General features: G+C 42.4%; 5 protein-coding genes across 12 annotated transcripts; 2 read left to right on the top strand and 3 right to left on the bottom strand.

The window, feature by feature from the left end:
* Positions 1–41,262: 41,262 nt before the first annotated feature.
* Positions 41,263–50,273, bottom strand: LOC115126949 (pre-mRNA-splicing factor 38B-like). 2 transcript variants are annotated; one of them, XM_029656586.2, is made up of 6 exons: positions 49,759–50,273; positions 48,420–48,488; positions 47,815–47,966; positions 46,597–46,657; positions 42,666–42,901; positions 41,263–42,535 (listed from the first exon to the last, which is right to left on the bottom strand). In XM_029656586.2, the coding sequence occupies exons 1-6, from the start codon at positions 49,981–49,983 to the stop codon at positions 41,791–41,793; spliced, it is 1,488 nt and encodes a 495-aa protein (XP_029512446.1). In that variant the 5' UTR covers positions 49,984–50,273; the 3' UTR covers positions 41,263–41,790. The 2 variants fall into 2 exon arrangements, with proteins under 2 accessions (XP_029512446.1, XP_029512450.1); XM_029656590.2 differs by having other exon boundaries at positions 50,168–50,259.
* A 3,817-nt stretch (positions 50,274–54,090) lies between these two features.
* Positions 54,091–103,209, bottom strand: LOC115120141 (EEIG family member 2-like). The gene is made up of 11 exons (XM_065013674.1): positions 102,762–103,209; positions 92,328–92,448; positions 90,000–90,029; positions 89,318–89,434; positions 87,816–87,862; positions 68,580–68,686; positions 62,818–62,913; positions 62,375–62,612; positions 61,047–61,183; positions 57,233–57,296; positions 54,091–56,831 (listed from the first exon to the last, which is right to left on the bottom strand). Exons 1-11 carry the CDS (start codon positions 102,905–102,907, stop codon positions 56,789–56,791), a joined length of 1,146 nt encoding a protein of 381 aa, XP_064869746.1. The 5' UTR covers positions 102,908–103,209; the 3' UTR covers positions 54,091–56,788.
* Positions 103,210–108,910: 5,701 nt separating this feature from the next.
* On the top strand, positions 108,911–122,924 carry LOC115120138 (mitochondrial adenyl nucleotide antiporter SLC25A24-like). Its single transcript, XM_029649025.2, has 10 exons — positions 108,911–109,380; positions 110,772–110,898; positions 111,114–111,201; positions 113,398–113,509; positions 116,347–116,505; positions 116,748–116,900; positions 117,652–117,759; positions 120,604–120,771; positions 121,059–121,209; positions 121,511–122,924. The coding sequence occupies exons 1-10, from the start codon at positions 109,198–109,200 to the stop codon at positions 121,690–121,692; spliced, it is 1,431 nt and encodes a 476-aa protein (XP_029504885.1). The 5' UTR covers positions 108,911–109,197; the 3' UTR covers positions 121,693–122,924.
* Positions 122,925–125,488: 2,564 nt separating this feature from the next.
* Positions 125,489–137,674, top strand: LOC115120136 (5'-AMP-activated protein kinase subunit beta-2-like). Of its 2 annotated transcripts, none has more exons than XM_029649023.2 (8): positions 125,489–125,842; positions 126,555–126,738; positions 127,107–127,258; positions 127,388–127,481; positions 128,434–128,548; positions 128,854–128,987; positions 134,649–134,717; positions 134,939–137,674. In XM_029649023.2, the coding sequence occupies exons 2-8, from the start codon at positions 126,586–126,588 to the stop codon at positions 135,014–135,016; spliced, it is 795 nt and encodes a 264-aa protein (XP_029504883.1). In that variant the 5' UTR covers positions 125,489–125,842; positions 126,555–126,585; the 3' UTR covers positions 135,017–137,674. The 2 variants fall into 2 exon arrangements, with proteins under 2 accessions (XP_029504883.1, XP_029504884.1); XM_029649024.2 differs by lacking the exon at positions 125,489–125,842 and adding an exon at positions 125,874–126,210.
* Positions 137,675–138,066: 392 nt separating this feature from the next.
* Positions 138,067–250,557, bottom strand: LOC115120139 (myomegalin-like). 6 transcript variants are annotated; one of them, XM_065013673.1, is made up of 43 exons: positions 250,009–250,557; positions 233,456–233,532; positions 216,270–216,393; positions 215,870–216,024; positions 215,496–215,652; positions 213,769–213,822; positions 196,761–196,898; positions 194,721–194,840; positions 193,779–193,871; positions 193,385–193,609; positions 193,120–193,278; positions 192,889–192,990; positions 189,939–190,076; positions 189,408–189,587; positions 188,669–188,863; positions 188,239–188,421; positions 187,763–188,008; positions 187,506–187,612; positions 187,042–187,184; positions 179,554–179,675; positions 175,655–175,836; positions 175,183–175,471; positions 174,487–174,691; positions 171,508–171,621; positions 171,019–171,284; positions 167,131–167,348; positions 166,775–166,892; positions 166,524–166,641; positions 166,278–166,332; positions 156,277–156,527; positions 155,902–156,165; positions 155,094–155,345; positions 154,650–154,898; positions 150,048–150,237; positions 144,916–145,037; positions 144,216–144,509; positions 143,758–143,862; positions 143,322–143,524; positions 142,973–143,119; positions 142,614–142,752; positions 142,424–142,470; positions 142,162–142,216; positions 138,068–141,599 (listed from the first exon to the last, which is right to left on the bottom strand). In XM_065013673.1, exons 1-43 carry the CDS (start codon positions 250,147–250,149, stop codon positions 141,475–141,477), a joined length of 6,867 nt encoding a protein of 2,288 aa, XP_064869745.1. In that variant the 5' UTR covers positions 250,150–250,557; the 3' UTR covers positions 138,068–141,474. The 6 variants fall into 6 exon arrangements, with proteins under 6 accessions (XP_064869740.1, XP_064869741.1, XP_064869742.1 ...); XM_065013668.1 differs by lacking the exons at positions 213,769–213,822; positions 215,496–215,652; positions 215,870–216,024; ... (1 more) ...; positions 233,456–233,532; positions 250,009–250,557 and adding an exon at positions 197,947–200,235 and having other exon boundaries at positions 138,067–141,599; XM_065013669.1 differs by lacking the exons at positions 213,769–213,822; positions 215,496–215,652; positions 215,870–216,024; ... (1 more) ...; positions 233,456–233,532; positions 250,009–250,557 and adding an exon at positions 197,947–200,235 and having other exon boundaries at positions 138,067–141,599; positions 187,042–187,181.
* Positions 250,558–262,720: the final 12,163 nt, after the last annotated feature.

Here is a 262,720-nt window from a genome sequence, read left to right as displayed (position 1 = left end):
TCATTTAGCACACTACAATAGTCCATTATTTAGTCATTTAACAGACACTACGGTAGTCCATTATTCAGTCATTTAGCACACTACGGTAGTCCATTATTCAGTCATTTAGCAGACACTACGGTAGTCCATTATTCAGTCATTTAGCAGACACTACGGTAGTCCATTATTCAGTCATTTAGCAGACACTACGGTAGTCCATTATTCAGTCATTTAGCAGACACTACGGTAGTCCATTATTCAGTCATTTAGCAGACACTACGGTAGTCCATTATTCAGTCATTTAGCAGACAATACGGTAGTCCATTATTCAGTCATTTAGCAGACACTACGGTAGTCCATTATTCAGTCATTTAGCAGACACTACGGTAGTCCATTATTCAGTCATTTAGCAGACACTACGGTAGTCCATTATTCAGTCATTTAGCACACTACATTATTCAGTCATTTAGCAGACACTACGGTAGTCCATTATTCAGTCATTTAGCAGACACTACGGTAGTCCATTATTCAGTCATTTAGCAGACACTACGGTAGTCCATTATTCAGTCATTTAGCAGACACTACGGTAGTCCATTATTCAGTCATTTAGCAGACACTACGGTAGTCCATTATTCAGTCATTTAGCAGACACTACGGTAGTCCATTATTCAGTCATTTAGCAGACACTACGGTAGTCCATTATTCAGTCATTTAGCAGACACTACGGTAGTCCATTATTCAGTCATTTAGCAGACACTACGGTAGTCCATTATTCAGTCATTTAGCAGACACTACGGTAGTCCATTATTCAGTCATTTAGCAGACACTACGGTAGTCCATTATTCAGTCATTTAGCAGACACTACGGTAGTCCATTATTCAGTCATTTAGCAGACACTACGGTAGTCCATTATTCAGTCATTTAGCAGACACTACGGTAGTCCATTATTCAGTCATTTAGCAGACACTACAGTAGTCCATTATTCAGTCATTTAGCACACTACGGTAGTCCATTATTCAGTCATTTAGCAGACACTACGGTAGTCCATTATTCAGTCATTTAGCAGACACTAAGTCCATTATTCAGTCATTTAGCAGACACTACGGTAGTCCATTATTCAGTCATTTAGCAGACACTACGGTAGTCCATTATTCAGTCATTTAGCAGACACTACGGTAGTCCATTATTCAGTCATTTAGCAGACACTACGGTAGTCCATTATTCAGTCATTTAGCACACTACGGTAGTCCATTATTCAGTCATTTAGCAGACACTACGGTAGTCCATTATTCAGTCATTTAGCAGACACTACGGTAGTCCATTATTCAGTCATTTAGCAGACACTACGGTAGTCCATTATTCAGTCATTTAGCAGACACTACGGTAGTCCATTATTCAGTCATTTAGCAGACACTACGGTAGTCCATTATTCAGTCATTTAGCAGACACTACGGTAGTCCATTATTCAGTCATTTAACAGACACTACAATAGTCCATTATTCAGTCATTTAGCAGACACTACGGTAGTCCATTATTCAGTCATTTAGCAGACACTACGGTAGTCCATTATTCAGTCATTTAGCAGACACTACGGTAGTCCATTATTCAGTCATTTAGCAGACACTACGGTAGTCCATTATTCAGTCATTTAGCAGACACTACGGTAGTCCATTATTCAGTCATTTAGCAGACACTACGGTAGTCCATTATTCAGTCATTTAGCAGACACTACGGTAGTCCATTATTCAGTCATTTAGCAGACACTACGGTAGTCCATTATTCAGTCATTTAGCAGACACTACGGTAGTCCATTATTCAGTCATTTAGCAGATTATTCAGTCATTTAGCACACTACGGTAGTCCATTATTCAGTCATTTAGCAGACACTACGGTAGTCCATTATTCAGTCATTTAGCAGACACTACGGTAGTCCATTATTCAGTCATTTAGCAGACACTACGGTAGTCCATTATTCAGTCATTTAGCAGACACTACGGTAGTCCATTATTCAGTCATTTAGCAGACACTACGGTAGTCCATTATTCAGTCATTTAGCAGACACTACGGTAGTCCATTATTCAGTCATTTAGCAGACACTACGGTAGTCCATTATTCAGTCATTTAGCAGACACTACGGTAGTCCATTATTCAGTCATTTAGCAGACACTACGGTAGTCCATTATTCAGTCATTTAGCAGACACTACGGTAGTCCATTATTCAGTCATTTAGCAGACACTACGGTAGTCCATTATTCAGTCATTTAGCAGACACTACAGTAGTCCATTATTCAGTCATTTAGCAGACACTACGGTAGTCCATTATTCAGTCATTTAGCAGACACTACGGTAGTCCATTATTCAGTCATTTAGCAGACACTACGGTAGTCCATTATTCAGTCATTTAGCAGACACTACGGTAGTCCATTATTCAGTCATTTAGCAGACACTACGGTAGTCCATTATTCAGTCATTTAGCAGACACTACGGTAGTCCATTATTCAGTCATTTAGCAGACACTACGGTAGTCCATTATTCAGTCATTTAGCAGACACTACGGTAGTCCATTATTCAGTCATTTAGCAGACACTACGGTAGTCCATTATTCAGTCATTTAGCAGACACTACGGTAGTCCATTATTCAGTCATTTAGCAGACACTACGGTAGTCCATTATTCAGTCATTTAGCAGACACTACGGTAGTCCATTATTCAGTCATTTAGCAGACACTACGGTAGTCCATTATTCAGTCATTTAGCAGACACTACGGTAGTCCATTATTCAGTCATTTAGCAGACACTACGGTAGTCCATTATTCAGTCATTTAGCAGACACTACGGTAGTCCATTATTCAGTCATTTAGCAGACACTACGGTAGTCCATTATTCAGTCATTTAGCAGACACTACGGTAGTCCATTATTCAGTCATTTAGCAGACACTACGGTAGTCCATTATTCAGTCATTTAGCAGACACTACGGTAGTCCATTATTCAGTCATTTAGCAGACACTACGGTAGTCCATTATTCAGTCATTTAGCAGACACTACGGTAGTCCATTATTCAGTCATTTAGCAGACACTACGGTAGTCCATTATTCAGTCATTTAGCAGACAATACGGTAGTCCATTATTCAGTCATTTAGCAGACACTACGATAGTCCATTATTCAGTCATTTAGCACACTACGGTAGTCCATTATTCAGTCATTTAGCAGACACTACGGTAGTCCATTATTCATTCATTTAGAAGACACTACGGTAGTCCATTATTCAGTCATTTAGCAGACACTACGGTAGTCCATTATTCATTCATTTAGAAGACACTACGGTAGTCCATTATTCAGTCATTTAGCAGACATTACGGTAGTCCATTATTCAGTCATTTAGCAGACACTACGGTAGTCCATTATTCAGTCATTTAGCAGACACTACGGTAGTCCATTATTCAGTCATTTAGCAGACACTACGGTAGTCCATTATTCAGTCATTTAGCAGACACTACGGTAGTCCATTATTCAGTCATTTAGCAGACACTACGGTAGTCCATTATTCAGTCATTTAGCAGACACTACGGTAGTCCATTATTCAGTCATTTAGCACACTATGGTAGTCCATTATTCAGTCATTTAGCACACTACGGTAGTCCATTATTTATTAGTCATTTAGCAGACACTACGGTAGTCTGTTATTCAGTCATTTAGCAGACACTACGGTAGTCCATTATTCAGTCATTTAGCAGACACTACGGTAGTCCATTATTCAGTCATTTAGCAGACACTACGGTAGTCCATTATTCAGTCATTTAGCAGACACTACGGTAGTCCATTATTCAGTCATTTAGCAGACACTACGGTAGTCCATTATTCAGTCATTTAGCAGACACTACGGTAGTCCATTATTCAGTCATTTAGCAGACACTACGGTAGTCCATTATTCAGTCATTTAGCACACTACGGTAGTCCATTATTCATTAGTCATTTAGCAGACACTACGGTAGTCCATTATTCAGTCATTTAGCAGACACTACGGTAGTCCATTATTCAGTCATTTAGCAGACACTACGGTAGTCCATTATTCAGTCATTTAGCAGACACTACGGTAGTCCATTATTCAGTCATTTAGCAGACACTACGGTAGTCCATTATTCAGTCATTTAGCAGACACTACGGTAGTCCATTATTCAGTCATTTAGCAGACACTACGGTAGTCCATTATTCAGTCATTTAGCAGACACTACGGTAGTCCATTATTCAGTCATTTAGCAGACACTACGGTAGTCCATTATTCAGTCATTTAGCAGACACTACGGTAGTCCATTATTCAGTCATTTAGCACACTACGGTAGTCCATTATTCAGTCATTTAGCAGACACTACGGTAGTCCATTATTCAGTCATTTAGCAGACACTACGGTAGTCCATTATTCAGTCATTTAGCAGACACTACGGTAGTCCATTATTCAGTCATTTAGCAGACACTACGGTAGTCCATTATTCAGTCATTTAGCAGACACTACGGTAGTCCATTATTCAGTCATTTAGCAGACACTACGGTAGTCCATTATTCAGTCATTTAGCAGACACTACGGTAGTCCATTATTCAGTCATTTAGCAGACACTACGGTAGTCCATTATTCAGTCATTTAGCAGACACTACAGGTAGTCCATTATTCAGTCATTTAGCAGACACTACGGTAGTCCATTATTCAGTCATTTAGCAGACACTACGGTAGTCCATTATTCAGTCATTTAGCAGACACTACGGTAGTCCATTATTCAGTCATTTAGCAGACACTACGGTAGTCCATTATTCAGTCATTTAGCAGACACTACGGTAGTCCATTATTCAGTCATTTAGCAGACACTACGGTAGTCCATTATTCAGTCATTTAGCAGACACTACGGTAGTCCATTATTCAGTCATTTAGCAGACACTACGGTAGTCCATTATTCAGTCATTTAGCAGACACTACGGTAGTCCATTATTCAGTCATTTAGCACACTACGGTAGTCCATTATTCAGTCATTTAGCAGACACTACGGTAGTCCATTATTCAGTCATTTAGCAGACACTACGGTAGTCCATTATTCAGTCATTTAGCAGACACTACGGTAGTCCATTATTCAGTCATTTAGCAGACACTACGGTAGTCCATTATTCAGTCATTTAGCAGACACTACGGTAGTCCATTATTCAGTCATTTAGCAGACACTACGGTAGTCCATTATTCAGTCATTTAGCAGACAGAGTCCATTATTTATTAGTCATTTAGCAGACACTACGGTCCATTATTCAGTCATTTAGCAGACACTACGGTAGTCCATTATTCAGTCATTTAGCAGACACTACGGTAGTCCATTATTCAGTCATTTAGCAGACACTACAGTAGTCCATTATTCAGTCATTTAGCAGACACTACGGTAGTCCATTATTCAGTCATTTAGCAGACACTACGGTAGTCCATTATTCAGTCATTTAGCAGACACTACGGTAGTCCATTATTCAGTCATTTAGCAGACACTACGGTAGTCCATTATTCAGTCATTTAGCAGACACTACGGTAGTCCATTATTCAGTCATTTAGCAGACACTACGGTAGTCCATTATTCAGTCATTTAGCAGACACTACGGTAGTCCATTATTCAGTCATTTAGCAGACACTACGGTAGTCCATTATTCAGTCATTTAGCAGACACTACGTAGTCCATTATTCAGTCATTTAGCAGACACTACGGTAGTCCATTATTCAGTCATTTAGCAGACACTACGGTAGTCCATTATTCAGTCATTTAGCAGACACTACGGTAGTCCATTATTCAGTCATTTAGCAGACACTACGGTAGTCCATTATTCAGTCATTTAGCAGACACTACGGTAGTCCATTATTCAGTCATTTAGCAGACACTACGGTAGTCCATTATTCAGTCATTTAGCAGACACTACGGTAGTCCATTATTCAGTCATTTAGCAGACACTACGGTAGTCCATTATTCAGTCATTTAGCACACTACGGTAGTCCATTATTCAGTCATTTAGCAGACACTACGGTAGTCCATTATTCAGTCATTTAGCAGACACTACGGTAGTCCATTATTCAGTCATTTAGCAGACACTACGGTAGTCCATTATTCAGTCATTTAGCAGACACTACGGTAGTCCATTATTCAGTCATTTAGCAGACACTACGGTAGTCCATTATTCAGTCATTTAGCAGACACTACGGTAGTCCATTATTCAGTCATTTAGCAGACACTACGGTAGTCCATTATTCAGTCATTTAGCAGACACTACGGTAGTCCATTATTCAGTCATTTAGCAGACACTACGGTAGTCCATTATTCAGTCATTTAGCAGACACTACGGTAGTCCATTATTCAGTCATTTAGCAGACACTACGGTAGTCCATTATTCAGTCATTTAGCAGACACTACGGTAGTCCATTATTCAGTCATTTAGCAGACACTACGGTAGTCCATTATTCAGTCATTTAGCAGACACTACGGTAGTCCATTATTCAGTCATTTAGCAGACACTACGGTAGTCCATTATTCAGTCATTTAGCAGACACTACGGTAGTCCATTATTCAGTCATTTAGCACACTACGGTAGTCCATTATTCAGTCATTTAGCAGACACTACGGTAGTCCATTATTCAGTCATTTAGCAGACACTACGGTAGTCCATTATTCAGTCATTTAGCAGACACTACGGTAGTCCATTATTCAGTCATTTAGCAGACACTACGGTAGTCCATTATTCAGTCATTTAGCAGACACTACGGTAGTCCATTATTCAGTCATTTAGCAGACACTACGGTAGTCCATTATTCAGTCATTTAGCAGACACTCAGTCCATTATTCAGTCATTTAGCACACTACGGTAGTCCATTATTCAGTCATTTAGCAGACACTACGGTAGTCCATTATTCAGTCATTTAGCAGACACTACGGTAGTCCATTATTCAGTCATTTAGCAGACACTACGGTAGTCCATTATTCAGTCATTTAGCAGACACTACGGTAGTCCATTATTCAGTCATTTAGCACACACTACGGTAGTCCATTATTCAGTCATTTAGCAGACACTACGGTAGTCCATTATTCAGTCATTTAGCAGACACTACGGTAGTCCATTATTCAGTCATTTAGCAGACACTACGGTAGTCCATTATTCAGTCATTTAGCAGACACTACGGTAGTCCATTATTCAGTCATTTAGCAGACACTACGGTAGTCCATTATTCAGTCATTTAGCAGACACTACGGTAGTCCATTATTCAGTCATTTAGCAGACACTACGGTAGTCCATTATTCAGTCATTTAGCACACTACGGTAGTCCATTATTCAGTCATTTAGCACACTACGGTAGTCCATTATTTATTAGTCCATTTATTTAGCAGACACTACAGTCCATTATTCAGTCATTTAGCAGACACTACGGTAGTCCATTATTCAGTCATTTAGCAGACACTACGGTAGTCCATTATTCAGTCATTTAGCAGACACTACGGTAGTCCATTATTCAGTCATTTAGCAGACACTACGGTAGTCCATTATTCAGTCATTTAGCACACTACGGTAGTCCATTATTCAGTCATTTAGCAGACACTACGGTAGTCCATTATTCAGTCATTTAGCAGACACTACGGTAGTCCATTATTCAGTCATTTAGCAGACACTACGGTAGTCCATTATTCAGTCATTTAGCAGACACTACGGTAGTCCATTATTCAGTCATTTAGCAGACACTACGGTAGTCCATTATTCAGTCATTTAGCAGACACTACGGTAGTCCATTATTCAGTCATTTAGCAGACACTACGGTAGTCCATTATTCAGTCATTTAGCAGACACTACGGTAGTCCATTATTCAGTCATTTAGCAGACACTACGGTAGTCCATTATTCAGTCATTTAGCAGACACTACGGTAGTCCATTATTCAGTCATTTAGCAGACACTACGGTAGTCCATTATTCAGTCATTTAGCAGACACTACGGTAGTCCATTATTCAGTCATTTAGCAGACATTACGGTAGTCCATTATTCAGTCATTTAGCAGACACTACGGTAGTCCATTATTCAGTCATTTAGCAGACACTACGGTAGTCCATTATTCAGTCATTTAGCAGACACTACGGTAGTCCATTATTCAGTCATTTAGCAGACACTACGGTAGTCCATTATTCAGTCATTTAGCACACTACGGTAGTCCATTATTCAGTCATTTAGCACACTACGGTAGTCCATTATTTATTAGTGTAGTAGCAGACACTACGGTAGTCCATTATTCAGTCATTTAGCACACTACGGTAGTCCATTATTCAGTCATTTAGCAGACACTACGGTAGTCCATTATTCAGTCATTTCAGCATTTAGCACACTACGGTAGTCCATTATTCAGTCATTTAGCAGACACTACATTATTATTCAGTCATTTAGCAGACACTACGGTAGTCCATTATTCAGTCATTTAGACACTACGGTAGTCCATTATTCAGTCATTTAGCAGACACTACGGTAGTCCATTATTCAGTCATTTAGCAGACACTACGGTAGTCCATTATTCAGTCATTTAGCAGACACTACGGTAGTCCATTATTCAGTCATTTAGCAGACACTACGGTAGTCCATTATTCAGTCATTTAGCAGACACTACGGTAGTCCATTATTCAGTCATTTAGCAGACACTACGGTAGTCCATTATTCAGTCATTTAGCAGACACTACGGTAGTCCATTATTCAGTCATTTAGCAGACACTACGGTAGTCCATTATTCAGTCATTTAGCAGACACTACGGTAGTCCATTATTCAGTCATTTAGCAGACACTACGGTAGTCCATTATTCAGTCATTTAGCAGACACACTACGGTAGTCCATTATTCAGTCATTTAGCAGACACTACGGTAGTCCATTATTCAGTCATTTAGCAGACACTACGGTAGTCCATTATTCAGTCATTTAGCACACTACGGTAGTCCATTATTCATTAGTCATTTAGCAGACACTACGGTAGTCCATTATTCAGTCATTTAGCAGACACTACGGTAGTCCATTATTCAGTCATTTAGCAGACACTACGGTAGTCCATTATTCAGTCATTTAGCAGACACTACGGTAGTCCATTATTCAGTCATTTAGCAGACACTACGGTAGTCCATTATTCAGTCATTTAGCACACTACGGTAGTCCATTATTCAGTCATTTAGCAGACACTACGGTAGTCCATTATTCAGTCATTTAGCAGACACTACGGTAGTCCATTATTCAGTCATTTAGCAGACACTACGGTAGTCCATTATTCAGTCATTTAGCAGACACTACGGTAGTCCATTATTCAGTCATTTAGCAGACACTACGGTAGTCCATTATTCAGTCATTTAGCAGACACTACGGTAGTCCATTATTCAGTCATTTAGCAGACACTACGGTAGTCCATTATTCAGTCATTTAGCAGACACTACGGTAGTCCATTATTCAGTCATTTAGCAGACACTACGGTAGTCCATTATTCAGTCATTTAGCAGACACTACGGTAGTCCATTATTCAGTCATTTAGCAGACACTACGGTAGTCCATTATTCAGTCATTTAGCAGACACTACGGTAGTCCATTATTCAGTCATTTAGCAGACACTACGGTAGTCCATTATTCAGTCATTTAGCAGACACTACGGTAGTCCATTATTCAGTCATTTAGCAGACACTACGGTAGTCCATTATTCAGTCATTTAGCAGACACTACGGTAGTCCATTATTCAATCATTTAGCAGACACTACGGTAGTCCATTATTCAGTCATTTAGCACACTATGGAAGTCCATTATTCAGTCATTTAGCACACTACGGTAGTCCATTATTCAGTCATTTAGCAGACACTACGGTAGTCCATTATTCAGTCATTTAGTCATTTAGCATTTAGACACTACGGTAGTCCATTATTCAGTCATTTAGCAGACACTACGGTAGTCCATTATTCAGTCATTTAGCAGACACTACGGTAGTCCATTATTCAGTCATTTAGCAGACACTACGGTAGTCCATTATTCAGTCATTTAGCAGACACTACGGTAGTCCATTATTCAGTCATTTAGCAGACACTACGGTAGTCCATTATTCAGTCATTTAGCAGACACTACGGTAGTCCATTATTCAGTCATTTAACAGACACTACAATAGTCCATTATTCAGTCATTTAGCAGACACTACGGTAACCCATTATTCAGTCATTTAGCAGACACTACGGTAGTCCATTATTCAATCATTTAGCACACTACAGTAGTCCATTATTCAGTCATTTAGCAGACACTACGGTAGTCCATTATTCAGTCATTTAGCAGACACCATTATTCAGTCATTTAGTAGTCCATTATTCAGTCATTTAGCAGACACTACGGTAGTCCATTATTCAGTCCATTTTTAGCAGACACTACGGTAGTCCATTATTCAGTCATTTAGCAGACACTACGGTAGTCCATTATTCAGTCATTTAGCAGACACTACGGTAGTCCATTATTCAGTCATTTAGCAGACACTACGGTAGTCCATTATTCAGTCATTTAGCAGACACTACGGTAGTCCATTATTCAGTCATTTAGCAGACACTACGGTAGTCCATTATTCAGTCATTTAGCACTACAGTAGTCACAGTCATTTAGCAGACACTACGGTAGTCCATTATTCAGTCATTTAGCAGACACTACGGTAGTCCATTATTCAGTCATTTAGCAGACACTACGGTAGTCCATTATTCAGTCATTTAGCAGACACTACGGTAGTCCATTATTCAGTCATTTAGCAGACACTACGGTAGTCCATTATTCAGTCATTTAGCAGACACTACGGTAGTCCATTATTCAGTCATTTAGCAGACACTACGGTAGTCCATTATTCAGTCATTTAGCAGACACTACGGTAGTCCATTATTCAGTCATTTAGCAGACACTACGGTAGTCCATTATTCAGTCATTTAGCAGACACTACGGTAGTCCATTATTCAGTCATTTAGCAGACACTACGGTAGTCCATTATTCAGTCATTTAGACACTACGAGTCACAGTCATTTAGCAGACACTAGTAGTCATTATTCAGTCATTTAGCAGACACTACGGTAGTCCATTATTCAGTCATTTAGCAGACACTACGGTAGTCCATTATTCAGTCATTTAGCAGACACTACGGTAGTCCATTATTCAGTCATTTAGCAGACACTACGGTAGTCCATTTATTCAGTCATTTAGCAGACACTACGGTAGTCCATTATTCAGTCATTTAGCAGACACTACGGTAGTCCATTATTCAGTCATTTAGCAGACACTAGTCCATTATTCAGTCATTTAGTAGTCCATTATTCAGTCATTTAGCAGACACTACGGTAGTCCATTATTCAGTCATTTAGCAGACACTACGGTAGTCCATTATTCAGTCATTTAGCAGACACTACGGTAGTCCATTATTCAGTCATTTAGCAGACATTTAGTCCATTATTCAGTCATTTAGCACACTACGGTAGTCCATTATTCAGTCATTTAGCAGACACTACGGTAGTCCATTATTCAGTCATTTAGCAGACACTACGGTAGTCCATTATTCAGTCATTTAGCAGACACTACGGTAGTCCATTATTCAGTCATTTAGCAGACACTACGGTAGTCCATTATTCAGTCATTTAGCAGACACTACGGTAGTCCATTATTCAGTCATTTAGCAGACATTAGTCCATTATTCAGTCATTAGTTTTAGCAGACACTACGGTAGTCCATTATTCAGTCATTTAGCAGACACTACGGTAGTCCATTATTCAGTCATTTAGCAGACACTACGGTAGTCCATTATTCAGTCATTTAGCAGACACTACGGTAGTCCATTATTCAGTCATTTAGCAGACACTACGGTAGTCCATTATTCAGTCATTTAGCAGACACTACGGTAGTCCATTATTCAGTCATTTAGCAGACACTACGGTAGTCCATTATTCAGTCATTTAGCAGACACTACGGTAGTCCATTATTCAGTCATTTAGCAGACACTACGGTAGTCCATTATTCAGTCATTTAGCAGACACTACGGTAGTCCATTATTCAGTCATTTAGCAGACACTACGGTAGTCCATTATTCAGTCATTTAGCAGACACTACGGTAGTCCATTATTCAGTCATTTAGCAGACACTACGGTAGTCCATTATTCAGTCATTTAGCACACTACGGTAGTCCATTATTCAGTCATTTAGCAGACACTACGGTAGTCCATTATTCAGTCATTTAGCAGACACTACGGTAGTCCATTATTCAGTCATTTAGCAGACACTACGGTAGTCCATTATTCAGTCATTTAGCAGACACTACGGTAGTCCATTATTCAGTCATTTAGCAGACACTACGGTAGTCCATTATTCAATCATTTAGCAGACACTACGGTAGTCCATTATTCAGTCATTCCATTATTCAGTCATTTAGCAGACACTACGGTAGTCCATTATTCAGTCATTTAGCAGACACTACGGTAGTCCATTATTCAGTCATTTAGACACTACGGTAGTCCATTATTCAGTCATTTAGCAGACACTACGTAGTCCATTATTCAGTCATTTAGCAGACACTACGGTAGTCCATTATTCAGTCATTTAGCAGACACTACGGTAGTCCATTATTCAGTCATTTAGCAGACACTACGGTAGTCCATTATTCAGTCATTTAGCAGACACTACGGTAGTCCATTATTCAGTCATTTAGCAGACACTACGGTAGTCCATTATTCAGTCATTTAGCAGACACTACGGTAGTCCATTATTCAGTCATTTAGCAGACACTACGGTAGTCCATTATTCAGTCATTTAGCAGACACTACGGTAGTCCATTATTCAGTCATTTAGCAGACACTACGGTAGTCCATTATTCAGTCATTTAGCAGACACTACGGTAGTCCATTATTCAGTCATTTAGCAGACACTACGGTAGTCCATTATTCAGTCATTTAGCAGACACTACGGTAGTCCATTATTCAGTCATTTAGCAGACACTACGGTAGTCCATTATTCAGTCATTTAGCAGACACTACGGTAGTCCATTATTCAGTCATTTAGCAGACACTACGGTAGTCCATTATTCAGTCATTTAGCAGACACTACGGTAGTCCATTATTCAGTCATTTAGCAGACACTACGGTAGTCCATTATTCAGTCATTTAGCAGACACTACGGTAGTCCATTATTCAGTCATTTAGCAGACACTACGGTAGTCCATTATTCAGTCATCATTTAGCAGACACTACGGTAGTCCATTATTCAGTCATTTAGCAGACACTACGGTAGTCCATTATTCAGTCATTTAGCAGACACTACGGTAGTTATTATTCAGTCATTTAGCAGACACTACGGTAGTCCATTATTCAGTCATTTAGCAGACACTACGGTAGTCCATTATTCAGTCATTTAGCAGACACTACGGTAGTCCATTATTCAGTCATTTAGCAGACACTACGGTAGTCCATTATTCAGTCATTTAGCAGACACTACGGTAGTCCATTATTCAGTCATTTAGCAGACACTACGGTAGTCCATTATTCAGTCATTTAGCAGACACTACGGTAGTCCATTATTCAGTCATTTAGCAGACACTACGGTAGTCCATTATTCAGTCATTTAGCAGACACTACGGTAGTCCATTATTCAGTCATTTAGCAGACACTACGGTAGTCCATTATTCAGTCATTTAGCAGACACTACGGTAGTCCATTATTCAGTCATTTAGCAGACACTACGGTAGTCCATTATTCAGTCATTTAGCAGACACTACGGTAGTCCATTATTCAGTCATTTAGCAGACACTACGGTAGTCCATTATTCAGTCATTTAGCAGACACTACGGTAGTCCATTATTCAGTCATTTAGCAGACACTACGGTAGTCCATTATTCAGTCATTTAGCAGACACTACGGTAGTCCATTATTCAGTCATTTAGCAGACACTACGGTAGTCCATTATTCAGTCATTTAGCACACTACGGTAGTCCATTATTCAGTCATTTAGCAGACACTACGGTAGTCCATTATTCAGTCATTTAGCAGACACTACGGTAGTCCATTATTCAGTCATTTAGCAGACACTACGGTAGTCCATTATTCAGTCATTTAGCATTAGTCCATTATTCAGTCATTTAGCAGACACTACGGTAGTCCATTATTCAGTCATTTAGCAGACACTACGGTAGTCCATTATTCAGTCATTTAGCAGACACTACGGTAGTCCATTATTCAGTCATTTAGCAGACACTACGGTAGTCCATTATTCAGTCATTTAGCAGACACTACGGTAGTCCATTATTCAGTCATTTAGCACACTACGGTAGTCCATTATTTATTAGTCATTTAGCAGACACTACGGTAGTCTGTTATTCAGTCATTTAGCAGACACTACGGTAGTCCATTATTCAGTCATTTAGCAGACACTACGGTAGTCCATTATTCAGTCATTTAGCAGACACTACGGTAGTCCATTATTCAGTCATTTAGCAGACACTACGGTAGTCCATTATTCAGTCATTTAGCAGACACTACGGTAGTCCATTATTCAGTCATTTAGCAGACACTACGGTAGTCCATTATTCAGTCATTTAGCAGACACTACGGTAGTCCATTATTCAGTCATTTAGCAGACACTACGGTAGTCCATTATTCAGTCATTTAGCAGACACTACGGTAGTCCATTATTCAGTCATTTAGCAGACACTACGGTAGTCCATTATTCAGTCATTTAGCAGACACTACGGTAGTCCATTATTCAGTCATTTAGCAGACACTACGGTAGTCCATTATTCAGTCATTTAGCAGACACTACGGTAGTCCATTATTCAGTCATTTAGCAGACACTACGGTAGTCCATTATTCAGTCATTTAGCAGACACTACGGTAGTCCATTATTCAGTCATTTAGCAGACACTACGGTAGTCCATTATTCAGTCATTTAGCAGACACTACGGTAGTCCATTATTCAGTCATTTAGCAGACACTACGGTAGTCCATTATTCAGTCATTTAGCAGACACTACGGTAGTCCATTATTCAGTCATTTAGCAGACACTACGGTAGTCCATTATTCAGTCATTTAGCAGACACTACGGTAGTCCATTATTCAGTCATTTAGCAGACACTACGGTAGTCCATTATTCAGTCATTTAGCAGACACTACGGTAGTCCATTATTCAGTCATTTAGCAGACACTACGGTAGTCCATTATTCAGTCATTTAGCAGACACTACGGTAGTCCATTATTCAGTCATTTAGCAGACACTACGGTAGTCCATTATTCAGTCATTTAGCAGACACTACGGTAGTCCATTATCAGTCATTTAGCAGACACTACGGTAGTCCATTATTCAGTCATTTAGCAGACACTACGGTAGTCCATTATTCAGTCATTTAGCAGACACTACGGTAGTCCATTATTCAGTCATTTAGCAGACACTACGGTAGTCCATTATTCAGTCATTTAGCAGACACTACGGTAGTCCATTATTCAGTCATTTAGCAGACACTACGGTAGTCCATTATTCAGTCATTTAGCAGACACTACGGTAGTCCATTATTCAGTCATTTAGCAGACACTACGGTAGTCCATTATTCAGTCATTTAGCAGACACTACGGTAGTCCATTATTCAGTCATTTAGCAGACACTACGGTAGTCCATTATTCAGTCATTTAGCAGACACTACGGTAGTCCATTATTCAGTCATTTAGCAGACACTACGGTAGTCCATTATTCAGTCATTTAGCAGACACTACGGTAGTCCATTATTCAGTCATTTAGCAGACACTACGGTAGTCCATTATTCAGTCATTTAGCAGACACTACGGTAGTCCATTATTCAGTCATTTAGCAGACACTACGGTAGTCCATTATTCAGTCATTTAGCAGACACTACGGTAGTCCATTATTCAGTCATTTAGCAGACACTACGGTAGTCCATTATTCAGTCATTTAGCAGACACTACGGTAGTCCATTATTCAGTCATTTAGCAGACACTACGGTAGTCCATTATTCAGTCATTTAGCAGACACTACGGTAGTCCATTATTCAGTCATTTAGCAGACACTACGGTAGTCCATTATTCAGTCATTTAGCAGACACTACGGTAGTCCATTATTCAGTCATTTAGCAGACACTACGGTAGTCCATTATTCAGTCATTTAGCAGACACTACGGTAGTCCATTATTCAGTCATTTAGCAGACACTACGGTAGTCCATTATTCAGTCATTTAGCAGACACTACGGTAGTCCATTATTCAGTCATTTAGCAGACACTACGGTAGTCCATTATTCAGTCATTTAGTCACACTACGGTAGTCCATTGTTCAGTCATTTAGCAGACACTTCATTATTCAGTCATTTAGCAGACACTACGGTAGTCCATTATTCAGTCATTTAGCAGACACTACGGTAGTCCATTATTCAGTCATTTAGCAGACACTACGGTAGTCCATTATTCAGTCATTTAGCAGACACTACGGTAGTCCATTATTCAGTCATTTAGCAGACACTCAGTCCATTATTCAGTCATTTAGCAGACACTACGGTAGTCCATTATTCAGTCATTTAGCAGACACTACGGTAGTCCATTATTCAGTCATTTAGCAGACACTACGGTAGTCCATTATTCAGTCATTTAGCAGACACTACGAGTCCATTATTCAGTCATTTAGCAGTACTACGTAGTCCATTATTCAGTCATTTAGCAGACACTACGGTAGTCCATTATTCAGTCATTTAGCAGACACTACGGTAGTCCATTATTCAGTCATTTAGCAGACACTACGGTAGTCCATTATTCAGTCATTTAGCAGACACTACGGTATTCCATTATTCACTACGGTAGTCATTTTCAGCAGACACTACGGTAGTCCATTATTCAGTCATTTAGCAGACACTACGGTAGTCCATTATTCAGTCATTTAGCAGACACTACGGTAGTCCATTATTCAGTCATTTAGCAGACACTACGGTAGTCCATTATTCAGTCATTTAGCAGACACTACGGTAGTCCATTATTCAGTCATTTAGCAGACACTACGGTAGTCCATTATTCAGTCATTTAGCAGACACTACGGTAGTCCATTATTCAGTCATTTAGCAGACACTACGGTAGTCCATTATTCAGTCATTTAGCAGACACTACGGTAGTCCATTATTCAGTCATTTAGCAGACACTACGGTAGTCCATTATTCAGTCATTTAGCAGACACTACGGTAGTCCATTATTCAGTCATTTAGCAGACACTACGGTAGTCCATTATTCAGTCATTTAGCAGACACTACGGTAGTCCATTATTCAGTCATTTAGCAGACACTACGGTAGTCCATTATTCAGTCATTTAGCAGACACTACGGTAGTCCATTATTCAGTCATTTAGCAGACACTACGGTAGTCCATTATTCAGTCATTTAGCAGACACTACGGTAGTCCATTATTCAGTCATTTAGCAGACACTACGGTAGTCCATTATTCAGTCATTTAGCAGACACTACGGTAGTCCATTATTCAGTCATTTAGCAGACACTACGGTAGTCCATTATTCAGTCATTTAGCAGACACTACGGTAGTCCATTATTCAGTCATTTAGCAGTCCATTATTCAGTCATTTAGCAGACACTACGGTAGTCCATTATTCAGTCATTTAGCAGACACTACGGTAGTCCATTATTCAGTCATTTAGCAGACACTACGGTAGTCCATTATTCAATCATTTAGCAGACACTACGGTAGTCCATTATTCAGTCATTTAGCACACTACGGTAGTCCATTATTCAGTCATTTAGCAGACACTACGGTAGTCCATTATTCAGTCATTTAGCAGACACTACGGTAGTCCATTATTCAGTCATTTAGACAGACACTCATTTAGGTAGTCCATTATTCAGTCATTTAGCAGACACTACGGTAGTCCATTATTCAGTCATTTAGCAGACACTACGGTAGTCCATTATTCAGTCATTTAGCAGACACTACGGTAGTCCATTATTCAGTCATTTAGCAGACACTACAGTAGTCCATTATTCATTAGTCATTTAGCAGACACTACAGTAGTCCATTATTCAGTCATTTAGCATTATTCAGTCATTTAGCAGACACTACGGTAGTCCATTATTCAGTCATTTAGCAGACACTACGGTAGTCCATTATTCAGTCATTTAGCAGACACTACGGTAGTCCATTATTCAGTCATTTAGCAGACACTACGGTAGTCCATTATTCAGTCATTTAGCAGACACTACGGTAGTCCATTATTCAGTCATTTAGCAGACACTACGGTAGTCCATTATTCAGTCATTTAGCAGACACTACGGTAGTCCATTATTCAGTCATTTAGCAGACACTACGGTAGTCCATTATTCAGTCATTTAGCAGACACTACGGTAGTCCATTATTCAGTCATTTAGCAGACACTACGGTAGTCCATTATTCAGTCATTTAGCAGACACTACGGTAGTCCATTATTCAGTCATTTAGCAGACACTACGGTAGTCCATTATTCAGTCATTTAGCAGACACTACGGTAGTCCATTATTCAGTCATTTAGCAGACACTACGGTAGTCCATTATTCAGTCATTTAGCAGACACTACGGTAGTCCATTATTCAGTCATTTAGCAGACACTACGGTAGTCCATTATTCAGTCATTTAGCAGACACTACGGTAGTCCATTATTCAGTCATTTAGCAGACACTACGGTAGTCCATTATTCAGTCATTTAGCAGACACTACGGTAGTCCATTATTCAGTCATTTAGCAGACACTACGGTAGTCCATTATTCAGTCATTTAGCAGACACTACGGTAGTCCATTATTCAGTCATTTAGCAGACACTTAGTCCATTATTCATTCATTTAGCAGACACTACGGTAGTCCATTATTCAGTCATTTAGCAGACACTACGGTAGTCCATTATTCAGTCATTTAGCAGACACTACGGTAGTCCATTATTCAGTCATTTAGCAGACACTACGGTAGTCCATTATTCAGTCATTTAGCAGACACTACGGTAGTCCATTATTCAGTCATTTAGCAGACACTACGGTAGTCCATTATTCAATCATTTAGCAGACACTACGGTAGTCCATTATTCAGTCATTTAGCAGACACTACGGTAGTCCATTATTTAGTCATTTAACAGACACTACGGTAGTCCATTATTCAGTCATTTAGCAGACACTACGGTAGTCCATTATTCAGTCATTTAGCAGACACTACGGTAGTCCATTATTCAATCATTTAGCAGACACTACGGTAGTCCATTATTCATCATTTAGCAGACACTACGTCCATTTTCAGTCATTTAGCACACTACGGTAGTCCATTATTCAGTCATTTAGCAGACACTACGGTAGTCCATTATTCAGTCATTTAGCAGACACTACGGTAGTCCATTATTCAGTCATTTAGCAGACACTACGGTAGTCCATTATTCAGTCATTTAGCAGACACTACGGTAGTCCATTATTCAGTCATTTAGCAGACACTACGGTAGTCCATTATTCAGTCATTTAGCAGACACTACGGTAGTCCATTATTCAGTCATTTAGCAGACACTACGGTAGTCCATTATTCAGTCATTTAGCAGACACTACGGTAGTCCATTATTCAGTCATTTAGCAGACACTACGGTAGTCCATTATTCAGTCATTTAGCAGACACTACGGTAGTCCATTATTCAGTCATTTAGCAGACACTACGGTAGTCCATTATTCAGTCATTTAGCAGACACTACGGTAGTCCATTATTCAGTCATTTAGCAGACACTACGGTAGTCCATTATTTTAGCAGACAGTCCATTATTCAGTCATTTAGCACACTACGGTAGTCCATTATTCAGTCATTTAGCATTTAGACACTACGGTAGTCCATTATTCAGTCATTTAGCAGACACTACGCCATTATTCAGTCATTTAGCACACTACGGTAGTCCATTATTTATTCAGTCATTTAGCAGACACTACGGTAGTCCATTATTCAGTCATTTAGCAGACACTACGGTAGTCCATTATTCAGTCATTTAGCAGACACTACAGTAGTCCATTATTCAGTCATTTAGCAGACACTACGGTAGTCCATTATTCAGTCATTTAGCAGACACTACGGTAGTCCATTATTCAATCATTTAGCAGACACTACGGTAGTCCATTATTCAGTCATTTAGCACACTATGGTAGTCCATTATTCAGTCATTTAGCACACTACGGTAGTCCATTATTTATTAGTCATTTAGCAGACACTACGGTAGTCCATTATTCAGTCATTTAGCAGACACTACGGTAGTCCATTATTCAGTCATTTAGCAGACACTACGGTAGTCCATTATTCAGTCATTTAGCACACTACGGTAGTCCATTATTCAGTCATTTAGCACACTACGGTAGTCCATTATTCAGTCATTTAGCACACTACGGTAGTCCATTATTTATTAGTGATTTAGCAGACACTACGGTAGTCTGTTATTTAGTCATTTAGCAGACACTACGGTAGTCCATTATTCAGTCATTTAGCAGACACTACGGTAGTCCATTATTCAGTCATTTAGCAGACACTACGGTAGTCCATTATTCAGTCATTTAGCAGACACTACGGTAGTCCATTATTCAGTCATTTAGCAGACACTACGGTAGTCCATTATTCAGTCATTTAGCAGACACTACGGTAGTCCATTATTCAGTCATTTAGCAGACACTACGGTAGTCCATTATTCAGTCATTTAGCATTTAGCAGACACTACGGTAGTCCATTATTCAGTCATTTAGCAGACACTACGGTAGTCCATTATTCAGTCATTTAGCAGACACTACGGTAGTCCATTATTCAGTCATTTAGCAGTCATTTAGACACTACGGTAGTCCATTATTCAGTCATTTAGCAGACACTACGGTAGTCCATTATTCAGTCATTTAGCAGACACTACGGTAGTCCATTATTCAGTCATTTAGCAGACACTACGGTAGTCCATTATTCAGTCATTTAGCAGACACTACGGTAGTCCATTATTCAGTCATTTAGCAGACACTACGGTAGTCCATTATTCAGTCATTTAGCAGACACTACAGTAGTCCATTATTCAGTCATTTAGCAGACACTACGGTAGTCCATTATTCAGTCATTTAGCAGACACTACAGTAGTCCATTATTCATTCATTTAGCAGACACTACGGTAGTCCATTATTCAGTCATTTAGCAGACACTACGGTAGTCCATTATTCAGTCATTTAGCAGACAGTCATTTAGCAGAGACACTACGGTAGTCCATTATTCAGTCATTTAGCAGACACTACGGTAGTCCATTATTCAGTCATTTAGCAGACACTACGGTAGTCCATTATTCAGTCATTTAGCAGACACTACGGTAGTCCATTATTCAGTCATTTAGCAGACACTACGGTAGTCCATTATTCAGTCATTTAGCAGACACTACGGTAGTCCATTATTCAGTCATTTAGCACACTACGGTAGTCCATTATTCAGTCATTTAGCAGACACTACGGTAGTCCATTATTCAGTCATTTAACAGACACTACAATAGTCCATTATTCAGTCATTTAGCAGACACTACGGTAGTCCATTATTCAGTCATTTAGCAGACACTACGGTAGTCCATTATTCAATCATTTAGCACACTACAGTAGTCCATTATTCAGTCATTTAGCAGACACTACGGTAGTCCATTATTCAGTCATTTAGCAGACACTACGGTAGTCCATTATTCAGTCATTTAGCAGACACTACGGTAGTCCATTATTCAGTCATTTAGCAGACACTACGGTAGTCCATTATTCAGTCATTTAGCAGACACTACGGTAGTCCATTATTCAGTCATTTAGCAGACACTACGGTAGTCCATTATTCAGTCATTTAGCAGACACTACGGTAGTCCATTATTCAGTCATTTAGCAGACACTACGGTAGTCCATTATTCAGTCATTTAGCAGACACTACGGTAGTCCATTATTCAGTCATTTAGCAGACACTACGGTAGTCCATTATTCAGTCATTTAGCAGACACTACGGTAGTCCATTATTCAGTCATTTAGCAGACACTACGGTAGTCCATTATTCAGTCATTTAGCAGACACTACCATTATAGTCCATTATTCATTAGTCATTTAGCAGACACTACGGTAGTCCATTATTCAGTCATTTAGCAGACACTACGGTAGTCCATTATTCAGTCATTTAGCAGACACTACGGTAGTCCATTATTCAGTCATTTAGCAGACACTACGGTAGTCCATTATTCAGTCATTTAGCAGACACTACGGTAGTCCATTATTCAGTCATTTAGCAGACACTACGGTAGTCCATTATTCAGTCATTTAGCAGACACTACGGTAGTCCATTATTCAGTCATTTAGCAGACACTACGGTAGTCCATTATTCAGTCATTTAGCAGACACTACGGTAGTCCATTATTCAGTCATTTAGCAGACACTACGGTAGTCCATTATTCAGTCATTTAGCACACTACGGTAGTCCATTATTCAGTCATTTAGCAGACACTACGGTAGTCCATTATTCAGTCATTTAGCAGACACTACGGTAGTCCATTATTCAGTCATTTAGCAGACACTACGGTAGTCCATTATTCAGTCATTTAGCAGACACTACGGTAGTCCATTATTCAGTCATTTAGCAGACACTACGGTAGTCCATTATTCAGTCATTTAGCAGACACTACGGTAGTCCATTATTCAGTCATTTAGCAGACACTACGGTAGTCCATTATTCAGTCATTTAGCAGACACTACGGTAGTCCATTATTCAGTCATTTAGCAGACACTACGGTAGTCCATTATTCAGTCATTTAGCAGACACTACGGTAGTCCATTATTCAGTCATTTAGCAGACACTACGGTAGTCCATTATTCAGTCATTTAGCAGACACTACGGTAGTCCATTATTCAGTCATTTAGCAGACACTACGGTAGTCCATTATTCAGTCATTTAGCAGACACTACGGTAGTCCATTATTCAGTCATTTAGCAGACACTACGGTAGTCCATTATTCAGTCATTTAGCAGACACTACAGTAGTCCATTATTCATTAGTCATTTAGCAGACACTACAGTAGTCCATTATTCAGTCATTTAGCAGACACTACGGTAGTCCATTATTCAGTCATTTAGCAGACACTACGGTAGTCCATTATTCAGTCATTTAGCAGACACTACGGTAGTCCATTATTCAGTCATTTAGCACACTACGGTAGTCCATTATTCAGTCATTTAGCAGACACTACGGTAGTCCATTATTCAGTCATTTAGCAGACACTACGGTAGTCCATTATTCAGTCATTTAGCAGACACTACGGTAGTCCATTATTCAGTCATTTAGCAGACACTACGGTAGTCCATTATTCAGTCATTTAGCAGACACTACGGTAGTCCATTATTCAGTCATTTAGCAGACACTACGGTAGTCCATTATTCAGTCATTTAGCAGACACTACGGTAGTCCATTATTCAGTCATTTAGCAGACACTACGGTAGTCCATTATTCAGTCATTTAGCAGACACTACGGTAGTCCATTATTCAGTCATTTAGCAGACACTACGGTAGTCCATTATTCAGTCATTTAGCAGACACTACGGTAGTCCATTATTCAATCATTTAGCAGACACTACAGTAGTCCATTATTCAGTCATTTAGCAGACACTACGGTAGTCCATTATTCAGTCATTTAGCAGACACTACGGTAGTCCATTATTCAGTCATTTAGCAGACACTACGGTAGTCCATTATTCAGTCATTTAGCAGACACTACGGTAGTCCATTATTCAGTCATTTAGCAGACACTACGGTAGTCCATTATTCAGTCATTTAGCAGACACTACGGTAGTCCATTATTCAGTCATTTAGCAGACACTACGGTAGTCCATTATTCAGTCATTTAGCAGACACTACGGTAGTCCATTATTCAGTCATTTAGCAGACACTACGGTAGTCCATTATTCAGTCATTTAGCAGACACTACGGTAGTCCATTATTCAGTCATTTAGCAGACACTACGGTAGTCCATTATTCAGTCATTTAGCAGACACTACGGTAGTCCATTATTCAGTCATTTAGCAGACACTACGGTAGTCCATTATTCAGTCATTTAGCAGACACTACGGTAGTCCATTATTCAGTCATTTAGCAGACACTACGGTAGTCCATTATTCAGTCATTTAGCAGACACTACGGTAGTCCATTATTCAGTCATTTAGCAGACACTACGGTAGTCCATTATTCAGTCATTTAGCAGACACTACGGTAGTCCATTATTCAGTCATTTAGCACACTACGGTAGTCCATTATTCAGTCATTTAGCAGACACTACGGTAGTCCATTATTCAGTCATTTAGCAGACACTACGGTAGTCCATTATTCAGTCATTTAGCAGACACTACGGTAGTCCATTATTCAGTCATTTAGCAGACACTACGGTAGTCCATTATTCAGTCATTTAGCAGACACTACGGTAGTCCATTATTCAGTCATTTAGCAGACACTACGGTAGTCCATTTTCAGTCATTTAGCAGACATTATTCAGTCATTTAGCAGACACTACGGTAGTCCATTATTCAGTCATTTAGCAGACACTACGGTAGTCCATTATTCAGTCATTTAGCAGACACTACGGTAGTCCATTATTCAGTCATTTAGCAGACACTACGGTAGTCCATTATTCAGTCATTTAGCAGACACTACGGTAGTCCATTATTCAGTCATTTAGCAGACACTACGGTAGTCCATTATTCAGTCATTTAGCAGACACTACGGTAGTCCATTATTCAGTCATTTAGCAGACACTACGGTAGTCCATTATTCAGTCATTTAGCAGACACTACGGTAGTCCATTATTCAGTCATTTAGCAGACACTACGGTAGTCCATTATTCAGTCATTTAGCAGACACTACGGTAGTCCATTATTCAGTCATTTAGCAGACACTACGGTAGTCCATTATTCAGTCATTTAGCAGACACTACGGTAGTCCATTATTCAGTCATTTAGCAGACACTACGGTAGTCCATTATTCAGTCATTTAGCAGACACTACGGTAGTCCATTATTCAGTCATTTAGCAGACACTACAATCATTTAGTAGTCCATTATTCAGTCATTTAGCAGACACTACGGTAGTCCATTATTCAGTCATTTAGCAGACACTACGGTAGTCCATTATTCAGTCATTTAGCACACTACGGTAGTCCATTATTCAGTCATTTAGCAGACACTACGGTAGTCCATTATTCAGTCATTTAGCAGACACTACGGTAGTCCATTATTCAGTCATTTAGCAGACACTACGGTAGTCCATTATTCAGTCATTTAGCAGACACTACGGTAGTCCATTATTCAGTCATTTAGCAGACACTACGGTAGTCCATTATTCAGTCATTTAGCAGACACTACGGTAGTCCATTATTCAGTCATTTAGCAGACACTACGGTAGTCCATTATTCAGTCATTTAGCACACTACGGTAGTCCATTATTCAGTCATTTAGCACACTACGGTAGTCCATTATTTATTAGTGATTTAGCAGACACTACGGTAGTCTGTTATTTAGTCATTTAGCAGACACTACGGTAGTCCATTATTCAGTCATTTAGCAGACACTACGGTAGTCCATTATTCAGTCATTTAGCAGACACTACGGTAGTCCATTATTCAGTCATTTAGCAGACACTACGGTAGTCCATTATTCAGTCATTTAGCAGACACTACGGTAGTCCATTATTCAGTCATTTAGCAGACACTACGGTAGTCCATTATTCAGTCATTTAGCAGACACTACGGTAGTCCATTATTCAGTCATTTAGCAGACACTTTACAGGTAGTCCATTATTCAGTCATTTAGCAGACACTACGGTAGTCCATTATTCAGTCATTTAGCAGACACTACGGTAGTCCATTATTCAGTCATTTAGCAGACACTAGTCCATTATTCAGTCATTTAGTAGTCCATTATTCAGTCATTTAGCAGACACTACGGTAGTCCATTATTCAGTCATTTAGCAGACACTACGGTAGTCCATTATTCAGTCATTTAGCAGACACTACGGTAGTCCATTATTCAGTCATTTAGCAGACACTACGGTAGTCCATTATTCAGTCATTTATTATTCAGACACTACGGTAGTCCATTATTCAGTCATTTAGCAGACACTACGGTAGTCCATTATTCAGTCATTTAGCAGACACTACGGTAGTCCATTATTCAGTCATTTAGCAGACACTACGGTAGTCCATTATTCAGTCATTTAGCAGACACTACGGTAGTCCATTATTCAGTCATTTAGCAGACACTACGGTAGTCCATTATTCAGTCATTTAGCAGACACTACAGTAGTCCATTATTCATTCATTTAGCAGACACTACTGTAGTCCATTATTCAGTCATTTAGCAGACACTACGGTAGTCCATTATTCAGTCATTTAGCAGACATTACGGTAGTCCATTATTGTCATTTAGCAGACACTACGGTAGTCCATTATTTATTAGTCATTTAGCAGACACTACGGTAGTCCATTATTCAGTCATTTAGCAGACACTACGGTAGTCCATTATTCAGTCATTTAGCAGACACTACGGTAGTCCATTATTCAGTCATTTAGCACACTACGGTAGTCCATTATTCAGTCATTTAGCAGACACTACGGTAGTCCATTATTCAGTCATTTAGCAGACACTACGGTAGTCCATTATTCAGTCATTTAGCAGACACTACGGTAGTCCATTATTCAGTCATTTAGCAGACACTACGGTAGTCCATTATTCAGTCATTTAGCAGACACTACGGTAGTCCATTATTCAGTCATTTAGCAGACACTACGGTAGTCCATTATTCAGTCATTTAGCAGACACTACGGTAGTCCATTATTCAGTCATTTAGCAGACACTACGGTAGTCCATTATTCATTCATTTAGCAGATTTAGCACTACGGTAGTCCATTATTCAGTCATTTAGCAGACACTACGGTAGTCCATTATTCAGTCATTTAGCAGACACTACGGTAGTCCATTATTCAGTCATTTAGCAGACACTACGGTAGTCCATTATTCAGTCATTTAGCAGACACTACGGTAGTCCATTATTCAGTCATTTAGCAGACACTACGGTAGTCCATTATTCAGTCATTTAGCAGACACTACGGTAGTCCATTATTCAGTCATTTAGCAGACACTACGGTAGTCCATTATTCAGTCATTTAGCAGACACTACGGTAGTCCATTATTCAGTCATTTAGCAGACACAGTCATTTAGCAGACACTACGGTAGTCCATTATTCAGTCATTTAGCAGACACTACGGTAGTCCATTATTCAGTCATTTAGCAGACACTACGGTAGTCCATTATTCAGTCATTTAGCAGACACTACGGTAGTCCATTATTCAGTCATTTAGCAGACACTACGGTAGTCCATTATTCAGTCATTTAGCAGACACTACGGTAGTCCATTATTCAGTCATTTAGCAGACACTACGGTAGTCCATTATTCAGTCATTTAGCAGACACTACGGTAGTCCATTATTCAATCATTTAGCAGACACTACGGTAGTCCATTATTCAGTCATTTAGCAGACACTACGGTAGTCCATTATTCAGTCATTTAGCACACTACGGTAGTCCATTATTCAGTCATTTAGCAGACACTACGGTAGTCCATTATTCAGTCATTTAGCAGACACTACGGTAGTCCATTATTCAGTCATTTAGCAGACACTACGGTAGTCCATTATTCAGTCATTTAGCAGACACTACGGTAGTCCATTATTCAGTCATTTAGCAGACACTACGGTAGTCCATTATTCAGTCATTTAGCAGACACTACGGTAGTCCATTATTCAGTCATTTAGCAGACACTACGGTAGTCCATTATTCAGTCATTTAGCAGACACTACGGTAGTCCATTATTCATTTAGTCATTTAGCAGACACTACGGTAGTCCATTATTCAGTCATTTAGCAGACACTACGGTAGTCCATTATTCAGTCATTTAGCAGACACTACGGTAGTCCATTATTCAGTCATTTAGCAGACACTACGGTAGTCCATTATTCAGTCATTTAGCAGACACTACGGTAGTCCATTATTCAGTCATTTAGCAGACACTACGGTAGTCCATTATTCAGTCATTTAGCAGACACTACGGTAGTCCATTATTCAGTCATTTAGCAGACACTACGGTAGTCCATTATTCAGTCATTTAGCAGACACTACGGTAGTCCATTATTCAGTCATTTAGCAGACACTACGGTAGTCCATTATTCAGTCATTTAGCAGACACTACGGTAGTCCATTATTCAGTCATTTAGCAGACACTACGGTAGTCCATTATTCAGTCATTTAGCAGACACTACGGTAGTCCATTATTCAGTCATTTAGCAGACACTACGGTAGTCCATTATTCAGTCATTTAGCAGACACTACGGTAGTCCATTATTCAGTCATTTAGCAGACACTACGGTAGTCCATTATTCAGTCATTTAGCAGACACTACGGTAGTCCATTATTCAGTCATTTAGCAGACACTACGGTAGTCCATTATTCAGTCATTTAGCAGACACTACGGTAGTCCATTATTCAGTCATTTAGACACTAAGTCATTTAGCAGACACTACGGTAGTCCATTATTCAGTCATTTAGCAGACACTACGGTAGTCCATTATTCAGTCATTTAGCAGACACTACGGTAGTCCATTATTCAGTCATTTAGCAGACACTACGGTAGTCCATTATTCAGTCATTTAGCAGACACTACGGTAGTCCATTATTCATTTAGCAGACACTACGTCATTTAGCAGACACTACGGTAGTCCATTATTCAGTCATTTAGCAGACACTACGGTAGTCCATTATTCAGTCATTTAGCAGACACTACGGTAGTCCATTATTCAGTCATTTAGCAGACACTACGGTAGTCCATTATTCAGTCATTTAGCAGACACTACGGTAGTCCATTATTCAGTCATTTAGCAGACACTACGGTAGTCCATTATTCAGTCATTTAGCAGACACTACGGTAGTCCATTATTCAGTCATTTAGCAGACACTACGGTAGTCCATTATTCAGTCATTTAGCAGACACTACGGTAGTCCATTATTCAGTCATTTAGCAGACACTACGGTAGTCCATTATTCAGTCATTTAGCAGACACTACGGTAGTCCATTATTCAGTCATTTAGCAGACACTACGGTAGTCCATTATTCAGTCATTTAGCAGACACTACGGTAGTCCATTATTCAGTCATTTAGCAGACACTACGGTAGTCCATTATTCAGTCATTTAGCAGACACTACGGTAGTCCATTATTCAGTCATTTAGCAGACACTACGGTAGTCCATTATTCAGTCATTTAGCAGACACTACGGTAGTCCATTATTCAGTCATTTAGCAGTCATTTATTCACACACTACGGTAGTCCATTATTCAGTCATTTAGCAGACACTACGGTAGTCCATTATTCAGTCATTTAGCAGACACTACGGTAGTCCATTATTCAGTCATTTAGCAGACACTACGGTAGTCCATTATTCAGTCATTTAGCAGACACTACGGTAGTCCATTATTCAGTCATTTAGCAGACACTACGGTAGTCCATTATTCAGTCATTTAGCAGACACTACGGTAGTCCATTATTCAGTCATTTAGCAGACACTACGGTAGTCCATTATTCAGTCATTTAGCAGACACTACGGTAGTCCATTATTCAGTCATTTAGCAGACACTACGGTAGTCCATTATTCAGTCATTTAGCAGACACTACGGTAGTCCATTATTCAGTCATTTAGCAGACACTACGGTAGTCCATTATTCAGTCATTTAGCAGACACTACGGTAGTCCATTATTCAGTCATTTAGCAGACACTACGGTAGTCCATTATTCAGTCATTTAGCAGACACTACGGTAGTCCATTATTCAGTCATTTAGCAGACACTACGGTAGTCCATTATTCAGTCATTTAGCAGACACTACGGTAGTCCATTATTCAGTCATTTAGCAGACACTACATTATAGTCCATTATTCAGTCATTTAGCAGACACTACGGTAGTCCATTATTCAGTCATTTAGCAGACACTACGGTAGTCCATTATTCAGTCATTTAGCAGACACTACGGTAGTCCATTATTCAGTCATTTAGCAGACACTACGGTAGTCCATTATTCAGTCATTTAGCAGACACTACGGTAGTCCATTATTCAGTCATTTAGCAGACACTACAGTAGTCCATTATTCAGTCATTTAGCACACATAGGTAGTCCATTATTCAGTCATTTAGCAGACACTACGGTAGTCCATTATTCAGTCATTTAGCAGACACTACGGTAGTCCATTATTCAGTCATTTAGCAGACACTACGGTAGTCCATTATTCAGTCATTTAGCAGACACTACATTTAGCAGACACTACGGTAGTCCATTATTCAGTCATTTAGCAGACACTACGGTAGTCCATTATTCAGTCATTTAGCAGACACTACGGTAGTCCATTATTCAGTCATTTAGCAGACACTACGGTAGTCCATTATTCAGTCATTTAGCAGACACTACGGTAGTCCATTATTCAGTCATTTAGCACACTACGGTAGTCCATTATTTATTAGTGATTTAGCAGACACTACGGTAGTCTGTTATTTAGTCATTTAGCAGACACTACGGTAGTCCATTATTCAGTCATTTAGCAGACACTACGGTAGTCCATTATTCAGTCATTTAGCAGACACTACGGTAGTCCATTATTCAGTCATTTAGCAGACACTACGGTAGTCCATTATTCAGTCATTTAGCAGACACTACGGTAGTCCATTATTCAGTCATTTAGCAGACACTACGGTAGTCCATTATTCAGTCATTTAGCAGACACTACGGTAGTCCATTATTCAGTCATTTAGCAGACACTACGGTAGTCCATTATTCAGTCATTTAGCAGACACTACGGTAGTCCATTATTCAGTCATTTAGCAGACACTACGGTAGTCCATTATTCAGTCATTTAGCAGACACTACGGTAGTCCATTATTCAGTCATTTAGCAGACACTACGGTAGTCCATTATTCAGTCATTTAGCAGACACTACGGTAGTCCATTATTCAGTCATTTAGCAGACACTACGGTAGTCCATTATTCAGTCATTTAGCAGACACTACGGTAGTCCATTATTCAGTCATTTAGCAGACACTACGGTAGTCCATTATTCAGTCATTTAGCAGACACTACGGTAGTCCATTATTCAGTCATTTAGCAGACACTACGGTAGTCCATTATTCAGTCATTTAGCAGACACTACGGTAGTCCATTATTCAGTCATTTAGCAGACACTACGGTAGTCCATTATTCAGTCATTTAGCAGACACTACGGTAGTCCATTATTCAGTCATTTAGCAGACACTACGGTAGTCCATTATTCAGTCATTTAGCAGACACTACGGTAGTCCATTATTCAGTCATTTAGCAGACACTACGGTAGTCCATTATTCAGTCATTTAGCAGACACTACGGTAGTCCATTATTCAGTCATTTAGCAGACACTACGGTAGTCCATTATTCAGTCATTTAGCAGATTATTCACATTTACGGTAGTCCATTATTCATTTAGCATTTAGCAGACAGTCATTTACGACACTACGTAGTCCATTATTCAGTCATTTAGCAGACACTACGGTAGTCCATTATTCAGTCATTTAGCAGACACTACGGTAGTCCATTATTCAGTCATTTAGCAGACACTACGGTAGTCCATTATTCAGTCATTTAGCAGACACTACGGTAGTCCATTATTCAGTCATTTAGCAGACACTACGGTAGTCCATTATTCAGTCATTTAGCAGACACTACGGTAGTCCATTATTCAGTCATTTAGCAGACACTACGGTAGTCCATTATTCAGTCATTTAGCACACTACGGTAGTCCATTATTCAGTCATTTAGCAGACACTACGGTAGTCCATTATTCAGTCATTTAGCAGACACTACGGTAGTCCATTATTCAGTCATTTAGCAGACACTACGGTAGTCCATTATTCAGTCATTTAGCAGACACTACGGTAGTCCATTATTCAGTCATTTAGCAGACACTACGGTAGTCCATTATTCAGTCATTTAGCAGACACTACGGTAGTCCATTATTCAGTCATTTAGCAGACACTACGGTAGTCCATTATTCAGTCATTTAGCAGACACTACGGTAGTCCATTATTCAGTCATTTAGCAGACACTACGGTAGTCCATTATTCAGTCATTTAGCAGACACTACGGTAGTCCATTATTCAGTCATTTAGCAGACACTACGGTAGTCCATTATTCAGTCATTTAGCAGTCATTTAGTCATTTAGACACTACGGTAGTCCATTATTCAGTCATTTAGCAGACACTACGGTAGTCCATTATTCAGTCATTTAGCAGACACTACGGTAGTCCATTATTCAGTCATTTAGCACACTACGGTAGTCCATTATTCAGTCATTTAGCAGACACTACGGTAGTCCATTATTCAGTCATTTAGCAGACACTACGGTAGTCCATTATTCAGTCATTTAGCAGACACTACGGTAGTCCATTATTCAGTCATTTAGCAGACACTACGGTAGTCCATTATTCAGTCATTTAGCAGACACTACGGTAGTCCATTATTCAGTCATTTAGCAGACACTACGGTAGTCCATTATTCAGTCATTTAGCAGACACTACGGTAGTCCATTATTCAGTCATTTAGTCAGACACTACGGTAGTCCATTATTTTAGTCATTTAGCATTTAGACACTACGGTAGTCCATTATTCAGTCATTTAGCAGACACTACGGTAGTCCATTATTCAGTCATTTAGCAGACACTACGGTAGTCCATTATTCAGTCATTTAGCAGACACTACGGTAGTCCATTATTCAGTCATTTAGCAGACACTACGGTAGTCCATTATTCAGTCATTTAGCAGACACTACGGTAGTCCATTATTCAGTCATTTAGCAGACACTACGGTAGTCCATTATTCAGTCATTTAGCAGACACTACGGTAGTCCATTATTCAGTCATTTAGCAGACACTACGGTAGTCCATTATTCAGTCATTTAGCAGACACTACGGTAGTCCATTATTCAGTCATTTAGCACACTACGGTAGTCCATTATTCAGTCATTTAGCAGACACTACGGTAGTCCATTATTCAGTCATTTAGCAGACACTACGGTAGTCCATTATTCAGTCATTTAGCAGACACTACGGTAGTCCATTATTCAGTCATTTAGCAGACACTACGGTAGTCCATTATTCAGTCATTTAGCAGACACTACGGTAGTCCATTATTCAGTCATTTAGCAGACACTACGGTAGTCCATTATTCAGTCATTTAGCAGACACTACGGTAGTCCATTATTCAGTCATTTAGCAGACACTACGGTAGTCCATTATTCAGTCATTTAGCAGACACTACGGTAGTCCATTATTCAGTCATTTAGCAGACACTACGGTAGTCCATTATTCAGTCATTTAGCAGACACTACAGTAGTCCATTATTCAGTCATTTAGCAGACACTACGGTAGTCCATTATTCAGTCATTTAGCAGACACAGTACGGTAGTCCATTATTCAGTCATTTAGCAGACACTACGGTAGTCCATTATTCAGTCATTTAGCAGACACTACGGTAGTCCATTATTCAGTCATTTAGCAGACACTACGGTAGTCCATTATTCAGTCATTTAGCAGACACTACGGTAGTCCATTATTCAGTCATTTAGCAGACACTACGGTAGTCCATTATTCAGTCATTTAGCAGACACTACGGTAGTCCATTATTCAGTCATTTAGCAGACACTACGGTAGTCCATTATTCAGTCATTTAGCAGACACTACGGTAGTCCATTATTCAGTCATTTAGCAGACACTACGGTAGTCCATTATTCAGTCATTTAGCAGACACTACGGTAGTCCATTATTCAGTCATTTAGCAGACACTACGGTAGTCCATTATTCAGTCATTTAGCAGACACTACGGTAGTCCATTATTCAGTCATTTAGCAGACACTACGGTAGTCCATTATTCAGTCATTTAGCAGACACTACGGTAGTCCATTATTCAGTCATTCAGTAGTCCATTATTTATTAGTCATTTAGCAGACACTACGGTAGTCCATTATTCAGTCATTTAGCAGACATTATTCAGGTAGTCCATTATTCAGTCATTTAGCAGACACTACGGTAGTCCATTATTCAGTCATTTAGCAGACACTACGGTAGTCCATTATTCAGTCATTTAGCAGACACTAGTCCATTATTCAGTCATTTAGTCCATTATTCAGTCATTTAGCAGACACTACGGTAGTCCATTATTCAGTCATTTAGCAGACACTACGGTAGTCCATTATTCAGTCATTTAGCAGACACTACGGTAGTCCATTATTCAGTCATTTAGCAGACACTACGGTAGTCCATTATTCAGTCATTTAGCAGACACTACGGTAGTCCATTATTCAGTCATTTAGCAGACACTACGGTAGTCCATTATTCAGTCATTTAGCAGACACTACGGTAGTCCATTATTCAGTCATTTAGCAGACACTACGGTAGTCCATTATTCAGTCATTTAGCAGACACTACGGTAGTCCATTATTCAGTCATTTAGCAAACTACGGTAGTCCATTATTCAGTCATTTAGCAGACACTACGGTAGTCCATTATTCAGTCATTTAGCAGACACTACGGTAGTCCATTATTCAGTCATTTAGCAGACACTACGGTAGTCCATTATTCAGTCATTTAGCAGACACTACGGTAGTCCATTATTCAGTCATTTAGCAGACACTACGGTAGTCCATTATTCAGTCATTTAGCAGACACTACGGTAGTCCATTATTCAGTCATTTAGCAGACACTACGGTAGTCCATTATTCAGTCATTTAGCAGACACTACGGTAGTCCATTATTCAGTCATTTAGCAGACACTACGGTAGTCCATTATTCAGTCATTTAGCAGACACTACGGTAGTCCATTATTCAGTCATTTAGCAGACACTACGGTAGTCCATTATTCAGTCATTTAGCAGACACTACGGTAGTCCATTATTCAGTCATTTAGCAGAGACACTACGGTAGTCCATTATTCAGTCATTTAGCAGACACTACGGTAGTCCATTATTCAGTCATTTAGCAGACACTACGGTAGTCCATTATTCAGTCATTTAGCAGACACTACGGTAGTCCATTATTCAGTCATTTAGCAGACACTACGGTAGTCCATTATTCAGTCATTTAGCACACTACGGTAGTCCATTATTCAGTCATTTAGCAGACACTACGGTAGTCCATTATTCAGTCATTTAGCAGACACTACGGTAGTCCATTATTCAGTCATTTAGCAGACACTACGGTAGTCCATTATTCAGTCATTTAGCAGACACTACGGTAGTCCATTATTCAGTCATTTAGCAGACACTACGGTAGTCCATTATTCAGTCATTTAGCAGACACTACGTAGTCCATTATTCAGTCATTTAGCAGACACTACGGTAGTCCATTATTCAGTCATTTAGCAGACACTACGGTAGTCCATTATTCAGTAATTTAGCAGACACTACGGTAGTCCATTATTCAGTCATTTAGCAGACACTACGGTAGTCCATTATTCAGTCATTTAGCAGACACTACGGTAGTCCATTATTCAGTCATTTAGCAGACACTACGGTAGTCCATTATTCAGTCATTTAGCAGACACTACGGTAGTCCATTATTCAGTCATTTAGCAGACACTACGGTAGTCCATTATTCAGTCATTTAGCAGACACTACGGTAGTCCATTATTCAGTCATTTAGCAGACACTACGGTAGTCCATTATTCAGTCATTTAGCAGACACTACGGTAGTCCATTATTCAGTCATTTAGCAGACACTACGGTAGTCCATTATTCAGTCATTTAGCAGACACTATTTCCATTATTCAGTCATTTAGCACACTACGGTAGTCCATTATTCAGTCATTTAGCACACTACGGTAGTCCATTATTTATTAGTGATTTAGCAGACACTACGGTAGTCTGTTATTTAGTCATTTAACAGACACTACGGTAGTCCATTATTCAGTCATTTAGCAGACACTACGGTAGTCCATTATTCAGTCATTTAGCAGACACTACGGTAGTCCATTATTCAGTCATTTAGCAGACACTACGGTAGTCCATTATTCAGTCATTTAGCACACTACGGTAGTCCATTATTCAGTCATTTAGCAGACACTACGGTAGTCCATTATTCAGTCATTTAGCAGACACTACGGTAGTCCATTATTCAGTCATTTAGCAGACACTACGGTAGTCCATTATTCAGTCATTTAGCAGACACTACGGTAGTCCATTATTCAGTCATTTAGCAGACACTACAGTAGTCCATTATTCAGTCATTTAGCAGACACTACGGTAGTCCATTATTCAGTCATTTAGCAGACACTACGGTAGTCCATTATTCAGTCATTTAGCAGACACTACGGTAGTCCATTATTCAGTCATTTAGCAGACACTACGGTAGTCCATTATTCAGTCATTTAGCACACTACGGTAGTCCATTATTCAGTCATTTAGCAGACACTACGGTAGTCCATTATTTATTAGTCATTTAGCAGACACTACGGTAGTCCATTATTCAGTCATTTAGCAGACACTACGGTAGTCCATTATTCAGTCATTTAGCAGACACTACGGTAGTCCATTATTCAGTCATTTAGCAGACACTACAGTAGTCCATTATTCAGTCATTTAGCAGACACTACGGTAGTCCATTATTCAGTCATTTAGTAGTAGTCCATTATTCAGTCATTTAGCAGACACTACGGTAGTCCATTATTCAGTCATTTAGCAGACACTACGGTAGTCCATTATTCAGTCATTTAGCAGACACTACGGTAGTCCATTATTCAGTCATTTAGCAGACACTACGGTAGTCCATTATTCAGTCATTTAGCAGACACTACGGTAGTCCATTATTCAGTCATTTAGCAGACACTACGGTAGTCCATTATTCAGTCATTTAGCAGACACTACGGTAGTCCATTATTCAGTCATTTTAGTTAGTCCATTATTCAGTCATTTAGCAGACACTACGGTAGTCCATTATTCAGTCATTTAGCAGACACTACGGTAGTCCATTATTCAGTCATTTAGCAGACACTACGGTAGTCCATTATTCAGTCATTTAGCAGACACTACGGTAGTCCATTATTCAGTCATTTAGCAGACACTACGGTAGTCCATTATTCAGTCATTTAGCAGACACTACGGTAGTCCATTATTCAGTCATTTAGCAGACACTACTGTAGTCCATTATTCAGTCATTTAGCAGACACTACGGTAGTCCATTATTCAGTCATTTAGCAGACACTACAGTAGTCCATTATTCAGTCATTTAGCAGACACTACGGTAGTCCATTATTCAGTCATTTAACAGACACTACAATAGTCCATTATTCAGTCATTTAGCAGACACTACGGTAGTCCATTATTCAGTCATTTAGCAGACACTACGGTAGTCCATTATTCAATCATTTAGCAGACACTACAGTAGTCCATTATTCAGTCATTTAGCACACTACGGTAGTCCATTATTCAGTCATTTAGCACACTACAGTAGTCCCTTATTCAGTCATTTAGCACACTACGGTAGTCCATTATTCAGTAATTTAGCAGACACTACAGTAGTCCATTATTCATTCATTTAGCAGACACTACGGCAGTCCATTATTCAGTCATTTAGCAGACACTACGGTAGTCCATTATTCAGTCATTTAGCAGACACTACGGTAGTCCATTATTCAGTCATTTAGCACACTACGGTAGTCCATTATTCAGTCATTTAGCAGACACTACAGTAGTCCATTATTCATTCATTTAGCAGACACTACGGTAGTCCATTATTCAGTCATTTAGCAGACACTACGGTAGTCCATTATTCAGTCATTTAGCAGACACTACGGTAGTCCATTATTCAGTCATTTAGCAGACACTACGGTAGTCCATTATTCAGTCATTTAGCAGACACTACGGTAGTCCATTATTCAGTCATTTAGCAGACACTACGGTAGTCCATTATTCAGTCATTTAGCAGACACTACGGTAGTCCATTATTCAGTCATTTAGCAGACACTACGGTAGTCCATTATTCAGTCATTTAGCAGACACTACGGTAGTCCATTATTCAGTCATTTAGTCATTTTAGACACTACGGTAGTCCATTATTCAGTCATTTAGCAGACACTACGGTAGTCCATTATTCAGTCATTTAGCAGACACTACGGTAGTCCATTATTCAGTCATTTAGCAGACACTACGGTAGTCCATTATTCAGTCATTTAGCAGACACTACGGTAGTCCATTATTCAGTCATTTAGCAGACACTACGGTAGTCCATTATTCAGTCATTTAGCAGACACTACGGTAGTCCATTATTCAGTCATTTAGCAGACACTACGGTAGTCCATTATTCAGTCATTTAGCAGACACTACGGTAGTCCATTATTCAGTCATTTAGCAGACACTACGGTAGTCCATTATTCAGTCATTTAGCTAGTCAGACACTACGGTAGTCCAGACCAGAAATTTATTCATAGTCCATCAGGCATTGAGGAGGTCCATTATTCAGTCATTTAGACACTACGGTAGCCATTATTCAGTCATTTAGCCACTTGTCCATTATTCAGTCAGCAGACACTACGTAGTCCATTATTCAGTCAGTCAGTTCCAATTAGTCATTTAGTAGACACTACGGTAGTCCATTATTCATTCATTTAGCAGACACTACGGTAGTCCATTATTCAGTCATTTAGCAGACACTACGGTAGTCCATTATTCATTCATTTAGCAGACACTACGGTAGTCCAGTTCTTCATTTAGCAGACACTACGGTAGTCTGTTATTCAGTCATTTAGCAGACACTACGGTAGTCTGTTATTTAGTCATTTAGCACACTTAGTCATTATTCACTTTAGCAGACGGTAGTCCATTATTCAGTCATTTAGCAGACACTACGGTAGTCCATTATTCAGTCATTTAGCAGACACTACAGTAGTCCATTATTCAGTCATTTAGCACACTACGGTAGTCCATTATTCAGTCATTTAGCACACTACAGTAGTCCATTATTCAGTCATTTAGCAGACACTACGGTAGTCCATTATTCAGTCATTTAGCAGACACTACGGTAGTCCATTATTCAGTCATTTAGCAGACACTACGGTAGTCCATTATTCATTCATTTAGCAGACACTACGGTAGTCCATTATTCAGTCATTTAACAGACACTACGGTAGTCCATTATTCAGTCATTTAGCAGACACTACGGTAGTCCATTATTCAGTCATTTAGCAGACACTACGGTAGTCCATTATTCAGTCATTTAGCAGACATTACGGTAGTCCATTATTGTCATTTAGCAGACACTACGGTAGTCCATTATTCAGTCATTTAGCAGACACTACGGTAGTCCATTATTCAGTCATTTAGCAGACACTACGGTAGTCCATTATTCAGTCATTTAGCACACTACGGCAGTCCATTATTCAGTCATTTAGCACACACTATACGGTAGTCCATTATTCAGTCATTTAGCAGACACTACGGTAGTCTGTTAGTCAGTCATTTAGCTAGTCTTCTTCTTCTACTCTGCAGACCAGAAATGACTTTCCCTTGGAGAGGCAGGCCTTGAGGAGGTTCACATGATAGGCTTGCTTCTTCTTACCCTTTAGTCCGGGTGTAGCACCTTAGGTCACTACGGTAGTCAGTTAATTAGTCATTTAGTAGACACTACGGTAGTCCATTTCTCATTCATTTAGCAGACACTACGGTAGTCCATTTCTTCATTTAGCAGACACTACGGTAGTCCATTTATTCATTTAGCAGACACTACGGTAGTCCATTATTCAGTTCTTCATTTAGCAGACACTACGGTAGTCTGTTATTCAGTCATTTAGCAGACACTACGGTAGTCTGTTATTTAGTCAGTTAGCACACTACGGTAGTCCGTTATTTAGTCATTTAGCAGACACTACGGTAGTCCATTATTTAGTCATTTAGCAGACACTACAGTAGTCCATTATTCAGTCATTTAGCACACTACGGTAGTCCATTATTCAGTCATTTAGCACACTACAGTAGTCCATTATTCAGTCATTTAGCAGACACTACGGTAGTCCATTATTCAGTCATTTAGCAGACACTACGGTAGTCCATTATTCAGTCATTTAGCAGACACTACGGTAGTCCATTATTCAGTCATTTAGCAGACACTACGGTAGTCCATTATTCAGTCATTTAACAGACACTACGGTAGTCCATTATTCAGTCATTTAGCAGACAATACGGTAGTCCATTATTCAGTCATTTAGCAGACACTACGGTAGTCCATTATTCAGTCATTTAGCAGACATTACGGTAGTCCATTATTGTCATTTAGCAGACACTACGGTAGTCCATTATTCATTCATTTAGCAGACACTATGGTAGTCCATTATTCAGTCATTTAGCAGACACTACGGTAGTCCATTATTCAGTCATTTAGCACACTACGGCAGTCCATTATTCAGTCATTTAGCACACACTATACGGTAGTCCATTATTCAGTCATTTAGCAGACACTACGGTAGTCTGTTAGTCAGTCATTTAGCTAGTCTTCTTCTTCTACTCTGCAGACCAGAAATGACTTTCCCTTGGAGAGGCCTCCTCCCAGGCCTTGAGGAGGTTCACATGATAGGCTTGCTTCTTCTTACCCTTGTCCGGGTGTAGCACCTCGTAGGTCACTACGGTAGTCAGTTAATTAGTCATTTAGTAGACACTACGGTAGTCCATTTCTTCATTTAGCAGACACTACGGTAGTCCATTTCTTCATTTAGCAGACACTACGGTAGTCCATTTATTCATTTAGCAGACACTACGGTAGTCCAGTTCTTCATTTAGCAGACACTACGGTAGTCTGTTATTCAGTCATTTAGCAGACACTACGGTAGTCTGTTATTTAGTCAGTTAGCACACTACGGTAGTCCGTTATTTAGTCATTTAGCAGACACTACGGTACTCCGTTATTTAGTCATTTAGCAGACATTACAGCAGTCCATTATAACCATGGTATACAATCCCCTAGATCTGGAAGTGCTTTGAAGAGGAGTACTCGTGTAATCGAGTGAGATCGTACCAGATAAAACCTTTTTAGAGGAGTACTTGTGTAAATGAATAAGGAATTACAGCTTTAAGAACTACACCTCAACAAAACCATAATCACCCCACACAACGTCTCCTTTTGTAAAAGTTGTTTAATTAGAAAACAAAATGTAACAGAGCACTTAACCAAACACAGCACAATATCAGTACGGCTCAGTGCATGGTACAAATTCACCTTCGGAGGTTGCTCTGTAGGATTTAAAACATTCTCAGACCCGTATGTACAAAGCAATTTGGAACTTTCCAGAGACAAAACCATATAAAAACTTAAAATGGCATTTTTTTTCTAATACAACTGTCTCGAATGAAAAGTAACGCTGGTCTAGAAAGGGAGGAGAAAGGCAGAGATAGAAAGATCTACATAAAGTAGCATTACGTTGGCCAAAGACAAGTCCAGGTAGTTTCTCGTGCTAATGTTTTTTTCTTCTCTTTTTAATAATACATGGCAGACTACACGAACAAGTAAAACCAATGAATGAAGAGAGAAAGGCAGAGAAGAGTTGTGACGAGCTAAGGGGACTCTGCCCGAGCGCTCTGTGTCATCCTCTCTCCTCTATCCATGCTCTGGCTCCTCCTGCGCTCTCTGTGTCGTCCTCTCTCCTCTATCCATGCTCTGGCTCCTCCTGCGCTCTCTGTGTCGTCCTCTCTCCTCTATCCATGCTCTGGCTCCTCCTGCGCTCTCGGTGTTTCCCGTGGGCTTTCCCGTTGCTGGGCTCTCGTGGCCGGTGGCTCCGCTCTTTGCTGCGGCTGCGTTTGTGTGAGCGCTGCTCGCCCTCCCCCCTCTCATGGCTGCGCTCTCTCTTCCTGCTCTTCTCCTTCTCCCCCACCTCGGCCCTGCTCTTGCTTCCACTCTCTTCTTGGACTTCTCCTCTCTTCTTGGACTTCTCCTTGTGTCTCCTTTCCCTGCTTCCGCTCCGACTGGAGCGCTTGGCCTTCCTCTCCTCCCTGTGCCCCCTCCTCTCATCCCGCTCTTCTTTGTGTCTCCTGTCCTCAGTCTCTCCCTTGCTCCTCTTGTCCTTGGACCTCTCCCTCCCTCTGTCACTGCCCCTGTCTTTCCTCCTGCTTCTGTCGTTCTCCCCGCCCCCCTCCCTTTCTTTCTCCCTGTCTTTCCGCTCTCCCTTGCGTTCCCTGCTCCTGGACCGTCGCCTCTCCCTTTCTCCTCCCCTGTCCCTCGCTTTCTCCCCTCTCTCCCTGTCCCCTCCTCTCCTGTCCCCGTCCTTACCCTCCCTCTCCTTCCTCTGGCGGTCACGTTCCCTGTCCAGCTCGCGGTCGAAGCTTGGGCCGTGGCGCTCTCGTTCGCGGTGGTGGCTCCTGCTCCTCGACCGTTTGGGGGACCTCCTGGGGCTCCTGACCAATAGAAAAACAGAAACGAACCTAAATATCAGCCTCATGAACAGCAAAAACCCTCCCTCATTGACAGAGATGCGATCCACATAATACAGAATATTCTTCGGAATGGCTTTTATCCATTTCCTACCGGGAGCGTCTACGCCCTTCTGTCGCCCGTCCCTCCTCTGGCACAGGTTCAACCGGCTCCTCCACCTTCTCAGGAACCTTCCGGGGCCTTGCCTTCATCTGTGTGTCAATCATCTTCTGCACAGGAACCGGGATGCGTGGGAAGAGTGTGGAGAACCACTCCAGCTTGGTGAGAAACGACCGGACCATCTCACCGATGGTCATAACGCAGCCGCCTCCGGCCTTCACATCCAGCTCCTGAGAACATAGAGGGTGGGGGGGTATTGAAAACGTTATTAACACACACAGATGCAAAAAACAGAACTACAAAAGACATTGCATTCATTATCATATTTATTCAGCATATCTTCCTAGTCCCTTGTTTTTTTAACACTTGCCTCCATGACTCAATTAGAAATCAAATATAATTTGTGATGACCAAGTACTGAACCTTCACCTCTGATTTCATCTAGCTTAATATGCTCACATAGCAATCCTTATCATGTGTTTGCTTTATAATTCAACTTAGTGCCTGATACTGATTATAGGAAATAATAGTATGGAAATGGAAAAATGGTTTCTCTCATTTAATCTGTCTGGCTGTCCTGAAAAGTCTGTACTTACACTGTGAGCTCTCTTACACAACGATATGTTAGCAAAATAACTGAAAACACCCTGGGTTGCATCTCAATAGTCTAAAGTGGCTTCCTCTCCTCATCGTTTCCTCCATCTGCACTAGCATTAAAAGAGGAAGTAAAGATGGGGGTGAGACAAGGAGAGGAAGCGACTTGAGATGGACAATTGAGATGGAGCCGTAGGCAGGCAACAAAATAAGGGTTAAGGAAAGTGTTTTGCTTCCTCCTTCCTAGTTCTCTCGACAGTCCAGGGAGACGCTGGCCACAGTGCAAGTACAGAGTGGAGGCATGTAGGTAAGTATGTGCACAGCAACTACAGAGAGACCAGGTCTGAATGGGTAGAGAACAGCCGTTTTGCACTCACACACGCAAACCAACAGTGCTGAGAGATACATTATCCAATTCACCTGCTGCACAAGGGGCATCTAAAGAAGAGAACATGGGAATTAGCCAGTTGGGTAGGATGTCAGAGGATGTCAGGTTAAAATATTGCATCAGAACAAGAAAGTAGGCCTGGTTGCACAGTCTGACAAACAATATCCAGCCAATTGAAGGTTTGAATGCACAGAGAGGATACAGTGCATTTGGAAAGTATTTGTTACGTTAAGGCCTTACTTTAAAATGGATTAAACACTTTCCTCCCCTTATCAATCTACAGACAATACCCCATAATGACAAAGTGAAAAAAGGCTTTTATACAAAAAAAATTAAATACAGAAATACCTTAGTTACATAAGTTCTCAGGCCCTTTGCTACGAGACTCTAAATTGAGCTTAGTTGCATCCTGTTTCCAATGGTCATCCTTGAGATGTTTCATCAACTTGGTTGGAGTCCACCTGTGGTAAATTCAATGTATTGGACATGATTTGGAAAGAAACACACCTGTCTATATAAGGTCCCACAGTTGACAGTGCATGCCAGAGCAAAAACCAAACCATGAGGTTCAAGGAATTGTCTGTAGAGCTCTGAGACAGGATTGTGTTGAGGCACAAATCTGGCAAAGGGCACCAAAAATAATCTGCAGCATTGAAGGTCCCCAAGAACACAGTGGCCTCCATCATTCTTAAATGGAAGTTTAGAACCACCAAGACTCTTCCTAGAGCTGACCATGCAGCCAAACTGACCAATAGAGGGAAAAGGCCCTTGGTTAGGGAGGTGAGCAAAAACATGATGGTCACTCTGACAGAGCTCCAGAGTTTCTATATGGCAATGGGAGAACCTTCCAGAAGGACAACCATCTCTGTAACACTCCACCAATCAGGCCTTTATGGTAGTGGCCAGACTGAAACCACTCCTCAGTAAAAGGCATGACAGCCCGCTAGGAGTTTGCCAAAAAGCACCTAAAGAATTCAGACCATGAGAAACAAGATTCTCTGGTCTGATGAAACCAATATTGAAGACGGTGGCCTGAATGCCAAGCGTCACGTCTGGAAGAAACCTGGCACCATCCCTACGGTGAAGCATGGTGGTGGCAGCATCATGTCTGATGAAACCTGGCACCATCCCTATGGTGAAGCATGGTGGTGGCAGCATCATGCGGTGGGGATGTTTTTCAATGACAGGGACTGGGAGACTAGTCAGGATCGAGGGAAAGATGAACAGAGCAAAATACAGAGAGACGCTTGATGAAAACCTGCGCAATGGTGCGCAGGACCTCAGAATGGGTTGAAGGTTCACCTTCCATCAGGACAACGACCCTAAGCACACAGCCAAGACAACATAGGACTGGTTTCGGGACAAGTCTATGAATGTTCTTGAGTGGCCCAGCCAGAGCCCGCACTTGAACTTGCCAAGCTTGTAGCGTCATACCCAAGAAGACCCAAGGCTGTAATCGCTGCCAAAGGTGCCTCAACAAAGTACTGTAAATGTCCTATTACAAATGAGCAAAAACAAATAAAAAATCTGTTTTTGCTCTGTCATTATGGGGTTGTGTGTTGTGTTGATTGATGAGGGGGGGGAAACAATTTAATCCATTTTAGAATAAGGCTGTAACGTAACAAAATGTGGAAAAAGTCAAGAGGTCTGAATACTTTCCGAATGCACTGAACATCTACTACAAAGTTCTCCTCAGAAAATTGTTCAATTGTATTAAAAAGTACTACACATAGGATTTTTTTGTATTGTAATTTCAGAAAATGCTCTTAACATATCTGGTGCTAATAGTGGAATGATAGTGTTTCACAGTATTACTTATCCACCAGTGTTGTGATTGGCTGTTATATAAGTGCCTATTGATATCTCCCACCGGAGTGGCATCGGTTGTCAAACTGGGAAAGCTGTTCAGACTGTGTGGCTGTGTTATCTAGTGGAAATGGCTTTCATTTCATGTCTGGATTTCCCCCCCCAACACTCTTTGCTCAATTTCAGTTTATGTGAGAAAACAAGCACAATAGTGTAGGGAGTCGTTGTACCATCTAAATCACTGTGAAATGCATTTTCAATATAAAATTAATATATATATATTTTTTTACAGCTGTTTGAAACTGGTGGACCAAAACTGAAAGTAACTTTTGTTTTGGACCACCAACTTCAGCTGTAAAAAAAATATTTGTTGCTATTAAAAAATATTTCAGTGATATAAATGGCACAATGCTTACCTACACTATTCAGTGCTTGTTTTCTCAAACTGAAACTGAGGAAACACTGCAGAATTTCTGCAACCAGGAAATGGCAGCCACAAAGTTAGAAACAGCTTATGTGAATATCCAATCACAACACTGGTGGATAAGTAATACTGTGAAAGACTATCATTCCATAATTAGTGCCATATATGTTAATTAAGGACATTTCTGGAATTACAATGCAAAAATTCCCCAAAGAATTCTGTGTAGCACCTTTAAGTAGTAAGAGGGTGTCAGTAGGAGGGTGTCAGAGAAAAGAAAACGAAGCAATGGATTTATGTGTTGAAATATACGTGTTGTTATAAATCTGAGCCTGGGAGAAACAACGTTACACATTTCAGTGTAAAATGTCAAATTAGATTTTTTATTCATTGAGTTTGTGCAACAAGTCCTGATTGCATCTTGGCAAACACAAAGGGCATGCCTTTAGTTAACAGAATTTGACTGTATGGTTCAACTCTACGTCAAATATACTTACCCTGACAAAAACAGGCAGCAGAGCAGAGTGAATGACCTAACTACTCAATTTTGCGCGGGGGGAGGGGGACTGGGGACAATTAAGCCAAATGAAGGCAAAGGTGAAAAATCAGCTCTGAGCATCACAACAAGGAGAGAACTGAGAGCCAACAGTTTGGATCATGCCAGACTTGTTAGTGAAAGGTAGAGAAACATGAAAGTATTACCCGTGTGGACATACCTCCTCATCATCCAGGAAACCATCATACCAGTCCACCAGGTCTGCAGGGGGCTGGGTGTATCTGGAGGAAACGCACACATAACACACTACTGAGCATCCCATTAAATAACACATGTAGACATCTGACTTCCGCCTGCATCTTGACACCGATGTTAACCATCTGAAGCTAGATACTGTTTTTACATTTTTGTCCTTTAGCAGACACTCTTATCCAGAGCGACTTACAGGAACAATTAGGGTTAAGAGCCTTGCTCAAGGACACAGGCAGATTTATTTTCTTCTTCACCTAGTCTGCTCTGGGATTCGAACCATAAACTTTTCAGTTACTGGCCCAATGCTCTTAGGCACTAGGCTACCTACTGTTGCCTGCGAACACATCTTATATAACACCTCTATTCCAGGAAAAGACATGTAGTTAATGTAACAACATATTAATAAAGAGATGTCGGAACAAAATGGTATCACTTAGGCATGCAACTATACACTGCAAAATGGTATCACTTAGGCATGCAACTATACACTGCAAAATGGTATCACTTAGGCATGCAACTATACACTGCAAAATGGTATCACTTGGGCATGCAACTATACACTGCAAAATGGTATCACTTAGGCATGCAACTATACACTGCAAAATGGTATCATTTAGGCATGCAACTATACACTGCAAAATGGTATCATTTAGGCATGCAACTATACACTGCAAAATGGTATCACTTAGGCATGCAACTATACACTGCAAAATGGTATCATTTAGGCATGCAACTATACACTGCAAAATGGTATCATTTAGGCATGCAACTATACACTGCAAAATGGTATCATTTAGGCATGCAACTATACACTGCAAAATGGTATCATTTAGGCATGCAACTATACACTGCAAAATGGTATCACTTGGGCATGCAACTATACACTGCAAAATGGTATCATTTAGGCATGTAACTATACACTGCAAAATGGTATCACTTGGGCATGCAACTATACACTGCAAAATGGTATCACTTGGGCATGCAACTATACACTGCAAAATGGTATCATTTAGGCATGCAACTATACACTGCAAAATGGCTGCTGAGCATTTCACAAAGAGGTTGCAACCCATTAGAACAGGGTGAGTGAAATGGATTTACAACCAAATAAAAACAAGTCCAATAGGTTCCATCCTTTGTGCAAACATTTGCCTTTTACATAAACCAAAATGTAAAAGAGTTGTACCTTATGTACATGAAACCAAGTGCTCTGATGTAGGGCGAGTCGTTGTGAGTGATCAGTCCCATCACCTGCTTGCGGGTCATCTTGAGGGTAAACAGCTTATACAACAGGCAGAAGGCCGTGGACACAATGCCGCCTGTCCCGACTCCACGCACCTGAGAACAGAGGTTCATGTGTCAGACGTTTCGATTTTTGGGACCAGTGTTCCTAACATATATCTGAAGTGGACCTCTACGTTTTGGGGGGAATTATCGTTTTTCAACACGGTCCTACTCCACAGCTAAGTTAAGTGTATTGCTTGCGTTTGTCATCTATCAACTACTGATATGCATGCATATCTGCATGCATGTATGTGCATGTATATATTTGTATGATGCTCTGGATAAGAGCGTCTGCTAAATGACTATAATGTAAAAAATGTCAAATGTATGTGATGCACTTATGAACAGAATTAGGCAGAGAATAGCTTCTCTGGTCAGGATGTAACTTATATTGATTCTATTGACAGCTAAAGCCATTAAATCAGACATAAGTCAGAGTGACTGTTACCCCCATCATCTGGGACAGAGAAACAGGGGGAGGCAAAAGGCACGTACTTTCTAACTTACCCCTCCGCACATTCCAGTCTGTCCAGCAGTCTTCCTGCTGCCTTTCTCCCAGGGCTCAACATGAGTCACCTACAGACACATTTTTTTTAAAACACGGTGACCCCATGACAAAATCAATGCATGTGAATCACATTCAGGTTGCAGAAGTCTGTTGTTTACCTCTGGCTGAACGCTGGGCACATCAGGAAGACGCCTTTGCAGCCCTTTACTTTCCAATCACATCCAAATCATTTCACAAATGCTAAATATATACTTACTGTACATTGTTTTTAACAGGCTTTATCAGTTGCAGTCGACAGCATGTTTCAATTACAACACGTTTCTGTAGGCTTTCTTGTGTTACACACAGGTGTTCGGATGCCTATTGCCATCCTAGAGCGTCTAATGCTCCTTCCTGATGTGCCCAGCGTTCAGCCAGAGGTAAACAACAGACTTCGGCACCCCGATTGACTGAACACGATATGCAACATCTGGGACTAGGATTCCTAGACATTAGCCATGGTGGAAAAGTGTTTCATAAAGTACACACACTTCCCTTTTTTTAACTGCCTTCTCGCCATTAAATCGCGACAAGGCGGAAATCGATGCCTTTGCAGCCTGAACGTACAAACCTGTCCACGGGGGATACAATGCCTTTCAACCGTAAAATTCGCCGGGCTTTGGGTTAGTTCGGAGCATGCTGGATAGCTAATGAGCACGGGTGGTCGCCCCAATTAACCATTTTAGAACAATTTCTCGCTGATATGAAAAATAGCTACGTTTCTTATGTTTCCAAAACCGTATTGCAAGCGATGCTTGTTCACGTTCAAAACTGAGCGTGCGTCCGGGCTACGGAAAGATCTCTTCAGCAATACTAATTAGGTGCTAAATGTAGTTAGCGTGTATTAATAGGCTAACATAACACTAGAGTTTACCTGACTGGCGAGCCAGCTAACGTTAACTAGCTACAGTAACGTTAATTCCAACACAATTTTAATTATCAGCAGTTAACTTAGCTACAGACCGAGAGGAAAACCTAAGAGACGTTAGCTAGTTAACTTAGCTACATAGCTAGCTAACGTTGCAACCCACTCAAATTAGTAAACAGAACTGAAAATAGGGTCAGGTTAGCGGTGGCTAGCACGCTAGCGAAGTTAGTTATCTAACAAACACGTTAGGAACCATTTGAGATGATACTGCCAAATAATACGAAAAACAGCGTTAAGCAAAAGCTAGCTACCTGCCACTGAACCATTTAGCCAGTTAAGTTAGCAATTTACCAATACGTTCAAACCGCTACATAAGGTAGCTAACCAACTTTAGCTAGTATAGTAACGTTAGCCAGCATCGGTCTGGTTACCTTGAAATATATTTCATCCACCACCTCATGGTAGGTTTTCAGTTCATAGAGCTGAACCTTGAAATATGGAGATGAGAGCACGTTGGTGAGGACCATAGGGTTCAAGTTCATAGTCTTTTCGTTTCCCCAGAGAGGCAAGTTGTTGCCATGTTTTCCAGGGTTAGGGCCAATCTTGTTCACAGCCTGTCCTTGTTGCTGATTCCCGGCTACAGTGTTGTTGGCCATAATGCGAGGATCCCAGGCTGTCGATCCACAAATGCGGGAAATTAGCCGCTAACGCTAACGCTAGCTTACACAATCGATGCTTCTGACTATAACGCCATTAAAGCGGGGTTTGAAACCGTCAATAGTTGCGGAAAACTATATTCTACAATAACCTAGCACCAGATTATGGCCCACAAAACCTTACTTTGTAGATCTATCTTGCTAGCTGAGTTTCTTCGGCAACAGTAGGAGAAAATGGTACGCACGTAACTGCCGCTGCCAGGAGAAGACCGGAAAAGGCAACGAACGCCGTTCGTCCAATGAGTGACTTTCGTGAATGAGTACCAAAGTACAGTAACTGTATCGAGGAATTCAAGATCTTTGGCTCACTGCATTCACTGATTGGTGAGCATGCAATGATAGTCGTTTTGAATAATTGACTGTAATTTCTTATAGTAATACATTTCATTATGTTTTTCTCCTGTTCTGTGTGTTTGTGGCAGAGGGGGAGACGTTGAATAAGTCATCAATAAATCAAATGTATTTATACAGCTATTTTGACATCCGCCGATGTCACAAAGTGCTGTACAGAAACCCAGCCGAAAACCCCAAACAGCAAGCAATGCAGATGTAGAAGCCCGGTGGCTAGGAAAAACTCCCTAGAAAGGCAGGAACCTAGGAAGAAACCTGGAGAGGAATCATCCTCTGAGGGGTGGTCAGTCCTCTTCTGGCTGTGCCGGGTGGAGATTATAACAGTACATGGCCAAGATGTTAAAACGTTCGTAGATGACCAGCAGGGTCAAACAATAATGCGGATGTGGATGTAGAGGGTGCAACAGGTCAGCACCTCAGGAGTAAATGTCAGTTAGCTTTTCATAGCCGATCATTCAGAGTTAGAGAGAGCAGGTGCTGTCTTCGAAAACAGAAGGTCCGGGACAAGGTAGCACGTCCAGGGAACAGATCAGGGTTCCATAGCCTCAGGCAGAACAGTTGAAACTGGAGCAGCAGCACGGCCAGGTGGACTGGGGACAGCAATGAGTAAAGCCAGGTTGTCCTGAGGCATGGTCCTAGGGCTCAGGTCCTCAGAGAGAAAGAGAAAGAAAGATAATTAAAGGGAGCATACTTCAATTCACAGGACACCGGGTAAGACAAGAGAAATACTCCAGATATAACAGAATGACCCTAGCCCCCTGACACAAACTATTGCAGCATAAATACTGGAGGCTGAGATAGGAGGGGTCTGGAGACGCTGTGGCCCCATCCGACGATACCGCTGGACAGGGCCAACCAGGCAGGATATAACCCCACCCACTTTGCCAAAGCACAGCCCCCACACCACTAGAGGGATATCTTCAAACCACCAACTTACTACCCTGAGACAAGGCTGAGTATAGCCCACGAAGATCTCCCCCAAGGCACGAACCCGAAGGGGGACGCCAACCCAGACAGGAAGATCACGTCAGTGACTCAACCTACTCAAGTGACGCACCCCTCCTAGGGGTGGCATGGAGGAGCACCAGTAAGCCAGTGACTCAGCCCCTGTAATAGGGTTAGAGGGAGAGAATCCCAGTGGAGAGGGGAACCGGCCAGGCAGAGACCCCAAGGGCGGTTCGTCGCTCCAGTGCCTTTCCATTCACCTTCACACCCCTGGGCCAGACTACACTCAATTATAGGACCTACTGAAGAGATGAGTCTTCAATAAAGACTTAAAGGTTGAGACAGAGTCTGCGTCTCTGATATGGATAGGCAGACCATTCCATAAAAATGGAGCTCTATAGGAGAAAGTCCTGTCTCCAGCTGCTTGCTTAGAAATTGTAAGGACAATAAGGAGGCCTGCGTCTTGTGATCGTAGCGTACATGTAGGTATGTACGGCAGGACCAAATCGGAAATATAGGTAGGAGCAAGCCCATGTAATGCTTTGTAGGTTAGCAGTAAAACCTTTAAATGAGCCCTTGACTTAACAGGAAGCCAGTGTAGAGAGGCTAGCACTGGAGTAGGTCATATTCTCATCGTCTCCTCCTCGGCCCAGATACTGGTTCAATGTTGGGGTAGCTACTGTGTCTTTCATAATTTGCATACCTTCAGTCCTAGCTATGTACACAAGTAATCTGTCAATCTTTGATTTATTCCGACTACTCTTCCTCCATTTGAAAACATCGACCCCTTCCAAAAGGACAACGACCCTAAGCACACAGCCAAGACAACGCAGGAGTGGCTTTGGGACAAGTCTCTGAATGTCCTTGAGTGGCCAAGCCAGAACCCGCACTTTAACCCAATCGAACATCTCTGGAGAGACCTGAAAACGGCTTTTAACATGATGTCTGGGCCCTTATTACACAGGAGGTAGGGTTGCTGGTTCATTCCCCCTTAATCACTGCAGTATTCTCTGACCATCCAGTCATGCAAGTCCCTTCTCCCACATATTCTAAAGGTGGGTTGAAAGACAGTTCTTCACTGCATGTATCCGTTCCTCCCCTCCTTGCTATAATATATGGGCCTTTTCACGCTGCAAAAATCAGCATCACATTTACAATCTATTGTAGCAGCTCTGTGTTCCAGGAACGCTCCCTCCCTGCCAGTGATAGTATATAGCCACGGTAGCCAGCCATCTGTCCTCTGGTACTTTGTAAGCATCTCACCCAGAGGCAGGACTGCCAGACTGGCGGTGACGAGCAGCCCTGAGCCCTTTCTCAACCCCCACTGTGTTGAGTACTACTGACAGCAGTTATGTAACAGCTCTCTGAGTCAGCATGGATTCACTGTTTAAATATCACTAGCTGCTTTTGAAGCATCCATCCATCAATATTCCCATCCCATGGGACTGAATTAAGTACTAGGATATCTATTGTATCGAAAACAAGAAACACGTTTTCACCATGACAACATACATACTACATTTGGGTTTTGTAGCTGCCAGGAAGGAAAAGTAGGCCACAGTTTAGCAGGGGATAGGGAAAAAAATCTAAATCTATTGAGCAAGAGCTGTTGTTTCTTAAATAAATTGTATTGTTTTATTACTTTACAGAACAACACAGCATGTGTGTTTGTTACTTCTATACTGTATCCCAATTCACAATCTTCCAACATTTAGGACATTGAACAATGTGGGACCTGCACTTGCAACATCAGTCTATAGAAATAACGGTAAAAACAACAAGCAGAGTAGGATATCAACATAATAAAGGTACAAACAGTACGATAAGGGTATGAATTGGACAAACAAGAAAGTCATAAAAGTTTAACATCCTGAGTCCTGGACTTCCTGACGGGCCGCCACCAGGTGGTGAAGGTAGGAAACAAAATCTCCACCCTGCTGATCCTCAACACTGGGGCCCCACAAGGGTGCGTTCTCAGCCCTCTCCTGTACTCCCTGTTCACCCATAACTGCGTGGACATGCAAGCTTCCAACTCAAATATTCAAGTTTGCAGACAACACTACAGTTGTAGGCCTGATTACCAACAACGACGAGACGGTCTACAGGGAGGTGAGGTCAGGAGGCTGAAGAAATTAGTCTTGTCACCTAAAACACTCACACATTTTTACAGATACACAATCGAGAGCATCCTGTCTGGCTGTATCACGGCCTGGTACGGTAACTGCACCGCCCTCAACTGCAAGGCTCTCCAGAGGGTAACACAGTCTGCACAACGCATCACCGGGGGCAAACGACCTGCCCTCCAGGACACCTACAGCGCCCAATGTCACAGGAAGGCCATAAAGATCAAGGACAACAACCACCCGATCCACTGCCTGTTCACTCCACTACTATCCAGAAGACGAGGTCAGTACAGGTGGATCAAAGCTGGGACCGAGAGACTGAAAAACAGCTTCTATCTCAAGGCCATCATACTGTTAAACAGCCATCACTAACATAGACATACAGTGGGGCAAAAAAGTATTTAGTCAGCCACTGTATATATATGTACCTATTCTTATTCATCCCTTTACATTTGTGTGTATAATGTAGTTGTGAATTTGTTAGATTACTTGTCAGATATTACTACATTGTCAGAACGAGCAGCACAAGCATTTCGCTACACTCGCATTAACATCTAACCATGTGTATGTGACCATTAACATCTGCTAACCATGTGTATGTGACCAATAACATTTGATTTGAAGAGCATTCTTTCTCTAATTTATTCATACCAGTAAAAACCGACAAATGCAAGAGTATTAACATACACAATCACAAGAACTAGTCTGAATGTGAAGTTGAATGATGTAACACTTACATCATGGATATAACAAACTCCACAAACAGTATTTCAACAAAGCACTGAACAAGACAAACGTTTATAGAAATGTCATGTTTGGCCTTGCAGATAGTTGATGGTTTGGCAGGACTCTTAACATCTTGGTTTGATCGCTGTACTTGACTGACTCCATCTTCTCTTGAGTGAAGCTGTACTTGCCCCACTTTCCAAACGTCAACCATGTTTACTGTCCCTAAATCAGTTTTCCCTCCTACTTACTAGTAGTTGTTGCTAGGAGTGCCTGTTTTTGTATGAAAATAAGCTTTCTGAAAAGATTAACGTTTTCTGACCAAGGAGACTTCTCTCCCAATACAGTTTTGTATATCAAAGCAACACAGTGTGAACTGAACTGTCCGTTTTGGGATCATAGAGCATAGTACATTTACTGTATAACCATTTTTCCTGAGGATTTGAAACCTTAACCCTAATCTATAGCTTCAAGGACATCTTCTTCACCTCCATCTGATGTTGACACTCCTCCTCCCTTTGCTTTTTCCTCCTTTCATTACTTCATCGTAAGGAGCCAAGAGGCAACCCCATCTGGCACTTATATAATTTCTCTGCTCATAGAATCTTAATAATGTTCTTGAGCTAATGATGTGCTTGCCACTCGGGCCTCCATGTATAGCTAAACAGATATGCCAGTTCATCTTTGTTCATTTGACAGAATAGGGCACCTGTAGGTCGGTGACGTCAGGCAAGCTGTCTGTGTATAGTTCTTTAGTCAGTTTTAAGGTCCTTGTGGAAAATGAAACCAGCTCATTGCCACACTTTGTCAGTTAAAACACCTGTGTGTGTGAAATACTACACATTTTACACAGTGAACATATCAAGCAGCAACATACCAAACAATAAAACAGTAAATGACAAAATACCTCCCAGAGTAACCTAGAACCATTTGGAAGGACTAAAAAAACATTTAAAAAAACAACAAGCCCTTTTTGTTGTAAGAGCTGAGCATTCTCCTACTTGTATAACAAGAAGTCTTCATTGAACAGAAGTACTGCAGCATTGAAAGTCTAGCCTCTCTGGGTAGAGAACATTATACCACTCTGCACAGTTAATTCCAACAGTACTCAATATATACATTGCATTCGGAAAGTATTCAGACCCCTTCCCTTTTTCCACATTTTGTTACGTTGCAGCCTTATTCTAAAATTGTTTTGTTTTTTCATGATTTGGAAAGGCACACACCTGTCTATATAAGGTTCCACAGTTGACAGTGCACGTCAGAGCAAAAACCAAGCCATGAGGTCGAAGGAATTGTCCGTAGAGCTCGAAAACAGGATTGTGTTGAGGCACAGATCTGGGGAAAGGTACCAAAATATTTCTGCAGCATTGAAGGTCCCCAAGAACACAGTGGCCTCCTTCATTATTAAATGGAAGAATATTGGAACCACCAAGACTCTTCCTAGAGCTGGCCACTTCGGGGGAGAAGGGTTGGGAGAAGGGTCGGGGGAGGTTTGGGAGGTGAACAAGAACCCAAAGGTCACTCTGAAAGAGCTCCAGTTCCTCTGTGGAGATGGGAGAAACTTCCAGAAGGACAACCATCTCTGCAGCACTCAACCAATCAGGCTTTTATGGTAGAGTGGCCAGATGGAAGCCACTCCTCAGTAAAAGGCACATGTCTACCCACTTGGAGTTTGCCTGACGCATGTTGGTGGCAGCATCATGCTGTGGGGATGTTTTTCAGTGGCAGGGACTGGGAGACTAGTCAGGATCGAAGAAAAGATTAACGGAGAAAAGTACAGAGAGATCCTTGATGAAAACCTGCTCCAAAGCGCTTAGGACCTCAGACTGGGGCGAAGGTTCACCTTCCAAAAGGACAGCGACCCAAAGCACACAGCCAAGAAAATGCAGGAGTGGCTTTAGGACAAGTATCTGAATGTCCTTGAGTGGCCCAGCCAGAACCCACACTTTAACCCGATCGAACATCTCTGGAGAGACCTGAAAATAGCTGTGCAGCGATGCTCCCCATCCATCCTGAAAGAGCTTGAGAGGATCTGCAGAGAAGAATGGGAGAAACTCCCCAAATACAGGTGTGCCAAGCTTGTAGTGTCATACCCAAGAAGACTCAGGGCTGTAATCGCTGCCAAATGTGCTTCAACACAGTACTGAGTAAAGGGTCTGAATACTTATGTAAATATGATATTTCCACTTTTAATAAATGTCAAAAAATTGTTTTTGTCTTTATGGGGTTTTGTGTGTAGATTGAATATATATATATATATATATATATATATATATATTATATAATCCATTTTAGAATAAGACTGTAACAAAATGTGGAAAGAATCAAGGGGTCTCAATACTTTCTGACTGCACAGTGTGTGTATATATATCAATATATCCTCTTTCTTCTGAAAGTTATTGAACAAGTTGTAATCATGAACTTCAGGTCACCTCCTGGCTTCAACACTAGGGGAGCAGGCTTACACAGGTTCCACACCTCAGACCTGGACTCCCATTGGAACAAAATGTTTGTCCTGCATAGAGGTGAGAACTATTTCCCTCTGTCAGACTCTGTGGTGTTCTGGCACCTTATGAGACACATCCACTCCCAGAGGGCTAGCGTCTGATCACCACCTGCTCGTAGGGCCCCGCGCCAACCCTGAAAGAGAACGTCACACACGTTATTATCCAACCAGCAACAACTCACACCAAACAAGTGAAAGGGTGTTACTGAAAAACACTTCACAACAAACAATCACATTCTATTAATCATATATTCTATCGATTGGCCCTTGTGCATTAAAGGGACAGTGCAAGATTTTGACAATTAAGTATTTTATCTACTTAATGGATACATGTTTTTTGTCTGTGTCCAGTATGAAGGAAGTTAGAGGTAGATAGTTAATTGACAAAATTGTGCCCTATCCCTTTAAATGTTATCTGTTATCCGTGATTCAGTGACAGTGATTGTTGCTAGGAGTGCCTGTGTGTCCCTTTGTAGTCATTCAATCTCTATGGTGTCACCCACTTTCTGATGCATTAGGTAATAATGTCACCCACCTGGTGTGTTGGCTTCCCAGCGCTGTGCTTCCACCAGGACCAACAAACAGCCTGAGCCCCTCCTCTGTAACGCACAAACAAGAAACTGTCAATCAAGGCAAGGTTGCCACGCTGCCAAAATGGCCTGTGGTTATTTGCTTAGCCATCTAAAAATAAGTGGTTATTGACAAACATTCTTTAGTTTGAGAGAGAAAGGGAGTAGAGGGGCTTTACCGTGAGAGAGACAGGGAGTGGAGGGGCTTTACTGTGAGTGAGACAGGGAGTGGAGGGGCTTTACCGTGAGAGAGACAGGGAGTGGAGGGGCTTTACTGTGAGTGAGACGGAGTGGAGGGGCTTTACTGTGAATGAGACAGGGAGTGGAGGGGCTTTACCGTGAGTGAGACAGGGAGTGGAGGGGCTTTACCGTGAGAGAGACAGGGAGTGGAGGGGCTTTGACGTGAGAGAGACAGGGAGTGGAGGGGCTTTACCGTGAGAGAGACAGGGAGTGGAGGGGCTTTACCGTGAGAGAGACAGGGAGTGGAGGCGCTTTACCGTGAGAGAGACAGGGAGTGGATGGGCTTTACCGTGAGAGAGACAGGGAGTGGAGGGGCTTTACCGTGAGAGAGACAGGGAGTGGAGGGGCTTTACTGTGAGAGAGACAGGGAGTGGAGGGGCTTTACCGTGAGAGACAGGGAGTGGAGGGGCTTTACCGTGAGAGAGACAGGGAGTGGAGGGGCTTTACCGTGAGAGAGACAGGGAGAGGAGGGGCTTTACAATAGAGAGACAGGGAGTGGAGGGGCTTTACTGTGAGAGAGACAGGGAGTGGAGAGGCTTTACCGTGAGAGAGACAGGGAGTGGAGAGGTTTTACTGTGAGAGAGACAGGGAGTGGAGAGGCTTTACAATAGAGAGACAGTGAGTGGAGAGGCTTTACAATAGAGAGACGGGAAGTGGAGAGGCTTTACAATAGAGAGACAGGGAGTGGAGGGGCTTTACAATAGAGAGACAGGGAGTGGAGGGGATTTACCGTGAGAGAGACAGGGAGTGGAGAGGCTTTACCGTGAGAGAGACAGGGAGTGGAGAGGCTTTACCGTGAGAGAGACAGGGAGTGGAGAGGCTTTACAATAGAGAGACAGGGAGTGGAGAGGCTTTACAATAGAGAGACAGGGAGTGGAGGGGCTTTACAATAGAGAGACAGGGAGTGGAGAGGCTTTACCGTGAGAGAGACCGGGAGTGGAGAGGCTTTACCGTGAGAGAGACAGGGAGTGGAGGGGCTTTACAATAGAGAGACAGGGAGTGGAGAGGCTTTACTGTGAGAGAGACAGGGAGTGGAGGGGCTTTACAGTGAGAGAGACGGAGTGGAGGGGCTTTACAATAGAGAGACAGGGAGTGGAGGGGATTTACAGTGAGAGAGACAGGGAGTGGAGGGGCTTTACTGTGAGAGAGACAGGGAGTGGAGGGGCTTTACAATAGAGAGACAGGGAGTGGAGGGGCTTTACTGTGAGTGAGACAGGGAGTGGAGGGGCTTTACTGTGAGTGAGACAGGGAGTGGAGGGGCTTTACTGTGAGAGACAGGGAGTGGAGAGGCTTTACTGTGAGTGAGACAGGGAGTGGAGGGGCCTTACAATAGAGAGACAGGGAGTGGAGAGGCTTTACTGTGAGAGAGACAGGGAGTGGAGAGGCTTTAAAATAGAGAGACAGGGAGTGGAGAGGCTTTACTGTGAGAGAGACAGGGAGTGGAGGGGCTTTACAATAGAGAGACAGGGAGTGGAGAGGCTTTACTGTGAGAGAGACAGGGAGTGGAGGGGATTTACAGTGAGAGAGACAGGGAGTGGAGGGGCTTTACAATAGAGAGACAGGGAGTGGAGAGGCTTTACTGTGAGAGAGACAGGGAGTGGAGGGGATTTACAGTGAGAGAGACAGGGAGTTAAGGGGCTTTGAAAAAACGAGTCAACTGAAATAGCTAATCAAAAAGTCCATTAGGTACCTTTAGAGTCCATTAGAGTCCTTCCAGACTCATATTAAACATCTCCAATCCAAAATCAAATCTAGAATCGGCTTTCTATTTCGCAACAAAGCCTCCTTCACTCACGCCGCCAAACTTACCCTAGTAAAACTGACTATCCTCCGATCCTCGACTTCGGCGATGTCATCGACAAAATAGCTTCCAACACTCTACTGAGCAAACTGGATGCAGTCTATCACAGTGCCATCTGTTTTGTTACCAAATCACCTTATACCACCCACCACTGCGACCTGTATGCTCTAGTTGGCTGGCCCTCGCTACATATTCGTCGCCAGACCCACTGGCTACAGGTCATCTATAAGTCTAGGTAAAGCTCTGCCTTATCTCAGTTTACTGGTCACGATAACAACACCCACCCGTAGCACACGTTCCACCAGGTATATCTCACTGATCATCCCCAAAGCCAACACCGCCTTTCCTACCAGTTCTCTGCTGCCAGTGACTGGAAAGAATTGCAAAAATCGCTGAAGTTGGAGACTTTTATTTCCCTCACCAACTTTAAACATGAACTATCTGAGCAGCTAACCGATCACTGCAGCTGTACGCAGTCCATCTGTAAATAGCCCACCCAATCTACCTACCTCATCCCCATACTGTTTTTATTTACTTTTCTGCCCTTTTGCACACCAATATCTCTACTTGCATATCATCATCTGCTCATTTATCACTCTAGTGTTAATCTGCTAAATTGTAATTATTCGCTCCTATGGCCTATTTATTGCCTTACTTCCTCATGCCTTTTGAACACACTGTATATAGACTTTCTTTTCTCTAATGTGTCATTGACCTGTTTGTGTTATTGGCTTGTTTATTGTTTATTCCATGTGTAACTCTGTGTTGTTGTCTGTGTCACACTGCTTTGCTTTATCTTGGCCAGGTCGCAGTTGCAAATGAGAACTTGTTCTCAACTAGCCTACCTGGTTAAATAAAGGTGATCTGGCCTACCTGGTTAAATAAAGGTGAAATAAAAATACATTTTTAAAAAGCAGAAGAAAGTAACCATTACTTGTGATGTGTACAGGACAGTAGAGTCTGTCTGATGTGACTGGTTTATGCAGAGCTCTGCCAGGAGTCATCTCTCACATACTAAACTCTCTCTCCACTATGGCCTATATTCCTGCTAGTATCCATGGAAACAGTTTCCTCTACAATAGACTCCACTAAATCTTGGCTGCAGTCTCTGAAGAAAGAGAGCTGGGTAAAGTCTAGTGCTCTGAGCTAGTCTAAGTGACTGAGCTGGGTAAAGTCTAGCCCTCTGAGCTAGTCTAAGTGACTGAGCTGGGTAAAGCCCTCTGAGCTAGTCTAAGTGACTGAGCTGGGTAAAGCCCTCTGAGCTAGTCTAAGTGACTGAGCTGGGTAAAGCCTAGTGCTCTGAGCTAGTCTAAGTGACTGAGCTGGGTAAAGCCCTCTGAGCTAGTCTAAGTGTCTGAGCTGGGTAAAGCCTAGTGCTCTGAGCTAGTCTAAGTGACTGAGCTGGGTAAAGTCTAGCCCTCTGAGCTAGTCTAAGTGACTGAGCTGGGTAAAGCCCTCTGAGCTAGTCTAAGTGTCTGAGCTGGGTAAAGCCTAGTGCTCTGAGCTAGTCTATGTGTCTGAGCTGGGTAAAGCCTAATCCTCTGAGCTAGTCTAAGTGTCTGAGCTGGGTAAAGCCTAGTCCTCTGAGCTAGTCTAAGTGTCTGAGCTGGGTAAAGCCCTCTGAGCTAGTCTAAGTGTCTGAGCTGGGTAAAGCCTAGCCCTCTGAGCTAGTCTAAGTGTCTGAGCTGGGTAAAGTCTAGCTCTGAACATTGAGCTAACATCTAGCATGGTGAGCGTACCCTCAGCGCTAGAGTCCAGCAGGCCGTGGCTGAAGTCCTGGCTCTGGAGGATCTTCTCCACGATGTCGTCAGCGTCGACCCGTGTGGCGTCTACCCTCTTCAGCTGACACTCCACCGAGCTCTGCTTCACTGGATACCTGAGACACACACACACACAACGTATGTACACACACCATGTATATACACACACACATGTATATACACATGTATATACACACACACACCATGTATATACACACACACACCATGTATATACACACACACACCATGTATATACACACACACACACACATGTATATACACACACACACACACACCATGTATATACACACACACACACCATGTATATACACACACACACCATGTATATACACACACACACCATGTATATATACACACACACCATGTATATACACACACACACCATGTATATACACACACACACCATGTATATACACACACACACCATGTATATACACACACACACCATGTGTATATACACACACACCATGTATATACACACACACACCATGTGTATATACACACACACCATGTATATACACACACACACCATGTATATACACACACACACACACAACGTATGTACACACACACACCATGTATATACACACACACACACAACGTATGTACACACACCATGTATGTACACACACACACACACAACGTATGTACACACACACACACACAACGTATGTACACACACACACCATGTATATACACACACACACCATGTATATACACACACACACCATCTATATACACACACATGCACACACACACAAGTGAGAAAGAAAGAAGGGTGGATGGGATGGAACATTGCCAGAGGCACCATAACAGACTACTGTTCTCGTCTGATGATTACATTGTGATACTCCGTTGAAAGGTCAGAGGTGAGTGAGTGAGTGTGTAGATATTACCTGCTGAGTCTCTCTGAGGTGGCAGAGCTCTGTGTGGGGGTGGGGGGGTGTTCAGGTTGAAAGGTCAGAGGTGAGTGAGTGTGTGTGTGTAGATATTACCTGCTGAGTCTCTCTGAAGTGGCAGAGCTCTGTGTGGGGGTGGGGGGGTGTTCAGGTTGAAAGGTCAGAGGTGAGTGAGTGTGTGTGTGTAGATATTACCTGCTGAGTCTCTCTGAGGAGGCAGAGCTCTGTGTGGGGGTGTTCAGGTTGAAAGGTCAGAGGTGAGTGAGTGTGTGTGTGTAGATATTACCTGCTGAGTCTCTCTGAGGAGGCAGAGCTCTGTGTGGGGGTGGGGGAGGGGGGGGGTGTTCAGGTTGAAAGGTCAGAGGTAAGTAAGTGTGTAGATATTACCTGCTGAGTCTCTCTGAGGAGGCAGAGCTCTTTGCGGGGGTGGGGGGGTGTTCAGGCACGGGGGAGCAGGAACAGGTGACAGAGACAGGAGGTGTAGAGCGGGCCTCCCTCTCAGCCCCCCGGTCCACGCTGGGTTCAGGAATACTGCCGATGCCTGTGGAGGCGGAGCCCGCTGAGGGGTTCCTCTTGTGTGTGAGCTCTGATAGGCTGGAGGAACGTGAGTGACCTGAGCTATAGCCTATGGGGAACGAGTAGGCAATGTTACACTCCACATGACAGTGGCAGACACTTAATGGAGACAGATTTCACAACCACAAAGATAACTCTGAGGGCAAGCTATGGCTTTTCAGACATTCATACATACTATTCATAATCTTATTTAATTCATAATAGGTCGTAGCCTTTTGTAATTAATATCTGGTTCAGACGTGGTGTTTAGATACCTGACACTTTGGACTGTTGGCTGGCATAGCTGGATGTTCTAGAGTGGCCAGATGCTCTCGGCTCATCAGGAACAGACACACACTTCCCTGGGGGCTCTGAGCAGGAGGGGATAGCAGCACAACATTGACACAACATCAGCACAACATTAGCACTAATGATTAATGAATAACAGGGTTCAATCCTGCCATACTGCTGTAAATCAATTCAAAAGTGTCCAGAGCTGGCGGGATGTGCGTGTTTGGGTGAGTGTTCCTGGTACGCAGAGGCAGGCTGTGTGTATGGGAAGACAGGGTGTGTGTGTCTGGGAAGACAGGGTGTGTGTGTCTGGGGAGACAGGGTGTGTGTGTCTGGGGAGACAGGGTGTGTGTGTCCGGGAAGACAGGGTGTGTGTGTCTGGGGAGACAGGGTGTGTGATTCTGGGGAGACAGGGTGTGTGTGTCTGGGGAGACAGGGTGTGTGTGTACGGGAAGACAGGGTGTGTGTGTATGGGGAGACAGGGTGTGTGTGTAATGGGGAGACAGGGTGTGTGTGTGGGGAGACAGGGTGTGTGTGTCTGGGGAGACAGGGTGTGTGTGTGTATGGGGAGACAGGGTGTGTGTCTGGGGGAGACAGGTGTGTCTGTGGGGAGACAGGGTGTGGTGTCTGGAGACAGGGTGTGTGTGTCTGGGGAGACAGGGTGTGTGTGTACGGGAAGACAGGGTGTGTGTGTATGGGGAGACAGGGTGTGTGTGTAAATGGGGAGACAGGGTGTGTGTGTATGGGGAGACAGGGTGTGTGTGTCTGGGGAGACAGGGTGTGTGTGTATGGGGAGACAGGGTGTGTGTGTATGGGGAGACAGGGTGTGTGTGTATGGGGAGACAGGGTGTGTGTGTCTGGGGAGACAGGGTGTGTGTGTACGGGAAGACAGGGTGTGTGTGTATGGGGAGACAGGGTGTGTGTGTAATGGGGAGACAGGGTGTGTGTGTATGGGGAGACAGGGTGTGTGTGTCTGGGGAGACAGGGTGTGTGTGTATGGGGAGACAGGGTGTGTGTGTATGGGGAGACAGGGTGTGTGTGTAATGGGGAGACAGGGTGTGTGTGTATGGGGAGACAGGGTGTGTGTGTCTGGGGAGACAGGGTGTGTGTGTCTGGGGAGACAGGGTGTGTGTGTATGGGGAGACAGGGTGTGTGTGTATGGGGAGACAGGGTGTGTGTGTATGGGGAGACAGGGTGTGTGTGTATGGGGAGACAGGGTGTGTGTGTATGGGGAGACAGGGTGTGTGTGTATGGGGTGTATGGGGAGACAGGGTGTGTGTGTATGGGGAGACAGGGTGTGTGTGTATGGGGAGACAGGTTGTGTGTGTATGGGGAGACAGGGTGTGTGTGTATGGGGAGACAGGGTGTGTGTGTATGGGGAGACAGGGTGTGTGTGTATGGGGAGACAGGCAGTGTGTCTGGGAAGACAGGGTGTGTGTGTCTGGGGAGACAGGGTGTGTGTGTCTGGGGAGACAGGGTGTGTGTGTATGGGGAGACAGGGTGTGTGTGTATGGGGAGACAGGGTGTGTGTGTATGGGGAGACAGGGTGTGTGTGTATGGGGAGACAGGGTGTGTGTGTATGGGAAGACAGGGTGTGTGTGTACGGGAAGACAGGGTGTGTGTGTGTACGGGAAGACAGGGTGTGTGTGTACGTGGAGACAGGGTGTGTGTGTACGGGGAGACAGGGTGTGTGTGTACGGGGAGACAGGGTGTGTGTGTCTGGGAAGACAGGGTGTGTGTGTCTGGGAAGACAGGGTGTGTGTGTCTGGGGAGACAGGGTGTGTGTGTATGGGGAGACAGGGTGTGTGTGTCTGGGGAGACAGGGTGTGTGTGTCTGGGGAGACAGGGTGTGTGTGTATGGGGAGACAGGGTGTGTGTGTATGGGGAGACAGGGTGTGTGTGTATGGGGAGACAGGGTGTGTGTGTATGGGGAGACAGGGTGTGTGTGTCTGGGGAGACAGGGTGTGTGTGTATGGGGAGACAGGGTGTGTGTGTATGGGGTGTATGGGGAGACAGGGTGTGTGTGTATGGGGAGACAGGGTGTGTGTGTATGGGGAGACAGGTTGTGTGTGTATGGGGAGACAGGGTGTGTGTGTATGGGGAGACAGGGTGTGTGTGTATGGGGAGACAGGGTGTGTGTGTCTGGGGAGACAGGGTGTGTGTGTACGTGGAGACAGGGTGTGTGTGTCTGGGGAGACAGGGTGTGTGTGTATGGGGAGACAGGGTGTGTGTGTATGGGAAGACAGGGTGTGTGTGTCTGGGGAGACAGGGTGTGTGTGTATGGGAAGACAGGGAGTGTGTGTATGGGGAGACAGGGTGTGTGTGTACGTGGAGACAGGATGTGTGTGTCTGGGGAGACAGGGTGTGTGTGTCTGGGGAGACAGGGTGTGTGTGTCTGGGGAGACACGGTGTGTGTGTACGTGGAGACAGGGTGTGTGTGTCTGGGGAGACAGGGTGTGTGTGTATGGGGAGACAGGGTGTGTGTGTATGGGAAGACAGGGTGTGTGTGTCTGGGGAGACAGGGTGTGTGTGTATGGGAAGACAGGGTGTGTGTGTATGGGGAGACAGGGTGTGTGTGTATGGGGAGACAGGGTGTGTGTGTAAGAGGAGACAGGATGTGTGTGTATGGGGAGACAGGGTGTGTGTGTATGGGGAGACAGGGTGTGTGTGTGGGGAGACAGGGTGTGTGTGTACGGGGAGACAGGGTGTGTGTGTATGGGGAGACAGGATGTGTGTGTATGGGGAGACAGGGTGTGTGTGTATGGGGAGACAGGGTGTGTGTGTATGGGGAGACAGGGTGTGTGTGTATGGGAAGACAGGGTGTGTGTGTATGGGAAGACAGGGTGTGTGTGTATGGGAAGACAGGGTGTGTGTGTACGTGGAGACAGGGTGTGTGTGTACGTGGAGACAGGGTGTGTGTGTACGGGGAGACAGGGTGTGTGTGTATGGGGAGACAGGGTGTGTGTGTCTGGGAAGACATGGTGTGTGTGTCTGGGAAGACAGGGTGTGTGTGTCTGGGGAGACAGGGTGTGTGTGTATGGGGAGACAGGGTGTGTGTGTATGGGGAGACAGGGTGTGTGTGTATGGGGAGACAGGGTGTGTGTGTACGTGGAGACAGGGTGTGTGTGTCTGGGGAGACAGGGTGTGTGTGTCTGGGAAGACAGGGTGTGTGTGTCTGGGGAGACAGGGTGTGTGTGTATGGGGAGACAGGGTGTGTGTGCATGGGGAGACAGGGTGTGTGTGTATGGGGAGACAGGGTGTGTGTGTATGGGGAGACAGGGTGTGTGTGTATGGGAAGACAGGGTGTGTGTGTATGGGAAGACAGGGTGTGTTTATGGGAAGACAGGGTGTGTGTGTACGTGGAGACAGGGTGTGTGTGTACGTGGAGACAGGGTGTGTGTGTACGGGGAGACAGGGTGTGTGTGTATGGGGAGACAGGGTGTGTGTGTATGGGAAGACAGGGTGTGTGTGTCTGGGGAGACAGGGTGTGTGTGTATGGGAAGACAGGGTGTGTGTGTATGGGGAGACAGGGTGTGTGTGTATGGGGAGACAGGGTGTGTGTGTAAGAGGAGACAGGATGTGTGCGTATGGGGAGACAGGGTGTGTGTGTATGGGGAGACAGGGTGTGTGTGTACGGGGAGACAGGGTGTGTGTGTACGGGGAGACAGGGTGTGTGTGTATGGGGAGACAGGATGTGTGTGTATGGGGAGACAGGGTGTGTGTGTATGGGGAGACAGGGTGTGTGTGTATGGGGAGACAGGGTGTGTGTGTATGGGAAGACAGGGTGTGTGTGTATGGGAAGACAGGGTGTGTGTGTATGGGAAGACAGGGTGTGTGTGTCGTGGAGACAGGGTGTGTGTGTACGTGGAGACAGGGTGTGTGTGTACGGGGAGACAGGGTGTGTGTGTATGGGGAGACAGGGTGTGTGTGTCTGGGAAGACAGGGTGTGTGTGTCTGGGAAGACAGGGTGTGTGTGTCTGGGGAGACAGGGTGTGTGTGTATGGGGAGACAGGGTGTGTGTGTATGGGGAGACAGGGTGTGTGTGTCTGGGAAGACAGGGTGTGTGTGTCTGGGGAGACAGGGGTGTGTGTCTGGGGAGACAGGGTGTGTGTGTCTGGGGAGACAGGGTGTGTGTGTATGGGGAGACAGGGTGTGTGTGTCTGGGAAGACAGGGTGTGTGTGTCTGGGGAGACAGGGTGTGTGTGTCTGGGGAGACAGGGTGTGTGTGTATGGGGAGACAGGGTGTGTGTGTGGGAAGACAGGGTGTGTGTGTATGGGAAGACAGGGTGTGTGTGTATGGGAAGACAGGGTGTGTGTGTACGTGGAGACAGGGTGTGTGTGTCTGGGGAGACAGGGTGTGTGTGTACGGGGAGACAGGGTGTGTGTGTATGGGGAGACAGGGTGTGTGTGTAAGAGGAGACAGGAAGTGGTGTGTGTGTGTGTGTTTTCCTGGTACCCAGAGGCGGGGTGTGTGTGTACCTGGTATGGGGAGGCAGGGTGTGGCTGTGTACCTGGTATGGGGAGGCAGGGTGTGGCTGTGTACCTGGTATGGGGAGGCAGGGTGTGGCTGTGTACCTGGTATGGGGAGGCAGGGTGTGGCTGTGTACCTGGTATGGGGAGGCAGGGTGTGGCTGTGTACCTGGTATGGGGAGGCAGGGTGTGGCTGTGTACCTGGTATGGGGAGGCAGGGTGTGGCTGTGTACCTGGTATGGGGAGGCAGGCAGGGTGTGGCTGTGTACCTGGTATGGGGAGGCAGGGTGTGGCTGTGTACCTGGTATGGGGAGGCAGGGTGTGGCTGTGTACCTGGTATGGGGAGGCAGGGTGTGGCTGTGTACCTGGTATGGGGAGGCAGGGTGTGGCTGTGTACCTGGTATGGGGAGGCAAGGTGTGGCTGTGTACCTGGTATGGGGAGGCAGGGTGTATGTGTACCTGGTATGGGGAGGCAGGGTGCGGCTGTGTACCTGGTATGGGGAGGCAGGGTGTGGCTGTGTACCTGGTATGGGGAGGCAGGGTGTGTGTGTGTGTCTGTGTATGTGTGTACCTGGTATGGGGGGTTAGGGTGTGTGTGTGTGTGTGTGTGTGTGTACCTGGTGTGTACCTGGTATGGGGGGAAGGGTGTGTGCTGTGTGTGTGTGTGTGTGTGTGTGTGTGTGTGTGTGTGTGTGTGTGTGTGTGTGTGTGTGTGTGTGTGTACCTGGTATGGGGAGGCAGGGTGTGGCTGTGTACCTGGTATGGGGAGGCAGCGTGTGTGTGTGTACCTGGTATGGGGAGGCAGGGTGTGTGTGTGTGCACCTGGTATGGGGAGGCAGGGTGTGTGTGTGTGTGTACCTGGTATGGGGAGGCAGGGTGTGTGTGTGTGTGTGTGTGTGTGTGTACCTGGTATGGGGAGGCAGGGTGTGTGTGTGTGTACCTGGTATGGGGAGGCAGGGTGTGTGTGTGTACCTGGTATGGGGAGGCAGGGTGTGTGTGTGTACCTGGTATGGGGGGGAAGGGTGTGTGTGTGTGTGTGTGTGTGTGTGTGTGTGTGTGTGTGTGTGTGTGTGTGTGTACCTGGTATGGGGAGGCAGGGTGTGTGTGTGTACCTGGTATGGGGGGGAAGGGTGTGTGTGTGTGTACCTGGTATGGGGAAGTAGGGTGTGTGTGTGTGTGTGTGTGTGTGTACCTGGTATGGGGAGGCAGGGTGTGTGTGTGTGTGTGTGTGAGTGTGTGTGTGTACCTGGTATGGGGAGGCAGGGTGTGTGTGTACCTGGTATGGGGAGGCAGGGTGTGTGGGTGTCCCCTCCCTTCCTGTCTTCGTAGAGACACCCTGCCTCTGCCTGCTGGATACCCAGTTTCATGGCTGTGGACGGTGGCCTAAAGGGGACACAGGGACATTGACATTCACCCTAAACAATTTTACAACCCAAGCCCAACACCCCACACACCGGTTCCAAACCTACTTGCTACCATGTACGGTTGTTGGTTGGTTTGAGGATGTCCATCTGTTTGTTCATACGGTCATTTGAAAGTGACAGGCTAAATGGTATAAACACATCTTATACAACCATCCTGCCTACAACCTTTATGACATAACATGACCCTTCCCTTCCTATAAACAACCTTAGAACTGACTGCACAGTTCTACAGTAGAGGACATTAATCACAGTAGAGGACATTAATCACAGTAGAGGACATTAATCACAGTAGAGGACATTAATCACAGTAGAGGACATTAATCACAATAGAGGACATCAATCACAGTAGAGGACATTAATCACAGTACAGGACATCAATCACAGTAGAGGAAATTAATCACAGTAGAGGACATTAATCACAGTAGAGGACATCAACCGTAGTAGAGGACATCAATCACAGTAGAGGACATTAATCACAGTAGAGGACCTCAATCGCAGTAGAGGACATTAATCACAGTAAAGGACATTAATCACAGTAGAGGACCTCAATCGCAGTAGAGGACATTAATCACAGTAGAGGACATCAATCACAGTAGAGGACATTAATCACAGTAGAGGACATTAATCACAGTAGAGGACATTAATCACAGTAGAGGACATCAATCACAGTAGAGGACATCAATCACAGTAGAGGACATCGATCACAGTAAAGGACATTAATCACAGTAGAGGACCTCAATCGCAGTAGAGGAAATTAATCACAGTAGAGGACATCAATCACAGTAGAGGACATCAATCACAGTAGAGGACATTAATCACAGTAGAGGACATCAATCGCAGTAGAGGACATTAATCACAGTAAAGGACATTAATCACAGTAGAGGACCTCAATCGCAGTAGAGGACATTAATCACAGTAGAGGACATCAATCACAGTAGAGGACATTAATCACAGTAGAGGACATTAATCACAGTAGAGGACATTAATCACAGTAGAGGACATCAATCACAGTAGAGGACATCAATCACAGTAGAGGACATCGATCACAGTAAAGGACATTAATCACAGTAGAGGACCTCAATCGCAGTAGAGGAAATTAATCACAGTAGAGGACATCAATCACAGTAGAGGACATCAATCACAGTAGAGGACATTAATCACAGTAGAGGACATCAATCGCAGTAGAGGACATCGATCACAGTAAAGGACATTAATCACAGTAGAGGACCTCAATCGCAGTAGAGGAAATTAATCACAGTAGAGGAAATTAATCACAGTAGAGGACATCAATCACAGTAGAGGACATCAATCACAGTAGAGGACATTAATCACAGTAGAGGACATCAATCGCAGTAGAGGACATCAATCGCAGTAGAGGACATCAATCACAGTAGAGGACATTAATCACAGTAGAGGACATCAATCACAGTAGAGGACATTAATCACAGTAGAGGACATTAATCACAGTAGAGGACATTAATCACAGTAGAGGACATCAATCGCAGTAGAGGACATTAATCGCAGTAGAGGACATCAATCACAGTAGAGGACATTAATCACAGTAGAGGACATTAATAATACCCTATCAGAAGTTCTGATCTGTAATAAGATCCTAAAAGGTTTTCATAAGCTATATTTCCGGTTAGCTGCTCTTCTGCTCTTTAATAACCCCGCTTTTACAACACAGGAACCACCACGTCTCTCACTTCTTTTACAACACAGGAAACCACCACGTCTCTCACTTCTTTTACAACACAGGAAACCACCACGTCTCTCACTTCTTTTACAACACAGGAAACCACCACGTCTCTCACTTCTTTTACAACACAGGAAACCACCACGTCTCTCACTTCTTTTACAACACAGGAAACCACCACATCTCTCACTTCTTTTACAACACAGGAAACCACCACGTCTCTCACTTCTTTTACAACACAGGAAACCACCACGTCTCTCACTTCTTTTACAACACAGGAAACCACCACGTCTCTCACTTCTTTTACAACACAGGAAACCACCACGTCTCTAACTTCTTTTACAACACAGGAAACCACCACGTCTCTCACTTCTTTTACAACACAGGAAACCAGCACGTCTCTCACTTCTTTTACAACACAGGAAACCACCACGTCTCTCACTTCTTTTACAACACAGGAACCACCACGTCTCTCACTTCTTTTACAACACAGGAAACCACCACGTCTCTCGCTTCTTTTACAACACAGGAAACCACCACGTCTCTCACTTCTTTTATTTTTCTGGTGAACGAGGCTAATTCATGAGGGGAGAGGGGGTGGACTAAAATGATGTAGAAGAGGCAAAGTGAGATATAGAGGGATAGAAAATGTGAAAGTGAGGAAGAAGTAGAAACAGAGAGAGATGGGTGGAGAGAAAGTTAAACAGAGATACAGAGAGGGAGGAGAGAAAGTTAAACAGAGATACAGAGAGGGGGGAGAAAGTTAAACAGAGATACAGAGAGGGGGAGAGAAAGTTAAACAGAGATACAGAGAGGGGGAGAAAGTTAAACAGAGATACAGAGGGGGGAGAGAAAATTAAACAGAGATACAGAGAGGGGGGAGAGGAAGTTAAACAGAGATACAGAGAGGGGGAGAAAGTTAAACAGAGATACAGAGAGGGGGAGAGGAAGTTAAACAGAGATACAGAGAGGGGGAGAAAGTTAAACAGAGATACAGAGAGGGGGAGAGAAAGTTAAACAGAGATACAGAGGGGGGGAGAAAGTTAAACAGAGATACAGAGAGGGGAGAGAGAAAGTTAAACAGAGATACAGAGAGGGGAGAAAGTTAAACAGAGATACAGAGAGGGGGAGAGAAAGTTAAACAGAGATACAGAGAGGGGGGAGAAAGTTAAACAGAGATACAGAGAGGGGGAGAAAGTTAAACAGAGATACAGAGAGGGGATACAGAGGGGGGAGTTAAACAGAGATACAGAGGGGGGAGAGAAAGTTAAACAGAGATACAGAGAGGGGAGAAAGTTAAACAGAGATACAGAGAGGGGGAGAGTTAAACAGAGATACAGAGAGGGGGAGAGAAAGTTAAACAGAGATACAGAGAGGGGGAGAAAGTTAAACAGAGATACAGAGAGGGGGGAGAAAGTTAAACAGAGATACAGAGAGGGGGAGAAAGTTAAACAGAGATACAGAGAGGGGAGAGAGGAGATACAGAAAGAAAGTTAAACAGAGATACAGAGAGGGGAGAGAAAGTTAAACAGAGATACAGAGAGGGGGAGAAAGTTAAACAGAGATACAGAGGGGGAGAAAGTTAAACAGAGATACAGAGAGGGGGAGAGAAAGTTAAACAGAGATACAGAGAGGGGAGAAAGTTAAACAGAGATACAGAGAGGGGGAGAAAGTTAAACAGAGATACAGAGAGGGGAGAGAAAGTTAAACAGAGATACAGAGAGGAGATACAGAGAGGGGGAGAAAGTTAAACAGAGATACAGAGAGGGGGAGAAAGTTAAACAGAGATACAGAGAGGGGGAGAGAAAGTTAAACAGAGATACAGAGAGGGGGAGAGAAAGTTAAACAGAGATACAGAGAGGGGATACAGAGAGGGGGGAAAAGTTAAACAGAGATACAGAGAGGGGGAGAAAGTTAAACAGAGATACAGAGGGGGGGAGAGGAAGTTAAACAGAGATACAGAGAGGGGGAGAAAGTTAAACAGAGATACAGAGAGGGGGAGAAAGTTAAACAGAGATACAGAGAGGGGAGAAAGTTAAACAGAGATACAGAGAGGGGGAGAGAAAGTTAAACAGAGATACAGAGAGGGGGAGAGAAAGTTAAACAGAGATACAGAGAGGGGGGAGAAAGTTAAACAGAGATACAGAGAGGGGGAGAAAAACAGAGATAAACAGGGGAGAGATAAACAGAGATACAGAGGGGAGAAAGTTAAACAGAGATACAGAGGGGGGAGAAAGTTAAACAGAGATACAGAGAGGGGGAGAAAGTTAAACAGAGATACAGAGAGGGGGAGAAAGTTAAACAGAGATACAGAGAGGGGATACAGAGAGAAAGTTAAACAGAGATACAGAGAGGGGGAGAAAGTTAAACAGAGATACAGAGAGGGGAGAGAAAGTTAAACAGAGATACAGAGAGGGGGGAGAAAGTTAAACAGAGATACAGAGAGGGAGAGAAAGTTAAACAGAGATACAGAGAGGGGGAGAAACAGTTAAACAGAAAGATACAGAGAGGGGGAGAGAAGTTAAACAGAGATACAGAGAGGGGGAGAAAGTTAAACAGAGATACAGAGAGGGGGAGAGAGAAAGTTAAACAGAGATACAGAGAGGGGGAGAGAAAGTTAAACAGAGATACAGAGGGGGGAGAAAGTTAAACAGAGATACAGAGAGGGGAGGGGGGAAAAGTTAAACAGAGATACAGAGAGGGGAGAGAAAGTTAAACAGAGATACAGAGAGGGGAGAGAAAGTTAAACAGAGATACAGAGAGGGGGAGAAAGTTAAACAGAGATACAGAGAGGGGGAGAAAGTTAAACAGAGATACAGAGAGGGGAGAAAGTTAAACAGAGATACAGAGAGGGGGAGAAAGTTAAACAGAGATACAGAGAGGGGAGAGAAAGTTAAACAGAGATACAGAGAGGGGAGAGAAAGTTAAACAGAGATACAGAGGGGGGAGAAAGTTAAACAGAGATACAGAGAGGGGGAGAAAGTTAAACAGAGATACAGAGAGGGGAGAAAGTTAAACAGAGATACAGAGAGGGGGAGAAAGTTAAACAGAGATACAGAGAGGGGAGAGAAGTTAAACAGAGATACAGAGAGGGGAGAAAGTTAAACAGAGATACAGAGAGGGGGAGAAAGTTAAACAGAGATACAGAGAGGGGGAGAGAAAGTTAAACAGAGATACAGAGAGGGGAGAGAAAGTTAAACAGAGATACAGAGGGGGGAGAGAAAGTTAAACAGAGATACAGAGAGGGGGAGAAAAGTTAAACAGAGATACAGAGAGGGGGAGAAAGTTAAACAGAGATACAGAGAGGGGGAGAAAGTTAAACAGAGATACAGAGAGGGGGGGAGAAAGTTAAACAGAGATACAGAGAGGGGGAGAAAGTTAAACAGAGATACAGAGAGGGGAGAAAGTTAAACAGAGATACAGAGAGAGGGTTAAACAGAGATACAGAGGGGGAGAAAGTTAAACAGAGATACAGAGAGGGGGAGAGAAAGTTAAACAGAGATACAGAGGGGGGAGAGAAAGTTAAACAGAGATACAGAGAGGGGGGAGAAATGTTAAACAGAGATACAGAGGGGGGAGAAAGTTAAACAGAGATACAGAGAGGGGGAGAAAAGTTAAACAGAGATACAGAGAGGGGGAGAAAGTTAAACAGAGATACAGAGAGGGGAGAAAGTTAAACAGAGATACAGAGAGGGGGGAGAAAGTTAAACAGAGATACAGAGAGGGGAGAAAAGTTAAACAGAGATACAGAGAGGGGGGAAAGTTAAACAGAGATACAGAGAGGGAGATACAGAGAAAGTTAAACAGAGATACAGAGAGGGGGGGAGAAAGAAACAGTTAAACAGAGATACAGAGAGGGGGAGAAAGTTAAACAGAGATACAGAGAGGGGAGAGAAAGTTAAACAGAGATACAGAGAGGGGGAGAGAAAGTTAAACAGAGATACAGAGAGGGGGAGAAAGTTAAACAGAGATACAGAGAGGGGGGAGAAAGAGATAAGAGGGGGAGAGAAAGTTAAAGAGAGATAAGAGGGGGGAGAAAGTTAAACAGAGATACAGAGAGGGGAGAGAAAGTTAAACAGAGATACAGAGAGGGGAGAGAAAGTTAAACAGAGATACAGAGAGGGGGAGAAAAGTTAAACAGAGATACAGAGAGGGGGAGAAAGTTAAACAGAGATACAGAGAGGGGAGAGAAAGTTAAACAGAGATACAGAGAGGGGAGAGAAAGTTAAACAGAGATACAGAGAGGGGAGAAAGTTAAACAGAGATACAGAGAGGGGGAGAAAGTTAAACAGAGATACAGAGAGGGGATACAGAGAGAAAGTTAAACAGAGATACAGAGGGGAGAAAGTTAAACAGAGATACAGAGAGGGGGAGAAAGTTAAACAGAGATACAGAGAGGGGAGAGAAAGGAGATAAGAGGGGGGAGAAAGTTAAACAGAGATACAGAGAGGGGGAGAAAGTTAAACAGAGATACAGAGAGGGGGAGAGAAAGTTAAACAGAGATACAGAACAGGGGGAGAGAGGGGGGGAGAAAAACAGAGATACAGAGAGGGGGAGAAAGTTAAACAGAGATACAGAGAGGGAGAGAAAGTTAAACAGAGATACAGAGAGGGGAGAGAAAAGTTAAACAGAGATACAGAGAGGGGGGAGAAAAGTTAAACAGAGATACAGAGAGGGGGAGAAAGTTAAACAGAGATACAGAGAGGGGGAGAAAGAGATACAACAGAGATACAGAGAGGGGGAGAAAGTTAAACAGAGATACAGAGAGGGGGAGAAAGTTAAACAGAGATACAGAGAGGGGGAGAGAAAGTTAAACAGAGATACAGAGAGGGGGAGAGAAAAAACAGAGATACAGAGAGGGGGAGAAAGTTAAACAGAGATACAGAGAGGGGGAGAAAAGTTAAACAGAGATACAGAGAGGGAGAGAAAGTTAAACAGAGATACAGAGAGGGGGAGAAAGTTAAACAGAGATACAGAGAGGGGAGAAAGTTAAACAGAGATACAGAGAGGGGTTAAACAGAGATACAGAGAAAGTTAAACAGAGATACAGAGAGGGGGAGAGAAAGTTAAACAGAGATACAGAGAGGGGGGAGAAAGTTAAACAGAGATACAGAGAGGGAGAAAGAGATACAGTTAAACAGAGATACAGAGAGGGGGAGAGAAAGTTAAACAGAGATACAGAGAGGGGGAGAAAGTTAAACAGAGATACAGAGAGGGGGAGAAAGTTAAACAGAGATACAGAGAGGGGAGAAAGTTAAACAGAGATACAGAGAGGGGGAGAGAAAGTTAAACAGAGATACAGAGAGGGGAGAGAAAGTTAAACAGAGATACAGAGAGGGGGAGAAAAGTTAAACAGAGATACAGAGAGGGGGAGAAAGTTAAACAGAGATACAGAGAGGGGGAAAGTTAAACAGAGATACAGAGAGGGGGAGAGAAAGTTAAACAGAGATACAGAGGGGGGAGAAAGTTAAACAGAGATACAGAGGGGGAAACAGAGATACAGAGAGGGGGAGAAAGTTAAACAGAGATACAGAGAGGGGAGAAAGTTAAACAGAGATACAGAGGGGGAGAAAGTTAAACAGAGATACAGAGAGGGAGAGAAAGTTAAACAGAGATACAGAGAGGGGAGAAAGTTAAACAGAGATACAGAGAGAAAGTTAAACAGAGATACAGAGAGGGGGAGAAAGTTAAACAGAGATACAGAGAGGGAGAGAAAGTTAAACAGAGATACAGAGAGGGGAGAGAAAGTTAAACAGAGATACAGAGGGGGAGAGGAGATACAGAGAGGGTTAAACAGAGATACAGAGAGGGGGGAGAGAAAGTTAAACAGAGATACAGAGAGGGGGAGAGAAAGTTAAACAGAGATACAGAGAGGGGAGAAAGTTAAACAGAGATACAGAGAGGGGGGAGAGAAAGTTAAACAGAGATACAGAGAGGGGGGAGAAAGTTAAACAGAGATACAGAGAGAAAGTTAAACAGAGATACAGAGAGGGGGAGAGAAAGTTAAACAGAGATACAGAGAGGGGAGAGAAAGTTAAACAGAGATACAGAGAGGGGGGAGAGAAAGTTAAACAGAGATACAGAGAGGGGGAAAGTTAAACAGAGATACAGAGGGGGGAGAAAGTTAAACAGAGATACAGAGAGGGGAGAGAAAGTTAAACAGAGATACAGAGAGGGGGGGAGAAAGTTAAACAGAGATACAGAGAGGGGAAACAGAGGGAGATACAGAGAGGGGGGAGAAAGTTAAACAGAGATACAGAGAGGGGGAGAGAAAGTTAAACAGAGATACAGAGAGGGGGAGAGAAAACAGAGATTAAACAGAGATACAGAGAGGGGGAGAAAGTTAAACAGAGATACAGAGAGGGGAGAAAACAAATACAGAGATACAGAAACAGGGGGAGAAAGTTAAACAGAGATACAGAGAGGGGGGAGTTAAACAGAGATACAGAGAGGGGGAGAAAGTTAAACAGAGATACAGAGAGGGGGAGAGAAAGTTAAACAGAGATACAGAGAGGGGAGAGAAAGTTAAACAGAGATACAGAGGGGGAGAGAAAGTTAAACAGAGATACAGAGAGGGGGAGAAAGTTAAACAGAGATACAGAGAGGGGAGAGAAGTTAAACAGAGATACAGAGAGGGGAGGGAGAAAGTTAAACAGAGATACAGAGGGGGAAAGTTAAACAGAGATACAGAGAGGGGAAAGTTAAACAGAGATACAGAGAGGGGGAGAAAAACAGAGATACAGAGAGGGGGAGAGAAAGTTAAACAGAGATACAGAGAGGGGAGGAGAAAGTTAAACAGAGATACAGAGAGGGGGAGAAAGTTAAACAGAGATACAGAGAGGGGAGAAAAGTTAAACAGAGATACAGAGAGAAAGTTAAACAGAGATACAGAAGGGGAGAGAAAGTTAAACAGAGATACAGAGAGGGGGAGAAAAGTTAAACAGAGATACAGAGGGGGGAAAGTTAAACAGAGATACAGAGAGGGAAAGTTAAACAGAGATACAGAGAGGGGAGAAAGTTAAACAGAGATACAGAGAGGGGGAGAGAAAGTTAAACAGAGATACAGAGAGGGGGAGAGAAGTTAAACAGAGATACAGAGAGGGGAGAAAAGTTAAACAGAGATACAGAGAGGGGAGAAAAGTTAAACAGAGATACAGAGAGAAAGTTAAACAGAGATACAGAGAGGGGAGAAAGTTAAACAGAGATACAGAGAGGGGAGAAAGTTAAACAGAGATACAGAGAGGGGGAGAAAGTTAAACAGAGATACAGAGAGGGGGGAGAAAGTTAAACAGAGATACAGAGAGGGGGGAAAAGTTAAACAGAGATACAGAGAGGGGAGAAAGTTAAACAGAGATACAGAGGGGGAGAAAGGGAGATAAGAGAGTTAAACAGAGATACAGAGAGGGGAGAGAAAGTTAAACAGAGATACAGAGAGGGGGAGAGAAAGTTAAACAGAGATACAGAGAGGGGGAGAAAGTTAAAACAGAGATACAGAGAGGGGGAGAGAAAGTTAAACAGAGATACAGAGAGGGGGGGAGAAAAGTTAAACAGAGATACAGAGAGAAAGGAGATACAGAGAAAGTTAAACAGAGATACAGAGAGGGGGAGAAAGTTAAACAGAGATACAGAGAGGGGGAGAGAAAGTTAAACAGAGATACAGAGAGGGGGAGAGAAAGTTAAACAGAGATACAGAGATTAAACAGAGATACAGAGAGGGGGAGAGAAAGTTAAACAGAGATACAGAGAGGGGGAGAAAGTTAAACAGAGATACAGAGAGGGGGAGAAAGTTAAACAGAGATACAGAGAGGGGGAGAAAGTTAAACAGAGATACAGAGAGGGGGGAGAAAGTTAAACAGAGATACAGAGAGGGGAGAGAAGTTAAACAGAGATACAGAGAGGGGGAGAGAAAGTTAAACAGAGATACAGAGAGGGGGGGGAGAAAGTTAAACAGAGATACAGAGAGGGGGAGAAAGTTAAACAGAGATACAGAGAGGGGAGAGAAAGTTAAACAGAGATACAGAGAGGGGGAGAGAAAGTTAAACAGAGATACAGAGGGGAGAAAGTTAAACAGAGATACAGAGGGGGGGGAGAAAGTTAAACAGAGATACAGAGAGGGGGAGAAAGTTAAACAGAGATACAGAGAGGGGAGAAAGTTAAACAGAGATACAGAGAGGGGGGAGAAAGTTAAACAGAGATACAGAGGGGGGGAGAGAAAGTTAAACAGAGATACAGAGAGGGGAGAGAAAGTTAAACAGAGATACAGAGAGGGGGAGAGAAAGTTAAACAGAGATACAGAGAGGGGGAGAAAGTTAAACAGAGATAAACAGAGATACAGAGGGGGAGAAAGTTAAACAGAGATACAGAGAGGGGGGAGAGAAAGTTAAACAGAGATACAGAGAGGGGGAGAAAGTTAAACAGAGATACAGAGAGGGGGAGAAAGTTAAACAGAGATACAGAGAGGGGGAGAGAAAGTTAAACAGAGATACAGAGAGGGGGGAGAAAGTTAAACAGAGATACAGAGAGGGGGAGAAAAGTTAAACAGAGATACAGAGAGGGGGAGAAAGTTAAACAGAGATACAGAGAGGGGGAGAGAAAGTTAAACAGAGATACAGAGAGGGGAGAAAAGTTAAACAGAGATACAGAGAGGGGGGGAGATACAGAAGGGGGAGTTAAACAGAGATACAGAGAGGGGAGAGAAAGTTAAACAGAGATACAGAGAGGGGGAAAGTTAAACAGAAACAGAGGGGGAGAAAGTTAAACAGAGATACAGAGAGGGGAGAAAAGTTAAACAGAGATACAGAGAGGGGAGAAAGTTAAACAGAGATACAGAGAGGGGGAGAGAAAGTTAAACAGAGATACAGAGAGGGGAGAGAAAGTTAAACAGAGATACAGAGAGGGGGAGAGAAAGTTAAACAGAGATACAGAGAGGGGGAGAGAAAGTTAAACAGAGATACAGAGAGGGGAGATACAGAGAAAGTTAAACAGAGATACAGAGAGGGGAGAGAAAGGAGATACAGAGAGGGGGAGAGAAAGTTAAACAGAGATACAGAGAGGGGTGAGAAAGTTAAACAGAGATACAGAGAGGGGGGAGAGAAAGTTAAACAGAGATACAGAGAGGGGAGAGAAAGTTAAACAGAGATACAGAGAGGGGGAGAGAAAGTTAAACAGAGATACAGAGAGGGGGAGAGAAAGTTAAACAGAGATACAGAGAGGGGAGAGAAAGTTAAACAGAGATACAGAGAGGGGGGAGAAAGTTAAACAGAGATACAGAGAGGGGGAGAAAGTTAAACAGAGATACAGAGAGGGGGAGAAAGTTAAACAGAGATACAGAGAGGGGGAGAAAAGTTAAACAGAGATACAGAGAGGGGGAGAGAAAGTTAAACAGAGATACAGAGAGGGGAGAGAAAGTTAAACAGAGATACAGAGAGGGGGGGGAGAAAGTTAAACAGAGATACAGAGAGGGGTGAGAAAGTTAAACAGAGATACAGAGAGGGGATACAGAGAGGGGGGAGAAAGTTAAACAGAGATACAGAGAGGGTTAAACAGAGATACAGAGAGGGGAGAAAGTTAAACAGAGATACAGAGAGGGGGGAGAAAGTTAAACAGAGATACAGAGAGGGGAGAAAGTTAAACAGAGATACAGAGAGGGGGGAGAAAAGTTAAACAGAGATACAGAGGGGGGAAAGTTAAACAGAGATACAGAGAGGGGGAGAGAAGATACAGTTAAACAGAGATACAGAGAGGGGGAGAAAGTTAAACAGAGATACAGAGAGGGGGAGAAAGTTAAACAGAGATACAGAGAGGGGGAGAAAGTTAAACAGAGATACAGAGAGGGGGGGAAACAGAGATACAGAGAGGGGAGAAAGTTAAACAGAGATACAGAGAGGGGGAGAGAAAGTTAAACAGAGATACAGAGAGGGGGAGAAAGTTAAACAGAGATACAGAGAGGGGGAGAGAGTTAAACAGAGATACAGAGAGGGGGAGAAAGTTAAACAGAGATACAGAGAGGGGGAGAGAAAGTTAAACAGAGATACAGAGAGGGGGGAGAAAGTTAAACAGAGATACAGAGAGGGGAGAGAAAGTTAAACAGAGATACAGAGAGGGGGGAGAAAGATTAAACAGAGATACAGAGAGGGGGAGAGAAAGTTAAACAGAGATACAGAGAGGGGGAGAAAGTTAAACAGAGATACAGAGAGGGGGAGAAAGTTAAACAGAGATACAGAGAGGGGGAGAAAGTTAAACAGAGATACAGAGAGGGGGAGAGAAAGTTAAACAGAGATACAGAGAGGGGGAGAAAAGTTAAACAGAGATACAGAGAGGGGGGAGAGAAAACAGAGATAAACAGAGATACAGATACAGAGGGGGGGAGAAAAGTTAAACAGAGATACAGAGAGGGGGAGAAAGTTAAACAGAGATACAGAGATAGATACAGAGAGGGGGAGAGAAAGTTAAACAGAGATAAGACAGAGATACAGAGAGGGGGAGAAAGTTAAACAGAGATACAGAGAGGGGAGAAAGTTAAACAGAGATACAGAGAGGGGGAGAAAGTTAAACAGAGATACAGAGAGGGGGAGAAAAAGTTAAACAGAGATACAGAGAGGGGGAAGTTAAACAGAGAGGGGGAGAGAGAGAAAGTTAAACAGAGATACAGAGAGGGGGAGAGAAAGTTAAACAGAGATACAGAGAGGGGGAGAGAAAGTTAAACAGAGATACAGAGAGGGGGAGAGAAAGTTAAACAGAGATACAGAGAGGGGGGGGGAAAGTTAAACAGAGATACAGAGAGGGGGAGAAAGTTAAACAGAGATACAGAGAGGGGGAGAGAAAGTTAAACAGAGATACAGAGAGGGGGAGAAAGTTAAACAGAGATACAGAGAGGGGAGAGAAAGTTAAACAGAGATACAGAGAGGGGAGAAAGTTAAACAGAGATACAGAGAGGGGGAGAGAAAGTTAAACAGAGATACAGAGAGGGGAGAGAAAGTTAAACAGAGATACAGAGAGATACAGAGGGGGAGAGAAAGTTAACAGAGATACAGAGAGGGGAGAGAAAGTTAAACAGAGATACAGAGAGGGGGAGAGAAAGTTAAACAGAGATACAGAGGGGGGAGAAAGTTAAACAGAGATACAGAGAGGGGGAGAAAAGTTAAACAGAGATACAGAGAGGGAGAGAGTTAAACAGAGATACAGAGAGGGGAGAGAAAGTTAAACAGAGATACAGAGAGGGGGAGAGAAAGTTAAACAGAGATACAGAGAGGGGGAGAGAAAGTTAAACAGAGATACAGAGAGGGGGAGAAAGTTAAACAGAGATACAGAGAGGGGAAAGTTAAACAGAGATACAGAGAGGGGGAGAAAGTTAAACAGAGATACAGAGAGGGGGAGAGAAAGTTAAACAGAGATACAGAGAGGGGGGGGAGAAAGTTAAACAGAGATACAGAGAGGGGGAGAAAGTTAAACAGAGATACAGAGAGAGATAAACAGAGATACAGAGGGGGAGAGAAAGTTAAACAGAGATACAGAGAGGGGGGAGAAAGTTAAACAGAGATACAGAGAGGGGGAGAAAGTTAAACAGAGATACAGAGAGGGGGAGAAAAGTTAAACAGAGATACAGAGAGGGGGGAGAAAGTTAAACAGAGATACAGAGAGGGGGAGAAACTTTAACAGAGATACAGAGGGGGAGAGAAAGTTAAACAGAGATACAGAGAGGGGGAGAAAGTTAAACAGAGATACAGAGAGGGGAGAGAAAGTTAAACAGAGATACAGAGAGGGGAGAGAAAGTTAAACAGAGATACAGAGAGGGGAGAGAAAGTTAAACAGAGATACAGAGAGGGGGAGAGAAAGTTAAACAGAGATACAGAGAGGGGGGGAGAAATACAGAGAGGGGAGAAAGTAAACAGAGATACAGAGAGGGGGAGAAAGTTAAACAGAGATACAGAGAGGGGGAGAGAAAGTTAAACAGAGATACAGAGAGGGGGAGAGAAAGTTAAACAGAGATACAGAGGGGAGAGGGGAGAGAAGAGAGGGGGAGAAAGTTAAACAGAGATACAGAGAGGGGGAGAAAGTTAAACAGAGATACAGAGAGGGGGAGAGAAAGTTAAACAGAGATACAGAGAGGGGGAGAGAAAGTTAAACAGAGATACAGAGAGGGGAGAAAGTTAAACAGAGATACAGAGAGGGGGGAGAAAGTTAAACAGAGATACAGAGAGGGGGAGAAAGTTAAACAGAGATACAGAGAGAAAAGTTAAACAGAGATACAGAGAGGAGAAAGTTAAACAGAGATACAGAGAAGAAAGTTAAACAGAGATACAGAGAGGGGGAAGAAAGTTAAACAGAGATACAGAGAGGGGGGAGAAAGTTAAACAGAGATACAGAGAGGGGGAGAAAGTTAAACAGAGATACAGAGAGGGGGGAGAAAGTTAAACAGAGATACAGAGAGGGGGGGAGAGAAAGTTAAACAGAGATACAGAGAGGGGATACAGAGAGAAAGTTAAACAGAGATACAGAGAGGGGGATACAGAGAAAAAGTTAAACAGAGATACAGAGAGGGGGAGAAAGTTAAACAGAGATACAGAGAGGGGGGAGAAAGAAAGTTAAACAGAGATACAGAGAGGGGGAGAGAAAGTTAAACAGAGATACAGAGAGGGGGAGAAAGTTAAACAGAGATACAGAGAGGGGGAGAGAAAGTTAAACAGAGATACAGAGAGGGGATACAGAGAAAGTTAAACAGAGATACAGAGAGGGGAGAGAAAGTTAAACAGAGATACAGAGAGGGGAGAGAAAGTTAAACAGAGATACAGAGAGGGGGAGAAAGTTAAACAGAGATACAGAGAGGGGGAGAGAAAGTTAAACAGAGATACAGAGAGGGGGGAGAAAGTTAAACAGAGATACAGAGAGGGGGAGAAAGTTAAACAGAGATACAGAGAGGGGGAGAAAGTTAAACAGAGATACAGAGAGGGGGAGAGAAAGTTAAACAGAGATACAGAGAGGGGGAGAAAGTTAAACAGAGATACAGAGAGGGGGAGAGAAAGTTAAACAGAGATACAGAGAGGGGGAGAAAGTTAAACAGAGATACAGAGAGGGGGGAGAAAGTTTAACAGAGATACAGAGAGGGGAGAGAAAGTTAAACAGAGATACAGAGAGGGGGAGAGAAAGTTAAACAGAGATACAGAGAGGGGGAGAAAGTTTAACAGAGATACAGAGAGGGGGAGAAAGTTAAACAGAGATACAGAGAGGGGGAGAGAAAGTTAAACAGAGATACAGAGAGGGGGAGAAAGTTAAACAGAGATACAGAGAGGGGGAGAAAGTTAAACAGAGATACAGAGAGGGGGAGAGAAAGTTAAACAGAGATACAGAGAGGGGGAAAAGTTAAACAGAGATACAGAGAGGGGGAGAGAAAGTTAAACAGAGATACAGAGAGGGGGAGAAAGTTAAACAGAGATACAGAGAGGGGGAGAGAAAGTTAAACAGAGATACAGAGGGGGGAGAAAGTTAAACAGAGATACAGAGGGGGAGAGAAAGTTAAACAGAGATACAGAGAGGGGGAGAAAGTTAAACAGAGATACAGAGAGGGGGAGAAAGTTAAACAGAATACAGAGATAAACAGAGATACAGGGGGGAGAAAGTTAAACAGAGATACAGAGAGGGGGAGAAAGTTAAACAGAGATACAGAGAGGGGGAGAAAGAAACAGAGATAAAGAGAGTTAAACAGAGATACAGAGGGGGGAGAGAAAGTTAAACAGAGATACAGAGAGGGAGAAAGTTAAACAGAGATACAGAGAGGGGGAGAAAGTTAAACAGAGATACAGAGAGGGGGAGAGAAAGTTAAACAGAGATACAGAGGGGGGAGAAAGTTAAACAGAGATACAGAGAGGGGGAGAAAGTTAAACAGAGATACAGAGAGGGGGAGAAAGTTAAACAGAGATACAGAGAGGGGGAGATGCTAAACAGGGAGAGAAAGTTAAACAGAGATACAGAGATACAGGGGGGGAGAAAGTTAAACAGAGATACAGAGGGGGGAGAGAAAGTTAAACAGAGATACAGAGAGGGGGAGAAAGGGAGATACAGAGAGAGAAAAGTTAAACAGAGATACAGAGAGGGGGAGATACAGAGAAAGTTAAGAGGGGGAGAGAAAGTTAAACAGAGATACAGAGAGGGGGGAGAGAAAGTTAAACAGAGATACAGAGAGGGGGGGAGAAAGTTAAACAGAGATACAGAGAGGGGGAGAGAAAGTTAAACAGAGATACAGAGAGGGGAGAAAGTTAAACAGAGATACAGAGAGGGGGAGAAAAGTTAAACAGAGATACAGAGAGGGGGAGAAAGTTAAACAGAGATACAGAGAGGGGGAGAAAGTTAAACAGAGATACAGAGAGGGGGAGAGAAAGTTAAACAGAGATACAGAGAGGGGGAGAAAGTTAAACAGAGATACAGAGAGGGGGGAGAAAGTTAAACAGAGATACAGAGAGGGGGAGAAAGTTAAACAGAGATACAGAGAGGGGGGAGAAAGTTAAACAGAGATACAGAGAGGGGGAGAGAAAGTTAAACAGAGATACAGAGAGGGGGAGAGAAAGTTAAACAGAGATACAGAGAGGGGGAGAGAAAGTTAAACAGAGATACAGAGAGGGGGAGAAAGTTAAACAGAGATACAGAGAGGGGGAGAGAAAGTTAAACAGAGATACAGAGAGGGGGGAGAAAGTTAAACAGAGATACAGAGAGGGGGAGAAAGTTAAACAGAGATACAGAGATGGGAGAAAGTGAGAGTGACATTATGTGATGAATGTGAGGAGGTGTAGGTGTGATGTCAGTAGTTTTGGAGTGGTTTCTGCTCTTACGATAAAGCCTTGGCTTTCTTTCCACAGAGCTCTGAAATATGTCCAACGCACACACTGTGTGTGAGTTACATTCTGTAGGACAGTTCAGTAAGACACACACACACACACACACACACACACATACACAATACACACACACACACAGGAGACCTCAGAGACACTCCGGCACTTTACGAATGCATGAAAGTGTTGTGCTGGAATCTCTCCAGTTCACTATCAGAGGCCTCAGCCAAGGCAACCCTCCCACACTAACCAACTCTCCAGTTCACTGCATTATCAGAGGCCTCAGCCAAGGCAACCCTCCCACACTAACCAACTCTCCAGTTCACTGCATTATCAGAGGCCTCAGCCAAGGCAACCCTCCCACACTAACCATCTCTCCAGTTCACTGCATTATCAGAGGCCTCAGCCAAGTCAACCCTCCCACACTAACCATCTCTCCAGTTCACTGCATTATCAGAGGCCTCAGCCAAGTCAACCCTCCCACACTAACCATCTCTCTAGTTCACTGCATTATCAGAGGCCTCAGCCAAGTCAACCCTCCCACACTAACCATCTCTCCAGTTCACTGCATTATCTGAGGCCTCAGCCAAGGCAACCCTCCCACACTAACCATCTCTCCAGTTCACTGCATTATCAGAGGCCTCAGCCAAGGCAACCCTCCCACACTAACCATCTCTCCAGTTCACTGCATTATCAGAGGCCTCAGCCAAGGCAACCCTCCCACACTAACCATCTCTCCAGTTCACTGCATTATCAGAGGCCTCAGCCAAGGCAACCCTCCCACACTAACCAACTCAACATGCAATGTGTATGTGGGGACTGATTCTGAATCCTTCCTGGCATCTAGATTGCAGCAGTATATTAGAATCCATTCCCCCCCTTCCACCTACATAGTAAAATGATACCAGGCTCAATACTAGTGAGTACAATATTGTGAGTCTGTCTGTTTCTTCTCTGGCTCGTCTTCCTCTGTGACTCAGTTACCACACTCAGACACAAAGGGTTTTTATTGTCCACTCTAAACAGACTATAAACGCTCTATAACAGCTCTCCAAAGGCTCTATAACAGTTCTATAATGGCTCTATAACAGCTCTCTAAAGGCTCTATAACAGCTCTCTAAAGGCTCTATAACAGCTCTCTAAAGGCTCTATAACAGCTCTCTAAAGGCTCTATAACAGCTCTCTAAAGGCTCTATAACAGTTCTATAATGGCTCTATAACAGCTCTCTAAAGGCTCTATAACAGCCCTCTAAATGCTCTATAACAGTTCTCTAAAGGCTCTATAACAGCTCTCTAAAGGCTCTATAACAGTTCTATAATTGCTCTATAACAGCCCTCTAAAGGCTCTATAACAGCCCTCTAAAGGCTCTATAACAGCTCTCTAAAGGCTCTATAACAGCTCTCTAAAGGCTCTATAACAGTTCTATAATGACTCTATAACAGCTCTCTAAAGGCTCTATAACAGCTCTCTAAAGGCTCTATAACAGTTCTATAATGGCTCTATAACAGCTCTCTAAAGGCTCTATAACAGCTCTCTAAAGGCTCTATAACAGTTCTATAATGACTCTATAACAGCTCTCTAAAGGCTCTATAACAGTTCTATAATGGCTCTATAACAGCTCTCTAAAGGCTCTATAACAGTTCTATAATGGCTCTATAACAGCTCTATAAAGGCTCTATAACAGTTCTATAAAGGCTCTATAGAGGCTCTATAGCAGCTCTATAGAGGCTATATAAAGGCTACAGTATATTGCATCCACTGTGCAATTCAGCCAGTTGATAGACTGTCTGTCCGAGGAACAGTGTGTAGAGGTGTGGTGTAATAGCGAGTGTGTGATTCAGACAGAGTGTGTGTGTGTGTGTGTGTGTGTGTGTGTGTGTGTGTGTGTGTGTGTGTGTGTATTCACAGTAAAGGTATAGCCATCCAAACACACATCTTCTGGCAGGAGTGTGTGGGAACGTCATGGTCTTTTTGACTACTGTTCCTGGGCCTGCTGTGGCGTTTAGCTCAGAATATTTTCATTCAGGTCTGAGCTGGTCTCAAATCAGTTGTTTCTATCAACAGAGACCAGACACAATCTGTGGGGAAGTTCTCCTAAGACCATCTAAACAATAGAACTGTCTCTATTCATGTTCAATGGCAGAAGTCGGTTAGATTGTGTCCACAACTTTCTTTGTCTTCAAATAATTGATGTAGTGCTGAGGAAACTATGCCCACACAAGATACCCAAAATAACCATAACATTTTATATAATATATAATGACTGTATGACCATTTGTTGATCTACATGGACTTTCAAATAGAGCCATTTAGCTTTTATCCAAAGCGACATACGGGGACGGAAGTTAGTCTCCCTTGTTTCTGTGACTCAGAGTTTCTTGCGTGTACTCAGAGACAGGATGCTCAATGCGCAGTTGGTTTCCTCTATGTGTCTGTGGTCAGGCTGTCTGCCAATCACATCAATGTTTCCTACTTACCTATACTGATTCATTATCCTAAACTGCATTCATTTCTAAAAATGTTTGTGGCATAACCCACCAAAAGGATTGAAAGAAGGTTAACTTACGTTTTAAAGCAGGGGTCCCCAGACATGAGCTGTGTGCTGATGACGACCTGTGACAGAGGTGACAGAAAACCCATGTCAGCAGGGATCATACACATCCACAGGCCCTATGAAATAGAATAAAGTCGCCCCTTGACACTGATCTAAGGTCAGTTTCGTCTTTCTCCCTTTCACCGTTTCAGGTTAGTATTTAGGATAGGTAAGCTGATCCTAGACATGTGTCTAAGTACAACTTCTACCCAAAACATCTACAACATCCATTCACAGGGTTACAGGTGCCTGTCCTATATCGCAGGCCCAGACCTGCCTGTCTTCATGCACATGTCAGAGCAGTTGCATCATTAGGATACTTCATCCTGAACTGTACTGAGTGATATTACACCCCTAGTTACTGACTGTTTACCCATACACACTAGTAAACATATGGTGACTAGGGGGCAGGGCAGGGTGACAACCAACAATTAGCTTTCTCCCAATGTGTGCCAATACTCAGCTATGTTGGCTATGACTCAACAACCTCACGCGGTTCCCTTTCTCTCCTCTCCCTCATGACCACTCATTAGTAACAGGCTTTTCACCTATCCAGGCATTTCAGATCAGTGGTCCCAGTGTAGACAAGTAGAGCAACCCATTCTAGAGTAGTAGAATCAGAGCCAAGTAGAGCAACCCATTCTAGAGTAGTAGAACAGAGCCAAGTAGGGAAACCCATTCTAGAGTAGTAGACACAGAGCCAAGTAGAGCAACCCATTCTAGAGTAGTAGACACAGAGCCAAGTAGGGAAACCCATTCTAGAGTAGTAGACACAGAGCCAAGTAGAGCAACCCATTCTAGAGTAGTAGACACAGAGCCAAGTAGAGCAACCCATTCTAGAGTAGTAGAATCAGAGCCAAGTAGAGCAACCCATTCTAGAGTAGTAGAATCAGAGCCAAGTAGAGCAACCCATTCTAGAGTAGTAAGAACAGAACCAAGTAGGGCAACCCATTCAAGAGTAGTAGAATCAGAGCCAAGTAGAGCAACCCATTCTAGAGTAGTAAGAACAGAGCCAAGTAGAGCAACCCATTCTAGAGTAGTAGAATCAGAGCCAAGTAGAGCAACCCATTCTAGAGTAGTAGAATCAGAGCCAAGTAGAGCAACCCATTCTAGAGTAGTGGAACAGAGCCAAGTAGAGCAACTCATTCTAGAGTAGTGGAACAGAGCCAAGTAGAGCAACCCATTCTAGAGTAGTAAGAACAGAGCCAAGTAGGGCAACCCATTCAAGAGTAGTAGAATCAGAGCCAAGTAGAGCAACCCATTCTAGAGTAGTAAGAACAGAGCCAAGTAGAGCAACCCATTCTAGAGTAGTAGAATCAGAGCCAAGTAGAGCAACCCATTCTAGAGTAGTGGAACAGAGCCAAGTAGGGTGTGGCATAGTAGGACAGACTCTAGTCCCGTACTGTAACTTCCTGAAGGGAGTTGTGGACTGGTGGGAATGTTCTGGAGGCCTGTCTAACTGGACTGAACTGTACCTTGAGTATGGAGTTGTCCTGTCTGGTGTTCTTGGTATCGTAACCCTCTAGTAGACATCGCCGCGTGGTGCTGCCAGAGCCAGCAAACTCTGACAGGTTCAGGTCAGCAAAACCCAGCTACAGAGGAGAGTGAGAACAGATATATTCAGGTTTATGGAAACAGCTTGGCAACAGAGCCTCAGTTCCACAGAGTTGTAATACAGAGCACTCTGTTGTAGTAGTAGACCCAGAGCATGCTTATAACAATCACAAACATAAGAAGCTACTGTAGTGGGCAAAAACTAGGAAGTATTCCCATACTATCAATGCACTATCCATTTAAGAATGAGTCATGCGGTAGTGGTGACCTCATTCTTTAGTGATATTCTCATATCAGGTGTTAAATGACTAACAGTAATTTGTATTAGGATAAGAATGTTCAGGTATTTATTTACTTCTAAAATGCCAGTATGCCTAGTTTGTCACTAGCTAGGTTTCCATCCAATTGGCATAAGATTTTCATTTAAAAAAAATCGGCATTAAAGAAAATATGCTAATTTTCTCACCACTGGTGTGTTTCCACCAAATTGACTTAAAATGATAAAAATCATTGCGTTAAAGTTGTTGTTCTCATCACAGCTCTTTTTATACAGTATAACTTGGTTAGGGACTAGGGACTATGAATTCAAGAGCAAAATATTACCTTTGCAAAGGTCTTTCCACCCTTCATTTCCTAAAAACAGATAAGAGAAAGTAGTTATCAATCCAAAATGACCCTCTTGGTGTGTAACAACAACTAAGCTACAGAAACACTTTTGTCAAAACACACTTGCAGCAAAGGTGTCAGTGATGTATCCTGACATATCCTGTAGTATACCAATTAGTAGTCTGTTCTAGAATCTACAGTAGTAGTAGTAGACCAATTAGTAGTCTGTTCTAGAATCTACAGTAGTAGACCAATTAGTAGTCTGTTCTAGAATCTACAGTAGTAGACCAATTAGTAGTCTGTTCTAGAATCTACAGTAGTAGACCAATTAGTAGTCTGTTCTAGAATCTACAGTAGTAGACCAATTAGTAGTCTGTTCTAGAATCTACAGTAGTAGACCAATTAGTAGTCTGTTCTAGAATCTACAGTAGTAGACCAATTAGTAGTCTGTTCTAGAATCTACAGTAGTAGACCAATTAGTAGTCTGTTCTAGAATCTACAGTAGTAGACCAATTAGTAGTCTGTTCTAGAATCTACAGTAGTAGACCAATTAGTAGTCTGTTCTAGAATCTACAGTAGTAGACCAATTAGTAGTCTGTTCTAGAATCTACAGTAGTAGACCAATTAGTAGACTACAATTAGACCAATTAGTAGTCTGTTCTAGAATCTACAGTAGTAGACCAATTAGTAGTCTGTTCTAGAATCTACAGTAGTAGTAGTAGACCAATTAGTAGTCTGTTTTAGAATCTACAGTAGTAGTAGTAGACCTAGAATCTACAGTAGTAGACCAATGTTCTAGAATCTACAGTAGTAGTAGTAGACCAATTAGTAGTCTGTTCTAGAATCTACAGTAGTAGACCAATTAGTAGTCTGTTCTAGAATCTACAGTAGTAGTAGTAGACCAATTAGTAGTCTGTTCTAGAATCTACAGTAGTAGACCAATTAGTAGTCTGTTCTAGAATCTACAGTAGTAGTAGTAGACCTATTAATAGACTGTTTTAGAATCTACAGTAGTAGTAGTAGACCTATTAGTAGACTGTTCTAGAATCTACAGTAGTAGTAGTAGACCTATTAGTAGTCTGTTCTAGAATCTACAGTAGTAGTAGTAGACCTATTAGTAGTCTGTTCTAGAATCTACAGTAGTAGTAGTAGACCTATTAGTAGTCTGTTCTAGAATCTACAGTAGTAGTAGTAGACCTATTAATAGACTGTTTTAGAATCTACAGTAGTAGTAGTAGACCTATTAGTAGACTGTTCTAGAATCTACAGTAGTAGTAGTAGACCTATTAGTAGACTGTTCTAGAATCTACAGTAGTAGTAGTAGACCTATTAGTAGACTGTTCTAGAATCTACAGTAGTAGTAGTAGACCTATTAGTAGTCTGTTCTAGAATCTACAGTAGTAGTAGTAGACCTAATAGTAGTATGTTCTAGAATCTACAGTAGTAGTAGTAGACCTATTAGTAGTCTGTTCTAGAATCTACAGTAGTAGTAGTAGACCTATTAATAGACTGTTTTAGAATCTACAGTAGTAGTAGTAGACCTAATAGTAGTCTGTTCTAGAATCTACAGTAGTAGTAGTAGACCTAATATTAGTCTGTTCTAGAATCTACAGTAGTAGTAGTAGTAGACCTATTAGTAGACTGTTCTAGAATCTACAGTAGTAGTAGTAGACCTATTAGTAGTCTGTTCTAGAATCTACAGTAGTAGACCTATTAGTAGTCTGTTCTAGAATCTACAGTAGTAGTAGACCTATTAGTAGACTGTTCTAGAATCTACAGTAGTAGTAGATCTAATAGTAGTCTGTTCTAGAATCTACAGTAGTAGACATATTAGTAGACTGTTCTAGAATCTACAGTAGTAGTAGTAGACCTAATAGTAGTCTGTTCTAGAATCTACAGTAGTAGTAGTAGACCTAATAGTAGTCTGTTCTAGAATCTACAGTAGTAGACCTATTAGTAGACTGTTCTAGAATCTACAGTAGTAGTAGTAGACCTATTAGTAGATTGTTCTAGAATCTACAGTAGTAGTAGTAGACCTAATAGTAGTCTGTTCTAGAATCTACAGTAGTAGACCTATTAGTAGACTGTTCTAGAATCTACAGTAGTAGTAGTAGACCTAATAGTAGTCTGTTCTAGAATCTACAGTAGTAGACCTAATAGTAGTCTGTTCTAGAATCTACAGTAGTAGACCTATTAGTAGACTGTTCTAGAATCTACAGTAGTAGTAGTAGACCTATAGGTAGTAGTTGGACTATTCTTGTAGGCAGTTAAACTTCACACAGCATTCACATTGCTTTGACAGAGTTGTTGTAGTGAGTCCTGTACCTTGCGCACAGACACCCGGCACACACAGGGGTCCAGTACTCCTGTCCCAGCGTTGGCACTCATCTTACACAGGAAGGAGAACCTCTTCCTCCAGCGCACACAGTTAGCCTGGACCTGCTCCCTGGAGAAGACACACATACATAACTTATAGCAAAATAACCCCAAGACTGAAAACACATAGATCATGTATAGACAAATCTTTTCAAATCAATATCTTCTCATTTTAGTTTACTTCCTGAATTGACTGCCTTCAATTTGAATTGAGTCCAATCCTGATAGACACACACACATGCACACGCACACGCATGCGCACACATACAGTTGATTGGAATGTTTAGCTACAATACACATTAATCCCTAGATCTGATTCATGGCTAAAATAAATATATGTCAATAAAGACACCACAGTTAATGACAAGATCCTGTGTGCTGTTCTCTGGAAAGGGTGTGACAGTTACGCCACAGAACATAAATGCCCTCAAGGTAAAAGAACACAAACTCTCCCATGCTCTAAGTAAGTGAATGATAGATTCTGAAATACCATGGTGGTGAAGAACACGCATTGACTCTTTAGAACAAGGGATATATATGGTGTTTCAGCCTTAATGCAGGTGACAAACATATAGTTTGGTAGCCTAGTGGTTAGAGTGTTGGGCCAGTAACCGAAAGGTTGCTAGATTGAATCCCTGAGCTGACAAGTTAAAAATCTGTTGTTCTGCCCCTGAAAGAGGCAATTAACCCACTGTTCCTAGGCTGTCATTGTAAATGAGAATGTGTTCTTAACTGACTTGCCTAGTTAAATAAAGGTTAAATAAATAGTTGATGATTCTCAACTGGGGAGCAGGAGAGGTAAAAAATAGCTGTCGGCCGAAGCAGATAGGTACTATTAAAAAGTATTTTAAATAATCACATATCACTTACAATGCTGCTTTTCCATCACACATTCAGTGACTCAGAGGAGGCTAATGGCCTGTGTGTGTGTATGTTTGGATGAGCCTAAGAAGATGGAAAAACATGTTTTTCTACAAAACAAGATACACTACATCACAAAATCATGTGCATTAATATGGAGTTGGTCCCCTCCTTTGCTGCTACAACAGCCTCCACTCTTCTGTGAAGGCTTTCCACTAGATGTTACAACATTGCTGCGGGGACTTGCTTCCATTCAGCACAAGAGCATTAGTGAGGTTGGGTACTGATGTTGGGCGATTAGGCCTGGCTTGCAGTCTGCATTCCAATTCATCTCAAAGGTGTTCGATGGAGTTGAGGTCAGGGCTCTGTGCACAACAGTCATGTTCTTCCACACCGATCTCGACAAACCATTTCTGTATTGACCTTGCTTTGTGTACGGGGCATTGTCATGCTGAAACAGGAAAGGGCCTTCACCAAACAGAATTGTCTAGTATGTCATTGTATGCTGTAGAGTTAAGGTTTCTCTTCACTGGAAATAAGGAGCCGAACCATGAAAAACAGCCTCAGAACATTATTTCTCCCGCACTAAACTTTACGGTTGTTACTATACATTCGGGCAGGTAGCATTCTCTTGGCATTCGCCAAATTAGTCAGTCGGACTGCCAGATGGTGGAGCAGGACTCATCTCTCCAGAGAACGCGTTTCCACTGCTCCAGAGTCCAAATGGCGGCGAGCTTTAAGCCACTCCAGCCGACAATTGGCATTGCGCATGTTGATTTTAGGCTTGTGTGAGACTGCTCGGCCATAGAAACCCATTTCATGAAGCTCCCGACAAAAAGTTATTGTGCTGACGTTGCTACCAGAGGCAGTTTGGAACTCAGTAGTGAGTGTTGCAACCGAGCACAGTCTATTTTTACGCGGTACACGCTTCGGCACTCGGCGGTCCTGTTCTGAGAACTTGTGTGGCCTACCACTTTGCAGCTGAGCCGTTGTTGCTCCTAGACATTTCCAATTCACAATAACAACACTTACAGTTGACCGGGGCAGCTCTAGTAGGGCAGAACTTTGACGAACTGACTTGTTGGAAAGATGGCATCCTATGACGATACCACGTTGAAAGTCACTGAGCTCTTCAGTAAGGCCATTCTATTGCCAATGTTTGTCTATGGAGATTGTATGGCTGTGTGCTCAATTTTATACACTTGTCAGCAAAGGGTGTGGCTTTTAAATAGCCAAATCCTCTCATTTGAAAGGGTGTCATTTAAAGTGGAACTGATCTTATTCAAATATGTTCATATACACCCCGAGGAAGAATATTACACTTTTTAAAAACATTTTCTGACAAGCGAGCACTTAGATATAGTCATTTTAACATTTTCATAAATTCTTAGAATGTTTGTGAATTATGTATACTGGGGCTTTTCTGGCCATGCGTTTAGACAATCAATAGACACTGCAGTAAATAAAACTGAATAAAAAACATCTGTCTCGTCCAAAAGCACTCACAAACTTTTACAGATGCACAGGCTGTATCACCGCCTGGTACGGCAACTGCTCCGCCCACAACCGTAAGGCTCTCCAGAGGGTAGTGAGGTCTGCACAACGCATCACCCCGGGGGCAAACTACCTGCCCTCCAGGACACCTACACCACCCGATGTCACAGGAAGGCCATAAAGATCATCAAGGACAACAACCACCTGAGCCACTGCCTGTTCACCCCGCTATCATCCAGAAGGCGAGGTCAGTACAGGTGCATCAAAGCTGGGACCGAGAGACTGAAAAACAGCTTCTATCTCAAGGCCATCAGACTGTTAAACAGCCACCACTAACATTGAGTGGCTGCTGCCAACACACTGACTCAACTCCAGCCACTTTAATAATGGGAATTGATGGGAAATTATGTAAAATATATCACTAGCCACTTTAAACAATTCTACCTAATATAATGTTTACATACCCTACATTATTCATCTCATATGTATATGTATATACTGTACTCTATATCATCTACTGCATCTTTATGTAATACATGTATCACTAGCCACTTTAACTATGCCACTTTGTTTATATACTGCACTCACTACCATCTACTGTATCTTGCCTATGCCACTCTGTACCATCACTCATTCATATATCTTTATGTACATATTCTATCCGCTTACACTTGTGTCTATAAGGTAGTAGTTTTGGAATTGTTAGCTAGATTACTTGTTGGTTATTACTGCATTGTCGGAACTAGAAGCACAAGCATTTCGCTACACTCGCATTAATATCTGCTAACCATGTGTATGTGACAAATAAAATTTGATTTGATTTGTTTGATTTGAACGGGAGTCTACACAGAACGGTGCGCCATAGGCAAGCAGAGCTACAGTAGGCCTTTATACAAACAAGCCACTTCCCACATGGGCCTGCCATCATTCAGTGAACTGGACTGTGTGTTTACAGGTAGTTGCAACAGCGTGACTTTAGATCATTAGAACGTATTCGCCAAAAGCCACAAAATACAACTGAATCGATATCTGCAAATATGTAAAAACCACAGGAGTCCTCTTAACTTTGGGAACGTTACAGTCCTATTAATCAGAGAACCATTCAAAGGTAGTCTCTCCCTCAGTTATACAAATCAACAACAACAACAACTAATGCTAACCAGAGCAAGATGAGTTCAAATATAACGAAGGAACATTAGATAAACCCTCTCAAACTTTTTCAGCTAGTTGGCCGTCAAAATTGCACTGATAAATTATGTGGAATTGTAGGCTGCTCTTCCTTCTGCAGCTTGCCTACCACTGCATGCTTGTCCCAACCAAGCACCCAAGCTAACAGGCTAAAGTCCCAACCAAGCACCCAAGCTAACAGGCTAAAGTCCCAACCAAGCACCCAAGCTAACAGGCTAAAGTCCCAACCAAGCACCCAAGCTAACAGGCTAAAGTCCCAACCAAGCACCCAAGCTAACAGGCTAAAGTCCCAACCAAGCACCCAAGCTAACAGGCTAAAGTCCCAACCAAGCACCCAAGCTAACTGGCTAAAGTTAGCTAGCTTTCTAACTTCTTCCAGACACAAATGAGAGCACACCTCACTCTGATCATTTTTCTCGCCGTAGCAGAGCTGGTTAGGCAGTTTACATGTTCTCTAGAGTTTTCTTGACTAACTATTACTTGTAGTAAACAATTGTTGGAAAAATGACTTGAGTCATGTACAAAGTAGATGTCCTAACTGACTTGCCAGAACTATAGTTTGTTAACAAGAAATTAGTGGAATGGTTGAAAAATGAGTTTTAATGACTCCAACGTAAGTGTATGTAAACTTACGACTTCAACTGTGTGTATATATATATATATATATATATATATATATTAATTCTAATTCTCTCTTTCTTTCTCTCTCTCGGAGGACCTGAGCCCTAGGACCGTGCCCCAGGACTACCTGACATGATGACTCCTTGCTGTCCCCAGTCCACCTGACTGTGCTGCTGCTCCAGTTTCAACTGTTCTGCCTTATTATTATTCGACCATGCTGGTCATTTATGAACATTTGAACATCTTGGCCATGTTCTGTTATAATCTCCACCCGGCACAGCCAGAAGAGGACTGGCCACCCCACATAGCCTGGTTCCTACACTAAGGTTAGAAAATAGAGGCTCCATAAGGACGTTTTGACTCTAGGTTTCTTCCTAGGTTTTGGCCTTTCTAGGGAGTTTTTCCTAGCCACCGTGCTTCTACACCTGCATTGCTTGCTGTTTGGGGTTTTAGGCTGGGTTTCTGTACAGCACTTTGAGATATCAGCTGATGTACGAAGGGCTATATAAATACATTTGATTTGATTTGATATGTATATATATATATACAGTTGAATTTGGAAGTTTACATACACTAAGGTTACATACATCAGAAAATGTGGTCAGAGGCTCCATAAGGACGTTTTGACGCAATTGCAGAGCCTCCAGATGCATGCAGAGGACAAATCAAGCTCCGTACTGAATCGCCATGCGCCTCCCAAATGTTGTAACAATGCGGAGGCCTCTGTATAGCTCCACAATGACATGATTGGTTGACGGTAGGTGGGGGCAGTAAATCCTTCATAAATAAAACTACCTTCCTTGACAACTACCTTCACAACAGCTCTGATCAGCAAAGCGCAAGAAGTATGAATGCCCTGGTTTCTGCTGGGGCAGTATCACCTTAAAATACTATCTTGCCTGAGTACAAATGTAGGCATATAAATGTGCCTATTTGGAGAGAATTTCTGACTGGCTTAATCCACCACCACTAATGTATTTCAAAATAATGTTTTCTTCAAAGAAGTCTGTTTTTACATCCATTGAGAATTACAATAGTTCCTCAATGTATTTGAAAAAATCTCCCTTTCGAAAGAGAAAAATGTCATGCTCTGATCCAGTGGAAACATCATAAAATAGGCCTACCTGATTACTTCTTATCAGTGCTTGACTTGGACTGAAATAGGTTCTGGTACTAATTTTGGGTGCTGGTACCACAATACTTCTGAGATAATATTCTATAAAAGGAACAGAAGCTCAAGCACTGCTTCTTATCCCTTGCACAAATAGCCTACACTTGTGTCTGTCCCGAGCTCACTGGTGGGAAACTCTGAGGGACCAAAATATTTTCTACAATGTTGCAAGTTCGCTAGCCAAGCTTCGGGCCGGACCCAAGTTAATACAATGTTTTAAGTTAGTTGCAGACAGGCCATGCATAGCCAATGTGATATAAAAGGATATTTATTTTTATCAGGATATTTTGTCCCTGCAGGCTGTAATGTTTTTATTTGTTGGCTTTATGTAGGCTATTTTTACATAGTTGGCAATGGCAATCAAAGTTAGTTTTTAGGTTTGCATCATTTTCAGTTAGATTTAGATAGAATTTTGATTAACCACATGACAACGATTTTGAGATATGAAGATGTTATTATAAATTAAATTAAACTGTTCCACGAAAATTTGCACATGAAAACCATAACTGGCATACAGATCAGTAGAAATGGTAAGATAAATTGGCATTCTACATGAGAAAGGTTGCTGACTCCTTGTGTAGCCCATTATGGCAACTTCAGGAGAGTAATGGCAGAATATGCGAAAGCCAGCAAGAGCAGGCGGATAATGGTTGGGTCAGGTTGATTTTTTTCCCCTTCTGGTTATCTAGATCTCTGGCTCCCTCTTGCAGCATTTGTGTCTTATTTCAGAAAACAGTAAGCTTAAAGCGTCCGACAAGCTCAATGCATATAGTTGATTTTTATTAAAACCCCATATATCTATATATGAAAAAATACACTTTAAAAATGTTGACCAATCGATTTAGTTGGTGAAAGCCCTAGTTTACTGACAATGGTCATATTCAGCGGGTGTTGTGCGTTCATAAATTCATCAGTTATTCTGCACTCTGGCACACTCAGAAGAGAGTGCTCTGAAATCAGAGTAGATAGCCAGAGGGAATTTGTGAACGCAAGAGATATGCTAACAGTCGTTCAAGTTCTTGCTAGCTAACCAAATTACACTTGCATCTCTAGCTGTGTATAGCCACCGAAAAACGATATGAGGGGAAAAAGTCAGTCACTCACCCACTCCTCCAGTGGCATGACATGACATCTTCCTAGCAGCTGGCTAGCTAGCTAGCTATCTAGCTAATGTTAGGCTCCGTGTTTTTAGCTTGCATTATGACTGACTTGTGATCATTGTCCTTGTTAGTTTGATTACATTGACATTCCTAGCCTTAGTTACATCCGTTTCTGTCCAAAATATTAGCATTGACATGGAATCAGTCAAAACACCTCAAAACAAGACACAGTATCAATAACAATATGAAACAAGCTGAAACGAGACACTTGCGATTCCACACATGGCAGTTTCTTGTTATTCTTGCTAGCAATCTGGCCATCCAGAAGCTCGCACATGATTTTCTTGGCATTGTCAGTCAACCCATGAATAGGTACACTCGCAATGGCCGCCAGTCCACCCATTATGCCATCATTGACTTGAATGGGGAGGCCCGTTATATTTATTCTTATTTCTATGGTATGTTTACATGATTGGAAAAATGCAGGCAGTTGCCGTGGCAAAGTCACTCGGGGAATGACAACCGAGTCGAGGTTAGGAGCTGACACTTGCTCCAGATGTGTATCCACTACTTTCCAGAGTGACTAATTTAAGTAACATCCTGCTCGTGCTGTTGAGTGGGTTGACATGAGCAGGGTTGGGTAGGTTACTTTCTAAATGTAATCTGTTACAGGTACTAGTTACCTGTCCAAGATTGGAATCAGTAACGTAACTTTTGGATTACCCAAACTCAGTAACGTAATCTGATTACATTTCATGACTTTTGGATTACTTTCCCCTTAAGAGGCATTCGAAGAAAACAAAAATCTATTGCAGGAGAAATCAATGTTAAAGTTTACATAGCTGGCCATATATGGATGTTAAATCTTACTTTATGGGTTGGTTATGTAGGCTTTTTTTTAACCCATTGCTTTCTACTACATATAATAATACGATTAAATGATATATTTACATTAAAAACCAGTCTATCAGAATTCCAGTCATTCCAATAAATGTTTTACCCCTTGATCTTCAAGAGTAGGACCTGGAAATATGGAAGTATAGATTAGCCAAATTGTTTTACCTGAGAACGACCCCAAAACTAAGGATGTATTAGCCAGCCCTACTCTGTTGTTTATGATTTTGTTCTCATGGAGGACTGATTGGGCTCATTGATTCGAGTTGAAAAATAAATGCTGCACTCATGGAATGGCAAGCTTTGAGCACTACTGAATAAGTGCTATTTACATGTGAAAAATGAATGTCATATGCTGCATTTGCTATAGGCCTATTGTTTACCTTTTTGTTGGTGACACTTTGATATCTTCATAATATGCAGCTGTTTAAAGGGAAATCCACAGATGAAACAATAACAAAATCATCGCCCCGCCTCTATTTTGGTAAAAAGCTGAGGGATGGGCCTGGAGAAATGTAACCACTCTCAGATTAATAGACAGAGCTATGCATCCATTGTATAAAAAACATTGTTTTAGCGACATTATGAGGCTATACCGTGTTTGTTTACATTTACAATGTTTACAAACATTGGAATAAAACATGGTTATATTTTGGGTTTATCATGGAGTGTGACAGTTGATCTAAGCTCATGAGGGATTTCTAAATTATATTCTTCAAGAATCAATGGCTATATATATATATATATATCATTTATCATTTATAAGTCTGAAAATGGATGCAGCAACTACAGATTGACCCTTTAAGTCTATCAAAGGTGTGCAAGTTTGAGCATGTGTCCATTAGGCCTATGGATTTTCTTTTTCATCAGCATGAATTAGATTGAGCAATAAAAGCCCCACTTTTATTCCATAGGCTTGGATCTGCACTATGCAGCTTTTGCAAGAGCACATTTTTCACTGGCTGTCCACTGGTTTCATTTGATTGATAGGCAGCTTAAACTTCTTGAATTCAACCATTATTGGGTTCAAATATACATTTAGATTTGTGAACAGCCATCCACAACAACCACAATCCGTAGGGTGCAAATAGCTAGATGAGAAAGCAGCAGTGTGATTCACATCAATGCGCTATGTAGATATCAATAATAAGTGATATCCGTATCGCCGTAGACTACACCACTGATGTCATCCTTACCTCCAAGCGTTTATTCAGGTTGGATAATCTTTGGATGCCGACATCAGTCGCACCATTGGAAGACATAGCTTGGACTGTAGCCTACAAAAGCCTGTTCCTGCTCTTTTCCCACGATCCATCAAATACATCTGGTGTGTCATCATTAGAGGTCGAGCGATTATGATTTTTCAACGCCGATACCGAAACCGATTATTGGAGGACCAAAAAAGCTGATACCAATTAATCGGTCGATTAAAAAATATATATGCATTTGTAATAATGAAAATTACAACAATACTGAATTAACACTTATTTTAACTTAATATAATACATCAATAAATTCAATTTAGCCTCAAGTAGATCATGAAACATGTTCAATTTGGTTTAAATAATGCAAAAACAAAGTGTTGGAGAAGAATGTAAAAGTGCAATATGTGCTACGTAAGAAAGCTAACCTGTCAGTTCCTTGCTCAGAACATGAGAACATATGAAAGCTGCTGGTTCCTTTTAACATGAGTCTTCAATATTCCCAGATAAGAAGTTTTAGGTTGTAGTTATTATAGGACTATTTCCCTCAATACCATTTGTATTTCATTAACCTTTGACTATTGGATGTTCTTATAGGCACTTTAGTATTGCCAGTGTAACAGTATAGCCTCTGTCCCTCTCCTCGCTCCTCCCTGGGCTCGAACCAGCAACACAACGACATGTGTGGAGAAAGTATGAAAATGTATGCACTCTGAGTCACTCTGGAAAAGAGTGTTCAAAATGTAATGGACAAAGTCCTATCCTGAGGATGGGATGCTCCAGGGTGTGAATGGATGACATCAGAGAAAGTTGTTAAGATGCTGTTAACTTGACTGATCTGATTTTAAACCAGGTTTATCTGTCTAGCCGTCTCAATGGCTCTGGATCCTTGGAGAGCGAGCATTTCTTGTTGATCAACTGATGTTTTGAGTGATTGAGATGATTTTTGGAACTGTATGGGTCATCCTTTGAAGTCTCATATGGGGGCTATTGAAACTGTTGTTGTTCAATGTAAGATAGGAGGTTTTTGCAGCACCCATTAAGTGTTTAATGGGTGTTTGTTATGTTTAGAGCTTGTGTTATTGTTTGGTTTAATTTATTTGCACCAAAGAAAATAAGTTATAGACAACAATACATATTTATTTATTTTACATTTAAAAAATTGTGTGCAGGTGTGGTTATATGAAAGTATATATCCAATTTTACCTTGAAAATAGGCTTGGATTGGGGATGAATGATGTGCAACTACTAGTCTGATCAATAAGAACCTAGCCAGTCTAAAGTCTGAGATATTGGACTATTGGTTATAACAAAATGATAAATAAATCACATTTTCTTGGCATTTCATATTAGAAATCTAGTGACCTTCAGTTGCCAGACGTTTTGTTCAACGTTTTAAGGTACATACATTGTCAGATATCATAGATCAAGCAAGCCTCACACGTCGTGACCGGTGGTCTTTTGGTGTCAGTCAGATCAATCAGACAAGCAGCTTCACCATCAGTCAAAACAAGATGACAGATTAACTACCATGGTAGCTAACTATACTAAAATAAGAAGCATGAGGTAAAAACAACATACAATTGTGAATACTACAAATTCTATAATTGATTCAATTAGATATTATTTGCTATGTTAATAGTTAGCAACAAACATTATTCAGTCACATCACTCATATTCACACTCTCTTCTTGAGTGTGGGCGCTAGCTCGCTAATGTTGGCTAACTGATCAATGCCACTCACTGCCAGTAAACTAACCACGATCGAGTCGCACCTCTGTGTCTCCCTGAGTTGCTTAACGTAACTGTTAACGTAAACTAGCTTAATGAAATAGAAAGGGCAGTTTCTTACCGAGAGGACTCTTCAGTAAAGCCACCGTCTTGGAGCCGTACTTTGCAGAACAAGACCCCGTTGACAAAGGGAACAGAAGATAGTTCGTCCAACTCGAAATCTACCTTAAATTTGAATTTATTTTTCTTCGTCATAATGAACGACATTGTTAACCTAACTAACGTTGGTTAAAGTAGCTAACTAGGCTAGCTAGCTAGTGAAAACTGTGGTAAATAATGTACGTCGGGTCGCTAGCCACAGCTCAAGCTTCTTGAGTCTCTTGACTGTGACTTCTTCCACACTTGCCAGACTGTAACCTAACATAGCAGGCGGTAAAGAAACAGGCTGACTGTGACAGCTCAGTCTGCTAGCGATTGTCGGTCAATTCAAAAACTTTACGCTCCAGTGCCTAGCTACCCCTAGTTGTTACTGGCTATAACCATTGGCCATAATCCATAATTTATGTGACGATTAAGGAAATTCTCAATTTGTATGGAGGAGGAAACGCTTACACCGCGTTCTATTCCGATTGGTGTAAATGCTACATTTCTTTTCATTCGACCAATGACAGCAATATATGGTTTCTGATGGATATTCCTTAGATACGTTGTAACAAAATAGTAACAAAACAACAAGTAGCCCACTACTGTAACAAAGGATGTCCAGTTGTTTTCAAATGAACAATTTTAACACTGATTTAAGATGTTAACAAATGTATGATGAGATTAGGCTAGAATTGCCTACATCATGAATTAAATGTAGGTTATCTATACAATAGTATGTGCATTGATTCGTTTTATTTTTTTCGTGATGTGATAATTCTTTGGTAGTAACTGCACAATCACATTGCATATGCATTATATAATATATTGTTTCTACCTTCCATCCCAACCCCCTCGCAGCTGTCGCTCCTGAATGAATATCAACAAAGGCTTATTATGGCTGATGTAAACGTATATGCGTGTCATGCACATAAATCATGTATCATCGTCGATATGGTAACAATCCTCCGTGGTGTTTCATATCTTGTAGGGGTAGGAGACAGGTTAAAGAAGGATTTTGTTCCTAATGTGTTGTGCACCCAGTGTATATGTCCTTTGATTTGAAAGAATACGGCCTCACTGACAGTACAACCACAAGTCAAATGGGGTTAGTTATCAGTATCTTTGTTACAACTGACTTACCTTATCATTACCAAAAGGACCTATGACGCATTTGCTCCATTGTTTACATTTTTATTGGTGGCTCACTCTATTTGAGGGTGCTGTGTGTTCAAATCACAGAAAATAGAGTGTGCAATTGGGACTGAAGAACATTGTAAAGTCATTGTAAAGAATTAGATACAATTACTCCAAATGTCTACTTCATTAGCCTATCAATGTTATAGCCTATATAATCACTCTGGCTATCTACTCCGATTTCAGAGCACTCTCGTCTGAGTGTGGCAGAGCGCAGAATAACTGAGGAAATTAGGAATGCGCAACACCTGTTGAATATGACCGGTGTCAGTAAACGTCGGCAAAAAACGTTATTAAATTGTTGCCAGCAGCATAGTTACAGTCACAAACGCTCTAGATAACATGAAAACAGCCTAACCAGCTCTGCTGGGGCGAGTAAAATGGTCAGAGTGAGGTGTGCTCTCGTTTGTGTCTGGAAGTAGCTGGCAAGCGAGACAACTTTAGCCAGTTAGCTTGGGTGCTTGACTGCGGGTGTGATGTCAGAACGCTCTACTCCGAGAGCGAAACGCTCTGAATGTATGAACTGACAATCTGACAACGCTCTGAATTTACAAACGCCCAGAGCGCACCGTGGCAATCCAGAGTGAATTTACGAACACAGCTATGAATCCATGTTCAGTCATTTGCGGTTCAATCATCCATCTACCCAAGGATATAACGCTACCTAGTGAGCAATGTTGATACCTTCATAACTTTCATTGGAAAACTTTCACCATTCCTGCCTCTACATTCTAAATGATTGTGAGATAATTTGAGGTCCAGACAAACAGACTATATAGACTTCAGATAATTAATTGAATATCCTATAGACTACACTTTACATTTGCCAAAGCCTAGAGATTGAGGCAGCACTAGAGATAGACGCCTGCATACAGTGCCTTCAGAAAGTATTCACACTCCTTGACTTTTTCCACATTTTGTTGTGTTATAGCCTGAATTTAAAATGGATTACATTTAGATTTTGTGTCACTGATCTACACACAATACCCTATAATGTTAAAGTGGAATTATGTTTTTAGAAAGGTTTACAAATTAATAAAATATGAAAAGCGGAAATGTCAATAACTATTCAACCCAACCCTTTTCTTATGACAAGCCTAAATAAATTGAAAAGTGTAATGCTTATTGACTAAAGACATTTCTGCTTTTCATGTTTTATTATTTTGTAAACATTTGTGCTTGAGTCACAATATAAGTTGCATGGACTCACTCTGTGCAATAATAGTGTTTAACATGATTTCCAAATGACTACCCCACACATACATTTCTGTATAGTCCCTCAGTCGATTTCAAGCACAGATTCAACCACAAAGACCAGGGATGTTTTCCAATGGTTCGCAAAATGCACCTATTGGTAGATGGGTGAATAAAAAAAATTTAAATCCGATATTGAATAACCCTTTGAGCATGGTGCAGTTATTCATTGCAGTTCATATGGTTTATCAATACACCCAGTCATTAGAAAGATACAGGCATCCTTCCGAACTCAGTTGCCTGAGAGGAAGGAAACCACTCAGGGATTTCCTCATGAGGCCAATGGGATTTTAAAACAGTTACAGAGTTTAATGGCTGTGATCGGTGTAACTGAGGATGGATCAACAACACTGTAGTTACTCCACAATACTAACATTAATTACATAGTGAAAAGTAGGAAGCCTGTACATGTCACGGCTGATGAAAGGAGAGAACCAAGGTGCAGCGTGGTGAGTGTACATTTGATTTGTATTTAGGTGAATACGCCAACAAAACAATAAACACTACAAAACAAACCGTGAGGCTAAAGGCTAAGTGCCATAAACAAAGTCAACTTCCCACAAACACAGGTGGGAAACAGGGTACCTAAGTATGGTTCCCAATCAGAGACAATGATAGACAGCTGTCCCTGATTGAGAACCATACCCAGCCAAAACCTAGAAATAGAAAATCATAGAAACACAAAACATAGAATGCCCACCCCAACTCACACCCTGACCAAACCAAAATAGAGACATAAAATGCTCTCTAAGGCCAGGTTGTGACAGTACAGCAAGTGTCAAACAGAAGGCTCACTGCGAATCCGCACTTTACACATTTCTATCAGACCCATGCAGTGATTTGTGTTGTCAATTAATTTTGTCCCGCTTCCACACCACCAGAGATGCTTTGCACTACAAGTCACGGGAAGCACTGCCAACGTGCAGCACGCCAAACAGTAGTGCATTGCCACACACACACCCCTCCTCCCAGACCCACCCACACATGAGCCTGCCAGTGTGCTTTATGGCACCATATCATCAATAATGGCACTGACCGAATCTTCTACCAGACCATAAATTTAAACATGGTGTAGGCTAAATGTCCATGCCAAGTTTCGTTTCCAACGGGTCATTGCTGTAGCCTACAGAATATATCTTGGTTTGAAAAAAAAGCTATAAAATAAAGGATTCACATGCGGGTATAAATGATCACTTAAGGACAATAGGACACACAAGCGAGTATAATTCAGTCAACATTTAAAGTCATCTACTTTATGAAATTACAGCCTGATTTCATCGTGTCTCCAGTTGATAACACGCAGCGGAGGGAAAGTGTACAGACACTTGCCACAGTCCTAGCTAGGCTACTAAAATGTTGCAGTCTGGATTCGTTTTGTAAAGCTTGACAATGAATAAACTTAAAACTAAACCTGCAACAAAATAGCATGCAAACGAAAAACATGTAGCCCAATTACAACAACATTTTAGCAGTAGTCTAGGCTGGCTGCAATACATGTTGAGTGCATCAGACAGCAATGCTGCACTCAACCACACCAGTGATCCATGCAGTGCAAAAAAATGAAAAACATGTTTAAATGTTAAAAGTTTAGATAGAACATTACTTCGTTTATATAAAGTTCTATTTACAGGACACATGCACATACTACAGGAAAATGCCCTACATATGAGTGAATGGATGAATAGTCTAAGGGAATGAGAATGTCATATGTTCATTTAATTGCTACAACCTAGCTACGTTTTTGTTATTTGGAGTTAGAGTATTAAATACTTTTTGGATTTAAGGTCGCAGCATATAATGCGCATGTGCCAACATTAGCAGCAAAGGCTGGACAAATATTATGTATGCTTCTTTTGTTATAATATGTTAAAATGCTACATACAGAATCATATGTACATAAGTGGACATTATGAAGGAACATATTTTTTCTAATAAAACAATGGCCAGTTTGAGTTGCAGTGTCACGACTTCCGCCGAAGTTGGCTCTCCTGCCTGTTCGGGCGGTGCTCGGCGGTCGTCGTCACCGTCCTACTAGCCACTACCGATCCCTTTTTCGTTTGTCTGTTGGTTTTGTCTTATTAGTTTCACCTGTGTGTATTTTAGTTTAATTAGCGTCCTTATATGTAGTAGGTTGTCCCGCCCTTGTTTTGTGCGGGATTGTTTTTTGTATTCATGTCATTTGGTGGAGTGCTTGTATTTTATTCTCCGGTCTGTTTTGATCCTGTGTTGGATTATTCACCCTGTGTGTTGGGTTGACCGTCGTTTTTGTGCGCCGGAGAATAAACTGTCAAATCACTGAAACCTGCTCTCTGCGCCTGATTCTACCCACATTGGTAAAACGTGACATGCAGTTGTAGGCCTATGCAATTTGTTTTGTAAAAGCAAACATAATAGCCTATGTCTGGCCCACAAATTCCTTGTGCTTTATCAATATGGCCCATGCACTGATTGAGATTGACATCCCTGGTGTACATATTACAAATATTACAAAACATGCATCCTGTTTGCAGTAAGGCACTAATGTAATACTGCAAAAAAAGGTGACAAAGAAATGAACTTGTTCTCGTGAATACACAGCGTTATATTTGGGGAAAATACAACACAGCACATTACTGAGTACCACTGTCCATATTTTCAAGCATGGTGGTGGCTGCATCATGTTATGGGTATGATTGTCCTCGGCAAGGACAAGGGAGGTTTTTTTTAGGTTAAAAAGAAATCGAATAGAGCTTAGCACAGGCAACAATCAGGTTTTCCTCTAGTATTTTACCTGTGCTTAGCCCCATTTCATTTTTATCCTGAAAAACTCCCCACTCCTTAATGATTTCAAGCATACCCATAACATGATGCAGCCACCACTATTGCTTGCAAATATGGAGAGTGTTACTCAGTAATGTGTTGAATTGAATTTGTCCCAAACATTACAATAAGTATTCTGGACAACAAGTTAATTGCTTTGTCACATTTTGAGGAGTATTACTTTAGTGCATTGTTGCATGTTTTGGAATATTTGTATTCTGTACAGGTATTCTTCTTTTCACGATGTCAATTAGGTTCTGGAGTAACTACAGTGTTGTAACTGTTTTAAAGTCAGCATTTTCCTCATGGGGCTCCCAAGTGGCACAGCATTTCATTTTTAATTAATTTGTATATATTTCTAAAAACATAATTCCACTATGACATTATGGGGTATTGTGTGTAGGCCAGTGACAAACATCTCAATTTAATCAATTTTATATGCAGACTGTACCACAACAAAATGTGGAAAAAGTCAAGGGGGGTGAATAGTTTCTGAAGACACTGTTTTCAACAGGAAATGTCTCTGCGCTCTTTACAGAGTAAGACAACGCCCCTAATAAATCGAATTCTATACAACGCAAGCCATTGTATATAGTATATGACTATTAAATAGGCAATCTCAGTTATAAAACACGTTAATAATAACACTGATAGATAAGGTTATTATCGCACTACAGCCGCGCACAATTGGCCCAGCGTCGTCCGGGTTTGGCCGGGGTAGACCGTCATTGTAAATAATAATTTGTTCTTAACTGACTTGCCTAGTTAAATAAAGGTAAACATTTTTAAAAACTGTGCACAGCCAGGGCCTCTCCTAGCATAGATCAGTATTAGGCAACTCCCTTCGCTTTGTTTGCCTCATTCCTTATTATACCACGCCCTCAATTTGACTGCAGCCTCGATGAGTGGATTTCAGGTTATTTGCTGGATTTGCAGCAGTATTTGCAGGGAGTATGGAGCTGTGTCAGATCGTCGTCACAAATTTCGTTCATCGTTATTTATCTTGTCGCGAACGGAGATAATTGCAACGACCGACTGATTAAGACGACAGACCGCATACCAATGACTATCTTTTCCCAAGCTGTGGTTTTCAATATTGCTATGCATTCAACTCTCTGAAAAAGATAGACAAGGCCCTATCTATTGCCGCTTTGCCAACCGCAACAATGTATCAGGTTATAAGAGGATTTATACTAACGGACTCCCGATGCTGGGATCCCGACAGTCAAAGGTCATACCAGGACCTGTTCGATAAACTGGACACCAACAAGGATGGGAAGGTGGATGTTGCCGAATTGAGAGCAGGTCTAACCGCAATGGGCATATCATTCCGCAAAGGTGCAGCGCAGGTAAATGCACATGCAATGAAGGGCCTTTATGTTCTATTTCCAAGAAATCTATTCAATTATTATTATACATAGCTCAGTGATTTAATTGGGAGTGGGACATTAGCCTGGGTGCCAGTTCGTTTTCTGCTCTTTTACCAACTCCTTATGGAATTGTCATGCAAAACATTGGCTTTACAATGACAACGGTGTAGGCAAAAGCACAAACAGATCTGGGACCAAGCTAGTGGGACATATAAGTAGCAATTAAATGAACATATGACATTCTCATTCCCTTAGACTATTCATCCATTCACTCATATGTAGGGCATTTTCCTGTAGTATGTGCATGTGTCCTGTAAATAGAACTTTATATAAACTAAGTACTGTTCTATGTAAACTTTAGTCTTCCAACCAGTTCCTCCCCTGTCACGTGTCATATCCAGGAGAGATAGAGCAGTGCCTGGGGTTATCAGTGCAGGCATTGGCCTGTATCCACACATTCTCAGAGTAGAAGTGCTGATCTGCACTCTTAGAAAAAAGGTGCTCTCTAGAATCTAAAAGGGTTCTTCGGCTGTCTCCATTGGAGAACCCTTTGAAGAACCCTTGTTTGTTCCAGGTAGAACCCTTTTGGAATCAAGTAGAACCGTTTTGGGTTCCATGTAGAACCTTTTCCACATAGGGTTCTACCTAGACCCAAAAATGGGTTTACCTGGAACCGAAAAGGGTTCTCCTATATAGGGACAGCTAAAGAACCCCTTTGGAACCCTTTTTTTTCTAAGAGTGTAGAATTAGTTTATCCTTTTAGATCATAATGAATAGGACTATATGGACAGATGAGGCAATGATCCTAGATCAGCACTCCTACTCTATGCTTTGTGGATACAGGCCTGGGGCTGGTTTAACTTGCGGGACACACAGGTCGGTTTCATCGTCAATATGACATCCACAGAATAGTTCATCACTTTCATCACTAGACTTTTCTGTCATCGATCAATGGTGCACTAGTTCTCAGAGAATTAGTCAACGCTGAGAACTAGTGCACCATTGGTCGAAGGAAAGAATAGGCTACTTCCTCCACAGTACCAGGGAATGAAAATATATCTTTTGGTATCTGTTACCAGCTACAGTGGAACATCCCCATCCCATTGACTAAGTCATCTCCAGACAGTTTGAAATATTCATTACCGTTCAGTATTCAGTCACGTGCACAGCATGCTCTTGTAGCTCCACAGTTACATCAACTCTATAACAATACACAGTATAGGAATGTTATACAGTTCCTGTCTTTGTCAGGGTTTCCTGAGTCTTGTGTGATGAGTAACCTTGCAGAGTAGCTTGCTTCATAGGCAATGAAGGGTTAAACTTACTACAGTGAGGCAAATAAAATAACCCTCTCATTTGTGTCTGCACAGAAAATTGTATCGTCCGGTGACAAAAACAAAGATGGAGGGCTTGACTTCAACGAGTTCAACAAATATCTGAAAGAGCATGAAAAGAAACTGCGCCTTACGTTCAAGAGCTTGGACAAAAACAACGACGGTATTATCATTTTTATATGAAATGTTTATTTGAATAGTTTAGAAGAAGAACAGTACACGATGAGACCTGTCAGAATGACACAATTCTCATATCAATGTAATAATACCACTGTTATAAAGCAACAAGGCATGATAGAACAAGCATCATACTTATCAGCATGTAGGTACAGAATGTACTTAAACAACACATTGAAATGTCTCCATCATGTCCTCCAGGGCGCATCGATGCCTCTGAGATTAAGCAGTCCCTTGAAGAGCTGGGCATGGACATCACCCAGGAAGAGGCCCAGACCATCCTACAAAGGTTTGTCCTCATAAATCACTCATTGCTTGCATTTCGTACTCTAACCCAGGGCTGACAATAAATCAAATTGACATTGAAATCGCAATATTGACATGTGCAATATCCATATCGCAATAGATCCATATCGCAATATTTGGAAACGCATCTCAGCCGTGGGTAATGTCCGCTTTTATAGTTTACTCAGGTTTTTCTCCTCTTGCAGCTGTTTCCCACACACAACAAGCCCCGCCCCATGTCACTTAAGCAGTGCAGTTCCTCCATGCTGTTAGATTTACTATACATTTGCATGCGGTTCTGTTGGGTCAAATGCAGTCAACCGATTGGTCCAAGCCAGAATGATGCTGCTTTCCACTTTGCTTCTTAATAGAAGTCATTCTATTTACAGTACCAGTCAAACGTTTGGACGCACCTACTTATTCCAGGGTTTTCTTTATTTTTACTATTTTCTACATTGTAGAAAAATAGTGAAGACATCACAACTATGAGAAAAACCGCATGGAATCATGTAGTAACTAAAAAAGTGTTAAACAAATCAAAATATAGTTTATATTTGAGATTCTTCAAAGTAGCCACCCTTTGCCTTGATGACAGCTTTGCACACTCTTGGCATTCTCTCAACCAGCTTCATAAGTTAGTCACCTGGAATGCATTTCAATTAACAGATGTGCCTTGTTAATTTGTGGAATTTCTTTCCTTCTTAATGCGTTTGAGCCAATCAGTTGTGTTGTGACAAGGTAGGGGGGTATACAGAAGACAGCTCTATTTGGTAAAAGACCAAGTCCATATTATGGCAAGAACAGCTAAAATAAGCAAAGAGAAATGACAGTCCATCATTACTCTAGGTCTGTCAATCTGGAACATTTCAAGAGCTTTGAAAGTTTCTTCAAGTGCAGTTGCAAACACCATCTCTCTTGGGGACCGCCACAGGAAAGGAAGACCCAGAGTTACCTCTGCTGCAGAGGACAGGTTCATTGGAGTTAACTGCACCTCAGATTTCAGCCCAAATAAATGATTCACAGAGTTCAAGTAAGAGACACATCTCAACATTAACTGTTCAGAGGAGACTGTGTGAATCAGGCCTTCATGGTCAAATTGCTGAAAAGAAACTATTACTAAAGGACACCAATAAGAAGAGACTTGCTTGGGCCAAGAAACACAAGCAATGGACATTAGACCGGTGGAAATCTGTCCTTTGGTCTGATGAGTCCAAATTTGAGATTTTTGCTTCCAACCGCCGTGTCTTTGTGAGATGCATAGTAGGTGAACGGATGTTCTCCGCATGTGTGGTTCCCACCGTGAAGCATGGAGGAAGAGGTGTGATGGTGTGGGGGTGCTTTGCTGGTGATACGGTCAGTGATTTATTTAGAATTCAAGGCACACTTAACCAGTATGGCTACCACAGGATTCTGCAGCGATACACCATCCCATCTGGTTTGCGCTTAGTGGGACTATCATTTGTTTATCAACAGGACAATGACCTAACACACCTCCAGGCTGTGTAAGGGATATTTGACCAAGAAGGAGAGTGATGGAGTGCTGCATCAGATGACCTGGCCTCCACAATCACCCGACCTCAACCCAATTGAGATGGTTTGGGATGAGTTGGACCGCAGAGTGAAGGAAAATAAGCCAAAAAGTCCTCAGCATATGTGGGAACTCCTTCAAGACTGTTGGAAAAGAATTCCTCATGAAGCTGGTTGAGAGAATCCTAAGAGTGTGCAAAGCTGTCATCAAGGCAAAGGGTTGCCCACTTTGAAGAATCTAAAATATATTTCGATGTGTTTAACACTTTTTTGGTTACTACATGATTCCATATTTTTTCTTTCATAGTTTTGATGTCTTCACTATTATTTTACAATGTGGAAAATAGTAAAAATAAAGAAAAACCCTTGAATGAGTCCAAACGTTTGACTGGTACTGTATATTATTCCAACAGTTTACCTAAGTGTTTAGATTGTTATTGCACATCAAATCACAATTCAAATATTTGATGAAAATATTTGCCCATATCGTGCAGCCCTACTCTAAGAATTTAGATTAAACTAATCAACTAATCAGAAAACCATTGATTTGTTGAATCAGTGTTAGTGCTGGGCTGCAACAAAAGTAGTAAAGTTGGCTAAAGCAGATGCAGAATGGCAACCAGGCTAGTACTGTTACTATCCTGCTCGTTAACCTCATATCCTGCCTGTGCAGCATGGACATCGATGGTACCATGATGGTGGACTGGAACGAGTGGAGGGATCACTTCCTGTTCAACCCTGCCCATAACTTGAACGAGATCGTACGCTACTGGAAACACTCCACGGTCAGTGGGGTCACCCAGTCCTAGTGCACACACATGCCACACACAAACACAGCACACACACATGCACACACACGCACTCACATGTCCGTCTCTTGAAGGAATGAAGGAACTTGATGGGTGTAAGCAACCATATGGGATAAAAACTCCTGTCCAATTTTTCAAATCAATTAAGGGCCATCAATAATTCAGATTGAGATAATGTTTGTGTCTGTCTTTGGGCCTTGTAATGGAAATGCATTGACCAACAGCCTCACCACAGTGCTCAAATAATAAGACACAGATGACCTAAAACAGCCTCCAGATCAAGCAGTACAGTGAATGTAGGCCTTCTAGAATATTCTCTGTAACAGACGTTTAACTGTCAAACTGTGTGGAGTGCAGTGCTCTTTCCACTTTGACTTTGACTTTTGACCTTCATCAAAAAATGTACTGTTTTTGCTTATCTCCAGCGAGGTTATCTTGGAAAGTTTATTTCTAGCAAATAGTGAGCGGCTTCCATAACGTACTGTTGAGACTACCTGTTAAAAGGGTGTTACTGTTACTGCTTGTGTCACTGTTTGTGGTGGGATACAGATGTAGTATCTTCATTTGATCACTCTGTTACTGAGAATTCAAATGAGCTTCGTGATTTCCATAAATTCACTGAACACCTACAGTTCTCTCTCTCTCTCTCTCTCTCTCGCTCAAACGCTAAAGCACCAAACATAATAAATGTCCTACTACTGCGACATTCAAAGGTACAAAAATGTCTCTGAAATGCAGCCATACACATCAACAACCTCTGTTATATATAGTTTAATAACACAAGATATATATTGTTCTCCACTACGACATTCAAGTATATCCAAAATGGACCTAAACTAAAGCCTACGGTCGTGGCCAAATATTTTGAGAATGACACAAATATTAATTTTCACAAAGTTGGCTGCCTCAGTTTGTATGGTGGCAATTTGCATATACTCCATAATGTTATGAAGAGTGATCAGATGAATTGCAATTAATTGCAAAGTCCCTCTTTGCCATGCAAATGAACTGAATCGCCGACCCAAAAAAAATTCCACTGCATTTCAGTCTTGCGACAAAAGGACCAGCTGACATCATGTCAGTGATTCTCTCATTAACACAGGTGTGAGTGTTGACGAGGACAAGGCTGGAGATCACTCTGTCATGCTGATTGAGTTTGAATAACAGACTGGAAACTTCAAAAGGAGTGTGGTGCTTGGAATCATTATTCTTCCTCTGTCAACCATGGTTACCTGCAAGGAAACATGTGCCGTCATCATTGGTTTGCACAAAAAGGGCTTCACAGGCAAGGATATTGCTGCCAGTAAGATTGCACCTAAATCAACCATTTGTCGGATCATCAAGAACTTCAAGGAGAGCGGTTCAATTGTTGTGAAGAAGGCTTCAGGGCGCCCAAGAAAGTCCAGCAAGCGCCAGGACCGTCTCCTAAAGTTGATTCAGATGCGGGATCGGGGCACCACCAGTACAGAGCTTGCTCAGGAATGGCAGTAGGCAGGTGTGAGTGCATCTGCACGCACAGTGAGGCGAAGACTTTTGGAGGATGGACTGGTGTCAAGAAGGGCAGCAAAGAAGCCACTTCTCTCCAGGAAAAACATCAGGGACAGGCTGATATTCTGCAAAAGGTACAGGGATTGGACTGCTGAGGATTGGGGTAAAGTCATTTTCTCTGATAAATCCCCTTTCCGATTGTTTGGGGCATCCGGAAAAAAGCTTGTCCGGAGAAGACAAGGTGAGCGCTACCATCAGTCCTGTATCATGCCAACAGTAAAGCCTCCTGAGACCATTCATGTGTGGGGTTGCTTCTCAGCCAAGGGAGTGGGCTCACTCACAATTTTGCCTAAGAACACAGCCATGAATAAAGAATGGTACCAAAACATCCTCCGAGAGCAACTTCTCCCAACCATCCAGGAACAGTTTGGTGACGAACAATACCTTTTCCAGCATGATGGAGCAGCTTGCCTTAAGGCAAAAGTGATAACTAAGTGGCTCGGGGAACAAAACATTGATATTTTGGATCCATGGCCAGGAAACTCCCCATACCTTAATCCTATTGAGAACTTGTGGTCAATCCTCAAGAGGCAGGTGGACAAACAAAAACCCACAAATTCTGACAAACTCCAAGCATTGATTAAGCAAGAATGGGCTGCCATCAGTCAGGATGTGGCCCAGAAGTAAATTGACAGCATGCCAGGGCGGATTGCAAAGGTCTTGAAAAAGGGTCAACACTGCAAATATTGACTCTTTGCATCAACTTCATGCAATTGTCAATAAAAGCCTTTGACACTTATGAAATGCTTGTATTCCATAGTAACATCTGACAAAAATATCTAAAGATACTGAGGCAGCAGACTTTGTGAAAATGTATATTTGTGGCATTCTCAAAACTTTTGGCCACGTCTGTACTGTAGCCTATCAAAACGAATTTCCTGTTAGAAATGATCACTTAAAAAAAAAAAAATCTAATTGTCCTGCTGCAGGATTATTTTATCCTTTGACAAAACTGGTCAAATGAAGATACTACATCTGTAGCAGGTGTTGGTAGACAGTTTCAGCACTGTATGAGAATAGACCTTCTGGTTGGGGAGGTAGCAGTCTGGTTAGGCCTTGGCACTGTATTGACCACATCTGTTACTTACTATAGCTCGAAGGTTATCTTATGGGCAATCTGATGAAGAATGGGAAGTTGGAACAACATGAAAGACCGACTGAACAGTTTACTATAAGAATTATTACAAGAATACATTTATTGATCGTACAGAATTCCTGTCCCAGCAGTTTGGCACCTGTTCAAGCTAATATTTTTTATTCACCAGGTGCTGGACATAGGAGAGAGCATTGCCATCCCTGATGAGTTCACCGAGGAGGAGAAGACCTCGGGAGGCTGGTGGAAACAGCTGGCTGCCGGGGCGATGGCCGGGGCGGTCTCTCGCACAGGCACCGCCCCCCTGGACAGGGTGAAGGTCTTCATGCAGGTAGAGCACCGGAAAGGTTGTCACAGTCTGACCACTCTAGGGAGGCCGAAAGTAGACCGCTTTATATGATTTAACTTCTAACTATAACCCTTATCACAAACCTTACACATTTTGTTTTGAGTTTTTTTGAGGCCTACAACCCCTTACAAAGTGAAGTGTTGGAGACATAGTGAAAAGCACTACAGGAATGCTACCTATCCATCAGTATTGTCTAATCTACAACGCCTGTGGTTGTGTTTCAGGTCCACTCCTCCAAGTCCAACCGGATCACCTTGTTGGGAGGATTCAAACAGATGATTAAGGAAGGGGGCGTGGCCTCACTATGGCGAGGGAATGGGATCAACGTGTTAAAGATCGCCCCTGAGACCGCTATCAAATTCATGGCCTACGAACAGGTTGGACACTGTTTCATATCTTTACTTTGATGGAGGTAGACAAAAAGAGGTTGACCTAGAGAGAAAGACATAGTGACATAGTGACATGGAAAGCAGGAAGAAATGAATCAAATGATAGCGAGGAAAGGAAACATGAATGAGAGAGGAAGACAGACAGCGAGAGGGAAGACAGACAGAGAAAGAGAGGGAAGACAGACAGAGAGAGAGAGAGGGAAGACAGACAGAGAAAGAAAGGGAAGACAGACAGAAAGAGAAAGAGAGGGAAGACAGAGAGAGAAAGAAAGGGAAGACAGAGAGGGAAGAGAGACAGACAGACAGACAGAGAGAGAGAGAGGGAAGACGGACAAAGCGAGAGAGGGAAGACGGACAAAGCGAGAGAGGGAAGACGGACAGAGCGAGAGAGGGAAGACGGACAGAGACGGGGAGGGAAGACGGACAGAGATAGGGAGGGAAGACGGACGGAGAAAAAGAAGGAAGACAGCCAAAGGAAGAGAGGGAAGACAGACAGACAGACGGGGAAGACGGACAAAGCGAGAGAGGGAAGAAGGACAGAGACGGGGAGGGAAGACGGACAGAGCGAGAGAGGGAAGAAGGACAGAGACGGGGAGGGAAGACGGACAGAGCGAGAGAGGGAAGAAGGACAGAGACGGGGAGGGAAGACGGACAGAGAAAAAGAGGGAAGGTGGAAGAAAGGGTAAATGTTGTGATAGTTTCTCTGTGTTGTCTTCATGACGCCTCTCTCTGCTGTCAGTATAAGAAGCTGCTGACACCAGAGGGAGAGAAGGTCCAGACCTACCAGAGGTTCATGGCTGGCTCTCTGGCAGGGGCCACGGCCCAGTCGTCCATCTACCCCATGGAGGTGAGACCACCCATTGTCACCTCCCAATGTCACTTTCAGGTCTCTGGAATTCATTTCATCAAGTATTCTATTAACATTCCAAAGACATTTCCGTCTTCTGCTGTCAATTTCATCACGTGTCATTCATGAAACATTTTGATCTTGGTGAGAGAGAAATGCAACTTCTCAGAAATACAGTGAGCTCCAAAAGTATTGACCGTGACACATTTATTTGTTTTGGCTCTATTCTCCAGCACTTTGGATTTGAAATGATACAATGACTATGAGGTTCAAGTGCAGACTGTCAACTTTAATTTGAGGGTTTTTCATCCATAACCGTACAGAACTTTTTAGGGGACCTAAAGTATTGGAACAAATTCACTTGTATGTGTATTAAAGTAGTAAAAAGTTAAGTATTTGGTCCAATATTCATAGCACGCAAGCTTGTGACTTTACACATTTGTCTTGGTTGTTTTTCAGATTATTTTGTGCCCAATAGAAATGAATGGTAAACAATGGTAAACAATGTATTGTGTCATTTTGAAGTCACTTTTACTGTAAATAAGATTTGTAAATACCCCCAAGACATACTAACCTCTCACCATTACAATAACAGGGAATGTAGCATTTTATATCATACTCCCAAGACATGCTAACCTCTCACCATTACAATAACAGGGAAGGTAGCATTTTATATCATACCCCTGTTGATGATGGGATATGTAGATAGGGCGAGTCGGTCAAGGATCGATTCGGACAAGGTGGTCAATTGTATGACAAGCGACAGTTTATTCAGAGTAAAGATATCTGGTACAACGTATACGGGCCCATTCATTCGGCCCAAAAGGAACCATCAGAAAGAGCCCCGATAACAGATTGCAAGCATGTTAAGTACAGTACAGAAAAGTGGGTTGAGTCTGAAAGTCCCCCTTTTGATTGGCCACAGTTGAGGTGTTGTCTTCTTGGATTGGTCCTGTTGAACCGTCCGTCGTTCCTCCGGGTCTCGTCGTGTTGTTCTCAGTCACACAATGTTCTGCTAGGAAGGAGATTTTGTGTGTGCGCTGGTTCCTGCAAGTCAAGGCTGTCTCTTCCTCCCAATGTGTGGGTGTATGTCTTATCTGTGTGTCCTCGGCAGTTAGTGTGTGTAATGTGTGTGTGCTGTGTGTGTGGGTGTGGGAGCTATCCTGTATGGGACCTAACATGTTTTACTGTGAAAATACGTTGTCTCAGTTATAGCAATGTAATAGCAGTAGGCTGGTCACCTGCATAAGAAATAGCACTTCCTTACACCCCCAAGACATGCTAACCTCTCACCATTACAATAACAGGGAAGGTAGCATTTTATATCATACCCCCAAGACATGCTAACCTCTCACCATTACAATAACAGGGAAGGTAGAATTTTATATCATACCCCCAAGACATGCTAACCTCTCACCATTACAATAACAGGGAAGGTAGCATTTTATATCATACCCCCAAGACATGCTAACCTCTCACCATTACAATAACAGGGAATGTAGCATTTTATATCATACCCCCAAGACATGCTAACCTCTCACCATTACAATAACAGGGAAGGTAGCATTTTATATCATACCCCCAAGACATGCTAACCTCTCACCATTACAATAACAAGGAATGTAGCATTTTATATCATACCCCCAAGACATGCTAACCTCTCACCATTACAATAACAGGGAAGGTAGCATTTTATATCATACCCCCAAGACATGCTAACCTCTCACCATTACAATAACAGGGAAGGTAGCATTTTATATCATACCCCCAAGACATGCTAACCTCTCACCATTACAATAACAGGGAATGTAGCATTTTATATCATACCCCCAAGACATGCTAACCTCTCACCATTACAATAACAGGGAATGTAGCATTTTATATCATACCCCCAAGACATGCTAACCTCTCACCATTACAATAACAGGGAAGGTAGCATTTTATATCATACCCCCAAGACATGCTAACCTCTCACCATTACAATAATAGGGAAGATAGCATTTTTGGGGGGTATGATATTTGTAGGTCTAACTTTCTCATTCAGAATTATCCGTAGTCATGGTAGCATCCACATTAATGTAGAAGTTTTTAGAAATATTATATTCTTATTTACAATAAAAGTGACTCCAAACTGACACAATACATTATTTACCATTCATTTCTATTTGGGTACAAAATAATCTGAAACACAACCAAAACAAACTGCAAACGCATCCAACAAGTTACTAGAGTCACAAGCTTAATGTTGTCATTACGTGCTGTGAATATGGGACCAAATACTAAACCTTTGACTACTTTAATACACATATTAAAGTGAATTTGTCCCAATACTTTTGGTCCCCTAAAATGAGGTGACTATGATGAAAATACCCTAAAATTAAAGGTGACAGAGTTTAAAAAAAGTGAATTTACATTATTAAGTAGTAGATGGTTTTATTAGTCAAATATTTATTTCAGTGCTGCTGGAGAGCTTTGACAGTAAATGTTATTTTTGTATGTCCATTCGTCTTCCATCAATAAAGTAGTAACATATACATGTTGTTTGTCATGTATAACCTCAGTCATTGTATCATTTAAAATCCAAAGTGCTTGAATACAGTAAAATAATAAAAAATGGTTACTGTCCCAATACTTTTGGAGCCCACTGTATCTTGAGCGTAAAAGTTGAAACAAGGGTGCAAATCTTTGTGTTGCTACTATGTATTCATGACAAATAAGCTACGTAAATAGGCTCAAACTTCTGTCCCGCTAGATAGTGGCATTAGATGGCACTCCAGTCATTTTGGCTTCTCGTAAAGCAGTGCATTTACACGGTTACTCACCCTCTCTGTTGCCTCTTTTTAGGTCATGAAGACCAGACTGACTCTGGGGAAAACTGGCCAGTATAATGGAATGTTTGACTGTGCCAAGAAGATTCTGAGGAAAGAGGGCATCAAAGCCTTCTATAAAGGCTACACTCCCAACATGATAGGCATCATTCCCTATGCTGGCATCGACCTAGCTGTTTACGAGGTCTGCAGGCTGAGGATTCATATCACTGAGTCAATGCTATTCCTCATTACAGTAACACAATGATTTACAGTCCACTGACATGTATTACTAAAACAGAGAATTCCATCATCTTACAAGTTTTTCAGGACTTAAGAATGAAATCCACTGAATCCACTGAATTGCGTTTGTCTAAATGAGGGAAGGCTTACAACATTGTGACCACTGTCTAAACACAGATTTCCTGTGGTGGCTGTCTCATCCCTAAATGATCCTTGTTGATTGCCCCACTCTGTGTTTGTGTACCCTAGAGCCTGAAGAATGCCTGGTTGTCCCGCTATGCCAAAGACACGGCCAACCCTGGCATCCTGGTGCTGTTAGGATGTGGCACCATCTCCAGCACGTGTGGCCAGCTGGCCAGCTACCCCCTCGCCCTGCTCCGCACACGCATGCAGGCGCAGGGTAATACATGACAATCAAAATGCATCTGTTACTACTTTATTGATTGAAGACGAAAAACAATGGACATACAAAATTCACCTATTTACTGTCAAAGCTCTCCAGCAGCACAGAAATAAATATTTGATGAATAAAACCATCTGCTACTTAATCATAAAATACATTTTTTTTTACTCTATGATAAAACAGAGATCACCTGATTGCCATGAGAGAGAAACTAAGTGCCAACCTGAGGTAGTGAGTGTGAACAAACTAACCTTTTATTTTACTCCTGCGTCCTTTCTTTCACTTATCTGTTTCACAGCAACTCTGGATGCGTCAGACAAGTCCACCATGAGTGGGCTAGTGAAGGGGATCCTGGCTAACGAGGGGTTCTTTGGACTCTACCGGGGTATCCTGCCCAACTTCATGAAAGTCATTCCTGCTGTGAGCATCAGCTATGTGGTCTACGAATACATGAAGACCGGCCTGGGGATCTCAAAATGAGGAATGATCCATCTCCGAATGATGCAGGGATCGTGAAATAGGTTGTTAGATCGTTAGATCTTTTAGACAGTCAACCAGATTTGTGTTGCACATAGACTTCTATGTTCTCGCGTAGCCAAACATCGAGATCACGTTCGCTCTGCGAGGAGAAGCTAAGGCTAGTTCAAACTGGGCAATATCAGTAAACTCCAAAAATGGCATTCACCCCTTTAACGCACAGCGATATGAGACATATCCAACACAAAAGATGGTGCAATATAACTGAGAAGAACTGCATTATGGGTCTTACACTGTATAAGGGGAAAGGAGAAGGTATTCAGGTGAACACTGTTGAGAGCTTTGTCTAAAGTATTTTCTGTTCTTCTTTAAAATGAAGTACTCCATGTGCATGTAAGCGATTATATTATTATTTAAGTGTGCCTTACCCTCAGTTAAATATCATAATTGTATATTTTATTTGGTTGGTTTTTATTGATGTTTTTACACTTTCAGTGTAATTTACAACAGCCTCAATGCTATGTTTTTCATGTGTTTTTCCCCCATATGTATTTCCATTGTTGTTCTTGACTGTTAAGCTGTATCCCGAGCAAAATATTTAGACTTACAAACTTGCATGCAAATATTGCCTGTCAATCATGAATGGAGCTGAGGGAAAGTCTTAAGAACGGAAATTCAATCTGCTAATACTGGAATTCAGAATAATCCCACCCGTGTCACACACACACACACACACACACACACACACACCTGCAGTTCAATGCACACACACACACACGTGCATGCCATGCACGCAGTTAACATTTAGAGTTAGACCAATTGTTATTATGTTGCCTCAATGTCTTAATTATGTTTGAGTATGTAATACTGTTATACCTGAATTGATTGACATTGTGAGCGATGTATGAATGTTCTCACTGAGCTCACAAAACTTAGACTGAAAGAAAAGCAATGCATGTGTTATGGGTCAATACAAGTGTTTACAGACAGTTGCCCAAGAATCAATGTTGACAATGGAAAGGATTGGAGTGCTCCCATTGCAAAGGCTAAACCTCTATCTCAATGCTGTGTGCATGGCGCCATCTAGAGGGCTTACAACAAACACAGTGCAAGTTTGTGAATGCTGTGTCCGTAAATGATGAAATTGAAATTTGTCATTTCCAGATGATTCAAACTTATTTTGACGTAATCGATCGAACGCGATGAACCTGTTTGAAATAAAACAGAAAACAGTGCTCCCAGAACTTTTATTTCTAGGCTATAGAGCTGAGGAGGGCTACTGCTACTACAAATGGTAAGTGGATGTTTATCATGTTCTTTCAGAAATATAATACGTTTTTAAAGGCTCTGGCTATTTGTATAAGAGAAACCCTCAGTTAACCCACATGTTGTGTTCGTTTCATGTTAATTAATTCCGTGTTCCTGGTACAAAATGGCCGCCCCATTATAGCTGATTATAAATCCATAATAATTCATACATTATCATATTATCAATACATATATTGTGTTAGATCTTTTTATCAACGTAAGTTCTTGTGAACATTACACGTTTTGAACTTCTATTTGCTATTTATGGCCTGTAGGCCTCATTGACCTGAGCTCATACAACTAGTTTTTGAGTACAAAAAAACATAATGTATGGATTATTTTGACTATAATAAATACTCAGATGAAACATATTGTGCTATTTATCACAGACTACTTTCTCATCTAATGCATCTTCACTGTCTGTTTCCTGGCCTCTCTCCTCCTCAAAGATAATGATCAAGAGCCTCACATACAGTATATATATTGGTCATTGTGCTGCAACAGAATGAATTGTGAGCAAGGCCTCAAAAAAGCTTTATATACCAGAGCTGTGAGAAAAATTATATACATTATTGAAACAGTGTTGCGATTATTTGTGAGAATGCCAACAGGTGTGCTTCCCGTGTGGGAAAGATTCTATTGGGGAAAGGTTCCCATGGGGGTTGCCATGGATGCCAAGAAGGGGAGTGAGGTATGTGTGTGTGTGCTCAAACACACATGCATGTGGGGGTCTGGGAGAGGGAGTGTGTCTATCTGATGAATGGGCATGTGCTTGACCTCAATTTTATACACTAATTGTAGTCTCACCGATTCATTTCTAATGACCGGTCATTTTTGACCAAGAACACCACAGGTGTACAAAAGTGAAATAAAACACCCAAAATGTCATGGAAATCATCAAAATGTATTTTGTGTGTTCAGATGACCTGTGTGGACAAGGTCATGGAACCTTATGACAATCAGATTAAATTAACTACATTTTTCATAGAGAAAACTTGTAAATCGGTCCAATTCGACCAGAACACAGCAGGAGGGTTAAATAATTGAAAAGGTTCTTGAGGATGACAAGATGTCTATCAACCAAGCTGTTAGATCAAAGTTCAGAAAAGTGTAAGACCTTTGGCTTTCAATATGCAAAAAATCTTACAAGGAAAAAAAGGAACTGTACATTTTTACAAAAGGATGGAATGTATAGCTAATGAGATCAATTTAGGTCTGCATTCATTTAGATGATTCTGGAAGAGGGAATGTATTAAACACATTCTTTTCCAGGAATCCCTACACTTGATAAGCTTTCTCTAACTACATTTTTATTTTTATAAGTACATAACTGCTGATAATCAAGAGTTCCCGAAGGTTAAGAAGAGGATCACAGAGAAGTCAGAGAAGAAGGTATTAATGACTGTCTTTCACATGCCGATGATTCCATCTAGGGTTTCTTAACACATTTAGCAATGCCTTGTGCATGTTGTTTTATTAAATGTATGCTTCTCAGCTAATATACTGTGTTAGGCTAATCCAACTTCTGTATAACATCAACCCAAAACACAACTTTGATAAAATAATCTAAATAAAGTTCTAACTTATAACTGGAATTGTAACCCAATGCCTTGTCTTGCATTTCCTCTGCACCTCAGTCCTATTCCCACTCCCCAAGAAGCAGGCCAGGGATGACCCCAGTCGTTCCCATAGCTCCAGGGGAGCTACAGATGGAGTCCCTGACACCAGTGATGATGAGGAAGCCACAGGCCGGAAGGAGAGGGTCTCCAGCGTCAGGGAGCGCCATGATCAAGCAGTGAGTTCAAAGCTGATGTGTCAGCAGATGATGTTATAAAGAGCAAATAGTCCAAGAGTAAAAAGTCAGGCATTCACAATATCAGCAAGGCTCTGACTGGACTGTTGGTTAGTAAGCTTTGATTGTTGTTTTTGTGGACTGATTTTTTGTCAGCCTTGTGATTTTCTGTGTCTGGTGGTATGAAACCTCAAATGTATGTGAAATAGGTATCGTTAGAAGAAATAATGGTCCTTTGTGGCTCAGTTGGTAGAGCATGGTGCTTGTAACCCCAGGGTAGTGGGTTTGATTCCCTAGACCACCCATATGTTAAATGTATGCAGGCATGACTGTAAGTTGCTTTGGATAAAAGTGTCTGCTAAATGGCATTTATTATTATATGATATAACCACACAAGTTTTCCATCAGTGCTAAGCTTCTGCTGGTCAACTGTACAGTATTCTCTAAAATACATTACAATACTGTTGATTAACTCACGCTATACTAAGCTCCTAATTGGGAATATTTAGTTATATGAAATAATGAATGACTTCATGTCTCTTTAATTTTTCATGACACTCCTGAAGCACACAAAGGATGATCATACTGGAGATGGACCAATTGCTGCGACTCGCTCGACATGGCCATGTTTCCTGCACATCCACTCAGTAACTGGCGTTTTCTCAGTAGTGAACGTAAAAAGTCCGAAATACAACCATTTTACTGACTGTGGGTTATGTCTATTAGTCTATGTTCTTATATTAATGACACAAATGAAAATTAAACGTTTCTATTGGTAAAATATGACACAGTACACAGGGCTGGTTTGCCGTAAAGCACTGTATATGTGTGTTGCTGGTTAACGATATATGCTAATTCCAGTTCTATCTGATCGTGGGTTAGGTGTTTCACTATTTCTGTTCATGAAACAGGTTTATCTATTTTTCCCAATGACTGCATAGTTTGTCCTGGTGGGGATCCGTAGTTGGTGGAATAACATTGTGAAGAAGAATGTTGATGTCAAAGTTGAAGAGGAGGACTCAGTGTTAAACAAACTTCGAATCGTGTCATTTGGTGAGTAACTGTCCCATACAGAACCGATTGATCAACATGGCATGTCACGATGTTAGCATTGTCACTGGTTGGCATTTCACAATCACACCCTAAGTATAGCCTACGATAGGTATAGAGGCAGCAAAAAATATTCCCTGCGGCGGTCAGGGGGAGCGATTTATGCTAGCTAACTGCTAAGGGAACTAACTGTAGCCTTTGCCTTGTTCAATTCTGTATTCTGATCTAGACTATAGTTATTGCCAGATTGCTTGGTCGTTCAAGTTTGTTTCTTCGTGCTCGTGGAGCAGCACATCCATGACCCGACTTGTTGATTGTCAGGAGTGGGCTAGCCAGCTGGTGGTGGGCCGAGCAGAGCACTTCCAATTCTGGTAACAAGTCAGCTGTTTAGATAGCTAGCTCAACATGACTAACTTTAGCTAGCTAAGTACAGTCAATATTCAGCTCTGTTACCAATGTCAGCAACTGTACACATTGATCATAGATTTGCTGGAAATTCTGTAAAGCTAGCTAGCTAACATTAGCTAGTTATTCAAATGACAAGGCAAAACATATATCCAGTCCCCCCTTAGTCTCTCTGCATCAAGCATCCTGTTGTTGTTGACCTTATCTAACTAATCAGAAATATGCAAGTAATGTTCAGAGGTTGGTTTGGGTGGCAAGTTATGTCTTGTTGTTTGTAAGATGATGATGATGACTGTATGTTTTCTTTCAGCTTGTCCTGGCAGGAAACTCGGTAAAGGATCATGGGTAACACAGGCGACCGGATGTCCGGAGACCGCCATGGCGCCAAGGCCCATCGCTCTGACAGCAGAGACAAAGACCACGAGCCCAGCAAGATGGTGGACAGCACTGATGACCCTAACATCTTCAACACACACGGTCTGGGGTCCTCCAAGGTACCTCTGCTCTGGAACATAGGATATTTGGGGGCAGGGGTGTAAAGACCATCACACTAAACAGTTGCATGAACAACAGATGCAGGGGGGGGGGGGGTACATTTCCGGTGCAGATTAAGAAGATGACGATGGGAAGAGAAGTAGAAGCCATATTAGCCAAGTGAGATAAACCCTGGCTCTTTCTCAATTCATCTTTATCGATTCCTCTCTCCTCCTCAAAACCCACTGGAGAAGAAGGTCCAATGTGAGGGACCTTGGACCTTTTCTTCCAAGGAGGCAAGGAGATAATATGCGAGGAATCACAAAAAGAGTAGAGCCCCTGTCATTTCCACATTTTGATTTAAACAGAGTTTCTTTTCTCCCGTTAGGTGTCGGACAAGGAGGAGCCCGACCTGGATGACCTGGTGAAGACCGGGCCTCAGTCCAGGCCCACGGTCATCCGCTGGGCTGGAGGAGGGAAGGAGGTTTACATCGCTGGATCCTTTAACAACTGGGGCAACAAGATCCACCTCAATAAGAGGTAGGGCAGGGCAAAGGAGAGGCCCTGGCCTGCATACTGTATTGCTGTTATACTATTTTATTAGTGACAACACTTTGACACAGTTAATAGTGCATTAGCAGTGTATTAACACAGTATTTCTTCGCCAAGCCACAATGACTTTGTAGCGATCCTGGACTTGCCAGAGGGAGAACACCAGTACAAGTTCTTTGTGGACGGACAGTGGGTCCATGACCCCTCAGAGGTAAACCCTACATATGGCTCTGGCCTAAACTAGACTACTAGATTGATATACTTTTTTTTGCCTGTTAAAAAAAATACATTCACACAAGTACATCCATTGTAAATGTGACAGGGATAGCACAATGAAGTCAGTGACTTATTTCCATCTATGATGTCATTTTTATTTTATTTTAGGCCTAAGCTGAACATATAAAGGTTTAATAATATTTTTCAAATAAAACAGTGCAGCTATTTTCAGCCGTGTTTTGGTGATCCATCCACACGGTTTATTTGTTATTAACCCTGCTATAACACTCCCTTGTTTTGGTGATCCATCCACACGGTTTATTTGTTATTAACCCTGCTATAACACTCCCTTGTTTTGGTGATCCATCCACACGGTTTATTTGTTATTAACCCTGCTATAACACTCCCTTGTTTTGGTGATCCATCCACACGGTTTATTTGTTATTAACCCTGCTATAACACTCCTTGTTTTGGTGATCCATCCACACGGTTTATTTGTTATTAACCCTGCTATAACACTCCCTTGTTTTGGTGATCCATCCACACAGTTTATTTGTTATTAACCCTGCTATAACACTCCCTTGTTTTGGTGATCCATCCACACGGTTTATTTGTTATTAACCCTGCTATAACACTCCCTTGTTTTGGTGATCCATCCACACGGTTTATTTGTTATTAACCCTGCTATAACACTCCCTTGTTTTGGTGATCCATCCACACGGTTTATTTGTTATTAACCCTGCTATAACACTCACTTGTTTTGGTGATCCATCCACACGGTTTATTTGTTATTAACCCTGCTATAACACTCCCTTGTTTTGGTGATCCATCCACACAGTTTATTTGTTATTATTTGTTATTCACCCTGCTATAACACTCACTTGTTTTGGTGATCCATCCACACGGTTTATTTGTTATTCACCCTGCTATAACACTCCCTCCCGCAGCCTGTGGTGACCAGCCAGTTGGGCACCATCAACAACCTGATTGAGGTGAAGCAGTCGGACTTTGAGGTGTTTGATGCTCTGCAGGTGGACTCTCTGGAGTCTACCGACACCTCAGGTCAGTAGAGCCTCTAAGCCTCTGTTGTCCTTTACATTAAGCTTGTATAGCCTTATCTATTTATGATTGGATTAGTGAAGGCAGGGTTTTCATCCCGTGTTGTCCCTTAAGCATAGCCTTGTACTGACCAAGAGGTGCCGACTTAATTAAGGTCATGCAAGTTTGGGCCAAGTTTCCTTCCTCATGGTAATCACTGATCTGTACATGATTGGGTAAGAGAAGGCAGGTTTTCCATCCTATCACCATTCAAGCCTTTTCAGATCAGTGATGAATGACATGCTGTGTGTGTCATTGTGTGTCCTTAGACCTGTCCAGCTCCCCTCCAGGTCCCTATGGACAGGAGCAGTACATGTTCAGGCCTGAGGAACGCTCCAAAGCCCCGCCCATCCTCCCCCCACACCTCCTCCAGGTCATCCTCAACAAGGACACTAACATCTCTGTGAGTTTCCTTCTGTCTCTCTCTCTCTCTCTCTCTCTCTCTCTCTCTCTCTCTCTGTCTCTCAATTATTCAATTACATTTGCTTTATTGGCATGATGTAACAATGTGCATAATGCCAAAGCTTACTTTGGAGATTTACAATATTAACGTAATTAAAATAATAATAATCAATATTGTCAACAGGACAACAGTAACAAGAATAATCAAGGGTCAAAATAACCATACATTGAACAATAACAATGGCATAGAGGACATGTGCATGTTAGTAGGTCTGTCAGACACTGTCCCTCATCTTCTGTCTGGCAGCAATGTAGTGTGCTGCCAACCCACAGCTCTCTGCGTCCTCCCCCAACAGGACGGGCAGTCTACTCTCATCAGAGAGGTCTTTGAAACCTTGAATAAGGGTTTCACATTTGGGGAAATCACGCTGTCTAATTGTTTTATATTTTTAAAATTTTGTCAGGAAATGCAGTTCTGTCTCGGGTTCTGCTGTGGTGCAGTGGTTGCACAGCCATTCCCCTATAGGGAGCCAGGTTTTCCTGTGTCTATCCTTCTCAATGACAAGGCGGTGCTCACTGAGCCTGTACTTTCTCAAGGGTTTTCTAAAGTTTTGATCAGTAACCAAGGTCAAATAGTTTGCCACAGTGTACTGTCGATTGTGCTCCCCAATAAGCAGTGATGGAAAAAGTACCCAATTTTCATACTTGAGTAAAAGTAAATATACCTTAATAGAAAATTACTCAAGTCACCCAGTAAAATACTACCTGAGTAAAAGTCTAAAAGTATTTGGTTTTAAATATACTTAAGTATCAAAAGTAAATATAATTGCTAAAATATACTTAAGTATCAAAAGTAAAAGTATAAATCATTTTGCATTCCTTATATTAAACAAACCAGACAGCACAATCTTGATTTTTTTCAAATTTACGGATAGCCAGGGGCAAACTCAAACACTCATATACAAACGAAACACATATGTTTATAGAGTCTGCCAGATCAGAGGCAGTAGGGATGATCAGGGATGCTCTCTTGTTTAAAGTATTTTTACTTAAGTATTTTATGCCACTGTCAATAAGTAATGTAGTTTTGTTTTGACAGTGTTGTAATTTGGTTTATTCCGATTCATTGGATTTTCTGGTTCTGAGGATTCAGCGTGTTAGTAGAACTCAGCCCCAGGACCAGCTAGATGAGGGGACTCTGTTCTTTTCTCTCTCTCTCTCTCTCTCCCTCTCTCCCTCTCTCTCTCTCTCTCTCTCATTCAATTTCACTTTAAGGCCTTTATTGGCATGGGAAACATGTTAACATTGCCAAAGCAAGTGATAATAAACAAAAGTGAAATAAACAATACAAATTAACAGTAAACATTACAATCACAAAAGTTCCAAAAGAATAAATACATTTCAAATCTTATATTATGTGCAAATAGTTAAAGTACAAAAGGGAAAATAGATCAAAATAAATATGGGTTGTATTTACAGTGTGTTTGTTCTTCACAGGTTGCCCTTTTCTTGTGGCAACATGTTACACATTTTGCTGCTGTGATGGCACACTGGTATTTCACCCAGTAGATATGAGAGTTTATCAAAATTGGGTTTGTTTAATATGGTCATACATTTGGCAGGAGGTTAGGAAGTGCAGCTCAGTTTCCACCTCATTTTGTGGGCAGTGTGCACATAGCCTGTATTCTCTTGAGAGCCAGGTCTGCCTATGGCGGCCTTTCTCAACAGGACCAGCTTGCTTAGGGGACTCTTCTCCAGGTTCATCTCTCTGTAGGTGATGGCTTTGTTATTGAAGGTTTTGGAATCGATTCCTTTTAGAAGGTTGTAGAATTTAACGTCTCTTTACTGGAATTTTATAATTAGCGGGTATCGACCTAATTCTGCTCTGCATGCATTATTTGGTGTTTTACGTTGTACACAAAGAATATTTTTGATAAATGTTTGTCCCATTTTGTGAATTCTTGGTTGGTGAGCAAACCCCAGACCTCTCAACCATATGGGTTCTATAACTGATTCAAGCATTTTTAGCCAGATCCTAATTGGTATCTCAAATTTTTGTGAAAGTTACCTGTGGCGCTGATGTGTAGGCCGAGGTACAGTGGGGCAAAAAAGTATTTAGTCAGCCACCAATTGTGCAAGTTCTCCCACTTAAAAAGATGAGAGAGGCCTGTAATGTTCATCATAGGTACACTTCAACTATGACAGACAAAAAGTTATATTTTGGTTTCATCTGACCATATGACATTCTCACAATCTTCTTCTGGATCATCCAAATACTCTCTAGCAAACTTCAGACGGGCCTGGACATGTACTGGCTTAAGCAGGGGGACACGTCTGGCACTGCAGGATTTGAGTCCCTGGCGGCGTAGTGTGTTACTGATGGTAGGCTTTGTTACTTTGGTCCCAGCTCTCTGCAGGTCATTCACTAGGTCCCCCCGTGTGGTTCTGGGATTTTTGCTCACTGTTCTTGTGATGATTTTGACCCCACGGTGTGAGATCTTGCGTGGAGCCCCAGATCGAGGGAGATTATCAGTGGTCTTGTATGTCTTCCATTTCCTAATAATTGCTCCCACAGTTGTTTTCTTCAAACCAAGCTGCTTACCTATTGCAGATTCAGTCTTCCCAGTCTGGTGCAGGTCTACAATTTTGTTTCTGGTGTCCTTTGACAGCTCTTTGGTCTTGGCCATAGTGGAGTTTGGAGTGTGACTGTTTGAGGTTGTGGACAGGTGTCTTTTATACTGATAACAAGTTCAAACAGGTGCCATTAATACAGGTAACGAGTGGAGGACAGAGGAGCCTCTTAAAGAAGACGTTACAGGTCTGTGAGAGCCAGAAATCTTGCTTGTTTGAAGGTGACCAAATACATATTTTCCACCATAATTTGCAAATAAATTCATTAAAAATCCTACAATATGATTTTCTGGATATTTTTTTCTCATTTTGTCTGTCATAGTTGAAGTGTACCTCTGATGAAAATTCCAGGCCTCTCTCATATTTTTAAGTGGGAGAACTTGCACAATTGGTGGCTGACTAAATACTTTTTTGCCCCACTGTATGAATAGTTTTTTTGTGTGCTCTAGGGCAATGATGAATTTGTAGTTGTGGTCCTGGCAACTGAACCTTTTTTGGAACACCATTATTTTTGTCTTACTGAGATTTACTCAGGGCCCAGGTCTGATAGTGCCGAAGATCTAGGTGCTGCTGTAGGCCCTCCTTGGTTGTGGACAGAAGCACCAGATCATCAGCAAACAGTAGACATTTGACTTCAGATTCTAGTAGGGTGAGACCAGGTGCTGCAGACTTTTCTAGTGCCCGCGCCAATTCGTTTATATATATGTTGAAGAGGGTGGGGCTTAAGCTGCATCCTTGTCTCACCCCATGGCCCTGTGTATCATGACACTAGGTGAGACCCATATGCAGACACAGGAGGCAGATGGTTGGAGTTTAAGATGTTTAATAAATCCAAAGGGGTAGGCAAGAGAATGGTCATGGACAGGCAAAAAGGTCTTAACCAGATCAGAGTCCAGGAGGTACAGAGTGGCAGGCAGACTCGAGGTCAGGGCAGGCAGAATGGTCAGGTAGGCGGGTACAGAGTCCAGAATAGGCAAGGGTCAAAACCGGGAGGACTAGAAAAAGGAGAAAAGGCAAAGCAGGAAAATGGGAAAAACGCTGGTAGGCTTGAACGTACAAGACGAACTGGCACAGAGAGACAGGAAACACAGGAATAAATACACTGGTACAGAGAGACCGGTAACACAGGGATAACTACACTGGTACAGAGAGACAGGAAACACAAGGATAAATACGCTGGTACAGAGAGACAGGAAACACAGGGATAAATACACTGGTACAGAGAGACAGGAAACACAGGGATAAATACACTGGTACAGAGAGACAGGAAACACAGGGATAAATACACTGGTACAGAGAGACAGGAAACACAGGGATAAATACACTGGTACAGAGAGACAGGAAACACAGGGATAAATACACTGGTACAGAGAGACAGGAAACACAGGGATAAATACACTGGTACAGAGAGACAGGAAACACAGGGATAAATACACTGGTACAGAGAGACAGGTAACACAGGGATAAATACACTGGGGAAAACAAGCGACACCTGGAGGGGGTGGAGACAATAATGAGGACAGGTGAAAGAGATCAGGGTGTGGCAGTGGAAAGAAATGTGTTTTTTGCCAATTTTAACCGCACACTTGTTGTTTGTGTACATGGATTTTATAATGTGTTATGTTTTTCCCCCAACACCATTTTCCATCAATTTGTATAGCAGACCCTCATGCCAAAATGAGTCTAAAATTTTTTTTGAAATCAACAAAGCATGAGAAGACTTTGCCTTTGTTTTGTTTGTTTGTCAGTTAGGGTGTGCAGGGTGAATACGAGGTCTGTCTCACGGTAATTTGGTAAAAAGCCAATTTTACATTTGCTCAGTTAAATTGTTTTCACTGAGGAAATGTACACGTCTGATGTTAATGATAATGCAGAGGATTTCCCCAAGGTTTCTGTTGACACATATCCCACTGTAGTTATTGGGGTCAAATGAGTCTCCACTTTTGTGGATTGGGGTGATCAGTCGTTGGTTTCAAATATTGGGGAAGATGCCAGAGCCAAGGATGATGTTAAACAGTTTAAGCCATTTGGAATTTGTGGTCTGTATATTTTATCATTTAATTTAGGATACCATCAACATCACAGGCCTTTTTGGGTTGGAGGGTTTAGTATTTTGTCCTGTAGTTCATTCAATGAAATGAGAGAATCCAGTGGGTTCTGGTAGTCTTTAATAGTTGATTCTAAGATTTGTATTTCATCATGTATACTATGTTTTTGTTGTTTGTTCTTTGTTAAAGAGCCAAAACGATTGGAGAAGTGGTTTTCCCAGACATCTCCGTTTTGGATAGATAACTCTTCGTGTTGTTGTTTGTTCTTTGTTAAAGAGCCAAAACGATTGGAGAAGTGGTTTTCCCAGACATCTCCGTTTTGGATAGATGACTCTTCGTGTTGTTGTTTGTTTAGTGTTTTCCAATTTTCCCAGAAGTGGAAAGAGTCTATGGATTCTTCAATTACATTGAGCTGATTTCTGACCTGCTGTTCTTTCTTTTTCCGTAGTGTATTTCTGTATTGTTTTAGTGATTCATCATAGTAAAGGCGTGTGCTCAGGTTTTCTGGGTCTCTATGTTTTTGGTTGACTAGGTTTCTCAATTTCTTTCTTAGGTTTTTGCATTCTTCATCAAACCATTTGTCATTGTTGTTCATTTTCTTCGGTTTTCTGTTTTACATTTTTTAGATTTGATAGGGAAGCTGAGAGGTCAAATATACTGTTTAGGTTTTCTACTGCAAAGTTTACACCTTCACTATTATAGTGGAAAGTTTTGTCCAGGAAGTTGTCTAAATGGGATAGAATGTGTTGTTGCCTAATTGTTTTTTGGTAGGTTTATACTACTTTCCTTCCGTAGCATTTCTTAATATTATACTTCTCTGTCTCCCTCTCTCCTCTTTCTCTCTCCCTCATCTTATCTGATCTTCTCTCTGTCCCTCTCTCCCTTTCTCATTCTCTTTCGCTCTCCCATCTCTGCATTGTAAATTCCAATTTGGAACCATCTCGATTACTAATTCGTCTTCTCTCTCTCTTCCTCTCCTACAGTGCGACCCAGCCTTGCTGCCTGAACCCAACCATGTGATGCTCAACCATCTGTATGCGCTCTCAATAAAGGTACTGTAGGAGGGCAGCAGCATCCTCTATCCCACTTCTTACTGCAATACTTATGGATTGAGTAATAGTCTCATCCATAGCATAACATAGCATAACATAGCATTAGTGTCTGTCTCTCTCTCTCTCTCTCTCTCCCATCTGTCTTTTCTGTCTCTCTCTCTCTCTCTCGTCTGTCTTTTCTGTCTCACACAATCACACTCTCTATCTGTCCTCTCCCTCAGGATGGAGTGATGGTGCTCAGTGCGACTCACAGGTATAAGAAGAAGTACGTCACATCTCTGCTCTACAAGCCCATCTAACATGTGTGTGTAGGTGCACAGTGCTATAGAGGGCAGCATGTTAATACTGCGCTGGGTTTATCCATGACATGTAGTTGAGATTGGACTAAACTAACAGTTTACAAAAGAGCTGGGGGCCTGTGGCTGAGACTGGGGGGCAAATCTCAAGACACCCTTTTCCCTGTAGAGTGCACTACACAATGTAGCACTCAGCAAATGGGTTCAAAGTAGTGCACTCAATGTGGAATAGGGTGTCATTTGACCTTCAGCCTGTGACTTCACAAGGAGTCCACAAGGAGAAATACTGAAAGTGGACTGTGGCGTTTTCCCATAATGCACCCATAGTTGAATAGCAATAAGGGACTGAAAGAAACCACTGTGTGTGTTTGTGTGCAGCACTTAGGCTGCGTTTACACAGGCATCCCAATTCTGATCCTTTTTTCTACTAATTTGTCTTTTGATCAATCACATCAGATCTTTTCACATCAGATCTTTTTCAGAGCTGATGTGATTGGTCAAAAGACCAATTAGTGGAAAAAATATCAGAATTGGGCTGCCTGTGTAAATGCAGCCTTAGATTCTTTGTGGGTGTGTAAAAATAACATTTGGTTCCATTAAAAACATAAGGGTTTGAAGACACGTCTGTTGATGGGACTGTAAAACACATAATCAACATTACTTTTTATTAAATTAGCTTTTGAAAGGTTATGTACACGGAAAGAGGGCAGTTGAATGTTTCTGGCTTGGATTTAGTGTCCCAATAGTGTCCCATTCTTTCTCCATATTTTTACTGTAATTGGACAGTGACTAGACTAAATGGAGGATTCTGCAGGGTCTTCCTTGTTATTACTGTAATTGGACAGTGACTAGACTAAATGGAGGATTCTGCAGGGTCTTCCTTGTTATTACTGTAATTGGACAGTGACTAGACTAAATGGAGGATTCTGCAGAGTCTTCCTTGTTATTACTGTAATTGGACAGTGACTAGACTAAATGGAGGATTCTGCAGAGTCTTCCTTGTTATTACTGTAATTGGACAGTGACTAGACTAAATGGAGGATTCTGCAGGGTCTTCCTTGTTATTACTGTAATTGGACAGTGACTAGACTAAATGGAGGATTCTGCAGGGTCTTCCTTGTTATTACTGTAATTGGACAGTGACTAGACTAAATGGGGGATTCTGCAGGGTCTTCCTTGTTATTACTGTAATTGGACAGTGACTAGACTAAATGGAGGATTCTGCAGAGTCTTCCTTGTTATTACTGTAATTGGACAGTGACTAGACTAAATGGAGGATTCTGCAGGGTCTTCCTTGTTATTACTGTAATTGGACAGTGCCTAGACTAAATGGAGGATTCGGCAGGGTCTTCCTTGTTATTACTGTAATTGGACAGTGACTAGACTAAATGGAGGATTCTGCAGGGTCTTCCTTGTTATTACTGTAATTGGACAGTGACTAGACTAAATGGAGGATTCTGCAGAGTCTTCCTTGTTATTACTGTAATTGGACAGTGACTAGACTAAATGGAGGATTCTGCAGGGTCTTCCTTGTTATTACTGTAATTGGACAGTGCCTAGACTAAATGGAGGATTCTGCAGGGTCTTCCTTGTTATTACTGTAATTGGACAGTGACTAGACTAAATGGAGGATTCTGCAGAGTCTTCCTTGTTTGATTCCAAAGGGACGATGACCACTGATAAAATCAGGATATGCAATTGGATAGGCTGTGTAAATTTAACTGAACTGAAGTATAACAAACTATGGGTATTAAATGGTATATCCCATTTAATCACTTTAAACTAAAGGCCTCATATTACATATCAAGTAGGAGTTGTGAAATGTTGGCCTGTGTCCTGTAGATCTTTGCGTAGTTCTGCTATTGCCTTCATGAAAGGATGCTGCAAGCACTTTAGCTACATGTGTGTCTCCAACAAATGCTTTGAGCAGGACTGTTGACATAAACTTAACTATGCAGATACACGGACACATCTGGTAGCTTTACATTGAACCTCAGTGTCCAGTCTGCATGTTAGAGATGGAGAAATAGCTGTTCTGTGTGTGTTTTTTTTTTTTTTTTTCATTCTATTTTCTATTTATCCAATAGAAATCGATGTACCTGTTACATTTTCTGTATCTATAGCAAAGAAACAAACAAATAATGGTTTGTCTTGAATGTCGTGCATGATTTGAATGTCTAATTACGAACAGTTTACTGTGGAATGTGTGGTGGATTTCACAACTGTGATTCTATCAAGATTAAACATTTGTGGCAAATTGCCAATATTGATTTCATAAGATTGTTAAGTGTAATTTACTTTCATCAATAATGTTAAATTATGTTAAACTATTCAGATTTGACCATAAGTGTATTTAATTTTTATCATTGAGAGAATATTGTACCTATTGCTAGGTAGGTGATATACTCCAAAGAGAAGATAATATATAATTACATATTTTATTTGAAGAAACTGAGAAAAAGCTATATCTCGCTCTGTTTGAGAATATAGGATATTCTGGTGCTTTATTAGGCAAAAAACAAAACTTGAATTTTAAAACGGTCAGCTAACATGTTTGTTTTTGAAAATACTTTGCAGCATCACTGTGTAAGCCATGTACTATAGAAGGTTGTTTCACTTCTTTGCAAATAAAAAGGGAAGACGTGTTGACCCTGAATATCAGTTGTGCCTAAATAGTATCTTTACCTAATGTGAGTGACTGGCTAGATTACATTTGCCCTAGGCTTTAGAAAACATGGCTGGGGTCAATTTGAATTGAAGTCAACCAATTCAGGAAGTTAACAGAAATTCCAATTCAATAATTACATATTTTTAAATATATTTTGAACAATTTCTCATAAAATGACAAGCTATTTATTTATGTCAAATCACATCCTGAATTGAATGTCTTCAATTTGAATTGACCCCAACCCTGGTAGAAAATATAGAATCGGACAAGCATGAAGCTAATCAGTAAATGTGGAGATTTGTGTGTATTCCTCTTGCTCGGTGTTCAAACACAAATGTTTGGCTACCGACACACATTACATTAAAAGATGTGACAAAGTTTTTTTTAAATACATTTTTATTTCTTTTTTGGAACCCAAAAGCCCTCATTGTGATAACACTGTGGCAACACAACACACACACACACACACACACACACAGTGACCATCTTCAGAGACAGAGCTTATAGACGAGCTCTGTGTCGGCATCCTAGTTAGCTTCATCAGCGCACACTTTATCACACACAGAGCCTGACAAACCAAGCTGCTCTTCGATTTCAATCACATAGCATTAAATCTAAGTTTCAGGACCAACTATTAGACACAGCTAAAGACTTCTGTTTGATTCCGTTCTACACAGCGCATTAAAAAGGCCTTGTTCACGCTCTCTGGCCTTGTTCAGTTCTACTCTGATCCAATCTGACATAATCCTGTACATCTATGGTTGGTTATTTCTACTTTGGTATAAAATATTAATCTTCTCTAATCTTTCTATGAATCTTCTCATCAAATCCTTATTTTTCCAAAAGAACCCCACAGCATGGGCTTTTATATTAGAATGTTTTATATTAGAATCCCCTCTAGGGATTTTCAATTGAGTGGAGCGCAAACAAGACGTTGTTGGCAGATCTACTGTGATATATACCTAGGATAGAAACCAAGCACTATTAACTCCAAGGGCTCTATTCAATCCACATCGCGGAAGTTCAGCTTTACAGCGTGTTTGACATTTTTGAAAAGCAATGTTCCCCGCTTTAGCGCAGGCTGCATTCACGGTAAACGCTGCATATGTTGGATCATTTGGAAATGACCTTTACATTTCTGTTGCAGAATCTGTAACGCTTCAGCTTTCCAGATCGAATAGAGTTCCAAGTAAGTGTTGGGAGCAAATTGCAGTGGCCAAGCTACTTTTAAAGGCAAGCATCCGAAGGTTAATTATAGGTGGGTGTGTAAGTAATAATACTGGTTCCCATTATAGCCTAAGAAAAGGCAGATCTTTGTGATTTCATAACAGACATGTGGCTATCTTATTACAATCTGGCATAATCTAAAAAACTAAACGAATAAACCATACAAAGCAGGAAAATAAACACTTAAGAAAGCAAAAATATTGTTAATATAATGATGTGTAACATCAAAATAAAATAGATATAGTGTAGAGCTATTGCACAGCTACCCAGATATTCAACGTTTGCATACAGAGCAAATGTCTGACATGATTATCCACACACCAAAAGGTCAGCCAACAGAATACAGTGAAAAAGCAAGTCATTTACAGCGTGAAAATTGCCAAATGTACAGCAAGAACATACAACACAATCAAAAGCAGCATAGGAAGAAACACCTTTGGGTGTGACATCACCAATGGTGAAATCTAGAACATTGGTCCCACCAGTAGCCTGCCAAAGTTTGTAACACCTAAAAGGACACAGAACATTTAGCCAACAACACCATGGGAATGCAATGAAGGTCTTAACCGAGACAAAAAGTCCAATGGAAATGTAACAATCACAATAGTATTCTCTGTTTTAGTGGTACATCTCTCACATGAGCACAATTTAAGTTTTTGGAATTCACAAAGCAATAGAAGCCTAGTGTGAAAGATTCACTTTTAGAAATGTTTGGTCCATTTATGACAAGATGTGCTCGTTATAAAGCACATTTATAATCCAACGGTTACCGTCTCTCTGGTTCGAATGGCTCTCAAAGAGCAGCCAATTAAATATCTCCATCATGATGTCATAAATGATCTCATATACTGGGCTGATGATGACTTCCTATAGTCACACCATTCCTACAGTATGTCATTCGCATGGGTAAGGCAAACAAGGACGTGAAGAGTTCAAAGTTCAAACTTTGGCAAGTATTGGTGATCCCATGTTCCACAAACAAATGTTTAGATTTTTCCTTTTAAAACCTCTTTCATGCATCAACACTGCATAAAAACTTCACTTTGTTTCAGTCAGTAGTATTCCTAAGTTAGTAGAAGATAGTTATTAGTATAATATTGCACCAACGGTCTTTTTCACTTATCAAGAGTGGTTAAATACTTTAGTTCCAGTGTCAGGCAAAAAAACAAAAAGCTGGTGCGCCATGATCATTCAATAAACAACGTAATTATTGCACATGCTCGTCTGAGGACTCCTAAAGAGGAGCTTGAATATGCATGTTCGGCCTCGGTCCATTTCAGCCCCTAGCCCCTTCTTTCAGCCTTTACCCTGTCGGCGTTAGATCAGCCAGGACTGGATAGATAAAAGCAACACAGTGGAAGCTCAACTTAACTTATCGGAGGACTAGGTGAAGCCATCAATATATTGCTTTCACATATCCAGTCTATTCAGATCTGTGAATACCGATGGAGTAGGAGCGAGGGGAAGTGGCTAGAGATTGAAATGGAACTGGGCCTTTGTTCTGCTATCCAGAACCCTTGGCTAATGGCAGACAGACCATCCACAGGCTTCATCCTCCACAGATAAATATAGCAAACAATTACCTAGAAGTGTTACACCTATACATTCCTCCACTGTGATTCCAGCAGATCTAGCTAGATTGTGGATGTTATTCAACTTTTTTGCATTGTACTTGCAAAGAAAGTCCTCATTGATGAAATGCCACGAGGATAAAGTTTGCATTTCTGTGGCAGTGAAAGTTGAATATTTGTTTTGAAAGAAATGGATTGTTCATGTATGTCTATGAACGTATGTGTGTGACGCGGGTACTGTCACAGAAATAGAATGAATAGAATGGGCATCCCTATTGCCAGGGTTAGAGGTTCCAAGCCTATTATATTTATATGGGTACCGTACTGTTTGAATACTATACAATTCCTTTCTCAAGCCATGAGTTCACATGCATTGACACTTATCCCGTCCAAAAGCTGCCAGGCAGAAGAGCACAATCTACTATGCTCCATGTAGAAGCTTCCCTTAGCTACAGATCTAGGATCAGCCTACCTTCCCCCAAATCCCATAACTTTTACCATTGGGGAAAAGGCAAATCTGACCTTAGCTCAATGTCTAGGGGCAGCTTCATCCTACTCCTTCTACAGCAGTCAAGGGCGCACATTACTGTTACCATCAGAGGCACGTTTCAAACCACCTTCTTCTTCACGCTCACAACAAGGTAATCATCAGACTGGACCAACCGTCTCTGGAGCTCAAAGACTCCAACAGAAGAACAAGGGTGGAGGTGGGGGAAAGAGAACAGTCAAAAGGAGGGTGGAGGAATGACACTAAAGGAGTAAGAGTTCAGGTAAGGCCCAAGGTGTAGGAGGCAGGAGCATTGGGCACAAATTGCCGGCAGGAGAGAAGTGGAGGAGAGATAGGAGAGAAAGAAGCATGGAGTGATCTGAGGAGGGACGTTGGATGCTAGAGAGGAGGCAACGAGGAGGAGGAGGGGTCGTGGCTGTTCTGGCGGTGACGTCAGAGTTCAGAGGTCGTGGTGTTAGGCTGGCTGGTTCATATAACAGGTCATCACCTAAAACAGGCACTGGCTGCTGCGCTTCCTGGTTCCTGGACGCTGATTTGACGTTGCCGGGGCGTCGCCAGGCTTCAAGAAACTCCAATCAGTAGGCCGTTCATTGCCGGGACTTCGGTCTTCAGCTAAAGGGAGAAGAGGGGAATAAAGACTAGATTATTCACTGCTACACTCCTGTTACATACACAGATGGAGAGAAGATGCCACAGCCAAAAAGTTGATGAACATTTTTTAAAACATCACACCGCAATGAAGAGTAGAGTATGCAAAGTTGAGGTTTATCTGCAAATGATTCTGAAGATTTGTTGAGGTTAATGGAATATTCATGTTTCAAATTTGTTTTGCCTCGTTAGTATGAAACCACACAATAGCTATTATGCTTGCAGATGAAGTGAAGCTGAAAATGGCTATCTAAAATGTGTTATGTAAAAGCCTCCCCTCAGTAAGTAGCTGACCTGTAAGTTTAAATTCCAGTAAGAGTCTTAAAAGCTTCAGCTTGCCCTGGCTTTCAGCCAATCGCGTGCAAGCACCCCCCTTCAGGTTTTCCATGATTTATATGAATTGGTTTCTATGACTTATATCTATACGCTTATGATAGTCCTTGATGATGATTATTCTGTTGTTTGATTGGATGGTAAAGCAGGGATGTCACACAGCATGACAGCCACAGCGTGCCAAACCCTTTACCAGCATAAGGAGAGGAAGAGGAGGAGCTTAGGGAAGAAATCCTCCGCTCGTTCTTCTGGAGGTACTCAGGGGAAAAGAGGAGGAGGACGAGAGGAAGGAGAGGAAGGAGGGAGGATGAAGGAACAGGTGGAACAGACAGGGTGGGTGAAAAACAGTGACAGTAGAGAGAGACTACAGTACTGACACTGGGACAATGAACAATACACATTAACACCATCTGATGTGTATACAGGATATGTCAGGGAAAATGATCATCTCTTACCTCCAAGTTAGTCCTTGCTTTTTTCAGCACATCTCGAGTCCTTGATACTGCAATATAAAAAATTTAATAAAAAATCTAACTAGGACCCTTTGCTGTAACACCAATGTAACACACACACACACACACACACACACACACACACACACACACACACACACACACACACACACACACACACACACACACTCACGCTGGTTGACGATGAAGTGCTCCATGCTCTCCTTGGTGCGGCTGGTGCTCCTCAGTCTCTGGACGGTTCCCTGGAGAACCTCCTCCTGCTCTGAGATACGCCCCCTCAGAGACAGAATCTCCTCCTTCATACATTGCTCCTGCAGGGGTCACAGCAATCAATCAGCAGACTGATCAATCAACTCAATAATTCAAAACATCAATAAACCAAACACCAGTTCATATGTCTGACTAGCTTACAACCTGCATCATCAACAGAGAGCCTCAAAGCCACCACACGACTGACACATGATGTCACAAACCATCAATTACAACAACTCAACAAAATAATATATTGGTAGTAAATCATGTATTCGGTACCTTCTTAAGGTTGTGGGTGGAGCGGTCGGTGCTGGGCAGGGCAGCCCTCCAGAACATCTTCAGCAGGGACACAGCCTCCTCTAGGATCTGTCTCAGGGTCTTGGTGTTAGACAACAGAGTCCTCACACAGCCATAGTCCAGGAGGACCTAGACAGAGACAGGCTCATAATATTCCCTGAAAGTAGCTGTAGCGACAGACTGTTCACATCGAGAAGGTGGCCAGCACATACACAAGATTTGGCTATGAGTTTCAGGATTAGGTCATCACTTACTCAGATGTTGGCACAAATAGATAATAGAACTAGTTTCCCTGTGCCACCCACCCCCCACCCCATCACTACCCCCTTACCTGGTCCTGGCTGTCTACCAGCATTGATTGGCTGAGGCAGGCCTGAAGGGCTGTTTCCATTCTCTGAACCAGACTCCTCCCCTCCAGGACCTGCTGCTGCAGGGCGCTGTAATCGTCCACGTGCCCGATGGCGTGGCGTCCGTTCCGGTTAGAGAACGAGCCGTCCGGGGCGTCCCCCTGCAGCTCTGAGTGGGGGTCCAGATCTAACGGATGTCGTCATTTTATGAAGAGATAATTGGGGATGTTATTAGTTAGTTATTTTTATTTTACAAGAGTGATTAACTTCCTTAATAACATCCTTCCTGGACTATTTGTGTAGACTTGTGTAAACTCCTTCAGATGTGTGAATCAGATATGTAAAACTGTAATTTCTCCATTTGTCACACATCATACAAAGAAGGAACAGGATGCAGTGCCGTTAGAACTAGAGTCACACCGTTGGCAGTGAGCGGGGTCTCCACCAGATCTGTGTAGGGGACGTGGTACGGAGAACCACAGTTAAACAACCCAATGTCTCTGACCGGGGGAGACGGCGCTGGGTCTGCAGAACACACACAGAGACAGACAGGGATGCTTGGTCACCACACACACACACACACACACACAACCCTGAGCATTCAACTACATTTAATGAACGTTAATGCTTCAAATCAAACATTTCACTCATTAATCTGTTGTTAATGGTTCATTAAACACGTCAATCAGTTAGTTCAATGGGATTTACATGAGACAAACTTTCTGGACTCTTCTGTCCCATTCATTGTGTTGAAGAGTGAGCCAATATCAAGCGTAAGCTGGCATTGAGTGTTGGTGCCTATCAAGCTGATATCAAAATGTATTTCCATACTGTAACCTCATCAACCACATCATCACACCACACAACACCCCCCTTACCATGTAGTAGCTGCCGTCTGTAGAGGCTGTCCCTCTGGGGGCTGTCTGTAAGGGCACTGAGAGACGGGGTACGAGGGGGCTCCATCCCCCCAATGCTCCCCAGCCCGCCGTGGACGCCCCCACCCAGCTTCTGCTCCAGATGTTTGTGGAGCTCCAGCTGTTTCAGGACACTGTTCTCCTGGACACTGCTCTGGAGCTGGGCTCTGAGGCTCCTTACCTCCCCTAGCAGCTCCCCCAGCTCCCCGGGCAGGGGCAGGGCAGGGACCCTACCGTACTGGCCCTCACACAGAAACTCTGTCAATCCCAATAATAGTGTTAGTCAACATAACAGAATGAATGTCATTGGCCCACGGCAAGTATCAATATAACAGAGTGAATGTCATTGGCCCACAGCAAGTATCAATATAACAGAGTGAATGTCATTGGCCCACAGCAAGTATCAATATAACAGAGTGAATGTCATTGGCCCACAGCAAGTATCAATATAACAGAGTGAATGTCATTGGCCCACAGCAAGTATCAATATAAATGACCTAAACGACTTCTGAGCGTCATTTTGAATGATATATGTGAAAGTCCCAGTTATATGCACGTATCTCAAGATAGGATATATACACATTTTAATTCTCCACTGGTGAACTCCTGAATTACAGTGCTCTCTATGCAACCAATAACCTGTAGATAAAGTTGGAAGGCGGACCTGGGTTGCCCTTGGCGTTGACACACACTCTGTGGTAGACCTGTAGCTCACTCTGCAGAGAGTGGAGCAGCTCCCTGCTCTCACACAACTGCTGCTGCAGCAGGGACACCTCATGCTGGAGCCTGGAGAGTAGAGAGAGGTTCACGGGTTAATACACACACACCATCAGCCACATGCACATACCGTCGGCCACGCACGCACATACTGTCAGCCACACACTGTATGTGCGTGTGTGGCTGACAGTATATGTGTGTGTGTGGCTGACAGTATATGTGTGTGTGTGGCTGACGGTATGTGTGCGTGTGGCTGACAGTATGTGTGTGTGTGTGGCTGACAGTATGTGTGCGTGTGGCTGACAGTATGTGTGTGCTGTGTGCTGCTGACAGTATGTGTGTGTGTGTGCTGCTGACAGTATGTGTGTGTGTGTGCTGCTGACAGTATGTGTGTGCTGCTGACAGTATGTGTGTGCTGCTGACAGTATGTGTGTGCTGCTGACAGTGTGTGTGTGCTGCTGACAGTATGTGTGTGCTGCTGACAGTGTGTGTGTGCTGCTGACAGTGTGTGTGCTGCTGACGGTATGTGTGTGTGCTGACAGTATGTGTGTGTGCTGCTGACAGTATGTGTGTGCTGCTGACAGTATGTGTGTGCTGCTGCTGACAGTATGTGTGTGCTGCTGACAGTATGTGTGTGCTGCTGACAGTATGTGTGTGCTGCTGACAGTGTGTGTGTGCTGCTGACAGTATGTGTGTGCTGCTGACAGTATGTGTGTGTGCTGCTGACAGTATGTGTGTGCTGCTGACAGTATGTGTGTGCTGCTGACAGTATGTGTGTGCTGCTGACAGTATGTGTGTGTGCTGCTGACAGTATGTGTGTGTGCTGCTGACAGTGTGTGTGTGCTGCTGACAGTATGTGTGTGCTGCTGACAGTATGTGTGTGCTGCTGCTGTGTGTGCTGCTGACAGTATGTGTGTGCTGCTGACAGTATGTGTGTGCTGCTGACTGACAGTATGTGTGTGCTGCTGACAGTATGTGTGTGCTGCTGACAGTATGTGTGTGCTGACAGTATGTGTGTGTGTGTGCTGACAGTATGTGTGTGCTGCTGACAGTATGTGTGTGCTGCTGACAGTATGTGTGTGCTGCTGACAGTATGTGTGTGCTGCTGACAGTATGTGTGTGTGCTGACAGTATGTGTGTGCTGACTGCTGACAGTATGTGTGTGCTGCTGACAGTATGTGTGTGCTGCTGACAGTGTGTGTGCTGCTGACAGTATGTGTGTGCTGCTGACAGTATGTGTGTGCTGCTGACAGTATGTGTGTGCTGCTGACAGTATGTGTGTGCTGCTGACAGTATGTGTGTGCTGCTGACAGTATGTGTGTGCTGTGTGTGCTGACAGTATGTGTGTGCTGCTGACAGTATGTGTGTGCTGCTGACAGTGTGTGCTGCTGACAGTATGTGTGTGCTGCTGACAGTATGTGTGTGCTGCTGACAGTATGTGTGTGCTGCTGACAGTATGTGTGTGCTGCTGACAGTATGTGTGTGCTGACTGTGTGTGCTGCTGACAGTATGTGTGTGCTGCTGACAGTATGTGTGTGCTGCTGACAGTATGTGTGTGCTGCTGACAGTATGTGTGTGCTGACTGACAGTGTGTGTGCTGATGTGTGTGCTGCTGACAGTATGTGTGTGCTGCTGACAGTATGTGTGTGCTGCTGACAGTATGTGTGTGTGCTGCTGACAGTATGTGTGTGCTGCTGACAGTATGTGTGTGCTGCTGACAGTATGTGTGTGTGCTGCTGACAGTATGTGTGTGCTGCTGACAGTATGTGTGCTGCTGACAGTATGTGTGTGCTGCTGACAGTATGTGTGTGTGCTGCTGACAGTATGTGTGTGACAGTGTGTGTGCTGCTGACAGTGTGTGTGCTGCTGACAGTATGTGTGTGCTGCTGACAGTATGTGTGTGCTGCTGACAGTATGTGTGTGTGTGTGCTGCTGACAGTATGTGTGTGCTGCTGACAGTATGTGTGTGTGCTGCTGACAGTATGTGTGTGCTGCTGACGGTATGTGTGTGTGCTGCTGACAGTATGTGTGTGCTGCTGACGGTATGTATGTGTGTGCTGCTGACAGTATGTGTGTGCTGCTGACTGCTGAGTATGTGTGTGCTGACTGTGTGTGCTGCTGACAGTATGTGTGTGCTGCTGACAGTATGTGTGTGCTGCTGACAGTATGTGTGTGCTGCTGACAGTATGTGTGTGCTGCTGACAGTATGTGTGTGCTGCTGACAGTATGTGTGTGCTGCTGACAGTATGTGTGTGCTGCTGACAGTATGTGTGTGCTGCTGACAGTATGTGTATGTGTGCTGCTGACAGTATGTGTGTGCTGCTGACAGTATGTGTGTGCTGCTGACAGTATGTGTGTGCTGCTGACAGTATGTGTGTGTGCTGCTGACAGTATGTGTGTGTGCTGCTGACAGTATGTGTGTGCTGCTGACAGTATGTGTGTGCTGCTGACAGTATGTGTGTGCTGCTGACAGTATGTGTGTGCTGCTGACAGTATGTGTGTGCTGCTGACAGTATGTGTGTGCTGCTGACAGTATGTGTGTGTGCTGCTGACAGTATGTGTGTGCTGCTGACAGTATGTGTGTGCTGCTGACAGTATGTGTGTGTGCTGCTGACAGTATGTGTGTGCTGCTGACAGTATGTGTGTGCTGCTGACAGTATGTGTGTGCTGCTGACAGTATGTGTGTGCTGCTGACAGTATGTGTGTGCTGCTGACTGCTGACAGTATGTGTGTGCTGCTGACAGTATGTGTGTGCTGCTGACAGTATGTGTGTGCTGCTGACAGTATGTGTGTGCTGCTGACAGTATGTGTGTGCTGCTGACAGTATGTGTGTGTGCTGCTGACAGTATGTGTGTGCTGCTGACAGTATGTGTGTGCTGCTGACAGTATGTGTGTGCTGCTGACAGTATGTGTGTGCTGCTGACAGTATGTGTGTGCTGCTGACTGTGTGTGCTGCTGACAGTATGTGTGTGCTGCTGACAGTATGTGTGTGCTGCTGACAGTATGTGTGTGCTGCTGACAGTATGTGTGTGCTGCTGACTGTGTGTGCTGCTGACAGTATGTGTGTGCTGACTGTGTGTGCTGCTGACAGTATGTGTGTGCTGCTGACAGTATGTGTGTGCTGCTGACAGTATGTGTGTGCTGCTGACTGCTGACAGTATGTGTGTGCTGCTGACTGTGTGTGTGCTGCTGACGGTATGTGTGTGTGTGTGCTGCTGACAGTATGTGTGTGCTGCTGACAGTATGTGTGTGCTGCTGACAGTATGTGTGTGCTGCTGACAGTATGTGTGTGCTGCTGACTGTGTGTGCTGCTGACAGTATGTGTGTGTGCTGCTGACAGTATGTGTGTGTGCTGCTGACAGTATGTGTGTGCTGACAGTATGTGTGTGTGCTGCTGACAGTATGTGTGTGCTGCTGACAGTATGTGTGTGTGCTGCTGACAGTATGTGTGTGTGCTGCTGACAGTATGTGTGTGCTGCTGACAGTATGTGTGTGTGCTGCTGACAGTATGTGTGTGTGCTGCTGACAGTATGTGTGTGTGCTGCTGACAGTATGTGTGTGCTGCTGACAGTATGTGTGTGTGCTGCTGACAGTATGTGTGTGTGCTGCTGACAGTATGTGTGTGTGCTGCTGACAGTATGTGTGTGTGCTGCTGACAGTATGTGTGTGCTGCTGCTGACAGTATGTGTGTGTGCTGCTGACAGTATGTGTGTGCTGCTGACAGTATGTGTGTGCTGCTGACGGTATGTGTGTGCTGCTGACAGTATGTGACAGTATGTGTGTGCTGCTGACAGTATGTGTGTGCTGCTGACAGTATGTGTGTGCTGCTGACAGTATGTGTGTGCTGCTGACAGTATGTGTGTGCTGCTGACAGTATGTGTGTGCTGCTGACTGCTGAGTATGTGTGTGCTGACTGACTGACAGTATGTATGTGTGCTGACTGCTGATGTGTGTGCTGCTGACAGTATGTGTGTGCTGCTGACAGTGTGTGTGTGCTGCTGACAGTGTGTGTGTGCTGCTGACAGTGTGTGTGTGCTGCTGACAGTATGTGTGTGCTGCTGACAGTATGTGTGTGCTGCTGACAGTATGTGTGTGCTGCTGACAGTATGTGTGTGCTGCTGACAGTATGTGTGTGCTGCTGACAGTATGTGTGTGCTGCTGACAGTATGTGTGTGCTGCTGACAGTATGTGTGTGTGCTGCTGACGGTATGTGTGTGCTGCTGACAGTATGTGTGTGCTGCTGACAGTATGTGCTGCTGCTGACAGTATGTGTGTGTGCTGCTGACAGTATGTGTGTGCTGCTATGTGTGTGCTGCTGACAGTATGTGTGTGTGCGGACAGTATGTGTGTGTGCGCTGACAGTATGTGTGCAGCACAGTATGTGTGTGCTGCTGACATGTGCTGCTGACAGTATGTGTGCAGCTGACACTGCACAGTAGCGTGTGTGCAGCTGACACATGTGTGTGTGCTGCTGACATATGTGTCAGCAGCACACAGTATGTGTGTGCTGCTGACAGTATGTGTCAGCAGCACACACATGTGTGTGTGCACACAGTAGCGTCAGCAGCACACACACACACATACCGTCAGCAGCTGACACACACACATATGTGTCAGCTGCACACATGTGTGTGCTGCTGACATGTGTGTGCTGCTGACGGTGTGTGCTGCCTGGTATGTGTGTGTGTGTTGCAGCACACACACACACACATACCGTCAGCAGCAGACACACATAGCGTCAGCAGCACACACACATACCGTCAGCAGCACACACACATAGCGTCAGCAGCACACACACACACATACCGTCAGCAGCACACACACACACATACCGTCAGCAGCACACACACACACATAGCGTCAGCAGCACACACACACACATACCGTCAGCAGCACACACACACACATACCGTCAGCAGCACACACACATAGCGTCAGCAGCACACACACACACATACCGTCAGCAGCACACACACACACACATACCGTCAGCAGCACACACACATAGCAGTCAGCAGCACACACACACACACATACCGTCAGCAGCACACACACATACCGTCAGCAGCACACACACACCTATTGTTTTTGTCATGGCTGTTCTGCCTCTCCTGTCTGAGTGTGTGAATCTGCTGTCCCTGCTCCTGGCTGTGTGTCTGCAGCCGGCGTAGCTCCTCCTTCCACTGTTCCGCCTCCAGCTCCGCCTGCTTCAGACGGGCACGCCCCGTCACCGCCACCTCACGCAGCTGCTCCGCCTCCTCACACGTTTCTGAGGGGGAACCACACATGACGGGAAGGCAGAGCAAGACACTACAACAGATCCTTTTTAACAACATCAAATGTTTTAGAATAGTCCATGCCTTACAGAAGGCTTGCAGTTGACGTAGACCGCCTCCCGGCGGCCATATTGGAAGACCACCGCTTTAATTCTTCTGACAACAGCAGCCGAGTGGCTACCCCAAACTGCATGATAATAGTTGATTCATCACCCATTCATTTTCTGTGCAGTATTTGGCTGCTCTAACAAGGTTAGGAAAGACAAGGGGAAAAAAATACAGATTTCCCGCAATCATGAAACCCCATTGGTGACACCAATGAGATAAGACTAAAGAACTGTCAGAAAAGCGAAGAAACATTTTTGCCCGTCAAGACCTGAACCCAGACAGCTGTTAATACATGGTTTGCTACGATCATTTAATCACTGGTAAATCAAGTCTGATCGATTTTGAGTTTAGTTTCGCTGCTGTGCTAACCAGTTGATAACAACTGCACTAAGTTAGCCAAAATAAGCTAGCTGGCGCAATAGCTTGTAGTCTAGCTATTAGCATGTGTCACATGAGTTTCATGTTTTGGTGAAGCAATTCTTTCACCATAAAAATGCACCTTTATAACAGAAGATGATGGGTGGGGGTGTGTGTATATTTGTCAATAACAGCTGGTGCACGATATTAATAATATTAATAATATCTAATATTAAAGAAGTCTCGAGGTATTGCTCGCCTGAGGTAGGGTCCCTTATGATAAGCTGTAGACCACACTATCTACCAAGAGAGTTCTCATTTATATTATTCATAGCCATTTATTTACCACCACAGACTGATGCTGGCACTAAGACTGCACTCAACAAGCTGTATAAGGCCATAAGAAAACAAGACAATTCTCATCCAGAAGAGACGCTCCTAGTGGCCCGGGGACTTTAATGCAGGCAAACTTAAATCAGTTTTACCACATTTTTACCAGCATGTTACATGTCAACCAGAGGGAAAAAAACTCTAGACCACCTATTCTCCACACACAGAGATGCATACAAAGCTCTCCCCTGCCTTCCATTTGGCTAATCTGACCATAAATCTATCCTCATGATTCCTGCTTACGAGCAAAAACTAAAGCAGGAAGGACCAGTGACTCGCTCAATACGGAAGTGGTCAGATGACCCGGATGCTACGCAACAGGACTGTTTTGCTACCACATACTGGAATATGTTCCGGGATTCATCCAATGGCATTGAGGAGTATACCACCTCAGTCATTGGCTTCATCAATAAGTACATCAACGACATCTTCCCCACATGTTCATATCCCAACCAGAAGCCATGGATTACAGGCAACATCCGCATCAAGCTAAAGGCTAGAGCTGCAGCTTTCAAGGAGTGGGACACTAATAAGAAGTCCTGCTATGCCCTCAGGTAAACCATCAAACAAACAAAGCTTTCAATACAGGATTAGGATTGAATCATATTACACCAGCTCTGAAGCTCATCGGATGTGGTAGGGCTCGAAAACTATTACGGACTACAAAGTGAAACCCAGATGCAAGCTGCTCAGTAACGTGAGCCTACCAGACGAGCTAAATGCCTATTATGCTCACTTCGAGGCAAGCAACACTGAAGAATTCTCCAAAGCACCAGCTGTTCTGGATGACTGTGATAACACTCCCAGTAGCCGATGTGAGGAAGACCTTTAAAAATAGGTCAACATTCACAAAGCCGCGGAGCCAGACATATTACCAGGACGTGTACTCAAAGCATGCGCTGACCAACTGGCAAGGGTCTTCACTGACATTTTCAACCTCTCCCTGACCGAGTCTGTAATACCTACATGTTTCAAGCAGACCACCATAGTCCCTGTGCCCAAGGAAGTGAAGGTAACCTGCCTAAATGATTACTGCTTCATAGCACTCACATCGGTAGCCATGAAATGCTTTGAAAGGCTGGTCATGGCCCACATCAACAGCATCCTCCCGGATACCCTAAACCGACTCCAATTCGCCCACCGCCCCAACAGATCCACAGATGACGCAATATAAATCACTCCACGCTGCCCTTTCCCACCTGGACAAAAGGGACACCTATGTGAGAATGCTGTTCATTGACTACAGCTCAGCGTTCAACAGCATAGTGCCCACAAAGCTCATCACTAAGCTAAGGACCCTGGAACTAAACACTATTATCTAAGCATAGTCACTTCACCCCTACCTACATGTACAAATTACCTCTACTAACCTGTACCCCCGCACACTGACTCAGTACCGGTACCCCCTGTATATAGCCTTGTTATTGTTATTTTATTGTGTTACTTTTTTATTGTTTTTTACTTTAGTTTATATGGTAAATATTTTCTTCACTCTTCTTGAGCTGCACTGTTGGTTAAGGGCTTGTGAAGTAAGCATTTCACTGTAAGGTCTACACCGGTTGTATTCCGCTCATGTGACAAATAAAGTTTGATTTGATATGCATGCAATCTGTTCATCGCATTTGCAGACTAATGTAAGCCCTGCTATTCCTAATGTGATGAGTAGATTGGATAGTGATAATTTCTATTAATAATCGCGTAGTGGCATAGGATATATCAAAGATGTTTCTTTCCGTTGCACAGGAAAAATGTGGCCTTTTTTTCCTGAAAAGAAAGTGACAATGAAATAAAACTAATTGGAGCGTTTATGACTGAACAAATAGGTCCTGTTCATTTGAGAATTACAACACAGAAACTAAGACAAATTAGAGACAGATTCCCCTCTTTATTGCACGATTGTGATTAATCAACATAGTTCATTTGGAATAATAGTTAACAATTAAATCAAGTTTATCACTTGACTATTTCAACACTATTTCATATAATTACAAAGTATACAAGTAAACTAACTGATATGTAAAGGTTAGACATTGTAGTAATAAGTAGGCTATTACTACTAAAGCATCATTTAAGTAGAACAACAACAGAAAATACAAGAGGTGTCCAACCTCCTTCCACTGATCACTGATCTACTGGAGGAGCAGACTTACGTTCCTGCCCAGTAATAGCATACCTGATAATTAACTAATTAGGTTTGATACATTGAATCAGGTGTGTTAGTGCAGGGCTGGAACAGAAGCCTGCACACCCAGCAGGGTTGGTCTGCTCCAGCTGTAATAGGTTTGATACATTGAATCAGGTGTGTTAGTGCAGGGCTGGAACAGAAGCCTGCACACCCAGCAGGGTTGGTCTGCTCCAGCTGTAATAGGTTTGATACATTGAATCAGGTGTGTTAGTGCAGGGCTGGAACAGAAGCCTGCACACCCAGCAGGGTTGGTCTGCTCCAGCTGTAATAGGTTTGATACATTGAATCAGGTGTGTTCGTGCAGGGCTGGAACAGAAGCCTGCACACCCAGCAGGGTTGGTCTGCTCCAGCTGTAATAGGTTTGATACATTGAATCAGGTGTGTTAGTGCAAGGCTGGAACAGAAGCCTGCACACCCAGCAGGGTTGGTCTGCTCCAGCTGTAATAGGTTTATCACATTGTGTGTGACTTTTAAACTGTATTTCTGTTCACAAAATGTGCCAACATAGGTACACATATAATCCTTGGTATACAAGGATGCACCCTTTTTCTCTTGGGACAATCATTGGGACCTTTTCATCTGTAGACAGTGTTTCATGGCACTCTATCTGAGGACAGAAAACATCACAAAGAAACAGGTTGCATTATACTAAAATTAGACAGCCCTGAATATTGTGTTGCTATCTCTCTCTGTCCTCAGTTTGTCTCACTACGGACTGGAACTGGATAATATTTTCATAATGTCCTCCCACAAAGGTACCTGGCCTATCTAGAGTAGCCTACTCACCCTTCTCTGACAGCCGGAACTGCTAGCTAATCCTTTCTCCCTATTCCATCGCTGTTAGCTAGCTACCTACCTACTTACTGTAGCTACAAATGGATTTAGTTACAATAATAAATACATGAAGATAGCTAGCTAACTATCTAATATGAAGTTAGCAAGCTGGTGATATTTAATTCCCTTAGCTAGCTATACAGTATGTAAAGTAAGCTAACTATGGTAGCAAACATTACGTTAACAGCTCATTTGAGTAAGCCTGCACACTAAGTTTCTGTAGCAAGCTAGCTAATAATTGAACATTTTCAAAATATATTTACTTACTTGAATAGGTTCTCCCACGCCCTCGTCTTCTGGGTGCTTAGAGAAAATAAATAATGGGCAATCTTCCCGAAGTTTCCGGTGGTAGCAGAATGCAGCCAGCCATGTGGTCGATTGGAGGCATCCCACATACTAACTTTGGTCTTCCAACATGGCGCAAGGTGGGGTTGCTAGGTGATTTGTGATGCAACTGCAAGCCCTCTGTAGACAAAATATGAATAATTTGGTTCAATGTTGACAGTAGGGTGGACTGGTGAGGTACAGTACCTGAGCTGGCCTGCAGGCGGGCCTGGAGAGCCAGGTTCTCCTCTTTCAGGACTCTGATCTCATTGGACAGCTGGCAGACAGAGTCCAGGCTCTGGATGTAGATGTTGGTGGGAGCTGCACCGTCACGGCCGGTGGTGGAAAGGCGTTCCTCCAGCTGCTGTCTGAGCCTCTCATTGGTCCTGATGGACTCCTCCAGGTGCTGACGCAGACACTGCACCTCCCTCAGGTGCTCCTTGATCACGTCCACACCTTGGGGAACACGGAACAGAACATTGGTCAAGTTTATGTTAGCACTGCTGTGTATTTGCAGGTTATATATGAAAAATAGTTGAAAAATGATTGATGTTGGTATTGAGTCTAGATAGTGCAAACCATGCTAGCGATGAAAAAAGGTGGAGGGACTTACGAGAGCCCTTTATTGTAATAGAAGGCTCTGGGTCTTACCAGTAAAGCTGTTTCCTGAATAGTATCCTGATGACCCAACCCTGATTGGCTGAACCATGTTCTCCATATCCCACAATGCACCACTCTCCACCAGATCTGCGTCTGCCTTCAGGGCGGGGCCTGCGGGTCGGCCGCCTAGCTGGTGTGGGTAAAAGGCATGGTGGGTAATCTGTCTGTAAGTGGAATGGTCAGGCTGGTGATGGGCGGTTGGTGGGGCGGTCGCCCGGGCCTTGGCGTGAGGAACCACAAAGCCTGTAACAGAACAGAGAAGTAGTCTGTATTAAGGAGCCACACTCAGGTGATGTAAAAGAGAAAGCATTCTTGTTAGAGGGTATTACAGCATATCTGGACCAGAAGCAGGTGCTGTATCATTCAACTATTTGGACCAAATGCAGGTGCTGTATCATCGAACACAAGGATTTCTCAACCCCAACATTGATACTAGTCTAGGATCTCTCAACCCCAACATTGATACTAGTCTAGGATCTCTCAACCCCAACATTGATACTAGTCTAGGATCTCTCAACCCCAACATTGATACTAGTCTAGGATCTCTCAACCCCAACATTGTCACATCCACACCAAGTCATTACAATATATACTGTCCCATCCTGATCCACTGCAGGCATGCTATATTAGCCCTAACTTCACCCACTCCTCTATCTAGCCAATGTTGTCCCTGTCAGTGTCAAAACAATACATGCTGCAGATCACCGATTCTCTTCCATTATGTTACTCAATCCACCAAGGTTGTCCCTCATAAACTAAGAACACCACACCCTTGCATGCTGACCCTAACTCTGCTCACTCTTATTCATAGTCATCTGTCTGTGCAGGGTATCCAGCTGCTGTTGCACCGCTTCCATAGGGAAGGTCCTGGTCGCGGGGTCAAAGGTCATATGTTGACCCCAGAGGTCATGGCTAGGGTAAAGCCTGGGAAGGGACTGGGAGGTGGGTAGGGAGCAGGACACAGGACCAGTCTGACTGGCTGACTCCACGGGAGTGGAGTATAGCATGTTGGGACAGCTGCTGGAGGACTTAAGAGAGGATGGAGGGAGGGAGGGGTGGACGTCTGAAAAAAGAGTGGCGAAAAGGGTGACAGGAGGTTGGAAAAAGGATGGAGGGAGAGACAGGTGTAAGGTATGTGTTTATGAATAGCACATGTTTTAAACGGCTACTATACCTGTGCTTCCTGGGCCATGTCCCACCCCCTGTCCCTTCACTTCTTGAGCGTATTCGCTGCCAACATCCACATCTGAGCACAGCTCCAGGTCTTCATTGGTCCGGCACTCGTCTGACACAAAGGAGGTTCTGTCTGATTGGTCGGTGGTCTCTGAGAGGGCATGGCTGCTGGAGGGGGTGTCAGGACGCTGCTGGAGTTTGGTGTGGAGCGACTCGATTATCTTATCCTTCTGCTGGAGCTCCTTACTCAGCCTAGAGAGAAAAAGAGAGATTGTTTATCTCATCCAGATCTTTACTCATTTTCTACAAGATGTACACTACTGTTCAAAAGTTTGGGCTCACTTAGAAATGCACTCAAAATGGCCAGAAACAAAGTACTTTATTCTGAAACTCGTCAGTCTATTCTTGTTCTGAGAAATTAAGGCTATTCCATGTGAGAAATTGCCAAGAAACTGAAGACCTCGTATAACTCTGTGTACTACTGCCTTCACAGAACAGCGCAAACTGGCCCTAACCAGAATAGAAAGAGGAGTGCTGATGCTCCAGATACTCAACATGTCAAAAGGCCAGTTGTATTGCTTCTTTAATCAGGATTAACTTGGATTAGCTAACACAACGTGCCATTGGAACACAGGAGTGATGGTTGCTGATCATGGGCGGCAGATAGCCTAGTGGTTAGCGTGTTGGACTAGTAACCGGAAGGTTGCAAGATTGAATCCCCGAGCTGACAAGGTCAAAATCTGTCGTTCTGCCCCTGAACATGGCAGTTAACCCACCGTTCCCTGGTAGGCCATCATTGTAAATAAGAATTTGTTCTTAACTGACTTGCCTAGTTAAATAAAGGTTCAATAAATAAATGGGCCTCTGTGCACATATTCCATAAAAAAGCAGCCGTTTCCAGCTACAATAGTCATTAACAATGTCTACACTGTATTTCTGATCAATTTTATGTTATTTTAATGGACAAAAAAAGATAGCTTTTCTTTCAAAAACAAGTACATTTCTAAGTGAACCCAAACTTTTGAACGGTAGTGTACACTTATAGACAGACACAATCACACACACAGACATAGGCCACCAGAAAGGCTGCAAACCAGTGAAAGTCACTAAGATCCACCACAGAGCTCAAATACCGCAATCAAGTTGTATGACCATTATCTAAGATCCACCACAGAGCTCAAATACCACAATCAAGTTGTATGACCATTATCTAAGATCCACCACAGAGCTCAAATACCGCAATCAAGTTGTATGACCATTATCTATGATCCACCACAGAGCTCAAATACCACAATCAAGTTGTATGACCATTATCTATGATCCACCACAGAGCTCAAATACCACAATCAAGTTGTATGACCATTATCTATGATCCACCACAGAGCTCAAATACCACAATCAAGTTGTATGACCATTATCTATGATCCACCACAGAGCTCAAATACCACAATCAAGTTGTATGACCATTATCTATGATCCACCACAGAGCTCAAATACCACAATCAAGTTGTATGACCATGATCTTGCCTATTGCATCCCCCTTACATTGCCAGTTTCCTCTGTAGGAACTCCCGCTCTCTTTCCATCTGTTTCCATAGGAGGGCAGGCTCTCTCCCAGCGCGATCCCCACACACAGAGAAAGACCACAGAGAGTCCCTGTACAGGGGACTGCTCTTAGAAAGCATGGACTTCCATAGTGGAGCCATAGATCTGACAGTCAAATAGTCCAATTAGTCTTAAAAATAGTCTGATTAGTCCTAGAAAGTCATATAAATAGTCCTGAAATAGTCATATTAGTCCTAGAAATAGTCCTAGAAATAGCCCTAGAAATAGCCCAATTAGTTATAAAAAAAAGTATATAAACAGTCCTAGAAATAGTCCTGAAAATATTCTGATTAGTCCTATAAATATTCTGATTAGTCCTGGAAATATTCTGATTAGTCCTGGAAATATTCTGATTAGTCCTATAAATATTCTGATTAGTCCTGGAAATATTCTGATTAGTCCTGGAAATATTCATAGAAATCGACCTTTCCCAAATCAGGTCAAATATTGCATAAGATTCAAGGGTGTTTTCCTTATTAGAGTCTTTTCCTTTCTTGTCTTCTCTTTACTCTCTCTGTGAGAGAATGGCTTACCGAGCCACATCCAGAATGGAGGGGAGGGAGAACCGAGGCAGGGTGTGTGTGTGTCTAACGCAGTCTCACTGAGCCTCTTAAGGAGGGCCTGCGTGACACCTGTGGTTCACCCAGGTCCACTCTACAGTTTGAGATTAGATTAGATTAGCAGTCAATCTTCTTTGTGCTCCTTGACAGCTTCATCAGCTAACCTTGGGTGAGCTTTTAGACACACAGCCGGTGGGTGAATCCTTCTGGGTAAAGTCTATTGGGAGTCTTCTAATATCTGGGATCAACAATGGGACTTCTGGGATCAACAATGGGAATTCTGGGATCAACAATGGTACTTCTGGGATCAACAATGGGACTTCTGGGATCAACAATGGGACTTCTGGGATCAACAATGGGACTTCTGGGATCAAACAGAATCGCTATGCACGTTGTAGGTGGATTAAAAATCTGTATCTATAGCACTAAAGGAATTGATTTAAAACCCGTGAACCATGGGAAAACAGAGGAAACCCCCATGTTCCTATAACGTAATAAGATTATTCACGTGATAAATGTATGTAAAATGCATATGTGACAAATTCGCTGTAAAAACTCAAATGTAAAACAAAGTTACGTTTGTCCTCTGAAGACAAACATAAAAAAAACAAGATTATTCAAGAGAGCATGTGACTTGTAATGACTGAGCATGTGTCTGGCAGAGGCTCTGCCTGTTGACCTCTACCCCTGGCAGAGGCTCTGACGAGACAGCCTACAGGGAGGAGGTGAGGGCACTTGGAGTGTGGTGTCAGGAAAACAACCTGTCACTCAACATCAACAAAACAAAGGAGATGATCAACAAACTTAAATGGTCCACCCACACAGACAGTGTGTTGAAGAAGGCGCAACGGCGCCTCTTCAACCTCAGGAGGCTGAAGAAATTTGGCTTGTCCGCCAAATCCCTAACTAACTTTTACAGATCCACAATCGAGAGCATCCTGTCGGGCTGTATCACGGACTGGTACGGCAACTGCTCCGTCCTCAACCGCAAAGCTCTCCAGAGGGTAGTGAAGTCCGCACAACGCATCACCGGGGGCAAACTACCTGCCCTCCATGACACTTACAGCACCCGATGTCACAGGAAGGCCAAAAATATAATCAAAGACAACAACCACCCGAGCCACTGCCTGTTTACACCGCTACCATCCAGAAGGCAAGGTCAGTACAGGTGCATCAAAGCTGGGAACGAGAGACTGAAAAACAGCTTCTATCTCAAGGCCATCAGACTGCTAAACAGCAATCACTAACATAGAGAGGCTACTGCCTACATTGAGACCCAATCACTGGCCACTTTAACAAATGGATCACTAGTCACTTTAAACAATGCACTTTAAATAATGCCACTTAAATATGTTTACATTACTCATATAATATGTATATACTGTATTTTATACAATTTATGCACCTTGCCTATGCCGCTCGACCATCGCTCATCCATAGTTATATGTACATATTCTCATTCACCCCTTTTAGATTTGTGTGTATTAGGTAGTTGTTGGGGAATTGTTAGATTACTTGTTAGAGATTACTGCACTGTCAGAACCAGAAGCACAAGCATTTCGCTACACTCGCATTAACACCTGCTAACCATGTGTACGTGGCAAATACAATTTGACTTGATTTTGACCTCTATCGCTGGCAGAGACTTTGACTGTTGACCTCTATCCCTGGCAGATGCTACCATCCCATAGCCTACATATGTGTACTTAGTTAGCTACTACCCCATAGCCTACATATGTGCACGAAATCTAAGGAAGTCTTTAGATTTTGCTCGTCTGAAGTAGAGTATATTGTGATAAACTGCAGGCCACACAACTTGCCTAGAGAGTTCTCAGCTATACTTTTCGCAGCTGTTTATTTACCACCACAGACAGATGCAGGCACTAAGACCGCACTCCGTCAGCTGTATAAGGAAATAAGCAAAGGAAACCACTCACCCAGAGGCGGCGCTCCTAGTGGCAGGAGACTTTATTGCAGGGAAACTTAAACCAGTTCTACCAAATCTCTATCAACATGTTAAATTTGCAAGCAGAGGGAAAAAAATTCTAGATCACCTGTACTCCACACACAGAGACGCATACAAAGCTCTCCCTCGCCCACCATTTGGTAAATCCGACCACAACGCTATCCTCCTGATTCCTGCATACAAGCAGAAATTAAAGCAGGAAGCACCAGTGACTCAGTATATAAAAAAATGGTCAGATGAAGCATATGCTAAACTACAGGACTGCTTTGCTATCACAGACTGACATTGAGGAATACACCACATCAGCCACCGGCTTTATCAATAAGTGCATTGAGGACGTCGTCCCCACAGTGACTGTACTTACATACCCCAACCAGAAGCCATGGATTACAGGTAACATTCGCACTGAGCTAAAGGGTAGAGCTGCCGCTTTCAAGGTGCGGGACTCTAACCCGGAAGCTTACAAGAAATCCCGCTATGCAACGAACCATCAAACAGGCAAAGCGTCAATACAGGGCTAAGATTGAATCATACTACACCGGCTCTGACGCTCGTCGGATGTGGCAGGGCTTGCAAACTATTACAGACTACAAAGGGAAGCACAGCCGCGAGCTGCCCAGTGACACGAGCCTACCAGACGAGCTAAATCACTTCTATGCTCGCTTCGAGGCAAGCAACACTGAGGCATGCATGAGAGCATCGGCTGTTCAGGACGACTGTGTGATCATGCTCTCCGTAGCCGATGTGAGTAAGACCTTTAAACAGGTCAACATACAAAAGGCTGCGGGCCAGACGGATTACCAGGACGTGTGCTCCGGTCATGTGCTGACCAACTGGCAGGTGTCTTCACTGACATTTTCAACATGTCCCTGATTGAGTCTGTAATACCAACATGCTTCAAGCAGATCACCATAGTCCCTGTGCCCAAGAACACAAAGGCAACCTGCCTAAATGACTACATACCCATAGCACTCACGTCCGTAGCCATGAAGTGCTTTGAAAGGCCAGTAATGGCTGACATCAACACCATTATCCCAGAAACCCTAGACCCACTCCAATTTGCATACCGCCCTAACAGATCCACAGATGATGCAATCTCTATTGCACTCCATACTGCCCTTTCCCACCTGGACAAAAGGAACACCTATGTGAGAATGCTGTTCATTGACTACAGCTCAGCGTTCAACACCATAGTACCCTCAAAGCTCATCACTAAGCTAAGGACCCTGGGACTAAACACCTCCCTCTGCAACTGGATCCTGGACTTCCTGACAGGCCGCCCCCAGGTGGTGAGGGTAGGTAGCAACATATCTGCCACGCTGATCCTCAACACTGGAGCTCCCCAGGGGTGCGTGCTCAGTTCCCTCCTGTACTCCCTGTTCACCCACAACTGCATGGCCATGCACGACTCCAACACCATCATTAAGTTTGCTGATGACACAACAGTGGTAGGCCTGATCACCGACAACGACGGCAACGACAGCCTATAGGGAGGATGTCACAGACCTGGCCGGGTCAAATCAAATCATATCAAAATCAAATCAAATTTTATTTGTCACATACACATGGTTAGCAGATGTTAATGCGAGTGTAGCGAAATGCTTGTGCTTCTAGTTCCGACAATGCAGTGATAACCAACAAGTAATCTAACTAACAATTCCAAAACTACTGTCTTATACACAGTGTAAGGGGAAAAGGAATATGTACATAAGGATATATGAATGAGTGATGGTACAGAGCAGCATACAGTAGATGGTATCGAGTACAGTATATACATATGAGATGAGTATGTAGACAAAGTAAACAAAGTGGCATAGTTAAAGTGGCTAGTGACATAAGGATGCAGTCGATGATCTAGAGTACAGTATATACGTATGCATATGAGATGAATAATGTAGGGTAAGTAACATTATATAAGGTAGCATTGTTTAAAGTGGCTAGTGATATATTTACATCATTTCCCATCAATTCCCATTATTAAAGTGGCTGGAGTTGGGTCAGTGTCAATGACAGTGTGTTGGCAGCAGCCACTCAATGTTAGTGGTGGCTGTTTAACAGTCTGATGGCCTTGAGATAGAAGCTGTTTTTCAGTCTCTCGGTCCCAGCTTTGATGCACCTGTACTGACCTCGCCTTCTGGATGATAGCGGGGTGAACAGGCAGTGGCTCGGGTGGTTGTTGTCCTTGATGATCTTTATGGCCTTCCTGTGACATCGGGTGGTGTAGGTGTCCTGGAGGGCAGGTAGTTTGCCCCCGGTGATGCGTTGTGCAGACCTCACTACCCTCTGGAGAGCCTTACGGTTGAGGGCGGAGCAGTTGCCGCACCAGGCGGTGATACAGCCCGCCAGGATGCTCTCGATTGTGCATCTGTAGAAGTTTGTGAGTGCTTTTGGTGACAAGCCGAATTTCTTCAGCCTCCTGAGGTTGAAGAGCGCTGCTGCGCCTTCTTCACGACGCTGTCAGTGTGAGTGGACCAATTCAGTTTGTCTGTGATGTGTATGCCGAGGAACTTAAAACTTGCTACCCTCTCCACTACTGATCCATCGATGTGGATAGGGGGGTGTTCCCTCTGCTGTTTCCTGAAGTCCACAATCATCTCCTTAGTTTTGTTGACGTTGAGTGTGAGGTTATTTTCCTGACACCACACTCCGAGGGCCCTCACCTCCTCCCTGTAGGCCGTCTCGTCGTTGTTGGTAATCAAGCCTACCACTGTTGTGTCGTCCGCAAACTTGATGATTGAGTTGGAGGTGTGCGTGGCCACGCAGTCGTGGGTGAACAGGGAGTACAGGAGAGGGCTCAGAACGCACCCTTGTGGGGCCCCGTGTTGAGGATCAGCGGGGAGGAGATGTTGTTGCCTACCCTCACCACCTGGGGCGGCCCGTCAGGAAGTCCAATACCCAGTTGCACAGGGCGGGGTCGAGACCCAGGGTCTCGAGCTTGATGACGAGCTTGGAGGGTACTATGGTGTTGAATGCCGAGCTGTAGTCGATGAACAGCATTCTCACATAGGTATTCCTCTTGTCCAGGTGGGTTAGGGCAGTGTGCAGTGTGGTTGAGATTGCATCGTCTGTGGACCTATTTGGGCGGTAAGCAAATTGGAGTGGGTCTAGAGTGTCAGGTAGGGTGGAGGTGATATGGTCCTTGACTAGTCTCTCAAAGCACTTCATGATGACGGAAGTGAGTGCTACGGGGCGGTAGTCGTTTAGCTCAGTTACCTTAGCTTTTTTGGGAACAGGAACAATGGTGGCTCTCTTGAAGCATGTGGGAACAGCAGACTGGTATAGGGATTGATTGAATATGTCCGTAAACACACCGGCCAGCTGGTCTGCGCATGCTCTGAGGGCGTGGCTGGGGATGCCGTCTGGGCCTGCAGCCTTGCGAGGGTTAACACGTTTAAATGTCTTACTCACCTCGGCTGCAGTGAAGGAGAGACCGCATGTTTTCGTTGCAGGCCGTGTCAGTGGCACTGTATTGTCCTCAAAGCGGGCAAAAAAGTTATTTAGTCTGCCTGGGAGCAAGACATCCTGGTCCGTGACTGGGCTGGGTTTCTTCTTGTAGTCCGTGATTGACTGTAGACCCTGCCACATGCCTCTTGTGTCTGAGCCATTGAATTGAGATTCCACTTTGTCTCTGTACTGACGCTTAGCTTGTTTAATAGCCTTGCGGAGGGAATAGCTGCATTGTTTATATTCGGACATGTTACCAGACACCTTGCCCTGATTAAAAGCAGTGGTTCGCTTTCAGTTTCACGCGAATGCTGCCATCAATCCACGGTTTCTGGTTTGGGAATGTTTTTATCGTTGCTATGGGAACGACATCTTCGACGCACGTTCTAGTGAACTCGCACACCGAATCAGCGTATTCGTCAATATTTCCATCTGACGCAATACGAAACATGTCCCAGTCCACGTGATGGAAGCAGTCTTGGAGTGTGGAGTCAGCTTGGTCTGACCAGCGTTGGACAGACCTCAGCGTGGGAGCCTCTTGTTTTAGTTTCTGCCTGTAGGCAGGGATCAGCAAAATGGAGACGTGGTCAGCTTTTCCGAAAGGGGGGCGGGGCAGGGCCTTATATGCGTCGCGGAAGTTAGAGTAACAATGATCCAAGGTTTTACCACCCCTGGTTGCGCAATCGATATGCTGATAAAATTTAGGGAGTCTTGTTTTCAGATTAGCTTTGTTAAAATCCCCAGCTACAATGAATGCAGCCTCCGGATAAATGGTTTCCAGTTTGCAAAGAGTTAAATAAAGTTCGTTCAGAGCCATCGATGTGTCTGCTTGGGGGGGGATATATATATGGCTGTGATTATAATCGAAGAGAATTCTCTTGGAAGATAATGCGGTCTACATTTGATTGTGAGGAATTCTAAATCAGGTGAACAGAAGGATTTGAGTTCCTGTATGTTTCCTTCATCACACCATGTCTCGTTAGTCATGAGGCATACGCCCCCGCCACTCTTCTTACCAGAAAGATGTTTGTTTCTGTCGGCGCGATGCGTGGAGAAACCCGTTGGCTGCACCGCATCGGATAGTGTCTTCCCAGTAAGCCATGTTTCCGTGAAGCAGAGAACGTTGCAGTCTCTGATGTCCCTCTGGAATGCTACCCTTGCTCGGATTTCGTCAACCTTGTTGTCAAGAGACTGGACATTGGCAAGAAGAATGCTGGGGAGTGGTGCGCGATGTGCCCTTTTTCGGAGTCTGACCAGAACACCGCCTCGTTTCCCACTTTTTCGGAGTCGTTTCCTTGGGTCGCTGCATGCGATCCATTCCGTTGTCCTGTTTGTAAGGCAGAACACCGGATCCGCGTCGCGGAAAACATATTCTTGGTCGTACTGATGGTGAGTTAACGCTGATCTTATATTCAGTAGTTCTTCTCGACTGTATGTAATGAAACCTAAGATGACCTGGGGTACTAATGTAAGAAATAACACGTAAAAAAACAAAAAACTGCATAGTTTCCTAGGAACGCGAAGCGAGGCGGCCATCTCAGTCGGCGCCGGAAATGAAATGGTGCCAGAATAACAACCTATCCCTCAACGTAACCAAGACTAAGGAGATGATTGTGGACTACATAAAAAGGAGCACGTCCCCATTCTCATTGACAGGGCTGTAGTGGAGCAGGTTGAGAGCTTCAAATTCCTTGGTGTCCACATCAACAACAAACTAGATTGGTCCAAACACACCAAGACAGTCGTGAAGAGGGCACGACAAAGCCTATTCACCCTTTTTTCCCGCACCATTGGTTAGAGCCTGTAAGTAAGCATTTCACTGTAAGGTCTACACCTGTTGTATTCGGCGCACGTGACAAATAAACTTTGATTTGATTTGATCTGTGGATGTACAGAGAAAATGCTCTCTTTTTCATATTACTTTTGTTGGCTTCCCCATGTGGGGGGTCGTGCTCTCTGAGTGGCTCAAGTTCAAGTTGTTGGCCACTGACGAGCATTGCAGTTCTACAAGTAGAATCGGTAGGTTCGTCGCTACTGGGTCAGCACGCAGCAGGTACCACTTTTGTCCGAGCACACTTTTGTTCACAGGCCTCCCACTGTGATAAGTACCTATCAGCAGTCTATTGGCAGTGAGATTATTGGTGTGTTTCATCACTAACCTTAACCTTAACCCCAAACCTTAGACCTCACCATAACTCCTAACCCTAATTCTAACCATAACCCTAAACCTAACCCCTAAGCCTTAAAACAGCCTTTTTTTTCCTTGTGGGGAAAATGGCTCCACTTTTCCTTGTGATACTATCCTGGTCCCCTGGACTTCTGGTCCCCTGGACTGCTGATCCCCACAACTAATACTAAAACCAAAACACACACATAAGGGAAACACTTTTTTCAGATGGTTACACATCATTTGGACATAAAACCCACCGCAAAGCAAGCAGTTCATGGCCCATCTTATCATCATGTAGCTCAGCACGGTCACCTGAGGAGAGAGAAGAACGGGTAGTGGAGAGGAAAGGGAGGACAGAGAGCGAGATACAAGGAAAGAAGATCAGGGAATGTGGGTGTGTGTGTGTGTGTGTGAGTCTGTCTGTCTGTGTGTCTGTCTTTGTGTTTGTGCATATGTGTGTGTCTGTCTGTGCATAGGTTGGTGTGTATGTTCTCCACACTCACGTCCACTGATCTTGGTGCCCATTCGTTGTGCCAGGGCAGTGCTCTGTGCCAGCTGCTCTCTGAAGCTCTGTCCCATGTAGTAGTCAATGTCGTTGGCACGCAGCAGCTCCTCAAAGCCCTGGCCAATCAATTACATTTAGCTGATAGTTCAATAAAACGTTTTAAAATCGATTAAATACATTTGATTCAATCACTGTTTAAAAGTGGTGGATAATGTCCTAATCTTTGGAGAGATTGTCAGAGTGTCAGACCTTGGTGGTGTCTCCCAGGTGTTGTGTGAGTATGTGACAGACACCACGGCCCTCCCTCATCCTCTGACGCAGGTGGGACAGCTCCCTGGCCTGAGCCTGGATCAGGGTGTTGTACTTCCTGTCCATAGATGGAGGAAGGGGAGGGGTCAGGACATCATCATAGTCATTACCACTGTTATCAGTCACCATGGTAGTCATTATCATTGGTATCAATCATAATCATAGTCATTATCATTGTTATCAGTCATCATCATAGTTGTTATCATTGTTATCAGTCATCATCATAGTTGTTATCATTGTTATCAGTCATCACCATAATTATTTCCTTCCTTCATTTCCTCTCTCTCTCCACTCACCCGGGCCAGGTAGCACACTTCCCCTCCTCCACCACCCCTCCTTTCCCCTCCAGCCTGGAGCTCTTGAGTTGGGCCTCCAGTGAGGCTACTCGGGACACCAGCTCTCGCAGGTCTCGGCTGGGCTTGGGTTCCATGCGAGGCCCCAGGCTGTCGGACATCCAGCCCTCATCGTCTTCTACACCGCTGAGGGCCGGGGACGCCTCAAATGCCCAATTCACCTGATGGACAGGAGAGGAGGAAAAAGACAGTAAATAGTCAGGGAACATGTATTAGCAGCACATAATCCAACAAGCGCATAAGACACTAAAGTCATCAGTCAATGTATTGATCAATCAACTGATCAATGAATTATCAATCAGACCTTGTATGTATACAGGGTTGGGGAGTAACGGATTACATGTAAGGGATTACAAAAACGGTAACTGTAATCTATTTCGTTACAAGCTAAAATATTGTAATTAGATTACAGATACTTTGAAAAACTAGATGATTACTTAGAAAGATTACTTCTAAATTCATAAAGGATGTTTGCGGAACAAAAAACCCATCTTTGATACTTTTCTCAATGACATTCAAATCAGCATTGAAAAAAGGCGCAAGTGTAAATCTGTTCCACCTGAGCGAGTCTGACCACAATTCAGAGATCACTATGATGACACACCAGATGTGTTTGATGGATTGTGGGAAAAGAGCAGGAACAGGCTTTTGTAGGCTATAGTCCAAGCTATGTCTTCCAATGGTGCGACTGCTGTCGGCATCCAAAGATGATCCAACTTGAATAAACGCTTGGAGGTAAGGATGACAGCAGTGGTGTAGTCTACGGCGATACGGATATCACTTATTATTGATATCTACATAGCGCATTGATGTGAATCACACTGCTGCTTTCTCATCTAGCTATTGTGGTTGTTGTGGATGGCTGTTCACAAATCTAATTGTGTATTTGAACCCAATAATTGTAACGGCTCTCGTCGAAAGGAGTGGACCAAAGCGCAGCGTGGAAAGTGTTCATGATATTTTATTTTCAAAAAACACTCAAACAAAAATAACCAAAGTTAAAAACGAAAGTTCTGTCAGGTACAGACACTAAACAGAAAACAAGATCCCACAAAACCCAAAAGGAAAATGACAACTTATGTGTGATCCCCAATCAGAGACAACGATAGAGAGCTGCCTCTGATGATTTGGAACCACACACGGCCAAAAACAAACAAATAGAAAACATAGATTTTCCCACCCGAGTCACTCCCTGACCTAACCAAACATAGAGAATAGAAAGGATCTCTAAGGTCAGGGCGTGACTGTACCCCCCCCCCCCCCCCCCCGCCCCAAAGGTGCGGACTCCGGCCGCAAACCTGAACTTAGAGGGGAGGGTCCGGGTGGGCATCTACTCTCGCTCCGCTTGAGGCTCCCCCACTTCGGTGGTGCCTCTGGTGCAGGGATCGTCGCCAGAGGCTCCGGACTGGGAACCCTCGCCGCATGTTACTGACTGGGAACCCTCGCCGCAGGCTCCGGACTGGGAATCCTCGCCGAAGGCTCCGGACTGGGAACCCTCGCCGCAGGCTCTGGACTGGGAACCCTCGCCGCAGGCTCCGGACTGGGAACCCTCGCCGCAGGCTCCGGACTGGGAACCCTCGCCGCAGGCTCCGGACTGGGAACCCTCGCCGCAGGCTCCGGACTGGGAACCCTCGCCGCAGGCTCCGGACTGGGAACCCTCGCCGCAGGCTCTGGACTGGGAACCCTCGCCGCAGGCTCTGGACTGGGAATCCTCGCCGCAGGCTCCGGACTGGGAACCCTCGCCGCAGGCTCCGGACTGGGAACCCTCGCCGCAGGCTCTGGACTGGGGGCCGTCGCTGGAGGCTCCTTTCCCTGGATCGTCACTGCAGGCTTCGTGCCATGGATCATCACTGGAGGCTTCATGCCATGGATCATCACTGGAGGCTTGGGCCATGGATCATCACTGTAGGCTTCATGCCATGGATCATCACTGGAGGCTTCGTGCTATGGATCATCACTGGAGGCTTCGGGCCATGGATCATGACTGGAGGCTTCGTGCTATGGATCATCACTGGAGGCTTCGGGCCATGGATCATCACTGGAGGCTTCGGGCCATGGATCATCACTGGAGGCTTCGTACGTGGAGCCGGAACAGGTCTCACCGGATTGAGGAGACATACTAGAAGCCTAGTGCGTGGAGCTGCCACAGGGCTTACCAGACTGGGGAGACACACTGGAGGCCTGGTCCGTGGAACCGGAACAGGTCTCACTGGACTGGGGAGATGCACAGCTCTCATCGAAAGGAGTGGACCAAAGCGCAGCATGGAAAATGTTCATGATCATTTATTTTCAAAAAACACTCAAACAAAAATAACCAAAGTGAAAGCGCACAGTTCTGTCAGGTACAGACACTAAACAGAAAACAAGATCCCACAAAACCCAAAAGGAAAATGACAACTTATGTGTGATCCCCAATCAGAGACAGTGATAGACAGCTGCCTCTGATTGGGAACCACACACATACACGACTCAAAACAAAGAAATAGAAAACATAGACTTTTCACACCCTGACCTAACCAAACATAGAGAATAAAAAGGATCTCTAAGGTCAGGGCGTGACAATAAATCAAGAAGTTTAAGCTGCCTATCAATCATGAAAATAATAATTTATACAAATTGAAAGTGGGACTTTTATTGCTCAATCTAATTCATGCTGATGAAAAATAAAATCCATATGCCTAATGGACACATGCTCAAACTTGCACACCTTTAATAGACGTAAAGGGGCAATCTGTAGTTTCTACATACATTTTTTGAACTAATAAATTATATACAGTATATATATATATAGCCATTGATTCTTGAATAATATAACTTAGAAATCCCTCATGAGCTTAGTTCAACTGTCACACCCCATGATAAACCCAAAATATAACCATGTTTTATTTCAATGTTTGGCAAACAATGTAAATGTAAACAAACACGGTAGAGCCTCATAATGTCGCTAAAACAATGTTTTTTATATAATGGATGGTCAGTCCTTGCATAGCTCTGTCTATTAATCTGAGAGTGGTTACGTTTCTTCCAGGCCCATCCCTCAGCTTTTTACCAAAATAGAGGCGGGGCGATGATTTTGTTATTGTTTCATCTGTGGATTTCCCTTTAAACAGCTGCATATTATGAAGATATCAAAGTGTCACCAACAAAAAGGTAAACAATAGGCCTATAGCAAATGCAGCATATGACATTCATTTTTCACATGTAAATAGCACTTATTCAGTAGTGCTCAAAGCTTGCCATTCCATGAGTGCAGCATTTATTTTTCAACTTGAATCAATGAGCCCAATCAGTCCTCCATGAGAACAAAATCATAAACAACAGAGTAGGGCTGGCTAATACATCCTTAGTTTTGGGGTCGTTCTCAGGTAAAACAATTTGGCTAATCTATACTTCCATATTTCCAAGTCCTACTCTTGAAGATCATGGGGTAAAACATTTATTGGAATGACTGGAATTCTGACTGGTTTTTAATGTAAAGATATCATTTAATCATATTATTATGTGTAGTAGAAAGCGATGGGTTAGAAGAAGCCTACATAACCAACCTACAAAGTAAAATATTTAATCTACATATGGCCAGCTATGTAAACTTTAACATAGATTTTTCCTGCAATAGATGTCGTTCAATTGGTAACATACATTTTTTGTTTTCTTCTAATGCCTCTTAAGGGGAAAGTAATCCAAAAGTAATGAAATGTAATCAGATTACGTTACTGAGTTTGGGTAATCCAAAAGTTATGTTACTGATTCCAATTTTGGACAGGTAACTAGTACCTGTAACAGATTACATTTAGAAAGTAACCTACCCAACCCTGTATGTATATGAAGTACCTTGCGTGGGGTGCGTTCCAGACTGGATGCGTAGTCACTGGTGGTGGATAGTGAACGCACACGTAGCTGCAACCCACGAATCACCTTGTGGCAGCGGGTCAGCTGAGAACGCAGGTCCAGGACCAATTGCTGTAAGGATCCTGCCCCTGGCTCCTCGCCTTCATCAAAAGCTCCACCCACACTCCCATCGCCATGGAACCAAACTCCGGCACTCTCGTAGTCCTGCCGGTGGCTCAGTGATGTACACATCTCCAGATCATCAAACTCTAGGGTGTATAGATCAGCACATCGGACACAGGTAAGGCAAAGTGACAGGAGAGGTGGGAATGAGAAGTGATGCAGGTACTGTATTGTGAGATGTTTGATACAGTAGATGTCTCAAGTGACAAACTGAAATAGAAGCAGTGAGAGGTGTAACGGGAGAGAGGCGATAGGTAAGATAGGAGTGAGAGAAAAGACGGGAGACAGGGAAAGGCACAGCTAAGTTACCTGGGCTGCTGGCCTCTCTGTCTGCCTCGTTCTCACTACGGCCACAGGTCTCATAGCCCAGGTCCTGTAGGTCCACCTGGACCTGCTTACTGTCCTGCTCAACTGATGTCTCTGCTGAGAAAGACAGAGAGAGAGAACCATTACAACCATTGAATAAATTACATTGAGTGATTCAATTAAGTTAATCAGTTATATTGTATTTAAATATGTATATGCCACTGTATGTGTGTGGGTTCTTTTCTCTGGGGGAACTTAGGGATATTTTACACAGACAAGTTCAGTACTTCACTATCTTTGACATCTTCACAGAGTTTCAGGAAGAAAAGATTGCATCATCACTGGTGTGTATGTGTGTTCTGTGTATCTGTGTGTGTGTGTTCTGTGTATCTGTGTGTGTGTGTTCTGTGTATCTGTATGTGTGTGTTCTGTGTATCTGTGTGTGTGTGTGTGTGTGTGTGTGTGTGTGTGTGTGTGTGTGTGTGTGTGTGTGTGTTCTGTGTTTCTGTATGTATGTGTGCTCTGTGTATCTGTATGTTTGTGTGTGTGTTCTGCGTATCTGTGTGTGTGTTCTGTGTATCCGTGTGTGTGTGTTATGTGCATATCTGTGTATTTGTGTGTTCTGTGAATCTGTATGTGTGTTCTGTGTATCTGTATGTCATGACTCTCCTGGTCGAGGAACCAAGGCCTTAGATCAGCTTGGCAAATGGCTGACAGATAGCAAGACCCCCTCTCCCACAGGAGAGGAGACAAGGGAGACGGGGGGGGGGGGGGGGGGTGCCAATCATAAATATTATGCAGCAGAGAACCCTTTCCTGCTCTTCAGTATCAACCAAAGGAATGCCTTTGTCTCTAGAGAGACTGTTGCCCGCAAAAAAACTCTAACGTCCAAAGAGTGAACTTTGGCACAATATTTCTAAGATAGGAATGTTAAGAATGGTCAGTGGGGATCTAAAGAATAATAATGTCATATTGCTTTTCATTTTGTGATGTTATTAAAAACTGTATGAACCAAATACTGTAACTTAGGAAGGAAACACATTCTAGCTTTCAAGTTTTCATCCAATATGATGTTAATACAATATGAAGAACGATGAGACTATTTTTCTTAAGATATTAATGTGGTTTTAGTTTTCTAACGAGATCCTAGTTTTCATGTCCTTTTGCACATTAACTAAGCCACGCCCTGAATGAGGTCAGAAGAGCATGTCAGTGTGATGGAACCGCCCAATTTGACCAGATGTCACGCCTTGGTCTTAGTATTTTGTGTTTTCTTTCTTTATTTGGTCAGGCCAGGGTGTGACATGGGTTTATTTTGTGGTGTGTTTTTGTATTGGGGTTTTAGTAGGTATTGGGATTGTGGCTGAGTAGGGTTGTCTAGGAAAGTCTATGGTTGCCTGAGGCGGTTCTTAATCAGAGGCAGGTGATTTTCGTTGTCTCTGATTGGGAACCATATTTAGGCAGCCATATTCTTTGAGTGTTTCGTGGGTGATTGTTCCTGTCTCTGTGTTAGTTTTCACCAGATAGGCTGTATAGGTTTTCACGTTCCGTTTGTTGTTTTTGTATTGTTTGTGTTTTTTCTTCATTAAAGATGTATCGAACTAACCACGCTGCATTTTGGTCCGACTCTCCTTCGACGGAAGAAAACCGTAAAACCAGAGTGCTTAAAAAGGACTCGCTAAGAATTAACATACCAGACCAGCAAACGTGAAGCGTGAGCTAAACGTTATAAATGGTTGAAACTCTAAGACCAGAAAACGTGTAGCTGAAAATGGTTAGACCTTTGAATCTCCACACGAGGTGAAGAAGATAAAGAATAGACGTTAACATTGCCAGTCTGCAGCTGGGCATGTAGAAGTGGTCCTAGAACTTTCACTAAAGACATGAGGCGGGAAGGAAGTAAATCCCATATCAGACAACCATTGGTGCATCTGAAGATCTGTTCTATTTGAACACTCCACTACAAGACCAAGACAACTACGAAGGACATTGTGACCTCTGGTGGACAACCAGAGCCTTACACCCATTGAGCCCTTCCCATAGAAGGACTGATTGTTTTCAACAGAGAGACGACGAACAAAGACATCTGCATGTAAATACATGACATTTCTTACCCAAACGGGCGGTGGAGATGGTAACTCTATAAACAACCTCTCTCGTGGTGCCCCAAATTCCTAATGAGTTCATTGTTACATGATTAATTTAATCTGGTAACAATTAAACATATTTAATTGATTAGATAAACATATCTGTGTGTGTTCTGTGTATCTGTGTGTGTTCTGTGTATCTGTGTGTGTTCTGTGTATCTGTGTGTTCTGTGTATCTGTGTGTGTTCTGTGTATCTGTGTGTTCTGTGTATCTGTGTGTTCTGTGTATCTGTGTGTTCTGTGTATCTGTGTGTTCTGTGTATCTGTGTGTTCTGTGTATCTGTGTCTTCTGTGTATCTGTGTGTGTTCTGTGTATCTGTGTGTTCTGTGTATCTGTGTGTGTTCTGTGTATCTGTGTGTTCTGTGTCTGTGTGTTCTGTGTATCTGTGTTCTGTGTATCTGTGTGTTCTGTGTATCTGTGTGTTCTGTGTATCTGTGTGTGTTTCTGTTCTGTGTATCTGTGTGTTCTGTGTATCTGTGTGTGTTCTGTGTATCTGTGTGTTCTGTGTATCTGTGTGTTCTGTGTATCTGTGTGTTGTATCTGTGTGTCTGTGTGTGTGTTCTGTGTATCTGTGTGTTCTGTGTATCTGTGTGTGTTCTGTGTATCTGTGTGTTCTGTGTATCTGTGTGTGTTCTGTGTATCTGTGTGTGTTCTGTGTATCTGTGTGTGTTCTGTGTATCTGTGTGTGTTCTGTGTATCTGTGTGTTCTGTGTATCTGTGTGTTTCTGTGTATCTGTGTGTTCTGTGCATCTCTTTGTGTGTGTGTGTTCTGTGTATATGTATGTGTGTGTGTGTGTGTGTATTTATGTTTTCAGCATATGCAAGAGGACTCACTGAGTAGTTCCCTGTAGTCTTTGAGTTGTTCAGCCTGTGCATGTACTGTGGCCTCAGACACCATGAGTCTCTCCTGCAGCTCCCTGCTCTCCTGTCTGCTCAGCGCCAAATCAGAACGCAGATGCGCCGCCTGCTCACGGAGACCCGCATCCATATGCTGCCAGAACCCACCCACATCGCCGGTGACATCATCAGATTCAGCCTCCTATAGGGCACAAGACAAAACAGTGGGGTTAAAAAAGGGGGGAAATCTCATTCACTTTTACATGACTAGGAAAGACCATTATGGTCCAACTGTTGTTATATCACAAGCTAAAATAAAGATCACGGAAGCAGCAAACGGAGATCGGACACCTTTCTTGTCATTATGGGAAAAAAACATTGACATGTAGAGTAGAAGAAGTGTGAATATCTCCTGCATTCTATTTCCGAAAGCACATGCAGCAGCAACACAGAACACTGCTTTCCTTTGGTCTCTTTGGCCTGAAACCCAGGAGCAGCAGCTGCCCAGAGGCAGTCATGATGCTTATATAAACTATCAGCCCTACATAGACTGCTCTAGCTATACCAACACAGAGATATGAGGAGAGAGGAGGAGAAAAATAGACAGAGAAAGAGGGAGGGAGAGATAAAGAGAAAGAGAGGTTTACACTATTCTGGCATAGACTGGTTTAGGGTAGAGGAGTGTATGTGTACCTTCTCTGTTTGGTCTGGCTGGTGATGGGAGAGGAGAGTCCCCAGGTCTAGGGAGTGAGGTCTGGTATACTGTCTGTTCCCCCTCCCCTCTCTCATCCTCACTGCTGGGGGGCCATAGTTGCCCTGGGTGGGTACCACTGTTGATTGTGCCTCCTCCTCCTCCTCCTCCTCCTCCTGTCCCCATCCTTGGCAGATGTCTGTAGGATCCTCCAGAGTTCCTAGACCCTGTAATCCCCCTTGGCTATCTTTTAGGGCTTCATTCTCTTGTTGTAGCTTCTGCAGTGTTCTCCTGAAAGAAATAGACACCAGAGGATTCATGATTAACAACCACATCAACAACCACAACAACAACCACCACAATAACAACAATGGCTGCAATGACAATCAGACTGTGAGCCTTTGACTGTGCTTCTTGTAGGTAGATGGGAGACACTGAGATAAGTAGGTAAGTGGGTACTGTGTAGGTACATACCTCATCTGGGCTAGTGAGGAGCAGCCGGTTGTCTCCAGCTGTGTTCTCATCTCCTCCACTTCTTCTTCGAATGCCCTCTTCTGTTCAGCCAGCTGCTGTCCCTGCCCCTCTGCCCCCTGGGACAGTGCTCTGCTCAAAGGTCCTCCAGACAGAACCCCCTGCCCACAGGCCACCACAGAGTTCTGCACACGAAAGAAAGGAGAAGAGAAGGGTAAAAGAGTGAGGGGAAGACAGGTAATAAGAGAGGGGAAGACAGGTAATAAGAGAGGGGAAGACAGGTAATAAGAGAGAAGGGAAGACAGGTAATAAGAGAGGGGGGAAGACAGGTAATAAGGGAGAGGGGAAGACAGGTAATAAGAGAGGGGAAGACAGGTAATAAGAGAGAAGGGAAGACAGGTAATAAGAGAGGGGAAGACAGGTAATAAGAGAGGGGGGAAGACAGGTAATAAGAGAGAGGGGAAGACAGGTAATAAGAGAGAGGAAGACAGGTAATAAGAGAGGGGAAGACAGGTAATAAGAGAGAAGAGAAGACAGGTAATAAGAGAGGGGGGAAGACAGGTAATAAGAGAGAGAAGACAGACAATAAGAGAGGGAAGACAGGTAATAAGAGAGAAGGAAGACAGGTAATAAGAGAGGGAAGACAGGTAATAAGAGAGGGGGAAGACAGGTAATAAGAGGGGAAGACAGGTAATAAGAGAGAGGGAAGACAGGTAATAAGAGAGGGGGGAAGACAGGTAATAAGAGAGGAGAAGACAGGTAATAAGAGAGAGGGGAAAACAGGTAATAAGAGAGAAGGGAAGACAGGTAATAAGAGAGAGGGGAAGACAGGTAATAAGAGAGGGGGAAGACAGGTAATAAGAGTGGGGAAGAGAGGAGAAGACAGGTAATAAGAGAGGGGAAGACAGGTAATAAGAGAGAAGGAAGACAGGTAATAAGAGAGAGGGGAAGACAGGTAATAAGAGAGAGGGGAAGACAGGTAATAAGAGAGGGGGGAAGACAGGTAATAAGAGTGGGGAAGAGAGGAGAAGACAGGTAATAAGACAGAGGGGAAGACAGGTAATAAGAGAGAAGGGAAGACAGGTAATAAGAGAGAGGGGAAGACAGGTAATAAGAGAGAGGGGAAGACAGGTAATAAGAGAGAGGGGAAGACAGGTAATAAGAGAGGCAGGAAGACAGGTAATAAGATTGGGGAAGAGAGGGGAAGACAGGTAATAAGAGAGAGGGGAAGACAGGTAATAAGAGAGAAGGGAAGACAGGTAATAAGAGAGAGGGGAAGACAGGTAATAAGAGAGAGGGGAAGACAGGTAATAAGAGAGAGGGGAAGACAGGTAATAAGAGAGGGGAAGAGAGGGGAAGACAGGTAATAAGAGAGAGGGGAAGATGGTAAAAAGAGAGAGGGGAAGACAGGTAATAAGAGAGAGGGGAATACAGGTAATAAGAGAGGGGAAGACAGGTAATAAGAGAGGGGAAGAGAGGGGAAGACAGGTAATAAGAGAGGGGAAGAGAGGGGAAGACGGGTAATAAGAGAGAGGGGAAGACAGGTAATAAGAGAGGGTAAGACAGGTAATAAGAGAGAGGGGAAGAGAGGTAATAAGAGAGAGGGGAAGACAGGGGACGACAGGTAACAAGAGAGAGGGGAAGAAGGTAATAAGAGAGAGGGGAAGACAGGTAATAAGAGAGGGGAAGAGAGGGGAAGACAGGTAATAAGAGGGGGGAATAGAGGGGAAGACAGGTAATAAGAGAGAGGGGAAGAAAGGTAATAAGAGAGAGGGGAAGACAGGTAATAAGAGAGAGGGGAAGAAAGGTAATACGAGAGAGGGGAAGACAGGTAATAAGAGAGAGGAAGACAGGTAATAAGAGAGTGGAAGAGAGGGGAAGACAGGTAATAAGAGAGGGGAAGAGAGGGGAAGACAGGTAATAAGAGAGGGGAAGAGAGGGAAGACAGGTAATAAGAGAGGGAAGAGAGGGAAGACAGGTAATAAGAGAGGGGAAGACAGGTAATAAGAGAGGGGAAGAGAGGGGAAGACAGGTAATAAGAGAGGGGAAGACAGGTAATAAGAGAGGGGAAGACAGGGGAAGACAGGTAATAAGAGAGGGGAAGAGAGGGGAAGACAGGTAATAAGAGAGCGGAAGACAGGGGAAGACAGGTAATAAGAGAGGGGAAGACAGGTAATAAGAGAGAGGGGAAGAAGGTAATAAGAGAGAGGGGAAGACGGTAATAAGAGAGAGGAAGACAGGTAATAAGAGAGCGGAAGACAGGGGAAGACAGGTAATAAGAGAGAGGGGAAGACGGTAATAAGAGAGAGGGGAAGACAGGTAATAAGAGAGGGGAAGAGAGGGGAAGACGGTAATAAGAGAGAGGGGAAGACAGGTAATAAAAGATGGGAAGAGAGGGGAAGAAGGTAATAAGAGAGAGGGGAAGACGGTAATAAGAGAGGGGAAGACAGGTATTAAGAGAGGGGAAGAGAGGGGAAGACAGGTAATTAGAGAGAGGGGAAGACAGGTAATAAGAGAGGGGAAGACAGGTAATAAGAGAGGGGAAGACGGGAAGACAGGTAATAAGAGAGAGGGGAAGAAGGTAATAAGAGAGAGGGGAAGACAGGTAATAAGAGAGGGGAAGAGAGGGGAAGACAGGTAATAAGAGAGAGGGGAAGATAGGTAATAAGAGAGGGGAAGACAGGGGAAGACAGGTAATAAGAGAGAGGGGAAGAAGGTAATAAGAGAGAGGGGAAGACGGTAATAAGAGAGAGGGGAAGACAGGTAATAAGAGAGAGGGGAAGACAGGTAATAAGAGAGAGGGGAAGACAGGTAATAAGAGAGAGGGGAAGATAGGTAATAAGAGAGGGGAAGACAGGGGAAGACAGGTAATAAGAGAGAGGGGAAGAAGGTAATAAGAGAGAGGGGAAGACGGTAATAAGAGAGAGGGGAAGACAGGTAATAAGAGAGAGGGGAAGACAGGTAATAAGAGAGAGGGGAAGACAGGTAATAAGAGACAGGGGAAATTAGTGTACATAATTAGTCAATAATAATTGGTCAAGCCTAAGAACATAACTACAGTTACATAATTTAAAAAAAATACAATATAACATGAAAATGATTAGATAAAACAACTGTAACATTGTTAGTCTGGGTACAGGTCTGTGTCTGCTTAAGCCAACAGCTTTGTTATGGTCTCATTTGACAAGGGAACAATGCAGCGTTGTTGAATACAGAAACAGTCTGGTACCCAGGCTACAGATGTAGGATCTTAATTTGATCACTCTGGTGCAGAAGAAGTTTCCTGCAATGCAGAAGCGTATTTGAGGTTTAAAAGGGCTTCTGAAGTTTGTAATTTTCACTTTGACACACACACACACACACACACACACACACACACACACACACACACACACACACACACACACACACACACACACACACACACACACACACACTATAAACACTATACTACCTCATTACAGTTGTTCAGTAGGGAGAAACACTATACGACCTCATTATAGTTGTTTAGTAGGGAGAAACATTATACTACCTCATTATAGTTGTTTAGTGGGCAGAAACACTATACTACCTCATTATAGTTGTTCAGTAGGGAGAGACACTATACTACCTCATTATAGTTGTTTAGTAGGGAGAAACATTATACTACCTGGTAAACAAAAAATGTAGCAACCCCTACAGAAATGTCCACCAATCACAACCAACATAATCATTTACATTTCCTGTTGTTGTAGGATTATTTTCCTGCTGTAGCATCAGGCTCAAATTAAGATCCTACATCTGTAGAAGATTGTCAACATTAGCTATAATGAAAGCAATGCCCGTATAAGGGGATGAGAGGCACAAGACTGGTGTATAATCTAGTATCCCTTTAAGAATGAAAGGTAAAGAACCACATGTACCTTAGTGGAGGCCAGACTTTTGGCAGTCAGTTTATCCTCATCGTCTTCAATACTGTCTGAGAACTCATCAGTGCTGCCCTCTTCATCATCTCCCTCCTCTTCTTCTTCCTCCGTGCTGAGCTCTGAAAACACAACAGCCAACTGATAAGATCAGACACTTCCTTGTCTTTTCTCTCTCCTTCCGAAGTCTGTTTTTCTTAAGGAACCCACCAATCCCTCTCCTCTTTCTCTCTCTCCCTATCTCCCTCTCTCACTCCTTCTCCCTCTATCTCCCTCCCACTCTCCATCTCTCTGGTCTGAATCACTTCAGCAGGAGCCATGAGGGAAATGTTATGTGACCAGTAGACAGCCAAACACCCACGTTGAGCCCAGACCAGGACAGACCAGCCCCTCTGTCTTTTTCCCAACCATGTGGTGTGTGTGTAGCACAGGTCCTCTCTGTGTCCTGTCCATGTCACTACATATGGCCCTCAGGAAGACATTCCACAATGAACTTAAAAACAAACTAAATGGCGACATTCAGCCTTTTTTCCCCGTATTAGTTGAGATGGACATATCATTGACATGCACGTACACCATATACAAAGAGAAGCATGCAAAGCACAAACACAATTCACTCACATTGCAATAATGTTTGTTATCTAATCAGATGCCAAAAAGTACTGTGGAATCTTCAGATTGTCAAATTCTTGTCTACAGAGAGCAACAGAATGTCTGACACACGCAAACACACACACACACGTCAGCCAGAAAGGTGCAACTGGAATGTGACTGTCAGTTTATATAACAAACAGAATAGTTTTTCCATAACAGACCTAGAGCACTCTGTGCTGGGGATATGCACACACACACACACACACACACACACACACACACACACACACACACACACACACACACACACACACACACACACACACACACAGATACACACATACAGTTAGTCAAAGATTGAAACATTATAGTTGTATAGTAGTAGGTAGAAACACTATACTACCTCATTATAGTTGTTCAGGAGGGAGAAACATTGTACTACCGCATAATAGTTGTTTAGTAGGTAGAAACACTATACTACCTCATCATAGTTGTATAGTTGGAGGGAGAAACACTATACTACCTCATTATAGTTGTTTAGTAGGTAGAAACTCGATATGAACTAATTATAGTTGTTTAGTAGGGAAACCATTATACTACCTCATTATAGTTGTTTATTAGGGAGAAACATTATCTCATTACAGTTGTATAGTTGTAGGGTGAAACACTATACTACCTCATTATAGTTCATTAGTAGGGAAAAACATCATACTTCCTCAATATAGTTGTTTAGTAGGGAGAAACACTAAACTACCTCAATATAGTTGTTTAGTAGGTAGAAAAATTATACAACCTCATTATACTTGTTTAGTAGGCAGAAACACCATACTACCTCAGCATAGTTGTTTAGTATGGAGAAACACTATAAAAACTCATTATAGTTGTTTAGTAGGTAGAAACATTATACTACCTCATTACAGTTGTATAGTTATAGAAATAAACACTTTACTACCTCATCATAGTTGTTTAGTAGGGAAAAACATTATGCTACCTCATTATAGTTGTTTAGTACGGGAAAACACTATATTACTTGTTTCGTAGGGAGAAACTCTTTTCTACTTCATTATCGTTGTTTAGTCGTGAGAAACACTAAACTTCCTCATTATAGTTGTATAGTTACAGGGAAAAACACTATACTACCTCATTATAGTTGTTTAGTAGGGATAAATACAGTTGAAGCCGGAAGTTTATATACACCTTAGCCAAATACATTTAAACTCAGTTTTTCACAATTCCTGACATTTAATCTGAGTAAAGATTCCATGTCTTAGGTCATTTGGAATCACCACTTTATTTTAGGAATGTGAAATGTCAGAATAATAGTAGAGAGAGAATTATTTATTTCAGCTTTTATTTCTTTCATCACATTCCCAGTGGGTCAGAAGTTTACATACATTCAATTAGTATTTGGTAGCATTGCCTTTAGATTGTTTAACTTGGGTCAAACGTTTCAGGTAGCCTTCCACAAGCTTCCCACAATAAGTTGGGTGAATTTTGGCCCATTCCTCCTGACAGAGCTGGTGTAACTGAGTCAGGTTTGTAGGCCTCCTTCCTCACACATGCTTTTTCAGTTCTGCTCACAAAGTTTCTATAGGATTGAGGTCTCATTCCAATACCTTGACTTTGTTGTCCTTAAGCCATTTTGCCACAACTTTAGAAGTATGCTTGGGGTCATTGTCCATTTGGAAGACCCATTTGCGACCAAGCTTTAACTTCCTGACTGATGTCTTGAGATGTTGCTTCAATATATCCACATAATTTCTCTTCCTCATGATGCCATCTATTTCGTGAAGTGGACCTGTCCCTCCTGCAGCAAAGCACCACCACAACATGATGCTGCCATCCCCGTGCTTTACAGTTGGGATGGTGTTCTTCGGCTTGCAAGCATCCCCCTTTTTCCTCCAAACATAACAATGGTCATTATGGCCAAACAGATATTTTTTTGTTTCATCAGACCAGAGGACATTTCTCCAAAAAGTATGATCTTTGTCCCCATGTGCAGTTGCAAACCGTAGTCTGGCTTTTTTTTATGGCGGTTTTGGAGCTGAGCGGCCTTTCAGGTTATGCCGGTTTAGGACTCATTTTACTGTTGCTCTTGATACTTTTGTACCTGTTTCCTCCAGCATCTTCACAAGGTACTTTGCTATGGTTTTGGGATTGATTTGCACTTCTCACACCAAAGTATGTTCATCTCTAGGAGACAGAACGCGTCTCCTTCCTGAGCGGTGTGACGGCTGCGTGGTCCCATGGTGTTTATACTTGCGTACTATTGTTTGTTCAGATGAACGTGGTACCTTCAGGGGTTTGGAAATTGCTCCCAAGGATGAACCAGACTTGTGGAGGTCTACCATTTGTTTTCTGAGGTCTTGCTGATTTCTTTTGATTTTCCCACAATGTCAAGCAAAGAGGCACTGAGTTTGAAGGTATGCCTTGAAACACATCCACAGGTATACCTCCAATTGATCAGAATCTTCTAAAGCCTTGACATAATTTTCTATAATTTTCCAAGCTGTTTAAAGGCACAGTCAACTTAGTGTATGTAAACTTCTGATTCACTGGAATTGTGATACAGTGAATTATAAGTGAAATAATCTGTCTGTAAACAATTGTTGGAAAAATTAATTGTGTCAGGCACAAAGTAGATGTCTTAACCGACTTGCCAAAACTATAGTTTGTTTACAAGAAAATGGTGGAGTGGTTGAAAAATGAGTTTTAATGACTCCAACCTAAGTGTATGTAAACTTCAGACTTCAACTGTATATACTACCTCATTTAGTAGGGAGAAACACTATACTACCTCATTATAGTTATTTAAAAGGCATAAACACTATACTACCTCATTATAGTTGTTTAGTAGGGAATAACACTATATTACCTCATTACAGTTGTTTAGTAGGGAGATACACGATACGACTTGTTTAGTAGGGAGAAACACTATACTACCTCATGATAGTTGTTTAGTAGGGAAAAACTGTCACGCCCTGACCTTAGAGAGCCGTTTTATTTCTTTATTTGGTTAGGTCAGGGTGTGATGTGGGGTGGGCATTCTATGTTCTATTTTCTATGTTTTGTATTTCTTTGTTTTGGCCGGGTATGGTTCTCAATCAGGGACAGCTGTTTATCGTTGTCTCTGATTGGGTACCATACTTAGGCAGCCCTTTTTCCCACCTGTCTTTGTGGGTAGTTAACTTTGTTTGTGGCGCATAGCCCTTAAGCTTCACGGTTGTTTTTGTATTGTTTATTGTTTTTGTCGGCGTCATCCTAATAAAAAGGAATATGTACGCTCACCACCCTGCACTTTGGTCTACTTCATTCTACGGCCGTGACAGAAACATGATACTACCTCATTATTTTCCTAGCCACCGTGCTTCTACACCTGCATTGCTTGCTGTTTGGGGTTTTAGGCTGGGTTTCTGTACAGCACTTTGAGATATCAGCTGATGTACGAAGGGCTATATAAATACATTTGATTTGATTTGATTTATAGTTGTTTAGTAGCGAGAAACACTATTCTACCTCATTATATTTGTTCAGTAGGGAGAAACAATATACTACCTCATTTTAGTTGTTTGGTAGGTTGAAAGATTTTACTACCTCATTATAGTTGTTTAGTAGGTAGAAACATTATACTACCTCATTATAGTTGTTTGGTAGGTAGAAACATTATACTACCTCATTATAGTTGTTTGGTAGGTAGAAACATTATACTACCTCATTTTAGTTGTTTGGTAGGTAGAAACATTATACTACCTCATTATAGTTGTTTGGTAGGTAGAAACATTATACTACCTCATTTTAGTTGTTTGGTAGGTAGAAACATTATACTACCTCATTATAGTTGTTTGGTAGGTAGAAACATTATACTACCTCATTATAGTTGTTTGGTAGGTAGAAACATTATACTACCTCATTTTAGTTGTTTGGTAGGTAGAAACATTATACTACCTCATTATAGTTGTTTGGTAGGTAGAAACATTATACTACCTCATTATAGTTGTTTGGTAGGTAGAAACATTATACTACCTCATTTTAGTTGTTTGGTAGGTAGAAGGCTATTTAACCGTAATAACAACCACAAAGTTCTAAGACAATCTGTCAAGCAATCAGGAGTTTAAATCTCCCTGAAATAAATACCAATAGCTTCATATTTCTATATAAATGCTTCATACTATGAAATCCTCTTCCTCGTACCAGGGCATGTGTATTGTGTGCAGTTTTTGCATAGCAACACACATCTGCCAACAATTACAATGAGGATAATACAATCTTCAGTTTGTGATCAATGGAAGAGTCTTATGGAAAATATTATTCTTGGTTAGGATTGTTTTGAACCATCTAAAACGTACTTTTAACCCTTGGTACTGTGTATTAGGGTGGGGTGGGCCTATAGCTATGTGGGTGACAGGGGACAATAAGGCTGTTTGTTTAGCTTACCGCAAATTTAAGACTGGTGTGTATGTGTGTTGCTCAGTCTACCTCTATTCCAATGTCTAATTAAGGACTTACAGTATGACTGAAGTACGTACAACATAATCATCTTTCTGTGAGCAATAGGAAATAGTATAATCAATGTATCATGTATTTATGGTGTAGTAATTAATTCCATGATATTACATGAAGAGGGTGTGAACTAGTATTTTCTGTTAGGGGACATCTTCATGTGTCCAGTCCTTACCGGAGCCCCTGCTAGTGACGGTGACACACAGGCAGTAATCCAGGCAGTGTAGAAATCATGTTTCATACCCTTCTGTACATTCATGTTCTTCCTCATATCATCCTATTTCTATACGTAGTGTGAGGCACATATTAGTACCGTATCATATTATATTTATGCCCAATAGTAAGTGATTGATGCATTTAAGTTGTCAATAACTGTTCACTCATCACATCAAACATAGCCACGCAGGCAGGAAATGCATGCCACGATGTCATGCATGTGGCAGAGAAGTCATAGGTGAAGACAGAGAGATGGTTGTTTAGCTCCTAAACATGACCGATCTCTTTCTTCTATGAAAGAAAATGTGTCTTTTAAAGATATTCTTAGAATATGTGTGTGTGTGTGTGTGTGTGTGTGTGTGTGTGTGTGTGTGTGTGTGTGTGTGTGTGTGTGTGTGTGTGTGTGTGTGTGTGTGTGTGTGTGAGTGGTAATGGTTTAAGGTCCAATGCATCTGTTTTTATCTTATTATCAAATCATTTCTGGGTAACAATTAAGTACTGTGATAGTTTTCAATTAAAATGGTCAAAAAAATAAACAAAAATTGCTTCTTGGTGAAGAGAAATTTATCAAGCAAGAATTTTGCTAGGACTGTCTGGGAGTGGTCTGAGTGGGGAGGGGGAAACTGAAAACTAGCTGTGATTGGCAGAATTTTTTTCTTTTTTTCTTATTGCTCTATTAACTAATTTACCGGCCAAAACTCCACCCCACCAAAACAAGCAGATATTTCAGGCCGTCCTTTCAAGAAGCTCTTACACTATAAGGGCATTATCATAAGTTTCACAATTTCACAGAATATTCTAAACTCATAGTGTGGAAATATATGTAAAACACAGGCAAATCACGTTTTTGACTGCACTGGGCCTTTAAGAGTGTGTGTTTTGGACACAGAGACTATGGATACAGTGTGGAGAAAGAGGTGGCTGTTCAGACAGGGATGAGAAAAGCACATGATCATCACTTTCTCTTTCTTTCACCTCAGGGATAGACAGAACACTCCTTATCTGTTCTCTACTAGTCAGGGGAGAAGGGAAGGTTTGTTGTGTTGAACAAGGAGCCAAAAAGGGAGAGGCAATCCAGTCTCCAATAAAAAATAAAATAAAAAAGGAAATATCATTTTTTAACTTTCCATTTCGAAGTATGTTGGCATTTCATCACCAAATCTAAATGGAACATTTCTTCACTAATCCTAAAATCCTTAAAACATAATCAATCCCAACCAATCGAATCTCGAATGATACTGGGTATCATCTTATCATCATGTTTTTATCACATTTTATGTGATCATTACAAAGTATATCTATAAATGTAACAAATAGACACTTGGGTTGTGGTGTATCTAAGACATTTGGGTTGTGGTGTGTCTAAGATTGATAAGCGCAAGGTTTTAGTTTTGCAACAACAAATAACTAGGGTAAGGATTCTTGCTTTATTTACTTTGATAAGCAAACACTATTGACTACTAATCTAGTTGTTCATGCATCATCTGAGACTAAGAATATCTGCGACCAAATGACACTTTAAAACCCATGGAATGGAACCCAGATCTGAGGTTACAGGAATTATAAGAGGGAACTACTTGGCCATCATCTTGATTTCAGCTGAAGTATATCTTGGACCTGCATACATTGTGTACACAAAGATGGTATAAAAAAATAAGATGGACGACTTGAAGACGTTTCACTGTAATGCATGAGCTGGGCTATCTACACACCACATCACATCACTGTGACGATAAGGCTGGAAACATTGACACATAGACACAGTCCAATACAAAATGGCATTACAGAACAAGCAACACGGAGGCATTTTGCAAAAACAATATAAAAAAAACAACAATCCAAAACACACTGAATATATTAATAATGAATAATAGATATCTACCCCAAAAATGAGTTGTTGGTTAGAACAGGCATTGGTTATTGTGTGGTGTCTATGTCATCCAAAGAGGAATGAAGTTGCCCATAGTCACTGATCATAGGTCAGCATTGAGTTTTTTCCTGTAATGGTTAAGGTTAGGATTTAGGTGAATGTAAACTGATCCTAGATCTGCACCTAAGAGCAACCTCTACCTGCAGTGCATTTGTCTGACTCATGATGAAATGGCTAGACAGAATATCCCAGAGAGTTAGTAACAGTGCCCCCTGTAGCCCTGTAGGCCGGTCCCTGCCCATCCCCACCTCCAAAGTCAGACTGCCTCTTAGCTGCCCTCTCCAGTGCCAGGGCGGTCTTCCGGGTCCTGGTTAGGACCTCCTCCAGTTGCCCTCGCAATGCCTGAACAGAGTCCAGTTCTGTGAGCAGGGCCTGGGTCTTCTCTGAGCTGCTGGGAGAGGGGCAATGACACAACGCACAAACACAAATGTCCTCAAAACTGATTGCATGGTTTTAACAGTTTTACCTGGCCTACAACTGTATGTAACAATGTCTACCGACACTGAAGCTTCGTATGTACCTGCCTGTCAACAAATGTGTGTATTCTTAGATATCCAGGTGTGTGTATTGTTAGGTACCAAGGTGTGTATTGTTAGGTAGCCAGGTGTGTATTGTTAGGTACCCAGGTGTGTATTGTTAGGTACCCAGATTTGTGTATTGTTAGGTACCCAGATGTGTGTATTCTTAGCCTCAGTAAAGGCCTGTCTTCTACCTGTCTCCTCTAGTCTGGATGTGGCTTAGACTCTGGTACAGCCTCTTCTCTGCCCTCAAAGCATTGTTCAGCCTGTGGTACTCATTGACCAACTGTTCCAACACACTCTGACAGAGAGGGGGAGGAAGAGACAGAGCGAGAGACGGAACGAGAGAGAGAGAGAAATTGTTGATACACACTCCACTCGGTAGGCTAGACACCCGACCTTAACAAGGGCAATGTTGTAGGCAATAAAGAATTTAGGCAGAGAGGGATACCTGGTGGTCAGTGCTGGAGGGCTGGTCCCTGACTGTTATTTCTGGGGCCAGGATCTTAAATCTATCCTCCTGCTTTTGGGCCTGCTGCTGGCCCTGTGTGAGAGCTGAGCGCAGGGCTGAGAGCTCCAGCTGAGCCTCCCTCTCTTTCTTCCTGACCAGCTCCAGCTCTTCCTGGATGGCATGTACCTCTACTGCCCCCTCTGGTGTGGAGGGCTCCATGCTCTCCTCCTGTCCCTGCATCAGACTCTGTAGAGGGAGGACCGTGTTATGTTATGACAGTTTTACTACTTGAGACTGTTGAATGTTTTTTGGTATGGTACTCATGTGTGCTTGTGTGAGTCTAGTCTAAATTATATAAGCTAGTGTGAAAATGTACAGTTTCATAACAGACTGAGAGAGAGAGAGAGAGAGAGAGAGAGAGAGAGAGAGAGAGAGAGAGATTCACAAAATGTGTTTTCCAGTGTCCCAGAATTTACCTGGATAAAAGTCTCTTTCTCTTTTAGTAGGTTCTGCAGTCGCTCTGCCTCTCCCGTTCTCTCCCTCTCTCTCTCCTTCCGCAGCTCACCCATCTCCCGTTCCCGTGATGACAGCTGCCTGTGCAGCTCCTGCAGCTGGCCCGTCCGCTCACCAATCACCTGGGAGAGCCTATCAGAGCAGTCCTGAGAGAGAGAGGAGGCGGTAGGGAAGTAGAGGGAGAGGAAAATGGTGTGGAGAGAGAGAGAGTGGAAAAAAGAATAGAGAATCTGAAATCGACTATCGCTTTATATGTCCATTCTACAGTATATCATTCAATTTCTATAATATACTACTGGATGTCTATCCCCTATCACTGCTGTTGGGCTGGGTGCACTGAAAAGCTAATATGATTCTCAGAGACAGGTCCTAGATCAGTGGTGTGTGTGGTACCTGTATGTACTGGTCCTTGGTGCTGATGGTGCTGAGCAGGTCCTGGACCTGTGCTTGGTGTTCGTGGCTCTGGCGGTTGCGGTCTGACAGAAGTTCCTGGAACAGTTTCTCCTTCAGTGCGAGGCGAGCCTTCAGCTCCTCCACCACCTCACTGGGGCCTGCCTGGACCTTAGCCAGGAGGGCTGCCGTCAGGTCCTGCAGACAGACAGACAGACAGACAGACAGACAGACAGACAGACAGACAGACAGACAGACAGACAGACAGACAGACAGACAGACAGACAGACAGACAGACAGACAGACAGACAGACAGACAGACAGACAGACAGACAGACAGACAGACAGACAGACAGACAGACATTATCAGTACACCTGTTGTATTTGTAAGGGTCAGATATAAGAGCAGGATTTTATTGTTGGACTAGTATTGCAAGTCACTTATTTCAGCCAACAATGAAGAGCTTCAACAATGGGCAGAAATTAGTAGAGTGGTTGTACTTTGGTTACAAGAGCAAACAGAATGCAAACTGGTGCTATAGCCAGTCCTCACTAGCGTAGATTTAGTTTAGGGTGTGTGTGTGTGTCCGGGGAAGTGGGTTAACTGCCTTGCTCAGGGGAAGAAAGACAGATTTTCACCTTGTCAGCTCAGGGACTCGATCCAGCAACCTTCCAATTACTGGCCCAACACTCTAACCACTAGGCTACCTGCCATATGTGTACTGTATGTGTGTGTGTTTACCTGTGTCTCCCGGCTGCGTGTCTGCAGGGCAGACTGTAGCTGGTTGATGAGTGTGTCTCTCTCTCTCAGAGTGCTCTTCTCTCTCTCCTCACTCTGCTGCTGGAGCCACTGCAGGTTCCTGTGGGCTTCTGCTGCCTGCTCCACATCCAGCTCCTTACCCCGCACCAACGCATCCAGACTCTATACAAACACACAGTCTAAACATATCAATGTACTGTAGGACACACAGTCTAAACATATCAATGTACTGTAGGACACACAGTCTAAACATATCAATGTACTGTATAAACTCTAGATGTACTTGTGTGTGTATTCTCGTTGTTGCTCAAGGTATCTTTCTTTCGTGTGTGTGTGTGTGTGTTTGCGTGTGTGCAAATGTGTGTGTGCAAATGTGTGTGTGTGTGTGTGTGTGTGTGTGTGTGTGTGTGTGTGTGTTCGTGTGTGTGTGCAAATGTGTGTGTGTGTGTGTGCGTGCGTGTGTGTGTGTGTGTGTTCGTGTGTGTTTGTGTGTGTGCAAATGTGTGTGTGTACCGTGATGGTCTCCTGGTTGTTGAGCAGTATGCAGCGGAGTCTCTCCAGGTCTCGTTCTTTCTCTCGGAGGGCCAGCTGTAGTCTCCTCACCTGCTCCTCCCTCTCCTCCAGACAACGGAACTTCTCATCTATAGACCGCTGGACAGAGAGAAAGAACATATAGTATTATTATTATCTTTATGATCATGATCAGTATTATCATTATTATTATTATGATCAGTATTATCATTATTAGTATGATCGGTATTATCATTATTTTATTATGATCAGTATTATTATGATCAGTATTATTATTATTAGTATTATGATCTTATTATTATTATTATCATTATTATTATTATGATAATATTATTATTATTATTATATTATTATGATCAGTATTATTATTAGTAGTATTATGATCTTATTATTATTATTATCATTATTATTATTATGATAATATTATTATTATTATTATGATCAGTATTATTATGATCATCATTATTATTATCATGATCAGAATGATGATGATGATGATTATTATGATCAGAATTATCATTATTACGATCAATATTAGTGTTATTATTATGATGATCAGTATTATTATTATTATTATTATGATCAGTATTATTATTATTATTATGATCGTATTATTATTATTATTATGATCAGTATTATTATTATTATGATAATTTTATTAGTATTATCATATCATTATTATTATTATGATCATTATTATTATTATTATTGTGATCAGTATTATTATTATTATGATGATCAGTATTATTATTATTATTATGATGATCAGTATTATTATTATGATGATCAGTATTATTATTATTATTATTATGATCAGTATTGTTATTATGATGATCAGTATTATTATTATTATGATGATCAGTATTATTATTATTATGATCAGTATTATTATTATTATGATCAGTATTATTATTATTATGATCAGTATTATTATTATTATGATCAGTATTATTATTATGATGATCAGTATTATTATTATTATGATGATCAGTATTATTATTATGGTGATCATTATTATTATTATTATGATGATCAGTATTATTATTATTATGATCAGTATTATTATTATGATGATCAGTATTATTATTATTATTATTATGATAATATTATTATTATTATTATGATCAGTATTATTATGATCATCATTATTATTATCATGATCAGAATGATGATGATGATGATTATTATGATCAGAATTATCATTATTACGATCAATATTAGTGTTATTATTATGATGATCAGTATTATTATTATGATGATCAGTATTATTATTATGATGATCAGTATTATTATTATGATGATCAGTATTATTATTATTATTATCAGTATTATTATTATTATGATCAGTATTATTATTATTATTGTGATCGGTATTATTATTATTATTATGATCAGTATTGTTATTATGATGATCAGTATTATTATTATTATTATCAGTATTATTATTATTATGATCAGTATTATTATTATGATGATCAGTATTATTATTATGATGATCAGTATTATTATTATTATTATTATCAGTATTATTATTATGATGATCAGTATTATTATTATTATGATGATCAGTATTGTTATTATGATCAGTATTATTATTATTATGATCAGTATTATTATTATGATGATCAGTATTATTATTATTATTATCAGTATTATTATTATTATGATCAGTATTATTATTATGATGATCAGTATTATTATGATGATCAGTATTATTATTATTATGATGATCAGTATTAGTATTATTATGATCAGTATTGTTATTATGATGATCAGTATTATTATTATTATGATGATCAGTATTATTATTATGATGATCAGTATTATTATTATTATTATGATCAGTATTGTTATTATGATGATCAGTATTATTATTATTATTATGATCAGTATTGTTATTATGATGATCAGTATTATTATTATTATTATGATCAGTATTGTTATTATGATGATCAGTATTATTATTATTATTATGATCAGTATTGTTATTATGATGATCAGTATTATTATTATTATGATCAGTATTAGTATTATTATGATCAGTATTAGTATTATTATTATGATCAGTATTAGTATTATTATGATCAGTATTATTATTATGATGATCAGTATTATTATTATTATTATGATCAGTATTGTTATTATGATGATCAGTATTATTATTATTATTATGATCAGTATTGTTATTATGATGATCAGTATTATTATTATTATGATCAGTATTAGTATTATTATGATCAGTATTAGTATTATTATTATGATCAGTATTATTATTATGATGATCAGTATTATTATTATGATGATCAGTATTATTATTATTATGATCAGTATTATTATTATGGTGATCATTATTATTATTATTATTATCATATTTTTATTATTATTATGATCATGCTAGTATTATTATTATGATCATGCTAGTATTATTATTATGATCAGTAGTATTATTATTAGTAGTAGTATTATGATCTTATTATTATGATCATCATTATTAGCCAACTTACAGTTTTTCCTAGCCACCATGATTCTACACCTGCATTGCTTGCTGTTGCATTGCTTGCTGTACAGCACTTTGAGATATCAGCTGATGTAGGAAGGGCTATATAAATTAATCAATATTGTTGTTATGATCATTATTAGTATTATTATGATCAGTAGTATTATTATATTGTTATTATTATCAGTATTGTTATTATTATCAATATTGTTATTATTATCAGTATTGTTATTATTATCAGTATTGTTATTATTATCAGTATTGTTATTATTATCAATATTGTTATTATTATTATATTGTTATTATTATTCTCTTATTATTAGCATTACATAATTATGATCTTATTATTGTTATGTTATTATTATTGTTATTATTATGATTATTATTATGATTATTATTATTATTATTATCCAGTATGTGTGTGTGTGTTCTTACCTCCAGTGCTCTGTCCCTGTCCTTGATGCGTTCTCTCAGTTTGTCCATCAGAATATCTCTGGGTTTGGAGCTGTCTACTGATTCCAGGAGCTCAGAGTACTCCTACACACACAGAGCGAGATGGGGTTAGTGTATGTGTTTATGTCTGTATGTGTGTGCACTAATGTGTATGTTCAGTGTGTGTGTGTGTCTGTGTTTGTGTGACTGTGTGTGTGAATGTGTGTGTCTCACCTGTAGCTGGCTCTCCTTGTCCTGTAGGGAGAGTTTGAGCTGTGTGATGTTCTTGTCTCTCTCCTGAACCTCCATGTGTTTCTCTGCCTCGCTCTCCTTCTGCTGAGCCTCTTTAGCCTGCAGCGCAGAGCGGGACTGAGCCAGGGCACTGAGCAAGTCCTACGGTGGGACAGAGGATAGGTTACACACACCTCCTACATGACAGGGGTCCAGACACACGCACGCACACGCACGGACGGACGCACGCACGCACACACACACTGACCTGGTTGTGTTTGTCGGTGACCTCCCTGTGCTGCAGTGCCTCCTTTAGGTCAGAGTGGAGTCTGTCTTTAGCTCTGGTCAGGTCCTCAGCCTGTCTCTGGCTCTGTCTTTGCGCTCTATGACTGGCTTCCAGCTCCAGACCCAGGGTAAACAGAGAGCTCTGTACCCCCACTAACTCACCCTGCAGCTGGGCTAGACCCGCAACCTCACTGCCCCCCTCTGGAGCCTGGGAGGGCAGACCAAACAAACAAGAACCACTGGGGTTAGTCTGGCCATGGGGAGGAAGGGTGTCTGTCTCCATCTATCTATCAACAGTTGGGTTATTATGGCTCTTCATTAACCGGTATCCTGCTCAGTGTTTTATCAGGATCTGTCTGGGGTGTGTGAGGTCTCACCTGATGTTGCGTGATCTGGTTGTGGTGGGCCATCTCTCTCAGTTTACACAGTGTGGTGTTCTGCCCTTCAATTAACTGGTACAGCTCCTGGGCCTGAGGAGGAATATTCAGTAGTGTAAAGCACTTAAGTAAAAATACGTTAATTAAAGTACAACTTAAGTAGTTTTGGGGGGTATTTGTACTTTACTATTTATATTTTTGACTACTTTTACTTTTACTTCAGTATATTTCTAAAGAAAATAATTTACTTTTTACTCCATACATTTTACCTGACATCAAAAGTACTTGTTACATTTTGAATGCTTAGCAGGACAGAAAAACGGTCCAATGCACTTATCAAGAGGACATCCCTAGTCACCCTGCTTTCTCTGATCTGGCAGACCCACGGACTCATGAAACACACATGCTTTGTTTGTAAATTATGTCTGAGTGTTTGAGAGTGCCCCTTGCTATCCATAAATGAAAAATATTTGCTTAATATAAGGAATTTGAAATGATTTATACTTAAAATTTTTACTTTTGATACTTATGTATATTTGAGTAATTACATTTACTTTTGATACTTAAGTATATTTAAAACCAAATGTACTCAAGTAGTATTTTACTGGGTGACTTTCACTTTTACGTGAGTCATTTTCTATTAAGGTATCTTTACTTTTACTCAAGTATGACAGTTGGGTACATTTTCCTCCACTGGGAATATTCTGTAAATCACTGCTGATGAAATGGTTGGTCTCTGTAGCTGAGTTGATAGCGCATGGTGCTGCAATCCCAGGATTGTGGGTTTAATTCCCGGGACCACCCATACGTCTGCATGGCTAACTGTAAGTCGCTTTGGATAAAAGTGTCTTCTAACTGGCACATATTAGTATTATTTTAGTCACTAGGCCATCTCAAATGTTTCTAGGGCGGTGATGTAAATTCATGGTAGACCACACACACCTCGTTGTCCTTGGTACTGACAGAGTCGGTCAGGCCCTGGATGGTGTGTTCCTGGTTCTGAGCTGCCTGACGGATAGAACGCAGATCACACTCCATCTCACTGAGCTTCTCCTGCAGCTTCTGGAGAGGTGGAGAGGGAGAGGGAGAGGGGAGAGGGGAGAGGAAGAGGAAGAGGGAGAGGGAGAGGGAGAGGGAAGAGGGAAGAGGAAGTTGGAGAGGGAGAGGGAAGAGGAAGTTGGAGAGGGAGCGGGAGAGGGAGAGGGAAGAGGAAGTTGGAGAGGGAGAGGGAGAGGGAGAGGGAAGAGGAAGAGGGAGAGGGAGAGGGAAGAGGAAGTTGGAGAGGGAGAGGGAAGAGGAAGTTGGAGAGGGAGAGGGAGAGGGAGAGGGAAGAGGAAGTTGGAGAGGGAGCGGGAGAGGGAGAGGGAGAGGGAAGAGGAAGTTGGAGAGGGAGAGGGAGAGGGAGAGGGAGAGGGAGAGGGAGAGGGAAGAGGAAGAGGGAGAGGGAGAGGGAAGAGGAAGTTGGAGAGGGAGAGGGAAGAGGAAGTTGGAGAGGGAGAGGGAGAGGGAGAGGGAGAGGGAAGAGGAAGTTGGAGAGGGAGAGGGAGAGGGAGACATTTATTCTTATGTGCTCCAATGTTTCTCTGTAGCAGTGCTGTTTGGTGTGTGCACATGAGTGTGTGTGCGCATTCATATATGTGTGCGCTGAGTGTGCACGTGTGAATGCACATGCTTGTGTGCATGTGTGTGTGTTGTATGGATGGGTAATGTCTCTGTGTAGCTGTGCTGTTTGGTGTGTGTGTTGTATGGATGTGTAATGTCTCTGTGTAGCTGTGCTGTTTGGTGTGTGTGTTGTATGGATGTGTAATGTCTCTGTGTAGCTGTGCTGTTTGGTGTGTGTGTTGTATGGATGTGTAATGTCTCTGTGTAGCTGTGCTGTTTGGTGTGTGTGTTGTATGGATGTGTAATGTCTCTGTGTAGCTGTGCTGTTTGGTGTGTGTGTGTTGTATGGATGTGTAATGTCTCTGTGTAGCTGTGCTGTTTGGTGTGTGTGTTGTATGGATGTGTAATGTCTCTGTGTAGCTGTGCTGTTTGGTGTGTGTGTTGTATGGATGTGTAATGTCTCTGTGTAGCTGTGCTGTTTGGTGTGTGTGTTGTATGGATGTGTAATGTCTCTGTGTAGCTGTGCTGTTTGGTGTGTGTGTTGTATGGATGTGTAATGTCTCTGTGTAGCTGTGCTGTTTGGTGTGTGTGTTGTATGGATGTGTAATGTCTCTGTGTACCTGTGCTGTTTGGTGTGTGTGTTGTATGGATGTGTAATGTCTCTGTGTAGCTGTGCTGTTTGGTGTGTGTGTTGTATGGATGTGTAATGTCTCTGTGTAGCTGTGCTGTTTGGTGTGTGTGTTGTATGGATGTGTAATGTCTCTGTGTAGCTGTGCTGTTTGGTGTGTGTGTGTTGTATGGATGTGTAATGTCTCTGTGTAGCTGTGCTGTTTGGTGTGTGTGTTGTATGGATGTGTAATGTCTCTGTGTAGCTGTGCTGTTTGGTGTGTGTGTTGTATGGATGTGTAATGTCTCTGTGTAGCTGTGCTGTTTGGTGTGTGTGTTGTATGGATGTGTAATGTCTCTGTGTACCTGTGCTGTTTGGTGTGTGTGTTGTATGGATGTGTAATGTCTCTGTGTAGCTGTGCTGTTTGGTGTGTGTGTTGTATGGATGTGTAATGTCTCTGTGTAGCTGTGCTGTTTGGTGTGTGTGTTGTATGGATGTGTAATGTCTCTGTGTAGCTGTGCTGTTTGGTGTGTGTGTGTTGTATGGATGTGTAATGTCTCTGTGTAGCTGTGCTGTTTGGTGTGTGTGTTGTATGGATGTGTAATGTCTCTGTGTAGCTGTGCTGTTTGGTGTGTGTGTTGTATGGATGTGTAATGTCTCTGTGTAGCTGTGCTGTTTGGTGTGTGTGTTGTATGGATGTGTAATGTCTCTGTGTAGCTGTGCTGTTTGGTGTGTGTGTTGTATGGATGTGTAATGTCTCTGTGTAGCTGTACCGTGTTGTTGGCCTCGCTCTCCTGGATCTTGGTCTGCAGGGACTGGACCTGGAGCTGGGCCTTCTGCAGCTCACTGATACACTGACCTGCTGCACATTCATACTGGTTCAACTGGCTATGCTGCTCCTCGATCAGAGTCTGGAATACACACACACACACACACACACACACACAGCGGTTAATCTGCTGTAGCCAGACAAAACAGAATTACAATCCAACCTGCACCAAGCTGGGCTGCAGGGTTAGAGTCAATTCCAGGAAGAACACTTTTACCAGCTAGGCTGGATTTGAAATGGAATTGACCCCAACCTTGCAGTGCCGTGTTGGTAACTGGACCAAACATTATGTTCACTCATCTGTGTTACTAAAAGCAGATTTATCCTGAGGATATTCTCTTGTGTGTGTGTGTGTGTGTGTAGGGGGGCTGTATCTAGTGCTCTGTGCTGCTCTTAACCTATCTTACATAACCAGTGTGTTAGCATCACTCTTTCAGCATTAACATGTCAGCACTCACATCCTATATTTATAGGTTCTCGCTACGCTACTCTACACTACATTACCCTACGCTACATTACACTATCCTATGCTACTCTACATTACACTACCCTATGCTACCCTACGCTACATTACACTACCCTACGCTACATTACATTACCCTACGCTACACTACATTACACTACACTACCCTACATTACACTACATTACACTACACTACCTACCCTACATTACACTACGCTATGCTACACACACACACACACACACACACACACACACACACACACACACACACACACATACATACATACACACACACATACAGATTTAAGTGCTACAGAGTGCACATCCTCTAATGTGCATCTTCTCTGGAGAGGTTTAGGTGATGGAGATGGACAGCTGGATTACCCAGCTAATTAGCTAGGGGTATGGAGAGAATGGGAATATTCTCATGGTTGGAAGCACTGCACTGTGTGCTGGATTCACAGACTACCAAGTAACCTCCTGGAATATTCTTTGCATCTAACAGATGATTAAATATGCCACAAATACGATTTGTAGTAAAATAAGGTATCCTATTGAAAGAAAAACACTCCTTCTGATTTCAGTATCTGGCAACTTTGAGCAAAGACAATAAAATGAGATTAGTGAGCCGATGTCCAGAGCTGGCTGGAGAGCTGCTGTGGTATACCTGGTGGGGGCATGGGGGAGGACACTCATGATACAGATCCTCCCACAGCTCCTCCATCTCAGCCAAGTCCAGACCCCCATCCATCTCACTGTCCAGCCTGATCAGAGGGGCCTCCACGTCAGGTACATGGCCATGGATCTCCCCCTCTCCATTCCGACCTCGATGCAGCAACCCCAAGGCCGGCTCATAGAAGCTAAGTCTAGAGCCTCCATCGCTGGGGCTCTGTCTGAGCAGCACAGGCAATCTGCTTCCCTTGGGGCTCTGGACAGGCCGGTACACACAGTTCTGGACCAGGCAGAGGGCCAGGGAGAGGTGGGATGCGGATCTCAGCGGGGTCACCAGGTCGTGCTCCTCAGACAGGGAGTCAAAGAACCGGTCATCCAGGGGGTCCCCTAGCCCCTCGGCCCCGTCTTGGATAGCAGACAGCCGGGTAGATTCTCCAGCTATGTCCAGGGAGTCTATGGAGGGGCTGGAGCTGGCTCGACCCGCCAGGGTACGGTCACTGTCTGAAGCCCGGGACTGAAGCTTGGACCCAGGGATCAGTGTGAGCGAGGAGTGGGTCCCCTCTGGCTCTTCCTCCCCTTCTCTACCTCTTTCTACTCCAATCACACTGGCCGAATACCTCGTCGATGGGCTACAGGAAATACTTCGTGCCAACTTCCTTGGTACTTTACACACAGCCTCATAGTCCGAGTCCACGACTCGCCACGCTGTGCACCCTTGGCACTTCCTACGTGAAGGTGTGACTGTCCCACAGCGTTGTGACCCTACAGCCGTCACCTCTGACCCTGGGTATTGAGGGCGATGCCCATGATGAGGATGGTGGTGACTCCCGAACTCCAACCCCTCTTCAGCCCAGGACTCATACAGAGAGTACACCAAGTCCTCCTGGAGCAGAGCACAGTACTTAGCATGGGTCAGACCAGACATGTCCACCATACCTTCCCCCTGTACCCCTCCTCCCGTACCCCCAGGCCCGGTAATGACCCCTCCACCACCGCCACCCTCCTCCCCGTTGGTCTTCCGGTAGAGGCCTCCGATGAGACCCCGTAGCCGGTGTTTCTCCTGGAGCAGCCTCTGCAGCCGTTCGATGGACAGAGCCTCCACACGGGCGACGACCGTATCAAACCTATACATACGCTCCAGTATGAAGGCACACTTGGAGCAGGCAAATTCGCCGCGCCCGTCCCGGGTCAGCTCTCGCCCCAGGGCGTGGGACAGAAGCACTTGGAGGTTGAGTTTGGAGGCGGGGTGGAAGATCCACCGGCGTTGGTTACCGCAGAGCTCACGAGCGCAGATACGACACGCCTCCTTCATTCTGATGTCCAGCATTCCACACACACACTCAGACGGAGGCCAATCACCTTCGCTTGAAAACGTTAGTCTAAAAACAAAGGTTCTGGCTGTTTACTGTCAAGTGTCCTATAAATAATAAATAACATTTGATTGATGGAGGTGAATGAGAGGATGCTATTAGCTCCAATATGACTAATGCTCATCCATCAGAAGAATCACTTTAAAACTCTGTGTATAAGATCATTGAAGGTAGGAATATATTGCATGTAACAGTCCTCTTTCTCTCTCGTCAGAAGATAAATAAATACCACTAAAACTTCATAAAAACAACAGATAGGCAGTCATTAAGGAAATACTAATATTGGCACTGGTAGCCTGCAGGGAAACGCACACAGCAGCAAGTAAAGGAGATGCTCACAAAATCCAATACTCTTGACATAATGACTTTTATTTCATAACCCGACCAGCGTTGTTGCTTCAGTAGGACTATGGAGAATTTGGGTGAATTGTAATTGCATATTGCTTGAGCAGAGGGCAGCCAGCAAGTATTCCAGTATCCTTGGTCACCGATTCTGTTGCATTCCGTAATGGATATTCTGAAGCGATGGGTTAAAGTCCGAAAGGGAAAAATAAAGTCATTTTGGTGTCATGCGCCTTGCATATTCCTAAATAAACAATCCACCAGAGTTTTCACTCCAGGCGACTTCATCTCGCGTTTCCCAAAACAAGAAAAGCGCGCGCACGTTCCGCTGCATTACTTGGTTAGCTGTCATTGGGAGGCTCGCACTGTCAGATAGATTATCACCGGTACATTAGGCTACGGCAGTATCGCTTTAACTGAAGATCGTCACCGCGGATCATTGACACACCAAAACAATTCATTCGGTAGCGGCAATCAGGTCCTCCGCAATCCTTTGACATTCATTCATGATTTACAATGTCAACAGTGAACTTAGCTCACTTCAGCCCCGCGATCCTTTGGGCACACATTGATGTGGCAGCTTTGTAGCACTGGCTAGACCTGGCTGCAGGCACGGAGCGCACCATTTCATGCAATAGGGGTGCAAGATATCTGATCGTCTATATCAAGGGGTTAAAAAGTGTCCCTATCTGACACGATAATACACGTTATTTTCTTTCATATAATGAGCTACATTTCGGTCAATTTTGTTAAAGATGTTGAATAAAATACTTTGACGATCTCTAATGCTCCCCAGGATGCCCTTAGTTATTCTGGTCCACTCTACACTAAGCTTTGTATTCGCTTCAACGAACAGGTGAAATGCATATTACCGTGTAGTAACATGGTGACATTAGTGACGCTCTGAAATGTAAATGACTTTATATTCCCAGTGTTTTGCATAAACTCTTGTAAACCAGTAGAAATAATCTAAATGAAAACCAATAATAACATCATTTTCTCTGCTTTGTTCATTTCCACCAGGCTATTTTTGTGCTTTTATGGGGTCAATACCAATTACTCAAACAGAACCACATACTCAGTCACAATGTTATTTCGTAAATACAGAATTTGATATCAAATTCAATGTGGAATTGATTCTATATTTAACAAAGCAAAAAAAACATACATTTACTTCCTTGGGTAGCATGTTTAGATAACACACACACACACACACACACACACACACACACACACACACACACACACACACACACACACACACACACACACACACACACACACACACACACACGCACTCACACACACACACACACAGCCTGAGGGTTGACTTGAACTCATTTCCACTGAACAGGCCGAGCAGGCTGCATAACCTTTCCTGCCTCATATTGAGCCTCTTCTAAATGCAAATAAGATCTCATAAATACACTTACAAGTAAATGCCATGAATGCAGAGGGGATACATTTGACATAGATTTTCCTATGCCCTATGCCAGGGTTGTGGGATCGATTCCCGGGGCCACCCATATGGAAAATGTATGCATGCATGAAATGTAAGTCGATTTGGATAAAAGCGTCTGTTAAATGGCTTATATTATTATATATTATCAGGCAAATGCTTCCATAATAGCGAAGGTGGATGGTTCCGATGTTTACATTTATATTTTATATCTCGTACATTATTAATAGTTATGGGAAGAAAAAAAACAGATCTGGCATGTATGACATGATTGTATGACATGATTATTGTATGACATGATTGTATGACATGATTGTATGACATGGATTGTATGACATGATTGTATGACATGATTGTATGACATGATTGTATGAGTGAAGATACACTGTAACGGCAGTGGCTCTAGAACTCAACAGATCTCAACAGATGGGCTGGCCACAGCTCTCATAGTGCTGCTTGCTGTTGAGTGTAACAACAACGTGCTTATATTCTACTCTATACACTTAGGGCCTGGAGTCTTTCCTGTCTGACCACATGTCCTGACCATGTCCTGACCTGGACTCTAGTTATAGCATATAGTCATGTGGTCAAGAATAATTATTGTACTGTATTCTATTCTATTCTATTCTATTCTATTCTAGAACTGTATATCACAGGAGGCCCAGACTCCAACGCCTTCAACCAGGCGCCTGTCTGTGAGAAATAGACTACAACACAAGGCTATCCATTACAGTTAGTCATCAGGAAGAGTGATTTAAAGCAGAGAGGGAAACACAGTGACACAATAGGACAATATGGCCATAAAACCGGTTACTACGACTACATATGCTACAATAACAGAACAAAGAGAGGGGCACTAGTGGTGCAGTATGCACCGACACTGGTGCATGTGGGACTGCTATTGTAGCCTGTGCTGTGAATGGAGGGGTGTAGACAGATATGTTGACATATGAAGGTAAACCGGTTTTTCTAGAAACACGAGGCAACATGAGAGACGCTGCCGCATATAAATGAACTTACTGACAATAAATGAACTTACTGACAATAAATGAACTTACTGACAATAAATGAACTTACTGACAATAAATGAACTTACTGACAATAAATGAACTTACTGACAATAAATGAACTTACTGACAATAAATGAACTTACTGACAATAAATGAACTTACTGACAATAAATGAACTTACTGACAATAAATGAACTTACTGACAATAAATGAACTTACTGACAATAAATGAACTTACTGACAATAAATGAACTTACTGACAATAAATGAACTTACTGACAATAAATGAACTTACTGACAATAAATGAACTTACTGACAATAAATGAACTTACTGACAATAAATTAACTTACTGACAATAAATTAACTTACTGACAATAAATGAACTTACTGACAATAAATGAACTTACTGACAATAAATGAACTTACTGACAATAAATTAACTTACTGACAATAAATTAACTTACTGACAAGGGCAACCCAATGACATTGAAACATCACATTTGGCTTCAACATTTAAAATATGGTTTGGCTGTGTGAATAAATGAGCTGTACAAAACCAAATTACCCAGAATGCTTTAGGCTCATAGGTTTCCACAGTGACCACTGACTGTGTATCCCTGAGGGTGTGCACACAGACAGTCATGCACTCACACTGTGACTGCACATATCAGATTTGATTCTCAAAATAGCATGCTGCCTCAGAACAGAATGTTACAAATGGCTACTAGGTCCAAGTCTCTCTTGGAAAAGGGATGGGTTCAACCAAAAGGGATGGGTTAAACCAAAAGTGATGGGTTAAACAAAAAGGGATGGGTTCAACCAAAAGGGATGGGTTAAACCAAAAGGGATGGGTTAAACCAAAAGGGATGGGTTCAAGCAAAAGGGATGGGTTACCAAAAGGGATGGGTTCAACCAAAAGGGATGGGTTCAACCAAAAGGGATGGGTTAAACCAAAAGGGATGGGTTCAACCAAAAGGGATGGGTTCAACCAAAAGGGATGGGTTCAACCAAAAGGGATGGGTTATCAAAAGGGATGGGTTCAACCAAAAGGGATAGCTTCAACCAAAAGGGATGGGTTCAACCAAAAGGGATGGGTTACCAAAAGGGATGGGTTCAACCAAAAGGGATGGGTTCAACCAAAAGGGATTGGTTAAGCCAAAAGGGATGGGTTAACCAAAAGGTGATGGGTTAAACCAAAATGGATGAGTTCAACCAAAAGAGATGGGTACAACCAAAAGGGATCGGTTCAACCAAAAGGGATGGGTTCAACCAAAAGGGATGGGTTCAACCAAAAGGGATGGGTTCAACCAAAAGGGATGGATTAAACCAAAAGGGAATGATTATCAAAGGGGATAGGTTACCAAAAGGGATGGGTTTTTTGGGCGGCAGGTAACGTAGTGGTTAGAGCGTTGGGCCAGTAACTGAAAGGTTGCTAGATTGAAGCTGATAGCTGATAGGAGAAGGTAAAAAATCTCCTGCTCTGCCCCTGAACAAGGCAGTTAACCCACTGTTCCTAGGCCATCATTATAAATAAGAATTTGTTCTTAACTGACTTGCCTAGTTAAATCACAATTTTAAAGGGACTGGTTAAACCAAATTGAACCCATCAAATTGACGGTTTATTTAAAGTCAAGAGTAATACATGATTCATAACAAAAACCTGTATGTGATTGTGCTAATATTTACTATGCTTCATTTTTAAACCCATGTAGGCTTCATTACTATATGATGGTGTATGGCAGACATTTTCTCCGAGGGCAGAGTTGACCTTGTATGTCCTAGGTCAGCTCCTCACTAATGCCTTATTATGGGTGGCTTAAAATTACAGTCTGGGGTTAGTTGGCGGTTTTTGATTAAGTTTGTTGAGGATTTGGGGTTTAAAATGACAGTCTGGGTGTAGTTGGGGGTCCTTGATTAAGTTTGTTGGGGTTTAAAATGAGGACTACTTCAGTACTCTCCGGCAGAGTCCACAGCAAAATCAGATAGTTCCTTCAAACTCCTCTTTAAGCATAGACTTAAGCATAGATCCACAGCGCATTTCATTCATAACATTTCTCCCTTCTGGATGGCCTGCCATTTAGATTGATCTCATTGGCTGTGGTGTCTGGAGAACCAATTAGAAGCTAGGTATCTTAGACAACACAACTTGATATCTGTGTGTGTCAGAGTTGGCACCAGAAGGTCAGCGTGACCTATTGACAACCTCGCTGAAACACGAGCCACTAAATACGCACCAACACACATCCTTGCACGCACACTCATTGACATACATGGATACAGACACTTGCAAGCCTTTTGTGTTGTATACAGTCGTGCTCTGTTGTGTACACAGATATTGAACATGTTGACAGACAGGTGAAAATTCTTTCTACCCTTACTATAGGCCAGAAAATATTGATATTTAGGTATTTTTCTGTCATTTAATGGGGCAAATAAATCCAAAGTTCAATGTGTGCCATTCCATTGCCTACGCCTGTGCATTCATTTTCCACTTTCAAAGACCCATCCGCCTCAGTCTTCTAAAGAAACTGACATGGATTTGAGTAATAGTGATCCATTCAGCCTTAGTTACAACTGGCAGTGGCCAAGGCAATGGGACAACATCACTGTGTGAAATCTGAGCCGTGATAGTCAAATTTGCATCTTAGAGCCAAGCTGATTTACAAGGTAAAATGCCTCCAGAGGCACCTTGGGGATTTGGCTGCTTCATGAGAAACACAACAACAAAAATGTGTAGGATTCAAAGCTGCCACCAAATGACAAGAGCCAAGAGCCTTGGGAGTCTCTGTGAGACAGGATCAAAGGAAGAATAATGGATATGACCAGAGCCAAGAGCCTTGGGAGTCTCTGTGAGACAGGATCAAAGGAAGAATAATGGATATGACCAGAGCCAAGAGCCTTGGGAGTCTCTGTGAGACAGGATCAAAGGAAGAATAATGGATATGACCAGAGCCAAGAGCCTTGGGAGTCTCTGTGAGACAGGATCAAAGGAAGAATAATGGATATGACCAGAGCCAAGGGCCTTGGGAGTCTCAGTGAGACAGGATCAAAGGAAGAATAATGGATATGACCAGAGCCAAGAGCCTTGGGAGTCTCAGTGAGACAGGATCAAAGGAAGAATAATGGATATGACCAGAGCCAAGAGCCTTGGGAGTCTCAGTGAGACAGGATCAAAGGAATAATAATGGATATGACCAGAGCCAAGAGCTTTGGGAGTCTCAGTGAGACAGGATCAAAGGAATAATAATGGATATGACCAGAGCCAAGGGCCTTGGGAGTCTCAGTGAGACAGGATCAAAGGAAGAATAATGGATATGACCAGAGCCAAGAGTCTTGGGAGTCTCAGTGAGACAGGATCAAAGGAAGAATAATGGATATGACCAGAGCCAAGAGTCTTGGGAGTCTCAGTGAGACAGGATCAAAGGAAGAATAATGGATATGACCAGAGCCAAGAGCCTTGGGAGTCTCAGTGAGACAGGATCAAAGGAAGAATAATGGATATGACCAGAGCCATGCATCTAGAGAGTTGAGACAACCTGTAGAATGTTGAATATTGTTCTAATTCTAGACAGTGACATAGCAATGTTTAAATATTCCCAGTGTAATGTTAATGGCGCTCTAACATGGCTGCCATAGAATGTTGTAGTGACATGAGAATGCATCATAATGCAGAAACCTCATTGGCCCAACTCTCTAAATACATGGCTCTGGTAATGACTAGCAAAAGATAACGACTAATATGTGGTAATGACTGAGAAGAGATGATGACTGTCGATTACCAAAACTAACAAGTGACGATGATTAGCCAAACACTCTTGATCAAAATGACAGGATACACATACACTGTACTGCGGCTTTCTTTCAACTGTATGTGAGGTATAGTGACACTTTAAATAAAGTTTGATTTAATTTCATTTGACACACAGCAGCGCATCTATTTCTATTATCTAACCCCGCTCCAGTCAACACAGACGCATACTGCATATACCTGTTTACTGTATACCTGTTACTGTATATACCTGTTACTGTATACCTGCATACTGCATATACCTGTTTACTGTATACCTGTTACTGTATATACCTGTTACTGTATACCTGCATACTGCATATACCTGTTTACTGTATACCTGTTACTGTATATACCTGTTACTGTATACCTGCATACTGTGTATACCTGTTACTGTATATACCTGTTACTGTATATACATGTTTACTGTATACCTGCATACTGTATATACCTGTTACTGTATATACCTGCAAACTGCATATACCTGTTTACTGTATATACCTGTTTACTGTATATACCTGCATACTGCATATACCTGTTTACTGTATACACCTGTTTACTGTATACCTTCATACTGTATATACCTGTTTACTGTATATACCTGTTTACTGTATATACCTGCATACTGTATATACCTGTTTACTGCATATACCTGTTTACTGTATACCTGCATACTGTGTATACCTGTTACTGTATACCTGCATACTGTGTATACCTGTTACTGTATATACCTGTTACTGTATATACCTGTTTACTGTATACCTGCATACTGTATATACCTGTTACTGTATATACCTGCAAACTGCATATACCTGTTTACTGTATATACCTGTTTACTGTATATACCTGCATACTGCATATACCTGTTTACTGTATATACCTGTTTACTGTATACCTTCATACTGTATATACCTGTTTACTGTATATACTGTACCTGCATACTGTATATACCTGCATACTGTATATACCTGTTACTGTATATACATGTTACTGTATATACCTTCATACTGTATATACCTATTACTGTATATACCTGTTACTGTATATACCTGTTTACTGTATATACATGTTACTGTATATACCTGCATACTGTATATACCTGTTACTGTATATACCTGCATACTGAATATACCTGTTACTGTATATACCTGTTACTGTATATACCTGTTTACTGTATATACCTGTTACTGTATATACCTGCATACTGTATATACCTGTTACTGTATATACCTGCCTACTGAATATACCTGTTACTGTATATACCTGTTACTGTATATACCTGTTTACTGTATATACCTGTTACTGTATATACCTGCATACTGTATATACCTGTTACTGTATATACCTGCGTACTGTATATACCTGCATACTGTATATACCTGTTACTGTATATACCTGTTTACTGTATATACCTGTTACTGTATATACCTGTTTACTGTATACCTGTTACTGTATATACCTGTTACTGTATATACCTGTTACGGTATATACCTGTTACTGTATATACCTGTTACTGTATATACCTGTTACTGTATACCTGCATACTGCATATACCTGTTTACTGTATACCTGTTACTGTATATACCTGTTACTGTATACCTGCATACTGCATATACCTGTTTACTGTATACCTGTTACTGTATATACCTGTTACTGTATACCTGCATACTGTGTATACCTGTTACTGTATATACCTGTTACTGTATATACATGTTTACTGTATACCTGCATACTGTATATACCTGTTACTGTATATACCTGCAAACTGCATATACCTGTTTACTGTATATACCTGTTTACTGTATATACCTGCATACTGCATATACCTGTTTACTGTATACACCTGTTTACTGTATACCTTCATACTGTATATACCTGTTTACTGTATATACCTGCATACTGTATATACCTGTTTACTGCATATACCTGTTTACTGTATACCTGCATACTGTGTATACCTGTTACTGTATACCTGCATACTGTGTATACCTGTTACTGTATATACCTGTTACTGTATATACCTGTTTACTGTATACCTGCATACTGTATATACCTGTTACTGTATATACCTGCAAACTGCATATACCTGTTTACTGTATATACCTGTTTACTGTATATACCTGCATACTGCATATACCTGTTTACTGTATATACCTGTTTACTGTATACCTTCATACTGTATATACCTGTTTACTGTATATACTGTACCTGCATACTGTATATACCTGCATACTGTATATACCTGTTACTGTATATACATGTTACTGTATATACCTTCATACTGTATATACCTATTACTGTATATACCTGTTACTGTATATACCTGTTTACTGTATATACATGTTACTGTATATACCTGCATACTGTATATACCTGTTACTGTATATACCTGCATACTGAATATACCTGTTACTGTATATACCTGTTACTGTATATACCTGTTTACTGTATATACCTGTTACTGTATATACCTGCATACTGTATATACCTGTTACTGTATATACCTGCCTACTGAATATACCTGTTACTGTATATACCTGTTACTGTATATACCTGTTACTGTATATACCTGTTTACTGTATATACCTGTTACTGTATATACCTGCATACTGTATATACCTGTTACTGTATATACCTGCGTACTGTATATACCTGCATACTGTATATACCTGTTACTGTATATACCTGTTTACTGTATATACCTGTTACTGTATATACCTGTTTACTGTATACCTGTTACTGTATATACCTGTTACTGTATATACCTGTTACGGTATATACCTGTTACTGTATATACCTGTTACTGTATATACCTGTTACTGTATACCTGCATACTGTATATACCTGTTACTGTATATACATGTTACTGTATATACCTGTTTACTGTATATACCTGTTACTGTATATACCTGTTTACTGTATATACCTGTTACTGTATACCTGCATACTGTATATACCTGTTTACTGTATATACCTGTTTACTGTATATACCTGTTACTGTATATACCTGTTACTGTATATACCTGTTACTGTATATACCTGCATACTGAATATACCTATTACTGTATATACCTGTTACTGTATATACCTGTTTACTGTATATACCTGTTACTGTATATACCTGCATACTGTATATACATGTTACTCTATATACCTGCATACTGAATATACCTGTTACTGTATATACCTGTTACTGTATATACCTGTTTACTGTATATACCTGTTACTGTATATACCTGCATACTGTATATCCCCGTTACTGTATATACCTGCATACTGAATATACCTGTTACTGTATATACCTGTTACTGTATATACCTGTTTACTGTATATACCTGTTACTGTATATACCTGCATACTGTATATACCTGTTACTGTATATACCTGCATACTGAATATACCTGTTACTGTATATACCTGTTACTGTATATACCTGTTACTGTATATACCTGTTTACTGTATATACCTGCATACTGTATATACCTGTTACTGTATATACCTGCATACTGAATATACCTGTTACTGTATATACCTGTTACTGTATATACCTGTTACTGTATATACCTGTTTACTGTATATACCTGTTACTGTATATACCTGCATACTGTATATACCTGTTACTGTATATACCTGTGTACTGTATATACCTGCATACTGTATATACCTGTTACTGTATATACCTGTTACTGTATACCTGCATACTGTATATACCTGTTACTGTATATACCTGTTACTGTATATACCTGCATACTGTATATACCTGTTACTGTATATACCTGCATACTGAATATACCTGTTACTGTATATACCTGTTACTGTATATACCTGTTTACTGTATATACCTGTTACTGTATATACCTGCATACTGTATATACCTGTTACTGTATATACCTGCCTACTGAATATACCTGTTACTGTATATACCTGTTACTGTATATACCTGTTACTGTATATACCTGTTTACTGTATATACCTGTTACTGTATATACCTGCATACTGTATATACCTGTTACTGTATATACCTGCGTACTGTATATACCTGCATACTGTATATACCTGTTACTGTATATACCTGTTTACTGTATATACCTGTTACTGTATATACCTGTTTACTGTATACCTGTTACTGTATATACCTGTTACTGTATATACCTGTTACGGTATATACCTGTTACTGTATATACCTGTTACTGTATATACCTGTTACTGTATACCTGCATACTGCATATACCTGTTTACTGTATACCTGTTACTGTATATACCTGTTACTGTATACCTGCATACTGCATATACCTGTTTACTGTATACCTGTTACTGTATATACCTGTTACTGTATACCTGCATACTGTGTATACCTGTTACTGTATATACCTGTTACTGTATATACATGTTTACTGTATACCTGCATACTGTATATACCTGTTACTGTATATACCTGCAAACTGCATATACCTGTTTACTGTATATACCTGTTTACTGTATATACCTGCATACTGCATATACCTGTTTACTGTATACACCTGTTTACTGTATACCTTCATACTGTATATACCTGTTTACTGTATATACCTGTTTACTGTATATACCTGCATACTGTATATACCTGTTTACTGCATATACCTGTTTACTGTATACCTGCATGCTGTGTATACCTGTTACTGTATACCTGCATACTGTGTATACCTGTTACTGTATATACCTGTTACTGTATATACCTGTTTACTGTATACCTGCATACTGTATATACCTGTTACTGTATATACCTGCAAACTGCATATACCTGTTTACTGTATATACCTGTTTACTGTATATACCTGCATACTGCATATACCTGTTTACTGTATATACCTGTTTACTGTATACCTTCATACTGTATATACCTGTTTACTGTATATACTGTACCTGCATACTGTATATACCTGCATACTGTATATACCTGTTACTGTATATACATGTTACTGTATATACCTTCATACTGTATATACCTATTACTGTATATACCTGTTACTGTATATACCTGTTTACTGTATATACATGTTACTGTATATACCTGCATACTGTATATACCTGTTACTGTATATACCTGCATACTGAATATACCTGTTACTGTATATACCTGTTACTGTATATACCTGTTTACTGTATATACCTGTTACTGTATATACCTGCATACTGTATATACCTGTTACTGTATATACCTGCCTACTGAATATACCTGTTACTGTATATACCTGTTACTGTATATACCTGTTACTGTATATACCTGTTTACTGTATATACCTGTTACTGTATATACCTGCATACTGTATATACCTGTTACTGTATATACCTGCGTACTGTATATACCTGCATACTGTATATACCTGTTACTGTATATACCTGTTTACTGTATATACCTGTTACTGTATATACCTGTTTACTGTATACCTGTTACTGTATATACCTGTTACTGTATATACCTGTTACGGTATATACCTGTTACTGTATATACCTGTTACTGTATATACCTGTTACTGTATACCTGCATACTGTATATACCTGTTACTGTATATACATGTTACTGTATATACCTGTTTACTGTATATACCTGTTACTGTATATACCTGTTTACTGTATATACCTGTTACTGTATACCTGCATACTGTATATACCTGTTTACTGTATATACCTGTTTACTGTATATACCTGTTACTGTATATACCTGTTACTGTATATACCTGTTACTGTATATACCTGCATACTGAATATACCTATTACTGTATATACCTGTTACTGTATATACCTGTTTACTGTATATACCTGTTACTGTATATACCTGCATACTGTATATACATGTTACTCTATATACCTGCATACTGAATATACCTGTTACTGTATATACCTGTTACTGTATATACCTGTTTACTGTATATACCTGTTACTGTATATACCTGCATACTGTATATACCCGTTACTGTATATACCTGCATACTGAATATACCTGTTACTGTATATACCTGTTACTGTATATACCTGTTTACTGTATATACCTGTTACTGTATATACCTGCATACTGTATATACCTGTTACTGTATATACCTGCATACTGAATATACCTGTTACTGTATATACCTGTTACTGTATATACCTGTTACTGTATATACCTGTTTACTGTATATACCTGCATACTGTATATACCTGTTACTGTATATACCTGCATACTGAATATACCTGTTACTGTATATACCTGTTACTGTATATACCTGTTACTGTATATACCTGTTTACTGTATATACCTGTTACTGTATATACCTGCATACTGTATATACCTGTTACTGTATATACCTGTGTACTGTATATACCTGCATACTGTATATACCTGTTACTGTATATACCTGTTACTGTATACCTGCATACTGTATATACCTGTTACTGTATATACCTGTTACTGTATATACCTGTTTACTGTATATACCTGTTACTGTATATACCTATTTACTGTATATACCTGTTACTGTATATACCTGTTACTGTATACCTGCATACTGTATATACCTGTTACTGTATATACCTGTTTACTGTATATACCTGTTTACTGTATATACCTGTTACTGTATATACCTGTTACTGTATACCTGCATACTGTATATACCTGTTACTGTATATACATGTTACTGTATATACCTGTTTACTGTATATACCTGTTTACTGTATATACCTGTTACTGTATATACCTGCATACTGTATATACCTGTTACTGTATATACCTGTTACTGTAAATACCTGTTACTGTATATACCTGTTTACTGTATATACCTGTTACTGTATATACCTGTTTACTGTATATACCTGTTACTGTATATACCTGTTTACTGTATATACCTGTTACTGTATAAACCTGCATACTGTATATACCTGTTACTGTATATACCTGTTACTGTATATACCTGTTTTCCTGTTAATTGTGTAATGATGAGAAGCTCCCCTCTAAGAATGTGACTGATGAGAATAGAGAATGTGGGCGGACTGTTCATGAATTCATCACATCATTTTTTACCACAGACTAAAATAACCCAGGCCCGCTCCCTTCAGGGCCGACAGCTCCCAACACAATACTGGCATTAACAGACATAGAGACACTAACACAGACTGGTCTAGGAACGGTTTATTACTCAGCTCTAGCAGCTGCTATATACTAAGATGTTATATGATATGGTAACTATGGGTAATGTATGATGTTTACATTGAATTCAATACAATGGCGTTTCAATTAACCACACAGAAACCCTAATTATATTAGAAAGTCATTTATATGTGATTACAATTTGATAATGTATTTTTCCTTATATAGTGACCATCGACCACATATTCTGTAGCTCATGATGTTACCACTCTGTATGTGGCTGTCTGGTTTAAAGGTGCTTTGTGTTTATACTTCAGTAGGGGTCAAGCTCCACCAACACCTTAGAGTGGGATCTGGCTAAAGTGGGTACTGACTCAACAGTAGTGTAGGACTAGCACCTCAAAGTCCAGACTCTTTAATCAACTTAATACAGAACTCAAAGCTGATAGTGATTATGCAATATTAAAGACGGAGTCCGCAGTAGGGGGACAGAGCGCCACTGGCCGCCCCATCACCTTTGTTATTGTTTCTGTTGCCGAGCTGAGGAGCGCCTCGCAGCATGGTGACACAAATTCCAGTACATATTGTGCTCTTCTATCGTGCGTGCGATGATGTCAGAGGAGAAAAAACTGTGTTGGTTGTATTCAATAACTTCTTTGTTGTTGTAATATCACAAATGGACAGTTTCACCATTAAGGATCCCAGCTTCAAGTGAGTTTCTGTGTTCACTTCAGGATTCACTCACCTGCATCTCCTGCTCAATGCGTAGTCTCTCCCTGCCCAGCTCCTCCTGGTAGAACTGTGGGTGAGAGAAACAGGGGCCGTAGAAAGTTAGGTGTGTGTGTGTGTGTGTGTGTGTGTGTGTGTGTGTGTGTGTGTGTGTGTGTGTGTGTGTGTGTGTGTGCATGTGTACGTGTGTTTGAGTAATGGTGATATCAGTCCCACAGAGCGTAATTAATATCTCCTTCTCAGAAAATCTGTACAACAGCTGTAGGGATGATCAGACCATTCAGAGAGGAGCAGAGTACACCGTGTCCTGTTGACAGTTGTCCAACCAAATGCCTCACACTACCACCTTGCCTGCTGCCACAACAACATAACTTAACACAACACACTACACAACTGGTAGATTGAACACGACTAGTTGCATGGGTTACAGAAGGCTACACAGCAAATACAAATGTAATGGATTGATTCTGAAACAGATTAAAGTGTTAAAGGTAGACTCAGCGAAATGATGTTGCAACAACCAGCACCACAGGTAGCCTAGTTGTTAGAGCGTTGGACTAGTAACTGAAAGGTTGCTAGATCAAATCCCCATGCTGACAAGGTAAACATGTGTTGTTCTGCCCCTGAACAAGGCAGTTAACCCACTGTTCCTAGGCCATCATTGTAAATAACAATGTGTTCTTAACTGATGTGCCTAGTTAAATAAATATATATTGAGATCCATCACTTGACTCACAGTGTTGTGGTTTGCTCCTTACTGTTCACAATGTTGTAGCCAGGACTTTGAGCCTCACTCTTCATTGCCCTTAGGTGTTGTGGAAATTGACCACATGGAATTCCTCAATCAAAATAAGATTTTGACAATTGAAAGGATATGAATGTTTATGGAGTGTTTATGTGTGTGTTGCTATGTGTTTCTTGACAGGAGTGTTTATGTGTGTGTTGCTATGTGTTTCTTGACAGGAGTGTTTATGTGTGTGTTGCTATGTGTTTCTTGACAGGAGTGTTTACGTGTGTGTTGCTATGTGTTTCTTGACAATAGTGTTACGTGTGTGTTGCTATGTGTTTCTTGACAGGAGTGTTTATGTGTGTGTTGCTATGTGTTTCTTGACAGTAGCGTTACGTGTGTGTTGCTATGTGTTTCTTGACAGGAGTGTTTATGTGTGTGTTGCTATGTGTTTCTTGACAGGAGTGTTTACGTGTGTGTTGCTATGTGTTTCTTGACAGTAGTGTTACATGTGTGTTGCTATGTGCTTCTTGACAGGAGTGTTTATGTGTGTGTGTGTTGCGTGTGTTACGTATCTATAACAGGTGTGCTTCCACATTTTGACATTGTGCTTCCACGTTTCCATGTGGTTTCATCTTTTTTACATGTGTGGGGGACCGGGGAGATATGGATGAAGAAGGACTGGGTGAGGTGGGGGGAGGTTTTGAAAAGCATGTTAGCTATAGCTAAAGGAGAGGCAAGGAGGGTTGAGGACATGTGAGGAAAGGTTGAGCTATGTCTAATGAGTGAGTGAGGAATGGGTGAGACTAGGGTGAGAGATGGGTGAGTTGTCCTTGAAACCCTGTGTATAAAGCTTTTCACTTGCTATTACATGCCTGTACACACTACAGGAACTCAGTCAGTCAAATACATACAATAGATGAATACAATAACACAATAAATGATTGAACCATCGACCCCAATGCAGACCCTACACATGCACTTTTCCTCATACGTGTAACAGCGATGATATATACCTCTGCATCCCTCTCTTTCTGCAGCAGAGATGAGGAGAGGTTCACTACCTGTCCCTCCAGCTCTCCCACCTTCAGGGCCAGGATGCTCTTCTGTCCACTCAGCTCAGTGATCAGAGCCTCCTTACAGCGCAGAGCACAGGTCAGCTCCTCAACCACCCTGCAGGAGGAGAGAGAGGAGAGAGAGGAGAGGAGAGAGAGGAGAGGAGAGGAGAGAGAGAGAGAGGAGAGAGAGAGGTCAGTACCATAGGTACTGTGGGCTAAATTTGGACTTGTAGGAGTCCTAGGCTTTCATCCATGAGTGTGAAGGTGTGTAATTACAGCTTTTAGGTCACTGGTTCAACTCTGGCTCGAATGACCATATACTGTGCGTGTACCTGTCTCTGTTGGTGTGTGATGGGGGGTGGTGAGACATGGTCTGGGTGCTCTCCTCCTCCTCTGGGCTGTCCTTCATGTCCTCCAAGAGGGTCTGGGAGCTAGACCTAGCCAGGGAGGCCATCCTCCCAGCCTCACATCGCGCTAGCTCGGCCTCCTGGAGGAAAAACATGAAAAGGTCTGGATATCAGTCTGTGTTTAAAGCTGATCTAATAATAGAACAACTAATTTCATCTCAACAAAGACTACAACCAACTTTAACAGTGTGTGTGTGTGTGTGTGTGTGTGTGTGTGTGTGTGTGTGTGTGTGTGTGTGTGTGTGTGTTGTGTGTGTGTGTGTGTGTGTGTGTGTGTGTGTGTGTGTGTGTGTGTGTGTGTTTGTGTGTGTGCACGTTTGTGTACCTCCTGCAGGAGATGTATCTTGGTCTCCAGCAACTCCTGCATGTGGTCGATCTCCTGCTGTCTCTCCTCACATCGTCTCTGTAGCTCTGCCTCATTATGACTGGACAGGCTCTCAGCTGTTGACCTATCCGAAAAGAGGAGACAGAAAGGAAACATTGTGATTGGTCAGGCTCTCTGCTATCGTCAAATTAAAAGAGAGGAAAAAATAGCGATAATTGTGATTGGTCTGCCTCTATTCTGTTGTCCTATCAGGGAGTGGACATTAGATGGAACATCATGTTAAGTGTCTATCAATAACTACCAACAGTCATCCACAAACACTCATAACACTGTGTTGCTTGTTATTGCGCCATCGGTGCAGGGCAGACCAGTGGTGTCAGTCCTGGGTGATTTTAGGGTTGTAGTGTGGTCAGGTCAGGACTAAGACAGGATATGAGGTCATATGAAGTATCCCTGCTATAACTCATGGGATACCCTATACCTCCCAGCTACAAATAGAGACCAGTCACACACCCAGAGTGTAAACTTTCATTGTGTTCACATATAGTTCTGTGAGAGCGTCCCGAAAACATCACGCAGACCAAGGCTGGAATTTGATCAAACTCGCCAATACTATCAATAAGCATTCAGAGTCTTTGTTTACAAACTACTGTCTTCGGACACACACATGGTGTTGTGAAAACTGGAGCATCAACCTGTGAGGGAAGTCTACTGCTTGTAGTCGTACACCCTCTGACTGTGTGTGTGTTTGGTTTTATTATCCTTGTGGTGACCATAAGTCCTCACAAGGAAAGTAAAACAAGGACAATTCCCCAGTCCCCACAAGGAAAAAGGCTATCTTATTTTATGGCTTAGGTTTAGGGTTAGAATTAGGGCGAGAATTAGGGTTAGGAGTTAAGGTTAGGTTAGGTTAGGAGTTTGAGGTTAAGGTCAGGGTTAAGGTCAGGGTTAGGGTTATGTTTAGGGTTAGGGGTTAGGGAAAATAGGTTTTTGAATGGGAATCAATTGTTTGGTCCCCACAAGGAGAGTAAAACAAATGTGTGTGTGTGTGTGTGTGTGTGTGTGTGTGTGTGTGTGTGTGTGTGTGTGTGTGTGTGTGTGTGTGTGTGTGTGTGCGTGTGTGTGTGTGTGTGTGTGTGTGTGTGCATCTGTGCCTTTAAGTATCTGTTTTACTGAGTCACTTAATGACGCCATTCCAGAATTCCTGCTGTGGATCCCAAAATGGCAGACGCCTTCCTGTCTCCTTGGGGCGTCTGTTCTATTCCTCCTCCTCCTTCTCTCCTCTTTTCTCCTCCTCTCCTCTGCATTCCTCTGTTTTTAACTCAGACCATCTGACCATGGCAGACAGCAACTAAGATAACTAAGATTATTATTAACCAGACTGTATAATGTTACTGCTGGGTGGATGGATGCTACTGCTGGGTGGATGGATTACTGCTGAGTAGATGGATGTTACTGCTGGGTGGATGGATGTTACTGCTGGGTGGATGGATATTTCTGCTGGGTGGATGGATTACTGCTGAGTAGATGGATGTTACTGCTGGGTGGATGGATGTTACTGCTGGGTGGATGGATGTTTCTGCTGGGTGGATGGATGTTACTACTGGGTGGATGGATTACTGCTGAGTAGATGGATGTTACTGCTGGGTGGATGGATGTTACTGCTGGGTGGATGGATGTTTCTGCTGGGTGGATGGATGTTACTGCTGGGTGGATGGATGTTTCTGCTGGGTGGATGGATGTTACTGCTGGGTGGATGGATGTTTCTGCTGGGTGGATGGATGTTACTGCTGGGTGGATGGATTACTGCTGGTGGATGGATGCTACTACTGGGTGGATGGATGCTACTGCTGGGTGGATGGATGCTACTGCTGGGTGGATGGTTGATCAAATCAAATCAAATGTATTGGTCACTTACACATGTAAAGCAGATGTTATTGCGGGTGTAGCGAAATGCTTGTGCGTCTAACTCCGACAGTGCAGTAATATCTAACAAGTAATATCTAACAGTTTCACAACATATACCCAAAATACACGTACATCTAAGTAAGGAATGGATTAAGAATATATACATATATGTCAGAGTGGCATTGGACTACAATACAGTGGCATAGTATAGAATACAGTTTAAACATATGAGATGGATGTTCCTTAAAGTGGCCAGTGATTCCTAATCTATGTCTATAGGCAGCATCCTCTGATGTGCTGGAGATGGAGAGCAGCTTGGATGAATAAGGTGCCCAGAGGTGCCCAGAGTAAACTGCCTGCTACTCAGTGCCAGTTGCTAATATATGCATATTATTAGTATATTTGGATAGAAAACACTCTGAAGTTTCTAAAACAGTTTGAATGATGTCTGTGAGTATAACAGAGCACATATGGCAGGCAAAAACCTGAGAAAAAAATCCAACCAGGAAGTGGGAAATCTGAGGTTGGTCGTTTTTCAACTCATCCCCTATTGAAGAGAGAGTGGGATATTGGTCATGTTGCACTTCCCAAGGCTTCCATTAGATGTCAACAGTCTTTAGAACCTTGTTTGATGCTTCTACTGTGAAGTGGGGGCGAATGAGAGGGGAATGAGTCAGAGGTCTGCCAGAATGCCTTGAGCTCGTGACGCTCGTTCACGTGAGAGCGAGCTCTATTCCATTGCTTTTCTACAGACAAAGGAATTCTCCGGTTGGAACATTATTGAAGATTTATGTTAAAAACATCCTAAAGATTGATTCTATACTTCGTTTGACATGTTTCTACGGACTGTAAAGGTACTTTTTGACTTTACGTCTGCTCCTAGTGAACGTGCTTCGTGAGTTTGGATTTGTTTACCAAACGCGCTAACAAAAGGAGCTATTTGGACATAAATGATGGACATTATCGAACAAAACAAACATTTATTGTGGAACAGGGATTTCTGGGAGTGCATTCTGATGAAGATCATCAAAGGTAAGTGAATATTTATAATGTTATTTCTGACTTCTATTGACTGCACAATATGACGGATAATTTAATAAAAAATTTAAAAATATTTCAAAAAAGCTTTTTTTCCATAAAGCTTTTTTGAAATTTGACACAGCGGTTGCATTAAGGAGAAGTGTATCTAAAGTTCCATGTATAACACTTGTATTTTCATCAATATTTATAATGAGTTTTTCTGTAAATTGATGTGGCTCTCTGCAAAATCACCGGATGTTTTTGGAACTACTGAACATAACGCGCCAATGAATACTGAATTTTTAAAATATAAATATGAACTTTATCGAACAAAATATACATGTTTTGTGTAACATGAAGTCCTATGAGTGTCATCGGATGAAGATCATCAAAGGTTAGTGATGAATTTTATCTCTATTTCTGATGTTTGTGACTCCTCTCTTTGGCTGGAAAAATGGCTGTGTTTTTCTGTGACTTGGCTCTGACCTAACATAATCGTTTGTGGTGCTTTCGCCGTAAAGCCTATTTGAAATCGGACACTGTGGTGGGATAAACAAGAAGTGTATCTTTAAAATGGTGTGAAATACTTGTATGTTTGAGGAATTTTAATCATGGGATTTCTGTTGTTTTGAATTTGGCACCCTGCACTTTTACTGGCGGTTGTCATATCGATCCCGATCTCAGCCATAAGAAGCCATCAGCCACAGTGAGTGGTGTAGTATAGAATACAATACAGTATATACATATGAGATGGGTGATGCAATACGTAAACACAATTTAAAAGTGACTAAGATAACGTAGAATAGTGTGGAGTGCAGTTTATTCAAATCAAATCACATTTTATTTGTCACATACACATGGTTAGCAGATGTTAATGCGAGTGTAGCGAAATGCTTGTGCTTCTAGTTCCGACAATGCAGTAATAACCAACAAGTAATCTAACCTAACAATTCCACAACTACTACCTTATACACACAAGTGTAAAGGGATAAGAATATGTACATAAAGATATATGAATGAGTGATGGTACAGAACGGCATAGGCAAGATGCTGTAGATGGTATCGAGTACAGTATATACATATGGGATGAGTAATGTAGGGTATGTAAACATAAAAGTGGCATAGTTTAAAGTGGCTAGTGATACATGTATTACATAAAGATGGCAAGATGCAGTAGATTATATAGAGTACAGTATATACTGTACATATACATATGAGACGAGTAATGTAGGGTATGTAAACATTATATTAAGTGGCATTGTTTAAAGTGGCTAGTGATACATTTTTTTTTACATCAATTTCCATATATTTCCATTATTAAAGTGGCTGGAGTTGAGTCAGTTTGTTGGCAGCAGCCACTCAATGTTAGTAGTGGCTGTTTAACAGTCTGATGGCCTTGAGATAGAAGCTGTTTTTCAGTCTCTCGGTCCCTGCTTTGATGCACCTGTACTGACCTCGCCTTCTGGATGATAGCGGGATGAACAGGCAGTGGCTCGGGTGGTTGTTGTCCTTGTTGTCCTTGATGATCTTAATGGCCTTCCTGTGACATCGGGTGGTGTAGGTGTCCTGGAGGGCAGTTAGTTTGCCCCCGTTGATGCATTGTGCAGACCTCACTACCCTCTGGAGAGCCTTACGGTCGTGGGCGGAGCAGTTGCCGTACAAGGCTGGTACGGCATATGAGCATTACTTATATGAGATGAGTAATGCTCAATACGGAAACATTAGTTATTTTAGTTATTTGTTATTTTACATAAGTTATTTTGGGTCATAAGAGACGGTAGCAGCAACATAATGTACAAAATGAGTAAAAAAATAAGTTACAAACAACGCAGATAAACAAACAGCTATTTGATACTATCTCCATTTTAATACAGTAATGTAATGTTGATTAGCTGATCTGATGCTATCTCCATTTTAATACAGTAATGTAATGTTGATTAGCTGATCTGATGCGATCTCCATTTTAATACAGTAATGTAATGTTGATTAGCTGATCTGATGCTATCTCCATTTTAATACAGTAATGTAATGTTGATTAGCTGATCTGATGCGATCTCCATTTCAATACAGTAATGTAATGTTGATTAGCTGATCTGATGCGATCTCCATTTTAATACAGTAATGTAATGTTGATTAGCTGATCTGATGCGATCTCCATTTTAATACAGTAATGTAATGTTGATTAGCTGATCTGATGCGATCTCCATTTTAATACAGTAATGTAATGTTGATTAGCTGATCTGATGCTATCTCCAATTTAATACAGTAATGTAATGTTGATTAGCTGATCTGATGCGATCTCCATTTTAATACAGTAATGTAATGTTGATTAGCTGATCTGATGCGATCTCCATTTCAATACAGTAATGTAATGTTGATTAGCTGATCTGATGCGATCTCCATTTTAATACAGTAATGTAATGTTGATTAGCTGATCTGATGCGATCTCCATTTTAATACAGTAATGTAATGTTGATTAGCTGATCTGATGCGATCTCCATTTTAATACAGTAATGTAATGTTGATTAGCTGATCTGATGCGATCTCCATTTTAATACAGTAATGTAATGTTGATTAGCTGATCTGATGCTATCTCCATATGAATACTGTAATGTAAGATTGATTAGCTGCCATGTGAGCAAGAAGGCCAGGGAACAGTATGATCCATTACACCAGCTGTGGAGCTGGCAGTGATTAGTAGCTTGCATGCTAACTGCTCCCCTCCATCAGCCAAATATGTATTGCTGAGACACCCTACCAGCACACACCACCTTTGATCATCAATCTATCACAGGCTATGGACTGTAGGCTGGAGGCTATGGTTGGGGGGTTGAGGGCACAAGGCAGAAAAGTGGACCTTTAATCTCATAGCAATCTGATAAATACACAGAATATGTCAATCAAATTGATTCCCTTCCAGGGGGAGTATTACATTCAAAGCCTAGCTGCAACAGCAGGGGTAGGGTTCGGAGGGGGGTAAAGGTGGACGTGACAGGTATTGCCTTCCATATCCCTGTCTGCACGCCAAGATATCAGGGTTGCCCTTTTGGAGCTGGCGGGTGTGCGATCCCATTGGGACAGACACTCGGAGTACACGTGTGTGTATGTATGTGTGTTTGTCTGATTGTGCACGCTCCTGTGTGTGTGTGTGTGTGTCCAGCTCTCTCTCACCCCACCAGCTGTTGTGTGAAACATGAGCTGAGATGTTACCGCTATACGGTTTGATTCCACCCTCTGAGGGACTCACTACTGATTACTGTTCCATGCCTAAAGTCTCCTGCTATAGGCTTGTTATCCTGCTATAACGCCATCGCTGTATGAGAAACAGCCTTTTTAATTCTCATCAAACAACGACAAACACTCACCGTAATCACTTGAGCAAATTGTATTTCAGAATACCAGCAAAGCATGTCGCACGTAGTCATGGGTCTTTGGAAAACATTAAGATAATTGAATTCTATTGGTTTAGTACTATGCTACATACAGTAAGCGGGTCTCGAGGGGAATTTCAGGAAGAGTAAGAGGACAGTATTTTATTGGTGGATATGTGGCATTGGTGATGTCAACATTAGGCCATTGAGGCCATCCATTCACAATGCATACAGGGCAAGATGGCACTGACAGACATGGCAGCTCTGCTTCTAGCTAGTAAGCAACTTTGAAGAATTTCGTTTTTTTGTGTGTTATTTCTGACATTACTAATCCAGAACTTTTTTTGTGTGTTATTACATACAGCTGGAAAGAACTTTTGGATATCAGAGTGGCGGTAATTTACCAGCATTGCGACCAGGAATACGACTTTCCCGAATTGGATTCTTTGTCCGTACCCTCCTGGGCAATTGAACTTATCCCAGAGGCTGCTCCAAGACGCCACCGGTGGAGAAGAGGATTTCGGAGTGGACTTCATTCCGACTCAGGAGGTGTGCACACCATCCACCGCTTCCGAGTATATTACTCGCTAATGTTCAGTTTCTGGATAATAAAGTAGACAAGCTCAGGGCGAGGATCTCCTTCCAGAGAGACATCAGGAACTGTAACATTCTCTGTTTCACAGAATCATGGCTCTCTCGGGACATACTGTCCCCATCCATACAGCCAGCTGGGTTCTCAGTTCATCGTGCAAACAGGAATACAGAACTCTCCGGGAAGAAGAAAGGCGGGGGTGTATGTTTCATAATTAACTACACATGGTGTGATTGTGATAACATACAGAAACTCAAGTCCTTTTGTTCACCCGACCTAGAATACCTCACAATCAAATGCAGAAGGTATTACCTCCCAAGATAATTCTCTACGGTTATAGCCACAGCTGTGTATATTCCCCCTCAAGCCGAAACCACAACCATTCCTCAAGGAACTACACTGAACTTCATGCAAACCGGAAACCACATATACTGAGGCAACATTTACTGTAGCTGGGGATTTTAACAAAGCAAATTTGAGGAATACGCTACCGAAGTTCTATCAACACATTGACTGTAGTACTCGCGTAGGAAAAACACTAGACCACTGCTACTCGCCTTTTCGAGAGGCCTACAAGGCCTCCCCCGCACCCCCTTTGCAAATCAGATTAAGACTCTATTTTGCTCCTCCCTTCCTATAGGCAGAAACTCAAACAGGAAGTACCCGTGGTAAGGTCTATTCAATGCTGGTCTGACCAATCGGAATCCATGCTTCAAGATTGTTTTGATCACGCGGACTGGGATATGTTCCGGGTAACCTCTGAGAATAACATTGACGTTTACACGGACATGGTGACTGAGTTCATCAGGAAGTCATTAGGGGATGTTGTTCCCACGGTGACTGTTAGTCCTCTAGGGGCATTATTTCATTTTTGGATAAAAAGACGTGCCCGTTTTAAGCGCAATATTTTGTCACGAAAAGATGCTCAACTATGCTTGGAATTGATAGCTTTGGAAAGAAGACACTCTGACGTTTCCAGAACTGCAAAGATTTTCACTGTGAGTGCCTTAGAACAAAACCTTCAGGCAAAACCAAGATGTTTCAGCGACCAGGAAATGAACAGGATTTCCGAAGCTACGTTTTCCATGATCTCCTTATATGGCTGTGAATGCGACAGGAATGAACAGATCCTTTCTATCGTTTCCCCAAGGTGTCTGCAGCATTGTGACGTATTTGTAGGCATATCATTGGAAGATTGACCATAAGAGACTACAATTGCCAAGTGCCCGCACGGTGTCCTGCGTGCAAATTGGTGCGCAAAACTCAGCTACTAGTATTTTTCCATCCGAATCTGAGAACAAAGCAAGCTTCCAGGAATGGCATTTCAATGAAGAGATATATGACAAAACACCTTGAGGATTGATTCAAACAACGTTTGCCATGTTTCAGTCGATATTATGGAGTTAATTCGGAAAAAGTTTGACGTGTAGGTGACTGAATTTTCGGTTAGTTTCGGTAGCCAAATGCATAGTAACAAAACGGAACGATGTGTCCTACACAAGAATCTTTCAGGAAAAACTGGACATCTGCTATGTAACTGAGAGTCTCCTCATTGAAACATCTGAAGTTCTTCAAAGGTAAATTATTTTATTTGATTCCTTTGCTGGTTTTTGTGAATATGTTGCGTGCTAAATGCTAACGCTAAATGCTAAGCTAGCTATCACCACTCTTACACAAATGATTGATTTTCTCTGGTTCAAAAGCATATTTTGAAAATCTGAGACGACAGGATTGTTAAGAAAAGGATAAGCTTGAGAGCAGGCATATTTATTTCATTTCATTTGCGATTTTTAGAAATCGCTAACGTTGCGTTATGGTAATGAGCTTGAGGCTGTAGTCACGATCCCGCATGCGGGATGCGGCGTACTATGAGGTTAAAACCTACCCAAAAACTGTGGATAGATGACAGCATTCACGCAAAACTGAAAGCGCGAACCATCACATTTAACCATGGCAAGGTGACAGGGAATATGGTTGAATACAAACAGTGTAGTTATTCCCTCTGTAAGTCAATCAAACAGGCAAAATGTCAGTACAGAGACAAAGTGGCGTTGCAATTCAATGTCTCAGACACAAGACGTATGTGGCAGGGTCTACAGACAATCACAGATTACAAAGGGAGAATCAGCCACGTCACGGACACCAACGTCTTGCTCCCAGACATCTAAACACAATATTCGCCTACTTTGAGGATAACACAGTGCCACTGATGCCACCCATTCCAAAGGACTGTAGGTTCTCGTTCTCCGTGGCCAAAGTGAGTAAGACATTTAAGCGCATTAACCCTCTCATGGCTGCCGGCCCAGAAGGCATCCCTAGCCACGTAGACCAGCTGGCTGCGTAGACCAGAGCATGTTGTAGACCAGCTGGCTGGAGTGTTTACGGACATATTCAATAGCGCCATAGTACCCTCCAAGCTCATCATTAATCTCGGGGCCCTGGGTCTGAACCCCGCCCTGTGCAACTGGGTCCTGGACCTCCTGATGGGCCGCCCCAAGGTGGCGAAGGTAGGAAACAAGACCTCCACTTCACTGATCCTCAACACAAAATCAAATCAAATCAAATCAAATTTTATTTGTCACATACACATGGTTAGCAGATGTTAATGCGAGTGTAGCGAAATGCTTGTGCTTCTAGTTCCGACAATGCAGTGATAACCAACAAGTAATCTAACTAACAATTCCAAAACTACTGTCTTATACACAGTGTAAGGGGATAAGGAATATGTACATAAGGATATATGAATGAGTGATGGTACAGAGCAGCATACAGTAGATGGTATCGAGTACAGTATATACATATGAGATGAGTATGTAGACAAAGTAAACAAAGTGGCATAGTTAAAGTGGCTAGTGACATAAGAATGCAGTCGATGATCTAGAGTACAGTATATACATATGCATATGAGATGAATAATGTAGGGTAAGTAACATTATATAAGGTAGCATTGTTTAAAGTGGCTAGTGATATATTTACATCATTTCCCATCAATTCCCATTATTAAAGTGGCTGGAGTTGGGTCAGTGTCAATGACAGTGTGTTGGCAGCAGCCACTCAATGTTAGTGATTGCTGTTTAACAGAGGGGCACCACAAGAGTGTGTGCTCAGCCCCCTCCTGTACTCCCTGTTCACCCATAACTGCGTGGCCACACACACCTCCAACTCAATCGTCAAGTTTGCAGACGACACAACAGTAGTAGGCCTGATTACCAACAATGACGAAACAGCCTACAGAGAGGAGGTGAGAGCCTTGGTGGAGTGGTGCCTGGAAAATAACTTCTCCCTCAAAGTTAACAAAACAAAGAAGCTGATCGTGGACTTCAGGAAACAGCAGAGGGTGCACCCCCCTATCCACATCGACGGGACAGTAGTGGAGAAGGTGGAAAGTTTTAAGTTGCTCTGCGTACACATCACTGACAATCTGAAAAGGTCCACCCACAAAGACAGTGTGGTAAAGAAGGCAGCGCCTCTTCAACCTCAGGAGGCTGAAGAAATTTGGCTTGGCCCCTAAGACCCTCAGAAACTTTTACAGATGCACAATTGAGAGCATCCTGTTGGACTGTTTCACTGCCTGGTACGGCAACTGCACCGCCCGCAACCGCAGAGCTCTCCAGAGGGTGGTGCGGTCTGCCCAACGTATCACCGGGGCCACATGACCTGCCCTCCAGGATACCTGCAGCACCCGATGTCACAGGAAGCCCAAAAAGATCATCAAGGACATTAACCACCTGAGCCACAGCCTGTTCACTCCACTATCATCCAGAAGGCGAGGTCAGTACAGGTGCATCAAAGCTGAGACCGAGAGACAGAAAAATCGCTTCTATCTCAAGGCCATCAGACTGTCAAATAGCCATCACTAGCAGGCTACCACCCGGCTACTCAACCCAGCACCTTAGAGGCTGCTGCCGTATATACATAGACATGGAATCACTAGTAACTTTAATCATGTTTACATACTGCTTTACTCATCTCAAATGTATACACTGTATTCTATTCCACTGTATTTTAGTCAATGCCACTCCGACATAGCTCGACCTAATATTTACAGTTGAAGTTGGAAGTTTACATGCACTTAGGTTGGAGTCATTAAAACTCGTTTTTCAACCACTCCACAAATTTCTTGCTAACAAACTATAGTTTTGGCAAGTCAGTTAGGACATCTACTTTGTGCATGATACAAGTCATTTTTCCAACAATTGTTTTCAGACAGATTATTTCACTTATAATTCACAGTATCACAATTCCAGTGGGTCAGAAGTTTACATACACTAATTTGATTGTGCATTTAAACAGCTTGGAAAATGACTGAAAATGATGTCATGGCTTTAGAAGCTTCTGATAGGCTAATTGACATCATTTGAGTCAATTGGAGGTGTACCTGTGGATGTATTTCAAGACCTACCTTCAAACTCAGTGCCTCTTTGCTTGACATCATGGGAAAATCAAATGAAATCAGCCAAGACCTCAGAAAAAAATTGGAGACCTCCTCAAGTCTGGTTTGTCCTTGGGAGCAATTTCCAAATGCCTGAGGTACCACGTTCATCTGTACGAACAACAGTACGCAAGTATAAACACCATGGGACCACGCAGCCGTCATACCACTCAGGAAGGAGACGTGTTCTGTCTCCTAGAGATGAACATACTTTGGTGCGAAAAGTGCAAATCAATCCCAGAACAACAGCAAAGGACCTTGTGAAGATGCTGGAGGAAACAGGTGCAAAATGATCTATATCCACAGTAAAACGAGTCCTACATAACCTGAAAGGCCGCTCAGCAAGGAAGAAGCCACTGCTCCAAAACCGCCGTAAAAAAGCCAGACTACTGTTTGCAACTGCACATGGGGACAAAGATCATACTTTTTGGAGAAATGTCCTCTGGTCTGATGAAACAAAAATAGAACTGTTTGACCATAATGACCATCGTCATGTTTGGAGGAAAAATGGGGAGGCTTGCAAGCCGAAGAACACCATCCCAACCGCGAAGCATGGGGGTGGCAGCATCATGTTGTGTTGGTGCTTTGCTGCAGGAGGGACTGGTGCACTTCACAAAAAAGATGGCATCATGAGAAAGTAAAATTATGTGGATATATTGAAGCAACATTTCAAGACATCAGTCAGGAAGTTAAAGCTTGGTCACAAATGGATCTTCCAAATGGACAATGACCCCAAGCATACTTCCAAAGTTATGGCAAAATGGCTTAAGGACAACAAAGTCAAGGTATTGGAGTGGCCATCACAAAGCCCTGACCTCAATCCTATAGAACATTTGTGGGCAGAACTGAAAAAGCATGTGTGAGGAAGGAGGCCTACAAACCTGACTCAGTTATACCAGCTCTGCCAGGAGGAATGGGCCAAAATTCATCCAACTTATTGTGGGAAGTTAAAAATTTTAAAGGCAATACTACCAAATACTAATTGAGTGTATGTAAATTTCTGACCCACTGGGAATGTGATGAAAGAAATAAAAGCTGAAATAAATCATTCTCTCTACTGTTGTTCTGACATTTCACATTCTTAAAAATAAAGTGGTGATCCTAACTGACCTAAAACCGGGAATTTTTGCTAGGATTAAATGTCAGGAATTGTGAAAAACGGAGTTTAAATGTATTTGGCTGAGTTCAACTGTATATCTTTCTCAATTCCATTATTTTACTTTTAGATATGTGTATTGTTGTGAACTGTTATATTATTAGACTTAAAACGAATCACCCAGCGATCATACACTGTTTACCAGGGGGCAGGGCTACCGACTTTAAGGCTAATCTGAAGATGGTGCTGGCTAAAGCTGAAATTGGCGAGTGTAGCGAGTATAGAGATATTGTTATCCACGTCGGCACCAACGATGTTTGGATGAAACAGTCAGAGATCACCAAGCGCAACATAGCTTCAGCTTGTAAATCAGCTCGAAAGATGTGTCGGCATCGAGTAATTGTCTCTGGCCCCCTCCCAGTTAGGGGGAGTGATGAGCTCTACAGCAGAGTCTCACAACTCAATCGCTGGTTGAAAACTGTTTTCTGCCCCCCCCAAAAGATAGAATTTGTAGATAATTGGCCCTCTTTCTGGGACTCACCCACAAACAGGACCAAGCCTGACCTGCTGAGGAGTGACGGACTCCATCCTAGCTGGAGGGGTGTTCTCATCTTATCTACCAACATAGACAGGGCTCTAACTCCTCTAGCTCCACAATGAAATAGGGTGCAGGCCAGGCAGCAGGCTGTTAGCCAGCCTGCCAGCATAGTGGAGTCTGCCACTAGCACAGTCAGTGTAGTCAGCTCAGCTATCCCCATTGAGACCGTGTCTGTGCCTCGGCCTAGGTTGGGCAAAACTAAACATGTCGGTGTTCGCCTTAGCAATCTCACTAGGATAAAGACCTCCATTCCTGTCATTATTGAAAGAGATCATGATACCTCACATCTCAAAATAGGGCTACTTAATGTTAGATCCCTTACTTCAAAGGCAATTATAGTCAATGAACTAATCACTGATCATAATCTTGATGTGATTGGCCTGGCCCTCCTCTAGCTCCACAATGAAATAGGGTGCAGGCCAGGCAGCTGACTGAAAAATGGCTTAAGCCTGATGAATTTACTGTGTTAAACGAGGCCTCACCTCCTGGCTACACTAATGACCATATCCCCTGTGCATCCCGCAAAGGTGGAGGTGTTGCTAACATTTACGATAGCAAATTTCAATTTACAACAACAAAAAAAGACGTTTTCGTCTTTTGAGGTTCTAGTCATGAAATCTATGCAGCCTACTCAATCACTTGTTATAGCTACTGTTTACTGGCCTCCTGGGCCATATACAGCGTTCCTCATTGAGTTCCCTGAATTCCTATCGGACCTTGTAGTCATAGCAGATAATATTCTAATCTTTGGTGACTTTAATATTCACATGGAAAAGTCCACAGACTCACTCCAAAAGGCTTTCGGAGCCATCATCGACTCAGTGGGTTTTGTCCAACATGCCTCTGGACCTACTCACTGTCACAGTCATACTCTGGACCTAGTTTTGTCCCATGGAATAAATGTTGTGGATCTTAATGTTTTTCCTCATAATCCTGGACTATCGGACCACCATTTTATTACGTTTGCAATTGCAACAAATAATCTGCTCAGACCCCAACCAAGGAACATGAAAAGTCGTGCTATAAATTCACAGACAAAGATTCCTTGATGTCCTTCCAGACTCCCTCTGTTGACCCAAGGATGCCAGAGGACAAAAATCAGTTAACCACCTAATTGAGGAACTCAATTTAACCTTGCGCAATACCCTAGATGCAGTTGCACCCCTAAAAACTAAAAACATTTCTCATAAGAAACTAGCTCCCTGGTATACAGAAAATACCCGAGCTCTGAAGCAAGCTTCCAGAAAATTGGAACGGAAATGGCGCCACACCAAACTGGAAGTCTTCTGACTAGCTTGGAAAAACAGTACAGACTCCTCTTTAAATCTGCGTATTCCTTCAAAGCTCAGTTGTCCTGAGTCTGCACAACTCTGTCAGGACCTAGGATCAAGAGAGACACTCAAGTGTTTTAGTGCTATATCTCTTGACACAATGATGAAAATAATCATGGCCTCGAAACCTTCAAGCTGCATACTGGACCCTATTCCAACTAAACTACTGAAAGAGCTGCTTCCTGTGCTTGGCCCTCCGATGTTGAACATAATAAACAGCTCTCTATCCACCGGATGTGTACCAAAGTCACTAAAAGTGGCAGTAATGAAGCCTCTCTTGAAAAAGCCAAACCTTGACCCAGAAAATATAAAAAACTATCGGCCTATATCGAATCTTCCATTCCTCTCAAATTTTTTAGAAAAGGCTGTTGCGCAGCAACTCACTGCCTTCCTGAAGGCAAACAATGTATACGAAATGCTTCAGTCTGGTTTTAGACCCCATCATAGCACTGAGACTGCACTTGTGAAGGTGGTAAATTACCTTTTAATGGCATCAGACCGAGGCTCTGCATCTGTCCTCGTGCTCCTAGACCTTAGTGCTGCTTTTGATATCATCGATCACCACATTCTTTTGGAGAGATTGGAAACCCAAATTGGTCTACATGGACAAGTTCTGTCCTGGTTTAGATCTTATCTGTCGGAAAGATATCAGTTTGTCTCTGTGAATGGTTTGTCCTCTGAAAAATCAACTGTAAATGTTGGTGTTCCTCAAGGTTCCGTTTTAGGACCACTATTGTTTTCACTTTTTTTTTCCTCTTGGGGATGTCATTCGAAAACATAATGTTAACTTTCACTGCTATGCGGATCACACACAGCTGTACATTTCAATGAAACATGGTTAAGCCCCAAAATTGCCCTCGCTAGAAGCATGTGTTTCAGACATAAGGAAGTGGATGGCTGCAAACTGTCTACTTTTAAACTCGGACAAAACAGAGATGCTTGTTCTAGGTCCCAAGAAACAAAGAGGTCTTCTGTTGAATCTAACAATTAATCTTAATGGTTGTACAGTCGTCTCACATAAAACTGTGAAGGACCTCGGCGTTACTCTGGTTCCTGATCTCTCTTTTGAAGAACATATCAAGACTGTTTCAAGGACAGCTTTTTTTCCATCTACGTAACATTGCAAAAATCAGAAACTTTCTGTCCAAAAATGATGCAGAAAAATGAATCCATGCTTTTGTCACTTCTAGGTTAGACTTCTGCAATGCTCTACTTTCCGGCTACCCGGATAAAGCACTAAATAAACTTCAGTTAGTGCTAAATATGGCTGCTAGAACCCTGACTAGAACCAAAATATTTGATCATATTACTCCAGTGCTAGCCTCCCTACACTGGCTTCCTGTCAAGGCAAGGGCTGATTTCAAGGTTTTACTGCTAAACTACAAAGCATTACATGGACTTGCTCCTACCTATCTCTCTGATTTGGTCCTGCCGTACATACCTACACGTACGCTACGGTCTCAAGACGCAGGCCTCCTAATTGTCCCTAGAATTTCTAAGCAAACAGCTGGAAGCAGGGCTTTCTCCTATAGAGCTCCATTTTTATGGAATGGTCTGCCTACCCATGTGAGAGACGCAAACTCGGTCTCAACCTTTAAGTCTTTACCGAAGACTCATCTCTTCAGTGGGTCATATGATTGAGTGTAGTCTGGCCCAGGAGTGTGAAGGTGAACGGAAAGGCTCTGGAGAAACGAACCGCCCTTGCTGGGATTCTCTGCCTCTAACCCTATTACAGGGGCTGAGTCACTGGCTTACTAGGGCTCTTTCATACCGTCCCTACGAGGCGTGCGTCACTTGAGTGGGTTGAGTCACTGATGTGATCTTCCTGTCTGGGTTGACGCCCCCCCTTGGGTTGTGCTGTGGCGGAGATCTTTGTGGGCTATACTCGCCCTTGTCTCAGGATGGTAAGTTGGTGGTTGAAGATATCCCTCTAGTGGTGTGGGGGCTGTGCTTTGGCAAAGTGGGTGGGGTTATATCCTTCCTGTTTGGCCCTGTCCGTGGGTGTCATCGGATGGGGCCACAGTGTCTCCTGACCCCTCCTGTCTCAGCCTTCAGTATTTATGCTGCAGTAGTTTATGTGTCGGGGGGCTAGGGTCAGTTTGTTATATCTGGAGTACTTATCCTGTCCTATCCGGTGTCCTGTGTGAATTTAAGTATGCTCTCTCTAATTCTCTATTTCTCTCTTTCTTTCTCTCTCTCGGAGGAACTGAGCCCTAGGATCATGCCTCAGGACTACCTGACATGATGACTCATTGCTGTCCCCAGTCCACCTGGCCATGCTGCTGCTCCAGTTTCAACTGTTCTGCCTGTGATTATTATTATTTGACCATGCTGGTCATTTATGAACATTTGAACATCTTGGCCATGTTCTGTTATAATCTCCACCCGGCACAGCCAGAAGAGGACTGGCCACCCCACATAGCCTGGTTCCTCTCTAGGTTTCTTCCTAGGTTTTGGCCTTTCTAGGGAGTTTTTCCTAGCCACCGTGCTTCTACACCTGCATTGCTTGCTGTTTGGGGTTTTAGGCTGGGTTTCTGTACAGCACTTTGAGATATCAGCTGATGTTCGAAGGGCTATATAAATAAATTTGATTTTGATTTGATTTGATTTAGATACTACTGCACCTTTGGAGCTAGGAACACAAGCATTTTGCTACATCCGCAATAACATCTGCTAAATGTGTGTATGTGACCAATACAATTTGATTTGATCTGTTGGTTGGCTGTCAGTCTACATTGCAATTTAATTTGACGTAAAAAGTGACAGATTCTCAGATCAGATGACTGAGGTTGGTCAATGCATTCAATGGTCAGTCTGGGAGTGTCTGACTGGACTTACAGAGCCTTGTCAAGAAGGTCTTGTTTCTCCTGTAACTCTTGCTTCAAGCTCTCCACTTCTACCTTCAACTCGATGTTCTGGAACACAGGGAGAATAGAACACGAAATCAGACTGGAATTATGTTTGATAGAAAAAATGACATCATCAATATTGTCGTCGTTGTCACCGTCATCACCATTATCATCATCATCATCCTCAACCACATCATAACAATTCATCTCAGAAGACAAGAAATATCAAATAGAAACTTTAAAACAAGTCAATGAAGTCATAGAAACTCAAAGAAGTGCAGGCACCATTAGTACAATTAGTGTAAAACACAGGAAGAGAGTAGAGGACAGGCTCATTGTCCTGGAATGGAATTAATGGAATGGTTTCAAACACATCAAAACGTATGGAAACCACGTTTGACTCCGATCCATTAATTCCATTCCACCCATTACAATGAGCCCGTCTTCCTGTAGCTCCTCCCACCAGCCTCCACTGACTTGTACTGCCTTGCAAAGACCCCTGATGCCCAGAGGAACAGTATACCCTATTACTCTCCTGGAAACTCCTGCCTTCCAAATGCACCTAGTGCTTGTCCTGTACAGTATCCAGTGTCTTCTATCCCCCTCCAAAACCATCCCACAGCTAGCCAGCAACAGCAACCCTACACGCACAACCTGTCCTCTCTCCTTCTCACCCACAACCCCCAAATACCTTCACCATCTACACCTGATCCCCACACCCCTCCTATGCTGCATCAATTTTCCTCCTTCCCTCCCCCTCTCTCTGCTGTATCAATCAGAGTGGTGTGGTGTGCATACGTAACATTAGTAGGGAACATGGTTCTCTCCTGTCACAGATGTTATATTTTATGATGGGACAGGCTGCCAGGAAACCCAAACTTTTTGGAGGTTACCAAAAATCTATAATGTCCTGTCCATTGCACACTTTACTTTAAACCTATCAAAGTTTAACAAAGAATGCATATCAATTCATAGAATAAACATGTATCAATCTGGACTGGTCCCAGATCTGTTAGAGATCTTGCTAACATCAGCTCTTTGCCACATCTCACACCAGTGCAAAGCACATTTTTATTACATCCTTTATTTAACTAGGCAAGTCAGTTAAGAACAAATTTTTATTTACAATGACGGCCTACCCCGGCCAAACCCGGACAACACTGGGCCAATTGTGCACCGCTCTATGGGACTCCCAATAACAGCCGGTTGAAGATACAGCCTGGACTCGAACCAGGGTGTCTGTAGTGACCGCTCTAGCACTGAGATGCAGTGCCTTAGACCGCTGCACCACTCAGGAGTTAGTAGAGGTTACAAAACGTATCCAGGACTTTCAACAGCCCTGGTTCCATTGCCAAACATACATTTTAATAGGCTACTGTGTAAATACAACATAAAGTTATTATATTTTCATCATTATAAAGGTAAAATGTCATTCCCCTCACCTCACAATGGAGGGTAACTAACTGTTAGGCTCACATACTTAAACCAGGGGGAAAGCAGAGCATCTCTGGGGCTTATACCAGGGGTCAGGGGTTAAAGTACACACCTTGGTTATCTGCTCTGACAGGCACAGTGAACCAGAATAGGGTTCTGAGCTAGGACAGGTGTCACGCCCTGACCTTAGATATCACAGTTTTTCTATATATTTTGGTTAGGTCAGGGTGTGACTAGGGTGGGTACTCTAGTTTTTCTATGTCTAGGGGTTTTTGTATGTCTAGGGGTTTTTGTATGTCTATGTTGGCATGATATGGTTCCCAATCAGAGACAGCTGTTTATCGTTGTCTCTGATTGGGGATCATATTCAGGTAGCCATTTTACTCATTTGTGTTGTGGGATCTTGTCTATGTATAGTTGCCTGTCAGCACTATTTGTATAGCTTCAGGTTTCGTTTGGTTGTTTGTTGTTTTGTTGAGTGAGTTTCGATTTATTAAAATTATGTGGAACTCTACTCACGCTGCGCCTTGGTCTGATCCTTACGACGAACGTGACAACAGGGCCTTTAAGATAGGGATTTGGGATATGGAAAATGGATTGGCAATGTGACTGGGAATTAATGGTGAGGTTCAATTGTCCAGTTGTGACCCTGGACAGGGATAAGACACTACCGTCTCTCTCTCTTTCTTTCGTGTTATTGTTGCTTATCTCTGTCCTCTTTCTCTTATCTCTCTTTTCACTCTCTGAAATTCAAACTGTATTCTATTCTCACTTTTTCTCTCAATATTTTCTATTCCATTTCTCTCATTTCCTGTCTCCCACATCCTTCCATCTCTCTCACTCTGTCAGACCTGTATGTAGTATTATAGTTCTTCCCCCAGTCTATTGACCTTTAGAATCTGCTCTGTCTTCTAGCCAGAGAGGTATTCCAGTTCATCACACCTTCATAGCAAAACTATCTGTCTGTCCTTAACACTCACACTGACCCTGGATACATGTGCACACACACAGAGTAAGCAGACCCCCAGTGCACGTGTCACTAGAGCTCACCCACACTGAAACTGGCATTTTGGCCTTTTGGACTGGTATTGACACACAACCTTTAGTTAATGACTACGCTGTGTCCTTGCAGTGTGAAATATAAATCTTATTGATCTTATACATTTAGGAAATACTTCAGCAAAACAAAAGCAATGTTCGTAAGATAACATTTTACATAAACATTTTAGCAATTTAGCAGACAATGTTACCCAGAGAGACTTACAAAAGCCAAAGTCACGTAAACAAATTGAAATTAATTTCAACGGATTTCACATCATTAGTCACTGCTTGACAGACAGTAACCGGAATTTTTTCCTGTTATCCACACAGCTCTAAATATAGGAGTCCATGGTGCACCTGCTATTCCTGCCCCCCTCCCCGCCCCCTCGGCCCACAGTAACAGTTCCCCTTATAACTAGATATGCACTGGAGTGGTACAAGGCTGCCTGATTGGCCGAGACATGGGGTTAAGAGTATAGTGCTAGGCCTAGCCGCTGACACACACACACTTAGCCATGCATTCACACACGCATACAGTGGGGTCTGAAATTATTGACACCCTTGATAAAGATGAGCGATAATGACTGTATAAAATATATTATTTAAATACTGAGCTATATTGTATGCTCAAATAAAGTATATACCTTTATACTAATACAATTGCCTAGAGAAAGATATTTTGTTTAACAAGTATTACAAAACTATATCAACAAGGTAGAGGTAACAATTATTGACATCCCATAAGATTCTAGGAATATTTGGTCCCATATTCTTAGCACGCAATGCTTACATTAAGCTTGTGACTCTACAAACTTGTTGGATGCATTTGCAGTTTTTCTTGGGTGTGTTTCAGATTATTTTGTGCCCAATAGAAATGAATGGTAAATAATGTAATGTGTCATTCATTTTGGAGCCACTTTTATTATAAGAAATAAGAATATAATATGTTTCCAAACACTTCCAAATTAATATGGATGCTAACATGATTATGGATGGTCCTGAATGAATCCTGAATAATGATGAGTGAGAAAGTTACAGAGGGTCAAAGATCATAACCCCAAGACATGCTAACCTCCCCTGTTATGAGTAATGGTGAGAGGTTAGCATGGGTTGGGGGTATGATCTTTGACCCTCTGTAACTTTCTAAATCATCATTAATCACAATTCAAGTGACTCCATAATAACACAATACATGATTTACCATTCATTTCTATTGGGCACAACATAATCTGAAACGCAACCAAAACTAACTGCAAATTCATATTTCATTGAAATATGCTAGAAATATGAGACCAAATACTAAACCTTTGACTACTTTATTTATAAGAATCTTTAAGTACCTTTGAAAAAAAAATGTGTACTTGTTAATCCGAATAATTTTTTATACTGACATGCATGTGTAACCGATGTGAAATGGCTAGCTAGTTAGCGGGGTGCGCGCTAATAGCGTTTCAATCGGTGACGTCACTCGCTCTGAGACTTTGAAGTAGTTGTTCCCCTTGCTCTGCAAGGGCCGCGGCTTTTGTGGAGTGATGGGTAACGATGCTTTGAGAGTGACTGTTGTCGATGTGTGCAGATGTGTGCTCGAACCAGGAGCCCAGGAAGGGGTGAGGAGAGGGACGGAAGCTATACTGTACACATGCACAGATATTGGGATGAAAACAAGTAAGTCAAACCCATTGCAGAAAAACAAATGTGTTGAATAAATGATTGTACTCAAGCTTGGACTATATATAGAAATCCTCTCCCTCCCACTCTGAGCAGGGAGTGTAAACTAAGACAACAGAAACGGTGCCAGGAAATCAACTGAATCAAGCAGATCAACAAAGAAACAATCCCAAGGCCAAATTAACATAATTACTGTATCTGAGACAACGATTCCACTGGGCACAGATGTCATTTCAACATCTGCTTTTAACTTACATTTGGTTGAGTTGTTAACTATCATGAATTCAACGTGAAATCAACAAAACATGTCACCATGTCATTGGATTTAGGTAAAAAGTTGTGTCCAAAAAATACCTAACTCCCTTACGTTGAATACTTTTTAAAAATCCAATCAGTTTTCCCACCTTTATTCAATGTCCTCACATAGATTGTTTTGTTGAAAGGAGGTGGAAACAACATTGATTCAACCAGTATTTGTCCAGTGGGAAGTGACAGCATTATCATATTGTCTTGGACTAGTAACCAGAAGGTTGCAAGTTCAAACCCCCGAGCTGACAAGGTACAAATCTGTCGTTCTGCCCCTGAACAGGCAGTTAACCCACTGTTCCTAGGCTGTCATTGAAAATAAGAATTTGTTCTTAACTGACTTGCCTGGTTAAATAAAAATAAAATAAAAGGCCATTCCAAGACATTTAAATGTTTCCCCTTAAACCACTCGAGTGTTGCTTTACCAGTATGCTTAGGGTCATTGTCCTGCTGGAAGGTGAACCTCCGTCCCAGTCTCAAATCTCTGGAAGACTGAAACAGATTTCCCTCAAGAATTTCCCTGTATTTAGTGTCATCCATCATTTCTTCAAATCTGACCAGTTTCCCAGTCCCTGCTGATGAAAAACAGGATGGTGTTCTCAGGGTGATGTGAGGTGTTGGGTTTGTGCCAGACATAGTGTTTTCCTTGATGGCCAAAAAACTCCATTTTAGTCAGAGTAGCTTCTTCCATATGTTTGGGGAGTCTCCCACATGCCTTCTGGCGTACACCAAACGTGTTTGCTTATTTTTTTCTTTAAGCAATGGCTTTATTCTGGCCACTCTTCCATAAAGCCCAGCTCTATGGATTGTACGGCTAAAAGTGGTCCTATGGACAGATACTCCAATCTCCTCTGTGGAGCTTTGCAGCTCCTTCAGGGTTACCTTTGGTCTCTTTGTTGCCTTCCTGATTAATGCCCTCCTTGCCTGGTCCGTGATTTTTAGTGGGCGGCTCCTGGTAAGTTTGTTGTGGTGCCAGAATATATATGTTAAAAGTTTTGGATATTTTTTTATAACCCAACCCTGATCTGTACTTCTCCCTGACCTGTTTGGAGAGCTCCTTGGTCTTCATGGTGCAGTTTGTTTGGTGGTTCCCCTTGCTTAGTGGTGTTGCAGACTCTGTGGCCTTTCAGAACAGGTCATATACTGAGATCATGTGACAGATTATGTGACACTTAGATTGCACACAGGTGGACTTTATTTAATTCATTGTGTGACTTCTGAATGTAATTGGTTGCACCAGATCTTATTTAAGGGCTTCATAGGAAAGGGGGTGAATAAATATGCACACACCACTTTTCCGTAATTTTCTTCATTTCACTTCACCAATTTGGACTATTTTGTGTATGTCTATTACATGAAATCGACATAAAAATCAATTTAAATTACAGGTTGTAATGCAACAAAATAGGAAAAACGCCAAGATGGTGAATACTTTTGCAAGGCACTGTATGAGATAGTTTGGATGGCTGACCATCTGTGGGCTATCGCAGGGGTCCATCACACCTGTGGTAATCTCTAGGAAGGGACGTTCCCTTCTCACAGAACGCTGGGAGCGTGGACACCGTTGAAGGTGTGAAGACACAATGAAACGTGAAATTGTCAATGAATGTTACTGTGTGAATTAAATTGTCATGTTTGGATTGTTTCAAGTGTTCCTAAAGAGCTAGAAATGTTGATATGTTTCATTGTGCTGGATTTATTGTTAATTTGTTTATCGGATGGCGGTCAGTTCAAAGAGGGAGCAACGCAGATGTACACTCCTATCATTAAGATGAGAGTTGTGATGATTAGATCCAAGAATGCGTGTGTTGCTTTCCTGCCTTTTGTTGTAATGTTTTGTGCCATGCAAAGTGATGTTAATTAGACGATATGAGACACTGGGATTTGGCTGGGTTGACACTTTGCTCATGGAGTCAATGTAATTATCCTGGCGTAGCGTTCCATTACATTATAGTGTGTTTTTATACATAACCTATAGACTTTTAGATAGCATGTATCTTGTGGCAACCACCATCGATAAAAGACAGTACTGTGCAGCCGTCTTCATCAACCTGGCCAAGGCTTCCACATTCTTATCGGCAGACTCAATAGCCTCAGTTTCTCAAATGACTGCCTCCCCTGGTTCACCAACTACTTCTCAGATAGAGTTCAGTGTGTCAAATCGGAGGGCCCGTTGTCTGGACCTCTAGTAGTCTCTATGGGGGTGCCACAGGGTTCAATTCTCGGGCCGACTCTTTTCTCTGTATATATCAATGATGTCGCTCTTGCTGCTGCTGATTCTCTGATCCACCACACTGTGTTAACAAACCTCCAAACAAACTTCAATGCCATGCAACACTCCTTCCGTGGCCTCCAACTCCAAGTAAAACTAAGTGCATGCTCTTCAACCGATTGCTGCCCGCCCCCGCCCAACCAGCATCACTACTCTGGACGGTTCTGCCTTAGCATAAGTGAACAACTACAAATACCTAGGTGTCTGGTTAGACTGTAAACTCTCCTTCCAGACTCACATTAAGCATCTCCAATCCAATTTTAAATCTAGAATTGGCTTCCTATTTCGCAACAAAGCATCCTTCACTCATGCTGCCAAACATACCCTCGAAGAACTGATTATCCTACCGATCCTTGACTTCGGCGATGTCATTTACAAAATAACCTCCAACACTCTACTCAGCAAATTGGATGTAGTCTATCACAGTGCCATCCGTTTTGTCACCAAAGCCCCATATACTACCCACCACTACTCTCGTTGGCTGGCCCTCGCTACATATTCGGCACCAAACCCACTGGCTCCAGGTCATCCAGGTCATCTAAGTCTTTGCTAGGTAAAGCCCCACCTTGTCTCAGCTCACTGGTCACCATAGCAGCACCCACCCGTAGTTCACGCTCCAGCAGATATAGTTCACTGGTCACCCCCAAAGCCAACACTTCCTTTGGCTGCCTTTCCATCCAGTTCTCTGCTGCCAATGACTGGAACGAATTGCAAAAAATCACTGAAGCTGGAGACTTATATCTCCCTCTCTAACTTTAAGCATCAGCTGTCAGAGCAGCTTACCGATCACTGTACCTGTACACAGCCCATCTGTAAATAGCACACCCAACTGCCTCATCCTCATATTGTTATTTTTGTTGTTGTTGCTTTTATGCACCCTAGTATCTCTACATGCACATCATCATCTGCACTTCTATCACTCCAGTGTTAATGCTAAATTGTAATTATTTTGCCTCTATGGCCTATTTATTGCCTTACCTCCCTAATCTTACTACATTTGTACACACTGTACATATACTTGTTATATTGTGTTATTGACTGTAGGTTTATTTATCCCATGTGTAACTCTGTGTTGATGTTTATGTCACACTGCTTTGCTTTATCCTGGCCAGGTCGCAGTTATAAATGAAACTTGTTCTCAACTGGCCTACCTGGTTAAATAAATGTGATCTGGCCTACCTGGTTAAATAAATGTGATCTGGCCTACCTGGTTAAATAAAGGTGAAATAAAAAATGTATAAAAAATGGAAGACTTCTGGTATGTACTATTTGTCAATTGTATTCTTATTGTGTAACTGTAATAAATCTGACTACGTTTAAATGGATACGAACCGTAGTCCTCATACTTCAGAATAATATTCCTTGAATTATTATTTTGTGAATAGTAATTATAATGGTTACTAATGGTAATTATAACCCGGGTGGTTCGAGCAGTGAATGTTGATTGGCTGACAGCCGTGGTATATCAGAACGTACACCACGGGTATGACTTTTTTACTGCTCTAATTACACTAGTAACCAGTTTATAATAGCAATAATGCATCTTGGGGGTTTGTGGTATATGGCCAATATACCTTGGATAAGGGCTGTATCCAGGCACTCCGCGTTGCATCGTGCTTAAGAACAGCCCTTAGCTGTGCTATATTGGTCATATTGCACACCCCCTCATGCCTATTGCTTAATTATAACATGATAAAACATGAAAGTGTCAGTTTGGTCAAACCTCTTTCTACTCAATTAGCTGTGGCATGCACGATAGAGGATGAGTCAGAGCACATTCAGGTCTTGTTTATTTGGATCAGATCAGCCATCTTGTTATTTGGATAAGGTTAGCCATCTTGTTAATTTGGATAAGGTCAGCCATCTTGTTTATTTGGATCATATCAGCCATCTTGTTTGCATGATTCTCATATCAGAGGTTTACTGATGATCAGGGAGGAGATTAAGGGCTGAAGAAGAATGTATTGGAAGAATGTAGACACACACAATCACACACTCACACACAGATGAAAGCCAGCATGAAAACATACAAACACACACATACACACACACAGCACATAGCCACGCACATTAATCTCTCTACTACACCACTACTCCTCTCTGGAGTGGTGGCCTATAGGGATTCTGGCGAAGGGACCAATAATGGATTTTACCATTTCCATCCGCACCCAGACAACAGCTGGCTCACAGAGTCACCTTACACATACACACAGACCAAGAACACACAAACACACTTAGAACACACACACATGCACACCCCCACTCACACATACACTATATATACAAAAGTATGTGGACACCCATTCAAATTAGTGGATTTGGCTATTTCAGCAACACCCCTTGCTGACAGGTGTATGAAATCGAGCACACAGCCATACAATCTCCATAGACCAACATTGTCAGTAGAATGTCTTTACTGAAGAGCTCAGTGACTTTCAATGTGGCACCGTCATAGGATGCCACCTTTCTGACGGACAAATCTAGGTTTGGCGGATGCCAGGAGAACACCACCTGCCAGAATGCATAGAGTCAATTGTAACGTCTGATGGAGGAGGCATAGTGGTCTGGGGCTGTTTTTCATGGTTTGGGCTAGTTCCTGTGAAGGGAAATCTTAACGCTACAGCAATACAATGACATTCTAGAGCCCTCAAACTCAACTCTGCACCTCAAAGCCAGTTCCCATGCATTTTTTCATTGTTCCCCTCTAATCAGGGACTTATTTAGACCAGCGACACCAGGTTTCTGCAATTAATTAACAGGTAGAACAGAAAACTAGCAGGCTCGAGACCTCTTAGGGTAAGAGCTGAGTACCCTGGCCTCCCGGGTGGCGCAGTGGTTAAGGGCACTGTACTTCAGCTTGGCTGACAGCCGTGGTATATTTTTTTGTGCCACCAGAGACTCTGGGTTCGTGCCCAGGCTCTGTCGTAACCGGCCGCGACTGGGAGGTCCGTGGGGCGACGCACAATTGGCCTATCGTCATCCGGGTTAGGGAGGGCTTGGCCGGTAGGGATATCCTTGTCTCGTCGCGCACCAGCGACACCTGTGGCGGGCCGGGCGTAGTGCGTGCTAACCAAGGTTGCCAGGTGCACAGTGTTTCCTCAGACACATTTGTGCAGCTGGCTTCTGGGTTGGATGCGCGCTGTGTTAAGAAGCAGTGCGGCTTGGTTGGATTGTGTATCGGAGGACGCATGACTTTCAACCTTCGTCTCTCCCGAGCCCGTACGGGAGTTGTAGCGATGAGACAAGATAGTAGCTACTAACAATTGGATACCACAAAATTGGGTAGAAAAAGGGGTAAAAATTCAACAACAAAAAAAGGAAAGAGTTGAGTACCCTTATTCTAAATTATTTTGTGCTTCCAACTTTGTGGCAACAGTTTGGGGAAGGCCTGCTCCTGTTGCAGCATGACAATTCCCTCGTTCTCAAAGCGAGGTCCATACAGAAATAGTTTGTTGAGATCAGTGTGGAAGAACTTGACTGGCATGCACAGAGCCCTGACCTCAACCCCATCAAACACCTTTGGGATCAATTGGAATGCCGACTGTGAGCCAAGCCTAATCGCCCAACATCAGTTGCCGACCTCACTAAGGTTCTTGTGGCTGAGTAGAAACAAATGCCCGCAGCAATGTTCAGACATCTAGTGGAAAGCCTTCCCAGAAGAGTGGAGGCTGTTATAGCAGCAAAGTGGGGACCAACTCCATATTAATGCCCATGATTTTGGAATGAGATGTTCGAGCCGGTGTCCACATACTTTCGGTAATGTAGTGTATATATGATCTCACACACCCTCCCCTCACACCCCCTTGTAACATGCATCTCGGAGGTCAGATGAGGCAGCAGGCTACCATCTCGTACCCCAGACTGCTGCCCTTTCCCTGGGATTAGGAGCTGTCTGTGTGCCAACCTGAGGATGAGACCAGCCTAAGAGCTGTGTGTGTGTGTGTGTGTGTGTGTGTGTGTGTGTGTGTGTGTGTGTGTGTGTGTGTGTGTGTGTGTGTGTGTGTGTGTGTGTGTGTGTGTGTGTGTGTGTGTGTGTGTGTGTGTGTGTGTGTGTGTGTGTGTGTGTGTGTGTGTGTGTGTGTGTGTGCGCGTGCGTGCGTGGGTGGGTGGGTTCCAAAGGTCCTCACAAGGATAGTAAAAAAGGAAGGAAAAAGGCCCGCACCCAACTCTAACCTGCAAATATAGACAATATGCTATAAGCTACAGTCAAAGACTGCAGAACGATTTCTTTAACAGGGGTTGCAGGATTGTTTTTTGTTGCCTGATTTTGATATGTTTCTGCTTATAATTTCCTCCATTTTGGAAGGCTATTTTTCAGTAAACATGTCTATAATTAGATATATGTAGCTTCGCTTTTGTCATTATTGTAACGGTTGTCGTCGGGAGAAACAGAGGACCAAGTTGTAATTTAATAAAGAATGAATACTGAAACAAAAAACAATACACGACTAACGAACAGTCCTGAACGGTGCAACAAAACACAGAACAGAAAATAAACACCCACCATTCAAAAGTGAAACCAGGCTACCTAAGTATGATTCTCAATCAGGGACAATGATTGACAACTGCCTCTGATTGAGAACCATACCAGGCCGAACACAGAAAATCCCAAATTATAGAAAAAGGGACATAGACAGCCCACCCAACTCACGCCCTGACCATACTAAAACAAAGACATAACAAAGGAACTAAGGTCAGAACGTGACAGTACCTCTCTCCCCCCCCCCCCAAAGGTGCAAAACCTGAACCTATAGGGGAGGGTCGTGGTGGGTGTCTGTCCGCGGTGGTGGCTCTGGTGCCACCCCACTCCACCATACTCCACCATCTTTGTCTGCCTCCTCAACCGCCTCCGTGGCCTCTTTCGAGCGGCGACCTTCGCCGCCGACCTCGGACTGGGGACCCTAGCAATGGGTCCCGAATGGACGGGAGATTCCGGCAGCACCGGACAGGCGGGAGACTCCTGCAGTGCCTAGCTCATCTCCCACTCCCCAGGTGCTCTCATTTGTTGACTTCTGTAACCATAAAGCCTTGGTTTCATGCATGTTAACATTAGAAGCCTACTCCCTAAGTTTGTTTTACTCACTGCTTTAGCACACTCTGCCAACCCGGATGTCTTAACCATGTCTGAATCCTGGCTTAGGAAAACAACCAAAAACCCTGAAATCTCCATCCCCAACTATAACATTTTCCGCCAAGATAGAACTGCCAAAGTGGGCGGTGTTGCAATCTACTGCAAAGATAGCCTGCAGAGTTCTGTCTTAATATCCAGGTCTGTACCCAAACAATTCGAGCATCTACTTCTAAAAATGCACCTTTCCAGAAACACGTCTCTCACTGTTGCCGCTTGCTATAGACCACCCTCTGCCCCGAGCTGTGCCCTCGACACCATATGTGAATTGATTGCCCCCCATCTATCTTCTGAGCTCGTGCTGTTAGGTGACCTAAACTGGCCATCCTGCAATCTAAACTTGATGCCCTCAATCTCACACAAATTATCAATGAACCTACCATGTACAACCTCAAATCCGTAAACACAGGCACCCTCATAGATATCATCCTAACTAACTCACCCTCCAAATACACCTCTGCTGTTTTCAATCAAGATCTCAGCGATCACTGCCTCATTGCCTGCATCCGTAATGGGTCTGCGACCAAACGATCACCCCTCATCACTGTCAAACGCTTCCTAAAACACTTCTGCGAGCAGGCCTTTCTAATCGACCTAGCCGGGGTATCCTGGAATGACATTGACCTCATCCCGTCAGTAGAGGATGCCTGGTTATTCTTTAAAAGTGCCTTCCTCACCATCTTAAATAAGCATGCCCCGTTCAAAAAATGTAGAACTAGGGATAGATTTAGTCCTTGGTTCACTCCAAACTTGTCTGCCCTTGACCAGCACAAAAACATCCTGAGGCGTTCTGCATTAGCATCGAATAGCCCCCGTGATATGCAACTTTTCAGGGAAGTGAGGAACAAATATACACAGGCAGTAAGGAAAGCTAAGGCTAGCTTTTTCAAACAGAAATTTGCATCCTGTAGTACAAACTCAAAAAAGTTCTGGGACACTGTAAAGTCCATGGAGAATAAGAGCACCTCCTCCCAGCTGCCCACTGCTCTGAGACTAGGAAACATTGTTACCACCGATAAACCCACTATAATTGAGCATTTCAATTAGCATTTCTCTACGGATGGCCATGCTTTCCACCTGGCTACCCCTACCCCGGTAAACAGCCCTGCACCCTCCACAGCAACCCACCCAAGCCCCCACCATTTCTCCTTCACCCAAATTCAGATAGCTGATGTTCTGAAAGCGCTGCAAAATCTGGACCCCTACAAATCAGCCGGACTAGACAATCTGGACCCTCTCTTTCTAAAATTATCTGCCGAAATTGTTGCAGCCACTCTTACTAGCCTGTTCAACCTCTCTTTCGTAAATGTCTGAGATTCCCAAAGATTGGACAGCTGCCGCAGTCTTCCCCCTCTTCAAAGGGGTTGACACTCTAGACCCAAACTGCTACAGACCTATATCTATGCTACCCTGTCTTTCTAAGGTCTTCGAAAGCCATGTTAACAAACAGATTACCGACCATTTAGAATCCCACCGTACCTTCTCCGCTATGCAATCTGGTTTCCGAACTGGTCATGGGTGCACCTCAGCCACGCTCAAGGTCCTAAATGCCATCATAACCGCCATCAATACCATTCATTACTGTGCAGGAGTATTCATCGACCTGGCCAAGGCTTTCGACTCTGTCAATCACCACATTCTTATTGCCAAACTCGACAGGCTTGGTTTCTCAAATGATTGCCTCGCCTAGTTCACCAACTACTTCTCTGATAGAGTTCAGTGTGTCAAATTGGAGGGCCTGTTGTCCGGACCTCTGGCAGTCTTTATGGGGGAGCCACAGGGTTCAATTCTCAGGACGACTCTCCTGTCTGTATACATCAATGATGTCGCTCTTGCTGCTGGTGATTTTCTGATTCACCTCTATGCAGACGACACCATTCTGTATACTTCTGGCCCCTCTTTGGACACTGTGTTTACTAACCTCCAGTCGAGCTTCAATGCCATACAACTCTCCTTCCGCGGTCTCCAACTGCTCTTAAATGCATGTAAAACTCAATGCATGCTTTTCAATCAAGCCTGCCCGCCCGTCCAGCATCAAGACAATATATATTGTCATGGCTCCCGAGTGGCGCGCAATGGGATTGCCTTGCAGTTCTCCAGCTGTATCCACTGAAAGCGCACGAAGTTCAAGGCACGAGGGCAGGGGGCACAGGATGGGCCGCAGACCTAGCCCATGGGGGAGGGGGGGGGGGGTGAAACCCCACCCTGCCACAGTGGGTAGCACATAGCAACACTTTAAGGGGCATTGCACTAAAATTGGCGTTGACTAGGGAAACGTTTCCTCTGTTCTTAGTGCCAGTCTGCACGTTCAAACAATGTAACTAATAATTTGCATATTTTTTCGTTAATAAAATAATTATAATAATACTCTTTCAAAATGCCGATGTTTATTTAGTTATGGATCCATATCGAATTACTATGGGATTAAATACCACTGAATTGCAGAAATATTGGAACAAAGTTGTCTAATGAAGGTAAACAAATGTTTGCTTTCTAGAAAATACTCTTTCAAACACACACGGTCACGTTGTACAGCGCCATTATGGCTATTAGCAGGTAGCTGGACAATAGACTTGCCTGGAAGGAGGGTAGGGGGAGAGTTCTATCATCAAATGTATATCTAAGTTAGGTTGGCTGTATCACAACTGGCCGTGATTGGTTGCAATTTCAGTTTAATCCACCAGAAAAGACAAAACAAATAATACCACAAAAAGTATGATTATGTATCACATCTGCCTGTGATTTGGAGTTTCATAGGGTGGCACACAATTGGCCCAGCGTTTCTCTCCCTCTAAAAACAAAAATAAATGTTTTGGCCTTTACAAATATTATTTTGGCCTTTATTCAGATTACAATTGCTCACTTTGCTTCTCAGAGATGCCCTCTGGTGGTCAAATTAGCACTAACTAGCATTAATGGTACCAGTAGTTCACACTTAAATAACGTGCCATAGAATTCTGCGGCACCATTCAAGCTGTGCTGCAGTACGCTGCAACTTTTAAAGGACAAACCACTGTACCATAGGCCTAGTTGAAGTCCGATCTTGTGACTGTCCAATTTGTAGCGCCTCACAATCATCACACTGCTATCATCCTCTTTTACCACTTCACCAAATCTTTTACAAACATTACTTTTCTGGCCCTCCCTTCTCTTTATTTTCAACCCTCAATTTCGCAGCTTTTCTTTTATTGAATTGAACTTCGACAATGTCGTTTTTGCCTCCGTGGATTTACGTTAACTTTTTCTATCCGTTCCCAAAAGTAGCGTGTAGGCAGGCTATTGTGCGCGCATACAGTTACACCCTAAAGTTTAGGCTTATGCACTAATGCCATATGGCCTAATATAATGTGTGTGTGCCTATGTCTCTTCACAGTCCCACTGTTCCATAAGGTGTATTTTTTATCTGTTTTTAAAATCTGATTCTACTGCTTGCATCAGTTACCTGATGTGGAATAGAGTTCTATGTAGTCATGGCTCTATGTAGTACTGTGCACCTCCCATAGTCTGTTCTGGACTTGGGGACTGTGAAGAGACCTCTGGTGGCATGTCTTGTGGAGCCAGGAGAGATTGACATGCATTTTATTAATGATATCTCTCTTTGTACATTTAAGTTGTCAAACGAGCGCTACATTCTACCCATAGACACCAGACAGAACACACAACCACACCAGAGGAACCCCAGCAGAGGAACCACACCAGAGGAACCCCAGCAGAGGAACCACAGCAGAGGAACCCCAGCAGAGTAGATAATGTCTAAAATGCCCATTATATGGCTTCCTGTAGCAGGATCATAGCTAGAAGATAATGCTTTTGTCAAATTAATGTCCTTTTTTTGTGCATTTTAGCTAACCCTGACCCTTTTCCAAACCTTAACCTAATACACCACCTTCCGGAGACACCTGAAACCCCACCTATTTAAGGAATGCCTAGGATAGGATAAAGTAATCCCTCTCACCCCCCTTAAAAGATTTAGATGCACTACTGTTCCACTGGATGTCATAAGGTGAATGCACCAATTTGTAAGTCGCTCTGGATAAGAGCGTCTGCTAAATGACTTAAATGTAAATGTAAATGTACTCCTAACCTGCTACGTTAATTATCCTAACCTGCTGCATAAGTTCTCCTAACCTGCTAAGAAAAGTCAAATCTGATGTTAATTTGACAAAAGCTGGATCCCTTCTAGCCATGAACCTGTAGCAGGGACCACTGTAGGACAATGACATCATAGAGAAATAATGTGTACCATCTCCTCAGAGGGACACACACAGAACATTGTGTCAGCTCATCTCATCCTCCCTTCACCTAGAGTTGGGCTCAATTCCATTTCAATTCCTCAGTCAGTTGAATTGATTCTTATACAATAACACAACTATTACTACTAGAAAGTACCCTCTGTAACCTGGTAGTTAACATAGATGACAACAGACTAACCTGACTGCATGACTGCATGTGCTTAGTGAGTTGAACATCTACGGCTCTGTTCAATGCCTGAACTGACTGGAACACAGAATGTATTGACCCTACCGCTGCTTTTAACATAATGGACAAAACCCTTCATCTTCCATCACTTCATCCCAACATTGTGACATGCATGCAGAGACAGACACACACACACACACACACACACACACACACACACACACACACACACACACACACACACACACACACACACACACACACACACACTCACCGTGCGGTAGACATGATCACTGGTGTCCTCGTACTTCTGCAGGATCCTCTCCTCCAGGAAGTAGATGCGGAGCTTGAGGCTGAAGTTCTCCTTCTTCAGGTCATTGAGATGCTGCGACAGAGTACGGTAACCGTTAGACATGTCACTTTAAAACCAACGGCAACCCGCAGACATGTCCCTTATAAGTCAGAGAATACGGTAACCATTTGACATGGCCGTGTTATTGGGAAAATACGGTAACCGTTAAAAAATATGGTAGCCGTTTGACATGTCCATGATATAGATCAGAAAGTCCGGTAACCTTTAGACATGTTATGTCCTCCTCCCGGTGGACATAATATATCGGTCCTCGGAGTCACAACGCAAAAACAACTAAAAGATGAAAACAATAAAAGTGACTTCCTAAGCTCTAGGAAGCCATGGAGAATCTACACACACACACACACACACTAACACTAAAACACCCACACACACAGGAGGAGTGTGTTGGGCCGTTTAGCGGTGCAGCCCGGGTGGTCAGAGCTGTGGCCATGCTGGCTCCATGGTGTGTTCTGGAGCCAAGGAGGCCGAACACAGGAGCTTATTTTACTGAAACAGACATGCCTGGAATCTCAGGCAGCATGGAGAGGAGGGGGGGGGGGGGGGCTCCATGGGTAAGCACGCACTTGGCATGTAAGAAGATCCAGTGGAGGCTGCTGAGGGGAGGACGACTAATAATATTGGCTGGAATGGAGTGAACGGAATGGAAACCATGTTTTTGATGTATTTGATACCATTCCACAGCTTCCGCTCCAGCCAGCCCCCCATAATATGACATTTGAAACGTTTTTATTCTTTTGGAACTTCTGTGAGTACAATGTTTACTTTTTATTGTTTATTTCACTTTCCTTTATTATCTACTTCACTTGATTTGGCAATGTTAAAATATGTTTCCCATGACAATAAAGCCCTTGAATTGAATTGTAAGAGGTAAATAGAAAGAGGTGCTAGAGTCGGGGAGGTCTGAATGGTCGTACATAACCTCTCTCTGTCTCCTTACTCTGTGTTAAAAGCACGCGTGAACGACCAGCTGAAACTCTGAACTCTGACAACAGACAGTAGGTCCTTATTCTGTAATGTGTCAGCCAACATAAACATAATACAGTACTCTGTCTATTCCTCAGTCTGTCTGTCTGTCGGTGCACAGGTACTTTGTATATAAGGGCTGCATCCTAAATTAAAATCTATTCAAATGTGCCTTTTGCTCAGATCTGCAATTGAGATCAACGGACAGTATGATACGCAATGGCTGTGCTAACCACAGATTTCAATTCGACGAATGGGCGTAATGAATCATCTGAGAGGTAGAGACAGAGACTGTAATAGGAGGCATGGCTCTGTGCCAGTGGGGCTATTTATAGGGAGCCAATCTCACAGTGACTGTCCCTCCGAGGCAGAGAATGGGGGTGGAGAGGGGAGAGAACAGGTATGTTATAGGGATGTACTGTGTATGCCCTGAAAACCACCCCTAAGTGGTTAACCGCGGCAGGTAGCCTAGTCGTTAGAGTGTTAAGCCAGTAACTGAAAGGCTGCTGGTTCGAATACCCAAGGTGAAAAATCTCTTGATGTGTCCTTGAGCAAGACACTTAATCCTAATTTGCTCCAGGGGTGCCGTACTACTACGGCTGACCCTGTAAAACAAGGGCGTCAAACTCATTCAATGGAGGACCTAGTGTCTGCAGGTTCTTGGTTTTTCCCTTCAATTAAGCCCTAGACAACCAGGAGTGGGGAGTTCCTGACTAATTAGTGACCTTAATTCATCGATCAAGTACAAGGGACGAACGAAAACCCACACCTATCCTGTGTTTGCTCCAACCCTGCCTGAAGACACCAGATAGGGGGCAGTAATATGGTGATGTCCTCTACCTTGCAAACACAATCAATTATTATATGTAGCTAAGCACAGAAAAGCGTACATACTTCAAAGACTTGAGCGATTCCACGCCAGAATAGCCCCAAAATAGTTTTTGGTATTTAAGATTGTTCTGGCAATTCTCACATAGAAACTTCATTGTAGGAAGGATGTTTGACATGCTTTTTACATTTGTGTCACAAACCAAAAGGGTACTTTTTTATGTGGCATATATTAATGTGAAAAATTGTGAAAATTTCAGAGTCTAGACATACATGTTGTCTGTATCATGTATGGTTCACATATCATAGGGTCTTACAGAAGGCATGTACTGTACAGGTCTAAAAATATCTCCACTTTCATCATGATTTTCTCTTTCTAAATGGATTCAATTGTTTTTTCCCCTCATCAATCTACACACAATACCCCATAATGAGAAAGCAAAAACAGGTTTTTATACATTTTTGCAGAGATGTTCGATCGGGTTCAAGTCCGGGGTCTGGCTGGGCCACTCAAGGACATTCAAAGACTTGTCCCGAAGCCACTCCTGCATTGTCTTGGCTGTGTGCTTAGGGTTGTTCACATCAGTCTAAGGTCCGGAGCACTCTGGAGAAAGTTTTCATCAAGGATCTCTCTGTACTTTGCTCCGTTTATCTTTCCCTCGATCCTGACTAGTCTCCCAGTCCCTGCCGCTGAAAAACATTCCCACAGCATGATGCTGCCACCACCATGCTTCACTGTAGGGATGGTGCCAGGTTTCCTCCAGACATGACGCTTGGCTCTCAGGCCAAAGTGTTCAATCTTGGTTTCATCGGACCAGAGACTCTTGTTTCTCATGGTCTGAGAATCCTTTAAGTGCCTTTTGGCAAACTCCAAGAGGGGTATCATGTGGCATTTACTGAGGAGTGGCTTCCGTCTGGCTACTCTACCTTCTGGAAAGTTCTCCCATCTCCAGAGAGGAACTCTGTCAGAGTGTCTCTGACAAAGTGACCGTCGGGTTCTTGCTCACCTCACTGACTAAGGTCCTTCTCCCCTGATTGCTCAGTTTGGCCGTGCTGCCAGCTCTAGGAAGAGTCTTGGTGGTTCCAAACTTCTTCCATTTGAGAATGATGGAGGCCACTGCGTTCTTGGGGACCTTCAACGCTGCAGAAATGTTTTGTTCTCCTTCCCCAGATCTGTGCCTCGACACAATCCTGCCTTGGAGTTCTACGGACAATTCCATCGATCTCATGGCTTGGTTTTTGCTCTGACATGCACTGTCGACAGTGGAACCTTATATAGACAGGTGTGTACCTTTCCACATCATGTCCAATCAATTGAATTGAACATAGGTGGACTCCAATCGAGTTGTAGAAACATCTCAAGGATAACCTAGGGAAACAGAATGCACCTGAGTCTTATAGAAAAGGGTCTGAAAACTTATGTCCATGTTTTTATTTTTAATATATTTTTAATAAGTTCTGAAAACCTGTTTTCGCTTTGTCATTATGGGGTATTGTGTGTAGATTGAGTAGAGAAAAACTGTAGTAACAAAAGGTGGAAAAAGTGAAGGGATCTGAATATTTTCCGAATGCACTGTACATCTGTTCTGTGGACATACACCTGTAATAACATTACGAACCTTGTCACATACTAACACCGTCTCAATATAATGCAATTGAATTTATGTGGTGGTGGGGGTGTCAATGACATTGCACGTATTTTGGGGGTATGCCGATACAGACTGACTAGCTGGATGTTTTAAGGATATGTTTTTTTGCTACAGACTGACTCCCAGACAAACTGACTGGGCAGCTATGACATCATCATTAGTGGACCTCGTCCCTCCGCAGATTCAGTGACTGTGTCCATTAATATCTAGAGTTACAAAACACTTCCTAAATAATTCACCATAGAGACACGGGCCAGGCACCAAGCTTATTTAACAGCCACGTAGCACCAGGATGACATCATCACGGCTGCCCGTTTAAAAACCACAACACACGTGGCGGGTGGCACAACAGCCACCAGGGCATGCCCTCACCCTCACACACAATCACTTCCTCTCACACGTCCTCTGTGTGTGTGTGTGTGTGTGTGTGTGTTGTGTGTGTGTGTGTGTGTGTGTGTGTGTGTGTGTGTGTGTGTGTGTGTGTGTGTGTGTGTGTGTGCAAGCATACTTACGTGTACACTGCGTGCTTGTGTATGTACGCTATGTATGTGTGGAGGTGGAACTTCTTGGAGAAGCTAGCGCCGGCACCCATGAAAGAGAGGGTTGCTTTGGGTCGCGTCCCTCTTTCAGAGTGGAACCTCTGCTTCGGTGAGAAGCTGGCTACACATCCCATTTTACCAGAGCAGCAAAGCCACCAAAACAGAAAGGAGGAACATCTACATCTAATAAGCTTAATGGCTTGTGAATGACTCCCATTAGTAAGCTATTCTGATCTGGAATGTGTTTGAACCATGGAATGTTTATAAAGTGTTTTTGAGGGTGCTGAGAATGATTAGAGAATGAGAGAGTTGGGGAAGAAGAGAGGAAGAGAGGAGGAGAGGAGGATTGATGTGTGAATAAAGTGAGTGACAGAGTGGTGGGGTTTGGAATAGGAGGCGACGCTAAAGAGATGGAGAATGGAAAGAAAGAAAGAAGTATGTGTTGTAGAAAAACAGGTGTTCATATCACATGGTGTGGAGTCAAACAAAAAGCTTTATTTTTTAAATATACAGTATATATGTATATGTGTGTGTGTGTTTGGCATGAATTCAGGGCCCACTTTGTGACTTTGAGAGAGATTATAAGACTGTTTCCTTGGAGCAGGTGCTTTAAACAGGAATCTGCTAAACAAAGACTTTCCAATATGCCACATGCCACATCCACATGATCTGAATGGCCAACCTGATCATTAGGATTCAGAGTTGTTCCTGGTCACTAGGGTTCAGAGTTGTTCGTGGTCACCAGGGTTCAGAGTTGTTCCTGGTCACTAGGGTTCAGAGGTGTTCCTGGTCATTAGGGTTCAGAGTTGTTCCTGGTCACTAGGGTTCAGAGTTGTTCCTGGTCACTAGGGCTCAGAGTTGTTCCTGGTCACTAGAGTTCAGAGTTGTTCCTGGTCACTAGGATTCAGAGTTGTTCCTGGTCACTAGGGTTCAGAGTTGTTCCTGGTCACTAGGGTTCAGAGTTGTTCCTGGTCACTAGGGCTCAGAGTTGTTCCTGGTCACTAGGATTCAGAGTTGTTCCAGGTCACTAGGGCTCAGAGTTGTTCCTGGTCACTAGGGTTCAGAGTTGTTCCTGGTCATTAGGGCTCAGAGTTTAGTCACATGGTTAGGAAGTGCACAGGGTCTTCTTAGTTATAGGTCATGGGAATTTAACCCTTACCCTACGAGATCTGTTCTACCTGATAATTAATTACACCCACCTGGTGTCTCAGGTCTAAATCAGTCCCCGGTTAGAGGGGAACAATTAAAACAAGCAGTGAAACTGTCTTCCAGGTCTAGAGTTGATTTGGAAGTTTACAGGTTTTATCCAGATTTCTGTTGTATAGAATGTTATTTCAGTAGACTGAATCATAATTTACTGTAACGTCCAGGCTGAATCCTTCACTGTAACATCCAGACTGAATCATTTACTGTAACAGCCAGACTGAATCATTTACTGTAACATCCAGACTGGATCATTTACTGTAACATCCAAACTGAATAATTTACTGTAACATCCAGACTGAATCATTTACTGTAACATCCAGACTGAATCATTTACTGTAACATCCAGGCTGAATAATTCACTGTAACATCCAGACGGAATCATTTACTGTTACATCCAGACGGAATAATTTACTGTAACATCCAGACTGAATCATTTACTGTAACATCCAGGCTGAATCATTTACTGTAACATCCAGACTGAATCATTTACTGTAACATCCAGAGTGAATAATTTACTGTAACATCCAGGTGGAATAATTTACTGTAACATCCAGACTGAATCATTTACTGTAACATCCAGACTGAATCATTTACTGTAACATCCAGACTGAATCATTTACTGTAACATCCAGACTGAATCATTTACTGTAACATCCAGACTGAATCATTTACTGTAACAGCCAGACTGAATCATTTACTGTAACATCCAGACTGGATCATTTACTGTAACATCCAAACTGAATCATTTACTGTAACATCCAGACTGAATCATTTACTGTAACATCCAGACTGAATCATTTACTGTAACATCCAGGCTGAATAATTTACTGTAACATCCAGACGGAATCATTTACTGTTACATCCAGACGGAATAATTTACTGTAACATCCAGACTGAATCATTTACTGTAACATCCAGGCTGAATCATTTACTGTAACATCCAGACTGAATCATTTACTGTAACATCCAGAGTGAATAATTTACTGTAACATCCAGGTGGAATAATTTACTGTAACATCCAGACTGACTCATTTACTGTAACATCCAGACTGAATCATTTACTGTAACATCCAGACTGAATCATTTACTGTAACATCCAGACTGAATCATTTACTGTAACATCCAGGCTGAATCATTTACTGTAACATCCAGACTGAATCATTTACTGTAACATCCAGACTGAATCATTTACTGTAACATCCAGACTGAATAATTTACTGTAACATCCAAACTGAATCATTTACTGTAACATCCAGACTGAATCATTCACTGTAACATCCAGACTGAATCATTTACTGTAACATCCAGACTGAATAATTTACTGTAGCATCCAGACTGAATCATTTACTGTAAGATCCGGGCTTTATCATCCCTCACAGACTGGTCTTCAGTCTGCTTCATTACAGTACATTATGAACCCACACGATGGCGACAATGAGTTAATATAATGAGGCGGCAAAGATTGGATCATTAAATTAGAGAGGAGAGCTCACCTGTTCAAACTCTCTCAGAGTGTGAGGTTGGAGAGAAGGTGAGTTTTCAGTTTCATCACTACATACATCTGAAGGGAGAGAACATACGAATCTTGTAAACTTTTTTTATTTCATGGTAATTACGTTAATAATTACATAGTGACATAAAGTGTTATTACAGTGCAGTGTGATGGCCCTGAATGAATTCTGAACCGTCTCAGTATGTCAATTCAATTCAATTCAAGGGCTTTATTGGCATGGGAGACATATGTTAACGAAGTCAAAGCTTTTGGACTATTAGGAAGTCCAAATAAAATGGCCTTACCTGTCATGTGACCTGTGCTCCTGGCTGAGGACTCCTCTTTCACAGCACTGTCCCTAAAACCCAAAGAGGGACACGGTGAGTATGTACACACACACACACACACACACACACACACACACACACACACACACACACACACACACACACACACACACACACACACACACACACACACACACACACACACACACACACACACACACACACACACACAGAAAGATATTTTGAGTCTCTCTGTGGTCAATATTGCCTTACAGATATAGCGGGACCGTTTTGGGCATCACACTGTACCTGATACATTCTCAAACGAAACATAGGAATAGCCACAGGCACAAAAGGTCCCTGTTTATTTTAGCAGTACCCCATTAACACCTCTATGGGAGAGGGGGAGATATTCAGGGTGAGGAAGGGTAAAGGAAGATAGAGGTCAGGGCGGCAGCCACATGGGGTTAGAGTTGAACCCAATCATGAGATTTCACAACTCTCTGCTACATCCAGCTACTCCCCCAAAACTAACATCACACAGCTGCTGCTTTTCAGTGTTACCCCCACCCTTTATTTAACCTTTATTTAACAAGTCAGTTAAGAACACGTTCTTATTTACAATGACTGCCTACCCCGGCCAAACCCAGACGACGCTGGGCCAATTGTGCGCCGCTCTATGGGAATCCCAATCACAGCCAGTTGTGATACAGCCTGGAATCGAACCAGGGTCTGTAGTGACACCTCTAGCACCGAGATGCAGTGCCTCAGAACGCTGTGCTACTCGGGAGCAGAAAACTATAACAATGCACAAAAAAAAAGTTTGACAGACCCACTGTGCTAAAAATGGACCAGCCCATCTGCCATTTTCCCAAAATGCCAGATGGCCAGACCACCCCTGCACACACACACGCACACACACACACGCACGCACGCACGCACGCACGCACGCATGCACACACACACACACACACACACACACACACACACACACACACACACAGAACCCCCACTGGGTTTCTGATAAAGCTGCTAACTTCTAAATGAGGGATAGCCTTCCTTATTACCTAAAGCCAAGAGGGAATCACCCTCACGGAGGAGCTTTGTAGCAGTACACTAGTATTTCTGCAAAGAATACCGTAACATTGCATTGTTGACTTACCTAACAGGCAGTACAATATCAAGTTGACTAAAGTAGAAATAACTGCCACACATGCCACAGTTCTACGATTACATAGGCCTCCATCAGTTGCTGGTTCAGAAAATAACCTTGTTGTGTTTGGACAGCTGAGCTGCTGATTGCAGACTGGTGAGATGGTAGTCCACTGGCCCTACTGGTGGGACATAAACAAAACAATCTGGCCCTTTTCAGACCCAGGGTCAGCCCTAGCATTTCAGGGGCCCTAAGCAAGATTTGTTTGGGGGCCCCTACACCTTGAGGGTGTAGGGGCCCTGGGTAGTTGACGGTGGAGGGAAGTGTTTTTGTTTTAAAGTGAATTTCCTGCAATTCTACACATTTTGCCATGGGGAGTAGAGAACATATTGCAGTTTTAAAGCAAACGTTCTGCAATTCTACACATTATGCCATGGGGAGTAGAGAACATATTGCAGTTTTAAAGCAAACGTTCTGCAATTCTACACATTATGCCATGGGGAGTAGAGAACAAATTGCAGTTTTAAAGCAAACTTTCTGCAATTCTACACATTATGCCATGGGGTGGAGAGAAGTTTAGCAATTTTATAACACATTTCATGCAATTATACTAATTTTGCATCGGGCAGAGACATTTTTTGCAGTTTTACAGCTAATTTCCTGCAATTCTACCAATTTTGCCAAGACTTATGCCATGTTAATGATATCTGAGTGAGAGTGACTACCTAAATTAACAGGGGCCCCCTGGAGGTCATGGTCCCTGGGCACATGCCATTCGTGCCTGGTCGGTATTTGTCCATGGCTAAACTAAGATTAATACAAGTTTAGCTAGCTGGCTAAACTAAGATTAATACAAGTTTAGCTAGCTGGCTAAACTAAGATTAATACAAGTTTAGCTAGCTGGCTAAACTAAGATTGATACAAGTTTAGCTAGCTGGCTAAACTAACTTACCAATCTAAAAATGTTTAGATGACATGGCTAATCAGTGATTGACATAACAAGAGAAAAAACACCCATGCACAACCAAATTTCGAAATTGAACCTTGTATATTCTACTATTAGGAGGGGGGCCCTAAGTGACTACATGAGTGCTTATGCTTGGTGCCGGCCCTGCTCAGACCCAAATTACTGTTAGCATAGGGGTTACAAATTCTAAATTAATTTTAAATAATCAAACCACCCACTTTGATTCTCCCATGACTCGCCAAATGAGGAACAACTGTGATGTTCAGGGCAGTGTGCATGTGCTCTAAATAACCGGACAATTCAGCTACGGTACATCACAGGAGCCATGCCACTGTTTCTTCCACACCTCCTTGAAGACAACATACGGACCTAACTGGCTCAGCAGTTGCCACTGATAGTGTCTCTCTCGTCTTGTGAATTTATTGGGCTGCCTATCATCAAGAACCTCAGTTCCAAATGGGGAGAAACTATAAAAAGGATGCTGTAGTATGCAAATGTGACACATTGCGCACATCGGGGTGTCACGTGACTAGCAGGCCGTTCTAACCGCCCTATTGGTATAGCCATCTGTACAACAGCAAACCATGTATTGATAAGTAAATGTATGGAAACCGCCCAATCCTCTTTAGCTAACCAAGTAAACCATAAGATGTAATTAATGACCTAATTGACATAGGCTATAGTTAGAGGACGCCGGAGTTTATGACATGGTGTTCTTATTTATACAAAAGACAATATCAATAGGTATGTGCATCTTATAAGGATGCCAATATATAGGCCAGAAATGGTCGGTTTGTGAATTTTGAGGACATGGCGCAAATCAGCTGTCAACACCTAATAATTAGGCTGAGGGCAAGGCCTTAATTATATGTAAAGCGGACGCATCAATTATTGTGTAGAACACAATTCCAGTAAATATTTTCGATTTCACCCTCAATAATCACTGCAATTGTGAAACCACCACCTCGAAAATTAAACCTTTATTCCAAAACCCAGCCAACAATAATATTAGACTATTCAATCATTCCACTATTCAATCATTCAGGCCCGCATTCTAGACACAATGTGTTTTACCTTTCAGACGCGCCCCAGGTCTGTCCTGGCGATGAGGTCCAATCCATATATGCCGTCAGTTAAAGGGTCACCTTGCGTGGTAACCCGTTTTTTTATATAATCCTGCCAAGGCTGCCATCAGTCCATTTAAATGTTCTGATATAAAGGGAAATTGTCGGTGGTCAGTTTCCCAATCATTACTGCGTTTGGAAGAGGTTGGACCTCGAGATGATGCGCGCCTTGAAATGTGCCACCGATGCGGTGGGGTATTGTCATACACACCGCCCTCAGCCCCTCCGCTCTCACACACCCTTCCTCCAGCTCAACTACAGTCGCACGGTTGCCTCGAATGTTTCTAAGGGTGATGTTTTAGATATAATATCTCAATTCTGAATGATCAGAAAACATAGATTTTTAATGGGTGAATACAGTCTACTATAAGGCCATATTTATGTGATTTTGCACTTTAGCCTAATTTCCAAAAAGGTTTAGACCAAATGTCTTACTTCAAAATTGAAAAGTGAATGTAGCTCTGGTAAAATAGGATACAGAAGATAGGGGCATCTCAAACCGTCCAATATGTTTATTATGTAATTTACAGAAATGTGTATTGTGACAATTTGACTGTTTTGTTACTGAAATAATGTGAATGGTGTATGTGTGTAATACATAATAGCCAAACATGTGTTACTGTGTGCATGAAATGATATTGAGGTACATAGTCATATGTATGGTCACATCCTACAGAATGTAATGCGTGTGGGTGTAGATGAGTTGTAATTTCCCTAAGAGGCACTAGATGCCCCTATAAGCTTTACAATGACTGTTTTACCTTCAGCCTATTTTGGGCTACTGTATAGAGTATCACAGTATGAGTCATAATACCCATAAAACCTAGAGGTCAAACAGGGAAATGGCTACAATTGTTTTTCCACCATTTTATTATTCCTGTAAGGGGATTTTAGAAGCACTTAAAATAAGGGCTGTGTTTCGTGTATTCTTACCCTGGCATGGCGTTTTGATAACCGTGTAATTCTCTGTAATTCTCTTCTCTTTCTGACTGGGCTTGGAACTGTGACAATGGGATATGTAGTGATTTTGCCAACACAGACAGATATGTACACAGTCTTGTACCCTTAACCTTTTTTAAACTGACTATCGCATTTGTTGATTACATCAGACGTTATTAGTGTAATGAGTAATCCAAGAATATCACAAGCTAATTGAGATGAGAAAACTCGCGCCAATGACTATAACGGAGATCCCACTCCTCCTCCTCAACACTCTATTGTAACAATGACTATAACGGAGATCCCACTCCTCCTCCTCAACACTCTATTGTAACAATGACTATAACGGAGATCCCACTCCTCCTCCTCAACACTCTATTGTAACAATGACTATAACGGAGATCCCACTCCTCCTCCTCAACACTCTATTGTAACAATGACTATAACGGAGATCCCACTCCTCCTCCTCAACACTCTATTGTAACAATGACTATAACGGAGATCCCACTCCTCCTCCTCAACACTCTATTGTAACAATGACTATAATGGAGATCCCACTCCTCCTCCTCAACACTCTATTGTAACAATGACTATAACGGAGATCCCACTCCTCCTCCTCAACACTCTATAGTAACAATGACTATAACGGAGATCCCACTCCTCCTCCTCAACACTCTATTGTAACAATGACTATAACGGAGATCCCACTCCTCCTCCTCAACACTCTATTGTAACAATGACTATAATGGAGATCCCACTCCTCCTCCTCAACACTCTATTATAACAATGACTATAACGGAGATCCCACTCCTCCTCCTCAACACTCTATTGTAACAATGACTATAACGGAGATCCCACTCCTCCTCCTCAACACTCTATTGTAACAATGACTATAACGGAGATCCCACTCCTCCTCCTCAACACTCTATTGTAACAATGACTATAACGGAGATCCCACTCCTCCTCCTCAACACTCTATTGTAACAATGACTATAACGGAGATCCCACTCCTCCTCCTCAACACTCTATTGTAACAATGACTATAACGGAGATCCCACTCCTCCTCCTCAACACTCTATTGTAACAATCACTATAACGGAGATCCCACTCCTCCTCCTCAACACTCTATTATAACAATGACTATAACGGAGATCCCACTCCTCCTCCTCAACACTCTATTGTAACAATGACTATAACGGAGATCCCACTCCTCCTCCTCAACACTCTATTATAACAATGACTATAATGGAGATCCCACTCCTCCTCCTCAACACTCTATTGTAACAATGACTATAATGGAGATCCCACTCCTCCTCCTCAACACTCTATTGTAACAATGACTATAATGGAGATCCCACTCCTCCTCCTCAACACTCTATTATAACAATGACTATAATGGAGATCCCACTCCTCCTCCTCAACACTCTATTGTAACAATGACTATAACGGAGATCCCACTCCTC

Source organism: Oncorhynchus nerka, linkage group LG9b (assembly GCF_034236695.1).
Source record: "Oncorhynchus nerka isolate Pitt River linkage group LG9b, Oner_Uvic_2.0, whole genome shotgun sequence".
Taxonomy (NCBI): Eukaryota; Metazoa; Chordata; class Actinopteri; order Salmoniformes; family Salmonidae; genus Oncorhynchus; species Oncorhynchus nerka.
The sequence above is the reverse complement of the archived record's forward strand: the minus strand, read 5'-3'. Positions and strand labels throughout refer to the sequence as shown.

What these genes read in the sequence shown, in the direction of transcription:
- LOC115126949 (XM_029656586.2), bottom strand. Translation starts at nt 49,983, where the DNA reads ATGGCCAACAACACTGTAGCCGGGAATCAGCAACAAGGACAGGCTGTG. An exon ending in AGACTGGAATGTGCGGAGGG is followed by an intron (nt 47,967 to 48,419) that starts GTAAGTTAGAAA and finishes CTCTGTTCTCAG; the next exon opens with GTGCGTGGAGTCGGGACAGG. An exon ending in GTTTCCTGGATGATGAGGAG is followed by an intron (nt 42,902 to 46,596) that starts GTATGTCCACAC and finishes CTATGTTCTCAG; the next exon opens with GAGCTGGATGTGAAGGCCGG.
- LOC115120141 (XM_065013674.1), bottom strand. Translation starts at nt 102,907, where the DNA reads ATGTCGTTCATTATGACGAAGAAAAATAAATTCAAATTTAAGGTAGAT. An exon ending in GTGGAAAGACCTTTGCAAAG is followed by an intron (nt 89,435 to 89,999) that starts GTAATATTTTGC and finishes TCTCCTCTGTAG; the next exon opens with CTGGGTTTTGCTGACCTGAA. An exon ending in CTGGGAAGCCAACACACCAG is followed by an intron (nt 56,832 to 57,232) that starts GTGGGTGACATT and finishes GTTCTCTTTCAG; the next exon opens with GGTTGGCGCGGGGCCCTACG.
- LOC115120138 (XM_029649025.2), top strand. Translation starts at nt 109,198, where the DNA reads ATGTATCAGGTTATAAGAGGATTTATACTAACGGACTCCCGATGCTGG. An exon ending in GCCCAGACCATCCTACAAAG is followed by an intron (nt 111,202 to 113,397) that starts GTTTGTCCTCAT and finishes CTGCCTGTGCAG; the next exon opens with CATGGACATCGATGGTACCA. An exon ending in AATTCATGGCCTACGAACAG is followed by an intron (nt 116,901 to 117,651) that starts GTTGGACACTGT and finishes CTCTGCTGTCAG; the next exon opens with TATAAGAAGCTGCTGACACC.
- LOC115120136 (XM_029649023.2), top strand. Translation starts at nt 126,586, where the DNA reads ATGGGTAACACAGGCGACCGGATGTCCGGAGACCGCCATGGCGCCAAG. An exon ending in GGGTCCATGACCCCTCAGAG is followed by an intron (nt 127,482 to 128,433) that starts GTAAACCCTACA and finishes TCCCTCCCGCAG; the next exon opens with CCTGTGGTGACCAGCCAGTT. An exon ending in TGTATGCGCTCTCAATAAAG is followed by an intron (nt 134,718 to 134,938) that starts GTACTGTAGGAG and finishes CCTCTCCCTCAG; the next exon opens with GATGGAGTGATGGTGCTCAG.
- LOC115120139 (XM_065013668.1), bottom strand. Translation starts at nt 199,278, where the DNA reads ATGCTGGACATCAGAATGAAGGAGGCGTGTCGTATCTGCGCTCGTGAG. An exon ending in ACAGGGACAGAGCACTGGAG is followed by an intron (nt 190,077 to 192,888) that starts GTAAGAACACAC and finishes CTCTCTGTCCAG; the next exon opens with CGGTCTATAGATGAGAAGTT. An exon ending in CAGACGGCAGCTACTACATG is followed by an intron (nt 143,863 to 144,215) that starts GTAAGGGGGGTG and finishes TGTGTTCTGCAG; the next exon opens with ACCCAGCGCCGTCTCCCCCG.